At 44.8% G+C, this 252,558-nt stretch overlaps 3 protein-coding genes across 6 annotated transcripts; 2 read left to right on the forward strand and 1 right to left on the reverse strand.

The window, feature by feature from the left end:
* Positions 1-97,149: 97,149 nt before the first annotated feature.
* LOC115073493 (retinol dehydrogenase 14-like) lies at positions 97,150-170,317 on the forward strand. 2 transcript variants are annotated; one of them, XM_029571943.1, is made up of 6 exons: positions 97,150-97,424; positions 99,778-99,891; positions 100,012-100,215; positions 101,337-101,579; positions 106,232-106,534; positions 170,149-170,317. In XM_029571943.1, exons 2-6 carry the CDS (start codon positions 99,879-99,881, stop codon positions 170,247-170,249), a joined length of 864 nt encoding a protein of 287 aa, XP_029427803.1. In that variant the 5' UTR covers positions 97,150-97,424; positions 99,778-99,878; the 3' UTR covers positions 170,250-170,317. The 2 variants fall into 2 exon arrangements, with proteins under 2 accessions (XP_029427803.1, XP_029427802.1); XM_029571942.1 differs by lacking the exon at positions 170,149-170,317 and adding an exon at positions 122,629-124,633.
* Positions 134,513-157,392, reverse strand: CRYBA4 (crystallin beta A4). The gene is made up of 5 exons (XM_029619427.1): positions 157,387-157,392; positions 153,591-153,709; positions 153,232-153,373; positions 135,313-135,455; positions 134,513-134,660 (listed from the first exon to the last, which is right to left on the reverse strand). The coding sequence occupies exons 1-5, from the start codon at positions 157,390-157,392 to the stop codon at positions 134,513-134,515; spliced, it is 558 nt and encodes a 185-aa protein (XP_029475287.1).
* Positions 170,318-170,604: 287 nt separating the features above from the next.
* On the forward strand, positions 170,605-242,557 carry CRYBB1 (crystallin beta B1). 3 transcript variants are annotated; one of them, XM_029571945.1, is made up of 6 exons: positions 170,605-170,932; positions 215,122-215,267; positions 231,946-232,064; positions 236,870-237,002; positions 239,720-239,862; positions 242,258-242,557. In XM_029571945.1, the coding sequence occupies exons 2-6, from the start codon at positions 215,142-215,144 to the stop codon at positions 242,436-242,438; spliced, it is 702 nt and encodes a 233-aa protein (XP_029427805.1). In that variant the 5' UTR covers positions 170,605-170,932; positions 215,122-215,141; the 3' UTR covers positions 242,439-242,557. The 3 variants fall into 3 exon arrangements, with proteins under 3 accessions (XP_029427805.1, XP_029427806.1, XP_029427804.1); XM_029571946.1 differs by lacking the exon at positions 170,605-170,932 and adding an exon at positions 193,675-194,193; XM_029571944.1 differs by lacking the exon at positions 170,605-170,932 and adding an exon at positions 210,996-212,361.
* Positions 242,558-252,558: the final 10,001 nt, after the last annotated feature.

Here is a 252,558-nt window from a genome sequence, read left to right on the forward strand (position 1 = left end):
TCCGGAGGCTGTTGTTACAGATTGGGACCAAATTGGCAATTTTCATCGAAATGCATCATTTGGGAGAGGGGGTATCAGTGCAGTCAGAGAATTGCATGCACAGGACTGTGTGGGTTTCCCGGCAGGGTAGGACTCAAGCACGAGCAGATACTGGACCCAGCCTCTTGCCAACACGAGATTTCTAAGGCATTTTCTGACCTGCCAGAAATGTTATCACTGCAGTTTAATTTTTTTCATTTATTTTTTCTATTACTCTTTTCTGGATTTTTTCTTGCAAAAGAATTTTATCATGCTGTTGTTTCTCACCCTGGGAGCGCATGGTGCTAATGGGCAAATAAGAAGCCTGACAGCAAATAAATAAAGATGACTTTTCAGTGTTTGCTGCCCAGTCTGCACAGACAGTGTGTGTGACAGCAGGTAGGTGCACATAGTGTCCAGGGCTTAAAACCATATGGATCTCTGTGTGGACAACTACAGCTCTGTCACTTCCCTTAGTGATAGTATTAGTACACAGGAGAAGAAATGGGGAAAATTTTACAAAAAAATAATTAATATGCATACTAATTTGCCGAGCCTGCAAGAATTGCAGCAGATTCCCCAAATTAGTTTGTCAAAACTTTTTTTTGCAAAGATCCAACACTTTTTTCTGAGTCCCAGAAAATCTGCATCAGATTTCAGCAACCAGGGTTGGACTTTTTCTCAAATTTGCCTGGAAAACTTCATGAAAATTTCCCGACGGATCTGTGGGAGGATCCAAGAATTCCATCAAACTCGAAAGCAGGGTGATGTTCGCCTGGCTCTGGAATTATTTATTCACTTGTCTGCTCCTGAAATCTTGGTTCGACAGCTCTGGACACTGAAGCTCTCCACCTGTCTAGATACAGAGGGATTTCTATTGCTGGCCCTAAACTATGGGATTCCATGCCAGAAGAACTTCGAACATTAACAGATAAAAAGAAATTCAAAAGCGACTTTAAAACTTGGCTATTCAAAAATGCCTTCTGCTTGACAGAAACACCCCCATGACTCAGATAACCTAAATAAATCTTGAACAATAGCCACCCCCTCGCAAACCCCTATAACCTGGCTCTGTTTTCATGTTAGCTGTCTACCATTGTATTACTTCCGTTTCTATGCACGTTTATCCACCTTGCAAAACTCATAACATTGGGAGGGAAGACACTGCACTCGATTCCCGTCAGATAAATACATGACTATCTGTTGGCTTTTAAAATAGGCCGCAGTTTATTAAGAATCTAACCCGAGCCCTTACATTGACTTTAACTTTAACAAAATCCCCCTCCGCCACACCCCCCCCCCTCCCCCACCCTTTTCGTGTCCTCCACCACCTTAAACCCCAATGGTGGAGCTCCCTTCCCCCCTTTCCACTTGCTCCGCCTCCTACCAGCGAGAGCAAGCTATACCGGGAACCTTAGCCCCACGGTTCTCCGGTCCTCACGTGTAGCAGCCTTCCCCCCCCCCCCCCAACTACACAAGGCACTCTGCCCCCTCCACCAACCAAATTCCCCTCCCCCCGTACATTACAACATAACCTGGGCTCGGGTTTTCCGCCACCACTGCGACAAACATCACTTCAAAGCATTTAATAAACATTCTCCAATACAAGGGCGGGCGGGACAAGATTCCGGTGCTCCTCCCTCCTTGCTTGCCGCCCAATTCTGATGCCTGCCTTCTGACGTCATCCGCTGCAACCCAATCGGTGCCTCCTATTAGAACCCTCACTCCAACTGCCAGTCTCCCTTCCCCCCTCCCTTCCCCTTCCTAGCCTGTTCTTCCCGCCTTTTCTCGCTCTAGCCTTCCCCTCCCCCCTTTTAATTTCTTGCCGTCCTTCTCGTGCGCTTCCCCCCCAAGTTATAATCGCTGCACTGCATACACAGCACAGCTTGTCTTTTATATTTATGAATGTTTTACCTGTAAACCGTTATGAACTAGTGATTCTCACATGGAATGACAGTATATAAAACATTTATTTATTTATTTTATTTATTTATAGATTCTTTTATACCGCGGTACGTATAGATATACATCACCTCGGTTTACAGTGAAACAATAAATTAGCAACAGGCTTTACATATAACAGTTTAAACAGTAAACTGTTTAAACTGTTATAGGTTTAACTGAAACAGTTAACTGAAACAGTGAAACTGTTGTAGGTATTTATTTAAATAAATAAATAAATAAATACCTACAAAATACATACCGATCACGGTGCCAGCTTCCCTCTGCACCGATGTCTCAGTTCAGTTTCCATGTCCATTAAAGTCATTTGGTCTCTTCAGTGAGACTGTCAGCTAGGGCGCTCGCTTCATGGTCACCCACGGAAAAGCTGCACCTGCTTGCAGTTAACCCTGGACTGAACCTGTAATGGTTCTATTATTTTAAATGGCAGAGCCCTGATTTCCCCATGGCCAGCCTGAGTTTTCTATAGCTTTTCCGTGGTTAGAAACATGGGAGCACACGTGATGGTAGTTCGGATGATGGATATACTGATCAGAATGGGCTGAGCCCACCAACTCAGTTTCAAGTGTGATAATGGTTTCCATGATGTGGAGTCCCGTCCACTGAGATCTGAAAACTGTACTGACTCGGGTACTGGAAACAAACTACCAGTTGATGTCCTGTAGGTCATAGAACAACAGTCAGAGAATATGGAGATGGGAGCTGTATGGGCCGGTCTAGAGGGTCAGAGTCAGTGTTGTATGTGGGGTTTGATCTCCAGCTCAGGTCTTCCGATTCCCAGGCAGGGTGGGGCTGGAGATGCTGTGAAAGCAGCATTCACAGCCCCTGGGGAGGAGGGAGGAGTCACACTCATTGCACAATGGCGACACCTAGGGGCCAGATTTAGGGTCCAGGATCAGAGTTCCAGAAGGAACAATGAATGGACTAAAAGTAGATTGGAAGGACAAAATAGGGGTGGGGGGAAGGAATTGCCTGGATAGGTGCAAATGAAGGCTTCTGGTTCTGTATCCCAGCTAGGGTTGCCACCAGGCCCCATGTCATAAGGAACAGGCTAATCCAGTCCAGGTTTTGCCCTATTGCAAGCAGGGACATGTAGTTCTAACTGTCCCAGGGAAATGAATGGGACAATCAGAACTACAAGTCCCTACAATCAATAGGATAACAGAACTGGATTAGCCTGTTCCTTATGACATGGAGCCAGGTGGCAACCCTAATCCCAGCTCTGGTTCCGATTGAGCTGGAACCCCAGAGAAGCAGGAGGAAATCCAAGATCAAAAAAAAAAGATGGCAGATCTGTGTCCTGTCACTTCAGTGATATATCCAGTCAACAATGTGAATATTATTTCCAAAATTGTTTGGCTGGGAAATTAATAAGCATCATCTACCATGAGCAAAAAGTGTTAAATTCATGATTATATAACATGTTCACCTTCTAGGTACAGCATAACATTCTTTTTTTCATTTTCATATCAGATCCCTGATATTTTTAGCACAGTGTTTGCTTATCGAGGCTTGTTTGTTCCACCTCGCATTATATATATTTGTAATGTGCCACATCAAAGAATATTTTCTGACTTTATATTGATACTTTCAGTTATTTCACAGGAAGGATAACTTTCACGCACACCCATATATGGGCATGCAGAGATCTACTATAGTATTTTATATTCTGCACATATCTGGTCCACACAGATTATGAAATACATGTTTATCTGCTCCCTAACATACGCGCATATGTTTGCATATGCTATTCCCTCTAACAGGGGTAAGGGTAGGCGGTAAGTTAGCAGGTTAAATGCGCGGCAAAACGGCAGGTTAAAAAAGCGATAGTCGGGGCGCGCGTTACTGTATGGGAGGGAATAGCCAATTCGATTGTTTACATCTAATATACATGCCGCAGGCGGAAGGGGTTACCCGGTGATTTAAAGAGGTGGTAAGAATGGGTTAAAGGGGATAGTGTATCGCGGGTTGGACTAACGCGGCCGAAAAGTGAGTAGAAAGCGGGTTAGGAGCAGGGTAACCGTGGCCGCACTTTACTGTATTGCCCTGTTAGAAAATAGCAACTTCTGTGCTTATCTCTTGACCCCGCCCCAGAATGCCCCTAGACTGCCCCGTTTTTCTCAGGTAAATCTGCACATGAAACCAAAAATGTGCATGTACTTTTGAGGTTTATAAAAAAGCGTATGCGCAAATACAGGCTTCTTATGTGCATATATGCTCATTTCCACACATAACCCCATTTGAAAATGTACTCACTGCTTAGCAATTTTTATACTGCTTGTGGGGCTTGCACTGTACTTTGTATATGCAGGCCTACATCAAAACTTGCTGTGGAGCTTCCCTTTGAAAATTCAGGCAGATGGGGGAATGCAGGTACTTTGAAGCTGGTGCAGGGATAGTTTTGCTCCCTCAATCTAACCCCAGCCTTGCACTCTGCCATGCAGAGTGTCCCTGGTTTGATTCCTGGAGCAGGTGATGCTGCAGAGGCAATGTTCACAGCCCCCTTGGGGGAGAGAGATATGGGCATCACTCAGGGGCGACACCTAGTGGCTGGATTCAGGGCCCATGATGGCAGGGTTCTGGGATGAGCTCTGCTTGCATGGCGCCCTGGCCACAGGATTGTCACTGCAGTGACCAGACTAGGTACATTGTGGGGGTATGTAATTTAGAAGAAAAATCACAGAGGTGATTGTGAATGAAGGCTTACTAATGCGAGGATCCCAGCCCTGGTTCTCATTGAGCTAGAAGGAAAAAGGAGAAAGGAAGGGGAAAATAATTACTTCCTAGCAGATCATGTGTTCTTCAAGGGTAAGCACCAAAGAGAAGACTGATTTCTAGAATTAATGTGACCTAAATGGCACATATCCCTTTAATTAATTGGGTTCATGTTACGCTGATGGGAAACACAAATCATGACACTCACTTTGGAGGGCAGATGTAGAGTGATGGGTTTACTGACCTTGTCGCCCAAGTTGAAAGAGCAGAGAGAATGTGTCTCCACTGACAATGAAGGATGCACAGAACAAAATTAAAAGAAAAAGGCCAGGAGCACTCCTTCTGCCACAGGATCGTAATATTCTCAACAACAGATAAATTGCCAGGTGCCCCTGAGAACTACAAAAATTGTTGATGTATGCGGGTTATACATTTTTAATACGCCTAAGCTGATACAATAAGTATATACAGGACTTAATCAACCCCTGATTCTTGTGGGCTCTTTTTATCTATTGAAATTGGGAACATTTCAACATCAAGAGACCTTATTACACCTTGACCATCTGTCACCTAATGCCAGCGAATCAACCGAAGAAAAGGTTTTTTCTTTGTTTTTTCCATAATATTTTATTGATTTTTCTGTACACTAGTATTACAACACTTAAAACAGCAAGTTCAACAACCAGTTTGCAGCTAATATAGAACTAAAATACACCCCCCTCCCCCAAATATCCATAGACAAAGGAGAATCGTATGGTTCAACATAATACAGTAAAGCTTGCCAGTCCAATGTTTTTGGAGCCACATCATGCAAATTCCATGACCCTCAATCTTAAATAATAATATGCGTGTGTGTATCAAAGGGTAACCACAGAATAAATGCATTCCAAATCTTAAATTTCCCAAGAAAAGATTTTGGCTTAAAATTTACAGTTTTTAGTTCTAAACACAATAGATCTATTATAGTCATGTGCCACAATTCCATATGTGGAGCTGGATTAGCCATCCATTTAAGCAGTATATATTTTTTCATAATAAGGCATTATTATTATGTTATGTTTTTTCATAATAAGGCCTGATATTAGTGTTATGCCCGGTTGCAGACGGCTGCGACCTCTCATGTTCACCTCCTTTTTCCCTGCACCATCAATCCTAGAAAGAATGGCGGCCTCCGCTAACCAACGCCGACCTCCCCGGCGTCCCTGGGATGACGTGGGCACTGCCGACTACCATCTTGTCTCCGAAATCACCTGAGGCGCGCGTACACGTGCAAGGGCCTCCTTTGTACACGTCATGGCAGGAACCTCGGGTACTCGGGACTCCACTCCCGTGGACGTCAACTCGCTGCTGTACTTAAGCTGACCAGCCCTCTGCTACTACGAGTTAGCAAGGAGTTTCCTCATTGCTGAATCCGCTCCATTCTTGGACTTCCTGTTCCAGACTTGCTCTTGGTTTGTGGACGCTCTGTGTACCCGCTCCTCGGGGTCCCTTCCGTGTTCCTGGCTATCCGCTCCTTGGAGGGCCTTCCTGCCTTGGACTACGACCTGTCCCGCTTCTCAGGTCACTCTCCTGGAGCTACCACTGTGAGTACCTTTCTACAGACTTCAGCGATACAAGCTTTGACGCTTCTCTGCGGTGTACCCCGTGCCTCAGTCCACTACCGTTTCTCTTCAGTAGAAGTTGTTCCAGTACACCCTGTGCTGCAGGGTATTGCCATATCAACTACAAGATCCACTTCTGGGTTCCTACACCTCTCTTCAGTAAAGTCATCCTCTGCGTACCCCGCTCTGCGGGCCACTGCCGGATCTGCACTTCTGAGGTAATATCTACTCAACTGAAAGGACTTCCTGGCGTACCCTGCTCTGTAGGCCACTACCGGATCTTCTCATATGTGGTATCACCCTGGGCATGCCCATTGCTCAGAACTCTACTTATTTGCAGTCCCCGCTCTGCGGGGTTTGCTTTTCCTTCCATCATAATGAAGTCTATCATACAGCTGTGTCCTACTTCGCTGATACCACGCCCATCGACGGTGAGGCCCACAAGACTCCTCCCTGTGGGCGGAGACATCTCTCATCCTGACTCAGGGTTCACATCTATGCAAAAACATAACAATTTGTTATCATTTGATCAGCATCATAGCCCTGTATACATAGTGCTGACGAGGGCAAAATCGAGTATCCAACTATTTTAGACTTGAGTCATTACTGTACCCCAGAAGGAAAAAATGAGAGCACAATCCCATAAACCATGCATAATCGTTGCATTAGTCTAACTACATTTTAAGCATGAGGCTCTGGGTGCTATATCCACTTTGAAGGCTCTATATGCAGAAAAAATAGTTTTATATAAGGTGTGCAGTTGGAGTTCACGTAACAAGGATTCAACACTTTTATACAGTGTATCTTTAAAGCAAGGATATCTTCTTCCATAAGATCAATTTTTAAATCTGTACTCTATATTTTAGCCAAGGAATCTAGTAAATGATATGTCATGATCGAATGAAGGAACTTGTACAGTGAAGACAAAATATATTTACTATGCCAAAAGATATGTGTAAGCCTTTGAATGGAACCATTGTGTATAATCACTGAGGACAACTGGAATCTTTTAGTAACAAAACTCTGTATTTGGAGGTAAATTAGTTCATCTTTAGTTTTAAAACCCAGCTGTTCAGTACAATATGAAAAGGTCTGTTCCTTTTCATTTTGAAATCTGTAAAATCCTGTACAGTACTAGTTTGCAGGGATATTCATTGAAATATTTTGCCATCCTCACCTGGTGAAAAATGTGAGTTCCCTATTAGCAACACCAAAAGAGAAGGCCAGTGGTACATTTTCTGCTACAATATCAGAGAATCCTGTGTGGCCTCCAACCCAACCTCCCACAGAGTGCAATAAACTTAATATTTGGGAAATCTAAACCGCCCTCTATCTTGGGAACCATCAGTTTAGTTATGGCAAGTTTAGCTTTTTTTTCCCCTTCCAAAGAAATTGCGAACAATTCTGTAGAATTTGCTTATTATCTTTAGTGCGAAGAATTAAGTGTTATGGTCGTGGACCCTTGGGCAGACTGAGACTGCAGATGTAGCACTGTGGGGACCCACAGTGAGTGTTGCAGCCAGGATGCGGTGCTGACGAGAGACTCCAGAGAAGACTTCACCACTGGAAGTCTGAGGTCCCCCCAGGAGGAGCCCGTAGGGACCCGGACCTCTTGGACTTAGGTGGGACCCTCTGCGACCAAGGATCCAGGAAGCGGTTGAAGAGATGGTCAATGAGGACAGTAGGACCCAGGAGGCTGGAAGAATCTTCACCCTCGGAAGCCCGCGGCTCCCCTGGGAGGAGCCCGAGCCGCTGGGACTTAGGAGAATCCCCTGGGCCAGCAAGAACCTGATACCTGAAGAGGCGGAGGGAACAGAAGTTGGAGTCCAGGAACGAAGCAGGGTCAGAAGCCCAAAGTCAGAGGTCCGAAGTCAAAGCCAGGGGCGGAAGCTGGAAACAGTAATGGGCGGAGCCGGGTCAGAAGCCAGAAGTCCAAACCAAAACCAGGAGCGGGAGCGAAGACTAAGTCAATGGACGAAGCCAGGTTGGAAGCCAGAAGTAGAAGAGCCGATCCAAGATCCAACGCAGCAACTAGCAACTCAGGGGACTGAGTGAACCTCGTTGCAAGGTGAGGCATGTCAGTGACTGCCGGGTTTAAATAACCCGGCAGCGTCCGACGTCAGTGGGAGGCTGTCCCTGAGTTTCCCACGCTGGCCCCTTTAAGACTGAAGCCCTGGCGCACGCGCACACCTAGGGGCGGGGCCAGCCACGGATCGTCAGCGACGTCTCCCTCGCAGGGAGAGCGCCGTGGTAGGCCGCGTTTCGGGCTGGAGGGACTCCCGCGGCCGGACCGGGCCGGGAGGTGAGTGGAGGTCCCGGGGCACGGCCCGGGACCATAACATTAAGGGCATCATTTATAATACATGCAATAATTTTGGTAATAAAATCATATTAACTAATGCTATGCACCCAAGAAATGATATGATGAAGTGCAGTTTCTTTCTGAAATCATGGTTAAAGGGCATAATGTTCAAATCATAACATTTAACCAGTTCTCTATGAACCCACAGCCCTAAATATTTGATAGCCCATTTTAGTAGAAAATGATCCCCAGTATCCTGTAATGTTCCTAGCAAATCTAAAGCCTCTGATTTATCTAGATTTAGTTTTAATCCTGAGAAGCTTCCATATATTAAATATTTTAGGTAGATATTCTTTAGACTTTGGAAGAAACAGAAGAATATCATCCATGAACAATAATAGGTGAATTTTAAAAGCCCAGCACGCAACAAAACCAGGATATACACAAGTATGTTGGGCCAGCGTGTGCCAAGCTGATTTTTTAAATCTGCCCAAGTACATGTGTATCTCCCAGTACACGTACAAGTCAAAAGTTTTGAAAAAGGGCTGGGACATAGGTGTGTTGGGGGGAAGGCCAACAGATGTGTTCGTAAATAATAACACACACAGGCGCGCCAGAATCCTATCGTGCAACTTTACTTCTGCTGTAGATGGCATGTAAGTCGTAAAACAAAAAAATACAGGCATGACAGCAGGGTTTTAAGGGTCAAGATTAAGAGGGGAAAAGGAAGTCTATTTAAATGGGGGGGAGAGGTTAGGAAGTCCTATCCCTTACCATACCATTGCTATTACTAGCAATGGTAACATGGAATAGACTTAGTTTTTGGGTACTTGCCAGGTTCTTATGGCCTGGATTGGCCACTGTTGGAGACAGGATGCTGGGCTTGATGGACCCTTGATCTGACCCAGTATGGCATGTTCTTATGTTCTTCTTTTCCCTTGCATAAATCCTTCTTTATTTATTTATTTATTTATTTAAAAATATTTCTATACCGTCTTTTCAAACTAGTTTGATCAAGACGGTTTACAAATTTCGATTATATAGAGCCATTAACCAAAGAAAAAACAAAAATAAAAATAAAATAAAACGTCAAATTTAAAAAAGTATAGATAAGAAATAGAAAGAATAAAAATACATTATATTGTCATAATCCCTACTCATAAAATAAATATACTAATTTTTTAACAAAAATAGTCAAAGATAGAAAGGAAATAATAAATCTAAAAATATAACTCATATAAACCATATTCCTTCAAAATGTGTAATTGAATAGTAGATTGCTACAAAAAATGTGGCTTAAAAAGAAGTGAGTTAGTCAATTTTCAAGATGAGCATATGCAATCTTAAATAAATAAGTTTTAACTGCCTTCTTAAATTCAGTATGACTAATAATTTGCCTTAAGGTGTTAGGGAGAGAATTCCACAACAGCGGTCCTGCCACTGAAAAGGCCCTCTCCCTGGTCATATTGAGTCTTGCTATTCTAACTGTGGGAACATCGAGCAAATATTGAGATGTTGATCGAAGGTGTCTCATTGGTTTATACAACCGTAAAGATGTACAGAGCCATGTGGAATCATGGTCATGAATTAGTGAATGAATTATAGAGAGAACCTTATATTTTACTCGATATTTAATTGGGAGCCAATGAAGTTTATATAAGATAGGGGAAATATGATATCTCATAGGTAGTCCTACTAAGAGACGAGCGGCTGAATTCTGTATTTGCTGCAATGGTTTTATCGCAGAGTCTGGAAGACCCAGAAACAAACTGTTACAATAGTCTAAACCCGAGAACAGGAGAGACTGAAGTACAGTTTGAAAATCATTTTTGAAAAGTAAAGGTTTTAGTCGTTTCAAAGTGTGCAATTTAAAGAATGAATTTTTTACCAAATTGGAAACGTGATAGGATAAAGATAGATTTGTATCCATTTGAATTCCCAAATTGCGGGTAACTTTCTTAACTTTGATTATCTCATTACCCAGGGTGATCAATGAAGGAGGACCATTTAGAGAGTCATCTAGAACACTCAGATAGAGAAGTTCTGTTTTTTTTGTATTAAGTTTAAGTTGGCTATGACTTAGCCACTGTTTAATTGTATTAACATACAAGTTGCATAATGAAATTGTATCAGCCCAGGAAGATTTATAGGGGACATAAATTTGGATATCATCCGCATAAATCTTAAAATGAACATCTAGTGCAGCTAGAATCTGACATAGTGGGAGAAGGTAAATGTTAAACAGTACTGGTGACAAGGATGAACCTTGCGGAACCCCTGTATTTTGCGTGTAAATTGTCGAGGATTTGCCTTTAAAATTTATTTGACATTGACGATTGGCCAGATAACTAGTGAACCAATGCAATACTGTGGTTTGTATTCCAATTGCTTGTAGTCTCGCTAATAAAATCTCATGATCAAGCGTATCAAACGCGGCTGATATATCTAATAAGATCAGGAGATAATCAGAATTAGTATCAAATCCTCGTATATAGGTATCAAAAGATGAAAGCAAGAGGGTCTCAGTTGAATAACCTTTTCTAAATCCATGTTGTTCTGGATGTAAAATGTCGTGTTCTGACAAATAATCTCTCAACTGATGAAGCACAGATGATTCAATTATTTTGGACAAAGATGTTAAAGATGCAATTGGTCTGAAATTTGTAAAATCTGATATCGGAGATGTTTTGTTTTTTTGAATTGGCGTAATTGATGCTAGCTTCAATTGACATGGGAAAATACCAGATTCCAATGATTGATTTGTGATGGCACATATAACTTCTGGACAATAGTCTCCCAGTTCTTTGAAAATAGCACCCGAACAGGGGTTAAATGGGGAATTGGATGCCTTTTGTTTTGTTATTATTTTTTGAATAATGTCAGACGAAACAGAATCGAAAGAGGTCCAGCTATAAACTGGGTTTTGATCAGCATAATTAGGGTATGGTAAATTCTTGAACTCAGCCACAATCGTATTTGTTTTTTGCTGAAAAAACCCTGCTATTTTCTCGCAGGTATCTTCATCAATCCCCAGAACATCTGAACTTGGAGGTGACACCAATGACTTGACAATATTAAACAAAGTATGTGGGTTGTTATTGGCCAAATTAATTTTTTCAGCAAAGAATTTTTTCTTAGCTGTATTTATATCTTGTTTATATTTTCTCAGTATAGCGAAATATATATTTTTATTTTGTGTATTTTTTTTTTTGTTTCCTCCATCGTCGTTCACTTTTTCTCAAAGATCTTTTTAACTCATGCAGAGTGTCTGTATACCAAGGATTATTTAAATTCTTTTCCTTAATAATGACCTTAGATTTTAATGGGGCAATTATATTTAAAGTATCTGTAATAACTTTGTTCCAGCAATCAATTGTTTTTTCTACTGAGTCTTGCATTATTATTGGTAATTTATTAGCAAACTCATTCACAAATTCCTCATTTGTAAATTTTCGTCTAATATTAATCTTTTTTCTAATGGGTAATACTATAGAATTATTATTCGTAGTAGTTTTAAATGATATTAAATGATGATCCGACCATGGAACTTCTTCATTCTTAACTGTATCCAATGAAATAGAAATAAATTGAGGGTTAAAAAACACCAGATCTAATGTATTTCCCTTTCTATGAGTAGGAGCAGTAATTAATTGCGACCAGCCTAAACCAGTCATAGCTTCCAGAAATGAAATCACATGTGTAGGCTTATTAATCAGATTTACATGTATATTAAAATCTCCCAACAAAATGGTGTTTTCCAGATTCAAATTTAAAGATGTGATTAATTCTAAAAAATTTGATAGATACTTCTCTAAAGTAGTTGGAGGGCAATATACAATAATAAAATTCATTGGTGGCGCTGTAATTATAAGAATTTCAAATGGGTCTGTGTCTACTATAATATTTCTAGTCGGATTAAAAGAAGATTTGATAAGCGCCAAAATTCCACCTCCTCTACGTTTCGTTCTCGACAGAGAGAAAACTTTATAGTCTTTTGGACATAGACTATTTAATAATACCGTGTCAGTTTCTGTTAACCATGTTTCTGTTATTAACAGTAGATCTGGCTTTTTTTCTTTTAAAAGGTCGGTAAAAACCGGAATTTTCTGCCTGATGGATTGGGCATTACAATACACAATAGACATTGCAGCTATTAAAATTGGTATATTAATATTTGTGAGAGAAATAGCGCTTAGATTATGCCTATTAATATTTAGCGATCTATGGTATACATTACGTTCATTAAAACATGGGTTATACCGGCCCTGTCCGAGTACTTTCTGAATCTCCATGTTTCTTAGAATAATTCACGATCTACTACCTCGTAATTTCGCTCACGTCTCGCAAAGGGGCTCGCAAAGGGGCAAGCCCCTTTGACGCGCCCCTTCGACGCGCGACGCCCCGGCGTGCGACACCTCCGGTATGACCGCGACTTTTATCAGCGTCTCCCCCTGATGACGTTACGAGTTGGGGGCGTGTCCAGCCTGAGCTGTATCGCTGAAACGCGGGAAGGTTGCCAGGAGATTTCAAGTCGCCCACAGAGGCTTCGCCAATCAGTAAAATCACAGTCTCTAGGTAGTAACACGGAAGACAAAGCCAAAAAAGTAGCCCCTCCGGTATCACCGCGACTTTTATCTTGGCCACTAACCAGACCAATCTGTTGGTCAATATTTTAGCATACAATTTTACATCTATATTTAATAGAGAAATAGGATTTTGTGAAATAGCTAACTGATCTCTACCTAGTTTTGGTACATAATATAAGATATGCCATACAGACCAAGGGTCCATCAAGCCCAGCATACTGTTTCCAACAGTAGACAATTCAAGTCACAAGCACCTGGCATGTACCCAAACATTAAATAGATCTCAAGCTACTATTCCTTACTGATTAATGGCAGTTTATGGATAAGTTCCTCTACCGGTTCATCTTTATCCACGTTTATTAACCCCTTCAAAAAAAATGAAGCAGATTTGTGAGGCAAGACTGTCCTCAGGTAAATCCATGATGGCTATGTCCCATTAAACCATGTCTATCTAAATGTTTTGTGATTTTATTCTTTATAACAGTTTCCACAATTTTTCCCAGTACTGAAGTCAGGCTCACCGGTCTGTAGTTTCCCAGAACATCCCTGGAGCCCTTTTTAAATACTGAGGTTACATTGGCCACCTTCCAGTCTTCGGGTACAACAGATAATTTTAATGATAGGTTACAAATTTACCTGCTATTAAGTTCACTTAGAGAATAGCCACTGCCATTAGCAATGGTAATATGGAATAGACTTAGTTTTTGGTACTTGCCAGGTTCTTATGGCCTGGATTGGCCACTGTTGGAAACAGGATGCTGGGCTTGATGGACCCTTGGTCTGACCCAGTATGGCATTTTCTTATGTTCTTAGTTCTAATAGGTTAAAACTTAATTTCTGAGTTCTTTCAGACCCCAGTCCAGGTGATTTACTACTCTTCAGTTTGTCAATCTGGCCTACCACATCTTCAGATTCACTGTGATTTGATTCAGTTCATCTGAATCAACACCCTTGAAAACCATCTCCGGAATGGATATCTCCCCAACATCCTCTTCAGTAAACACCGAAGCAAAGAATTTGTTTAGTCTTTCCATGATGGCCTTATCTTCCCTAAGTGCCCCTTTAACCCCTTGATTATCTGACTCCCTCCCACACTTTCTGCTTCGGAAATATTTTTTAAAGTTTTTATTATGAGTTTTGCCTATTGTCACGGTTCCTCCAGTCCGTGCACTTCCAACTGCGTTGTTTCCAAGGTCCAGCCCCGAGAGAGCTTTCCTGGTCCCTTGAACACTCAAATAGAAGCTCTTTGTAATTTATCCTCACAACTCCCCAGGCAGGGTTTGAACCCTCCCGGCCTGGCTAGAAGGCAGATGCCCTCCCCAGTAAGCCAACAAGTCACCCTACAAAGGCTGGCATCTAAAGTTGATCACCAAACAACATCAAGTCCAAAGTTCAAAAGTCTGGCCCCATGGGCCTAACTGCCACCTCCCACAGTATCTCTCAGGATATTTTCTTTGTCCCTTCAGATACAGCCACCCGCTGGCAGTCTCTCAACCAATATCCTTAAGTAGGTACATCCAGATATTAAAACAGTCTTTAGCTCCCAGCTCACCTTCCTGGAAGTCACACCAGCCATCCATCTTCCATCTAAGCAGGAGCACTAAAGTTCCAATATTGAAGAGCACCAGGTAGCATTGTCCTTATCCTTCAATCCCCAGCAGGAGACTGCCTCTGCTGGGTTAGGGAGTCTTTTATACCTGGCAAACTCCTCCCCCTCTGCCAGCTGATTGGCTCTGAGGAAGTCCCTCCCTTAACCTCCCACACCTGTGTGTTTGTCTCTATGGTCACAGGGGAAGCCACCAGTGTATATCCTTGACTCTGTGTCACCTGGGTTTTCTTCCCCTTCCTTCTAGGACTTTGGTTCCAGGGAGTTTTTGTTCCTGGCTTTATTCTACGTACCCGGACTGTCATAGTGACCCTGTCACACCTATGTAGCCAACTTCTTTTCAAATTCTCTCTTAGCCTGTGTTGTCTATGTCTTACATTTAACTTGCCAATGCTTATGCTTTATCCTATTTTCTTCTGATGGATCCTTCTTCCAATATTTGAATGAAGATCTTTTAGTTAAAATATCCTTTCACCTCCCTTTTTTAGCCATGCCAGCAAACATTTGACCTTCCTTCCATCTTTCTTAATGAGTGAAATACATCTGGACCTTTGTAGCTGCACCTTTCAGTTATTTAAAACTATTTTTTGTCCCCTTCCAATAATTAATTCAAATTTGATCATATTGTGATCACTATTGCCACGCGGCCCCACCACCATTACTTCTCTCACCAAATCCTGCGCTCCACTGAGAATTAGATCTAAAATTGCTCCCTTTCTTGTCAGATCCTGAACCAATTGCTCCATAAAACTGTCATTTATTCCATCCAGGAACTTTATCTCTCTATCATGTCCTGATGTTACACTTACCCAGTCAATATTGGGGTAAATGAAATCTTCCATTATTACTGCACTACCAGTTGGGTTAGCTTTGATAATTTCTCTTAGCATTTCACTGTCTGTCTCTTCATTTTGACCAGGTGGATTGTAGTATACTCCTATGCTATACTCTTTCCCAACACACAAGGAATTTCTTCCAATAAAGATTCAATTGTGCAATTATATTGGCACTATTCAAGGATTTTGGCATGAAGCCCTCCTTCGCCTCCTTAACCATTTCTTCAAAGAGAAGTCTCATACTAGGTATAATAGTCTTTTAATGATTTATAAAAGAAGAAACATTTTTTAAACTTCAGCATTTCATGTAACAAAAGATTCTCAAAGGCAGCAAGGGCTGGGCATCACCATTCGGAAGGTCTCCAGTTAGATCCCCAAGTCGGGCCTTCTGCTTTCTCAGTCTGCAGTAAATGCAGAGGCAACATTGTCTAGGGTGAGGCAGTCATGGTCATTCCAGATCCCTGGCCCATGATCACAGGGGTCTGGAAGGAGCCCTGGTGCTTGGTCTCCAGCCCAGGGCCATCATTGCAATGACCAGGCTAGGTGTGTTGGGGCAGGGAGGATATAAAATAGGAGAAAATCCCCAGGTGATTGTGAATGAAGGCTCATGAGGCCCAGTTCCAGCCTTGGTTCTGATTGCGCTCATGCCCCGATTTAAGCACGTGCCACTCAGGCAACTGCCTCTGGTGCCACTGACATGCTGCAACTTGGGCCTGCCACTTCTTCAGGCCCGGATTTACAATGAAGATTGTATTTTTATTCGAACTTTGTTTTTATTATTTATTCTATGATTTGAACTTTTGATTTGTTTATTATTATTATTGTAAACTGCTTTTGTCAATCTTGTATTGGTAAAACGGTATATAAATACTTATAAAAAAATAAGCATAGGCCACATGGCAACTGCCTAGAGTGCCAAATTATCCAGGTCAAAAAGAAGCTTGCTTCTTACTGTTTTAGGGCCATGTCCCAGCACACCTTCAAAGGGTTGACAGCATGACACTCTGCCTATGGTTGCCAAAATATTAAATTCAGACTCGCGCTTGTCCTGTATAGCAGCACCATCCTGAAATAGCAACAACTTGGAAAAGTAAATTCAGCATGGGGCCTCCTGTGAGTCATTGTGTGGTCACAGATCCAGTGGCACCTGCCCCTTGCCCAGATTTCCATGGTAACAGGAAGCCCATGTGAAAGCATAGGATAGGGCGCCACAGGGCCTGTGAGCTTGCAACTGATTGCAGGAGGCCCAGGGCTGAATTTACTTTCTTAAGTTGCCACTACTGCGGGCTGAAGGACAATTGGCACCATGATTCAGAGATGAGGTGGGGCAAACCTGGGGTAGGGGGGTTCCCCTCTCCCCCTCATCTCCAATAACTTCTTGGATGGAGTTCCCCCCTATTGCTGAAGGGCTCTCAGTTTAAATCCAGCCCTAACTGAAATGGAAATACAAAGGAGCAGGAGGAAACTTCCAGTTCAAAAAAGAAATGCCCAGAGATGGATGAAGGGTGCTTTAGTTCCCAGGTAGTACCCCCCCCCCCCCCAATTCTACTGCCCTTTAACCTTACCCCTTTGTATGACCCTATATGGGCTGCTTCCAGGTCTGTGCCCTGGGTGAACTGACTGCCCCATCTGTCTCTTCCAGCTCCCTATGCCCCACCCATTAAATCTTTTACTGAAATCAGGTTTCCAAGGGCATTTAATGACAACTGTATCCTTATTCCAGAATATATTTGCTGCTTTTCTGGGTGATCAAGGCCATGAGCTCTCTAAACTCTCACCCTTCTTACCGAGTACTTCTATTTCAAATGACGCTCTCTTATTTTTAGTAGTCTTCACTCATACCCTCATCGTCGGCATACCTGGCAACTTTCCGGATCTGACCTGGAGATTCTTGAATTCGAAGGGAATTGCAGGGTCTCCAGGCAAACATCGGAAAACTCCAGTCGCAGCCTACTACACCTGGAAAAGGAAATCACCTGGGCCTGTCTAGGTGGGAAGAAGGAAGAGGAGACTTGTCAGTCACACACCTGGAAGAGGAAGCAGGAACAGTGATGCCCCGCATGGCTGAAAGAAGAAGAAGTCCCATCGGCCACGCAGGCCCCAAGGAAGAGGCTGCTTCCGCTGGTGGGTTCAGGGCGGGAAGAAAGCGAATGAGTGAGCATGCGTGAGAGAATGTTTGTGTATGTGGGTGAGAAAGAGAGAGAAGTAAGGTGTGATTAAGCATGGGTATGAGAAGGAGAGAAGCATAATTGGGAATGTTTGAGTTGTGACCATCCTGCGATTGCTGTTAGTGCTCCTCCCTGCTTATCTGCACAATCTCACTTTTTCCTCTCTCAGTATTATACACTTGCTTAGCATGATTAGGCCCAAACATATTTTGGATCATGCTGTACATCTCAAACTCACTGGCTCCTGTCTTAGGCCTCCTCTAAATCAGGGATTCTCAACCCAGTCCTCGGGCCACACCTAGCCCCATCAGGTTTTCAGGATATTCATGATACATATGCATGAGATAGATTTGCATGCACTGCCTCAACTATATGCAAATCTATCTCATTCTTATTAATTGTGGATGTCCTGAAAACTTGAATGGTTAGATGTGTCCCAAGGACTGGGTTCAGAACATATGCTCTAAACTACCAGATGATTAATCAGAAGAGTTTGAAAGCAGTTTTGCATAAGGAGGAACACTAACCCAGAACAGGAGATTATGGTCAGTGATGGTATAAGGCACTTTTCTTAGAGTTACTGTCCCCTGATTTAACTGAATACCTTCTGCTTTTTTCACCTTTTGATAATTTAATGTTCTGGATAGGGTCTGTCAGAAAGACTTAGCCATCACATATAATAACAATATCAGAAGGTAGGAAATGGAGGACTGAGAGTCCACACATAACAGTGACAGAGATAGAGGGAATAGAGACCATGGACCCTGAAGAGGGCAAAGAAGAGATTAAGAAATTTCACAGGATATATTTATTTATTTATGTATGTATTTGATTTTAATTCCCTGAAAGATGAGTTAGAAAAAGAAAAAATTTAAGTGAGAACAAAATTAACTCACATTAGAACTAGAGCAAGACAAATTAAAATTTGAATGAGACAAATTAAAACTCGATTGGCTAGCAGCCTGTGACAGATGGATATGCAAAAGGCTGATAACCATCAGTGCTGGAAAGATATCACCCAATTGAAACTATAGGATTAAAGTGTGTTTATCGATTCCTGTTTTTGGGTATTACTGGCTGGGAGTATTCAAAAGCATTTAGCCGAATAACTCAGAAGTTAAATGAAAATGTGGGCACTTATCCGGTTCAATTTTAGATGGATAATAAATTAGCTAGAAAAGTTAGGGGCGTTCTGGGGACATACCTGGGAGGGCTTGAATTAGCTGGATAAGTTATCTGCTATTCAGGTTTAGCTGGATAACTTATCTGATATTCAGGTTTAGCTGGATAAGTTATCTGCTATTCAGGTTTAGCTGGATAAATTATCTGATATTCAGGTTTAGCTGGATAAGTTATCTGCTATTCAGGTTTAGCTGGATAAGTTATCTGATATTCAGGTTTAGCTGGATAACTTATCTGGCTAACTCTGGTGGGCCCATAGACCTGTCCTAAATTTAGCCAGATAAACTTATCCGGTTATCCTGCTGACTTTAAGATATTAGGCAGCGCAGCCACACTGCTGAATATATGGGCTAAGTTAGCCGAATAAGTTTATCTGCCTAACTAGCCAAGCTGTCCAGCAGCTGAATGGGGTTCTGTCCCATTCTATTTGAAAAGAAACATTGTTCATTTTATTTAGTTTACTTAGTGTTATCCCACATTTAGTTCATGCTATTTGGTTTTTATGGCTTAGTTTATTCTCCTTTTATTTGTTTGCTTTTATCATGCTTCTGTTGTTTTCTTGCTGTTTGTGCTTTCTTTATATAACTACTGTCAGAATTTTGGACTAATTCCACGGAGGGGAAAGACCTTGTCATCCTGTACAGAAAGAGCCTGTGTTCTTTTCACTAAACGCCTCTTAAGCACAACGGACATCACCTATTTCTACTTCTTTAGAAAGAGCACAACAATTAAAGACTTCCCCGGAGACTTACTTTCTTGGTCCTCTTGCCTCCTGTCAAGATAAGAGTATCTGGACAGTTACTTACACACGACTCCAGAGTAATCAACAGTATATTACCAAGACTTCATTCTTTTTTAAAGATATTTTATTTACCTACCCCTCCTTCTCTTCCTATCATCTCTACCCCTCTTATACACTGAGGACATAGAAACATAGAAATGATGGCAGAAGAAGACCAATATGCCCATTCATTCTGCCCAGCAAGCTTTCACACTTATCTGTTACTCCGACCGCTGAGTTCAGGGCCTTTATTGGCAGCTTTTTGATTCTAATTTCCTTCCACCCCCGCCATTGATGCAGAGAGCAGTGTTGGAGCTGTATCAAAGTGAAGTATAAGGCTTAATGTTTGAAGGTAGTAACCGTCATATCGAGCAAATTACCCCGATGTTTGTATACTCATACTGCTCAGATCAATACCTTGTTAGATGTATTTATTTATTTAAGATTTTTATATACCGGCATTCATGATACAATCACATCATGCCAGTTTACATATAACAGGGGTGTACAATGAACAACTGAGTAACCTATTAGTGTGGAAGTAGGCAGTTACAAATAGCAAGGGAGATAGAACTGGGAGAAGAGAAAAAAAGGAGAGGATAACATTAGATGAAGATATTTACAATAGCTATAACATTAACTATAGATATTTACATGAGAAGGTGTAGAACTGGCTGGATAACGTATGGTTGATGGTAAGAGAATTAGTTGGCTGGATGTAAATCCTATTTCTTCATTCCCTCTGCCGTTGAAGCAGTGAGCTGCGCTGGATATGCATTCAAAGTGAAGTACCAGGCTTAATTTGTTAGGGGTAGTAACTGCCACAATAAGCAAGCTACTCCCACGCTTATTTGTTTATATGATGTGGAATATCATTTTCTTGCTTGACACCTGTTTCCTAAATTGTTTCCAGTTTCTCCCCATGTACTGCCTACTGTGTGTGTGCTTCAGGCTTACCTCTCCCCTCTTGTTCTCCGCCGGCTTACTAAAAGGGAGTAGCTGGAGCAGTAAACAAAGAGGCCCAGAGCTTTCTAGTGTTTCTCAAGCCAACAATTTATGTAAATTCCCTGCATCTCTATGTGAAATCCAGAGAGTTCCCAGGTATGATAAGGGCACACCAGCAGGAGATTGGGGAGCGGGAGTAAACCCTGTCCCATACAGACCCCAACAGTGCCTCTTGGTCCTAATGGGATCAAGGGGTTTTGATTAACTACATGGGGACCTCGACATGGCTGTAGATTTGCCCATAGAAGCTGCCAGTTAGATGTGGTCGGATCGCTAACAAATGCCGACTCTCTCTGGAGGAAGCCTCCCACCTCTTTTGATAGAAAGGATTATTTTCTTACTAGTCTTGGACTTGGAGATGGATGCAATATGAGATCTGGGATGGAAGAGGGTCAGGATGAGACGGGGAATTTGGTGTAGCAGGAGTGTGCAGAGGGGAGTAGCTGGCTGCAGCCTCAACAAGCTGCAAGTGGAAAAGCCAACGTATAGCACCTGCTATATTGGAGATGCAGAGCAGATCTTCTATTCGCTTACCTCTTCCTTCTGCTTGTACAGTCTGAGTGGTGCTCAGGAGAATAATAGTCTTGCAGAGATGGCATCTGGAGCAGTCGCTGGACAAAAGGACCTACCAAGAAAAGTTGTTTTTTTGGTACCATTCTTCCTTTTTGGCCTCACGAGATTGCCGACTCATAGAGGAGTTCATCAGAGTGGCATAGTACCATCCCTGCTTGGTGCCTCAAAAGGTTGTCCTGCTTGCTGAACTCTTAGTCCTGATGATATCCTTAGTATCACATGTGTCTGCTGGCTTGGTTTCCCCACCTCCAGTTTTCTTAAAGGAAGAGCAAGACAATCGACACCCAGACTGCCCAAGGAGTTCAGTGAAACCCTCTCACTCTTTCTCTTTCTGCTCCCCGGAACTTCTCTCACTCTCCTTCACTCTCCCTGCAGCCTTCTCACTCTCCTATCCCCTCCTCCCCCTCACTCACCCCTGTGCAGCTATTTCTCTTCTTCTTACGGCCCTGCTGCTTCATATCACAGCCTTCGCTTGTTCTAGGCCCCCAAGCAGAGCTGGTTCACCTTCTCCCAAACAGCTCAACTCTTCCTGCCAGCAATGAAAATCTACTCCTGTATATTAAATCTGTATTATGGGTATTTTGAAATGTCTTTCTCCCTTCTTCCCATTGTCCTGGGTTGAGAATGCAGGGAATCTGAGAAGTCTCCACATTAGTCAGTGCAGGTGTCTGCCAGCTCCCTTCTTCAAACAAACAACAAGGAGGCTGTGCAGTCTTATCTAATCTTACAGGAAAAGAAGGTTAACTGTCAAAGCAAATGAACACAAAAATTGGCTAAGCATATCATCAAAGATGACAGAAAAACAGCCAGGCTTAATAATTTACAGAAAAAGCGTCTTCAAGGCATCAATGCAGAAGCAGAGAAGCAGCCCCTCTCCCCCCCCCAGGGATCTGCTCTTCTGTAAATAACAATGGATCTTCCCGCCTGAAATATTCATGAAGTTTCATTAAACTTTTATGATCATTTCACTTGGGATCAAATTAAGCCCTTGATGGGCCATAAATAATAAATGAATTCCCAGGGAGCAGTGCAAGTCATCAAAGGCAAGGGAGGAAAAGGCGAGAGAGAAGACCCTGGGTTTGCATCCTCAGTGCTGGACCTATCACAGAAGGACTTGAGGATTCCGCTGCGCCAAGCAATGAGGTTTCCCCACCCTGGAGAGGGAGCGGCTTTGAGAACATTTTGGGGGAAATGGGTTAGGGGAGGGCACCTTATTATTGTTAATTGTGTCTTCAGCAGTCTGAGCATAACTCAGGCATGCCACAAATGTCAGGTCTCCAAAAATTGGGGAACAGGCATCCAGCAAACCAGAACACACAATAGAGTGTTAATATAATATTTTAAATGAAAGTTTCACGGACAAAAGGTCTTTCCAGTCTCCTCCCAGGAAAGCATGAAATAGATTTTCATAATTTATGGCTTCTGAGATTGGAATGACTAGTGCTGTGTCTGCATTTAAATCACTTGATTTGCACTAAAGCAGTGCATAATTAAGAAGCCACACTGTTTCTAATTCTGTGTTATGGTGAAATGATATAATAGAATCAATTAAACAGCAGGAAGCATTCTTATTATTATCTGCTTTATATAATGCTATGGAAAGATGTCAAGCACCACCTTCTCCTGATCTGTAGAGTTTGGTAGGTACATTGCCGAAGCAGCTTTTCCAGGTACAGTTCTGTCAGTGGTTATCACAGGAAAGCTGGCGAGGATAAGGAGCTAGAAAATCTAGAGACCCACATTTGATTCCCCTATCCAATATCTACTGTCCAAACTTGGGGAACACTGATGTCTTCTTTTATTTTTAACTTTTTATTGATAATTCGAAATTACAAACTGCAAGATAAATCTTGAGACAGAAATAAACAGAGCTACACAAATGAATTGCATAGAATAAGAATCAGAAAGCATTTACTGCTCTAATGTCTTCTTTTTAAATGAAGCGACCCCGTCATGAGGCAGCTAAGGAGACCGTGATGGCCAGTGGCAGCTCTGTGCACTGCCATGTGGGAGAGGAGTTTGAATCCGAGACATAACTTCGGTTCCTCCGGCTGACGGGGCCTGGGGACACAGCAGAGGCGATGGAACAGAGCCCCAGGGAGAAAGGGAGGGTGCCCTGGCCATCCTATCAAAGCAACACCTGCTGGCTAGTCAATTTGCATGGCACACCAAAGGGAACCGAAATCCCAGAGGACTATTGCTGCAATGGCTTGCCAAGATAGAAAGGAATTCTGCTCTTCCACAGTCACTGAGGCCTTATTTTATTCAAAAGAAGTTAGGCACCGAGATCTCCCTAAAATAAAATTTATCTCCCCTGAATTGCTAAATTTAGGACCCTAAAAAGTGGGCATGGCCAGGTCAGGGGAAGCAAGGTGGTCTGCAATGATTTTCAGTGTTAGTCTCCTAAATACAAGTGACTGAATTGTAGGTCTAAATTTAGGGGTTTTTTTCATTATTATTTATTCAATTTGATTGACTACCCTTCATTACAGTGTCAGCAAAGTGGTATAAAATCCAGCAAGTTATAGAAACAACTTAAAACACAATGAAAATACACTACATAAAAATCAAACAATTAAAATGTACATTTTACAACAAAGACAAGCACTAGTTAACCTAAACTGATTACAACTCATAAGTATTAGAACCAAAACTATGTTAGGCGCTCATTTTTTTATTTTTTTTTATATCGGCCTCTGTGTGTGAACTTGGCTGTATAAAACTTCAGCTTTTTATGTAGAGCTTCCCAATCCTGTCCTGGGGACCCCACAGCTGCTCGGTTTTTTGGTACATCTAGAATGAACATATGCAGGATAGATTTGCATTTACTGGATCTCCAATGTATGTGCATTTATCTCATGCGTATACATTGTGGATATCCCACAAAGCAGACTGGCTGTGGGGTCCCCAGGACATGGTTTGGGAAGCCCTGCGTTTGTACTTCAGTTTCAGGGCTGCCCCAAGAGTGGAGTGGGGGGGGGGGGGGAGTGAATCAGTGTAACTGCCACAGGCCATGCATTTTGTGAAGGCCCCACACATCAGCAACTTCCTGCAGACCAGCTGGTATGCTGCTCATCTGCTAGAGAAAGTCCTTCCCCCAGAGCAGCTGTAGCCTCTTCATCCCTCCCCACTCCCCTCCCTGGCTTCCTCTCTCCTATCAGCAGAAGGACAGCAGTGCTTCTTATCTGTGCCTGCCTCCTCCTCTGTCAGCTTCACTATAATGACTGGACCACATGGGGCTCCGTAATCTTCTGGTTCCCATCAGCCCCACAACTGGAAGGAGGCAGATGAACTAGGAAGCGGGGTCACTTGATGAGCTGCAAGGGAGAGGATGTGCCCTGACTGAGCTTCTAGGCCCCTCGATTTAAATACTTATCAGTGGAAAAGACATTCCTTTTTTTGAGTCTCAGCGATTTCTAGAGATGCAACTACGAAATCCTTGCCTGCTATGTGGACTGATCAGCCTATTAAATCGCTAAAATCTGGGAAAGAAAGGTGGAGGCAGGCAGGCAAGGGTGATGACGCTGATGAGCGGACCGTGGAAGAAGAGTGGCCTCCATTGGATGCAAACTCTCAACTGAAACAGCTGTTTGAGTCTTTTTCAGCAAAACTTACCTCTACAATTAACAGTGAACTTGCTGTGGTTGTGGAAAAAATAGTGAACTTGTTGCTTCTGTGCAGGAGAATTCCTCTAAGCTTGAGGTGATGGAGACGTGGATAGATCTAGAGATATTTGCGATGAATACCAGCAGGAAACTAGATAAGCTGGAGCGGCAGCTCATGGCAGCGCTTGATAAAGATCGAGGACCTGGAGAATCGTGGGTGCCGTTGAAATATCCAGTTGGTAAGTTTCCCAGAGGGTGAAGAGGGTGCCGACCTGACTGCCTTCTTCGAATGCTGGCTCCCGATTCCCTGGGGCTAGCTGTGAAGGGAGGCCAAGTTAAAATCGAGAAGGCACATCTCATGCTCGTTCCACCTCCGGGGCTGGGCAGGCGCCCACACAGTTATCATGCAGGTCCACCGCTATCAAGACAAAGTTCACATCCTAAGCAAGGATTCTTTTTCCTGCTGCTATTCTTCTTGTGGATACTCCAGGATCTTGGTGGGGAAGCGGCTCAGAGAGCTCAAGGAAGTGGAGATGCTGTTGTCGCTCACGCCGCCAGGAGGGCGAAGTTAGCAATCTGTTACCGACCTTGCTAGGGAGTTAGCAATCAGTCATCGCTCATGCCACCAGGAGGGCGGAGTTAATAATCTGTAACGCTCTCCTCCTCCAGAGGGGAGGAGTTAGCTATCTGTAGTGCTTACCCTGCCAGGAGACTGGAGATAGTAATCTGTTAGCGAACTGCTGTAGATGCTCCTGTAAGGAAGGAGGTAGCACCAGATCCCCAGGGAAGAGGAGTTGACTATCTGTTCAATGATACTCTTCTGAGGAGAGGAGCTAACAATAGATATATTGTACTTCGCTACAGATATAGCAATCTATCATGCTTCTGCTACGGAGTAGCAATCTGTTATATATAGGCTGCTGGCAAGTCCCATAGAAAGAGAAGGTAGCTATCTATGTAATACTTCCGTGAGCAGTGTTAGTGGTCGGTAGTGGTTAGCCCCCACAGGGTCAGTAGTGTAAGGAATGACCACTTGGAGGAAATGGTGAATCCCTGGGCCAATGGCAGATGACAGCGCCCCCAGGAGGAGATCCTGAGAGGAACCACCGGCTAGGCTAGAATATGAGATAAACATAATAGTTCTTTATTATGCTGGAAGCTGGACCACCAGGAGTGGCAGTAGTGAGTCGATGTGTTCGTCAGGGCTGAAGTCCTTCTGATACTGGAATAATAATCTCTGAGTCGCTGAGCTGTAGAGAGAGACTAGAAGTAGTGAGTAGATAGGGTATACTGGATACAAGATGGTACACTCACAATAGTAGATGTCTGCAATGGTCTCTATGCCACAGAGAGTCTTCAGTATATTCAGGAACAGGAGCCGTAGGCGAGCACTGGTTTCTCTAAACAGTCTGTAATAAGAACTCACAATAGCTGTATATGAAATGGCTTCTAGAGTAGAAGAGAGTCTGTAAAGGATTCTAGGAACATGGGCCCTCATGGAGCAAGTACCGGTTCCTATCTGTGATCTTGCCACTGTAACTCTCGATCTCCGTGATAACATCTGGACGGAAGAGAGTCTTCAGAGCTATAGGAATGTAGGCCCTTGTGGAGCGAGTACTGATTCCTATCTGCAATAGAACTCAATGTGTTCACGTCTGCAATCGCTTCCAGGCAATGAGGAGTCTTCTGAGTATTCAGGGACGTAGGCCCTTGAGGAACGAGTACCGGATCCTGTCTTGGCAATCTGAAATCAAGAAGAGAGAGCGGAGCCCCCATGGAGCGGGTACTCCTGGTAAGTTTGAAAAGGCCAAGCAGTGGGGATGGCTTCCCCTAGCTGACTCGGATCGTTGGTGCAAGTATCGTGGACTGCCGAAGCAAGTCCTATTGGAGTTCCTTGCTAACTTGTTAGAGGTTAGCAAACACCTTTTAAAGTGGAAATGGATTACATCACTACGGGGGGACGCCCCCGAGGTTCGCGCCCTTGCTGGTACAAAGTCTGGAGCGTGCGCGTCCTTATGTCATCAGGAACATGGAGGATCCGTAGTGTCAAGCCAGCCCGGGGACACCGGGACCGAGAGGCAGGGAGATGCCGTGGCTGCATCTGTCCGTCAGAGCCGAAGGGAGTCGCTCCCAAGGTAGGGTGGAGAGAGGGACGAGAAGAGGCACGAACGCAATAGATGCAGATCAGTAAAAATTTGCAATCTATCATTAAAATCATCCATTGTACCTGAAGACTGGAGGGTGGCTAATGTAACCCCAATATTTAAAAAGGGCTCCAGGAGCGATCCGGAAACTACAGACCAGTTAGCCTGACTTCAGTGCCCAGAAAATAGTGGAAAGTGTTCTCAAGATCAAAATCACAGAACATATAGAAAAACATGGTTTAATGGAACACAGTCAGCATGGTTTTACCCAAGGCAAGTCTTGCCTCACAAATCTTCTTCACTTTTTTGAAGGAGTTAATAAACATGTAGATAAAGGTGAACTGGTAGATGTAGTGTATTTAGATTTTCAGAAAGCATTTGACAAAGTTCCTTATGAGAGGCTTCTAGGAAAAGTAAAAAGTCATGGGATAGGAGGCGATGTCCTTTCGTGGATTACAAACTGGCTAAAAGACAGGAAACAGAGAGTAGGATTAAATGGTCAATTTTCTCAGTGGAGGAGAGTGGGCAGTGGAGTGCCTCAGGGATCTGCTTTTCAATATATTTATAAATGATCTGGAAAGGAAAACGACAAGTGAGGTAATCAAATTTGCAGATGATACAAACTTATTCAGAGTAGTTAAATCACAAGCGGATTGTGATAAATTGTAGGAAGACCTTGTGAGACTGGACAATTGGGTATCCAAATGGCAAATGAAATTTAATGTGAATAAGTGCAAGGTGATGCATAATGGGAAAAATAACCCATGCTATAGTTACACAATGTTAGATTCCATATTAGGAGCTACCACCCAAGAAAGAGATCTAGGCATCATAGTGGATAACACATTGAAATCATCGGTACAGTGTGCTGCGGCAGTCAAAAAAGCAAACAGAATGTTGGGAATTATTAGAAAGGGAATGGTGAATAAAACGGAAAATGTCATAATGCCTCTGTGTCGTTCCATGGTGAGACCGCACCTTGAATACTGTGTACAAATCTGGTCGCCGCATCCAAAAAAGATATAGTAGCGATGGAGAAGGTACAGAGAAAGGTGACCCAAATGATAAAGGGGATGGAACAGCTCCCCTATGAGGAAAGACTAAAGAGGTTAGGACTGTTCAGCTTGGAGAAGAGACGGCTGAGGGGGGATATGATAGAGGTCTTTAAAATCATGAGAGGTCTAGAATGGGTAAATGTGTCTCGGTTATTTACTCTTTCATATAATAGGACTTGGGGGCACTCCATGAAGTTAGCATGTGGCACATTTAAAACTAATCGGAGAAAGTTCTTTTTCACTCAACGCACAATTAAACTCTCTGGAATTTGTTGCCAGTGTATATGGTTAATGCAGTTAGTGTAGCTGGGTTTAAAAAAGGATTGGATAAGTTCTTGGAGGAGAAGTCCATTACCTGCTATTAATTAAGTTGACTTATAAAATAGCCACTGATATTACTAGCAATGGTAACATGGAATAGACTTAATTTTTGGGTATTTGCCAAGTTCTTATGGCCTGGATTGGCCACTGTTGGAAACAGGATGCTGGGCTTGATGGACTCTTGGTCTGACCCAGTATGGCAATTTCTTATGTTCTTATGAGATATAGAGCAATTGTTATACAATACTTATCAAATCTCTATAGTTTGCCTGATTCTCCACCAAAAGAGGACATTACAGAATTCTTAGAATGTCTTGATTTGCTTTGGTTGCTGGAGGAGTAAGCTTGCGGTCCCTATCTCTTTGAAGTGTCCAAGGCCAGATGGCTTTCAAGTGGAGTTTTATAAGACGTATTTTCTGGATATGACTCCCTTTCTTCTTTTATGTTCCAGAGGGCTGGGGAGTCGGATAAGGCATTATATGACATGGCTGATGCTATTATTTATCCCTAAGAAGGGGAAGGATACTTCTGATCAATCCATTTCTTTAGTAAATTTGGATTTGAAGATTTTAGAAAAAGGGTTGCAGATGTGGCTGGAGGTGGTCTTGCCCAATTTGGTTCATAAAGACCAGACTGGATTTGTTAGTGGTAGGGTTTCCTCCGCTAAGACAAGACGTTTAGTTAACATTTTGCATATGGCTCAGTGAGGGGGTTAGCCAGTGCTGGTTATGTCACTAGATACTGAAAAGGCTTTTGTTAGGCTGGGCTGGGCCTTCCTGTTTAGGACCCTTGTGTATGCTGGGTTGCAGATCAGTTCCTTGCATGGTTCTGGACAATGTACCGCCGTCCCAAAGCGTGAGTTTTGATCAACAGATCTTTGACTTCATACATTAGTATTGCCAGAGTATTGTCCCCCTGCTTTTTGATTTAGCGATTGAAGCATTGGCAGCAGCCATAACGCAGCATGCTGGAATTCGTGGTATTAAGCTGGTTGGCAGGGAACAGAAAATTTCACTCTATACAGACAATGTTTTGATTTACTTGTCAAACGCTTCTGTGTCAGGATTGATTCTTTTAAGTCTCCTTAACAAATATGGAGCTCTTTCTGGATACAAAGTTAATCTAGATAAGTCTGAAATTTTCCCTATTGACAGTAAAATGGTGATCCCGAGTTGTTTATGTAATTTTTTGTCATGTATGATGGGTTCCTGTATCTCGGTATATACTTCCCCAGAGATTTCCATTGTCTGTTTGCTTAAAACTTTGGTGGACTTATCGGGGATATTAAGAAAACAATGCAGACTTGGAGTGACATGCCCATTTCATGGGTGGGTAGAATTAACCTGCTTAAGATGAATATCTTGCCTAGCCTGTTGTATCGGGTTCAACATGTCCCAAGTGTTGTACCTAACAGAGTTTTCTCTAATCTGCACGGTCTGATGGGCAGATTAATCTGGCATCGCAAACCGGCCAGGATTAAGTTAAGTCAGTTATGGATGAGTAAGCAGCAAGGAGGTATGGCCCTGCCTAACCTTCAGATTTACTACTGGGCCACCAGGATGGTGTGTATACAAGCCTGGATTTGTGATATGGACATGAGTTGGGTGGCTCTAGAGAGGGAACAGGCTGATGCTGCGAGTTTGGCTTTATTACCTTTTATGCCACTTGATTCTCCTCTGTGTCACAAAGTTTATAGTGGAAGCCCTATTCTGGCCCATACATTGGCGTCAAGTCACTCGTTTCCTCCAAATAGATGGAGAGGAAATTTCTCCCATATATTGTAACTCGCTCCTCTCTGGCTTTTAAAGCATGGGAAAGAGCAGGATTTGGTCGCACTGGTGCATTTGTGGGGAGAGAGGGAGGAGGAGGGGATGGAGTCTTTTCAAACCTTGGTGGAAGACTTTGACATTGACCTGGCATCACACTTGCAGTTATGTTAGGCTTTATCAGGGCTGACAAACTTGGAAAGTCCTCCTTGGCCTTTGAATGGTATGGAGTCTTTTCTGAGTGACCCTGGTGCATGCCGACGAAGTGTTGCACTTATTTATCGTGGAATTTTGCAGTGCAAATACAGCACAGTGACCCATCCCAGTCTTACTGAGATTTGGAATTTGGACCTCTAAATGGCTCTAGTTAGTAGAGATTGGAAAACTATATGGACATCAGCCCACAAAAAAGGTGGCTCTGATGTTCAGACTATTACATAGAATTTACTAGACACCACTTTTTTACTCAAAAATATATCCTGATTCCAGTAACAGGTGCTGGAAGGGGTGTGGGGAGGTTGGCACCTTCATACACATGTGGTGGCACTGTCAAAGTGTCAGGTTTTTCTGGTCTCAGGTCACTCAGGTTGTGGCAGATATTTTGGGATATTCTGTTTTCATTGGACCTGGTTTGGGATTATTGGGTACATGGACTGGTTCTGTAATCCTGGTTAAGCACAGATCGCTGGTTGGGCAATTATTGTTAGCTGCTCGATTCACAATTGCCACATTCTGGAAAACTAATCCAAGCTTGGATTATTGGCATGCTCAAATAGAGGAAGTTGCGGATATGGAACAATTTTTTTTTTAATCTAAAAAATGCGCATTTTAAATTTGAACGAATATGGGTACCTTATGTGACGTCCCCTTATTCGTAAGTGTAGGCAATAACTGCTTAACACCGCATAACTATTATTGTATTATGCATTTAATGGATGGTTGTGTATTCACTTAAGTTTGTCAGATTTGTTATTTTTGAGAACATTGCCTTTCTCAATTATTGTTAAGAGTTAAAAAAATAAAAAATAAGAAGAAGCTTTTCTTTCCTCCTGCTCATGAGAGGAAGGGGAAAGGAGAGAAAAATGAGGGGACAGGGAAAGCATAACTGGGGAGCATTGTACTGGGGGTGTTGGGGGGAGGAGAAAAAGACACAAGTGTAAGGGGTGGAGTCCCAGGGCGGTTGATTTGTCCCCAGCCCCACATACCCCTGTTCAATTTACCCAACTAACATTGAGTAATAGCAACAGTGATGTTATTCCATATTCCATCTCTTGCCTTTAGAAACTACCATACAGAATTAGTTGCAAGACTTAATGCCCAGAAAAGTTTATATCTATGCTTCTGAAATATTGAAAAATTGCAAACCATGTTGGGATCTTGTTTTGATGAAATGCACTATATACATCCAAGTCATGAGCATAGGTAGATGGATGTTGATGATCCTCTTCCCAGACCCCTTGTATCTACTCTGAACAATCACCCCTTTATACTCCAATCTTTAAGCTCAGTATCATGGCACAACTCCCAAACAACAAAATCGAAACCTAAACCAGGTCCCCATTAAATTTCCCAGAGACCAGAAACGTACACGACTCCTCAACTCCATATTGTCAGAGTAATTTGATTAAATTCTCAGTTATTCAAGTCAATGTTATGGGTCTGTTACCCAGAATCAGGTCCCAACCTCTGGATTACCTACCAGCTGTCCACAAATACCACAAGAGACTATAAACATCTCCCTCCACCCAAGCATAACCTGGGAACTTTTGAGTTGTGGTCACCCTGAGACTGCTGTTGATTAGCAAGTATAACATATCATCGACCATGTGCTCCTGCCGCGCAAGCCAGGTCCCACTGCTGAAACCTGAAGCCTATTGAGGTCCTCCAGCATGGCTCCTGGCATCTGCTCTACACTCCACTCTATCTGGGTACACTACAATTTCCAGGTTTTTATAGGCCTGACTTCCTGTATTTCCTGTGGCACTGGCTAATGATGTCAGCACTACCCCTGTATATATAGAAGTCCATTCCACTCACCGGATGTGAGTGGAACAGGTCTTGCTTCTTGATCCTGTTCCTGCTCTGATTACTCCTTGCAGCCCAGTCTTGTTCCTGACCTTATCCTGAGTGCTGCCTGCCCTAACCTCGGACTGACCCTCGCTTGTACCTGAACGTTATCTGCCCTGACTTTGGATTGACTATTGCCTGTATATGAATGCTGCCTATCCATACCTCAGCCTGTCTGACCATGCCTTCACTTCCTGCAACAAAGGATGCCTCAGGTCCTACAGCTACTACCTGTGAGGGCCTATCCAGCTCTGTTGGAAGTTATCTTGTGACCCGGATCTTCACTGCGAATCTAGGCCATGACAGAAGGGAATGGGAAGAAATAGTGCATAGCTTTCTCTTTTCCACCACAACCTCCCACTAATCCATACTTTCTCTCCCCCACCCCCATTCTCCATCATCACTTTTCCCCTCTCCAAGGACCCCAGAATTCTCCCTGACCTCAGCATTCTCTTTTCTCCCATCCCCAATATGTCACAACTCCATGACTTATACACCCTCACTGTAGCCTCAGATGAGTGAAAGTCCTGGAATCTCAGCTTTAGACTGAGTTGGGTATGTTGTAGTCCTGTTCTAGTTTCTCCCCACATGCTGTCTGCAGTGTCTTCTCCAGACTCACCCCTCTCTTCTTGTTCCCTGCAGGCCTACTGAGGAAGGGAAGTTGTTGGAGCTGTGAACGGAGAGGCCCAAATACCCAGCAAATTCCCTGAGTCTTCAGTTGAAATCCAGAGAGTTCCTAGGTATGTCCCCAGGATCTGAAGCATTCTGACAGAATACCCTCAACTCTCTTCCCTATTGGAAGACTGCAAACAGCCTTCATTATTCAGTGTCTAAAATCGCTGGTAGTAACTCCTGGTTCACATTGGTCAGCAATATCCATGTGTATAACTTTTCCAAACATTCTGCGGGTTATCCAGAACAACCACTGCAATGGTAGCAGTCCTGTCCTGTCCTAGAGACACCCCTATCCAAACAAGTTTTCAGGGTTGCCAGAATGAATGGAGACCTCATGTATGCAAATATATCTCATGCATATTCATTGTGGCAATTCTGAAAATCCATCTCCAGGACAGGGTTGGGAAACACTATAGATATAGTATTTTATTGGCTCAAGTCTCTTACAAGTCAGTGACATTAATACATAAATATATACCCTCCCCCCATTTTCTTTCCCATGGAACACCGGATTTCTGGAAACTGTAATGTCCTGATAAAACATGTTGCATCAATCCTGACCAACATTTGTTTGCATGTCCTACTTGTCAGTTTTGCTTATACTCCACACCAGGTTTTGAGGATAGCAGCACTAAGCTTCCAAGGGTCATGGGGTCAGGTTCCACCCACACTACAGAAGCATGAAAACAACTGCACCGACTGTAAACTGCATGTGTTAATAAATGTGCTTAGTTCAGTCTAGAGAGACACCATGCATGGATATCTGAAACCTACATAGCATAGTCACCCAGCAAAATGGCATCCCTTATGTTGTCTTCTCTGTTGAGGGCCAGTACAAGAACTATATAACCATTTCTGCCCAGAAAAGAGTTCTGTGAAGATTTGTTTTCCTTCAAAGCCAGCTGCACAGCATATGCAAGGATGAATTTCATACTTTTCTCATGAGAGATTCCCCGCCCGTTCTGCCTTATTCTTATGCAGGATCAGCTAACATCTTGTCCTATCAGCCTCTATGCAATGAAATACAACCTTTCCCTAGGCAATGTTATCCTTGATGAAAAAAAAAGGCTTTTGCCTGTGAAACACTAACTTATGCTGCTGACACCAAAGAACATTTCATTCTTCTCTCGGAATGAACTCAATCTATTCATTTTACCTTCATATCTTCCAGACAGCCCTAGTTCCAGATTAAAATTGCTTTCCATCTCTGTATAAGGGCCCTTGGCCCTTACCACAGGGTAAACAGGCTCTGTAACACAAGAGTGATATATTCCTGCACATTGTGTACGTTCTTCTGTTCTCTGCCTAGAATTATAGATAGAGTGGGTTAAAAAGTATTTTAAATAAATGAATAGATAAAATAAACATCCTCAAAACAAGTGCGCGTGCGTCCATACCCTCGTGAGCAAACCTACACTGGAATTTTTAATCATGAATGCACTTGCGCATATGCTGTAAAATACACCCACCATGCATAAGTACGCTCCTAATTTTAAAAGGTTACTTGCGCAAAGCTAGCACATGTGTTTCTTCTATAGGACTTTGTCAGCTTTTACGTGCATACGTCAGTGGCTTATAAAACATGCTCGCGCAAGGCATATTCCCACTTTTCCAATTAGTCCAGCAGCAAAATTGGCTGCCTGCGCGCGCCGAGCCGCGCAGCCTGCCTCTGTTCCCTCCGAGGCCGCTCCAAAATTGGAGCGGCCTCGGAGGGAACTTTCCTTACACCCCCCGCACCTTCCCATCCCTTCCCCTACCTAACCCCCCCCCCCCCAGCCCTATCTAAACCCCCTCCTACCTTTGTTTGAAATGTTACGCCTGCCTGAGGCAGGCGTGACTTGTGCACACCGGCCCAGCCGCCGGCGCGCAATTCCCGGCCCGGGAGCAGGGGGAGGTTGGGGCAGGTTTTCGGGGGGGTACGCGCGTATCTTACACATGTACCCCTTTGAAAATCTGCCCTAGAGTGTGTAGTTGATGGAAGGGAGTAGGAAAGGCTTTGAAAATGAAACAAAGAAAAACAAATGAAATTTTGGTCATTTTTCTTCAGAAGGTACCATGTATGCCTGTGGATACAAAATCCTTCATCTGTCCAGATTAGGACCATGTGAGAAGAACCCCTGGGAAACCCGTACTTATGCTGATTTTTATAACTCCCCACATAGCAGTGAAGTCTGCGTGCAAGCTGTATAGGCACACTTACCAAGGATTTTCAAGGTACACGTGTACACATTTGCTTTGAAAATTCATGGGTAAATGGCCACATGTGTGCAGAGATTCACTTACAGGTGTTACACCTCCTGTTCAGAGGGCTTAACTTGTGCATATACACTTACATGAATAATTTTTAAAATCAAAGGGGTAGATTTTAAAAGAAGCGCGATCAGCCTACTTTTGCTTGCGCATCAGACTCAAGCAAAAGTACGCTGGATTTTAGTAGATACGCGCGGAGCCGCGCGTATCCACTAAAATCCTGGATCGGCGCGCGCAAGGCTATCGATTTTGTATAGCCTGCGCGCGCCGAGCCGCGCTGCCTCCCCCCGTTCCCTCCAAGGCCGCTCCGAAATCGGAGCGGCCTTGGAGGGAACTTTCCTTTGCCCTCCCCTCACCTTCCCCTCCCTTCCCCTACCTAACCCACCCGCCCGGCCCTGTCTACACCCCCCCCTTACCTTTGTCGGGGGATTTACGCCTCCCGGAGGGAGACGTAAATCCCCGCGCGCCAGCGGGCCTGCTGCGCGCCGGGCCGCGACCTGGGGGCGGGTACGGAGGGCGCGGCCACGCCCCCGGGCCGTAGCCACGTCCCGTACCCGCCCCCAAAACGCTGCCGACACGCCCCCAGAACGCCGCGACGACCGGGCCCGCCCCCCGACACGCCCCCCTCCGAGAACCCCGGGACTTACGCGAGTCCCGGGGCTCTGCGCGCGCCGGGAGGCCTATGTAAAATAGGCTTCCCGGCGCGCAGGGCCCTGCTCGCCTAAATCCGCCCGGTTTTGGGCGGATTTAGGCGAGCAGGGCTCTGAAAATCTACCCCAAAGAGTATACACCTAAGTGCCAACTCCACCCACCCCTGCCCACCCCCACTCCCCGGATTGCCTCTGCCCAGTTCAAATGAAATTACCTGCAAAATCAGATTACACGCAGAGCCCCGGCCAGTTCTGTAACGGCCATGTACGCACATAAAACCAGATTGTATGTATGTAAATGGCTTTGAAAATTATCCCCATATGTACAGAATTATCTTTTATTATGGCCCTCTGCTCTTGGCCTTGACACATTCACAATGGGGGAATATTCTCACACCGGGAATATTAACTAGCCCTGATGAAGCATCCCAGCCACTAGGGGGAGTAAAGTAAAAACAAAGAGATATCATTGGCTACAATAGAGTATTTTTCTTTAGCTTGGATCAAAGGTCCTTCATTTTCCAGTTTATTAATTTTTCCAAGGGGATCATTAGCACCTTCAGGGTGATCTTGCTTGACTTTACAGCAGATTTACTTCAGTTCAGCATTATCAATGGGTTGTAGTAAATGAAAGACACTATTTAGTGGTGGTAATTATTAGTTATGTAAATTATTCAAACAATATTACATTGACTTATGTATGACTTTTTTTAAAAATAGACACTGACCAGTTCCCAAAGCAGGTCTGGAAAATAAACTCTGGAAATTGAAGACCACTCTGAGGAGAGAAAAGTGGAGTGCCTTAGGGATCAGTCCTGGAGTTGATTTTGTTCAATATCTTTGTGAGAGATATTACAGAGGAGGTAAGGGAAATGTTTACCTTTTTATAGATGACACAAACAGCTGCAACAGGGTGGACACCCCTGAGGGAGGATTTAATAAGAAGTGACTGGTCGAATACTTGGCAGTTAAGGTTGAATGCCAAAAAGTGCAGTCACACGGGATGACTTCATTCAATATACAAAGTTTCCACTGCTCGTGCTAACTGCTCCACCTCCTCGTCAGACTCAGCCTACGAGGGTTCCTCCCTCATACTTTCACTCAAGACTGGGCTTTCCCCCCAACCAGCTCCTCGTCGATTATGTCCCCAAATGGAAAGGAATTTGTAGAACTAGGGGTCATGATATGAAGCTCCAAGGGGTAGGAATAATGTCAGGAAATATTTTTTTCACAAAGAGGGTGGCAGATGCCTGGAATGCCCTCCCGGAGATGGTGGAGAAAAAACAGTCACTATATGAAGATTCAGCTATGTAAGGAACTCTTATAGAGGGGTGAAGTGCAACCGTCATAAATGGCCACAAAATGCTTGTTGGCTTATTTTATGAAGACCAAATAGCACTGGGCTTATCTAATCATAGGTTGCTACAACACTTGATATGCACTGTCCAGGGCTAAATCTTAAATGCAAACTAACTGATGCTTGCACTTATCTTGATCCAAATGACGACTAATGTGAACAATCCTGAAGTATATCCGACACCACAGTGTTTCGGAGTCTATTACTCCTTCAGGGAACTCCAGGTGATAGCAAGTCGTCTGTGCGATTTTAGAAATTATGTTAGGTCAGTCCTGAATTATAAACAGCATCTGCTTAATACAGCGTGCTGTCAATCGCCAGCATTTCATGTGAGAAACTGACCAGGAGAAAAAACAGTAGCATAACTCAAAAAAGTGTAGGATAAACACAGAAGATCCCTAGTGGCAAGAGAATGGTAATGAAGCACAGGGGTAACCTGCGCAGAGCAGCAGTTACAGCAGTGCTAGGATTGCATCGTGCGTCCCAGAAGGCAAGGAGCGGAAGTTAACACCGAGAATAGCAGTGATAGGATTGCATTGAAATTCCTAGTACCTAGAAGCCACGGGGGGGGGGGGGGGGGGGGGGGGTAACCTGGATGGGACAGCAGTTACAACATATGGGGGAAGGGGCAGGGCCAGATTTAGGCACATGCCTAGGGTGCCAAATTCTGAAGCTGCTGGAGAACTGGGGCCTCTCCTTGTTGCTCTCTGGTTTCTGAGGATGAAACCCACTACCTCTGGTCCTGTGCCTATGGGCTCCTTAATCTTAACTCCAGCCCTGGCAAGGGGTAGTGGGTGTCGGGTTCCTTGTGGGAATTTGGGTGGATAAAGCGCTGCTGGGCAGACTGGATGGCTCTTTATCTGCTGTCATTTACAGTACTATGTTACTATTAGACTATGTTCAATGAAAAGCTTTCTAATACTTTCCTCTATGGCTTTGCTGATTAGTGAAGCCTCTGATTTGTCTTGTCTATGTGTCTTGACTGGATTGTTAGCTCCACTGAGCAGGGACTGTCTCTTATGCATGCCTGTTCAGCGCTGCGCACGTCTGATACTGCTGAGAAATAATTAATGACTAGTCAATAGTCACAATATGATGGCAATTTTCAAAACCATTTCTGCAGGTAAGTTGTCTCTCCAAAAATTGGGCACTCTCAATTCACTTAAAAGCACTTGCAATGTTCCTCCCTGTATTTCTTCCCTACGTGTCTCGTTCGTTCTCTGTATGGCTCTGGCTCGGTGCTCTATATACCTCTGCTCTTCTCTCTCCCCCTTCCCCCTCCCTGTATTTCTGTGCCCTGTGTGTGTCTGTTCTTCTCTCTTCCCCTCCCTACCTTTATCTCTCTCCCTGCTATGGCTCTGCTCTTTTCCCTCCTCTCTGCCTAGTGTTCAGCACCAAGCCAGCTTTATGCCCTGGTCCTGGAAATGCAGGGGCTGAAGTGGGGAGGGGAGGAGGGTGGAAGCCGGCACACACTTAAGCCAGTCAAAGGAGGACAATTTCCAGACAGACCAATTTACCCAAGTAAATGGCTTTGAAAGATTTCCCTCAGAAAGCACATTTCTGGGATCCTGTGCACTAGAATACACAAATAGTCTTGAGACAGTGGAGCAGCTGTAGAAGGAGATGTGTGGATCACTGCAGGGACATCTGTTCGAGAATTAAGAATCAGAAGAAACATTGGTGTTGTTGCCTTCCCGTGATCTATCAAGCCCAGCAATATTGTTGATAGGTCTTTCCGCTTTCATTTTATCTGCAAGAAAAAATTCCTGCGGCTGCTGAGTGCAGATTAACCACAGCAGGCTGCAGGATCAGTATCTTATTCTCCTTGGTGAACTGGAATCAGGCTGCCTGACTGTGAATGTGTGAGCTTGTCAGCCGATCTGTTACCAGGGGACTTCATATGGCCAACTGCAGCATGCCAGGAGTAGGCATTCAGTTTTCACACGTTAATGGTCTATTATTAGCATGATAATTTGAATGCTGCATGCCAGATATAGACAGGGCTGCACAGAGGCTCATAAAGGACAGTATCTACTCACTGGAATTTACACACAATGAAAACCAAGTAAGATCTTTCATTCAGTAGAGAGGCAATGGTGATTTTCTGCTTTGAGGATTGCATGGAGGCTGCATGTTAAAGCAGAAATACAATCACAAGAACTGGCTCCAGATGCCTGGGTTCACTAGGTAATCAAATTAATTTAAAAGTTGCTGCGCAATATCTCTCTTAAAAAACATTGTTTGCTGTTGGTAGGGTTGTTACATTGTCATGGTTTCACTGATGCTAGTAGACCCCTGGCCCGAGGTGGGGGTTGACGCAACCCGTAGGGCAAGCCCCACGGGTCCCCACCATCGGGAGGCAGAGCTGAGTAGGAGAAGGAGGCCAACTGGAGCTTCGCCAATACCAGCCCTCGTTCCCCACAGGTTGTGCCCTTGTGTGCCGGGGCCGGCTGGTCTTAGGTGGGCCTCCGTGTGACGACTCCCAGAAGATGAGATGCAAGGGTTGCTGAGGACCAACAGGGGTATCAAGGGACCGGAATAGATCTGGACGAGGCAGGGATCCAGAGACCCGGGGCGCCATGAGGAACAGGGCAGAGACAGATGGCACCCAGATAATAGTAGGCCGAAGCCTGATAGACCAAGTCAAGAGAGATACCGAAGGTGTAGTCAAGGGCAGGCAGCTGAGCAAGAAAAGGTACAGAGTCCATGGTGCAAGGGTCAAAGCCAGAGGGTCGGTCCAGAGTGTGGTCCAACATAGCAAGGGTCAAAGCCAGAGGTCAATCCTGAGCGTGGTCCAACAAAGCAAGGTCAAAGCCAGAGGGTCAATCCTGAGCGTGGTCCAATGTAGCAAGGGACAAAGCCAGAGGTCAATCCTAAGCGTAGTCCAACGTAGCAAGGGTCAAAGCCAGAGGTCAGTCCTGAGCGTGGTCCACTGAAGCAAGGGTCAAAGCCAGAGGTCAATCCTGAGCGTGGTCCAATGTAGCAAGGGTCAAAGCCAGAAGTCAGTCCTGAGTGTGGTCCAACATAGCAAGGGACAAAGCCAAAGGTTAGTCCAGCGAGACAAGGAAGAGACCAAGCTATGGGTCAGGAACAGAAACCAGGAACAGAGTCAGGATCAGGAACCAGGAACGAAGGACAACGAGCACACGAACAAATGTGGAGACCTGTTGCCAAGGCAAGGAACTAGTGGCGGCCCTGCCTTATATAGCAGGGCCCGATGATGTCATCATCCAGGGCCGTGGGCTAGTTTCCCGCCATGGCACCTTTAAAGGTGCGAGAGACGCACGCACGTGCGCCTAAGCCAAGGCCCGCAGGAGGCCGAATGACGGCATCTCCCCCGCGGCCCACACGGGGAGACCCGCCAGGAGCTGAGGAGGTCCACGGAAGAGCCAGGTACAGCAGAGGAGGCAATGGGCTCTTGGGGGCATAGGCGGCTGCCCGTAGCCGCAAGTGAGGATGGTCCAGTTCCGGGAGCAGAGCTGCAAGGGTGAGTAGGCCCGGCTGCTCCTGAACCTGCTGCCTTTTCTCTTTCATCTGTTCATTTATTCTAGCATCACCAGGACAGTGGCAATGAACAAGCTACCAATGGATCAATAGAACCATCAATGAAGAGAGATACACTAATGAATCAACTTGTGATGGAGCACAATCTACATAGATGCATACATTTCTTTAAATGTGTGCACACATGTGTATTATGGGTGCACTGTTCATTTTTCCCAGTGTTATGGAAATATTACAATATCAGTCATCCATACCCTTCACTGATCTCTTAAGGTGCTCTCACAGCTGGCTGAGGGACCCAGACACAACACAGCACACAGCCACTTACATACAGCATTTGGGTTACAGTATTGTAGACATTTTAAAACTTTGCTGTCTTTAATTTGATGCTGAAAATAAATTCTCAATGCATCCTCTGAAAAAAATGAATTACAATTACAATATAGTAAACCTCCCATACCAAAACAGCACTCAAACAGTAACAACACCTACCTATGAAAAAGCAACATTGCATATATTACATCAGGCCCTAAAACACCAATACACCTCCTATTAAGAAAACAGAGTAAGCCAAAATGTTATAGATCCCTATACAGAAACTACATGCTAGCAGTATACCTTACTTCAGTAACACATGCAGAACACTGACAGACCTCACCAAACAGAATAAAGAGAACATATATAAACAGAAACATGCAGACAAAAACTGAACTGGAAACCACAACAAGTCAGACTCTATATGTAGTGCAACAATGGAAAAACAGAATCACCACCATTCCTCATAAAACATCAAAGAATACAAATCAAGAAATATAAAATATCAGAATAGTAAAACCATACTAATAAAAAAGGAATGTTATAAAACAGCTGGCAAAAAAAACAATATCAAATTTCCCAAACACCAATGAAATATTTCAAAACAGTAGACACAAATAATATGCAATAATTAAAATAAATAAGGATTTAAAAAATCCCCTGTACTCCACACATGGAAACTTTTGATTTTCAGTCACCCTACAATTGTTGTGGATTAGTGGGAGGCTAGAAAACAAGCAAAAACTTTCTCCTCGTTCACATATCTCCAACACATACACATGCACTCTCTCATATGCTATTTCCCATACACAAATACATATGCTTACACTTGCTCTTACATACACATACATGCTCTCTCTTACACACACATTCTGTATGCTGTCTCACACACATGCTGTCTTTCACACACACACACACACACGAACTCTTTCTCTCACACGTATTTGCTCTTTCACATTCTCTCACATATACATGCTCTCTTTTCCACACATTCTCTCTCTCTCCATAATGTGCAGGCAGCAGCAGCAGCTTCCTCTTTGGGCCTGCACAGCATCTGTCACACACACATGCTTTCTTTCTTGCACATACATGTAGTCTCTCACATGTTTGTGCACACACACACACACACTTGTTCTCTCTCACACACACAAACCACACACTTTTTTCTCTCTCTCCCTCCCCAGAACATGCAAGCAGCAGGAGCCTCCTCCTGGGGCCTGTGCAGCATCAAATTCACACACACACACACACACACACACATGCTCTCTCACACACACACCTACTCACATACAGTAGCTCACACACATGCTCTCATTTTCTCTCTCTCCAGAATGTGCAAGATACAGGCAGCAGCCACACACACACACTTGCTTTCTCACATGCTATTGCTTAGACACATGCTCTCACTCTCTCTGGAACGTGCAGGCAGCAGCAGCCTCCTCTCTTGGGCTCTGCAAGCAGCTGCAGCCTTTTCTTGTTGGTCATGTGGCCAGCCAACCTGTCAACCTCTTCTTAAGTTTGGTGTGGGTCCAGCTAATGCAGCAACTTCCTCTCTTCGGCTGCATGGCCCCAGCCGATGCAGCAGCCTCTTAAGTTTGATGCGGGCTTGTCTGATACAGCAGCCTCCTCTCTTTGGTTGGCAGGAACCCAGTGCAGAACAAGCAAGAGGGTATTGAAAAAAAAAAATGTAGCAACTGCTACTGACTTGGGACACTGAGTCTTGGATTTGTGGCATGAGCCCCAATGTGCTTGGTGCTAACAAAACCCCTGATCTTGAGAAACTGGAAGATTATCCCTAATGATTAGTTTAAGGACTGGATGGATTTGATTTCTTTTATAGCAACTTATGATGAATTGACTGCCATGAGGTATATTTTTTAAGTTGAAGAAAGGCAAATGTTTCCTTGTTGTTATGGAGATATGAATAAAGGTACAAATCTCAAGATAGGTTGATTAAAGTAACAGTAACAGATTTTCTCCTGAAAATCGGGTGGGAAGTGGGAGGGGTGAGGACGGAAGATTTGGCAGAGGGTTTGAAAATAGAAAGGAGAACCCTTGTAATCAAAGTTTTTTCTTGGAGAAACATTTCACAAAATAAAAAACAAGAAGAATCCTCTGTAACTTTTTTATTTTTTTTTGTCTGGTAAGGACAAGACAAAGAATAGAAGAGCCCAGACTTAGCCCTCTGAGCCAATAATACCATCTCTAGTGCAGCAAACGTTGGATTGATTTCTCAACCACGTAACTGGGGAGTTGGAGGGCAGATGCCCCAACTGGAGAAGGTGAATAAGCGGCCGTGAGGTCAGGGTATGATATTTCTCTCAGCCCTTCGGATCAGGAGACCTTGCTGTGAACGGCGCATGATAAGGCCTCTGAGGGAAGCCCAGCACAGATGACAAGGGCCCCAAAGCAGTCACTGAAGAATATGCAGAGCTGCTGCTCCTGCTGCGTTCCATAGAACAGTTAATGCCGTCTGTCGTGTACAGTTTGTCAGTGGAGTGGAGTTGCGGCGCGAGCTGGGAACAAGCAAAGGGCAGCAGGAGCTGGGGGAGACAGCAGCCGAGAAGGTGGAAAAGATCTGTGTACCATAGTGAGCTTTGCGGTCAGCATATGCAGAGAAGCTGCTGCTAGGAAAGCCTCCAGTGGTGACTCTGGATTCCATTTGGGTAGCTCTGGAGTGATTAGGCACTTCTGGTTTTATTCGCTCTTGATATTCTCTTCTGAATAAAGTGAATCAGTCCATAATCAAGTCCTGCTTCAAAGATCATGTGGAGAAAATCAAGGATCTACAGAAAGATGTTCAAAAAATTAGAATTGTTAATACTGTATTGATACTCTGCTGCATTGTAAAGTTGAGCAATTGGAAAATCAGGCAAGACATTTGAATCTTGTAAATGTCCCCAAAGTGCCAGAGATGCCTCTGACAGACTTATTTAAGAAATGTCTAGTGGATCCCAGTGGAGGCTGTCCCACCAGTGAATAGCCGGTGCTATCTGGATGAAGGAGGTGCTGAAGCCCCTTGTGCCTGGCCAGTCTCGATCTAATGGGCTTTCTGGAACTATCAATGCAAGAGAGAAATACTCTATGCTCTCCTTTGTTTGAGCAGGACATGAGTATGGTTATACCTTTATTTTTTTGACAAAAAGATGTTTTTGGGCCAAAGAATCTTGGTATTTCCAGATCTTTCAAATATTACTAATGTAGCCCGTTAAAACGGGCTACATTACATTTTTTTTCAGTCCATTTTCAAACACAGCCCCTCTCACCCTCCCCCCTCCCCTCCCTCTCCTCCCCCTCTGTTCTCCCCTCCCCTCCTCTCTTCTCCCCTCCCCCCTCACCTCCCCTCTCTCTCCTCACCTCCCTCTCCTCACCTCCCTCTCCCTAACTCTCACCACCGAGTTCACAGCTCCTCCCCGCCCCCGCCCCTCACCCTCCCTCCCTCACCACCGAGTTCGCTGCTCCTCACCGCCCCCTCCCCTCACCACCAAGTTCGCTGCTCCTCGCTGCTGCCACCGCCTCCCTCCCTCCCTCACCACCGAGTTCGCCGCTCCTCGCTGCCGCCGCCGCCCCCTCCCTCCCTCACCACCGAGTTCGCCGCCGCTCCTCGCTGTCGCCATCGCCGCTCCTCACCGCCGATAGTGCTCCTTACCGCTGCCATGTTTTTTAACAGCTGACGCTCCGCTTGACCGACGTGCTCGCCCGCACATGCGCGGTAGAGCTGCTCTCTACTGCGCATTTGCGGCACGTCGGTCAAGCTTCATTTATTAGGTTGATTTTTGAAAGATCTGGAAATATCCAGAAAGAAGTTGGTTTTGGCCATGCGTCAGGAGACTGGGGTTTTTGGTAAATCTTTTTTTCTTGAAGTATCCCTGTAGATGTTTGATAAAGTTTTCTGAGGTGAATTATGGGGTTTTTTGTGCGTGACCTATTGAGACTTTTCCTTGATCCTAAGAAGCTTTCTCCTGCTCAGGAGCCCTTTACACTGCTGCAGAGTTGATATTGCCCAGTTCATTTATTTTATTTATTTTTAATTTTTATATACCGAGGTTCTTATAGAGACTATAAATCACTCCGGTTTACATATAACGATAAACTGCCCAACTTAGATAAGGGGGCTTTACATAGAACAGTGGTACATATAGAACATTATAACTGGATGACAATTTAACATAATGATAATAAATAATATAGAATAGTTTTACTGGTAATTAATAAAATTATGTAATATAAACTATATAATTTAAATATTTAACTTGGATATAGTGACATATTAACCATGCCAAATATAAATAATAAGATAAAATGAATTTTGAACTTAGAAATTGTAGTCCAGTTGCGGAAGAAAATATAAATAAGAAACAAGAACCATGCCCCCCGCAGGCAGCAACAGATATGCCACAGGCTGCAATGGTAAGAGGGCGACTTCACCTGTACCAGCCTTTTCCCCCTTGGTTTGAGCCTTTGGGTTTTGAGGTCGGAAGGACTTGGAGTGGAGATCCATGGAGACAGTGTCCAGCCAGAGGCTCGGGACAGGCAGATCAAGCAAGAACCAAGATAAAACAAAGGCAGGAACACAGCAAGGCAGGTTTGGACAAGGCAGGAAGAAGGCAAGGCAACACACACTAGAGTCAACAGCATGGCAGGAGACCTGTTGCTGAGGCGCTGGCTGGAAGCAGACCACTCGCTTATATAGCTAGACAGGATGTAATGACATAAGCCAGTGTCCCAGGAAGTCCTGATAGCACAGGGCTGCACAGAGCGGAATGCAATATCACAGGTGCTTGGAGGTAAGGGACGTTACAAGCTTATTGTGATGGCTCCAGTAATTGATGAATGAGATTATACTCATTAGATACCTTTCATGTAGCACGCCTAGATTTACATAATATTGTTTTAGGTTTGTTTTTTCTCTGTGCTTTATATGCTCCTTTATTCCAAAGGCTCTCCTCTAAATTGGGGACTAATGCAATGACTCAACTGATGTATTCAATTATTTTTCTTAATTTTAAGATCATTGTTTTGTGAACATTAATTGGTCATTTGGATTTCCTGTTCAAGATTTTCTTGGAGCTATATTTGTTTGAAAATGAGAGGCAATCTAAGAAAGCTTAAGGAGTGATCAAAGGCTTGGCAGCTGGAAATCAGGATCAAGAAGTGCAGTGATGCATTTGGGGGTAAGACAATCCAAAAGAGCTGTGCACGATGCGGAGCACACGACTGATGTGCATGGACAGGGAGAGATATCTCAGGGTTATAGTGTCCAATAATCTGAAGGTTGCAAAGCAGCGTGACAAGACAGTGGCTAAGGGCTGCACAGAGAGAGGTACAACCAGCAGAAAAAAAGGAAGTGATAATGCCCCTGGGCATGATATTAGTGAAGCCTCACCTGGAGTATTGGGTTCAGTTCTGGAGATCAAACCTCAAAAAGGTAAGGAAGTGGTCCCGAGAAAGGCAACCAAAATGGTGTGGGGTCTGCACAGAAAAATGTATGAGACTGGAGGACCTAAATATGTATACCCTGAAGGAGAGGAGAGATAGGGGAGATACGATACAGACTTTCAAATATCTGGAAGCAGGGGCGGCTCAAGGCAATCTGCTGCCTGATGCGAGGGATGAGATGGCCCTGTCCTCCCCCCCCCCCCCCCCCCCCCCCCCCACACACACACACACTCCCCCATTGGTTCCCTCTCTCTGGCACCCACCCGAAAGCACCCTCACACATGCTGTCTCTCACAAGCCCCCAAGCACCCTCACACTTGCTCTCTCTCACACACCCCCAAGCACCCTCACACATGCTCTCACACACTCACACACACACCCCCAAGCACCCTCACACATGCTCTCTCTCACACACCCCCAAGCACCCTCAAACATGCACTCTCTCACAAGCCCCCAAGCACCCTCACACATGCTCTCTCTCACACACCCCCAAGCACCCTCACACATGCTCTCACACACTCACACACACACCCCCAAGCACCCTCACACATGCTCTCTCTCACACACCCCCAAGCACCCTCAAACATGCACTCTCTCACAAGCCCCCAAGCACCCTTACACATGCTCTCTCTCACACACCCCCAAGCACCCTCACACATGCTCTCACACACACCCCCTCACACATGCTGTCTCTCACAAGCCCCCAAACACCCTCACACATGCTCTCTCACACACCCCCAAGTACCCTCACACATGCACTCTCTCACAAGCCCCCAAGCACCCTCACACATGCTGTCCTCTCACACACCCCAAAGTACCCTCACACATGCTCTCACACACCCCCAAACACCCTCACACATGCTCTCTCACACAAGCCCCCAAGCTCCCTCACACATGCTCTCTCACTCCCCCCCCCTCCCCCAGGCTCGCACACACACACACATACATAAGATGCCACTCACACACACACAAGCAAGCTGCCACTCAAACTCACACAGATTGCATCTCAAATTCACACAAACTGCAACTCAAACTCACACACATACACACACATATAAGCTGCCTCTCAAACTCACAAACACACAAGCCTCTCGCACAAGCGCACACACACACACACAAGCAAGCTGCCTCTCTCTCCAGCCTTTGGCCACCGCCAGCCTGAGCTCCTGCAGCAGCTCCGAGCTGAGTCTCTCTCCATTCTTCAGCCCTGAGCCTCTATTCGTTCTTCAGCCACCGTTAGCCTGAGCTGAGGCAGCCATGACAGGGGCAAGCAGTGGCGTTCTGAAAGAGGCATTTTTTTTTGCCGCCTCCAAATTCTGCCGCCTGAAGCAGCCACCTCACCCTACCTCATTATAGAACCACCCCTATCTGGAAGGAATTTAAGTTGCACAAAAATCGAATCTTTTCTAATAAAAAAGGCAGTTGTAAAACTGGGGTTAAAATATGAAATCCCAAGGAGGAAGACTCAGGAACAAGGTCAGGAAATATTTCTTCATGGAAAGGGTGGTGGATGCATGGAATACCCTCCCAAAAAGGTGGTGAAGACAAGAGCAGTTATGGAATTCAAAAGTGCGTGGCTTAAACACAACGCATCCCTAGTGGGTACAGAATGGAAATGAAGATATAGGATAACTGCTGTTACACTTGAGCAGCAGGGACCCCCCTAAGCAACTTATTGGGCAGACTGGATGGATCATTTTGGTCTTTATCTTCAATAATTAATTATGTAACATGTACTTATGCATGTGCTTGCTACTCATGTCCGTAACTTCTAATTTTACATGCTGAAACCCTCTGAAAATTGACCCCAAAATGTATTCAAACTTGTTTTTTTATTTTTAAGTACAATGTATGCAGTGCTTGGCTTCTGCAAGGAGCATAGAAGAAGACTTGAGTTAAACTGTAATAAAGTCTTGGTGCCTTAATGTTATTCTTTATATCATTCTTGTGATGCCTTTATTGCTTTGCAATTTTGTTATGGGTTGCAAGGCCATTTTGCTCAGAGCATTAGAATGGAGTCAATGCTATGATAAAATATATGCCTTATTTAAAATTGGTTAAGCAAAGCAGTGTCCTTAGAACCCGTAGGGAAGGAATTTCCTGCTAAGATTTCTTTTCTTAAGATGTTTCTCATCAAAAAGGATTTCAGAAGGATTTTCTCATCAAAAAGGATTTCAGATGCCTCAGTTTAACATGGTTGTTGAAGCTGTCTCGCTCTGGATAAAAAGGAAGCTGGCTCGCTCTGGATAAAAAGGAATTGCACCAGTATGGCTAGTGAGTTGTCTGCACTGGCAGTTCTTGGAGTCCACAATCAGTTTGCCAACAACTCTGTTTCTGTTGGTCAGGCTAGTGCAATCCTGATTTTACCCTTTTTGCATTCATGACCTTAAAGTTCTTAATTTTCTTAAGGCAAGTAAGACACTGTGAGGTCCATATTCACCCACTATGCGGCTGAACCTAGTTATCTGGCTAATTTAGTCTGGATATTCAGTGACACGTCTGCATCACCGAGCTTTCTAAACGTTAGCTAGACAAGTCTATCCGGCTGACTTTAAGACAGGTCTATGGCCCCACTTGAGTGAGCCAGATAAGTTGTTCGGCTAACTTGACTCCTCCCAGTTACACCCATGCCCTCCCCGCCACTTAGCCAGCTAACTGTGTAGCCAGATAAGTAGTTATCCAGCTAAATCACAGTCACTAATCCCAGGCAGATATTAGGTCACCTCCACATAGATGGATAAGCTGAAACTTATTTGGCTAAGTGGCACTGAATATCTACCACTACAATTCCATCCATGCAGTGCCAAGACTGGATCAGTTCTACCAGCAGGAAAGGAGCTGGACTGTAACCCTAATCCATAAAGGAGATAAATATTTATGGAAGTTATTTTCCCCCTAGGAGAACAGAACCCTAGATATCTAGCTTAAACATTTGTTGAGGAAGGTGTAATTTTTCACCAAAATCTGCACATTTCCATGTGGAATGTATTTTTTTTACTGCTGATTTAATTATTCTATAGCAGTGTTTCCTGATCTTTTCATGCCCAAGGAACACCAACATTAGCAAAAACGTTGTGTAGCACATTAGCCTCCATGGAGTAGGCAGTGTAGACATGGAGATAAGACAGATAGCCAAAAGAAGAGCCAGGGAAGCACTGAAAGCCCCACCTGTCTCTCTTCCAAATTTTAAAACAACAGGAGAGAGGGAATGAAGACACACAGAAATTCATCATGATGGACCAGCTCCTTCTACCTACAAGTACAGGAGAAGGGAGAAGTCAATATGGGCAGCCAGCTCAGTTAGTTACCTTGGCTGCCACATGCAGCTGCCAGAGATCCTTCACTGCTATGGCTCCCTGCACTCAAAGTGATTCACATCCAGCACTGCCACTCAGTGCATACTCTCCCAGTCTCACACAGCCTAAGGATAAGACAGAGGCTGGAAGGACGCAAAGACAGGGAAGATGAAGAGGCTCTGTGTGCAATGTGTGTACTGCACATTGCACACAGAGCCTCTTCAGGTCCCAGCTAACCGTGCACTGCATGCTGCCTGTTTATTACCTCATTCTGGAGCTCATGCTGTAGCTAGGAAGAAGATGTTCTGAGAAAGTTCCTACAAGTTTAAAAGCCACCGCTGATGTCCCTTGTTACAGTGAGGAGCTGAGAGCAGAGCCGAGGTGCTGGCCTTAATCTGAGCATCAAGCAGTGGTGACTTTTCCGTGGTACATCTAATTAGGTCTGAAGGCACACCAGTGTGCCATGGTACACCAATTGGGAAACAGTGTTCTACAGAGCACAGACTCAAGGAGTTCAGTTTGAAGTAGGCATGTTCCACTAAGAAATGGAAGCATGCTGGCCAACATTTACAGATTAACATCTGCAGTTCAAATTCTATTTGGAGCACTCCAGGTCTTGGTGGGTGACTTAGCAATACCTTGCTTGTGCATCCATTCATTCCTGTGGATGGTGCCAGCATATTTATTTACATGCAGGCTGCATAAACTTTCTTCCGGTAAGTACTTTACAAGTGGAATATCAGAAGATAATATATAACCGGTTAACAAAAACCTAACTGGCTACGATAGTCGGATATCTCTGCCCCTCTCGGACCCTTTTTTATCCATCTAAATTATAGCCAGATAACTACATATCCAGCTACTTATCCATCATGTTTGAATTATCCATCTAAATGGCTTTTGAATATGGACCTCTATATGTATATCTCAAATATATCTTGCCCCATATTCAATACATTCAACTACATGTAATTCAGCAGCAGACTTTATCTAACCAAGAGAACTCGAGCATACAGGAATCTTCCTAAGAATATAAGATTTGCCATGCTGAATCAGATGAAAGGTCCATCGAGCTGGGCATCCTGTGATCACAGTGACCAATCCAGGTCATTAGGAAGTACCTCCAGCTCCTTATTGCCTACTTCCAGAAATAAACTGTGGCTTTCCCCAAATCTACCTATTTACCAATGGTTTATGGACTTTTCTTCCAGGAACTTGTCCAAACTCCTCTATGCTAGATGCCTTGACCGCATCTTCCAGCAACAAATTCCACAGCTAAATCGTGGATTGAGTGAAAAAATACTTTCTCCAATTTGTTTTTAATCTGCTACCCATTAGTTTCAGGACGTTTCTCCTAGTCCTAGTATTAGCGGATAATTTATTCTCAATAAAAAGCTTTGTATGACTTTGTGGACAAGTGCAAGGTGATGCAAATAGGGAAAAATAACCCTTGCAGTAGTTACACAATGTTAGGTTCTGTCTTAGGAGCTCTGAGCTATCATCCAGGAAGGAGATCTAGGCGTCTCGTCAGCTTAGTGTGTTGTAGTGGTCAAAAAAGCAATGTTAGGAATTATTAGCAAGGAAATGGGAAAACAAAATGAAGGATGTCATAATGCCTCTGTATGGCTCCATGGTGAGATTGCACCTTGAATACTGTGTGCATTTCTGATCGCCGCATCTCAAAAAAGATATAGTTGCACTCGAGAAAGTGCAGAAAAGGGCGACCAGAATGATAAGGGGCATGAAACAGCTCCCCTATGAGGAAAGACTTGGAGATGACTGAGGGGGGATAAGAACATAAGAACATAAGAACATAAGAAAATGCCATACTGGGTCAGACCAAGGGTCCATCAAGCCCAGCATCCTGTTTCCAACAGTGGCCAATCCAGGCCATAAGAACCTGGCAAGTACCCAAAAACTAAGTCTATTCCATGTAACCATTGCTAATGGCAGTGGCTATTCTCTAAGTGAACTTAATAGCAGGTAATGGACTTCTCCTCCAAGAACTTATCCAATCCTTTTTTAAACACAGCTATACTAACTGCACGAACCACATTCTCTGGCAACAAATTCCAGAGTTTAATTGTGCGTTGAGTAAAAAAGAACTTTCTCCGATTAGTTTTAAATGTGCCCCATGCTAACTTCATGGAGTGTCCCCTAGTCTTTCTACTATCCGAAAGAGTAAATAACCGATTCACATCTACCCGTTCTAGACCTCTCATGATTTTAAACACCTCTATCATATCCCCCCTCAGTCGTCTCTTCTCCAAGCTGAAATGTCCTAACCTCTTCAGTCTTTCCTCATAGGGGAGTTGTTCCATTCCCCTTATCATTTTGGTAGCCCTTCTCTGTACCTTCTCCATCGCAATTATATCTTTTTTGAGATGCGGGGACCAGAATTGTACACAGTATTCAAGGTGCGGTCTCACCATGGAGCGATACAGAGGCATTATGACATTTTCCGTTTTATTCATCATTCCTTTTCTAATAATTCCCAACATTCTGTTTGCCTTTTTGACTGCCGCAGCACACTGAACCGACGATTTCAATGTGTTATCCACTATGACACCTAGATCTCTTTCTTGGGTTGTAGCACCTAATATGGAACCCAACATCGTGTAATTATAGCATGGATTATTTTTCCCTATATGTATCACCTTGCACTTATCCACATTAAATTTCATCTGCCATTTGGATGCCCAATTTTCCAGTCTCACAAGGTCTTCCTGCAATTTATCACAATCTGCTTGTGATTTAACTACTCTGAACAATTTTGTGTCATCTGCAAATTTGATTATCTCACTCGTTGTATTTCTTTCCAGATCATTTATAAATATATTGAACAGTAAGGGTCCCAATACAGATCCCTGAGGCACTCCACTGTCCACTCCCTTCCACTGAGAAAATTGCCCATTTAATCCTACTCTCTGTTTCCTGTCTTTTAGCCAGTTTGCAATCCACGAAAGGACATCGCCACCTATCCCATGACTTTTTACTTTTCCTAGAAGCCTCTCATGAGGAACTTTGTCAAACGCCTTCTGAAAATCCAAGTATACTATATCTACCGGTTCACCTTTATCCACATGTTTATTAACTCCTTCAAAAAAGTGAAGCAGATTTGTGAGGCAAGACTTGCCCTGGGTAAAGCCATGCTGACTTTGTTCCATTAAACCATGTCTTTCTATATGTTCTGTGATTTTGATGTTTAGAACACTTTCCACTATTTTTCCTGGCACTGAAGTCAGGCTAACCGGTCTGTAGTTTCCCGGATCGCCCCTGGAGCCCTTTTTAAATATTGGGGTTACATTTGCTATCCTCCAGTCTTCAGGTACAATGGATGATTTTAATGATAAGTTACAAATTTTTACTAATAGGTCTGAAATTTCATTTTTTAGTTCCTTCAGAACTCTGGGGTGTATACCATCCGGTCCAGGTGATTTACTACTCTTCAGTTTGTCAATCAGGCCTACCACATCTTCTAGGTTCACCGTGATTTATTTATTTATTTATTTAATATCTTTTATATACCGACGAACGTTGGGAACATCTCATCGGTTTACAGAGAACAGAATTTAGCAACAGGCTTTACATTTGTCACATGATTATAATAGGAATAGTAGAAATAACAATAATAACAAAAACAATAACATACGAATAATATGGAAGTTATACAAGTAATAATTAACTAAGTGGGATACATGATAGTGGTTAGTCAGAAGAGGGGCAGGTAGTTTCTGCTAGATATGATTGATATCAACATTTGTAGGAGGAATAAATTTGTATATACAATGGTTGTCGAGGAATATATACACGTTTGTGAGTAAAAATGTTCTTATTTACAGTAAGCTGTCTTGATAAATTTGCTTTCCGGGAAGCATAGTAGAAAGCTAATTGTTAGGCAAGATGGAAAGGGGTGGTTAGGGGCTGGGAAGGAAAAAGGGGTGGGGGGGGGAGGAGGGAGGAGGGAGGTTAGGAGTTAGGGAGGGGGGGGGCTAGTGAATGTGTGAATGTTAGGTGTATGAGTGTCTAAAGAACCAAGTCTTCAGGTTTTGCCTGAATATTTTTGGGCAGGTTTCTTGGCGGAGGGAAGTGGGTAGTTTATTCCAAATTATCGGTCCTGCTAGGGAGAGGGCTCTTTCATTAGTGGTGCGGAGTTTAGTAAGCTTAGGTGAGGGGGTGTGTAGTGTGGCTAGATATTGTTTTCTGGTGGGTCTACTACTGTTGTGAAAGGAGAAGTGTTCTTTGAACACTTTGATTTGATTCAGTCCATCTGAATCATTACCCATGAAAACCTTCTCCATTATGGGTACCTCCCCAACATCCTCTTCAGTAAACACCGAAGCAAAGAAATCATTTAATCTTTCCGCGATGGCCTTATCTTCTCTAAGTGCCCCTTTAACCCCTCGATCATCTAACGGTCCAACTGACTCCCTCACAGGCTTTCTGCTTCGGATATATTTAAAAAAGTTTTTACTGTGAGTTTTTGCCTCTACAGCCAACTTCTTTTCAAATTCTCTCTTAGCCTGTCTTATCAATGTCTTACATTTAACTTGCCAATGTTTATGCTTTATCCTATTTTCTTCTGTTGGATCCTTCTTCCAATTTTTGAATGAAGATCTTTTGGCTAAAATAGCTTCTTTCACCTCCCCTTTAAACCATGCCGGTAATCGTTTTGCCTTCTTTCCACCTTTCTTAATGTGTGGAATACATCTGGACTGTGCTTCTAGAATGGTATTTTTTAACAATGACCACGCCTCTTGGACATTTTTTACTTTTGTAGCTGCTCCTTTCTGTTTTTTTCTAACAATTTTTCTCATTTTATCAAAGTTTCCCTTTTGAAAGTTTAGCACGAGAGCCTTGGATTTGCACACTGTTCCTTTTCCAGTCATTAAATCAAATTTGATCATATTATGATCACTATTGCCAAGCGGCCCCACCACCGTTACCTCTCTCACCAAGTCCTGTGCTCCACTGAGAATTAGATCTAAAATTGCTCCCTCTCTCGTCGGTTCCTGAACCAATTGCTCCATAAAGCTATCATTTATTCCATCCAGGAACGTTATCTCTCTAGCGTGACCCGATGATACATTTACCCAGTCTATATTGGGGTAATTGAAGTCTCCCATTATTACTGCACTACCAATTTGGTTAGCTTCCCTAATTTCTCTTAGCATTTCACTGTCCATCTCACCATCTTGACCAGGTGGACGGTAGTATACCCCTATCACTGTAGTCTTCCCTGATACACAAGAGATTTCTACCCATAAAGATTCAATTTTGTATTTAGTCTCATGCCGGCGCCATTTTCCGTACGAAAACGATTCGCGGCAAGAAATCGCTCCCGGAACCCCGCTGGACTCCCAGGAAAATTTTGGCCAGCTTGGGGGGGCCTCCTGACCCCCACAAGACTTGCCAAAAGTCCAGCGGGGGTCCGGAACGACCTCCTGCGTCGAATCGTTTTTGTCTATGGCCGCCGCCATTTTGCGGCGGCCATTTTGAAAAATGGCGCCGGCTGAAGACAACACGATTCTATTGAGGGGGCCGTTCCGGACCGCCGCCATTCTGGACCACCGCCGGATCCCCAGGTAATTTAAAGCATTGGGGGGGGGTTTCGGGAGGGTGGGGGATTTAATTTAAAGGGTCGGGGTGGGTTTTAGGGGGGTTTAGTGTGCCGGCTCACGATTTTAACGCTTTTTCACGATAGTTTACACACCCAAACGGCAACAATACGATTCCCTCCCCCTCCCAGCCGAAATCGATCGTTAAGACGATCGAGGACACGATTCACATCTCTATTTTTCAATACAATGCACTCAGTTATTATTAAATAAAACACTTAGCTCTTTAAAAGTCTGGAGGACACTTTAATAGTCAGGCAGACTTTTAAAAAATAAACACACTACCTACTGCTACCTTATTGACTGACTAAAAATACAAACAGTCTAACTTTAGTTAGTCAGCCTGAGTGACTCACAGCTCCCTTGATTAACAAATGTTGCTCCCTATTCAAACCTAATCACACTACCTCAACACCTTTCCAAGGTGAGTAACTGAGCTGAACTATTCAACTTTTTTACTTTGGTATATACTGCTCCTAGCTTATTTCTAGCTTCTGGCTACTTTTTTGTGGGGGGTTTTTTTTTTTTGTGTGGTTTTTTTTTGTTTGTTTTTCAATACAGTGCACTCAGTTATTATTAAATAAAACACTTAGCTCTTTAAAAGTCTGGAGGACACTTTAATAGTCAGGCAGACTTTTAAAAAATAAACACACTACCTACTGCTACCTTATTGACTGACTAAAAATACAAACAGTCTACTGCTACCTTATTGACTGACTATTTAAAAATGCAACAGTCTAACTTGTTTATTCACTGCCTGACTATTAAAGGCACAAACACACTAAATAATATTCCCAAATAGTTAACTTTGCCCCAATACTTTAAAAAAAGTCAATGTCAATGTCCCAAGCAAAAACTTACTGATTCCTTTCAGCCACCAGCAAGGTGATCCTCTCCTCTCAGTGTTTCCACTGGAATGTGGGTTACTGAGCTCTTTCCTTCTAATTTATAATGTGCTTCTAAAGTAAATTAGTGCAAAACAATCCCTTAGGAGATGTACACTTCAGTTAGATTTCCTGAGTGACCTTTCAGTTAGATTTCCTGCGTGACCTTTCAGTTAGATTTCCTGAGTGACTCACTGCTGTGCTGATTAACAAAGAATAGCACCTATTCACAAACACACAATAGTACCTATTCACAAAACACACAATCTTCACACTTAGTTAGTCAGCCTGAGTGACTCACAGCTCCCTTGATTAACAAATGTTGTTCCCTATTCAAACCTAATCACACTACCTCAACACCTTTCCAAGGTGAGTAACTGAGCTGAACTATTCAACTTTTTTACTTTGGTATATACTGCTCCTAGCTTATTTCTAGCTTCTGGCTACTTTTTTGTGGGGTTTTTTTTTTGGGGGGGGGGGGGTTTGTTTGTTTTTCAATACAATGCACTCAGTTATTATTAAATAAAACACTTAGCTCTTTAAAAGTCTGGAGGACACTTTAATAGTCAGGCAGACTTTTAAAAAATAAACACACTACCTACTGCTACCTTATTGACTGACTAAAAATATAGTCTAACTTGTGTATTCACTGCCTACCTACTGCTACCTTATTGACTGACTATTTAAAAATGCAACAGTCTAACTTGTTTATTCACTGCCTGACTATTAAAGGCACAAACACACAAACACACTAAATAATATTCCCAAATAGTTAACTTTGCCCCAATACTTTTAAAAAAGTCAATGTCAATGTCCCAAGCAAAAACTTACTGATTCCTTTCAGTCACCAGCAAGGTGATCCTCTCCTCTCAGTGTTTCCACTGGAATGGATATAATAGAGGTCTACAAAATCATGAAAAGTCTTGAACAGGTTAATGTGAATCAGTTATTTATTCTCTCAGATAATAGAAGTACTATAGGCATTCCATGAAGTTAGCAAGTAGCTCATTTAAAACAAATCTAAGAAAATTATTTTTCATTTAGCGCATAAAGCTCTGGAATTCATTGCTAGAGGATGTGATTATAGCAGTTAGTGTAACTGGGTTTAAAAAAGGTTTGGATAAATTCCTAGAGGAAAATCCATAAACTGCTATTAATTAATAACGAATAGTAGCTTGGGATCTATTTAATGTATGGATCCTTGCCAGGTCCTTGTGACTTGGATTGGCCACTGTTGGAAACAGGATGCTGGGCTTGATGGACCCTTGGTCTGACCAGTATGGCATTTCTTATGTTCTTATATTATGATCTGGGTAAGTAAAAAAACAAACTTATTTCCCTTCTATTTGATAACATGTTTACATGGAGATTAAAGAAAGTAAACAGCACCAAGAGGGTAACCTTCTTACAAAATTGTCTCTTAGATGATTGTATTGCTGGAGAAATATCAGACAAAACTCTTATTTTATGACCCAAAAAGAAAAGATCTCTATTTTTTAAAGGAAACAAGCATTGTTGCTCTGTTTCTCATTTTCTCTAGAGAGGTTTCCAAAAGAGTGGAAACATTCAGGGCATCAGAGAATGCTAAAGCACCCCTACTCTCCTGGGCACAGTCAGGAATATAGTGTGCCCTGCAAACAGGAGGGTGGCATCCACAAAGTACTTTTTCAGCATATTATATGGGCAAATAGACTTGATCTGATGGAAAATAAGGAAATGCAAGTTCTCTAGATTTTCACCCTTATTTCAAAAAGACAAATCATCTTTGATCAAAGCAACATTAGCAGTCTAGAAGGTAGAAATACGGTTGCAACAAGAATGCAACTTAAAACTGGTAATCTTCCAAAACCTCAGCCCGATCTTTGCAGCAAGGTAAAATTTACTTTGTTTTCATTTGATAACCTGCTTTTCACCATAATCCTTAAACCAGCAAAAATTAAAATCAACAGTTTCATAACTGAGGCAATTCAAAGTCAGCATATCTCAATTAACAAAAACCCAATAAAAAAAAAAAGAAATACAAAAGTAATCAAAACCCAGAAAAACAAGTAAGGCACATGTACCTAACATTAACAAACAAAACCTCAAAATATACATTTACATAACATTAACAATTAAAATTAAATCCCCCCACCCCTGAAAAATATCAGTACACATTAAACCATGTAAAATGGAGTGTGCTTCAAAAGATCAAAATCTGTGAAAGGCACCCAGTCAAGGTGTTCTCCATCTTAGCCATAATTCGCCACAGCTCCTCACTGGACATACCTTCATATGTTGCAAGTATCTTATCAGATGAGAGCCCTGCAACTCCATATGGTCAGACAACAGCATGCCCTTCCAGCTATGCATCCCGTATTGCTGATTCCTCTTCCTGCATTGCGAGTCTCATCAGCTTCTGTGTGACGATTCCCCCTCCAAACATGCCAGCTACTTGGCTGCTTGGACCATTGGGTGGGGCAGCACGGGGCTGAAGACAGCACTCAGGCAGGGTCAGCAGATTTCTCATGCCAGGGATCAACAGCATAGCCCAACTCTACTCGGGAGGGATGCCAGTTCTCTTCCTTCAGGCGACCTGTCAACAGCCCCACCAACTGAAACCGAAGCCAAAAAAGACACACATCACATTGAGAGGAGGGTCAGAGGTCCAGTAGGGTAGGTTTTCACCTTGCCTTTCCTTTTAACCACTGTGAAACAAAATTAGGATTTTAAGAGAATAGGGCTGTGCATTTATTTCAATTAGTTTTCAGAATGAAATGATAGAAAAAACACGAAACTTTGCATTTTTCCTTCTTTCGTTTTTAATGCATACTATTTAGAGACAGTGCGCACTATTTCCAAAACTGGGAAAAAACAAGCATGGAAATTTGCTCCAGAGCAGGGACTACCAGGGGGGTGAAGGGGCAATAAGATAGCCAGCTAGAATTTAGCCAGTTAATGTAGGGGCACTCCGGGCTGTAACTGAATAGAATTGAGTTAGCTGGCTAACTGGGAGATGCATCAAGCCATGGTAGGGTTTTAATGTGCGTTCATGCCCTACCATGGCAATATCGCACGATATACAAAGTATTTTGCATAGCCCTGCCCAGATAGTGGGGCCCCTCCCACAAAAAAAATCACGGCTTGATGAATCTAGATCTAAATTACTCAGCTAACTCTGAGCTAGCCGGATAACTTAGCCAGCTAAGGGGGTCATTTTATAAGCCTATCACACGCAAAAAGGGCAGAGTCAGGGCAGCGAGGAGGCGGACGCGGCGTTATCGTCGCTGGAGGCGATAAGGTAAGGATATCGTTGTCGCCAGTAGTGTGCCCAATAGCACCACCTTTTACGGTGGCGCTATTGGGTGCGAAAGCCGGCAGCGATAACACCGCGCTGGTGCGATGGCTGCCATCTTTCGCAGGCCCGCCCCCATTACCGCTGGATTCACCATTCTCTACGAGAATGGAAAATCCAGGCCTAAGTCTAGTTGGGCCATAAGACCTGTCCTAAAGTTGGCTGGGGAGAGGGGACGCTCACTGCTGGGCATGGGATGGGTGAAGATGAAAGGGGGATGCAGGACAAGTAGTGGGGGGGGATTGGGGGGATGCAGGACAAGGAGTGAGCGAGAAATAGGAGGATTCATAGTACAGAGTGGAATGAGGGGAGAGGGGAAGAAAAAGGAATTGCCTGGCATGGGGTGGGGGATGCTAGATAGAAGGGAGAGGGGGTGCTTTGCTGAAGCTGCCACCACTATAAGGACACCAATCGCATATCTAAACGATCAAACAGAAATCAAATTATCTGAATACGGACGTGATTTAGGTATTACAATCGATAGTAAGCTCTTAATAAAAAAACACATAAATCTAAAAATAAAGAATGGATATCATAACTGAAATATATTCACAATTAAAGCCATGACTACATCATACTGATTTTAGAACAGTCTTACAAACACCGATTTTCAGTGAATTCAACTACTGTAACTCTTCTACTTGGACTACCATATTCAACAATTTGGCCGCTTCAAATTTTACAGAACACGACAGCAAGAGTCCTTATAAGCAGTAAGAAATTTGAACATATTAAGCCAACCCTAAAATCTTTACACTGGCTCCCAATCAAATTTAGAGCCCAATACAAAATACTGACAATCAAACATAATAATAACGTGGCATGGCTAAACGCATCCTACACCCCCAACAGATCTTTAAGATCAGCTTATAAAGGTCTTTTGCAGATTCCCATATTCAGGAAGCACATGAGTGGTCAGGGACAGCTCCATCAGAGTGGCCGGACCTAAACTCTGGACTGGAATCAGACACCAAGCTCTTTAACAAAGGTTTAAAAACTTGACTATTTGGCATCGCGTTCCCGGTCACAGATAAAGGATAGCAGTTATAGGTCAATATAGATGGAATATAGCTCGAAATCTGATCATCAATTACATTTTCATCATATTGCTGATGTGGTTTTATTTAGATTTTAATGTATGACAAACTATACGCCATGTATTTGTATTTTAATTTTATTGTAAACCACCAAGTTTGTATCCCCAGATTGACAGTATATAAATAATAATAATAATAAGCCATAATTTTTTGACCCTGCACATCCCTAGAGGAGAATAGCAATAGCATCTGAGCAGTTCTCTCTCCGGCTGCCACCGAATGTGTGCCATCTTGACGCCATCATCTTGAAATTTTCTGCTATCTGAAATCTGCCCAGCTACCTTAGCAGTAATACAGTAACATCAGCGAAGGCTTTCTTATGTATTCCGTTCAGCAATGGCTAAAACATCTGCGCCATGCATTCAAAGGAAATAGATTTATATTCAGGAGATATCTGAAGCCCTCTATAGGTGAGATAATTCTCCTTTTAATAGATTTTAATGCATTCCACTTTTGTTCAGCACTTTTCAGTTTAATTTTACATAGAGATTAGTTTTTTTTTTTTTTCTAAGTTATAGAATTTCTTAGAAAGAAAATGTAGGGACAATTGGAGAAACCATTTTCAGCTTCTTGAACAAGGTCCCTTTGTCTCCATCAATTCAATGTGTTCTTTTGTTCTGCACTGTTCAGTTCTTTGAACAGGAGTGAAATGCCTGTATCTACAGAGAAAACAGCATTTCTACAGCATTTAATGGAGCCTGTAAAAAAAAAAAAAAAGAAAAGTAAGGTTCATTATTTGAAAAAAAGAATTCCTTTTCCAGCGTGCACTTTACACGCAGTACAAATGTTCTTAACGTTCTTCATACTGTGCCTTGTTCCAAAGCCATTACTGCTTAATTTAGCTGTAAAAGGTGCATCCAGGGCTGTATTTACATCTCACATGCCCCTAGCCACAAGATCTTCAGCGTCTTCCCCCACCCCCTACTCCTCACACTGTTCTCCTTCTGCCAGGGGGAGGGAGATGAAGAGGACCATGCCGGTGGGATGCCCTGCATGGCACAGGTGCCCCTGAGCCCATACCTGCTCATGCTTGCATAGACCCCCTCTGATTGGCCAGTTCTGGGATTTTGGCGATGAACCAGACCTTAAGGGGTACATTTTCCAAAGCTTTACTTGTGTAGATTGGATTTCCGGCCACCAGTAATGATGTAGATAAATTTAGCCACCTAACAAAAATTAAGTTTGAAATGGGGAGGGTTGCATTATAAGAGGGGTTATAAACCTAAAGGCCGGATTTTAAAACCCCGGCGCACATAAATCCCGGGGTTTACACGCGTGGCCGGGCCTTACGCACGCCGGGCCCATTTTCAAACGGGCCCGGCCACGCGTGTAAACCCCGGGACGAGTGTAAGTGCTGGGGCTTTAAAAGGGGGCGGTCCAGGGGCGGGGCTAGAAGCACCCGGTACAGCAGCCATTTGCCGCTGTGCCAGCACGCGCAACTCGCTCCTGCTCCTTTGCAGGAGCAAAATGTGAGTTAAAGAAATGGAGGGGGGGGGCTTGGATAGGTATAGGAGTGGGTAGGAGAGAGGATGGAGAAGGGATGGGGAAGGGAGGTTAGGGGTGGGGGTTGGGAAGTTCCCTCCCAGTCCGTTCCTTAATTGAAGCAGACTGGGAGGGAACTGGGGAAGGTCCCGATGCGTCGCCGCGCAAACTTGCTAAATTATTCCCCCCTTGCGTGCACTGACCTGGAATTATATATCGTGCGCATGCCAGCGCGCACATGTTATAAAATTGTGTGTCCATGTGTGTGTGCGCCGGGTAGCGCGCGCACATATTTTTTTAAAATCTACCCCTAAATATGTAACTTCCATTTTTAAAGTATAATGCGCATAATGCTTATTATTATTTTTTAAACTTAATATACCACATTTCTAAAATGATCAAGTTGATTCACAATATATCAAAACAGGAACATAAAATAAAATAATAAAACTACAGACATATAAACATCATGAAAAATAATAAAACATAAAACAAGCAGATAGAAAGTCCACCATACAATCACAGCCCCAGTTAAAATGCCTTAGTAGTTAAAAATGAATAAAATTACACACACTGTGACAAATTTAGGATTTTGCTCCCCCTAGGCACTTAGTGCATTTTCTCCCCCCACTCCCCCATAATGTCAGACCACAGGGTGCAGAAGGCCTAAGCCAAAAACTCTGCTCGTTGCTCAGTTATGTTTGAACCTAGTTATAAAGGTAAACATTTTTGTGGCTGGCCTTGAACCGGGGTCTACTTGGTCCGGTGTGCTATGCATGAAGCCAAAAATTGGCTTTGGAGAAACCGAGCTCAGTTCAGAAAGCCTTTCTAGCCCCGTCCCTAAGGATCCAGGCCCTCAGGAATGCTGGAAGGTGTTCCTGGCATTTAGATGGCTAGGAAGCCAAGGTACTGTTTGGGATCCCAGAGGAAGACCCTGAGCTCTTCTCACTGTGATGTGAAATTGTGAAGCCCCATATCAAAGTCTGTAACTAGGAGCTGGGTCTCAAGCATTATCCGCATTCACTTGTGAAGAGGAATTACCTGGAACTGACCTGGACTGGATAAGTGGACTGCATTTAAGCTTTACCCTAACCATGAGTGTTTCATTTGTACCTGCAATGCATCCTCAGTCCGGGAATGTTAATAATAATAAAGCAGCACTGAGACACCGCTCCCTGTGGGACTGTGCTGCAGGGGCTTCCCACCGGACACTGGCTGTCCTGCTTCCCCTCCTATTCCCTGTAGCGGGTGGCGAGGGGCTGCATCAGGAAGCAGATCTTCAGCCAGCCTGCTGCTGCTGCCCTGGGCACGGGCCTAGTGAGCCTATTGACAAATACAGGCCACGTATATTAAGCCAATATGCAAACACAGTTTATGTGGGCACCTTGTGATGGAAAATTGGGTTGTCTGTGTGTGCTTACAGTTGTTTACACACACAACTTTGCAATTGTACCCATGAAAGAATAGAATAAAAGTAGATTCAGTCAGTTTACTTGGGCTGTAAGCTCGCTGGGGGAGAAACTTTTAAATGTTTCGTTGTTATCATATGGTTTTCCTGTGTTGCTATATAATCTTTGGATATATTTTTCCTTTATGCTTTCCTGTTCTAGATATCCACAATAAACAGGGATTCCTGTCTTGCACAGGTCTGAAGAGAATCCCAGGACCCAGGAGTTTTTTACTCTCTCCCACCATCAGTAATGGGCAACCTCTCCCTCTGCCTTCTGGAACTGGAGGGTCCTCCAAAAGGAAAGGAGGGATCAGAAAAGCCAATCCTCACCCACCATCCGGCAAAAAGCAAACAAACAACAACTCCTGATAGATAATAAGCAGTCTGACGGCCAGCAGCACTGGCGACATCCAATGTAAAGCGCCATGCCTGGCGTTTGTTTGTGTAACACTGTAAACCGATGTGATATCCTGGATGAATGTCGGTATATAAAAATTTTAAATAAATAAAATAAAATCCAGAGACAGCACAGATGCTAATGATCACTGACCTGCTGAAAAATGTAAAACAAGTTTTAATAAACTAAGTGAAAAAAAAAAACCCTTAACTTACATCAGATTTTAGAGTTTCTGTCACAATCGCTGGATTGCAACTTGGTGAGGATAACATTCTGCAAACAGATGCCTTAATTCAATCCTTTCCTTGCTGCCTTGAAGAAACAAAGAGGAGCGCACACCACTCCCAAGATGTAAATAATGTTTTACCCTTCGGCCTGGCAAGCTCTTGATTATGAGCTCGTGTCGGGCTGATTAATGAAAAACACTGTGCAAAATAAGCAACAGCTTGGTACGTTTAGTATATATTAACATAATTTGCATGTATTAAAATGTTTCACGTTTATTGATTGGGGCAGAGGGGGCCTAATTTGAAGCAAAGGAACACAGCTAAATGAGCATTAGTTAATGAAAAAGTCACGCTCAGGTTTCTTGCACCCGAGCTGTACTGTTATAATTACTGCCAGAGAGTGGCCCGCAGGCCTACGTTACTGCCTGCTAACACATCCCTCTCCTAGGACATTCGACAGCTCAGTGCACTCTCCCATTCCGCTCTCTGTCTCTCTATTTTTTTTTAACCCTTTTTTTTCTCTCTTCAGCTTCTCTGAGCCTCTGTGCATTTTTGGTAATGAGACTTCGGCTATGAACAAGGCTTTTTAAAAAAAAACAAAGAAGAAAAATCTTCTGGCACTCTCCCCGCACATTCCATACTCGGCACCTCCTGAAAATGTGGGAATTCGCCTTTCTTCCTAGGGAAAGGCCCAGCTCCTGACTGACTGCGAGCAGCAGCCATTTTCCTGGATGGGGGTACATTTTCAGATATCTGGACTCATTTAGCGCACGGTTGTTGTTTTCTCCTGCTGTAAAAGCGATATTTAGGGACGATGGCCGCACACAGGGTGAGGGATGTGAATATTATCCTTTCACCCATGGACGTTTCCTTCAATGCATCATTTTTTACACATGCCAAGATTTTGCAGAACAGAGGCTTAAGCATTTCTGTTCTAACCCGGACTCCGAAAGGTTCGTCTTCTAAACCCCAGCTCAGACTTTCAGATACTGGGAGGGTATGAGGGCACAGGGGCTTTGGTGTCAGCTGGGGCCAGGGCTGGCATTGCAGTATATTTCCAGTCTATTTGTTTCATCCTTTTCTTGATGTAGCTCCCCTCCTGTGTCCTCAATCAGCAAGGGTGGGGGTGTTACAGGGGCTGGTTGAATCCTCTCATTCTCATCAGCCCTGAGGGTCTTCCAGCAGGGAAGAAAAATTGCTTAAACACCCTTGGGCGTTATCACTATTAGGAAGGACGTGGCAAATAAAACAGGGGATGTCGTAATGCCTCTGTATCGCTCCATACACTGGTGAGACCGCACCTTGAATACTGTGTGCAATTCTGGTCGCCACATCTCTAAAAGGAAATAGCTGCACTGGAAGTGCAGAGAAGGGCAACCAAAATGATAAGTGGCATGGAATGGCTCCCCTATGAGGAAAGACTAAAGAGGTTAGGGTTGTTCAATTTGGAGAAGAGACGGCTGAGGGGGGATATGACAGAAGTCTACAAAATCATGAAAGGACTTGAACAAGTTAATGTAAATCGTTTATTTACTCTCTCAGATTACAGAAGGACTAGGGGGCATTCCATGAAGTTAACAAGTAGCTCATTTAAGACTAATCAGAGAAAATTATTTTTCACTCAACGCACAATAAGGCTCTGGAATTTGTTGCCAGAGGATGTGGTTAGTGCAGTTAGTGTAGCTGGGTTCAAAAAAGGTTTGGATAAGTTCTTAGAACGAAAAAACATAAACTGCTATTAATTAATAAGCAATAGCAGCTTGTGATCTATTTAATGCTTGTGTACTTGCCAGGTACTTGTGACTTGGATTGGCCACTGTTGGCAAGAGGATGCTCAGGGCTCGATGGACCCTTGGTCTAACCCAGTATGGCATATCTTATGTTCTTATTGTTTCTTCAATAAATGCTACTCACATACTTGCAGTTTTCTAACACAACTTACACTTTACTTCTTCCATTAAAACATCTTGACATCTGGTATATTACATATCTGTTGTGAACCTGCCAGCGACGAGTGCAGGCAGGCTCCCTACCTTCGTGGCCAGTTGGGCTGCTAACGTCCTTGCTAGCACGGCAGTCCACCGCCATCCTCCACGGCATGGGGGCCATGTTCTTCTCTGGTCCTGCACGGCAGGGCCGAGCCGCTGGAAACCTTCCCACGCAGCTGTGGCAGTCGCAGCCGCTCCTGCTCCTTCCTGGGGTCCTCAGACAGCAGGGAGCCATCCTCGCCGCTGCCTTCTTCTCCAGCTCTCCTTAGGCTCGGGCGCGCGCCTCTGCACAGCACTTAAAGGGCCAGCCAGGAGTGGCCCCTGCTAGCTCCTCCCTGAGCATAGTCCTCTTCAGCCCTACAAAAGGGCTCAGCGTTCAGTCGAGTTTGGCCTTCGCAAGGAGTTAGTTGCTCCTGGATGTTCCTGCCCTTCGCTCCAGGAGTCTTCTCTGTTCCAGCTCTTCTTCAAGGTCCTTTGTTTCCTGTTGGAGCTCCATGTCTCGTCCTGAAGTCCGTGATCAGTTCCTGAGGTCCTTGATCCAGTCCAGAGGTCCGTCTTCTGCTCCTGATGTCCACGATCAGTCTTGATGTCTGTCTTCCAGTTCCAGATGTCCATCCTCCGTATGTGATGTCCGTGTAGCAGTTCCAGATGTCCGTCCTCCGTTCCTGATGTCCGTGATCAGCACTGATGTCCGTCTCCTGTTCCTGATGTCCATGATCCATTCCAGATGTCCTGAACCCCAGGTCCCTCATCGCCACCTTTCCTGACATGCCATGTCGTGGTCCGCGACCAGCCCCACGGGCGGGCTGAATAGGGCGTTTCGTGGTACAATGCCTTCCTCACTACCACAGCTCAAGCCTCCGGAGGGTAATCCTTGCTTGAAGCCAAGTCCTGTCTTGGTCCCAAATCCTTGCTTGAAGCCAAGTCCTGTCTTGGACCTGTGTCTTGAACTTTGCTAGCCCTTGGATTCCTTGTGCCTGCTCCGTCCATGCTAAAGACTCTGTCAGAACCTGTACCGTACCAGTGTGGTCCACAACCAGCCACTGGCGGCTGTGTAGGGCGTGCCCCGGTGCAGGCCTCTACAGTTTCTGCAACATGCCTTTCTCACAGCTCGATACAGTAACATTCATTTGAAGATTTCTCGTCTGTAACGAGCTCACTGCGCACAATTCGGACGCGTAAGGCAAACCAGCGATACAGTCTCCAGTTTCGCGCGTCCGTAGCGCTTCTTAAAACAGACGCGTAACCCTTCCCCACCCGGCATGTAAATGAACGAATTAGCTGTATAATGAAGGAATTAGCTATTCCCCTCCGATACCGTAACGCGCGCTCAGGTTATCTCATTAGTAACGCACTGTTTTGCCGCGGCCGTAACGTGTTAGTTTACCGCCTCCCCCTAGTAGGAGTTAGGACTGTGAGTCTAGTAACAAATCCATCGACACCGCTTAAGACACTCAAAAACAATAAAACACAATAAAAAAAAAAGCGATACAGAGATGATCGAGAAAATGTAATGATGTGGGACACATAAAACCTGTCAGAAAAAAAAATAAAAATTTTTAAATACCTGTCGGAGGGCCGCGTGGGTCCAGGCGGCCGGCGGCGGGAGCCGGGTGGTCGCGTGTTAAATCTAGGCCGCGGGCGGGTGGGCGCCTGTTCCAGGCGGCAGCGGCAGCGGCGGCGGGGGGACACGCGTTAGTTCGAGACGGTCGGTGGGCGGCGGGTGGTCGCGTGTTAAATCTAGGCCGGTGGGGGCTGCCGGAGAGGCAGTCCCCACCGGCAGTGAATGAATGCGCGCCTGTGCGACCCCTGCAATTCGGCGCTCAAGGCAGTCACATGCCGTGACGTCACGGCATGTGACTGCCTTGGGCGCCGAATCGCAGGGGTCGCATTCATTCACTGCCGGTGGGGGCTGCCCCGGCAGCCCCCCACCGGCAGTGAATGAATGCTGTGACTGCCTTGAGCGCCGAATCGCAGGGGCCGCACAGGCGCGCATTCATTCAGGCGGAGCCGGCGGTGAAAGCCGCCGGCTCCTCCGCCTGGATGAATGAATGCGCGCCTGTGCGACCCGGCCTAGATTTAACACGCGACCACCCGCCGCCGCCCGCCCGCCGGCCGTCTCGAACTAACGCGTGTCCACCCGCCCCCGCCGCCGCCGCCTGGAACAGGCGCCCACCCGCCCGCGGCCTAGATTTAACACGCGACCACCCGGCTCCCGCCGCCGGCCGCCTGGACCCACGCGGCCCTCCGACAGGTATTTAAAAATTTTTTTTTTTGAACACTCAGGTTTTTACATATTTTGGTATTTTTTTTTTTCACTTCATGGTGCCTGTCATTTCAAATGTCATTTGAAATGACATTTGAAATGACAGGTACCAGCGCACCCTGGTTACTGTATAGGCGCTGTATTAAGCGCCTATACAGTAAAATGGGTTACGCGGGCATAACCCTTCCCTACCGCTTTAAAGCCGCGGCATGCATTTGCATGCGATTAGAGGAGAGTATCGGGGAGTTAGTGAAGAGAACTGTGCGTGCGGGGAGGAAGGGTGCGCCTGACACTGCCGCACTGTTATTACCGCGGCCTTACAGGATCGACCCGTCAGTTACTCCACTATGTCATCTAGAGTCTACGCTGGTTCCAGCATAGTCCGCGACCAGCCCCGTGGTTGGGCTGTGTAGGGTGCGCTGCGTCTCAGTCTCAGCCCAGCTCTTGAACCTCGCTCCTGATTCCTTGTCTACAAAACCTCGCTCCTGACTCCTTGTCTACAGAACCTTGATCATTCATCTTCGTCCAAGTGTCCTCGCCTGTCTTCATTCAAGTACCTACATCTTCGCTTGAGTCTTCGTCCAAGGTCTTCGTTTGCCCCTGGCCTCCATCCGGCCTGCCGCTTCTTGCCGTTAACCAACGGCAGGTCCGAAAGGGCTTGGAATGGTTGGAGGACTATTCAAAAGACCACATTGCGTTGTTGGTCTTTCCAAAGCGTGCAGGTCTGGTGGAGGGTCAGTACCTTCGGTCATCATTGTCTTCGTTTCAGTCCTGTTCCTGCTCCGGATTCCATCGTCTGTCTTCAGTCCAGCCTTGCTTCAGAACAGCCCATGCTCGGGCATGCCTCGCCTGCCTCGGCACCTCTTCAGAGTTCCTTTGGGGTCGAGCTAGGGTCCAAGAACACACAATCCCCTGGAAAGTGGAACCACCCTCCTAGCGCTTCTGTAACAATATCTCTTTTGTGATATCCATAATTTACACTGAAACATTCAATTAGTTAATCTTCTCCTTATAAGAACATAAGAAATTGCCATGCTGGGTCAGACCAAGGGTCCATCAAACCCAGCATCCTGTTTCCAACAGAGGCCAAACCAGGCTACAAGAACCTGGCAAGTACCCAAAAACTATGTATATCCCACGCTGCTGATGCTAGTAATAGCAGAGGCTATTCCCTGTCAACTTGATTAATAGCAGTTAAGAACATAAGAACATGCCATACTAGGTCAGTCCAAGGGTCCATCAAGCCCAGCATTCTGTTTCCAACAGTGGCCAATCCAGGCATAAGAACCTGGCAAGTACCCAAAAACTAAATCTATTCCATGTTACTGTTGCTAGTAATAGCAGTGGCTATTTTCTAAGTCAACTTAATTAATAGCAGGTAATGGAATTCTCCAAGAACTTATCCAAAACTTTTTTAAACCCAGCTACAGTAACTGCACTAATCACATCCTCTGGCAACAAATTCCAGAGCTTACATGTGTGTTGAGTGAAAAAGAATTTTCTCCGATTAGTCTTAAATGTGCTACTTGCTAACTTCAGGGAGTGCCACCTAGTCCTTCTATTATCCGAAAGTGTAAATAACCGATTCAGATCTACTCATTCAAGACCTCATGATTTTAAAGACCTCTATCGTATCCTCCCCTCAGCTGTCTCTTCTCCAAGCTGAACAGCCCTAACCTCTTTAGCCTTTCCTCATAGGGGAGCTGTTCCATCCCCTTTATCTTTTCGATCGCCCTTCTCTGTACCTTCTCCAGTGCAACTATATTTTTTTTGAAATGCGGTGACCAGAACTGGACACAGTATTCAAGGTGCAGTCTCACCATGGAGCGATACAGAGGCAATATGACATTTTCTGTTGTATTCACCATTCCCTTCCTAATAATTACTAACATTGTTTGCTTTTTGACTGCTGCAGCACACTGAGCCGACGATTTCAATGTATTATCCACTATGATGCCTAGATCTTTTTCCTGGGCAGTAGCTCCTAATATGGAACCTAACATCATGTAACTACTGCATGGGTTATTTTTCCCTATATACAACACCTTGCACTTGTCCACATTAAATATCTGCTATTTGGATGACCAATCTTCCAGTCTTGCAAGGTCCTATTGCAATTTATCACAATCCACTTTTGATTTATACTCTGAATAATTTTGTACCATCTGCAAATTTGATAACCTCACTTGTATTCCTTTCCAGATCATTTATAAATATATTGAAAAGCACCAGTCCAAGAACAGATCCCTGAGACACTTCACTGTTTACCCTTTTCCAGTGAGAAAATTGACCATTTAATCCTACTCTGTTTCCTGTCTTTTAACCAGTTTGTAATCCACAAAAGGACATCACCTGCTATTCCATGACTTTTTAGTTTTCTTAGAATCCTCTCATGAGGGACTTTGTCAAACACCTTCTGAAAATCCAAATACACTACATCTACCGGTTCACCTTTATCCACGTGTTTATTCCCTTCAAAAAAATGAAGCAGATTTGTGAGGCAAGACTTCTCTTGGGTAAATCCATGTTGACTGTTCCATTAAACCATGTCTTTCTATATGCACTGTGATTTTGATCTTTAGAATAGTTTCCACTATTTTCCCAGCACTGAAGTCAGGCTCACTGGTCTATAGTTCCCTAGATTGCCCCTAGAGCCCTTTTTAAAATATTGGGGTTACATTGGCCACCCTCCAGTCTTCAGGTACTATGGATGATTTTAATGATAGTTAAAATTTGTAACCTAATAGATGTGAAATTTCATTTTTTAGTTCCTTCAGAACCTTAGGATGCATTCCATCTGGTACAGGTGATTTGCTACTTTTTAGTTTGCCCTTGATCACTCTCTTGGAATTCCCTCTGATCTTTTCTGGAAGTTAGGGCTCTCCTCTGGGCTAGATGTTAGGGTTTCTCCTTCCTATACAGAATTTTCTTTGTACCTGGGATCCACTGCTTGATCTCCACTGTTATCTCCCCTTCTCCTCAGTGTCCCGGATGGCCTCTGACTCTTAACTCCTCTGAATGGTTGCCAGATAAGTGGCATTCTCCTTTCTCCTCCCAAGTGGATTTGACTGCGCCCATACTCTTCCAAAATTTCTGCCACGCTGGCACCAAGTCCCTCAGACTGAGAAACACAGAGAGTGACCTGGAAGGTTCCCAATACAATTCCCCGCGGGGAGATGCCGCAGTCTCGCACCGCGCCCCCCCCCAGGTGCATTCGCGCGCACATCAGTTCTTCTTTTAAAGGGGCCGCAGCGGGAATCCAACCCGCAGCCCCAGATGATGACGTCACTGGGTCCCGGTACTTAAGGCCGGGCCCAGCCAGTGCTTCTATGCCTTAGCAACAGGTCTCCACGCTAGTCGTGTGCTTAGTTGCTTCTTCCTGTGATTCCTCTGTGTTCCTGTTCCTGATCCTGGTACCCGTTCCTGCTCCTGTGTTCCGTGTCTACCCTGCTTGAAGTTGCTGACTGATCTCCTGGCTTTGATTACTGCTTTGTCTGACCACGCTACTGCTTGTCTCCTGGCTTTGACCACCGCTTCGTCTGACCACGCTACTGCTTGTCTCCTGGCTTTGACCTCTGCTTCGCCTGACTATGATTCTGCCCGCCTCCTGGTTTGACCTTTGCCTTGCCTGACCATACTACAGCTGACTTCTGGATTTGACCCATGCTTGTCTTGCTACTCTTCCTTGCCTGCCGCCTGCCCTACGATGCTCTACTTGTTTTCACTCTGGACTTGGCCTCTCAGGCTGTGGCCTGTTCTTACTTGGGTGCCCTCTGTCTGCCTCCTCATTGGCACCCGGGTCTCCTACCACCTCTGCTGGCCCCTGGCTGACCTCTTCGTCATCCCTGAGAAGACCTCGAATGGAGGCCCTCCTAAGTCCAGCCAGCCCCGGTACCCAAGTGCTCAACCTGCGGGGAATGAGGGCTGGAATTGGCAAAGCTCCGTCTGCCAACGGTGGGGACCCGTAGGGCTTGCCCTGCGGATAGCGTCAAGCCCACCTTGGCCCAAGGGTCCATCTCCTGCGCAACAGGGTCTTCAATATTCAAAAATTCACCTCGTGTTTATATTCCCAGCTAATAAGGAAGGGGTCACACAAATATCAAGGCTGTCTGGGCAAAGTCCTTCTAAACTCCAGCATGGATTCTCCAAATGGGGAGAGCATGTTCCTCCAAGACCCAAGGCATTGCGCAAAGAAGTCTTGGGGTGAAAGCTCAGTTTCTTAATCGCTGTGATTCCCCGGCCAATAAACTGTCTGGACACTCGAATAGAGTGTTCCAAAATAAGTTTACTGTCCAACTTGCTCAATGGTAATCAGATGGCACCAAACACATTTTCTTCTCATTACATCCATAATCACTCCAGTCCAAAAATCACTTTGCATCTGTGGTTTCTTGGTGTTTTCCCCAGATGTCCCCTTTCTTCCCATGAGTGGAATATTTGGCTGCCCAAGGTGGAGTGGATCGCTTATCCCAAAGGATCTCCCCTTCCAAATACCGGTGACCCACTGCTCGAACCAAATCTCCAAACCTCTGTCTCCTGTTTCTTCTCAGCAGAAACTCCTTTGTGGAGCGCAGATGGAATCTTTCCACTCTCCCAAACTCCTCTCAGGTGTCACTGGGTTCTTTTGAACTGAAGGATCAAAACAAATCACTGCTGTTAGGATTTTGCCTGCTACGCACCTTATCCTACCTTTATGATGCCTCCCCACCAGCAGAGGCCCTGTGTGCCTCATCACTAGTCAATTTCTTCCTCACTGCCCTTGCCATGCCCAAGTCCCAGCCCTATGTAAACCCATTTTGCCATAGTAGCCTTATCTTCTCATGGTGTCATGCCTGGCTACATGACCTGACCCTTGTTCTTGCCTTGAGACCTATGGGCCTTCTGCCTTGATTTGCCTTAGCCCTCAGGCCTATTCTCTTTGAAGCCTTTGGGGCTATTGTCTGTTCCAAGTCTTGCTGCCTTCAGGCTACTGTGCTCTTTGTTCCCTTGTTTGTCTCGTCTAAGTCCTGCCCTAGTCTGCCTTGTTGCTCTTGTCCTGTCTGATCCAGAGTCCTGCCCCAGTCTGCCTTGTTGCTCTTGTCCTGTCTGATCCAGAGTCCTGTCCCAGTCTGCCTTTTTGATCTTGTCCTGCCTGATCCAGAGTTCTGCCCCAGTCTGCCTTGTTGCTCTTATCCTGTCTGATCCAGAGTTCTGCCCCAGTCTGCCTTGTTGCTCTTATCCTGTCTGATCCAGAGTCCTGCCCCAGTCTGCCTTGTTGATCTTGTCCTGTCTGATCCAGAGTCCTGTCCCAGTCTGCCTTTTTGATCTTGTCCTGCCTGATCCAGAGTTCTGCCCCAGTCTGCCTTGTTGCTCTTATCCTGTCTGATCCAGAGTTCTGCCCCAGTCTGCCTTGTTGCTCTTATCCTGTCTGATCCAGAGTCCTGCCCCAGTCTGCCTTGTTGATCTTGTCCTGCCTGATCCAGAGTCCTGCCCCAGTCTGCCTTGTTGATCTTGTCCTGTCTGATCCAGAGTCCTGCCCCAGTCTGCCTTGTTGATCTTGTCCTGCCTGATCCAGAGTTCTGCCCCAGTCTGCCTTGTTGCTCTTATCCTGCCTGATCCAGAGTTCTGCCCCAGTCTGCCTTGTTGCTCTTATCCTGTCTGATCCAGAGTCCTGCCCCAGTCTGCCTTGTTGATCTTGTCCTGCCTGATCCAGAGTTCTGCCCCAGTCTGCCTTGTTGCTCTTATCCTGTCTGATCCAGAGTCCTGCCCCAGTCTGCCTTGTTGCTCTTGTCCTGTCTGATCCAGAGTCCTGCCCCAGTCTGCCTTGTTGATCTTGTCCTGTCTGATCCAGAGTCCTGCCCCAGTCTGCCTTGTTGATCTTGTCCTGTCTGATCCAGAGTCCTGCCCCAGTCTGCCTTGTTGCTCTTATCCTGTCTGATCCAGAGTCCTGCCCCAGTCTGCCTTGTTGATCTTGTCCTGTCTGATCCAGAGTCCTGCCCCAGTCTGCCTTGTTGATCTTGTCCTGTCTGATCCAGAGTCCTGCCCCAGTCTGCCTTGTTGATCTTGTCCTGTCTGATCCAGAGTCCTGCCCCAGTCTGCCTTGTTGATCTTGTCCTGTCTGTTCCAGTCTCCAGTCATGCTAGTTCCATAGTGCTGTCTTTGCCTTGTCTCATCATTGTCTTGTCTAGTTCCAGGCCCTGTTTAGTATCCAGCCTTGTCCTGCCAGTCAAACCTGCCTTTGTCTACACCTTGTCTCAGCTGGCTTTGTCCAAGCCTTGTCTGTGTGCTCTCATCACTATAAGGTACTGTCGCCGCAGAGACCTACTGGCCCCCAAAATCCAAGGGCTCAACCCGCAGAGGAGGAGACTAGTTGGGCCTTGCAGTCCCGTGCCGCTCCCCAAGTGTGTTTCCTGGACTCCAGGTCTCGTATCAACTGCAATAGGGAAAAATTCCTCTCCTTTTCCCAGTCCTCTCAGGCAGGAAAGATGGAAACAAATCATAGAACCTCCACAATACTAAAATATCAACAAGGTCCATAAAGCATTTAGCCGGTTAACTCAGAAGTTATCTGGCTAAATGATTTGAGCATTTATCTGGCTAAATTCTAGCCAGTTAATAAGTTAGCCAGCTAGAATGTAACCAGGTAAGTTAGGGGGCTTCTGGGGGTGTAACTGGGAGGAAGTGAGTTAGCCGGCTGAGATATCCAGCTAACTCCAATATTCAGAGATAGCTGCCTAAGTCTGGTCAGACCAAAGAGCTGTCCTAAAGTTAGCTGGCTATATTCAAAAGTGCAGCTGCACTAATCCAGCAAAGTTAGCCGGATAAGTTTATCTGGCTGAGTGAATATGGACCAGAATAAAAGCACAGCCACCAGCCATTGGATGTGGGCCAGCACATTGATCCCATTGCTTCCTACTCTTCTCAGCAAAACATTGTTTTGACAATACTGAAAAGTATAGGGGAACTACAACATCAGATCCTTCTCTTTTAAAATCCATAGCAAACCCAGGGGTCACATGCTCTTTATTAGGCAGGAACCTACCACTGCAGCAGCCTCCAATGATATGGTCCCATAGCCTGCACTAATGGGTCCCAGCACTAGGCCATCTCTCTAATGGAGATCCTCACGAGATCACCACATTTCATTCTTCTCTGGCTGCGACTCCTTGTATTCCCTCTGTCTCTGCAATAAGATACATGGAGATGAGAAAAAAGGGCTGTCTTGCACTTTATCCCTGTTTTACGGAATTCCAGCCTTACACAATTAAGCTGTAAAACCTGACTTTTTACAGAAACATTTAAGAGATGATTGTGTTAGTACAGTTCCTGTGGGATGCTTTTTAAATGCTGAACATTTCTGTTTTACTCACTGTAGTAATTAGCATGCTGTATTTTTTATATTACTAATTTAATTCTTGATTATAATGTTATAATTTGTTTGCATGCTGCCTGAAGCAGCTGTGGACAGGTGACTTAAAACCCTTTTGCCATGGAATTTACTAGGTCCAGAGGACACACAAAAGAATTTCTGTTGATGCTGTCTGCACTAACTACGGTCCCCTCCTGCTTGAACACAAAGGGTGGGGTGAAGGCAGACCTTCATGGCCCAGGCAGTGGTGTGAATCCTTCCCTAACTGGTATGTCTCTCTCACTTTGTTGATGTTCTGTGATGCTGTGCTGCAGGGACAGACAGGCTGGAAAAGTACTGGGTGTGCAAATAAAAATGTACTGATTGAGGCAAAAAGTCAAATCAATGTCCAGTCATGTATACCTGTGTGATTTACAGCTGCAGGTAGGTCTATTTCTGTATTTGTTCCTGGACTTTAAGCTTACCGCTCTGGTAATGAGTCTACAGGTGTCCCAGATGATTAGGGAAATCCTACCGGTGAGGGGATCCCCTTCAGCACAGAAAAATCCTCCCTGAGTGCAAGGTTTACTCCTCTGTCACCCCAGCCTGTATCTTGGTCCCTTAGGGTGGAGATCCAGTGGTGGGTCCCCAATCTATCCTACCTGAGTGCAAGGTTTATCCTCTGTCAGCCCAGCCTGTATCTTGGACCCTTAGGGTGGAGATCCAGTGGTGGGTCCCCAATCTATCCTACCTGAGTGCAAGGTTTATCCTCTGTCACCCCAGCCTGTATCTTGGTCCTTTAGGGTGGAGATCCAGTGGTGGGTCCCCAATCTATCCTACCTGAGTACAAGGTTTACTCCTCTGTCAGCCCAGCCTGTATCTTGGTCCCTTAGGGTGGAGATCCAGTGGTGAGTCCCCAATCTATCCTACCTGAGTGCAAGGTTTATCCTCTGTCAGCCCAGCCTGTATCTTGGACCCTTAGGGTGGAGATCCAGTGGTGGGTCCCCAATCTATCCTACCTGAGTGCAAGGTTTATCCTCTGTCAGCCCAGCCTGTATCTTGGTCCTTTAGGGTGGAGATCCAGTGATGGGTCCCCAATCTATCCTACCTGAGTGCAAGGTTTACTCCTCTGTCAGCCCAGCCTGTATCTTGGTCCCTTAGGGTGGAGATCCAGTGGTGGGTCCCCAATCTATCCTACCTGAGTGCAAGGTTTATCCTCTGTCAGCCCAGCCTGTACCTTGGACTCTTAGGATGGAGATCCAGTGATGGGTCCCCAATCTATCCTACCTGTGCAAGGTTTACTCCTCTGTCACCCTAGCTTGTATCTTGGTCCCTTAGGGTGGAGATCCAGTGGTGGGTCCCCAATCTATCCTACCTGAGTGCAAGGTTTATCCTCTGTCAGCCCAGCCTGTACCTTGGACCCTTAGGATGGAGATCCAGTGATGGGTCCCCAATCTATCCTACCTGTGCAAGGTTTACTCCTCTGTCACCCTAGCTTGTATCTTGGTCCCTTAGGGTAGAGATCCAGATCTATCCTACCTGAGTGCAAGGTTTACTCGTCTGTCACCCCAGCCTGTATCTTGGTCCCTTAGGGTGGAGATCCAGTGGTGGGTCCCCAATCTATCCTACCTGAGTGCAAGGTTTATCCTCTGTCAGCCCAGCCTGTACCTTGGACTCTTAGGATGGAGATCCAGTGATGGGTCCCCAATCTATCCTACCTGTGCAAGGTTTACTCCTCTGTCACCCTAGCTTGTATCTTGGTCCCTTAGGGTGGAGATCCAGTGGTGGGTCCCCAATCTATCCTACCTGAGTGCAAGGTTTATCCTCTGTCAGCTCAGCCTGTACCTTGGACCCTTAGGATGGAGATCCAGTGATGGGTCCCCAATCTATCCTACCTGTGCAAGGTTTACTCCTCTGTCACCCTAGCTTGTATCTTGGTCCCTTAGGGTAGAGATCCAGATCTATCCTACCTGAGTGCAAGGTTTACTCGTCTGTCACCCCAGCCTGTATCTTGGTCCCTTAGGGTGGAGATCCAGTGATGGGTCCCCAATCTATCCTACCTGAGTGCAAGGTTTATCCTCTGTCAGCCCAGCCTGTATCTTGGTCCTTTAGGGTGGAGATCCAGTGATGGGTCCCCAATCTATCCTACCTGTGCAAGGTTTATCCTCTGTCAGCCCAGCCTGTATCTTGGTCCCTTAGGGTGGAGATCCAGTGATGGTGGGTCCCCAATCTATCCTACCTGTGCAAGGTTTACTCCTCTGTCACCCTAGCTTGTATCTTGGTCCCTTAGGGTGGAGATCCAGTGGTGGGTCCCCAATCTATCCTACCTGAGTGCAAGGTTTATCCTCTGTCAGCCCAGCCTGTACCTTGGACCCTTAGGATGGAGATCCAGTGATGGGTCCCCAATCTATCCTACCTGTGCAAGGTTTACTCCTCTGTCACCCTAGCTTGTATCTTGGTCCCTTAGGGTAGAGATCCAGATCTATCCTACCTGAGTGCAAGGTTTACTCGTCTGTCACCCCAGCCTGTATCTTGGTCCCTTAGGGTGGAGATCCAGTGATGGGTCCCCAATCTATCCTACCTGAGTGCAAGGTTTATCCTCTGTCAGCCCAGCCTGTATCTTGGTCCTTTAGGGTGGAGATCCAGTGATGGGTCCCCAATCTATCCTACCTGTGCAAGGTTTATCCTCTGTCAGCCCAGCCTGTATCTTGGTCCCTTAGGGTGGAGATCCAGTGATGGTGGGTCCCCAGTCTATCCTACCTGAGTGCAAGGTTTACTCGTCTGTCAGCCCAGCCTGTACCTTGGAGCCTTAGGGTGCAGATCCAGTGGTGGATCCCCAAATCTTGTTTCTCTTCCTTGCTTTCCAGACCCTTTTGGATGGACCTCCCTGAGGGGAAGGTCTGTAATACAATGAAACCAGACTATTAATGTCCATCTTCCTGGTGAGGTGGCTCAAAACCTCCTCAGAACGAAAAACACTGAACGAATCTAAAATATTTCCTCTGGAGTGAATACTGTCACTGCAGCTCTGTTTCTTCTTAGACAGGAGCTAAAGGTCTTCCTTCCGATTCCTGGGGTACAGGGTATCACACCAGTCCCTTCCAAAAATAGGAAAAAAATCTTAAAGTCTCTCTCGAAAGAGGGCCGACCCTCACAGGCAAGCTGTGCTCTGCTTGGCATCTCCTTTGTAACACAACCTGAGGGGGGGGGGTTAGGCCTCACTCACTTAAGAGAAACTAAAACAGCTTAATTCAAATCATCACACCATTTCCTAGCCTAGCCCCCTTTTCTGGGCAGGGATTAAATCATCAGAACAATCCTCATGGGGAAGTGCTGTAGGGAATGGTTTCTCCCTCCTAGCTGTTACCTGCAAAGGCAAGGATTTAGGGCCATCTAGTGGACAACCAGGAGCTCCCCCACATAAAATCAATTTAGTGGACAGTTGCATTGCCAGGGTCAGCTTGATGTTGATCGCTTTTTTAATTCACTGTACTCAGTCTATTTTCAGTGGCCTCTATCCACCAATAGCTTCCGGCAGCTCCGCTGTCATACCGGATGTATCTTCCTTCACCTCCCATATTAATTCACAGTTATGTATTTTCCCAGCAGTTACTGCATCGAGGATGACAGTGGCTGGGTTCACAGGCAGTGCTGAAGAGCTGAATTTTCCAGGGCGATGTCCATGCCTGCCAACGCAGGAGAATCTGGTGCGGATAGCAGCAAGGCTTCTCCCTGCACCACTACAAATCCTGCCTATTTAAGTTTTACTACTTTACCGTCAGCCACCAGTGCTCTTGTATCTTTTCAGGCTCCATTCCCAATGACATCTTGGTTAGTAAAAGCTGGCCCCCATGTTCCCCAAAAAGCATTTTTATAGGGTTTTAGCACGGGGGTTCAAGAGCTGAAAGAAGGAATGTCACCATTTTAGTCCTGCATCAAGTGCCTCTCCCGACCCCCGCCCTAATCCCTGCTTATTCTCATGAAATATATTTCCATTATTTGACCTGCAACCTCCAAGTTATTAAGTCTTGGCCGCTTAATACCCATGGGCCCAATTCACTAATCAACTTTCCCATAGACACAGAATGGGAGAAAAGCCTTAGTAAATCAGGGCCTATGTTAGTCAGGTTCCATTTACTAAACTACGTGAAATGACAATTAAACATCGCATTCTCCCCCCTCCCGAGTCCTGATACACAGCTCAGCCAACCCCTGCCCTCCATACAGCCTTGGAAGCCCTCACACACACCCTTCACCCTCCTGTCCTACAGCCGTGGATATAAAGTGCCCAGAAGCAAGAGACACTGCTGCAGTGCTGGGGGTAGAAATATGAGGGAAGTTTTAGGATCTGAAGCAGCATGGGACCTGCAGAGGCCTACAAGAAAGGAGGGAAAAGCAAGAAAGGTTGAGAGGCTGAGGTAGACGTTCACAGGCTGCACAGTTCAGTTGGCTGTAGCCCAGGACTGGGAGGGCTAGCGTTTTGTGGATTTGATTCCCTGACATGATATAGAGCAAGGACCACACTGTCTGGAGCTCAGGATATAAGCAGCAGGGAGGAATGACGATCTGCTTAACGTACCCAAACAAGCACAGTTTACCTTAACTCAATTTAGCAGTGATCTGGTTTGAATGAATTGAAGAAAAAGCAGAATATAAACCAAAATAAACTGAACTAAACAATCAGCCACTGCACTGCAACCTGGAAATATTAGGGGGACTATGTGTTGGAAAGCACAGAGGAGAGACTGGAATAAAATATCTGCCACATATGATACTAAACAGATTTGCTATCTGTCATCCTGAGAAAACACTTACAAATGAAGAACCCATTCGAGGGGTAATTTTCCTGGGACCCTCCTTACATCAGCAAAAAGCCAGGGAGAAGTGTGAATTAGGATCCAGCAAAGTACCAGATTATGTAATTGGCTCCTTACAGTTGGAAATTCAGTACCGAACACATCAGAAAGCAGCTTCCAAGGTTCCCTTCTTGAAGAGCACAGCAGTTTCATTATTCCTCAGACACTACTCGTTGTAAGCATGTCTTCTTTACTATTCTCCTTCCCTCCCTCCATGTTGTCCAACTGTAACTGGGAGGTAATAAATCCACTACCACTTGTTCATTCTCCAGTATGGAGGCCTCTATGCAGACCAAATACCAAAAAGTGGCCACAAGGCTGCTCACCCAGAAGTGGCTGCTTGCAAGTTTAGACCTTATTTAGATGAAAGGTAATGGAGATAGATCACAATCATCTCAGTTTTTACTTATCAGTCAGAGATCCTAACATAGTCTCTGCGGCCCATCTCTCTCATCCTATTGTCATTGACTTGTGTGCTCTTGACATGGAAGGGTGGAGGGAAGAGGAATGTGGCCCAGCTGAATTGCTGAAGAAAAAGCAGCCGTAATCCCCACCTCCCACAGACCAGAGAAGCAGAGACAGATCTGAGGGCTGAAAAAACCTGCAGAAATGAGTCACTACCTATTCCTAACTTGGAAAGCAAATGTTCTTGTGCTGGGGATGAATTAAAGCAGCAGCTACAAAGATACCATGGCAGCCTCTTCTCAGGGCCCTTTTCCTGCACTTTGATTAGAAAGACAAAAATCTGCCTTCCTTACGTTTGCTTCAGTTGACCACTTCTGACGTGCTGGTGAAGATCTGCAGAAACATTTTGGTTTTACTGGAAAGTTTTCATGTTTCAAAGTTTTGACTTTTCGCAATGGCACTAAGGGGAAAAAATGTTACTTCTGATCCCAAACCCTGACCGGCACTGGCAGTAATGATAGCGCCATCTGTCAGGTCTCTGTGCATCCTGGTAACAGAAGATAAGGAGCACAATGTTCCACTTTCAGCAGATGCACATGTAAATTCCCAAATGCAACCCAACACCAACTCCCCCCTCCCCCATGTTTTCCACCCTCTCTCTCAAGCCTCTTCTCGTGTCTGTCCCAAGCATGGCCAAAATCTGCTACAGTAATGTCCTACCCCAGTGCTTTCATGGAGCCCCCATTCAACTGTGCCACTGCTCTTTAGGGTTGTCACTGCCACTCTGTGCGGGTTATACCCAGTGCATCCACATCGCCGTCACTGCCACTCTGTGCGGGTTATACCCAGTGCATCCACATCGCCGTCACTGCCACTCTGTGCGGGTTACCCCAGTGCATCCACATTGCCGTCACTGCCACTCTGTGCGGGTTATACCCAGTGCATCCACATTGCCGTCACTGCCACTCTGTGCGGGTTATACCCAGTGCATCCACATCGCCGTCACTGCCACTCTGTGCGGGTTACCCCAGTGCATCCACATTGCCGTCACTGTGCGGGTTACACCCAGTGCATCCACATCGCCGTCACTGCAACTCTGTGCGGGTTATACCCAGTGCATCCACATCGCCGTCACTGCCACTCTCTGCGGGTTACACCCAGTGCATCCAAATCGCCGTCACTGCCACTCTGTGCGGGTTATACCCAGTGCATCCACATCGCCGTCACTGCCACTCTGTGCAGGTTACCCCAGTGCATCCACATTGCCGTCACTTTGCGGGTTACATCCAGTGCATCCACATCGCCGTCACTGCCACTCTGTGCGGGTTATACCCAGTGCATCCACATCGACGTCACTGCCACTCTGTGCGGGTTATACCCAGTGCATCCACATCGCCATCACTGCCACTCTGTGCGGGTTACACCCAGTGCATCCAAATCGCCGTCACTGCCACTCTGTGTGGGTTATACCCAGTGCATCCACATCGCCGTCACTGCCACTCTGTGCGGGTTACCCCAGTGCATCCACATTGCCGTCACTGTGCGGGTTACACCCAGTGCATTCACATCGCCGTCACTGCCACTCTGTGCAGGTTACACCCAGTGCATCCAAATCGCCGTCACTGCCACTCTGTGCGGGTTATACCCAGTGCATCCACATCGCCGTCACTGCCACTCTGTGCGGGTTACCCCAGTGCATCCACATTGCCGTCACTGTGCGGGTTACCCCAGTGCATCCACATTGCCGTCACTGTGCGGGTTACACCCAGTGCATCCAAATCGCCGTCACTGCCACTCTGTGCGGGTTATACCCAGTGCATCCACATCGCCGTCACTGCCACTCTGTGCGGGTTACCCCAGTGCATCCACATCACCGTCACTGCCGCCCTGTTACTGTTTTTGTCTCCACCACCACCTCCTCTACCAGTGAGAAACAGTTTCCTGACATTGTTTTATTTATTTATTTATTTCAGATTTTTATATACCGGCATTCAAGACCGCAGTCACATCATGCTGGTTCACATAAAACAGGGGTGCATAGTAAACATAAACTAAAACAATGGTGCGGAAAAGGCAGTTACATATAACAGGGTGATTAGAACTTGGCGGAGAAGGAAGAGAAAGGACAGGTTATTAATTCAAACAAGGTAAACGATAGTAGAGGTAGTTAACCATGGTGTAGACGGTGATAAAGGGTGACGTGGAGGTGTTAGATCAATTGGATCAATTGTTCCTTCGTCTACCCCTTTTGGAGCTTCATAACAAGTTCTACAACTTTCCCTCCATTAAGAAAGGTTTCCCTCTTGTGCATGATTAACACCTTATTTATTTATTTATTTAGAACTTTTCTATACCGACGTTCATAAAACATATCACATCGGTTTACAGAGAACTCGGGTTACTTAACACAGAAGCAGAAAGCAAAGTTACAATAACTAAGAGGTGGAAGGAGACAGAGAGAAGTAGAGATAAGCGGGGTACCAGAGAGGATGGTTTCATTATACAGAGGAATTTATACAGTGATTGTAAAACAAGAGGGTTATGTACAGGTTGATACACCAGGTCAAATGCCGAGGATTATATACAAGGAATATATATATATATCCAGTGGTTATGTGGCAGAGGGTGCTAAACAGCGTCATCTACAATTCGGAGGGGAGGAGGAAAAAAGGGGCGGGTGAGGAAGGGAGGTGGGGGGGGGAAATATTGGGGGGGGGAGAGGAGGAAGAAGCTTCCTCTTAAGATCTGTGGCTGAGAAAAGGCTAAGTGAAGCTTGTTTTGAGTTGGATGTGCCTGAGAGAGAGTTGCTCACAGTGGAAGCAGTGCATGCAATACCTTTCAGGTATTTAAATGTTCCCCGTCCCCCCATGTCCCCTCTCCTCTAGGGCATAGATCTTTATTTCCTTCAGTCTCATCTCCTATGGCTTTTGGTGCAGAACGCCCCCGATCTTGGTTGCATTTCTCTGAACCACCTCTAGCCCATTACTATCCTTTCTGAGTCATGACCACACTATTCTAGTGAGGCCTCACCCATGGTCTGTACAGAGGCATCATTTCTATGTTTCTATGTCGCCTCCTGTTTCTGCTGGTTATGCCTCTCCCTAACCTTCTGGCTCGGGTTTTGGTAGCTTGGGATCATCAGACATGATCTCCCCTAGTCAGTGCACACCATGTGCTGCTCCCCCAGATTTCTGCACCTCAAATGCCTGACTCTGCACTTTTCTGCAATGAAACAACTGCCAACTAGAATTGCCAGGAGTAGGCAACTCCAGTCCTCAAGTGTCCACAAACAGGTCTGGATTTCAGGATATCCGTAATGAATATGCATGAGGTATATTTGCATGCACTGCTTCCATTGTGGGCAACTCTCTCTCAGGCACATCCATTATGGATATCCTGAAAACCTCACCTGTTTGCAGCACTCAAGGACTGGAGCTGGCAGATGACCTTTCATATTTTATATATTATCCGTCAGTAAGCTAAGGCTCCTTTCACACACACCCCCCCCCCCCCCCCCCCCCAAAAAAAATTGCTCTTTCTCTATCAGCTCCATGTACCCGCTCTCTGGAGAACAGGAAGTTTATGTATTCCCCAGCTGCCCCGTCAACCTATGTAACATTATTTCTAAAGCACCAGTGACCAGATACCATGACCAAGCTAGTCTTTCTGTATTCCCAGATTCGACTCTATTAGGGGTTGCTCAGTATCCATCTTCACCATGAGTGTCAGGCCCATAGATCACCTCTGCATCAGCCCACTCCTTTCCATGCCTCTGTGCCTTGCAGGTTTCCTGTCTCTGGGCCCCAATTCAAGCACAGCTCCTCCATGGCTATCAACACCACTGGCTTTCACAATGCTTAGATACCTATGTGATAAGCATTTTCCACATAGACACAAAATGGGGGGAAAAGAACAATAGTGCAGAGAAGGACAACTCCGGTCCTCAGGAGCCACAAACGGGCCTCGTTTTCAGGATATCCACAATGAATATTCATGAGACAGTTTTGCATACAGTGAAGGTACTGCCTGCAAATCTATCTCATGCATATTCATTATGGATATCTTGAAACCAAATCTGTTTGTGGCTCTTGAGGACTGGAGTTGGCCAGCCCTGCATTAGTGTATCAGGCCTTTGATATACTGCAGGCTCTGCAGACTTGTCACTGGAACCCACCAATCTTATATGCCTTGTCATTAACAAACTCCAGACCACTGTGCACCAGAGCCACAATAAGTCAAATCACACAGCAACTCTGGGGAAATGGCAAAACCATTAATGTTGGCAGAGCTGAGCCTTTTTCTGATCAGCTCAACCCAGACCGTGGAAAAACACCCAACTAGTTGGGTCTTCAGGCTTTCCATAATGCATATGCATGAGATAGATTTGCATAAAATGGAGGCACTCTATACATATCTACCTCATGCATATTTATTGTAGATATGCTGCAAAAGCAAACTGGCTGGGTGCGTTCAGTATGGGTTGAGAACCACTGAGAAGGCATCTTATTCCCCTTTCCTTCGGTGCCGCCGCCCTGCACTACCCCCTCGACCCGGTCGGCCCTCCCCGCGCGATCGGCGTCGGCCCATCGGGGCCAGGGGAGATGGACCAGGAACCAGCCTCTCGCGAGGCCCCGAGGTTAGCAAGCACACTTTTGAAAAAAAATTTTAAAAACGCGGCGATTTCAAACAGGAAGCAACAATTGGAAGGGCACTGCTCAGCCCTCCCCGGAAGCCCCGACACCTCCCCAGAGCCCTTTAAAGGGCTGAATACGGCTGCAGGCGTCTCGCGCCTAAGGAGCGCGCCTAAGGAGCGCGACAAAGGAGCCTGCCCCTTTGTGCGCCCCTTCGTGCAGACCCGGAGGACAGAGGACAGGAACGACGATATCACTCCCTCTCAACGTAGACACGGCTATCTATACCTTCCTTCTCAGAAAGGCCACCGGCAATCCCTTTCAGCCTCTTCACCTCTTCTGCGACTGCCTCCCCGTGCGTTCCGGCACGCGACCCGCCGGGGTCCGGGAGAGCCCGCCAGCGACCATGCCAACAAGCTGACGCAGGTGACCGCAGAACCCGCCCCACAGCGACATCATTTCCTCAATTTCGACGCTGCAGCCAACTAGCCACTTGGAGCGCCGCTGACTGCATTTTCACGTGACACAGTTGTGCTATACACTCTGACACTCTTTTCGGCGTCGCTCGCCGCGCCCCTTTCACGCCCCTTCGTGTGACTGTTCGGTACTTGTTGAATACTGTTGTGGATGTATCTTGCATCCATTGGCTACTTCTTACAGACATATCTGGCCTTATATTGAGCAATTGCATAACTACTTTGTACATTAAGCTACAGCATACTTTCTGTTGTCAGTAACTTGCCTAATGTATTTAGTATCTTCACATCACTATCCTCCCTCCTCTCTGCAACATTTCTAATACCAGGACTACTAATGCCTGCAACCTCTCCCCCACACGTAATCCCTTTGTGACCCTCTTCCATTACTTCACCTCAAACATGCTGAACATCCCAAAACTCAGCTATAATAGATATAGACCCCTTTCTCAATATGCTTCACGCCACCGTTCATACCTTAAATCCATTCGTACTACTATGATCTCCCCACCACTCACCCAAATTATCGGAATCACTGCACTGGCTCTTATTCTCTTCAACGCCCAATCACTAAACAAAAAATTCTCAATCCTTAATGACCTCTTATTAGACGAAACACCCGACATACTGGCAATAACTGAAACTTGGTTGAAAGACACAGATAACGTGCTCCTTAACCAGCTTCTGAACAATATTTACGATATCGTCTCTATCCCTAGACCCAAAAAGAAGGGTGGAGGCATTTTACTAGCCACTAAGAAAGAACTTAAACTCTCCCTCCAAGCTACATCCTCCCCTCCTAAACTTGAAATTGGATTATTCAAAGCTCCTAGCATTCAAATATGCCTTATCTATGCCCCTCCTGGTACACTTAACAATAGCCCTTCTGCACTAATTGAATATATAGCTAAAAACATCTCGAGTGATTCCCCAGCCATTATCCTAGGCGACTTTAATTTGCATGTTGATAATGTCCCGCTCACACCAAGCTGCTCATCCTTCCTCGAAGCCATGAAATCCCTAGGATTCAAGCAAACTATAAACTCTCCTACCCACAAAGCTGGTCACTCGCTCGACCTCATTTTCACTAACCAGCACATTACCACAAAATCCCTAACATGTTCGCCTATTCCCTGGTCTGACCACTACATTATAAGAACCTCCAACACACTAAAAAGGCCCCCTCCCTCGCCTGTTGTATCCACAACTACACAAATCCGTAAATCATGTAACAAGGATGAGCTCACCACCGCACTATCATATGCCCTTAACAACCTTAATCTTAGCAATGCTGATACTGCCCTTGCATCATGGAATGAGCATACACAATCAATCGCCGACAACATCTGCCCCTTTATTACCAAACAACTATCCTCTCAAAGAAATGCTAAAAAACCATGGTATAATACTATACTAAAAGAACGGAAACAAGCCCTTAGAAAAATTGAAAAAAACTGGCGCAAAGACCCCTCCCCAACTCTCCTTGCGCGATACAAGACTTCCTTATACAATTACAACAATGAAATCAATCTAGCCAAAAAGAATTTCTATGCCACTAAAATATATCAGTACCAATTCAACCCCAAAGACCTATTTGATTACGTCACCTCACTCACTAACCTCACCCCTAATCTCATTCCTGATGAAGAGGCAAAAAATAAATGTGAGCAATTGGCCGAATACTTCCACGATAAAGTTAACAAAATCATGACACGCTTTCCTACTATCCCCCACACTCCTCAAAATAGTTGCACCATGCAACCTAGCAAATCCCCCACCAAACTTACTATGTTTGAACACACCTCCATCATAGAAATAGAATCCATACTTAAAAAAGCCAGACCATCATCCCACCCCTCTGACACCATCCCGACGAAGCTTTTACTCACCATACCTGACATAATAGCCCCTCCCATCTCAAAGATTATCAATGCCTCAATTGACTCCGGCACAGTACCCTTCCAATTAAAACAAGCCATCCTCAAGCCCACCCTAAAAAAACCCAAGCTTGACCCAGCTGATCTTACCAATTACTGTCCTATCTCTAATCTCCCGTTTATTGCAAAAATTTTAGAAAAAACTATTAACTGCCAACTTAGTAACTTTCTGGATGAACAAGAAATCCTTTCTCCGTCACAATATGGATTTCGTAAATTACACAGTACTGAAACCCTTCTTCTCTCTCTTTCTGATTACCTAATGAAAAGCTTAGATAAAGGACTATCTCATCTCCTAATTTTATTGGATATTTCTGCTGCCTTTGATACTGTAAATCATCAGATCCTCCTTGAGCGCCTCTCTGATATAGGTATAACTGACCATGCCCACAAATGGTTTAGTTCCTATCTCAGCGACAGACATTACAGAGTTAAAGTTGGCAACCATAAATCCAAAGAAATTCCCATTGCGCAGGGAGTCCCCCAAGGCTCCTCACTTTCATCCACACTATTTAATGTCTACCTCCTACCCCTCTGCCAACTCCTCTCAAACCTTAAGTTACCACACTTCTTGTACGCTGATGATGTACAAATTCTTATTCCCATTACTGATTCCATTCCAAAAACCCTTGAAATCTGGCAATCCACTCTCACTTCAATTAACAACCTTTTAAATTCTATTCAGCTTGCCCTTAACTCCACTAAAACAGAACTTATGGTTATTTCACCTCCTACACCTTTACATGCTACACCCTCAACATATATTATTCCACCAAACACACATTTTTCTCAACAAGTCCGAGACCTAGGAGTACTATTAGATGATCAAATGTCTCTCAAAAAATTTATTAATGCCACCCTTAAGGAGTGTTTCTTTAAGATCCATACACTCAAAAAACTTAAACCTCTACTTCACTTCTCTGATTTTCGTACCGTGTTACAATCTTTGGTCTTTTCAAAAATTGACTATTGTAATGCGTTACTATTAGGCTTGCCTAAAAATTCTATACACCCACTACAAATCTTGCAAAATACGGCTGCTCGCATTCTCACTAACACACCCACAAGGGACCACATTACTCCCATACTTAAGGAATTACACTGGCTCCCTGTCCACCATCGCATACAATACAAGATATTATCTCTCATTCACAAATCCCTCCACAACCCAGAAACGAACTGGCCCTCTAACACCTTTCAATTCAATAATTCTAATAGGCCAATTAGAAATCCCTATATTGCTACACTACAAACTCCTTCACCTAAACTATTTAAATATGCATCCACCAAAGCTCGTGCCATCTCCATAGCTGGCCCTACACTATGGAATGCTATGCCTACTGATTTACGCCTTGAACCGTCCCCTAAGACTTTCAAGCAAAAGCTTAAGACATGGCTTTTTACTAAGGCTTACACATGATTCGCACGTGCCCCTTCTTAGCTCACATGTTCTTATCATGTTCCCAACGCACATGATTTTTCTTATCTCTCATTACGTCCTTTCTTAATTTGTCAATCTTGCCATTTTGTCCCTAAAATAGTACCCTCTACCTTAGACTCATCTCTGCCCTCTTCGGTCCATTCCTAGTACTTTTGTTTCCTTCTTATAACCATTGATTTGCCCTCTGTATATATGTATATTACCCTTTCCTCTCTGACTCACTTCTTTCCTCCTCCTTTTACTTTTGTTCCCCCCCCCCCTCTCATTCCTCCAGTGTTTGCCTTGATACTATGTTAATTTATGCTATCATAGTTAATCTTTAATCTATTTATTATCTAGTCTTAACTAAATAAGTTTTGTTAAATTAGTTGTTTTGTTACTGTATTTTACTGTTTTAATGTATTTTAGAATTCACCTGTTATTATACTGTTATATGTACAACGCAATTGCGTATTTATCGTTCTATGTACACCGACGTGATATCTTTGATGAGCGGCGGTATATAAAAACCAATAAATAAATAAATAAATAAATAAATAAATCACAACCAAGATGGAAGAGAAGAAAAAAATTCATTGAATATTCATTGCTCCAGGACCTGCAAACAGCATCACAAGCTTAAGGGTAATAGGGCGTCTGACGTTTCAGCCCATGCAAACACAGTCAGCTTTAAACACAAAGTACCCGCGTTTGAATATCAGCTCATAATACAGCAAAAAGCACATACACACCATTGAACAGTGTTAAACGATGATGTGAATAACTACATGCGCTAAGGGCATGCTATGTGCATACTTTTTCAAACTCGTGTGTACCTGCACAGTCCCCAGCCGCCCCCGGAATGCCTCATGCGGCTAGAAGCGTGCACGCTCATGAACGTGCGCAGGTACTTCCGGGCTTCTGAAAACTCTGCCAGTGCAGATTCAGCCACCCTACCCGATAAATCTCAACTCTGAAAATGGACCTATTCAAACAGAGACCCAAGAAAGCATGAGCCGCTGTGCAGCCGAATGGCAGCCTATGACTAAAATATCACGGGTCAGTCTTTCACAGCAAAGAGAAGCGCAGCATAGGCAAAGACAATGCCACTTCAATTACTATATCAAGCGAGCCCCTGTCCCTAGCCTTAGAAATACAGAAAGTAATCTGCAGCCAAAGCAAAACTGATGAGAAAAGTCATTTTTGTGGAATATTTTTTCTGCCATGGCATTTCATATTGAAATTTGATGAAAGAAGTGCAAGGGATTGATGAAATCTGCCGGCACGTGAGTGGGTGGGGGTGTGGAAAACGCCACGGGCTATTGTATCAATCTTAGCAGACCTGATGGATTTTCCCAGATTCTCACCAGACCATTTGCAGATGTCTTCTTGAGTTGAACATTTGGCAGTTTTGAACATATTTACATAGTAACATAGTAATGATGGCAGAAAAAGACCAAAAATGGTCCATCTAGTCTGCCCAGCAAGCTTCCCAAGGTAGTAACTGCCGCCCCGTGCAGGTTACCCCCATGTTTCTCTTGGGTAGTAACTGCTAGAACCTGCGTTCATCTCAGGTGTGAGCGCCTGCAATATATTCTGAGCATTTCATTTCATTTAGCAATTTATAAACCACTTTTTCATGGTGGAACAAGTTCAAAGCAGCGTGCAACAATTTAAAAAAGCACAGCATACAAATAAAACAATACAGAACTGTAAATAAAATCTACATTGAAACATCTCTGAAAATTCTTTAAATGTTACTGCTATAATTGAATCATCAAAAACTTTATAAAAATACCCGAGAGAACTGTGGGGTTCGGGGGCAGCAGTGACGATTTTTTATTGTTTGGAGTTGCTGATGCTTTCTCATGAATTGCTGAAAAATCACCCTGCCCTAAAACATCAGGCCCAGCACTACCGGGTATGCAAACCGTGTGATTGCACAGGGTGACTCAGCCGGGAGGGTGGCGGTGACAATGGAAGGGGCCCACCAAAGAGAACAGCGAGAGGCTCATGTGGCTGCCAGTGGATCCCATTCCATCGGTGGCAGAAGGGAGGCATCCATGTGGCCACTGGTTGACCCCCCCCATCCCACCAGCAGCAGAAGAAGGGAGAGGCCCATGTGGTACCAGAGGACCCCATTTATTTATTTATTTTTATTAATTTTTCCTAGGCTGCAAATTGAAAATTTCTAAGCGGTTTACAGATTTAACATCTATATATAACACGTAACAATAAGTAAATATACATAAGATTAAGAAACAAAATAGAAATTCGAAATAAATAGCAAACACATACTTTAAAACACCACCTTAAGATCATATTAAAAAAATAGAATCATAAATATATAACAGTTAATAAACAGCAAACCCCACTAAAACTAAATAAAAACCACCCCCCACACACATAAAATGAAACACATTTAAGAAATCAGTCTCATTATATAAAGCAACTGTAGGCATAACTTAATAGATTTGTGTCAAAGGCTGAAATAGAAACGCTTTTAACAGCTTTCTAAATTTTAATAGCGAGGGTTCTTCCTTAAGCTTTTTAGGCAAAAGGTGGTGGAAGAAGAGGGAGCTCGTTGTGCGACTCCTCCTCGTGTGCCGGCCCCGCAGTGCGAGCGCTTGCTGTATGCTCCTATCATGAACCTGTGGATGGGGGTAAAAGAGGCTCAAGGGGCTGTCAGTTTTGACAGTTTGGATTGCTGGAGGGAACAGGGCATTTTTCGGCAGCAAAAGGAGCCTAGGACAGAGTGTGAGCCTTTCTATTGTGTGTTGGTTATTTGGGAAAACAACTAATATTTTGTGTTAAAAAAAAAATAGAGTTTTTCACACAGGGCAGCAAAACCAGGCCTTGCTAAAGATCTCTTCCAGTGGTCCAGCATCTATCACCGTCAACCCTCAGTTACCCAGCACATCACAGTGTCCTGTACACGTATCCTCAGCTTCCCTTAATGGCAAAGTCTCTCTTGAGGCTTCACAAGGTCAAGGGGACTATGACCCTTACAGCCCCTCACTGGCCGAGGCAAGTCTGGTTTCCACGCCTACAGAAGTTTTCCATCCGGAGAACGATCAGTCTGGGAACTTCCTCAGATTTCATCAGGCAAGATCGAGGCAGGTTGCGACATCCCAATCTCCATGCCCAGTCACTCACAGCCTGGATGTTGAGAGGTTAATTCTGCAACTATTTGCTCTCTCAGAGGATATGTCTCTGGTCCTGGTGGCTTCTAGAAAGCCTACCATTAGAAAGTCCTATGGACTGAAGTGGAGGAGGTTTTCCGTGTGGTATAAGCAGAAGGCCCTAGATCCATTCTCTTGCCCACACAAAAACTGCATGATTACCTCCTATACCTATTGGAGGCTGACTTGAAAACCCAACTTCGTTAGAGCTCATCTCAGTGTAATTGTCGCATACCGCCATGGTGTAGATCTCTGTACAGCCTATAGTTGTACATTTTGGGGTAGATTTTAAAAGCCCTGCGCATGTAAATCCTGCCGGATTTACGCGCACAGTGCACTCGCGAGCCGGCGCGCCTCTTTTGCATAGGCCGCCGGTGCGCACAAAGCCCCGGGACGAGCGTAAGTCCCAGGGCTTCGTATAAGGGGTGGGAGGTGGCGTGTCTGGGGGGCATGTCGGGGGTCAGGGGGTGGTCCGGAGCAGGTCCGGGGGCGTGGCGACGGTTCGGAGGCGGGCCGGGAGGGCAGTCCCGTGTCCCCCGGCACTGCGGCCTGTGCCGGGGGATGCCGAGGCGGCACGCGCAAGTTACGCCTGCCTCAAGCAGGCGTAATTTGCACAACAAAGGTGGTGGATTTAGGTAGGGCTGGGGGTGGGTTAGATAGGGGAAAGGTGGGGGGACGCAGAAGGAAAGTTCCCTCCGAGGCCGCTCCAATTTTGGAGCAGCCTCAGAAGGAACGGAGGCAGGCTGCGCGGCTCGGCACGCACAGGCTGCCGATTTTGCGCAGCCTTGCGCGCGCTGACCCTGGATTTTATAAGATACGCGCGGCTATGCGCGTATCTTATAAAATCCGGCGTACTTTTGTTTGCGCCGGTTGCGCAAATAAAAGTACGCGCGCGTGCACTTTTTAAAGATCTACCTCTTTATGCAGGGCCTGCTTCAATTAAAACCTCTCCTAAGGCCTCCCAATGTGTCTTGGGACCTCAGTATAGGGTTAGCTCAGCTGATGAAAGCTCCCTTTGAGCCGCTGTGCACCTGTGACCTGAAGTACCTGAGCTGGAAGGTCATACTTTTAGTGGCAGTCACCTCAGTGCACAGGGTGAGCGAGCTCCAGGCCTTTGTGACTTATCCACCTTACACTAAGTTTTATCATGACAGAATGGTCTTGCGTATGCACCCTAAGTTCCTGCCTAAGATGGCAATGGACTTCCATCTTAACCATAGAAACATAGAAACATAGAAATGACGGCAGAAGAAGACCAAATGGCCCATCTAGTCTGCCCAGCAAGCTTCACACATATTTTCTCTCATACTTATCTGTTTCTCTTAGCTCTTGGTTCTATTTCCCTTCCACCCCCACCTTTAATGTAGAGAGCAGTGATGGAGCTGCATCCAAGTGAAATATCTAGCTTGATTCGTTAGGGGTAGTAGCCGCCGCAATAAGCAAGCTGCACCCATGCTTATTTGTTTTACCCAGACTATGTTATTAGCCCTTATTGGTTGTTTTTCTTCTCCCCTGCCGTTGAAGCAGGGAGCTATGCTGGATATGCGTGACGTATAAGTCTTCTCCCATGCTGTTGAAGCAGAGAGCCATGCTGGATGTGCATCGAAAGTGAAGTATCAGGCACATTTGGTTTGGGGTAGTAACCGCCGTAACAAGCCAGCTACTCCCCGCTTTGTGAGTGCGAACCCTCTTTTCTTCTCCCCTGCCGTTGAAGCAGAGAGCTCTGCTGGATGTGTGAAGTATCAATTTTTCTTCTCCCCTGCCGTTGAATCAGAGAACTTTGCTGTATATGCATTGAAAGTGAAGTATCAGGCTTATTTGATTTGGGGTAGTAACCGCCGTAACAAGCCAGCTACTCCCCTCTTTGTGAGTGTGAATCCTTTTTTCCACATTTCCTCTTGCTGTTGAAGCTTAGAGCGATGTTGGAGTCACCGTAAGCCTGTGTATGTTTATTTAATAAGGGTATTGACTCCAGGCAGTAGCCATCATTCTGGCGAGTCACCCACTCTTCATTGGCAGCCTCTTGACTTTATGGATCCACAGTGTTTATCCCACGCCCCTTTGAAGTCCTTCACAGTTCTGGTCTTCACCACATCCTCCGGAAGGGCATTCCAGGCATCGTCCACCAACCAGTCCATCGTCCTGCAAACATTCTTTCCCAGGACCCATTTGCACCAAGGTGAATGAGCCCTGCACAGTTTGGACTGCAAGCGAACCTTAGCCTTCTATCTGGAGCGGACAGAAGCCCATTGGCAGTCCACCCAGCTTTTGTTTCTTTTGATAGGACTAGGTTGGGCATTGTCTGTGGATGTTCTCCATGTTTGATACTTCGTAACTGGATCTACCCAGACATGTCCTGTAAGGGTGGTCTTGCAAAAATCACAATTTTGGAATGAGTTATGGATCGGCCCCTGATGGTATCGCTGCATGTACTGCTTTGTCTCTAATGTTCAGACCTAGTCAAAGTAATCAGGGATTGCTCTCGAAAAATCTGATGTAATGACAATATATGACAATTTTTTTCATATAAGAGCCGCAACTTAGTCTGTCCTATATTGTAAAACACAGACAGGAACCTGATGATCCACTCATACGGGACTTGTATTCCAATAACTAGCTCACTTTGCATAGAGGGCTCTCTTACATGCCTTTTTAAGGTCTGACTTTGGATAGCCCCTCTCTAGAAACCACACTACCAACAACTCTGCCTATCATTTAAATTCTTCTTCGTCTGAATAAATCCTTCATATTCTGAATTAGTCCAATTTGAATACCTAACTTAGACAGATGTGAATGGTGTCTTTCAAACCTTTTTTTAAACCCACTTACACTAAATGCTGTAACCCTTGCTGTAGTTACACAAGATTTAGGTTCTATTTTAGGAGTTACCGCCCAGGAAAGAGATCTAGGCGTCATGGTGGCTAATACATTGAAATCATCGGCTCAGTGTGCTGTGGTGATCAAAAAAGCAAAGAAAATGTTAGGAATTATTAGCAAGGGAATGGCAAATAAAATGGAGGCTGTCATAATGCCTCTATATCGCTCTATGGTGAGACCGCACCTTAAATACTGTGTGCAATTCTGGTCACCACATCTCTAAAAGGATACAGCTGCACTGGAGAAAGTGCAGGGAAAAGCGACCAAAATAAGGTATGTGGAACTGCTGCCCTATGAGGAAAGGCTAAGGAAGTTAGAGCTGTTCAGTTTGGAGGGAGGGGGATATGATAAGAGGTCTACAAAATCATGAAAGGACTTGAACAAGTTAATGTAAATCGGTTATTTACTCTCAGATAATAGGACAAGGGGGCACTCCATGAAGTTAGCAAGTAGTTCATTTAAAACAAATGAAAGAAATTTATTTCACTCAGTTAAACTCTGGAATTCATTGCTTGAAGATTTCAGCAGTTAGTTACTGGGTTTAAAAAAGGTTTGAATAAGTTCCTAAAGGTTAAATCCAGCTTAAGTTCCTAAAGGTTAATAAGCTTAAGATTTATTTAATGTTTGGGTACTTGCCAGGTTCTTATGGCCTGGATTGGCCACTGTTGGAAACAGGATACTGGGCTTGATGGACCCTTGGTCTGACCCAGTATGGCATAGCTTAATACAGCACACCGTTTGCAACCAATAATTTGTATTTAAAAGTTTGCTCTGTTTTCCAGTTCTCTGTCACAGATTTTCTTGAAGCCTTTTATTTTTCCTATTTCCCCCAGCTCATCATTCCTACCATTTCTCTTTTCATTCCATTCTTTTTACTCCTAGAGATTATGTCTTTGCCTTAGTTTCATACTTTTTAACTGGCATTTTTCTATATCTATTCCATGGATCCAGGTGATGGTAGGCTACGATAAGGTATTAACAAGAGTTTTCTGAGACCTCAAATAAGGCTGTCCAGCTCTGCTAAAACAAATAATAAATAAGTAAATACGGTAAAATAATAATTAACTAAATCTGAAAGGAGAAAGATTAGAAGACCAGTATCTTCAGATTAGGGCGCTCTTGCACTGTTGAAGACCTGTTTATTCAAGCACGCCTTTATGGCTACAGAGCACACTATTGAAGGGCTGTCTTGGTCTTGCAGCATGTTGTATTGTTTGTTTTCTTTTTGGTATTTCTTTTATGTATATTTTATTGTGATCCGCCGAGAGTCTGGATAAGTGGCATATAAATGCTCGAAATCAATCAATAAATAAATGCCTTGCTACTGGACTCAGCTTTCTGGACTTAACACTCTCTGGCTGCACCAACTACAATACTGAGGTCAACTCTCCTCCCTTCTCCAGAAACGGGAATCTCTCGTCTCCCTGCAGGGGGCAGTGCTCGCGGAGGTCGAGGGGCGGGGTTTCTTTTTTCCCAGCTCTCTTTCAACTCTTGCATGGCTTGTTGCTATGCATCATGGGAGTTGTAGTCCTCCATGTGGGGGTTTAGGTTGCAGCGTCCTGGCCACAACCTTTGTAAAGGATGAAATTCACGTCTACATCGTATTGAGTTTCCCTTCAGGATTAAAGCGGAGCAGAAGTCTCCAACGAGGCAGGTGCTGGGGCGAGTAAAGCGCAAGACCTCGCTGCCGGAACTACAAATCCCCATCAGCCCCCTGGCCAGCGGGGGACTCCAGACCGCACTCGGGAGAGAAGCAGGATGGCTGGGGGCTGTCCGGGGAGGATGCAGCAGGTTGGTGAGAGGATTTTTCCCGCAGTCTCGTGCACGTTCACTTGAACCGGCGGAAAGCGAAGCAGGTGCAGCTTCTGCACGTGAACTGCCATATCCGGTCCCGCCGCCCTCATCTGCCTCCCCGCAGTCACCGGGACAGCAGTGACTGCACCCCGCAGTAGGGCTCCCCCCGCCTCCGCTGGGATCATCGCCCACACACCTGGCCCGTCCTGAAGGCAAAGAGCAAGGGGGAGCTGAAAAGAGGGACTTGGCGAATCCTCCAGCGATGCATGGGATTGTCCTAACGCCATCTGATGGCGTTAGGACAATCCCATGCGTTAGAGCTTTGGCGACCTTTCCACTCCTTTTACTAACACATTTACAGGCCGAGGCGATGCCGTGTGCTGCGGGCAGCGCACGGTTTAACGCGGGATCGGACATGCGTTTTGGACGCCCGTCCATAATCCCCCCCCTGCAATATGGGGATTAGCGCGTCCAATCGAGTACGTAGCTAATAGCGCTCATCACATGCAAAGTACGTGTAGATGAGGCTATTAGCTAATCCCTGCAATTCAAAAAATGTCCCACACAGCCAGTGCACCAGCCTAGGGCAGGCACAAAGGGTATGCACCCCTCAAGGGCTCCCTGGAAAAAGAAAAATTCCTGCTGTGATTCCTCCTTCTAGTATCATCATGATGTTTAAGTAGGAGGAACCACAGAAAGCGGAATCACATTAAAAAAAAAATGGTGAAAAAATTTCTGGGTGCCCAATATGTGCCGCAATATGCACGGTCCAGGCCATGTATACTGTGGGTGTGTAATGTGCCGGTAGTGGGAGAAAACGGACACGCGGGTTGAGCGTCTGTTTCCTAACCCACTACTGTCAGCCGCCTTTCCTGGGTGCCCGATGCGGAGGAGGCACTATCAGCGCCCATTTTATGCGCACCAATATTGCGTTGGCCTGCTTGGGCTTAAATTTACTAAATTATTTTCCCATGGGGGAGAAAGTAAATCTCACCTTTGACTTGCTGGCAATTTACAAGAGTGCTTCTTAGGAGTCCACGACTTGCATGTGTGTGTGTAACGGTTACTCTTGGAAGGGGCTGTTGGAGTTGCTGAGTGAGGTGTGGGGGGTTAATCCACTTGCCCTTCCCCCACATGCTGCCTTCCCTCACCTACATCTGTGTCCCACTAACACAGCACAGTCAGCAGGTAGAGGAGAGGCACAGCCACAGGGAAGGGGCTGCACCTCCCTACCATTGGCTCCTCCAGGTCTTCAGCGAGAAGGCCCTGGTGAGGGTCCCCACCAGCCATGCCCCTTCCTCTCCCAGCAGCTCCAGCCACGCACGTATGTGTTGTTTTTTGCCCAACCGTTAGTCTTGTCTATGACATTGGCGACCAAACAAATCCAAAAGTGCATTTGTATTTTGTAAAACATTTTAATACAATGAGTTGAAGGGTCCATGAGTGCCACGTAGCAGTGGTTTGGTTAAGGAAGAATCACTAATCTGTGAAGCAACAGCAGAAATGTGCAGGATGACCCCCTCCCCCCTCCCGCCTTGCTTCAGTTTCATTTTCTCTCCTCTTCTGTAAAAACTAAGCAACATGACAGAAAATCTCACTGTCCAGTTTTACAACCCTTGCCCAGGTGGATCGGCTCATTCAGGGGAGGAATGTACAGTTTCCTGGATTAAAGTGGTAAATTTATGATAAACTTACCACTGGTGATCACTGTAGGCAGGACCATCCCGGGACGTCATGGATGCATTACTGACTCCACTGGGTTTTACCACACGTGGGGGAGCTGGGTATCTCCATACTGGCCTGGTATGGTGCATTCCTGGGCTGAGCCCCCTGTCACATTTAGGATCTGCCAGATTCCTTCAGGTGACTCAGCTTTGCCACTGTTGCAGATAGGATGTTGGTCTTGATAGACCAGTGGTCTGACCTAGCATGGCAGATCATATGTTCTTATGTGAACACACAAATACGTTTTGGGCAGTGTGTGTGTGTGTTCTAGACTAATATGTCTAGAAATACATATTAGTATGACACAAACCACATACCTGGTGGTCTGCTGCTGTGTGCATTTCTGCATTAGTCCTCCAGATTTCTACCTAGCACCTCAAGAAATGTCCAGGGAGTTTTCTACAGAGAGAGACAAAAGAGTTCAAAGCTCAGAAGATGTTTTCTGCAGCAGATATGGCAATTTGCTGATACAGGTTTTGTATTTCACCCTGATCTCATGGGCAACCCGCAGTTTCTCCTCGCTGTGCTCATTATTAACTGGTTGTGTGCATGGTCCATGCTTAGAACAGCAGAAGCACATCCTATCAGAGCTTCATTCAGAAGGCATCTCACTTCCATGTTTCAGACCAGCCGCCATGAAGGTTTGCTTTGAAGGACATGTGTTCTCCGTTCCTGTGAAAATGTTGCCCTCCCGGGCCCTCGTCAGGTAGCCTCCAGTTTATCTGCATGCTGACTGCAGGTGAGTGGGATATATGTGCTGCTGTATGGGTTGGGGGTTGCCCTCTGTTCTTTTGTCAGATGAGCTGGATGCTGTGGTGCTGGCATGTTTTTGTGAGCTGTTTCTGTGTTCTCTTGGCAGATGAGCGGGATACCTGTGCCACGAGCTGTGTTGCAGGTGTGCATTGTGAGCTGTTCCCTGTCTTCTTTTGGCAGGTGAGCAAAATGTATGCGCTGGGGGCTGTGCTGCTGGCCCTGCTCTGTGCCCTTATCCTCAGACGTCTGAAGGAGAAGAGGATTTGCCTGGATGTTAAAAGACTGGATGGGAAAACTGTCCTCATCACAGGTGAGAGAGCTTAAAATTGCACGTTAAAAGCTCAGCCTTTGGCAAGTTTCCTTAGTGTGGTTTTAAGTCTTGGGGTCAGTATGTGACATGTTCAGGGAGCATAGTTTGATCACAGGATTGGGTGTTGACGTGAAAGCGAATAATTCATTAAACTGAGTGCTTTCTCTGCACACTTGAACCATAGAGGCCTTCAGACAGACCTTCAGGGGTAGCTGCTGTTTTTACGCATACTGTTGCTGGTATTGGTTCACCGCAGACTCAGAAGGACCTGTCCCCAGATGGTTCTGCGCAGAGCGGTGCCCTCTAACATCATGTCGGCTCATTCCTTCTCCACTAGTGCAGAGAGAATAGTGCGCCAGCATTATGCTCTGCACAAGCCAGTATATATCTCCATTGCAGACCTGACGTAACTTTGAAGATCTTACAGAATCTGTACTCAGAACTGGATGTTTACAGGAGAAGCAGCTTTCTTTTTTTTTTTTCCTATCCCAGGGAAAGACTTCTGCAGAAGATATGAGTTCAAAATGTGCCTTCTCTCTCATCCTGCACTGTTTCTATCATTGGGTGGATGCATAGTAACCTACCATGGGGGAAGGGGGACCGCTCCAACCTTGCTGATCCTAGACCCAATAAGACATTTGTCCAGCCTAGAGAGCTCATCCATCCTTGCCCAGATCCCTTCAGTGCACTCTTGCTTTGATTTTATGCAGAGTTCAGGAAGCTAAATTGATGTCCTAATACTTCTGTAATGTTTAAAAGATTTGTTGTAGAGAATGTCTCAGTCTAGGGTTTTAAGTCGAGGGACTCTTAACTCCTGGAAGATCTGCGGCTCCCACAACTTGCAGATAGTGCAGGTTGACCCAACGTGCTGCAGGACCTTGTGCCACATGGGATGTAAAACTAAGTAAATAATGGAACATGGGCCCTCCTGAGCCAGTCCTAGCCTCTGGTCCCTGGAGGAGCTGGTCCCATCTTGCCCGCAGACATGAAAACTGCTGCCTTGTCCAGAAAATGTGCTTGTTTCTCGTATGCTATGGGAACCCTTTTTGGTGGTTTAGAAACAATGTTGTTAGGGTAGTTTAACCCTCTTTTTTTTTCTGTCTTTCTTCCCAATCTGTAAGGGGGTCACTCGGGGCTCGGCAGGGCGGTCGCCGTGGCTTTAGCGAAGCGAGGTGCGCGCCTTGTCATCGCCTCCGCAGACGAGAGGGCAGGGGAGGAGGCCGTCCTGCGGATCCGGAGGGAGAGCCTCAGCTTGAATGTCCGCTTCCTGGCGCTGAACATGGCGAGCCTACGGAGCATCCGGGACTTCTGTCAAACCTTCTGCCGGCTGGAGAAACGACTGGATGTTCTGATCAACAATGCAGGTAAACAGAGAGGGGGGGTGGGAGAAGCTTAAGAAGTTACTTGTGCACGGTTTTTAAGAATACCGATGCCTTGTGGAGCTGCCCATAGGAGACTGCAGTGGTTTTTAAAAACCTGTCCTCCGTTTACAACGTGATGCAGACGGGGAGCTTGATTTCTGATGTCACCGCAATCCTGAAACTCCTGCAGTGACATCACTGCAGCTGCGTATATGGGGTCCTCATTTCTTCAGTCTGCTTACCATTCTTAAAGTACTGCTAACTCGACACAAGGAGCGCTGTACAGACACAGGAAGTCAGTCCTCAGACTTAAGATGCAATTGGTTCCTGAAAACTGTGTCTTAAGTCAAAACATGCATCAAAACCGATTGTCCCATAAGAACAATGTTATACATAAGAACATAAGAACATGCCATACTGGGTCAGACCAAGCCCAGTATCCTGCTTCCAACAGCGACCAAGCCAGGTCACAAGTACCTGGCAGGATCCCAAGAGGTAGAAAGAATCCAAGCTGCTTATCCCAAGAATAAATAGAGGAATTGGTTCCAGCTTCAGTGCCTCTTTTCATCAAAACAACCCGGAATTTAGTTGCATGTAGTGCTATAATAATAATAATAATAAAACATTCATTTCTCGCTCACACCACTGTTTGTGGCGAGTTACATAAGACATAATTAAAATACACACAACATGCGTTGCAATAAACATGGACATCCATTGCATAGAGTTTTGAAAAATAGGCTAACACCTGTTAACCTGCTAAATCAAAAGCAGTGACACATTTTAAAGCTTTTTTTTTTTTTTGTCTGGAGAGGAACGTGCTTAGGCATGCCTATAGGACGTTGCACTGATACTGTTTTCAGGAGAGGAAGACCCTCGTCACCTCGCCAGGCCTCATGATCATCAGCACATCAATGTGTGCCTGTTGGGTGAAGCTTCGGGCGTCTTAAATTTGAAACCAGTATTATAAGGTGGATAATGGGTGTCAGTTTAGAAAATGTATAACTCTCTAAATGGTTGTAACTAGAAACCTCTTAAGTCAAGACTTCCTGTACACATAAGAGAGAGGCCCTGCTCCCTGGAGCTTACAATCTAATCGAGACAAAGGTACATGACAAAACGAGCTGCGGGCCTGCAGTAACATCACAAACCCAGTTCCGCCCTTGCAGTGCTGTTGAATATCAATTATAAGTATCGCATTGGAAACCCTGAAAAAGGAGAAGGGCCAATTCTTAAAATAGATGCTGCCGCCAAGTTCACAGCTTCCTGTGGTAAACAGCTGAAGGTGCACACAGCAAGCCCTTTTTTATAAAGTAGAAAAAACCCATTCCCATGTATCGGATGCACTCCTCCTCCCTGATTTCTCATGTGATGTCACACAACCATTGTCTGGCACCCTAACAATGAATTGTGTTGCTTTATGATGTCACTGGTGGAATCCAGCTGGGGAAAAGCAGATAATGCAAGGGGAGCTCAGCTTGCAGCCACAAAGCCTGTGACATGAATGGAGGTAACAGCAGAACGGCCCTGATTCTCCCCCAAGATATATTAACCTGTGCATCTCGCCAAAGTCGACCTGCCTTTGCTCTGCAGTGGTCCGTAAGGGATGTGTGTGGTTTTGGGTTTTTTTTTTTTGTAACCTGGCATTAATCGCTGCCCACACTCCCCTTTGCTTCATGCTTGACAGATTGATTTCCTTTGTGGCATCTGGGCTGGTGCGTTCTTCCTGCCGAAGCTTGAATTCCAGTGCAGTCTTCCACATGCATTATGTCCTCACTTAGGACATCTTTACACTGAATTGTTTGCTCCTGTTGCTTTTCTCACTTCATAAGTTCCACTAAGTTAAAAGACATGCAGTTTCCAAACTTAGGATAAAAAATATAATTTAGTTATGCTTACACATAGGGCAGAAAACAATCTCAAGTGTCCAAGTATTTGCAGACTTAGAATATCTTTTAATTGTAATTCTCAGATGTATAATCAAGATATTTCCAATTTAGGTGACAGTTACATGGTCCCCCACCACGGACCGTGTTTCATACAGAGAACTGCCTCTGGAGGGATCCAGAATCACATCTTTGCAAGTTATTTAGCTGCTGGGAGACAGTATGATTCTGGTGGCAGAATAATTCCAGGGTTCAATCCATGTATAATGGATGCGATGAGGACTTTAAAAGTGTATATACTTAAGTACATCCAATCAGAACAATGAGGTTATCTAGGAGCAAAGTGAGAACAATGATTATAAAGAGAGATTTTTGTAATTACTTTTTGAGATCATTATCCCTTGGTTTATTCCAATTGGGCCCTGCGATTACTTTAGTGCACCACCAGGTGTCGCTGCAGTTCTTGTCATTGGACCTGTTTGCTTGGTAAGCCAAAAATATTCCCCAGCCGCCAGCCAAAAACACATTTGCTTTATAGTTTTCTGTGATGTAACCATTTTATTTTTTAATATGTATTTTGCACCTATCAAATCTACATCTAACAAATTACCCAAGCAAAACTGAAGTTTTCAGATGAGCTGCGGCTTCCCCTATTGGTGCCTAAGGAAGAATGGGAAAGAGAGGACACTTGAATGCTTACTGTATTTGTAATGACTTCTGATGGGGGTGGCCGCAACCAGGGATTGCAAAATACATAAAGAGGGTCATTTTCAAAATAGCCCGCTTGGCAGGAAGGCCTGCGCCTGTGCTGTTCTCGCAGACTTTACCGAGGGATTTTCCTAGCGCGCTTGCGAGTGTACGGTCGTTTTTGAAAAGCCCTGTAAATCGGCCCAGTCCGTATACGCCTTTGCTCACACACCTCCTTTTTGAAGGGCGCAATTTTGGCATGTACATGTGCTCACATGCATCTCCCCCCCCCCAGACACACACACACAATGAAAAAATGTGCAATGTGCGCTCATGCACGCTGAGCCCAGGTCAGTTTTACAGCAGCTGTTGATGCACATGAAAACCATAGATGGCTTTGAGAACAGCTCCCAGAATGTTTTGCTAAGTAACCATGCAAAGAAGGCAAGGAAGCCCCCATCTCTGCGAGGGGGTCTGAAGTGCAAAGTATGTTTGGTAGGGAAGGGTCTCATGTGGTAGGAGGAGTCTGGAAAGAACTGGTCGCCTCCACCGGGACTTGAGGTTTATTTAAAAGGGTTCAGTTCAAATGTTTTTTGTTTTTTGCTTTACCGAGGTTGGGATCAGGCAATTAAAAAGTAAGGAGGAGCCACGTCCTGTGACACAGACAGATGGAAAAAGTAGGGTGAAGGCAGTTTTCAGGGGATTAGCAGTACCTAATGAGGGAGATCCTGCCTAATTCCCATTGTGCTGCCACAATGTGTGAAAAGAGGCAAATATTTAATGAGCAGCTTTTAGTGAGCATAATCAGGTAATGGGGCTTAGCGGCTTCCAATAAGGAAGGCGTTGTCGTATTATTATCCTCCTACCAGCATGTTACATGCCAAGAACCTTGATTTTTCTAGTGACAATCTTTAAAACACCACGATATTGACTGAACCACCAAATCCGTTTTGCTCTGCAATGCTTTAATTTTATTTGCATCCGTCAACTGCTGCTAGAATTGGCTCGTAGCAGCTTACAAGTTATGGGGGGTCACTTTCAAAAGAATTTGCAAGCAGAAGCTCCAGTTTCTATCACCTGGGAGGTTGCGTGGGGGGAAAAGCACGCACGGAGCTGAACCGTGCGGGTTTGTTTTCCCCGTGTTCCCGGGGAGGGAAGGGAGGGGAAAGCATTTACATGCCCACTTCTCAGTTTTCGCAAGCAGGCACTTAAGTGTGCATGCACCTAAGTGTACATGCGGAAAGTCAGTCCTGCGTGGTAACAGGTGGAACGTCCTGTGCCACGGCTTCCAGGGACAGCCTGGATTTCAGCAGGGGAGTCCACGTCGAAAATTCTCCCTAAAGTCAGGGGGGGTCCTTTGTTTCTGCAGACTTTAAGCCAGAGGCGGGTTGCTGAAAATGAGCCATTGGATAGTCAATCGTTGGCGGTGGGTTCAGCCTGCTACTGTTTCTTCCCTTTTGTGCTGTGATGGGGTGAGGCTTTCATTATTATTTTAAAAATTCTGCTTTCCCGCCATGCAGAAATGCAAGAAGCAAAACTATGTTCGCAGAGAAAAACGCACTCGGGTTATTTGGATTTTGGAGGGCGGGGTTTGTAGTCTTCTTACATGGCTCCAGGTCATCGAAGGAGAGCTGAGCCAGTCCTGGGTTTTGCCCCATTACATCTGGGGACTTGTCCAGATTTGCTATAATAGAACCGAACTGCAAGCCCAGGGGCTGGCCCGGTAGCTCAGTGCAGTGCCCTGCCACGTGGAAAGTCCCTGGTTTGATCCCCGAGTCTGGTCTTCCACTCCCCGATTGCAGGCTTCAGGCTGGAGTTCTGGCCCAGGACCAGACCAGATTTATCATGGTTAGGACAGGAGATAGGAAATAAATCCTTGGATAGTTTCAAACGAAGGCTCCTGGTGCCCGATCCCAGCCCTGTTTCTGCCTGAGCTGAAAGTACAAAGGAGCAGGAGGAAATATCTGGATTAAAAAAATCAAAAAACTACAAGCCTTAGCTGGCATTAAGTGAAAATCAGAACTGGCTTAGGTTGTCCATGTTGGCATCTGGGAAGATTAAGTGTAACCTCATTTTTGGTAGGAGTGCCTGCTGTACTAGACTGGACGGAAGATGGCTTCAGTATGTGCTTTGGGTTGAACCATCTCGGTCACTTCCTGCTCACCAAGCTCCTGCTGGATCTCCTGAAAAGCTCCGCCCCCAGCCGCGTGATCACCATCACGTCCGATGTCTACCAGTACCAGAAGCTGGACTTCCAGGACCTCAACTACAACCTGGTGCCCCTCTTCACCTACTGTCGGAGCAAATTAGCCAACATCTACTTCACCCAGGAGCTGGCTCGGCAGACCCAGGGCAGTGGCGTGACCGCATATGCAGTTCACCCAGGTATGTTCTTTGCGGAAGTAGAAGGGAGGCACAGAATTATCCCAGCAAACATCTGTTAGCTTTAATAAATCTACTCACTTTTCTTTTTCATGTTAAAAAATAAAATAGCCATTGGCATTTTTTATGAACATAAGAACATGCCATACTGGGTCAGCCCAAGGGTCCATCAAGCCCAGCATCCTGTTTCCAACAGTGGCCTATCCAGGCCATAAGAACCTGGCAAGTACCCAAAAACTAAGTCTATTCCATGTTACCATTGCTAGTAATAGCGGTGGTTATTATCTAAGTCAACTTAATTAATAGCAGGTAATGGACTTCTCCTCCAAGAACTTATAGAAACATAGAAATGACGGCAGAAGAAGACCAAATGGCCCATCCAGTCTGCCCAGCAAGCTTCACACACTTTTTTCTCTCATACTTATCTGTTTCTCTTAGCTCTTGGTTCTATTTCCTTTCCACCCCCACCATTAATGTAGAAAGCAGTGATGGAGCTGCATCCAAGTGAATATCTAGCTGATAAGTTAGGGGTAGTAACCGCCGCAATAAGCAAGCTACACCCATGCTTATTTGTTCTACTCAGACTATGTTATACAGCCCTTATTGGTGGTTTATCTTCTCCCCTGCCGTTGAAGCAGGGAGCTATGCTGGATATGCTTGAGGTATCAGTTTATTGTTCTCCCATGCTGTTGAAGCAGAGAACTATGCTGGATATGCATCGAAAGTGAAGTATCAGGCACATTTGGTTTGGGGTAGTAACCGCCGTAACAAGCCAGCTACTCCCCGCTTTGTGAGTGTGAACCCTTTTTTCTTCTCCCCTGCTGTTGAAGCAGGGAGCTATGCTGGATATGCGTGAAGTATCAGTTTTTTGTTCTCCCCTGCTGTTGAAGCAGAGAACTATGCTGTATATGCATAGAAATAGAAGTAACAGGCTTATTTGGTTTGGGGTAGTAACCGCCGTAACAAGCCAGCTACTCCCCCCTTTGTGACTGCAGATCCTTTATTCCACATTTCCTCTTGCTGTTGAAGCTAGAACGATGTTGGAGTCACAGTAAGCATGTGTATGTTTATTGAATAAGGGTATTGTCTCCAGGCAGTAGCCATCATTCTGGCGAGTCACCCACTCTTCATTGGCGGCCTCTTGACTTTATGGATCCACAGTGTTTATCCCACGCCCCTTTGAAGTCCTTCACAGTTCTGGTCTTCACCACATCCTCCGGAAGGGCATTCCAGGCATCCACCACCCTCTCCGTGAAGAAATACTTCCTAACATTGGTTCTGAATCTTCCTCCCTGGAGCTTCAAATCGTGACCCCTGGTTCTGCTGATTTTTTTCCTACGGAAAAGGTTTGTCGTTGTCTTTGGATCATTAAAACCTTTCAAGTATCTGAAAGTCTGTATCATATCGCCTCTGCTCCTCCTTTCCTCCAGGGTGTACATATTTAGATTCTTCAATCTCTCCTCGTACGTCATCCGATGAAGATCCTCCACCTTCCTGGTCGCCCTTCTCTGTACCGCTTCCATCTTGTCTTTGTCTTTTTGTAGATACGGTCTCCAGAACTGAGCACAGTACTCCAGGTGAGGCCTCACCAAGGACCTGTACAAGGGAATAATCACTTCCCTTTTCTTACTCGATATTCCTCTCTCTATGCAGCCCAGCATTCTTCTGGCTTTTGCTATAGCCTTGTCGCATTGTTTCGCAGACTTCATATCATTAGACACTATCACCCCAAGGTCCCTCTCCTGCTCCGTGCACATCAGCCTTTCCCCCCCCATCGAATACAGTTCATTCGGGTTTCCACTCCCCATATGCATGACTTTGCACTTCTTGGCATTGAATCTCAGCTGCCATATCTTCGACCACTCTTCCAGTTTCCTTAGATCCCGTCTCATTCTTTCCACTCCTTCCGGCGTGTCCACTCTGTTGCAGATCTTAGTGTCATCCGCGAAAAGACAAACCTTGCCTTCTATCCCGTCCGCAATGTCGCTCACAAAGATATTGAACAGGACCGGTCCCAACACCGATCCTTGCGGTACACCACTTAAAACCGCTCTCTCTTCAGAGAGGGTTCCATTTACCATCACACATTGTCTTCTGTCCATCAACCAATTTGCAATCCAGGTCACCACCTCGGCACTCACTCCCAAGCTTCTCGTTTTATTCACCAGTCTCCTGTGCGGAACCGTGTCAAAAGCTTTGCTGAAATCCAAGTATATGATATCGAGCGCTCTTCCTCGATCCAATTCCTTGGTTACCCAGTCAAAAAAGTCAATCAGATTTGTCTGACAGGATCTTCCCCTGGTGAATCCATGTTGCCTCTGGTCCATCAATTCTCCGGACTGTAGATTGTTCACTATTCTCTCTTTCAGCAGTGACTCCATTACTTTTCCCACCACCGAAGTGAGGCTGACCGGTCTGTAGTTGCCAGCCTCCTCCCTGTTCCCACTCTTGTGAAGCGGGACCACCACCGCTCTTCTCCAATCACTTGGCACCACTCCCGTTTCTAGGGATCTATTGAACAGGTCACACAGCGGAGCCGCCAGAACATCTCTGAGCTCCCTCAATATCCTTGGATGAATCCCATCAGGCCCCATGGCTTTGTCCACTTTCAGGTTCTTTAGCTCTTCCCACACATTTTCTACTGTAAAAGGATTTTCATCTATTCCACTTCCCACCAGTTTTTTGTTGTGTAGAGATGGTCCTTCTCCAGGGTCTTTAGTGAACACAGAGCTGAAGTATTCGTTTAATTTTTCTGCCATTTCTTCGTCTCCCTCTACACATTGATCATTACCACCTTTCAATTTCACTATACCACTTTGGATCTTTCTCTTTTCGCTGATGTATCTGAAAAATGTTTTGTCTCCATTTTTTATCTCCTTGGCAATCCTCTCTTCCGCTTGACTTTTTGCCAACTTGATTAATTTCTTTGTCTCCCTCAGTTGAATCAGATATTCTTCTTTGTGTTCCTCCCTTTGGGATCTTTTATATATCTTGAATGCTGTTCTTTTAGCTTTAATTTTGTCAGCCACCTCCTTTGAGAACCAGATAGGTTTCAATTTTCTTTTGCTTTTCTTTACATTTCTAACATATAGAGCAGTTGCCTTGGTGATTGCTCCTTTTAGATTGGTCCACTGCTGATCCACATCTCTCTCGTTCTCCCATCCTTTAAGTTCTTCCTCCAGGTACTTCCCCATTTCCTCAAAGTCTGTGTTTTTGAACTGTAAAACTCGGGTCTTTGTGGTTCTTTTCCCTATTCTTTTAGTGATATTAAACCATACCGTTTGATGATCACTGCTGCTGAGGTGGGCACCCACCTGGACATCTGAGACATCTGCATTAGTGAGCACTAAGTCGAGTATAGCTCCTTCTCTGGTGGGTTCCAACACCATTTGTTTGAACAAAGTTACTTGCATGGCATCCACTATTGCTCTACTATTTTTAGATTCTGCAGATGGGATTTTCCAGTCTACATCTGGCATATTAAAGTCACCAACGATCACCACTTCTCCCTTCTTACCTATCTTATGGATGTCTTCAACCAGGTCTCTGTCCAGCTCTTCCTTTTGGTTTGGAGGCCTGTAAACCACTCCAATATAAATGGATGCTCCGTCATCTTTTTTTAGGTCGAGCCATAGAGCTTCTTCCTTACCCCAACTTCCTTGTAGCTCAGATGCTTGGATGTTGTTTCTGACATAAAGAGCCACACCTCCCCCTTTTCTATCCTCTCTGTCCTTCCTTAACAAGTTATAGCCTGGTATTGTTGTATCCCAATCATGAGATTCTGTGAACCATGTCTCTGTGATAGCAACAATGTCCAATTCTGCCTCAGCCATTAGGGCCTGCAGATCTGGGATTTTATTTCCCAAACTATGAGCATTTGTGGTCATAGCCTTCCAGGTGCTCCCTTTAAGGTTATTGCTATTCCTGGACTCCTTATAAGATATTAGTTGAGATTTGCTATTCACTTCACTCTCTCTTTTTTTAGTTGTGCCACTGTTGACAGAGTTATTCATCTGAATTAGATTTTTCTTTTGGTTATGGATCATGAAATACTGCATGCATTGTGTTTTTTCTCTCATTTCTGGTAACACTTCAATGTTTTTCTGAAGAACTTCTTCAGTTTTTAATATAGAGATGGCTTGTTGTTCTTTTTGCATTTGGTACATTGTGTGTCTCCTCATCACAGGTCTAATTCTACCTGAGCCCACTGTATTCCTGGATTTTAAAGAACTTAATGACCTGTTTGAGTGGGGGGGTGTACCTGTTGGCTGCCCATCTGTCAAAAATGGGTGACTGTGGGGCCTACCTGAGCCTAATGAATCTCCTTTTCTTGACTCCTGGTTTTTTTGTGATATTGGGGAATTATGTTCTGAGTAATGCAATGTGGGTGTATTACTTTTAATTGAAGCTAATTGATCTTTAATCTCAGACAGCTCCTTTTTAAAGGAAGAGAGTTGTGCACAAATTGGGCAAGCTCTAAGTGTCCAGATGCTTTCCCTCAGAATAAAGGCTCCACAGCAGTTACATTGGATAGTCCTCATCATGGGAATTTGTGAATTGTATTTTCTTGACTTTTACCAATGCACTAATTTATCTCGCCGCCAATGGTACTTTAGGCAGTCTTTATTAGAAAACAAGCCCCAGGGGTGGGTGGGTAGAGGGGCAGGGTGGGAGGGAGTCAAACAGTTAAGCCTGGTACAAGCTGGGTTAAGCAGGGCACTTCTGGACGGCTCCTTGCTTTTGGCCAATTGTTTTTAAAAAACAGTCTTTATGCCCCAATTTTTGTTTGACCAACTTATTTATGCCAGCTAATTTCAAAACAGAGAGACTTAAACAGTTTACAAGCTGGAGAGCGATTTGGTATGGGGGGTGGGGGGTTTTTTTTGGGTTTTTTTTCTTTTTTCAACTTATGCAGCAGACAACAAAATTAACTTACTAGAGTAATATCTTACTATCAAGAACTGAAACACACACTATAATTAAAATTAAAACACACAGGAATTAAGAACAGAAGCTTTCTACACAAATTCTAAGCAACAGCAGATATACTTAGCTCAATGCAATATACACTGCCTCCAAGAGAAAACACACTAACGTGTGCCCAGGACCACAATGGCTCTCCTGCTCAAGGTCTGAGACACAATGGCTCTCCTGCTCAAGGTCTGAGACACACCCAATTCAGTTAGATTACGTCAGTTCAGGACGGCTCCTTGCTTTTGGCCAATTGTTTTAAAAAACAGTCTTTATGCCCCAATTTTTGTTTGACCAACTTATTTATGCCAGCTAATTTCAAAACAGAGAGACTTAAACAGTTTACAAGCTGGAGAGCGATTTGGTATGGGGGGTGGGGGGTTTTTTTTGGGTTTTTTTTCTTTTTTCAACTTATGCAGCAGACAACAAAATTAACTTACTAGAGTAATATCTTACTATCAAGAACTGAAACACACACTATAATTAAAATTAAAACACACAGGAATTAAGAACAGAAGCTTTCTACACAAATTCTAAGCAACAGCAGATATACTTAGCTCAATGCAATATACACTGCCTCCAAGAGAAAACACACTAACGTGTGCCCAGGACCACAATGGCTCTCCTGCTCAAGGTCTGAGACACAATGGCTCTCCTGCTCAAGGTCTGAGACACACCCAATTCAGTTAGATTACGTCAGTTCAGGACGGCTCCTTGCTTTTGGCCAATTGTTTTTAAAAAACAGTCTTTATGCCCCAATTTTTGTTTGACCAACTTATTTATGCCAGCTAATTTCAAAACAGAGAGACTTAAACAGTTTACAAGCTGGAGAGCGATTTGGTATGGGGGGTGGGGGTGTTTTTTGTTGTTTTTTTTCTTTTTTCAACTTATGCAGCAGACAACAAAATTAACTTACTAGAGTAATATCTTACTATCAAGAACTGAAACACACACTATAATTAAAATTAAAACACACAGGAATTAAGAACAGAAGCTTTCTACACAAATTCTAAGCAACAGCAGATATACTTAGCTCAATGCAATATACACTGCCTCCAAGAGAAAACACACTAACGTGTGCCCAGGACCACAATGGCTCTCCTGCTCAAGGTCTGAGACACAATGGCTCTCCTGCTCAAGGTCTGAGACACACCCAATTCAGTTAGATTACGTCAGTTCAGGACGGCTCCTTGCTTTTGGCCAATTGTTTTTAAAAAAACAGTCTTTATGCCCCAATTTTTGTTTGACCAACTTATTTATGCCAGCTAATTTCAAAACAGAGAGACTTAAACAGTTTACAAGCTGGAGAGCGATTTGGTATGGGGGGTGGGGGTTTTTTTTGTTGTTTTTTTCTTTTTTCAACTTATGCAGCAGACAACAAAATTAACTTACTAGAGTAATATCTTACTATCAAGAACTGAAACACACACTATAATTAAAATTAAAACACACAGGAATTAAGAACAGAAGCTTTCTACACAAATTCTAAGCAACAGCAGATATACTTAGCTCAATGCAATATACACTGCCTCCAAGAGAAAACACACTAACGTGTGCCCAGGACCACAATGGCTCTCCTGCTCAAGGTCTGAGACACAATCCTTTTTTAAACACAGCTATACTAACTGCACTAACCACATCCCCTGGCAACAAATTCCAGAGCTTTATTGTGCGTTGAGTAAAAAAGAACTTTCTCCGATTAGTTTTAAATGTGCCCCATGCTAACTTCATGGAATGCCCCCCTAGTGGGAATGTAACACAGGCCCTCTGAAAATTCATAGGAATATTATAAAAATCTGTAGGATTGTTTTACTGGAATTTGTGCGCTTATAAAAATGTGCAGTATGTCAGGGACCATCCTACAATGCAAGAACTCAGTATGGGGTTTGGGGTTCAACTTGACCATACACTGGAAACCCACATTTCAGTTGTGTGTAGGGCCTCATTTGTGCATCTATGGTGCTACCTTTGACTTCTGCAGAACACTCCCTGACTGCCAACCAATTGACCTGTTCTACTTCCCTGTGCCACAGCATCCCATGTCAGAGTCTCACGTGATTCCAAGTGCTGCAGACTTTGGCAGCGAGGCTATTTGAGCCAAAGCTTCTGACCAGGTGAAACCAGTCTTGTACAAGGGTTGTGCATTGTCTTCAAGTGCCTGAAGCAGTAGGGCTTTGGGATGTCTGTTTCGGCTCCTCACCTACCCACCAAAGAGGGCGTTCCAGCACCCTCCCCCCTAACTTCAGCAAACCATCCTGCACCAGGCTTGGTACATTCAAGTGCTTTGCTTCCAAATTAAGGAATATGAAATTCTGCTAGTCTTGCGCATGGAAACCTGCTACCTTTCTTTTCAGAGAAAAAAAAAAAGCTTGGTTATTCACCCCAGGCCTCCCCCTAAACCTTACATCTGCCAGTCCTTCACCTAACTCCTTATAGCGAATGCCGCCTAGACCAGCCTCCACCCCCTTCACATTCACTCTTGCAGCTCTAGATATGAGCTCACCCTGAGCACTACTTTGTTCCCTTCCGATTTTCTTACACTAGGGTAGACTCTTTTTTATCCTTCACATACTCCTATGTTAATAATTATTGCAACACTTGCCTGTTTTCCTGCAGATAAGCAGGCTGAATTAGCCATGCTGTCTGGGATTGCCCCCCTGGCAATCTCAGAATGTTCAGAGCTGTGCTTGTGCACGCCTGCGCAGTCCCTTCCCGCCTCAGTTTTCTTTTTCCCATGCAGCTACTGGGCATGGGTTCTTCTCTCTCTCGCCTCTTCGGTTTCTCCTGTCAACTATCTCACTCTTCACCTCGTGAACGCCAAACAGCACTTTTCAGTGCTGTCATGGCTCCGAAGACTCCAGGCTTCAAGTTTTGCCAATGTGGCATAGTTATTGTTACATGTGCCTGGGACTGGACCATGACCGGGCATAGCAGGATGTCTCAGCGGACCGCCAAAATATCCAATCTCCGGGAGTTGGAGGGAGCCTCGTCGGGCTCTTATGCCCCCACTCAACGCTCCGCTCACTCTTCTCCGGGCAGGGAAGCCAAAAGTCCAGAGGATCAAAGGTGGGCCATTTTCTAAAAAGGCTCAAGGGGCAAAACCCCCCCCAAGGAGACCAGAGGTAAGGGCGAGGGTGGCAAACCCCAACAAGGGCCTGGTATGTCGAGTGTTGAGGCGCAGAAGGGGAGCATTCCTGCGTTGAGGCAGGATAGCCAGCGCATGGACAGCGTGAAAAGTACGCTGCATAGTATGGATCAAGGCAAGAATCCTGGCATATCAAGTAAAGCACCCGAAGCAAGCATTGACCGGCCTCAAATTGATGCAGTCGATACCAAAGCATGCATCATTGGAAATGTGCACACAGGGTGGTAAGGTAAAGGACAAGTCTCACCATATTGAGTCTAAACACTCAGTGCAAAAGTGTCATGCATCACAGGGCTCCGCCATACAAAGCTCTCAATATCCACAAGACCCACAAATATTCTTCACCCAGTCTGAATTGGAGAGCTCAGGAGCTTCCGATGTGAATATTCTACATGTTTATGGGTGTTCCTCATCAATCTCGGAGGGGCAGTATGCGCGGGGAGTTCTCAACTGTCTCAAGGCAAAAAAGACCAATACCCTTGTAACTGTCGGGAAAACGTCCTAAATCTCAGAGTTGGGATATGAAACATCTGGACAAATGTATCATCAGTCCGCAAGTTGTTACATCTGAGGCTAAAAGATCAGACTCTCGAGGCAGTCCAGGGAGTCTCTCCACTAGCCAAGAAGAGGAAAAATCCTCATCCACCTCCCATCACATTTAGGGTGCGGCCTCGCAGGCAATGTTGCAGGTCACCTGAATCCTCCAAACCTTTGGAGTCAAGTCAGCGTCCACAGTCCCCCTCTAGCCCATTGGAAAAGGACTCTGAGCACTCTGTTCCTTCTTCCCCATTCCCCGAAAGTATCAAGAGATGATGAGGCCATCGTGGAGCTGAACCCAGTGATCTCCAGTCCGGACCGTGAGCCGGCGTATTCCTCTCCACCCTGTCCATATTCCTCGACGGGAATACCTTCGGACCCCCCAGATGATCCACCAGAACCATCGTCGCTTCCAGAGGACCTGGATTTATTGAAAAATAGGAACCTTCTTAAAACTGGAAACCAAGAAGTTACCAGACCCTAGGTCAGAGGTCCACAGCATACTAAAGATTTTTGATGTCCCTGTGGAGCCAACAGCCCTCCCTTCACACTCAGTCCTGGATGCGGTCATGGATAAAGCGTGGGATTCGCCGTTTTCTGCACCTGCCACTTCCAGAAATTCAGACCCAAAGTTCAGAATGAAGAAATCCACGTATTATGGACCAGTTCAGTTACTACATGTGTTTGTAGTGGTAGAATAGACGATGAAGCGAGCCAAGACCAGGCTGCATTCCAACATGCCCCTGAATAAAGATGGCCAGTATCTGGACAGTTTTGGTAAGAGGGTGTTCCAGGGTTCAATGCTGAATGTAAAAATTCAGCAACATCAATTTTACATCACACAGTATCTTTAAGAATGCCTTCAAACTCTAAAATCAGAAGGAGACCAAACCGGTGAGGATCAGCCCCAAAATCAAATTATAGCGGACACTGAGGAGGGCTTGCGTCATTTACTCCGCACCATCTATGAAGGTTTCGAGAGTCGGCTTGTACTTCAGCAGCATCCATTGCAGCCAGAACAATAGCCTGGCTAAGGGCAAGCGCAATTCATCAGGATGTGCACAAAAAGCTTGCGGACCTCCCATGCAAAGGCGACAACTTGTTTGGGGACAGGCTGCTTAAGACAGTTTCTCAACTCAAGGAGCAAAGTGCTGCAGTGTCCTCTTTCATGTCACTAGCGGAGCAGGTGTCCACCAGAAGCAACTTTCAGGCATATAAGAAGTCCTTCTGTCCGAGACGCTCCTACAGACAGTTCTCGTCCTACCATTCCCCACCTTACAACAACAGAGGCAACAACCGCAGCAGGCCCAGTCACAGGGCCGCTGCAGATCCCAGCACACTCAAAAGCCGGTGCAAAATATCATCCAAAAAATCTGAGCAGCCTTTTTGAACCTATCCTGGCCACATCTACAGAGAGCAATAGGCGGACGCCTTGCCTCCTTTGCACAAGCTTGGGGTCGGATAACATCGAATCATTGGGTTCTCAGCATTGTGCAGAATGCCTACCATCTGAACTTTTGAACATCCTTCTCCAGCAGGAAGTCCAATCGTTGCTTTGTCAGTGGGCTGTTCACGTTGTGCCTTGATATCAGCAACTTCAGGGATTTTATTCCCAATACTTCCTCATTTCCAAGAAAAGCAGGGGGTTGCGGCCCATTTTTGGACCTCCGATCCCTCAATCACTTCATTCTACGGGAGAAATTCAAAATGACTTCGCTCAAATCCATTCTGCCTTTTCTGCAACCCAATAATTGGATGTGCTCATTAGACCTCTAGGATGCCTACACTCACATTCCAATGCATCCTTCTTCCTTGCACTACCTCTGTTTCCAACTCAACACCCAGCACTACCAGTACAAGGTCCTGCCATTTGGCCTATCAACAGTGCCCAGAGTATTCACGAAACGTTTAACAGTGGCTGTGGCCCACCTTCGCAAAAAGGGAATCAAAATTTTTCCCTACCTGGATGATGGGCTGTTGGTAGCCCCGAGTCCAGAACTGATCCATGCCCATCAGATTCAAACTATAACCTGCTTAGAAAATCTAGGCTTCCTCATCAATTACGAGAAGTCCCATCTTGCCCCTTCTCAGATTCTGCAATTCTCATAGTGCAATCATAGAAACGAATCTTTGCAAAGCCTTTCTACCAGACAGGATTCAAACCTTCCAGGATCTGGCTTCAACATTGAGAAGCCTATCGAATCCCTCAGCTCATCAAATTCTCATGGTATTGGGACAAATGGCGGCGGCAATGTATGTAATTCCCCATACTCGTCTGCACATGCGCCGAATTCTGTGGGGTCTAAAAGCTCAGTGGTCTCAACGCTTCCATCCTTTGTCAAGGAAAGTGACCCTAATGACCAATGGTTGCAGACTTGGACTGGTGGCTGATGCCCGAGATCCTACAACCTGGCGCTCCTTTCCGGAACCCGTCACATCAGATTGTCCTAACAGATGCATCCACGAAAGGATGGGGATGCATATGTTCTGCACTACAAGATGCAAGGCCTTTGGTCACCCACCGAAAAAACGTTCCAGATAAACCTGTTGGAGCTACGGGCTATACGGTACACCATGCGCACCTTCTCACGCCTTCTGCAAAACAAAATAGTCTTGGCATATGCAATCAGGTAGCCATGTTCCATATAAACAAAGAAGGCAGGTCCGGTTCCAGGATGCTGTGCAGGGAATCGGTCCTAACGCTGGAGTGGGTGCTAGCTCACTCTATACAGTTGCAAGCGACTTACCTACCAGGGATCAAGAACACAGGAGCAGACAAGCTCAGCAGGATCTTTCATCCCCACGAATGGGAACTTCATCAGGAAGTGGTGTTCGCCCTGCATAGATTTGTTCTCACCCGGATGCAACACAAAGCTGCTGGACTTTTGCTGTTTGTTCCCGAGCAATTGGAGAGTAGCTCAGGATGCTTTTCTATTTACATGGAAGGGGAGCCTGCTGTAAGTGTTTCCCCCATCCCAGTAATAAGTCAAGTGATTCAAAAGTGCATTGCAGAGGAGTCAGATCTCATAGCACCAGCGTGGTCCAGGCAACCATGGTAAACCTACGTCGTGCATCTTTCCATACATCCCCCAGTCCTTCTTGAAGACAGGGCAGATCTCCTATCTCAGGAAGATTTGATGGCATGGATTGAAAGGGAATTACTGACTCATCTTCCTATTCCAAGGGAGATTCAGGACATTATTATTTCCTCGAGGAAGCTGTCCACAAGAGAGAATTATGCGGATAAATGACACGGCTACCTCCATTGGTGCATGTCGGTAACACTTGACTTCGTATCCTTTCCAGAACTGTTACTTAAATACCTGCGTTTGTTGTACGCTTGTGGCTTGACGGTGTCATCCATCAGAGTACACCTCAGCACCATATCGGCGTACCATCCTTCAGTTCAATGGACTTCAATATCCATGCACCCCTTAACATCTCGTTTCATGAATGGTGCCTTGAAACTCCACCCTCCGATTTCATGGCCAGACATAAACCTGATCTTAGAATCGTTCATGCTTCTGCCTTTCGAGCCAACGCACTCTTCTTCACTGAAATTCCTTATGTGGAAGGTATTATTCCTAGTAGCTATAACCTCAGCAGGGCAAGTCAGTGAGATTCAAGTGCTAGTACACTACCCACCTTACCTGCAGTTCTGCCATGACAAAGTCACTTTAAGGACCCATCCATCCTTTCTTCCAAAGGTGGTCTCATCTTTTCATTTAAATCGAACAAAAATGTTGCCAACCTTCTTTCCCAGAGTGCATGCCTCCAGACGGGAAAATCTGCTACACACGCTGGATTGCAAGAAAATTCTAGCAGATTATAAACAAAGGACTCCAGCATCTAACAGGTTCTCACAGCTATTCCTGTCCTTCAACCCAAATGCTCCAGGGTTGCCGGTAACCAAACAAACGCTAGCCAGTTGTTTACTCAATGTAACCTCTTCTGCTACTCCTCTTGGACAGAATGCCTGGAGTCTAAGGTCAGAGCACATCAGCTAAGAGCTGTAGCTACCTCAATTGCACATCTTAGTCATGTGCCAATTCAGGACATATGTAAAGCAGCTACTTGGTCTTCACTGCATACCTTCACATCCAACTACTGCCTCCAACAGCACGCCACAGCACGCCAGTTCAGATGCATCTATGGGGCAGGAAATACTGCATTACGCTACTGGCTCTTCACTCACAGGGATTCGACGCACAGACTATTGTTAACATATCCACAAATGCAACGACATTTCTAGACAGACCTAGCACTGTGCTTCATATTCCCTAGCTGGGGACTCCCAGACAGCATGGCTTAGTCATCCTGCTATCTACGAAAAACACCGTTTCCAGTAAGCAAACTTGCTTTTTCTAACACCACCGTTTGTACTCATTGTTTGATTTTCAAAGGCCTGCGCGGGCCAAAACCAGACGATACGCTCATGACTCGGACGCCGTCTGAATTTGGAAAGGCTTTCGGCCACGAGGGTATCTCTTGGTACGTGCATTAAAAAAAAAAAAGTTTTCTGAAAAAGAGGCTGCACCATGAAGTCACCACATGTTACGTGCACAAGCGCGCACCAGGGTCCCCTATCGTGCAACTTTACTTCTGCTTCGGAAGGTGTGTAAATCGTGTAACAAAAGGCTAGTCAGCGGGGCTTTAAGGCTCGGGGTTAATAGGGTAAAAGCGAGGCAAGTTAGCTAGGGGGTTTAGGAAGTCCCCTCCTTTACTGAGGTGAACTGGTAAAAAGGCATATTGCCTCTCGGCGCATACCTACTAAAATTCCCCCCACTTAGCGCTCCAAACAGCATTTGCTCGCATCCGTGTAAAATTGTGCGCACATGGATAGCCGATCTTATAATGCGCACGTATGTTATAAAATCAGCACGTCCGTGTGCGCGTAAGGGTCTTAAATTTTACTTCTGTGTGTGCTCTCACTGCTTAACATAAATGTATAATGGATGTAATCTGTTTCTTGATGGCTCTCCTCCCCCACTGTGTACTGTGTGTCTTGCAACATTTCCTCTGTAATCTGCCTTGGGCCTCATTTGGTGAAAAAGCGAATATAAATAAGTGAATGAAATTTACCAGGGTTGAGAAAAATACAGGGACAGTTTGTATATCGAGCAAGTAATGGGTCTGTCCCCGGAGCTCGCATACAAAGACCCTGCTCACAAGCTCTTCTGCTTCCTTCAGGAATTACGGCTCTTCTCGCCAGAGATTAATCAGCAACACATCTGCTCATTCATTGTAAAAGCCTTTCTTGCTGATATTGTGCTGCAGTGCAGGTAGATTCACGGTGCAACCTCCTGCCCCCTTCTCATTATCTCTGGGGAAATGGTCTTTTTTTACTCCTGGGATTTTGGAATTTTTAGCTGCCTGCGTCTCCAGCGCTCTGTGCTTCCCAATGCTCCAGAAGCAAAGGTGGAATAACAGTTTTGATTGGCCATATCCAAAGGCCCTTTGAAGGCCCGAAACCTAAACTAAAAACATCTCTGCAATGTCCGTCCCCCTGCTACTCAGGTTAAGATAGTTTTGGAACTAAACTGACCAAATGTTATAGCTATGACACCAGAAACCTTTCTGCACTCTGTGACGTTTCTGGTGCACCTGATAGGATTACACATCTGCTGAATGAGGATGGAAAACAAAAGTATCCTATTTCAAAGCTTGTGAATACTATATTGGTAAGCCTGCCCATCCACCCCATGACATCGCCCACCCCCAGTTAAGCAGCTCTGGGCCATGGTTAGGCTGTGAAATCCCGCCCTTGAGGCCATCCCCAGGGTTTCCAGGGTATCGGAAATGCACATTCATGAAAGAGACGTTTGCTTTCGAGTTTAAAAAAAATAGATCTACATATCCATAGATGTGATTGCAGTAAAACCGGAAGCGGCTCAGGCCTGTCCCTTAGGAGAGGAGCTGGGTGGCCAACCTAATTTAGGTTAATTTGCTTATATTGGTTCTCCTTAAATCCAGACTTGTGCTCTCTTCATTGGAAACACAGATGAGAAATGGCAAAGAGTAGCATAGTAGATGACAAATCATAACTAAAGCGGCCTATCCAGTTTGCCTAGTCAGGTGGTTAGGATTGTAACTGTCACTACATGCAGGTTAATCCCTTGCCTTCTTTTTATTCCAACTGCTGCGTAGTGCAGTAAAACTGGCGAATTGACTCACAGATCTTAACATTAGGAGTTACCATCCAGGAAGGTTTGGGCGTCATATTGGGTAACAATAGAAATCGTCGGCTCAGCATGCTGCGGCAATCAAAAGAAGCAAACAGAATGTTAGGAATTATTAGAAAGGGAATGGTGAATAAAACGTAAAATATCATAATGCCTCTGTATCGCTCCATGGTGAGACCGCACCTTGAATACTGTGTACAATTCTGGTCGCCGCATCTCAAAAAAGATATAGTTGGGATGGAGAAGGTACAGAGAAGGGCGACCAAAATGATAAAGGGGATGGAATGGTTCCCCTATGAGGAAAGTTTAAAGAGGTTAGGGCTGTTCAGCTTGGTGAAGAGACAGCTGAGGGGAGGATATGACAGAGATCTATAAAATCAGGACTTGAATGGCTAAATGTGAATTGGTTATTTGCTTTTTCAGATAATACAAGGATGAGGGGGCACTCCATGAAGTTAGCAAGTAGCACATTTAAAACAAATTGGAGAAAATTCTTTTGCACTCAATGCACAATTAAGCTCTGGAATTCATTGCTAGAGGATGTGTTAAGGCAGTTGGTGTAGCTGGGTTTAAAAAAGGTTTGGATAAGTTCCTAGAGGAGAAGTCCATAGACTGCTATTAATCAAGTTGACTTAGGGTTAGCCACTGCTATTACCGACATTAGTAGCATGGGATCTGTTTAATGTTTAGGTACCTGTCAGGTACTTGTAATCTGGATTGGCCATTGTTGGAAACAGGATGCTGGGCTTGATGGACCCTCTGTCTGACCCAGTATGGCAACTTCTTATGTAGGCTTAGTGATCTCACATATTGGGAAACAGTTAACTCTACATGGGATGTTGAAGTGTTTATTTCAGAGGAAATCTTTCTAAATTTAGAGACCTGGAATTTTTGACTTTCCAAAAAAAATACAGAAGGATTTGACTTTTCCTCTATCTCTTCATTCGGCACAGATGATTGTTGCCAGAATGGGGAATTCCAGAATATCTGTGTAGTGAAGGGAGCTCATTATATTTATTCTGAACAGCTAGATATTCAGGTTGTGAACTGAAGAACTCCTCAATTAAACTTCAGTATTCTGTCATGGATTCTGTCTGTTTTGTCCTGCAGCTAAGACACATGGTATGGTAATGCCATTTTTTTTGTTTTCTGGTCACATGTGAATAAGAGGCCAGCTTGCCGGCTCCTTCCAGTGCTGGTGCAGGGCCCTCTTCATTTGATCTTCTTGTACAGGATTTTAACGATTATTCCTGTCACCGCAGGATATGTCGCTGGGGACTGGACTTTGCAGTTCTCTCTGCTTTTCCGGATCGTCACCTACGTCTTCATGTCCATGTTCTTCATCTCCTGTGAGGCAGGCGCTCAGACCGTCATCCACTGCGCCGTTTCTGACGAGGTGCTCCCGCGTAACGGCGGCTACTTTACGGACTGCCAGCCCAGCAGACTCCGCCCATACGCCCAGGATGCTGGCATCGCAAAAAAACTGTGGGAGGCCAGCGAGGCCATGGTTGAACTGACATAGCCCCAGAAGGAACTTGCAGTAACCTGACCACCACTTTCTCACAATGAGCTTGATTTAAACTTTGAAAAGATAGTTTTGCTTAATTTCTTTTATTGTTTTGAATTAGTCCTGGAAAAAAATGGCTGCCACCTTGTGAGGTTGAATGGTTCATAGCTGTCGTCTCAGGGTTTTTTTGTTTGTTTGTTTGTTTTTATGTCTTAATTTCATTTCATGTGGCTCTGGGAAAAAAAACAAAGAGAGAATAGGAGAGGTTTGCATTGCATTGGCCTTCACTAGTGCTTGAGTCAGAAACACTGATCCATCTGTAAATCAGAGGAAAGCAGTGGCCTAACCTGCCGTTGGTCCCTCTGAGGCCGATCACCAGTGTGGCATGACGGCAGCTGACTGGGACTTGGAGAGGGGGTGCCGAGTCAGTCAATACTTGAATCCTTACCATGTTACCATAGCTACATGAGCAACTTTTAGGTTCTGTTTTAAGGGGAGGATTTAGCATGTGTGTGGATTATTTATTAATTTAATAGGATTATTTTCACCTTCTTATATGCCACAGACTCCAGACACTCTTCCAGTCTATGGTTTAAGCTTTACCTCCTGTGTAGACAAGGATGGATGAGTGGCTGGATTTGGGCAGATTGGCCACATCACCAGATTAAGAAATTGCTTCCCTATAAATCTGTGAAAAGTGAATTCTCCCCTTTTCCTCCTTCGCTTTTATTTACAGTGAAGTTCACCCCCTGCATTCATCCTTTGGGTCTTGCCCTGGTTCTGACCAGCGATTGAACAGATGGCCCTTAAATAAACCCTGTGCCCTTCGACATCCGAATCCGCCCCTGCAGCTGACGGCTTCGTGTCACCTGAGTGGGCTCCGTTTAAAAGGGACTTTCTCACGCCAGACAAGTCTCATTTCTTTGCTCTTGCAGCTGAGATGCCAGGTCTATTCTTTTATTTTTTTTATCATGTAGGCAGTAACAATCCTGTGGCACTCTTCTCGAGAATGTGTGCATTTTAATCGATGTCCTAGCTGAGAAGCTATACAGGTGGAACAGTTCGACTTGAGCACATGTCTGAGGTAACAAATTTTAACTAGCCAGGAAATATATCACTTTCTCTGGTCTGATTTCATAAAATTTACTATTAAACTGGGGAATAAAAATAAATCAAGGGTAGCCGGAAGGCGGTTTATAGGACAGTAATAACTAGTATACAGAAGGAATTGTACTTCCTCCATGATAATTTAGGTTAAAAAGTACATTTCAAACAAATATAATAAGGTGCTTTTTTTTAGATATTTATTAAAATGTGCTTTACCACCACTCGAAATGCCAAGCATGAAACAACAAATAAAATAGAAATTTAAAAAAAATATACTAAATATCCAAAACAGTATGGTATGAAATATATTATCTACATAGTCCAAAAAAGACAAAAACAGTCATTGTCATAGTGAAATACAACAAGTTGCCTAACAACATGGGAAAAAATATAGAAAGAGGGAAATGAATGTACTTTACAATTTTATTTATGGTACAATTTTTACATTGCTTTGATACAAAAGTTTTCAAACACAGCCAGCTGACTTGGAAAAAACCACGGCTCATCTTCCTGTTGTGCTTGCAGTTTCAATTCGTTTTTTCCTAAGTCAGCAGCTGTGCTAACTGGGCTGTGCTTGAGATGATTTGGGCTTTTTTAAAATCACTAACTTGTTACCAATTGCAGCTGCTAATAAAGTTTTGCAATTGAATTGGCCTAGGAGTTGCAGTTTCTTGGAATTCACAGAATTTTACGATTGGCACTGGCTATGTTGTCATTATTTCGTACGAGCTGAAGTTCTATGTGGTCTTTCTGAAGTCCCTTTCAAAAATGATACCTCATTGGAATGTATAATCTATTTTTCTGAGAATTGTATTTGTATTATGAGTTTGTAGAAATAGCAATTGGGTCTTTTTTTTTTTTTAGTGATTCAGCGAATTCTCCCTGAGGAAGCTACCTTACAGTGAAACGGGGGCCTCTGTTGTGGTTCGTTGGTGCTTACACATTGATGTATTCTTTGTTATATTGTAGGAAGTGTGAATGTAAGTGAGTAAAGTGTGGAATGTGTATGATTGCTGGGTGGGTTGGGAGATGTGTAAAGCAGTTTTTGAAAAGAGTGAGTGGTTTTGTTGACCCTTAGAACGGGTAGATGTGAATCGGTTATTTACTCTTTCAGATAGTAGAAAGACTAGGGGGCACTCCATGAAGTTAGCATGTGGCACATTTAAAACTAATCGGAGAAAGTTCTTTTTTACTCAACGCACAATTAAACTCTGGAATTTGTTGCCAGAGGATGTGGTTAGTGCAGTTAGTATAGCGGTGTTTAAAAAAAAAGGATTGGATAAGTTCTTGGAGGAGAAGTCCATTACTTGCTATTAAGTTCACTTAGAGAATAGCCACTGCCATTAGCAATGGTTACATGGAATAGACTTAGTTTTTGGGTACTTGCCAGGTTCTTATGGCCTGGATTGGCCACTGTTGGAAACAGGATGCTGGGCTTGATGGACCCTTGGTCTGACCCAGTATGGCATTTTCTTATGTTCTTATGTTCTTAGCTAGTCTCGTGTTTGAAAACTTTTGTATAAAAGCAATGTATCATAAATAAAATTGTAAAGTACATTCATTTCCCTCTTTCTCTATTTTTTCATGTATCGCTGACTTTGGAGGGAGTTATTTTCTTTTACCTTAGAGTATAATAGACTTAGGAGAGAGTCATTGTCAAAGGCATTTCCACAGGCTCGAGAGAAACTGGGAATTCTTCCTCTCCTATGAATGCACCAATGATAGAGTTAGATGGGGAGGAGGGGGGCGGTGGCAGGAGAGGACCTAGGAAGGATTTTTTATGTTTTTCATGGTGGGATAAAGCTTAATTGTGAAATGAATAAAATTTTGTATTTGTATTTTTTTTTTTCATTTTAAAAACAAAATTGGAAATGTTTCCAGTGAAAATGCATCCCTAAAAAAAATTAGGCATCCTTTTCCTGTCTATAGTGATCTTGATGTGTCAAGTACCTCTTTTGTGATCAGTTCATAACATACGTCAGCACTGTGAAGGTAACTTTCAAGTCCCGCGCCTGGCTTGCAGTTCCACGGGTACTTGGTGTCTATCAGCTCATTTTCAAAGGGAAGTTCCCAGCAAAGTTTCCCTTTGTGAAAGCTCAAATCGATGTGCATGCTGCCCATACTAATTACCTGCGTATCTGCATTTGCATTGACGCAGGATGCAAAGTACGCACTGAGATTTCAAAATGAAATCCCTACATGCATTTTCCTGTACCTGCCCTCTGTGCCACCCCTCTTGTCATGCGGCTGAAAAGACATACCTGGTCCTCCAGCTAGCACTTTTAGCCACGTTTTCAGGATGCATTTTTCAACGAGTGTTTTTGGAAAATGTCCTCCCTTATTCCCCTGCATCGTTAGCCTACAGCTATTACCAGTGAATAAGTATGAGAAAAAAATGCATGCATTGGAGGCCCAGTATATGCAAATGTCTCTTGTGCCATATTCATTGTAGATATATTGAAAACCCGACTGGCTGTTCATTTTCCAGGACTGGTTTGGGAAGCCCTGAGATAGCTGAAATGGTAGAGTTTTAAAAATGAGGTGGAGCCATACTTTATAGTTATAAAATCTGGAATCGGCGCAAGCAAGGGGGTGAACAATTGTGCGTCTTGCGCGCGCCGAGTCACACTGCCTTCCCCCGTTCCCTCCCCTCTAACCTGACCTTCCCATCCCTTTCCCTTAATTTCCCCCCCCCCCCCCAGCCCTACTCTAACCCCCCCCTGTCCTTTTCTTACCTTTTGCGCTTGCCTCTGGGCAGGCGCAAGTTGCACGCACCGGCAGGCGATCCTCCAACACAGCGGCAATGGCCGATCTGTCGGAGGCCTCTGGCCCTCTCCCCGCCACCGTCCCCGGACCACCCCTTTTGTAAAGCCCGGGACTTACGCGCATCGCCGGGCCTTTTAAAATAGGCCCGGCGCACGTAAGCCCTCCGTATTTACACACGTAACCTTTTTAAAATCTTGCCCTTTGTCAAAGTTTCCCTTTTGAAAGTTTAGCACGAGAGCCGTGGATTTGCTTACTGTCCCCCTTCCAATCATTAATTCAAATTTGATCATATTATGATCACTATTGCCAAGCGGCCCCACCACTGTTACCTCTCTCACCAAGTCCTGTGCTCCACTGAGAATTAGATCTAAAATTGCTCGCTCTCTCGTCGGTTCCTGAACCAATTGCTCCATAAAACTGTCATTTATTCCATCCAGGAACTTTATCTCTCTAGCGTGTCCCGATGATACATTTACCCAGTCAATATTGGGGTAATTGAAATCTCCCATTATTACCACACTACCAATTTGGTTAGCTTCCCTAATTTCTCTTAGCATTTCACTGTCCATCTCACCATCTTGACCAGGTGGACGGTAGTATACCCCTATCACTGTAGTCTTCCTGGATACACAAGGGATTTTTACCCATAAAGATTCAATTTTGTATTTAGTCTCATGCAGGATGTTTATCGTGTTGGACTCTATGCCATCCCGGACATAAAGTGCCACACCTCCTCCCGAGTGCTCCTCTCTGTCATTGCGATATAATTTGTACCCCGGTATAGCACTGTCCCATTGGTTATCCTCTTTCCACCATGTCTCTGAGATGCCAATTAAGTCTATGTCATCATTCACTGCTATACATTCTAATTCTCCTATCTTACTTCTTAGACTTCTGGCATTAGCATACAAACATTTCAAAGTGAGGTTTTTTGTTTGTATTTACATTCAGCTTTTCAGTTGACAGGGATAAATTGAAATCATTTAGCTCAGGTGAGTTTTTAGTTACAGGCACTTGGACTACTTTTCTTATTATTGGAACCTCACTGTCAGGATGCCCTAACTCTAATGTATCATTAGTATCCTTTCATGATACCTCCCTCCGAACCATGCACTGCTGAGCGACTGTCGGCTTTCCCCTTTGTTCTAGTTTTTTTGTTTGTTTTTTAATATATTTTTATTCATTTTGCAGCAAGTCAAAGTGTTACATACAGTTATAGCTTTGTAAACTTGAAACAATAAGAAAACACCGAAACATACATGGTATTATACCACATCATTATATCATTCTCGCAGCAGGTACAAGGTGAAACATAACTCCAACTGAAAACATTTTATAATGTAAGAATCTTATACCCTGTTGAAAGCTTAACACGATAAGTTTGTGTGTCAAACTTGGAACCCGCTGGTTAAACCTGTTAATTATTGAAACTTCTGCCTAGCAGGTATCTCTTTACAAAATTGTCGCTATTGGAGCAGCAATCTCTGATTAACGGGGAATCTATGCAGATTTGCTTTAAATATGTATTGCCTCAATTGGAGATATGCATAAAAGTCCTCTTTTGTGAGATGGAACTGATCGCCTAACTTTTGAAAAGTGCACATTACATTAGAAGTAGTAGGAAAACCTTGTGAAATGCATGTAAGCCCTTTTGAGGCCCATGTGTGGAAGATGGATTGTTCTCTTCCAGGCATAGATGGGGGGTTGTCACAAATATTTATTAACGGAGTCAGAGTTATGGAAATGCCCAATATTTTACACAAGTAGGCCTAGGCTTTCCTCCCCGAACTGAGGATGATATAGTGTTTACATGCAGAAGGTATTTGAGGAGAGGGTATTTGCATAAGCGTTGCTATTGAGTTATTTTGGAGCCATCTAGCTTTATATGATGTTGGGAAAAAATGTTCAGTATCTAATATCCAATCTCTCAAATGCCTCATCATATAGACCAGGTTATAGGTCCGGAAGTCCAGACAAGCCAGCCCTTCTCCCTTAATGGGTTTGTGTAAGTATTGTAGTGCCAATTTCGATTTTTTCCCCCCTCCACACAAGTTAGAAGATTGCCATGTAAACCAAACCTATTTGATACTGAAAAGCGATACCCCCAAGAGACCCGATCCAATGCTTTTTCTGAGTCAAAGCTCGCTGCCATAGCCGGGATCTTATTGCACTGACAGTGAGCTATTGCCGTGATAAGCTTGGCTATGTGAGAACTGATCCCCAACACTCACTCCCACAAGTATTGGCCTACCAAGCCAAGTACGGGGAATTTTCGGGGCTCAAAATTAATAAGGAAAAGTCGGAAGCTTTGGGAATTTAAGTGTGAGCTGGGGGTCCGAGTTCCCACTCCGATGGGCAAGAGGGAGCATCAAGTATTTGGGGGTTCTGGTCCCTAGTTCCATAGCTACCATATATCACGTCAATGTGAATCCCATGCTTCAAAAAATGAAAAAGAGATTTGGGCAATGGTTACAATTGCCTGTTTCCCTGACCGGGAGGATACATTTACTGAAAATGATAGAACTCCCCAAGTGACTTTATCTCCTGCAAATGCTCCCAATATGGATATCAGGATGCGATATGTGCTATATTAATGGTATAATTAGGAACCTTTGTTCTAGTTTAAAAGCTTGCTCTACTTCCTGCTGAAAGGTGAATCTTCCTTCCAGTCCTAGGTCTGTAGCAAACTTTGCACCATTAATCTTCCCTCTATCTTCACAAGCCTTCCTGACTCCAGTGGCGCAAAGCATCCCCACAACATAAAGCTGCCCCCAGCATGCTGTAAGGGTGGTGGTAGGGTGATGTGTGGCATAAAACAAACAGCACGAGTCGCTTAGCATTGAGACCAGAAAGTTCCGTGTGATCTCATCAGACCACAAAACCCTTTCCTGCATGCATACAGTGTCCCCTAAGTGCTTCTTTGCAATGTGGCACATCACATGGCTTCAGCAGTGGCTTCTTTCTTGCCACTCTCGCATACAGGCCGTGTTTGTGGAGAAATTGTTGAACAATCTGTATTTTCCCCACTCTCAGCCAGAGACCTTTTAAAGTAATCTTAGGCCTCACAGTGACCTTCTGCAGCAGTTCCCTTAACCCATGGCTACTGACTTTGGAGGAATGACCTGATCGCAGCAGTGTCTCTGTGATGCCAAACTGTTTCCGCTTGATAGTAATGGGCCTGATGATGCCCCAGGGGATATTCAAGCACATTGAAATCTCTTTTTGTATGGCCTTCCCCAATCCGTACCTTTGAATATCATCCCACAGTTCTTTCAGCAGCTCCTTCTTAGTCAGGCTTTGAGTTTGCTTCAGGTTAACTTCATACCACACAAACAGCTTGAGACTTCATCCAGGAGTTTTCAAATCGGCTCAATTTGATTGGACACAGGTGGGCTCTAGTTTTTTATGGGCCTTGTTAAGGCAGTTTTTTGAATTGGAGCTAATTTGGGTTTGCTCTGACAAGGGGTGGAAAAATGTATGCAATTAAGACTTTTTGGGGGGGTTATTAATTACTTTTGGAATATTTCGTAATTGTTCTTTTGTGATGAAAGAATAGCATATGTGGTGTAGATCAGTGAAACAAACTCCTGTTGTAATGCATTTTGATTTGTATTTTTTAGACAGTAAAATGTGAAAAATGGGCAAAGGTAGGAAGACTTATACAAGGCAATGCATGTGGGAATAATTTATTCCCATTTGGGTAGATTTTATAAATTTATGCGCGCGCGTACCTTTGTTCGTGCACCAGGCGCCAACAAAAGTACGCTGGATTTTATAAGATACGCGCGTAGCCTATAAAATCCGGGGTCGGCACGCGCAAGGGGGTGCACATTTGTGCAACCTGCACGTGCCGAGCCCGGCGCCGCTGCCTGTTCCCTCCGAGGCCGCTCCGAAATCGGAGCGGCCTCGGAGGGAACAGGCAGCGGCGCCGCCCCCCCCCCCCCCCCCCCCGAAATTTGTGCCACCCACCCGACACGCCCCCTTTGCAAAGCCCCGGGACTTACGCGCGTCCCGGGGCTTGCGCGCGGCACCGAGCCTATGCAAAATAGGCTCGGCGTGTGCAGGGGGGGGTTTGGGGTAGGTTTTGGGGGGTACGCGCATATCCCTTTGAAAATCTACCCCATTATGTGGGAATAATTTTGTAATGTTGCACATAAAGTCAGCAAATAGGGCAAGTTTTAAAAGCCCTACGCACACCGAGCCTATTTTGCATCGAGCCCGGGGACGCACGTATGTGCTGGGGCTTTGTGAAAGGGGCGGGGTGGTGGCGGGAGCAGGACCGAGGCCTCCGACACAGCGGCTGTGCCAGGGGATTGTGTGCCGGCACTCGGCCGGCAGGCGCAACTTATGGAACAAAGGTTGGGGAGGGGTTAAGTAGGGCTGGGGGGTGGGTAAGGTAGGGGAAGGGGGGGGTGGAGGGAATAGGAAAAGCCATTGGGGCTCCCCTAGGGTTCGGCATGCACAAGTGTGCACTCTCTTGCGCGCGCCAACCCCGGATTTTATAACATGCGTGCAGCTGCGCGCGCATGTTATAAAATCGGGCATAGATTTGTGCGTGCCGGGTTGCGCGCACAAATCTACGCCCGCGCCTAGGTTTTAAAAGCCGGTTCAATGTGCATAAGTTACACCAGTTTTCAAAGCAGACTTATGCACCTAAGTGTTAGCTCCTTCTCACCTGCACTCCCAAGAGCAGCTGCGGTCAGTCGGGATAAGTTTTCAGGTACTTGACGTACGCACATAAGTCTGGCCAATCTCCCATGCCCAATTTCTTTTTGTAAAACTCTGTATTAACTCACCCCCTGTGGTTTTACGTGATTGGAGAGGGAGGGAGGGAACCTTTGCTGCTTTTGCATTAAGATCCCTGTGCTGCTGGACACTGTAACCTTGTGCTGAAGGCCTACCCAAGGGTAAAACATGGCCTGCTCCACTGTCTGACTGGTTTATTCTTAGCCACAAGTTCTCTCAAACCCGAGAAGAAATGAGTCAGTTTGTTCATGTAATTTTTTCCAGATCTGGAAAAGTATTCTAAGCCAGAGCACCAGCCCTGGACCAGCTCTCCTGGTGTAATGTGTGCCACGGGTGGGAGGGAGCAGGAAGGCTCAGTGGGTTCTCTGTCTTTGGTGCTGTAGCCAGTTCTTCTGGGAGAGCTGGGAAGGGACCAGTTTAGCTTCTAAAGGGAGAATATTCTTATGCCAAGAAGTGCAAAGTCATGCATATGGGGAGTGGAAATCCGAATGAACTGTATTCGATGGGGGGGGGAAAAGCTGATGTGCACGGAGCAGGAGAGGGACCTTGGGGTGATAGTGTCTAATGATATGAAGTCTGCGAAACAATGCGACAAGGCGATAGCAAAAGCCAGACGAATGCTGGGCTGCATAGAGAGAGGAATATCGAGTAAGAAAAGGGAAGTGATTATTCCCTTGTACAGGTCCTTGGTGAGGCCTCACCTGGAGTACTGTGTTCAGTTCTGGAGACCATATCTACAAAGAGACAAGGACAAGATGGAAGCGGTACAGAGAAGGGCGACCAGGAAGGTGGAGGATCTTCATCGGATGACATACGAGGAGAGATTGAAGAATCTAAATATGTACACCCTGGAGGAAAGGAGGAGCAGAGGAGATATGATACAGACTTTCAGATACTTGAAAGGTTTTAATGATCCAAAGACAACGACAAACCTGTTCCATAGGAAAAAAATCAGCAGAACCAGGGGTCACAATTTGAAGCTCCAGGGAGGAAGATTCAGAACCAATGTCAGGAAGTATTTCTTCACGGAGAGGGTGGTGGACGCCTGGAATGCCCTTCCGGAGGATGTGGTGAAGACCAGAACTGTGAAGGACTTCAAAGGGGCGTGGGATAAACACTGTGGATCCATAAAGTCAAGAGGCCGCCAATGAAGAGTGGGTGACTCGCCAGAATGACGGCTACTGCCTGGAGACAATACCCTTATTCAATAAACATACACATGCTTGCTGTGACTCCAACATCGCTCTAAGCTTCAACAGCAAGAGGAAATGTGGAAAAATGGATTTACACTCACAAAGAGGGGAGTAGCTGGCTTGTTACGGCGGTTACTACCCCAAACCAAATAAGCCTGATGCTTCACCTTCAATGCATATACAGCATAGTTCTCTGCTTCAACGGCAGGGGAGAAGAAAAAAGGGTTCGCACTCACAAGGTGGGGAGTAGCTGGCTTGTTACGGCGGTTACTACCCCAAACCAATTGTGTCCGATACTTCACTTTCGATGCATATCCAGCATGGCTCTCTGCTTCAACAGCATGGGAGAAGACTGATACATCACGCATTTCCAGCATAGCTCCCTGCTTCAACAGCAGGGGAGAAGAAAAACAACCAATAAGGACTGTATAACATAGTCTGGGTAAAACAAATAAGCATGGGTGTAGCTTGCTTATTGCGGCGGTTACTACCCCTACTACCCCTAACTAATCAAGCTAGATATTTCAATGGTGGGGGTGGAAGGGAAATAGAACCAAGAGCTAAGAGAAACAGATAAGTATGAGAGAAAAAAACATGTGAAGCTTGCTGGGCAGACTGGATGGGCCGTTTGGTCTTCTTCTGCCGTCATTTCTATGTTTCTATGTTTCTATGCCATTTGTAGAGCTTAGCAGCCATTGATGGCCATCTGATGGGGTTCATGTCTGAGGCCTCTACAGGTGGGAGCCAAAATTAATATTCACACTTCTTCACTGTCACCATTACTTTATGAGATCTGTAAATATAATTTTACTGCTGTGTCAGGAAGGGAAAAATCCTAAAATCTAAGGGGTGGAGGGTATTTAGAATCAGCAACTTGAACCGGACACAAGTGGAGAGTTTCTATACATCCATCTGCCAGATCTTTTCCCTCAGCTCCTGACTGTGACTGTGAACCTTATTTGTAACTACAGCATCTGAGACCAAAAATTGCCATCCTTCGTAAATTATGTGCGCCCGTGGAATAAGACAACCCCTCCTCCCTGCCCTCACAGCCACCTTGTGTGGGTGACGGGATCCTTTGCACTTGTCTGCATTGTGCTGATTCCCTATCAAAGGATCAAGAACTTGGGTTTTTGGGTTTGTTTGTTTTTTTATGCTTAAAATTTAAACAACAATGTATGAACTCCCTGATAAGCTCTGAACTCAGCCTAGGAAAGCAGGGCTCCTTGACTGAAAAAGGAAGTGATGAGGCCACAGTCCTTGTGTTGTTACTGCAGCTTTAGCAGGCCTGAGGACGTAATGCAATTATGCGTCATGTGCAGATGTAAATCCCTTTAATCTCTCTCTTGCTAAATAAAGCCTTAGTACAAACTCTTCCTGGAGTCCAGGGGACATTCACTTGTTTTTCTCTTTCGATTTGTGATGTCACCAGGACTGCTCCTGGAATTATAGCCTCATGATTCACAGCTCCAGAGCTATAATCCTGGATGTAGTTATGGTAAGTAAGAAGGTGCGGGGGTTTTACTGGGATGATTGAAGCAGTGGTCTAATCAAGTATGAGACCCGCGTAAAACCAAATTCTTACAGCGTGCGTCACCAAAACTCAACGGTCCTTTTTCCTGGAGCTGCAAAGAACTTGGAGAATTGTCAGTGGGCCCAACCAGCAAACAGTTGATAATCTGAGCAGATGTGGATCTGAACTCTGAATAGCTGAGGCACAGCGAAGCGACACAATAATATGCAAAAGTACCAGAGACAATTGTTTATTTTTTGAATGTTGGTAATATTTGCATTAAATTGCCACAGAGGCGTTTTGTTCCCACTCGATTACTGCTGGATTCTCCGAATAGACTGGATTTGGAAGGTCTGTGCATGGGAGCCCCATTCTCTCCAGTGCTTGTACTCGCCTGAGGGATGGTCGCACTCCAAAATGTACTGGAAACCATGGTAGCCGGGATACTGGTAGCATACCCAGCTGCAGAGAGGAGAAGAACCGACTCAGAAACACAGAGACCTCATGGAAACGCAGCCCTTGGCTAAAGGCTAGCGGCTCCAGTGAAAAATAAAAAAACAGGAAAAGTCAGAGGAGCACTTCCTGATCTTCAAGTGCAAGGAGCAGCCTTACATCAGCAGTGCAGAGTATAAGGGGGGAGGGACTGATGAATGAGTCACAAACATATCTGTACTAGGGGTGTGCATGGGGGGGGGGGAGGCTGTGAAAATTAAACCAGGGCTCAAATCCTGCTGCCACTCTTATATGACCTTAGCTAGGCCACTTCCCCCTCTATTAGCCTGGAGTGCAAACTTAGGACCAGATTTACTAAGCCTTTTTCTCGTAGAGACAGACTGAGAAAACCCCTTAGACTGTGAGCCCTCTGTGGATAGAGAAATACCTACAGTACCTGAATGTAATCTGCGTGGAAGTGTCATGAGTGCAAAATACTTTTTAAAAGTTTTTTTTATTTCTACTGAATTGTTTTGATCTGCATTCAAAGGCAGAAATCAAATGAAAATGTGTTTGCTCTGTATTTTCAGACTGGAAGCCTAACGATGCTTTCAATGTTGTTTTAAATGACTGCGTGCCGGTAATCTGTGTAAGGGACGTGAAGAGTGCGTGAGGTACTCACGCGCCAGCAGGAACCCGGAAGGAGCCCACCTCGTTGTTACACCACCCCATGGCCTGAAGTGAAGGGTAGTCATCGCTCAGCTCGCCCTTCCTTCCTAAAAAGTTTTCCCGTTCAAATATGGTCATCCTGCTGTCCCGCTGGTTCTGTACAAATAGAAAGCACAAGCGGTTATGGAAGATCCCTGCACTTTTCAGGCCCAATCAGGGACTAGGCGAAGAAAATCTGTTCTGGCAATGTAATCTGTGGTGTGAAGAGAGCTGTGTGTGGGACTGATTCTCACCCTGACCTTGAAGAAGTCAGATTAAGCACAGCACAGGTAACTATCTCCCTTTTTCTCCTGCAATGTCTTTGTCTGTGGCATGGAAACAGAGTGGTCCTGTGATCTCTCTCCTCCCTCTTTCCACCATGCTATAGTCTTGCTTTCCTTCCCTTCCTTCACCTCCCTGAAATCAAAGGAGCAGGAGCCGACATCTCATCACCTCCCCTCCAGTTCTGCAGTTGATATTACCATCTCCACAATGACTTGAAAATTGGTGGACTGGCTGATCTTAGAATGCATGGTGAGATCAGTGATAAGTGACCTATGAATTTTAAAAATGATCCAGGAACCACTGGCATGAATGGCAGAGGCGAGGGCGAAGGGATCCTGCCAATCCCAATCATGGAACATTGGCGAAAGGGTGGAGAAAAAGAGGTTCCTGTTTATACCCCAGATTACTTCAGACAAGTGGGTTTGCATCCCTACCAGCAGATGGAGGCTGAGAACAAAAACTTTGAAGCACTGCTACATATCCGAGAGTGCCACCTCCAGTCCCTCAGTATTTCTCTGTCTCCAACTAATGGTAGAGGTGCAAACCTGCAGTCTGAGAGAGTAATTAAAAAAAAAAATTAATTTAGAAAAGAGGCTCTTCCAAAAGTTTGGAGTGCTCCCTGAGTTGTTAGGTGCCTTCATGGACCATCCCTCAGTTGGAGCTTGGCGAAGAAAGAAAGAAAAGAAGGAAATGGCCGAGCTGCAGTCTGGCAGCATTTACTGTGGGGAGAAGTTTATTTCTGCGTTCCTGATCAAGCAGGGGGATCTGAGCTCGTCAGCGGCTGTGACCTGGGAGGTTACAGGAGTTGCTCTAGCATGCAGCTCCTGTAAGTGTGCCCACTTGGTAGGCCTAATGGCATTGGCTTATCAACAGGGCAGAGCCTGTCAGACCTGCGGTACGTAGTGCAGGCATTTTAATGTGGTCATGTTTTGCAATGGCTGTGTGTCTGGACACAGCCATTGCCTCTGGACACAGTGACCCCCCCTAGCCTCCATGGAGGGTCACTCGTTCGGCAGGGCCCATGATAGATGCTCCCAGGGGGCTGAGACAGGTGGCCAGCAGGCAGCAGTGCCTTCAGGGTCCAGGGATTCCCCTCCTCTGCTTTCCCCAATGGTGCAGCCAGCGGGATAGGATTTTGAGGGTGAGGGGATCCAGATGAGGAATCTGATGGAGATCCAGAAGGATTTTCAATGGACTGCTTCTCCACAAGGCCTATTGGCCAGGTGGGAAGCAACAGGGAAGCAGCCCCTGGCAGAGAACTACAGTGTCCCTCGAAACTGCCATGTCCCTCAAAGAGGTCCCAGTTGGCCACTAGGGTCCTTGCTTCGTTGCCTGGGGCTGATGCGTCCCTCGATAGTGTTACAGAGGATTTACAGAATTCAGATGATTCACAAGTGGCAAGAGGTGACCCAGAAGATGACCCAGGAGAGGACCTCACAGTGGACGATCCAGCTGGTGACCCTGGGGCGAGAAAGGATATGGATGACTCAGATGAGGTACTGGTTACAGAAGGTGATGACCCGAGGGTTATTCAGTTTAGGAAAGAAGAGTTGAGACCTCTCATCCTTCACATTTTGGAGTAGCTGAGGATCAAGGTTACTTAGGAGGAGTCTGATAACAAAAGTGTGGACCCAGTTCTGGATGGACTGCGGGGGGTCTGCTGAAGGCTTTTCTGTTGCCCAAGAAGGTAAAAAAGCTGGTGAACTGGGAGTGGGATTCTCTGGAGGCCAGCTTGAAGATCAGTAGGGCAATGGCGAAATTGTACCCGTGTCAGAGGAGACCATTTGAGCTCTTGAAACTGCTAAAGGTGGATGCGGTAGTCTCAGTGGTCACCAAGAAGATCAGTATCCCAGTGGTGGGGGTCTGCTAAGCTAAAGGATGTTCAAGGCCGCAAGCTGGAAATTCAGTTGAAAAGGATGTTTGAGGTTTTAGCTTTGAATCTCCAGGCAGCAATCTGTGGTAGCTCGATGCAGAAAGCCTGTTTGCATTGGGTGCAGAAGGCTCAGGAGAATGAGCCCAACTCGATGGACTCCAAGCAGGCAGCCCGGTTGGAGGCTAAGGTGGCCTGTGTGACCGATGCCTTGTATGAATTAGTTCAAACATCGGCCAGGTCCATGGTCTCCACAGTTTCAGCAAGGAGACTCCTGCAGTTACGTAAATGGTCGGTGGATGTATAATCTTTTGTTTGGAGAGGAACCTAGGGCAGTTGATGAAGCATCTAGGAGAGTCCAAAGGACTAAGTTGCCGGAAAATTTTAAAAAAAGTGTCAAGAAAACCTTCCTGCCATGATCCCGTTTTCAGGATATGAGACAGTTTGTCTGGCAGGAGTGCCATGGTATCAGGGCAGCAGTAGACCTTGGGAAGACAGCAGTCCTTTCGGGGGTCCCACAGGACTTCCAGGGATGGTTCTATGGCCAATGCAGTCGGGCTAGTCCACTCTTTGGTGGAAGCTGTAGGAGGGAGATTATCTCTGTTCTATGGACCAAGATCATGTTGGACCAGTGGGTTCTAGAGGTGATAAGAGAATGTTTACAATGTTTATTGTAAAGCCTCAGGCTGAATTACTGTTTGCTGTAAACCGAGGTGATGTGCATTACGTGCCGCGGCATATAAAAAACTATAAATAAATAAATAAGGCTACACCTTAGAATTTTCTCTTCCGATCAGAGAAGTTTTCATAGTATCCCATTGAATGTCCTGAACCAAACAGGAGGTGATACAGGATACATTGCACCGGCTGCAAAGGCTAGAAGCAATTGTACCAGTTCTGCCTCTAGAAAGAGGCCAGGGAAGGTATTCTATTTATTTTATCATTCCCAAAAAGGAGGGCACATTTCAGCCTATTTTGGACCTCCAGAAAGTCAACACGGTGCTGCGGGTGCCAAATGTTTGGATGAACACGTTGCTTACCGTGATCACAGTGATCTGAAGAGGAGAGTTTTTGACGACCCTGGATCGGTCAGAAGCCTATCTGCATATAGCCATCCAGGAAGACCACCAAATGTTTCTGCATTTCATGGTGCTGGGGCAGCATTTCCAATTTTGGGCCCTTCCTTTCAGGCTGGCAACAGCGCCACGAACATTCATGAAGGTGGTAGTGACTGTGGCCCTGAGAAAGGAGAGAATTCTTGTCCATCCTTATCTGGCTGACTGGCTTGTACGGGCGAAGTCTACAGGGGAATGTCATCAGGCAGTGCACTGGGTGATGGACATGCTTTAGTCACTGAGCTTGGGATAAACTTGTCCAAGAGTCAACTGATGGCTTCGCGAAGCAATGCCAAGGTTGCTCTGTTTTTCAGTTGCCGGTGAGAGGTCAGAGTTGAGGGAATAGATGCTCTGGTACTTCCTTGACCAACAGGAATTCTGCTGTACATTTTTATCCATGGCCATTAATAGGCCGCATATTGCAGCACATAGAGAAGCTTCCAGAAAGGGTAGTGCTGGTGGCACCAGAGTGGCCGCGCCTTCCATGGTTCGTGGACTTGATTTATGTTGCGGTAGACAGGTCCCTCAGATTAGCTCATCTGTAGGGGCTGCTGAGACAAAAACCTATCTTTTCAGATCGCGCAGATCACTTTTGTCTTGCGACTTGCCTTTTGAGTGGAAATGGTTAAGGTTGAAGGAGTACTTAGAGCCAGTGATTGCCACGTTACTCCAGGCCAGAAGACAGTCCACGTCTATGCTATATGTCAGGGTGTGGAGAATTTTTGAGGCATTGATGTTTGGAGGAAAGAATAGACCCATTGAGGGCCTTTTTACAGCAGGGCTTGTCTAAGGTTCTGGCGTTCAACTCCCTTCGTGTGCAAGTAGCAGCCTTAGGGTACCTTAGAGGTAATAATTCTGTTATAATTGTTACCATGTTATAATTGTTATCATGTTATAATGTAAAATAGGGCAGAACTCGCCCTATTCTCTTAGTTACCTGGAAACCGATGTGATATCTCGATTGAATGTCGGTATATAAAATAAATAAATAAATAAAATATACAAGGGAGACCTTTGGTGGCGCATCCAGACAAAGTGAGGTTTTTAAACGGGGTCAAGCATTTGCGACCAAATGCAGGATGTATCCAGCATGGAGTTTGAACTTGGGTTCTTTGGGTTCTCTGTGGTTCTCCATTTGAGCCATTGTGAAGGGTGTCACTAAAGGTTCTCATCCTAAAAGTGTTTTTTCTGGTAGCGATTTGTTCGGCCAGATAGATTTCAAACTATCTGTAGGGAGCCATTTCTGAAGATTAAGGATGACAGGGTATCTTTGCATACAGTTCCATCATTTCTTTCGAAAGGTGGTGTCTTCGTTCCACCAGAAGGTGGAGCTCCCTGCTTTTCCAAATTGGTCTTCAGAGAGTACAGAGGTGAGGGAGCTGCATTTGTTGGATGTTTGCCAGGTTCTATTGCTGTTTCTGAAGGTCACCAACAGTTTTCAGCAATCGGATCGTGTTTTTCTTGTTTGGCGAAGCGAAAAAGAGAAATAAAGCTTCTAAGGATACGATTGCTCGCTGGCTTGAAGGAAGCTGTTTTTTCGGCTTATCTTTGCAAGGGTCGGAAGATTCCAGAGGGTTTATGAACACATTCTATTAGAGCGCAAGCAGCCTCCTAGGCTGATTGTCAGCTGGTGTCGGCTCAGGAGTGTTGTGTTTGTGGCATTGTGGACCCTTGGTCGCAATGGAGATGACTCCGCCCATGGGGAGGAGCCCCGTGGGGAACCACTGCGATAGGCTGACCCAAATAGTAGACACAGTATGGATAGAGTCTTTATTGTACTGTTGTAGGTAGATGGTGAGAACAGGAAGGTAAGGCACTGATCCACGAAGTGCCAGTACGTTCAACAGACTCAGAAGTATAGTCTCACCCAGATGGTCACGATAGGCAGGAGCCCGCAGTGCAGGAGGGTGGCTGGTGGGTGGAGTTGGATCGTAGAGGTACTCACAGAATGAAGGCGTCTTCCTGGTGGTAGAATGGTGGGACTGAAGGTCTGTGGTGCAGGATATAAAAGTAGATAGGTCCTCGAGGAGCGAGTACCCAATGGTCTAATATCCTGAAAGTAGAAATAGAGAGACTCCCAAGGAGCAGTTGTCTTAGTTAGTGAGGAACCCCGAAGAGAAGTTGGAAGCGAGAGACCCCCGAGGAGCGGGTGTCTAGAGCTTCTTACTGGAGCGAGGCCCTTAGCATGAAAGCGGCGCTAAGCGTGCTTTCAGGTAGCACCTTGGAAGGATCTGTTGTGGCAGGGACCCATTCTACATGAGGATCCGGGTCAATTTTGTCTTACGGTTTGGCCTTTCAAAGGGCTCTGTTGTTGAAGCAGGGTTATTCGCCTGCTATGATTTCCAGAAAATTTTCTACTTCTCTAGCCTGTGTTAAGGTTTGAAGAGTTTTCGAGGCCTGGTGTTCTGAATGAGGTTCTCAACCTTTCAAGGTGGATATTCCTTTAATGTTGGAATTCTTACAGGATGGCTTGCGTAAAGGCTTGGCCCTTAACACTTTGAAGATTCAAGCTGCAGCCCTTGCTTGTTATAGGAGGCAAGTTAATGAAGGGCCTTTGTCTTCCCATCCTGACATATCCTGTTTCTTGAAAGGATTTAAGCATCCTTGCCCCCCTTTGTGGCTTCTGGTACCTCTGTGGGACCTTACTTTGGTCCTGGAATTCTTGGAAGGTCTGACCTTTTGGCCTCAGCATGCTCTTTCCTTGTTGCTGCTTAACTTGAAGACACTTTTTCCGATAGCAATCTGTTCGGCAGGTCAGGTCTCTGAGCTGCAGGCTCTTTCTTGTCGTGATCTGTTTTCTGCATAAGACTCCAGGAGCAGTACAGCTTCAATTGAGCCCTCTTTTTGCTAAAAGTGGTTTCAGAGTTTCATTTGAATCAGTCCATTTCATTGCCCACCTTGGATAGGGAAAGAGATGAAAGTGAGTATCATCTTTTCCGTTCCTTGGACATTAAGCAACATTTGCTGAGGTACTTGGCGGTGACTAATTCTGTCCGGAAGTCATATTGCCTGTTTGTGCTCCATAGTGACAGTAAGCAGGGAGCACCAGCTATGCGGGCAACGATAGCCCGTTGGGTTAAAGACGTCATTAAGTCTGCCTGTGTGGCTGCTGATGTTGCTTTGCTGAAACATTCCACGAGGGCTCAGGCGGCATCGTGGGTAGAACTTTGTTTGTTGTCACCTGCCGAGATTTGCTAAATTGCAATGTCATCTTTGCCCACCTTTTTCCAAGCATTATTGCTTGAATGTTCGGGCTAGAGAGGACACCGAGTTCGTATGGGCAGTATTAACTGGATCACTGAAAGCCTCCCAGCCTCTTCAGGATTAGCTTTGATATATCTCACTGGTGGGGATTGGCCTGCCCTAATACAAAGGAAGGAAAAATTACTACTTATCTGATAATTTCTTTTCCTCTCATGAGGGCAGGCCAATCCCTCAGCTGCCATAGCCTGTTGATGTTTCTGTTTTGGTTAGCTTCTTCGGGGCGAACTTTGCAGAGAGTGACTCCTGCTCTTCCTTAAAGACTAGTAAGTGGCTTATCTAGCCCCTTAGTTTAGTGAAGATGTTATTTCTTATGGCTGAGCTCAGTGTTCCTGTTTGGGTTGGAAGCATGACATTGATTGTTAATGATTATGTTCAAGTATAATCAGTTTGTCCACAGTTTGGCTTTTCTCGAGAATACTGGTGAGCTAATGTCAAGGTGGAACTATATATCCATGACGTCAGTTTTTGCTCCATCTCCATCTGCTGGCAAAGATGCATAACCCACTGGTGGGGATTGGCTTGCCCTCATTAGAGGAAAGGAAATTATCAGGTAAGTATTAATTTCTCCTTGGAGATGAGGAGGGAAGAGGCACAGGTACTTTAATTATGGTGCTCATACCAGGCCAGCTTTGTAATTTTTTAAAGTATTTTCAGTCTTGGTGTTTCTTTCAGACCAAAGATGAAATGGGGCAGTTTGGATGGGTCATTTGGTCTTTATTTGCCATCATCTACTATGTTAGACGTCTAGAACAGGGCTTTCCAAACCTGTCCTAGAGGACCCCACAGCCAGTCAGGTTTTCAGGATACCCACAAATGAATATGCATGAGATATTTGGTATGCAAATCTATATCATGCATATTCATTGTGGATATCCTGAAAACCCGACTGGCTTTGTGGTCCCTAGGACAAGTTTGGAAAGCCCTAGGTTTGATCTAGATATACTACATGAAAAAATGTATATTAACCTGACTATAAGGAAAGGGTGTTTTGCAGTTTATTTTTATAAGGTTGGTGGGAGGTATTCCTTTCTTATTAACTGGTGGCTTTCAAACATTCAGGATAGTGAACCAAAGGTCAACTCGGGCTCTTCTGCCAACAAGACTGCTGCTGCTACCTATTGACAATGGTTATCTTGACTGTTAAGTAACAAAATATTTCAGAAAAATTAAGGTCATGTTCATAAACTAAGACAATTGAAACGGAGAAGAAAAAGTTAGTAGCATTTGTGCTTTTTCATTTGATAATGGTACAGGCTAAACTACAGCTGTGTGAGTTCTGATGGGGGAGAGAGAGTAATGGGTTTTTATAGACAGAAGGCAAATACACTGATGTAACATCCCAAAGCTGACTTGTATGAACTACTTACTATCCCAGTGTTTCCTAACCCTCTCCTGGCGACACATCTAACCATTCGGGCTTTCAGGATATCCATAATAAGTATCTATGAGATAGATTTGCATACATTGGAGACTCAGTATGCAAATCTCTCTCATGCATATTCATTGTGGCAATCTTGAAAACTTGACTGGCTAGGTGTGCCTTCAGGAGACAGTTGGGAAACACTCCTCTTTAGTAATGAGCGTAATTTTATTTTAGTCTTATTTATTTTATTATGATGTTTTATGTAATTTTATTCTACTGTTACTTTTGTTTTTATTTGGTTTTTAGTTATTATGTACACCGTAGTGATAGAAACATGTTTCTGTACAACGGTATAGAAGAATTGTACAAAATAAATAAATCAAATAAAGGGAGTGCAATTTTAAAGGGGAAAACCAGCTGCTCAAAATTTTAAGTGGGTGATCATCCAAACAGGTTGAAAGTACTCCTGTTGCGACCGTCGCTGCCCGACGTCTTCACTCCACCCTCTTTACCTCTGTGGCGACTCCCTCCAGGTCTGAAGGACGGCTGGCTGCCGCAGCGTCTCCCTGCCATCTCCGTCCAGCGTCCCCGGACCGGCTCGACACTGCAGATCTGTCATGTTGCCTGAAGCCTAGGTCGCGCGTGCACTCCGAGTGAAGTACCACCATGGGCGCGAACCTCAGAGGCGTCCCCCTGAGATGACGTCATCCGCTTCCGATATTTAAAGGTCTCTGATATCACTGGCAAATCGAGTTAGCAATGGGTTAGGACAAGGTTCATTCAGGTTACCCTGCCTAAGCTACTCTGCCTCCTCGGACTTACCAGAGGTAAGGGGCCTCGCTCTCTCTTTGCTTTTCAGGTTACAGACAGGAACTGGTACTCACTCCTCGAGGGCCCTCGTTCCTTACTATCTGCTGATTCTTTTCTGCCTGGAAGCCATCACTGTCTACATCATTGTGAGTTACTATTGCTCTCTTATAGATTTCCCTGGAACCAGGTACTTGCTCCTCGAGGGCCTATCCTTTCCAGCTCCTGAGCTCCCTGAGACCAATATGTGATTGTTGTTATCTAGTTCTGTTCATAAACTCTGCATACCCTGCCTACTCACTGTCTTCAGTTTCTCAACAGCTCAGCCATCCAAGGATCGCTTTTCCAGTATCTGAGGGACTTCAGCCCTGCCGAGCACTTCAGCTCACTATTGCCACCTCTAGTAGTTTCAAGACCTGTTTAATAAAAGAGCTAGTGTGTGTCTGTCTCCATACTCTAAGCCTAGCCGGTGGTCCCTCTCGGGATCTTCCCCCGGGGGCGTGGTCATATGCCATCGGCCCAAGGATCCACCTACTACTATCTCCAGCAGTCTATAACAACAGATTGCTACTCCGCCTACGGAATACATCAGATTGCTACTCCTATCTGATTGCTCTTCCCATCAGCATAGCGGATCATGACAGATTGCTAACTCCATGGATCCGGCTTGACTCCAGGATCCGGCTAGCTCTATGGATCTGGCTTGACTGCATTGACCCGGCCTATCTCCATGGATCCAGCATAACTCTCTGCCTTGCAGGCCATACCGGGCCTGGCCCTGTGCATCTCGGAGCAGCAAGATGCCTTGGAGAAATTTACTGCAGCATTTCATCAGCTACACACACAGAAGGTTCAAGGCACAGCTTCCAACCATGAAGGTCAGTTACAGGAGGTAACTGAAGACTGCTGTACCACTGGCAGCTCCAATCCGCTTTTCCGGAGAAATCCAGAAGACCCGGGGCTTTTTGAACCAGTGCTGCATGCACTTTACTTTACAACCATCTTTATTTCCTACGGCACTCTCTAAGACTACCTACATCCTTTCGTACTTGGATGGCAGAGCTCTGTCGTGGGCATCCACCTTGTGGGAACGCAAGGACCCCATTGTGCAGGACATAGAAGGATTTATGGACTTGTTTAGATCTGTTTTTGATGACCCTGTGTGAACCTCTGTTGCCGGTTCTGCTTTAGTGGACTTATTTATTTTATTTTATTTATTTATTTAACATTTTTTATATACCGAGGTTCTGGTAACAATGTTATTAATCACTTCGGTTTACATATAACTTTGGGATGACATAAAGTTGAAGTTGACTTGATGACTTGAACTTTGATGACTTGAACTCGATGACTTGAACTTTGGGATAATCAAACAATATGAAGCAACTACCTCTCCTAAATTAATCACAAACAAAGGAGAGAGGAGACTCAACTCACTCAATGAATCTAACAAACGAACTGTCGACAAACTTATTATCCAACCATTAATTACCCAACAAATGACAATATCATCAAGGTTATTGCTCTAGTGTTGTAATCTGCAGCCTCTCGCCACGCAATGGGCCGCAGGCTGTTGTCAGCTTACAGAGCTTCTTTTTTATAATCATTTACTGTCATTTGTCCACCCACCAAATACCTTTATTCAAAAAACAGTTCTATAACCATGTCAATCTTTTCAATTATTCAGCCTTATGCAGAACAAAACGTTCTTTCAATGTCAAGTTCAAAAAAATTGAATACTTAGCCGTAAATTTTTCATCGAGCAGCTACAATACTTTGCTGTTCAATTTGACCGTCCCAACATGTTTCGACTGAAGTATCAGTCTTCTTCAGGGGAATTATAATATCTCGAATCAGGCCAAAATATTCCGTGTACCCTGAAAGTTAAAAACCATAAATTAAAACCACTCAAAGCAGACCGCACACCCCTTCTTATAAAGAAAAATCCTAGTGTAAACTATAATCCACTATTTAAGAGTCAGGAGATATACTCCACTTACCCGGACCAAGCTTACAGGTCTCACTGGGGATTCAAAAATGGCGCCTCAGCGTCCCAGTTGATCTCTACAGCCATATTCACTCTGAATTTAAGCACATCCCACTTATTCAGACAACCGGAAATCCGGATCATCTAAACCAAATGAACTCCAATTCCCACAATTCTACACTCTTGAAACGCCGCGATTTTTCAAAACACTGACCAGTCAATGTCTTTGTTTAATCCATTTGGATCTACCGTGTTAAAGTAATAAATCCATTTTTGCTCTCTTTGAAGTAGGTAACCATCAAAATCACCTCCGCGGCTCTTAGGCAGAGGTTTTTCTATCACGGCAAATCTTAAAACATCAAACGTATGCAAATGTGAAAGGCAGTGTTGTACTACCGGCGCTTCAACCTTGCCGCGTGTAATGGCACTCCTGTGCTCAATCATGCGGGTCTTTAAACAACGTTTGGTTTTGCCAATATATAAACGGGGGCATGGGCACCATAACCCATAACCCATAAATCACACCCTTAGACTCGCAGTTGGTAAGTGATCGAAGCTGAAATTTGCCATTAGCAAAAAACGGTAGAACACTACCTGCAAAAGATTGAGTACACACAGTACAATTCCCACAAGGAAAGTGTCCTTTAATCCCGAAATCTCTGATCTCTCCATCATTCTATTCCTCTGCGAAGTCTGAGTGTACTATCATGTCTCTCAGGTTTCTCCCACGCTTAAAGGCAAACCTTGGAAGCTCATTGAACCCTTCATGTAAATGTAGAATGTGCCAAAATTTTTTTATGATGTTCTGAACTTTGTATACTTAAGTATACAAAGTTCAGAACATCATATGATGTGATAGAAAAACCTCTGCCTAAGAGCCGCGGAGGTGATTTTGATGGTTACCTACTTCAAAGAGAGCAAAAATGGATTTATTACTTTAACACGGTAGATCCAAATGGATTAAACAAAGACATTGACTGGTCAGTGTTTTGAAAAATCGCAGCGTTTCAAGAGTGTAGAATTGTGGGAATTGGAGTTCATTTGGTTTAGATGATCCGGATTTCCAGTTGTCAGAATAAGTGGGATGTGCTTAAATTCAGAGTGAATATGGCTGTAGAGATCAACTGGGACGCTGAGGCGCCATTTTTGAATCCCCAGTGAGACCTGTAAGCTTGGTCCGGGTAAGTGGAGTATATCTCCTGACTCTTAAATAGTGGATTATAGTTTACAGTAGGATTTTTCTTTATAAGAAGGGGTGTGCGGTCTGCTTTGAGTGGTTTTAATTTATGGTTTTTAACTTTCAGGGTACACGGAATATTTTGGCCTGATTCGAGATATTATAATTCCCCTGAAGAAGACTGATACTTCAGTCGAAACATGTTGGGACGGTCAAATTGAACAGCAAAGTATTGTAGCTGCTCGATGAAAAATTTACGGCTAAGTATTCAATTTTTTTGAACTTGACATTGAAAGAACGTTTTGTTCTGCATAAGGCTGAATAATTGAAAAGATTGACATGGTTATAGAACTGTTTTTTGAATAAAGGTATTTGGTGGGTGGACAAATGACAGTAAATGATTATAAAAAAGAAGCTCTGTAAGCTGACAACAGCCTGCGGCCCATTGCGTGGCGAGAGGCTGCAGATTACAACACTAGAGCAATAACCTTGATGATATTGTCATTTGTTGGGTAATTAATGGTTGGATAATAAGTTTGTCGACAGTTCGTTTGTTAGATTCATTGAGTGAGTTGAGTCTCCTCTCTCCTTTGTTTGAACTTTGGGATGACATAACACGTCATCCCAAAGTTCAAAGTTGACTTGAAGCAAGGCAGCAGATCATTGGCTGAATTCGCCATAGAATTCAAGACTCTTGCGGCAGAACTCCGCTGGGACCGCAAATATCTCAAGACACTCTTCTGCAGAGGCCTGGATACCTGTTTAAAGGACGAGCTGGCCACTCGCCAGACACCTGACTCGCTGGACAAATTAGTAGCCTTGGCCACTCTGATTGATCATCGACTCCGGGACAAGGTGAAGGAACTCCGGCCTAAGGTGTTACCAGGGTTGAAACAGGCCAGTGCTATCAATGCACTTCGGCTGGTTCCAGTAACTTCCGCCGCTGATACAGATGAACCAATGCAACTTGGTCATGGACACTTGACCTCCAAGGAGAGAAGATTTCGGAAGAAGTACGGCCTATGCATGTACTGTGGTCAGTCCGACCATGATGTCTCTACATGCTCCATTTTGTCCAATAAACGGAAGGGACTAAGTCCTGCAGGAGGACTGTTCTTAGGCCTTACCGCATCCTCTCCTCCGCTCTCTCTCCAGTCTCCTTAACCTACGGACCAGTTATGGTTCAGACTCCTGCCTTGGTGGACTCAGGGGCAGGAGGCAACTTCATTCTCAGACATCTAGTGGAAGACCTGAGGAGTCCCTTTGTCAAACTTGAAGATCCATTATTGCATTATAACTTGAAGTGGGTATTGGATGTTTCTCAACATCGCCACTTACACCAAGATCTCCATGACGTCCCCAGCAGTTTAACCCATTTCTGCTGATTTTCATAACTCTTTCAATGTTCACCTTGGCTCGAAGGCATTCAACACCAAAATCCGTATTCACGGATCATAATTTTAGAGTATCTCCGTCACACTCTTTCCATTTGGAAGATGTGCCTGAAGAGCCATAGCACATATGGACCCGAAGAAGATACTCTAGGCAACCAGCCAGTCTGTATCCGCTGGCAATGTCATCAATTCTCATCCAGCAACATCTACTGGAGCACCACTAATTGAAGTGGTTTCTGGGCGTTCTCTATCACTGCCACTTCCACTGAATCAATCAGTGACGTCCACAGCAGCTCAATCCATTGCTGCTGATATTTACAAACAAAATTCTTCCAAGACTCAAGATCCACCTGTCATCGATGCAGAAGATGACTTAGAGATTAAGATCAAAGAGATTCTGGATGTTCGTATAAGAGGCAAGACTTTTGAATACCTTCTGATATGGGAGGGATTCGGCCCCGACATAATCTCTTGGGGACCTCAGACCAATATCTTGGACAAAGAGATGCTTCGTCAGTTCCACCTCGCACATCCTTCAAAACCTAAGCCTGGTACCCGAAGAGGAGATCGCCATTTGAAGGGGGGTACTGTTGCGACCATTGCTGCCCGATGTCTTCACTCCGCCCTCTTTACCTCTCTTTACGACTGCCTCCAGGTCTGAAGGACGGCTGGCTGCCGCGGCGTCTCCCTGCCGTCTCCATCCGGCATCCCTGGACCGGCTCGACGCTGCAGATCCGCCATGTTACCTGAAGCCTAGGGCATGCGCGCGCGCTCTGAGTGAAGTACAGGCAAAGGCGCGAACCTCAGGGGCATCCCCCTGAGATGACGAAATCCGCTTCTGATATTTAAAGGTCTCTGATATCGCTGACAAACCGAGTTAGCAATGGGTTAGGACAAGGTTCACTTAGGTTACCCTGCCTAAGCTACTCTGCCTCCTCGGACTTACCAGAGGTACCCGCTTCTCGGGGGCCTCGCTCTCTCTTTGCTTTTCAGGTTACAGACAGGAACCGATACTCGCTCCTCGAGGGCCCTCGTTCCTGACTATCTGCTGATTCTCTTCTGTCTGGATGCCATCACTGTCTACATCATTGTGAGTTACCATCACTCTCTCAGAGCTTTCCCTGGAACCAGTTACTCGTCCTCGAGGGCCTATTCTTTCTAGCTCCTGAGCTCCGAGACCAATATGTGAGTGTTGTTATCTAGTTCTATTCATGAACTCTGCATACCCTGCCTACTCACTGTCTACAGTTTCTCAACAGCTCAGCCATCCAGGGATCGCTGTTCCAGTATCTGAGGGACTTCAGCCCTGCTGGGCACTTCAGCTCACTACTGCCACCTCTGGTGGATTCAAGACCTGTTTAATAAAAGAACTAGTGTGTGTCTGTCTCCATACTCTAAGCCTAGCCGGTGGTCCCTCTCGGGATCTTCCCCCAGGGGCATGGTCATCTGCCACCGGCCCAAGGATCCACCCACTACTATCTCCAGCAGTCTATAACAACAGATTGCTACTCCTATCTGATTGCTCCTCCCATCAGCATAGCGGATCATGACACTCCTCCTTTTCCATAGCTGATCGATACATTTTATGTCCAAACAGATAAGGGTCTAGCTTGTCTTGAAGATGGCACTTTAGTGTCATTAGGAGCATCCATCTGCCCAGTGGCGTAGCCACAAATGCACCTGGGAGGGCCATGGCCCACCCACTTTGCACTCAGGCCCATTGACTCAGAGTTACCCGGTGCCTGAGGTCTGATACAGGGCCATTGCGAAACTCATCTCGCATGGCCCGAGGCCTGACCTGACCTTCGTAGGGCCATCACGGAGCTCATCCCACGCAGCCCAAGAGGAGAGACCTGACAGTCGCAGGGTCGTCACAGAGCTCGTCTCGTATGGCCTGAGAACAGAGACCTGACCGTAGCAGGGCCATCATGGAGCTCATCCCACGTGGCCCATGAAGAGAGGCCTGACCATCTCAGGGCCGTTGTGGAGCTCAACATGCACGGCCAGAGAAGAGGCCTTGTAGCAAGGAGTCCCAGAAGAGAGGGAGATGCCCTGATAGAGTGTGTGTGTTTGTATGTATGTATATATGTGTGTGTATATATATATATATATATATATATATATATATATATATATATATCTTTGAGAGAGAGACAGAATGGGAAGCCTGTGTGTGTGTATGAGAGAGAGAGCGTGGGAGTGAGAAGCCTGTGTATGTATGTGTATGAGAGAGAGAGCGTGGGAGTGAGAAGCCTGTGTATGTATGTGTATGAGAGAGAGAGCGTGGGAACGAGAAGCCTGTGTGTGTGTATGAGAACATGGGAGTGAGAAGCCTGTGTGTGTGTGTGTGTGTGTGAAAAAAACCATGGGAGTGAGAAGCCCGTGTATGTATGAGAGAGAGCATGGGAGTGAGAAGTGTATGTGTGTGTGTATGAGAGAGAGCATGGGAGTGAGAAGCCTGTGTGTATGTGTATGAAAGAGAGCATGGGAGTGAGAAGCCTGTATATGTGTATGAAAGAGCATGAGAGTGAGAAGCCTGTGTGTGTATGTGTATGAAAGAGAGCATGGGAGTGAGAAGCCTGTGTGTGTGTGTGTGTATGAAAGAGTGCATGGGAGTGAGAAGCCTGTGTCTGTGTGTGTGTGTGTATGAAAGAGCATGGAAGTGAGAAGCCTGTCTGTCTGTGTGTGTGTGTTTGTGTGTATGAAAGAAGCATGGGAATGAGATGCCCATCTGTATATTTATGAGAGAGAGCATGGGAGTGAGAAGCTTGTCTGTGTATGTGGGAATGAGAGGCCTGTGAGTGTATGTGTATGAGAGCATGGGAGAGAGAAGCCTATGTGTGTATGAAAGCATGGGAATGAGAAGCCTGACACTATGTGTGCGTATGAGAGAGAGCATGGGAGTGAGAAGCCTGTCTGTGTAAGCATGAGCATGAGAGCGTGTGTGTGTATGTATGCAAGAAAGCATGTGGGTATGGAAGCCTGCATGAGGGAGAGAGCATGTAAGTGAGCTTGTATGTGTGTGTGAGAGTAGAAACCTGTGTGTGTGTGGGAGTGGGAGCCTGGGTAAAAGAGTGTGTGGGAGTGGGAACCTACGAGTGAGAGCCTGCATGTGAGAGAGAGCATGCAAGAGTGGGGAGCCTGTGTGAGAGAAAGCATGTGAGAGAGAATCTGTGTGTGTATATAAAAGAGGAAGGAAAGAAGACAAGATGAGAGAGAAGAAACAGAAATAATAAAAGATACCCTGAAAAAGGAATTAGGAAAAGACAGACAAGGGAAGCAAAGAGACTGAGACCAACCGATTAGAAAAATAAGATCAGACAGCAAAGGTAAAAAAAATTGTTTTGACTTTCAGCAATGGAATATGCCATCTTTGGGAATGTGCTTTTCTTATATATTTGTATTTTGCTGTTTCTTCAGTATTCCAGAGGCTGAGGCTGGTTTCTCAGGCTTTCCTTTTCAGTTTTGTCTGCATGTTTGATTCTAACTGTAGTTCTGAATTAGGTAAGGGTCTATCTGTGTTGCACATGTGTGACAGAAGTGCAGTATTTTGGCTAGCGTGTAGTTTGTAGGGATTTGTAGCAAATCGGCTTGTTCTGTTTGCCCACTACGCAGTGTATGAGTGTTCTAGGGCCTGGTGTAATGTTTGCCTTTGCTGCCTTTGTTTTAGATAAGGTTGCTGCTGTTTGAGTCCTGAGCGTTACTGCTCTTATGGTATGGCATGGGAAGGTTCTAGGTGTTGTTTTTATGGCTTTGTAGGGATTTGTCTTACTTCACAAAGTGTTTGGCATTGGAGGGAGTTTGTTTTGCTATCACCGAGGTGACACCAGAATTTGAATATATTTTTTTTGCATGTCCTAGTTCTGTTCTGCACCTGTTGCAAATGATGATTATTATGATTATTGCTGTTTTATTGTAGTTATGATATTCTCTGCATTTTAGGAAAGAGGATTCATAAAAATACATTTATATTTGTTTTATTACATAATTGGATCTGATTTTTCTGTTAAACTTCTGTTACTTTTTACATGATGTGTATTTATAAACTGCAATAAATTTAAAATACCTTATTAATCTATATAAATTTATTTTTAATGCTGGTAAGTGCTTGAAATAATAGAATTAAGATTTTAAAGCATCACTCATAATGAAACTACTTAGAAATCCATTGTCAGGTGCACTCTAATGCATTATTTATTGATAGGAGTACAAATAGTAGGGCCTAGACTTGTGGGTCCACTGCCCACTCATGTTAACCTTGGGACCCCCCAAAAGTTCATTTCTGGCTGCGCCACTGCTTCTGCCAGTAAGAGCAGGGCAGCGATGTTGGTCTTCCTCTCCCCGGTGCAGGAAATAGGGGCTGTGTGATATCACTGACTGACCTGCTTTTTGCTGGTACAAAATGGATGTTTCAAACAGAAGTAAAGGGCGGCTTCTATTGGATAAACTGTTTTCATGGATTATTCAACAAAGGGGAGTTACTTCAGCTGGCTGAAGGGCTAGAGCTGGTGCTAGCGCCCTAAGTAATGGAGCAAGCTAACAATTCTCTACTGCCAGATAGCAATATGATCATTGCCTGACCTTCCCCCTGGAGAATTTCATTCACATTGCACCTAGATGAGAGTACTTACAGCACAGGCAATTGGTCGGAATGATGTCATTCTCTCAACATGGTAAGCATTGCTGCCACTCCAAGCTTCCCAACGAGGGTACTCCCCTCGCTCCAGAACAAACTGCTGAGCCTGGAAGCCAGGGTGTTCATAGCCAGCCCAGCTAGAGGAATCATCAGAAAACGAAGATTCAGTGTGGTATTCTCTAGAGCAAACAAGGCATACTCGAGGGGGGAGAGAGAGGGAGAAAGATGTTGCAGGTGTCATGAAAAGAGAAGAATTGGCTGATTTTCAGTTTCTCGTCGTGCCATAGATGAGCTATAGACACAGGGTAGGCAGTCTGAACAGTGAACAGAGGCCCCACTTCTAGGAATACTCACGCGCCGCTCTCTACTTTGAAGGAACGGACTGTTTCAAATCCATATTCCATGAGGTTGGAACACTCGGCAGTAAACTCATGTCTGCGTCCTTGAAAATATTCCTGATCCCAAACGATGATCTACAGAAATGGATAAACCAGTTTATTGGGGGGTTTATAGAAAAAAGCATGCTGCTTGAGGATTGCATAATTCAGGTGTTTATCAGTATAAAGCTCATAAAATACCAAAGTCTTGGAGAGGCTTTGCTTTGATTAAAATATTCTTTTTTTTTTTTTTTATATTGACATTTAGCTTAAGACAGCAATCAATGTTCTAATAACCAGGACACTGTGTGCAGATCGGGTTTTACAGAGATAATCTGCAGTCTTTCTAGGTTGTGTTACCTTTTGAAAGACCAACAAAAGAGATGTAGTATACGAGCTTTTGAGACCACATAGACCTCTTCTGATCAGTTTGAATGCTGGCAAAGATTTGAAAAATTTAGTTTATTTAATGCTTAATCACAAATCTTGCAAAAGTAAATCAATGTGGTGTACACTAAAATAAAATTAACATAATAAAATCAATAGCACAAAATAATTATTAAATATATATAAATAAAAACATTTAAAGTAAAATTAAATAGAGCAAGTGCTAGAACCAAATAACATTTACAGAACCTTAAAATGAAAATAGTGAGGGTTATTTACAGAGAACATTTGAACAAGAGGCCAAAATAGCATAATAAGAAAATAAATAGATAAATAATGTCTTGAATTTTAAGTAATACTGGCCAAGTAATCTAATCTGAAGGAAAGGCTAGTAATAATATATGCCTTCAAGGCTTTCCTGAACGTGGTATTTTTTTCCATACGTGTTGCTAATGGGAAAGAGTTCCAAAGACTGGGGCTAGATATACGAAGCAGACCGTTCTAGCCTGATTTCCCGCGGAGAGGGTAGAGCTAACAGTTCTTGTTAGGATCAATGGAGGGGCGATGAGAGACAATTTCACTAGAGAGATAGGAGGGATTACCCCAGCAAAGAGCCTTGAAGGTCACACACCTGATCTTGAACTGGATGTGCATGGAGACGGGGAGCCACTGCAGTTTTTAGGAAAGGAGTGACATGATCAAATCTCTGCTTGCCAAAGATTAATTTGGCAGCTGTATTTTGAATTGTTTCATCTGTTTAAATGAAAAACCATAGGGGTAGATTTTCAAAGGGTTAAGCGCGTAAGATATGTGCGTAACCCCTGAAAACCTACCCCTGCGTGCGCCGAGCCTATTTTGCATAGACTCGGTGGCGCGCACAAGCCCCGGGACGCGTGTATGTCCCGGGGCTTTCGAAAATGGGCGGGGCCGGGGGACGTGGCAGCAGTTCGGGGGCAGGGCTGGGGCATTCCATGCGGCTGCGTGCGCATGTTATAAAATGGGGCGTAGATTTGTGCACGCCGGGTAGTCTAGTTGAGCTAGAATAAATAAATTAACTAGGATCTGTGCAATCAAGAAATGATCTAAGTCTGCAAATGAACCTTGAGAAAAATATGAGCTTTGTAACAGATGTGAAATATTATAACCACCTCCAAGGAATCAGAAAACCCTCCCTCACAGTGACTAAAAAACGTTTCCTAGCATGTAGACAGATGGACTCAGGACCAATGTATTTATGCTCCCCTGCCAGCAGATGGAGACGGAGCAAGCAGACTTCACAGGATATATACTCCGGCAGTGACCCAGCCTGCCAGTATTCTCTGTCTCCAGCAGATGGTGGACGTGCATCTCGTTATGGGGATTGCTTCAGGTTTTTTGGAAGGAGAAATCTGAAGTCTAAATTAAGGAAATGAAAGCCCTGCTCTCCTGTGGTGATACTTAAAGGTCTTTCCCCCATTTGAGAATTCCTGAAGCAATTTCCATGGTCCCTCAGAGGTGTGCCTAGGTCCGGTAGCTGGTTTTGAGCTGCTTGAGTGGCTGAAAGGCAAGTGGGTGCAGGAATCCGAGCAAGGTGGAGACAGCAACTGCCCTCTCCCCCCTTAGCCAGAGACTTCCTCTGTGCTCAGCCAGGCTCCGGTAAGTTTAAATTAAAAAAAACAAAAAAAAAACCAGAGACTTACTGGGAGGTTTTACTGTACAGGACTTCCTTCTCCCTCCCAGTCTCAGAGCTGGGCACACCATTCTGACATTCGTCCCTTTCCATGGGAGGTCAAGGGATGTGGGCAGCCTGGCGGGTTGAGCAGCCTCTGTAGGCTAGGCCCTGCTCTGAGGCTTTTCGCTGTGCACAGTGTGATAGGCCGCAATGACTTTTCGCGCGCTTTCAGAGGCTGCTGTCTACTGGCTTCTCAGTCCGACTGTGCGTCCAATTGTGTGCCCAGTTTTTGGGTGCACAGTAAAGCCTTTAATTTTGAGCGTTCACGTTAAGTGCTGCCTAATGGCCGCGTGCTTTCATCAGCGCTCAAGTGTTTTTTTGTGCTCTCATTTTGGTCACCTCGGATAGCGCCTAGGTGTGTGCACACAAGTATTGGATGCATAATTTTTGGGTGTCTAGTTGAGCACATATATGACCTTGGGCAAGTCACTTTACCCTACATTGCCTCAGGTACAAAAACTTAGATTGTAAGCCCTCTGGGGATAGAGAAATACCTACAGTACCTGAATGTAAACCGGTGTGATATCTCAATTGAGATGAATGTCGGTATATAAAAATAATAAATAAATAAATAAATAAACAAAAAGCAGTTAGATGCACACCTCCGGCCGCCACTCACCGTGATAATGCCAGTACCTCAGAAGCCTAAGCACCATATCTTTGTGCTGCCCGTTCTTTTCAGGCGTCTCCTCCTGGAGTGCCTGCTAATTTGTGCCAGCACTGCTTGGAGGCTCAGAGTGCCTTGTCTTGCTCTGTTTTTGGCTAAGCCTGGTTCTCCCAGCCGGATGTGGTCTGGTTGAAGATGTCTCAGGTGGGGTGCCTGACCTTCGCCCTCCCCTAACTGTTCCTCAGCAGGGGAAGGTGGCTCAGTAAGTAGTCCTCATATGCCTCTCAGTCTGGATGCTTCTACCTTTTTTTTCAGCGCCGTAGTGCCCCTCGAGGGGCAGCAGGTCATCTGGATGGAGCTCAGGCTGGCTCGGAGAATGGCGCCAGTCCTGCATCTCCTGAGAATAGGGAACACACACACACACACACCCCGATTGGAGCCATATAAACTATGTGATGGTTCTCCAGACCTTGACAATGCTTGGTGTTCCTAGGGCAGATTCATTTCTGAGCCAAAGGGAAATCCTAGTTTGGTTTCCTTGTGTAAAGCCTCTTGTTTTTTCCCCGTGATGGAAGCCATTCTAGAATTGATTGAGCTTGAGTGCGATGCCCCAGAGACTATTTCCAAGGGGGTTGGATTTCGGAAGACCTGTACCCTCTGGATTCAGTGGTGAGAGAGTGCTTCTGTTTTCCAAAGGTAGATGCTCTTGAGTGTGCAGTCTCCAAGTGATCCACTATTCCCATGAAAGGGGAAAAGGCCTTGAAGGATGCTCACGTTAGCAAGATTGAGACTATCCTTGAGCAGGCGTTTGAAGCTGTGGCAGTGACCTTGCATCACTTCATGTTGTTCCTTGGTGGCTCACTCTTGTTTGCTTCTCTCCCAGGAGGTTGCTGGCTCTGGCGTAAATCGTAGCACTGTTATGGTACCAGCTGTAGCCTTTTTGGCTGATATGAGCTGTTAACCCATCATTTGAAAGTGACTCATTTTCACCTGAAAACCTTACACTCCGTGATAATGATGGTGCAGTCAGGGGAATTTCTGACCTCCCTGGATCTGTCAGAGGCTTACCTTCATATTCCTATTCGATTGGAGTACCAATGTTTCCTCTGATTTGCAGTGTTGGGGCACCAGTATCTGTTTTGGGCACTACCCTTTGGTCTAGCCACCACGCCCAGAACATTTTCAAAGGTTATGGTGGTCGTAGCGCTGGCCTTGAAGAGAAGGGATCCTGGAGCATCCGTATTTGGTTAACTGGCTGATTCGAGCCAAGTCTCAGGAAGACAGCTGCCTGGTGATACTCAAAGTGATCTGCTTATTGTGGGAGCTCGGTTTGGTGGTGAACCTGACCAAGAGCAATCGTCTGCCATCCCATTCGTTGGAGTGTCTGGGGGTCTGATTCGACACGGGATAGGACAAAGTTTTCCTACCGGAAGTTTGGATTCAGACATTGATGTCTCAAGTGCATCAGTTGGTGAACACCATGTGCTCGATGGTGTGTCCTACCTAGAGGTGCTCGGCTTGATGGTGGCAACCCTGGAAGTGGTGCTGTGGGTGAAGGCGCATTTGCATTCTCTTCAGTGCTCTAGGCTGTCTTGTTGGAACCAGCAGTCTCAGGACTATGTTGTTCGGCCCCATTTGCTGATGGAAATCTGCTCCCGCCTCCAGGGGTGGTTGCAGGAGGATCATCTGAGGAAGGGAGTTCCCTTCTCCTCTCTGACCTGGTTGGTACTCACGACAGATGTGAGTCTCCATGGTTGGCAGGCTCAATGTCTGGAGTTGACGGCCCAAGTGCGTTGGTCCTGCCGAAACATCAATCACCTGGAAGCCCGGGTAGTATGGCTGGCATGCTTGCAGTTCAGGCTGCGGGATCCAACAGTTTGCGTGATGTCGGACACCGCAGCGATGGTGGCTTACATCAATCACCAGGTAGTTACCAAGAGCCAGCCAGTGTTGCAGGAAATAGACCATCTTATGGTATAGCAGAAGGTCATCTGCAGATATTCTTGGCCTCTCACATTGTAGGAAAAGACAATGTTGGAGTGGACTTTCTAAGCAGGGAGAATCTGGACCCAGGAGAGTGGGTGTTGTCAGCTGAGGCGTTTCAGCTGATTGTGGATCGCTGGAGCCTTCCATTCCTAGACCTGCTGGCGACTTCTCAATGTGAAGGTTCCTTGATTCCACAGTTGCAGGAGAGATCTGTGTTCCCTGAGAATAGACGCTCTCGTACAGGATTGGCCGGAAGACAGATTGCTTTATGCCTTTCCTCCGTGGCACTTGCTGGGCAGGATAATTCACAAGGTAACCCCCAGTTAACCTCCCTAAGACTCTATCTAAATCCTTATCTAAAACTTTATCTTCCCAAGCAATGTTGTTATGTTACAATAGAAATGTTTCTCTCTAGCTCTTATACAAGGTACCTCTTTACAATGTAAAATGTTATAATATACAAGTTACCTTGTTACAATGTAAAATGTTATTATATAAATATATTATAAATGTTACAATATATATACATCTCTTCAGCTCCTATACAAGTTACCATGTTACAATGTAAAATAAGCAGATCTTGCCTTATTCGTTCAGTTATATGTGAACCGATGTGATATCTCGATCGAATGTCGGTATATAAAAGCAAATAAATAAATAAATAAATAAAATAAGAATGAAGGCTATAGGGAACTAAAACTCCTGGTGGTGCCGGTCTGTCCCAGGCATCCATGGTATGCGCATTTGAAAAGACTCCTGGTGGAGTCCATGGTATGCGCATTTGCAAAGACTCCTGGTGGAAACTCCCCTTTGCCTTCTGCCGCACAAGGATCTGTTACAGCAGGGACCGGTTCTTCATGAGGATCTGTCTTGGTTTTGTCTTACAGTTTGGTCTTTGAGAGGGCTCGCCTGTTGAAGCGCGATTATTCCTCTGTGGTGATTGCCATCTTAATTCGCGCTCACAAGTTTTCCACTTCCTTGGCTTATGTATGGGTTTGGAGAGTTCTTGAGGCCTGGTGTGAGGAACGTGGTGTTCTTCCTCATTCAGTTAGGATCCAACTCATTCTGGACTTTTTTTGCAAGATGGGTTCAATAAAGGATTGGCCCTTAATTCCTTAAAGATTCAGGTTGCGGCTCTTACCTGTTTCAGGGGCCAGGTGTATGGTAGTTCATTGTTGTCTCACCCTGATGTGATTCATTTTTTGAAGGGAGTGAAGCATCTTAGGCCTACCTTAAGGTTACCGGTTCTCTTATGGAGTCTTAACTTGGTGCTGGAATTTTTGGTGGGCCCCATGTTCCAACCGCTGCATAGCATTTCCTTGCGGTTGTTGACCTTGAAGACTGTGTTCCTGGTGACTATATATTCAGTGCATCGAATTTCTGAGCCGCAGGCATTGTCTTGCCAGGAACAGTTCCTTTGGGTGTCTCGGGGGGCATTATTTATTTATTTATTTAAACATTTTTCTATACCGTCGCTAAGTTATATACCATCGCAACGGTTTACAAATAGGCACATAGACTAAGGTAAGTAAATGTAGGATATCTTACATTCTAACAGGTGCCAATAAAGTTCGGTTACAATTTCATAAATAAAATCATTATTTGAGTAATGTTGGTCAAGTCCAGGTATATTATTGAGTTACTATCGCTTTGAAATATTACTTCTTAAAAGTAGGATTGATTCAATTCATTCTCATCTGCATTACCTTGTACTTTCATTCTCTACCCTCCACACTCTTTACAGCTGCATACTGTTCCATCCTTGCCCAAAGTAGTCTGAGACTTTCATTTGAATCAGTCCACCACCTTGCCGTCCCTGGATAAGGTCAGGGATGCAGAGGAGTATTGCCTCTTGCACTCCTTGGATGTCAAGAGACTTGTCGTGCGGTATCAAACTATTTGAGAAAATGTGATTGCATAGCACAATGTTATATCATGAGACATTGGAAAACGTCTGACACAGATCTTGCCAGAGAATGATTTAATCTAGTTTCACCTACGGCTTGTTGTGAGCATGAGCTGATAAAAATGTATGACACAGAGGACAGGTTTGAGAGAACATGAGCTGGTATTCCTAGCATATTGTCTTCTGTCAAGATTTACATCTGTTATTATTCCACTGAAGCTTTAATAAAGTTTGTTCACATTTTTTTTTAAAGTCAGATAGGGATGGGCGGGGGGTGTTTTTGTTGAACCGAATTTAACTTGGAATACGTCGATGTTTCCCAAATACTCCGAGAGGTCACTTGCATGTCTGTACTGTGCTGTTGTGTGCAGATGGTGTAATTCAGAGCATGCTCGGTCGTTGGGTCCTAGGCTCTGGAAAAGCCTCCCTCTATCCCTAAGAACCTGACGTAAAACCAAAAAATTCTGAGAAGAGCTGAAAATGTTACTGTTCGCGCAGGCTAAGTGATCAGAGCATTACATGAAATGGGAAGACTGGACGATTGCAGACGTTAAAACAAGATCTAATAGCACAGTAGTTTTATGTTTTACTGGCATCTTATAGATATGTTTACTGATTTACATTTTATATTGTAATCTGCCTCGTACAGGAGGAATGTAAATTGTTCAGATAAATAAAAAAAAAAAATACTGCTGTTTGTCCCTTTTTTCTCTCTGCTAGTTCTCAGTAAAATATTTTGTATAGAGAAATCTGTGAGGTGGCCTACCTTCCAGTGACCCGAAATTTTAGTACAATGTTGAGTCATTCTGGATATCTGAAAAGAAGAAAAAAAAAGAAAAAAATTAAAGGAAGGAAAGTATGAAATAAAACCCCACAAAACAGTCTGATTTTAAGGTTCACCTATCGTTGTGGCAAGTGACAAAAATAAGTTATCTAAAACCGCTGGAAACATGTCTCCTATTTCTACTGCAAAATCTCTTTTTCTAATTATATTTTCTACTAAGAATACAAAATCTAGAGCAGTGACAAATCCATTCTCGTCATCCTGTCATAGACTGAGGTGATTTTTGCTAGCAGGTCGGGTTGTACTTATTTCTCGCCAAAAGGAATGCCTGAGCAGGCCAGGGAACGCTTTATAACCCCAAGGGCAAGAGGGAAGCCTGCGCTCCCAAACCAAACACAACATAATCATTCAGATCTACTCCTCTGGCCGGCAGGGGCCACTGCACTTATGGCATTGGGTGGTCTGTGGTAACTTTACTGTATGGGGGGGTAACCCCCAGGGAACAGCGTCTGCTTCCCTAACCCGCACTGGCAGCCACTTCTCCTGGGCGCACGATGCCGAGGAGGCGGACACGCGGTTTTCACCCTAGCGCCTCCTTTTTAACGCAGTTTGCTCATTTGCCTACTGCATCGCGTGCCCGGGAGAGGTGGATGGGAACGCATTAGGGAAAGCAGGTACTGGACCAAGAGCGCCCGTTTTTTCGCGCGCAGATATTGCATCGGCCTGTATGTAAGTGGGGTCGTGTGGAGGGAGGTGACCTTTGCTGGCTGCCTCGCCTCCTTCCTTCCTGCCCAGCAGCATTCCACGGCCCCTAACAGCTTCCCCTAGTAAAACAATGGGGATTAGTCGGGAGGGTTTGCTCAAACGTATCCAAGGTATTCTGATTTTCTTCTAGCAAGCCAAATTTAGATACTTTCCATCCTTTCTTTGGAGGGTTATTATACACAGACACAGATCCCTTTTACGTAATTTTTTCCAACATTCCATAGGTTGGAAACCATAAAAGAAACTTACAAGAGCAATGAAGCTCCAGAATGCATAATTAAAGTGTGTGTTGCATGTTTTCATCAGTAAAACTGCGTACATCTGTTTTGAATAGTTTGCCTACTTAAGAAATATACCGATCTGCATTATTAAAAAGAATGTTTAAAGCAGTTAAAAATGTTTTCAGGTGCTATTGCCTTTTGACCTTGTTAAAGGGAATCTCTGCCATACCTTTTATGGGACCGCAAGAAAATGTATTGCAGTGCACGAGCTTTTGAGAGCACAGAGGTAAAGGGGCCCCAGCGCTCTTGAAACCTCATGCATGGTTACATCTTTTCTGGAGGTCCCCTAAAAAAGTGTCACAACGCTATGAAGATTCTGGCTTTCTCCAGGAGCGATACAGCTGCTGACTTTCAACGGGATGCTGAAGCTCGGGGCAGATCGGCCTTTCAGCACTTTGGGCATGCCCTGGTGGGCCGGTCTATCCAATCATGTGGCTGGTGTTGGTCACATGCCTGCGGTGCCGCTGCGAGCACCAGGTCCCCAGCGCTTCGTGCACAGTAGGGGGGTCTCTTGCTCACTATGGGGGCGTTTTTTTTAAAAGTCCACGTAGGCTGGTTTTATAACATGCGTGCGCTGGCACGCACACGTTATATAATCCGATGGCCACGCCCGCATGCGCGCCGCATTTTAAAATCTGCGTACGTATGTGTGGGCGACTTGCGCGCGCGGGGGGGGGGGGATTTTGTAATTTATGCACGGCGACGCGATCGGGTCTTTGCCCAGTTCCCTCCCAGTCCACTCCAATTAAGGAGTGGACAGGGAGGGAACTTTCCTATCCCTACCCTTCCTATCTCTTCTCCTCTCCTCCCCGACCCCTAACCTAACCCTACCTATTCCTAATTTTTTTGTTTTGTAACTTACTTCTGCTCCTTCGGAGCAGAAGTAAGTTACGCGCGTTGGCCAGCTACCGGCGCGCGCTTCCCTGGTACAGGGCCTAATGACCGCTGCCTGGCCGGCCCCCGCCAGACCATGCCTCCTGGCCTGCCCCTTTTTTGGGGCTTGGCACTTCTGCACATAACGGAGGTTACGCGCGTGGCCGGGCCCATTCTAAAATGCGCACGGCGTATGCAAGGCCCAGCCAAGCATGTAACTCCCACTTTTTTTCGCTTGTGGCCTTTTTAAAGTTGGCCTGTATTTATTTATATTTAGGCTATCAAAAAGGTCTTTCACTTTCTTGTGCTATGGGTAGATATGACTTTTTGCTGAAAATCATCACATGGTTGGCGAGAGCCCAGATCTGTATGGTGATCATGACCTGTTCCGCTTCATTGCCTGTGGATGCTGTGGCCTCCCAGAGCCGGTGAGAAACCTGACGGCCAGAAGCGTGATTACAGCGGCACTTGGTCCCCTTCACTGTGCGTTTTTTGCAAAGTTCCCTATCCTCTCTTGGATCCCCTCCCCCACCTTCTGCCGCCTCTCCTCCTCAGCTCTGTCTTTCAGCAGGAGGTGGCCAGGAGGCAGAGCCGAGGAGGAGAGGAGCCATGAGAGGATAGGGAACTGCGCCTCATGTCTCTGCTGACTCAACCTCTGCCGCAGGCCCTTGCTGCAATTCCCGCATCAAAAAGCACAATCACCCTTAGCAACAGGCAGCCCACAGAGACACTTTTATGCCAGGGCTTTGCTCAGACCCCCTAACCACCAAGTAAGTGAATATAAAGTTTTTGATTATTCACAGGAACTGCTGCAGCTTTTAAACTCTAGAGGAGGGAGAATGCATGAATGACTGGGTACAAATGATATCGCAATGATAGGGAGGATCAGCTTGGTGGGGGTGAGGCACTTTATGTCCGGGAGGGTATAGAGTCCAACAGGATAGTTTTTGGATACTTGCCAGGTTCTTATGGCCTGGATTGGCCACTGTTGGAAACAGGATGCTGGGCTTGATGGACCCTTGGTCTGACCCAGTATGGCATTTTCTTATGTTCTTAGGATAAAGATCATACAAGAGAGTAAATGCTCAGTAGAATCTATATGGGTAGAAATCCCATGTGTGTTGGGTAAGAGTATAGTGATAGGAGTATACTACCGTCCACCTGGACAAAATGGTCAGACAGATGATGAAATGCTAAGAGAAATCAGGGTAGCAAACCAATTTGGCAGTGCAATAACAATGGGAGATTTCAATTACCCCAATATTGACTGGGTAAATGTAACATCAGGACTTGCTAGAGACATAAAGTTCCTGGATGTAATAAATGATTGCTTCATGGAGCATTTGGTTCAGGAACCAACAAGAGAGGGAGCTATTTTAGATTTAATTCTTAGTGGAATGCAAGATTTGGTGAGAGAAGTAACAGTGGTGGGGCCACTTGGCAACAGTGATCACAACATCATCAAATTTAAACTAATAACTGGAAGGGGGACAATAAGTAAATCTGCAGCTCTAACACTAAATTTTAAAAAGGGAAACTTTGATAAAATGAGGAAAATAGAAAAAAACTGAAAGGTGCAGCTGCAAAGGTTAAAAGTGTTCAACAGGCTTGGACATTGTTTAAAAATACAATCCTAGAGGCGCAGTCCATATGTATCCCGCGCATTAAGAAAGCTGGAAGGAAGGCAAAACGATTACCGTCATGGTTAAAAGATGAGGTGAAAGAGGCTATTTTAGCCAAAAAAACATCCTTCAAAAATTGGAAGAAGGATCCATCTGAAGAAAATAGGATAAAACATAAGCATTGTCAAGGTAAGTGTAAAACATTGATAAGACAGGCGAAGAGAGAATTTGAAATGAAGTTGGCCATAGAGGCAAAAAATCATAATTAAAACTTTTTTAAATATATGCAAAGCAAGAACCCTGTGAGGGAGTCGGTTGGACCATTAGATGACAGAGGGGTTAAAGGGGCTCTTAGGGAAGATAAGGCCATTGCAGAAAGACTAAATGAATTCTTTGCCTCCGTGTTTACGAATGAGGATGTTGGGGAGATACCAGTTCCAGAGATGGTTTTCAGGGGTGAAGAGTCAGACGAACTGAGTAAAATCACTGTGAACCTGGAAGATGTAGTAGGCCAGATTGACAAACTAAAGAGTAGCAAATCACCTGGACCGGATGGTATGCATCCTAGGGTTCTGAAGGAACTAAAAAATGAAATTTCTGATCTATTAGTTAAAATGTGTAACCTATCATTAAAATCATCCATTGTACCTGAAGACTGGAGGGTGGCCAATGTAACCCCAATATTTAAAAAAGGCTCCAGGGGCGATCCGGGTAACTATAGACCAGTGAGGCTGACTTCAGTGCCAGGAAAAATAGTGGAAACTATTCTCAAGATCAAAATCGTAGAGCATATAGAAAGACATGATTTAATGGGACACAGTCAACATGGATTTACCCAAGGGAAGTCTTGCCTAACAAATCTGCTTCATTTTTTTGAAGGGGTTAATAAACATGTGGATAAAGATGAACCAGTAGAAGTAGTGTATTTGGATTTTCAGAAGGCGTTTGACAAAGTCCCTCATGAGAGGCTTCTACGAAAACTAAAAAGTCATGGGATAGGAGGTGATGTCCTTTCGTGGATTACAAACTGGTTAAAAGACAGGAAACAGAGAGTAGGATTAAATGGTCAATTTTCTCAGTGGAAAATGGTAAACAGTGGAGTACCTCAGGGATCTGTACTTGGACCGGTGCTTTTCAATATATATATAAATGATCTGGAAAGGAATACGACGAGTGAGGTTATCAAATTTGCGGATGATACAAAATTATTCAGGGTAGTTAAATCACAAGCAGACTGTGATACATTACAGGAGGACCTTGCAAGACTGGAAGATTGGGCATCCAAATGGCAGATGAAATTTAATGTGGACAAGTGCAAGGTGTTGCATATAGGGAAAAATAACTCTTGCTGTAGTTACACGATGTTAGGTTCCATATTAGGAGTTACCACCCAGGAAAAAGATCTAGGCATCATAGTGGATAATACTTTAAAATCGTCGGCTCAGTGTGCTGCAGCAGTCAAAAAAGCAAATAGAATGTTAGGAATTATTAGGAAGGGAATGGTTAATAGAACGGAAAATGTCATAATGCCTCTATGTCGCTCCATGGTGAGACCGCACCTTGAATACTGTGTACAATTCTGGTCGCAGCATCTCAAAAAAAGGTATACTTGCGATGGAGAAGGTACAGAGAAGGGCAACCAAAATTATAAAGGGGATGGAACAGCTGCCCTGTGAGGAAAGGCTGAAGAGGTTAGGGCTGTTCAACTTGGAGAAGAGACGGCTGAGGGGGGATATGATAGAGGTCTTTAAGATCATAAGAGGTCTTGAACGAGTAGATGTGAATCGGTTATTTACACTTTCGAATAATAGAAGGACTAGGGGGCATTCCCAAGTTAGCAAGTAGCACATTTAAGACTAATCGGAGAAAATTTTTTTTCACTCAACGCACAATAAAGCTCTGGAATTTGTTGCCAGAGGATGTGGTTAGTGCAGTTAGTGTAGCTGGGTTCAAAAAAGGTTTGGATAAGTTCTTGGAGGAGAAGTCTATTAATGGCTATTAATCAATTATACTTAGGGGTAGATTTTAAAAAAATGCGCGTTCGCGTACTTTTGTTGGCGCACCAGTTGCAAACAAAAGTACGCTGGATTTTAGTAGATACTCGCGTAGCCGCGCGTATCTGCTAAAATCCAGGATTGGCGCGCGCAAGGCTGCCGATTTTGGGCAGCTGGCGCGCGCCGAGCCGCGCAGCCTGCCTCGGAGGGAACTCTCTTTCGCCCTCCCCTCACCTTCCCCTCCCTTCCTCTACCTAACCCCCCCCCCCCCGGCCCTATCTAAAACCCCCCCCCCCCTACCTTTGTCCGTGGATTTACGCCTCCCGGAGGGAAATGTAAATCCACGCGCGCCAGCGGGCCGCTGGTGCGCCGAGACGCAACCCAGGGGCGGTTCCGGAGGGCGTGACCACGCCCCCGGACCACCCCGGGCCGAAACCATGCCCCCGGGCCCGCCCCCAAAACGCCGCGTCGGTCAGCCCCGCCCCCAACACGCCCCCAACAAAAAACCCCGGGACTTACGCAAGTCCCGGAGCTCTGCGTGCACCGGCAGGCCTATGGAAAATAGGCACGCCGGCGCGCAAGGCCCTGCTCGTGTAAATCTGGGCGGATTTACGCGAGCAGGTCTTTTAAAATCCGCCCCTTAGGGAATAGCCACTGCTATTAATTGCATCAGTAGCATGGGTTCTTCTTAGTGTTTGGGTAATTGCCAGGTTCTTGTGGCCTGGTTTTGGCCTCTGTTGGAAACAGGATGCTAGGCTTGATGGACTCTCGGTCTGACCCAGCATGGCAATTTCTTATGTTCTTATGTTCTTAGTGGAATATTTGTGTGAGCAGTCAGTCTGTGTAAGTTTTGTATGTGTAATTGATTATTTGTATGTGTATGAGAGAGGGTATGTTTCACTGAACCTGTGTCAGCTTGTGAGAATGTACGTGTGACTGATCATGTGTGTCAGTGTGTAGGTGTGATCAATGTGTATCAGCATGTGAGAGTGTATGTGTGATCATATGTGTGTCAGGATCTGAGAGTATATGTGTGATCGTGTGTGTCAGTGTGAAAGTATGTATGACTGTATGTGTCAATGTGTATTTGTGAACGAGTGTATGTGTCAGCATCAGTGTATGATTGATCCTATGTGTGTCAGCATGTGAGTTAATGTGTGATTGTCTGTGTCAGTGAGCATGTGCGTGTGTGTGGGTTAGAGAATGCAAAGCAAAAATAGTCTATGCAACCCCCAACAATTGCAAAGTGGAATCAAAAGTTCCCAGGGGAGAGCAGGGGATATTTTATCCTTATTAGTTTTAATTATTGGGTGTTGGATGTGTCTGCTGTTTTCAAATATTTTATGCTGGTTTGGGAAATGTTAAAAACATGTTTGTGTTTTTAATTATTGGATATTTCATTCAATTGTATTGAAACATATATTCTTTTTATTAGTATGGTTTTTACTATTATGATTGATTTATATTTCTTGATTTTATTGTTTGATGTTGGAAGAGGAATGGTATCTGTTTTTGCACTGTTGCACTGCATACAGATTATGGCTTGATGCATTTTCCAGTTCAGTTTGTCTATACATTTATATTTATACTTTATGGTTTCTTTATTCTGTATTTGGTGAGGGTCTGTCTATGTTCTGCACATGTGACCAGTATGAGGTATTTTCCTAGCATGTAGTTTCTATGTAGATTGCTATAGATCCCTAGGTTCTGTTTTCCTAATAGGAGGTGTATGGGTGTTTTAGGGCCTTTTCATAGGTAGGGTTGTTTCAGTTTGAGTGCTGGCAATTAGTGCTATTGTGGTATGGGAATTGGGAAGTATACTATATTGTAATTGTAATTCAGTTTACCAAAGGCTCTCCAAGGGCCAAGGTCACATCCAACATGTGTAACAATAGGCCTAATACCATATGGGTTCCAAATGTCTTCTTTTTTTTTTTTTCGGCAGAGGTTTCTAGTTGTCACCACTGCAGTCCATGTAAAAATAATATACACGTTACTGTAAATGATATTTTTACCTCAGAAGACTGTACTTTGAATGTCTTTTTCATGTAGAATCTGCTAAAATAATCTATAATTGTGTGTGGGGAGGGTGCAAGGCTGTAAGGTTCACTTAGGGTGCCTTATACTCATGCACTGGCCCTAGCTGCAGTGGTTTCATGTGGGAAAGCCGGATTCCATCTCAAACTGTGCTGCTTTGAGTCAGTCGATGTCCCCAATCTTAGCTGTAGCAGTGATGTGTGCAGTCTCAGCCATGGCCACATTTTATTTTTTTAACCCCAGAAGCCAGCAGCATGGATTACTTCTGGGCCTCCATTCTAAAATAGGTAGGCAGAGCCTGGAGAACCATAACTGTAAAGGCAGCAGACTCTGTAGCACACGGTCAATGAGAATGCATTGTTGAGGGGACCAGAGAAGTGAAGGCAAGCTATAGTCACAGAAAGGGAAGGGGTGAGCCAGAAGGAAATGCCTTGCATTGTTGGTGAGAATTCTGTCTGAGGTGGCTGTGGAACCAGTGAATCTCCTGGAGAGACAGAATGCAGAGAAGGGGTAGGAAAGGGAAAGGGAAGGGGTGCTGCAGGCTGGGGAAGAGCTGGCAGCAAGCAAAATTAATGCCTCCCGTGTAATGATGTAGGAGGCATTTACTAAGGGGTAGATTTTAATAGGAGTGCGTGCGCGTCGACGTGCGCGCGCTACCCGGCGCGCACACATGGACGCGCCAATTTTATAACATGCACGCGCGGGGGTGGGTACAGTTTCACAAATGTCGCGCAGTGACGCATCCCGGCCTTCCCAGTTCCCTCCCAGGCTGCTGTACCGGCTGCTTCCAGCCCCGCCCCCCTCCCCGCCCCTTTAACTGGGCCAGGCACTTCGGCTCTTAAACCGAAAAGCAATGGGGGTTGGAACCCTTTGAAGATGCACGCGGCGCATGCAAGGCCTGGCCACGTGCGTAACCCCCATTTTTTATGCGCGCGGGGGTTTTAAAATTTGACCGTAATGTGTGTATATGTCTGAGAGAGAGAGAGTGTGCGTGTGTGTGTGTGCGTGTGTGTGCATGTGTGCGTCTGTGTGTGTGTGTGTCTGAGCCACTGGTTGGCAGCGTAATTGCCTCACTGGTTGGCAGCACCAGACCACAAATCCAGGATATATATATATATACATGAAAGATTTAACCAAATGGGAGAGGGGCCAACCAGTAGAATGGATGGAAGGAGGACTGCAATTCAGTTTGCTCATCCCTGGTCTAGGGGGTGCTCTACTTCTTAGTTATTTGGGAAAAAAATGTGAACTTTACAATCGAGATATTTTGGTTCCAGGTCACAAGGGTTGGCTTGGCATGCTTTTGGGAGCTGTTGAAACAAGTCCTGCACAGAAAACTCACAACAGTGTCAGACATATAATCCATGGGCCTGTTTTGAAAAAAAATCCCCAGGGCCAATATTTTCCTGCAATCTGCCCCTGTTGAAGCCACAGGGATCTACCATTGCTGTTGATGTGCGAAACAAAATTAAACAGCAGTTGCTTAAATCTGAATCTATGTATTACACAGGAAAAGATTCAAAACTGATTTCCGCTACGTTAGTTTGCAATTAGTCTTTTGAATGTTTTTTTTTATCCATAGGATATGTAATCTTCCCAGCTTGGCCAGAGTCCAAACAATATTCGCTGTGTGTTCAACCTGTGTTTATCCTGGCTCCAGAGCACTCTAAGGGGATTTTCTGATATTTTCTCTGCCCTTACACAGAGTTGGGATGTCTCAGGAGACCAACACACACATGGGATGCACAGAAGCAGAATCCATGTGAAAGTATACCAGATTTTATTCCGAAATGTATTCCATTTATTAGTTTTATCCCCAAAATGTTGACAGTCACGTAATTGCTTGCGTTCCCTGTGCATTTTTCTCGCATGCATAAAGAATAGAGAGTTGTTTCTTTTTAATTTAATGGCTGCCATATGAACACTAGGAGAGAGCATTTCATTAAAACAATAGCTGGAAGAAATGGCAGTTTGACAGTTTTAGCAGATAGAACGATGCTTATTTTTCTTTAATTGGATTTTTTTTTGGCACTCGTATGCAAATGTTTGCCACACGCAATACGGAGCAGTGAAATAACCTAAAATAGAATATGTACTGTCATCAGGGGCAGGAAAATGCCAGGATTTAATAGGCATAAGCACCCAGCTAAAGAAAGAGATTCTGAAGAGAAATTGTGGATTTATTTTCCTTAGAAACAAAAGTGGGCAATATTGAATGCCTTAGTGTATGTCATTTGTTCACTTGCACACACACAAGCACCAAGCTTTCAATATTTTCTTCCTCCAGGCGCGTTCATTTTGTGAGCCCAAAATGTCTGCAGTCCAAAAGCAGCTGCGGAGGAATTCCAGGGGCGAATCCTTAGCAGGTGAGCACATATATTGAGCGTTCTCTGGCCATAGTTACATGCACAGGTCTGGTCAGAAATGCACAGTTACATGCACAGTCTGAATTTTACCTGGATATTATCCGAGGATATTCAGCAGGACACTTGTCCTTCGGCATATCCAGGGGGGAAGTTACATGTGTAACTTTCCCTTGGATATTTTTGCCACTCACCGGCTCTCTGAATGTATGTTTTTTAATTAATCTATTTATTTGCTTGCATTTACTAAGTGCCTAAGTGCTGAAGCTCTTTGACTATTGCAGTCAAAATGAAAACAAATTTTAAAAAATTCAGGTTTTAACCAGAATCACTTTAGCGCTGTGAGGTGCAGTATAATTGTAGTTTCTGGAAGCCAGCTGCCTTCCTCCTCTTGCTTTTAGAAATTTAGGGAAGTTTAAAAAATGTAAGCTCAGGCAATACATAAAAATTCCAGTTTATAGCTGCTGCTATAAACATTTGTGAGAGAAACAAAATGCTAATCTGATTATTCTCACTCAGGTGCTATTTAGAAAACAGCCACAAAATGAGTGTTATATAAAATCTGCTTTGCATCAGACAAATATGACTTACCTTGAGAAAAGGTGAAAAAGTTAGAATTCCAGCGGGCGTACCCTGGCCGGCGGCCTCTCTGACTGCATTTTTATAGCTCTCATTCAGATAAGCAGAAGGATTGAGGAGGTATTACCAAAACCCCAAAGTCAGCATATGTGAGGAGGCACCTTATTCAGTGCAGAACAAAGCACAGGAATGGGTGCACATCAGCTAAAAAGCAACATGACAGTAAACAGTCACACATCATTTTTTAAATCTTATTTGTCTCTTCTGATTTCTTACCAGACTGTCATTGTACAAGCTATACCTTAAAGAAGCTTTCGATTCTAATACAGATTTTATATTAATTCTTTTAGACATTTTGGAAGCGTTCGATACGCTAGATCACAAAATTCTAATGTCTAGTTTGCAATCCATAGGAATTCAATCCACAGTATTAGAATGGTTTAATGGTTTTCTCATCAACCGTTCCTGTCAGATCAATATTGGGTCACACTCATCGTCATCATATCCAATGCCTACAGGGGTTCCCCTAGGCTCATCACGTTCTCCAATACTATTCAATATTTACTTATTACCATTATGTAATATTCTTTCTGCATTAAGGGCCGGATTTTAATAGCTACACGCGGGCGTAGATTTGTGCGCGCAACCTGGCGCGCACAAATCTACGCCTGATCTTATAACTTGCGCGCGCAGCCACGCGCAAGTTATAAAATCCGGGGTCGGCGCGCTCAAGGGGGTGCACACTTGTGCAGCTTGCGTGCGCCAAGCCCTAGAGGAGTCCCAATGGCTTTCCCCGTTCCTTCCGAGGCCGCTGCGAAATTGGAGCAGCCTCATAGGGAAATTTCCTTCTGCTCCCTCCCACTTTCTCCTCCCTTCCCCTATCTAACCCACCCCCCAGCCCTACCTAACCCCCCCTACCTTTATTTTGTTATTTATGCCTGCCTGTGGCAGGCGTTGCGCACGCTGGCTGGCTGCCGTGATGGAGGCCTCAGTCCCGCCCCCAGACCGGCGCCCCGCCCACACCCCCCGCCCCCTTCCTGCCCCTTTTTCAAAGCCCCGGGACATACGCGTGTCCCGGGACTTGCGCGCATCGCCGGGCATATGCAAAATAGGCTCGACGCGCATAACCCCCCCTGCGCAAGTAAATCCAGCCAGATTTACGCGCGCAGGGCTTTTAAAATCTGCTCCTAAATGTTTAATTTAAAATATATGCGGATGATATTCAACTTTTCGTCCCATATAAATCATCTTGGTCAGAAACGCTTTCTATGGTACAAATTTACATTAAAACAATAGAAAAATGGATGCGAAAAAAACAGAAGCTATACGTCTAAGTTTTGTTGAGAACCCAATTAATAGTCCGCCACTACATATCTTGATAGATAGTGAATGTATTCCAATTTCTAAACAAGTACGTAGTTTAGGAGTTACAATAGATTTTCAAACCTTTCCCTGTCTGGTCACATTTCAAAAACTGTTAAAAACGCTTTCTTCAAACTATATTTACTAAAACGTTTAAAACCATTGCTGTTTGCCCAAGATATTTGGCTTGGTTCTTCAATCATTATTATTTTCAGGTCTGGATTACTGTAACGGTTTATATTTAGGTCTACCTGAATCAAGAATTAAACAGCTTCAGTTAATACAAAACACAGCAGCTCACATTCTTACTGGTACACCATTAAAACAGCACATCACTCCTATTTTATATAAACTGCATTAGCTACCTAGCAAATATCAAATTTTGTATAAAATATTGATCATAATCCATTCATTATTAAATAATCCAAACTCTTCCTGGCTTTGCTCTACTTTAAGAATATATAAACCTTCCAGAGAGCTTCGATCTTCAAACATGAGCCTTTTGGACATTCCATCTGTAAGCTTAGCCAGATTGAATGTAACGCGTCAAAGAGCTTTTTCAGTGGCAGGGTCCATACATTGGAATGCCCTACCAAATGCATTGTGTCAAACCTCGAACAGTAAGGATTTTAAAAAAATCATTAAAAACATACCTTTTCAGAGAAGCATTCAGAACCATTGAATAAGAGACCAGGTAGTTTATGTTTTCTACTTTCTTCTTGTCGTTGCAATTATGATTTATTTTCTTTCCACCTTTTCTCCTTATTAAATTTAATGTAAACTTTCTAATTTTATTATTTTTATTTACTTAGATATTCATTATATTGATATAGATATGTTACCAATGTAATTTTATTCAGACTTTTACTATTATCTTAATATTTCTCTATTTTATTTTTATTTTATGCGTTTACTATTTTTATGACCAATGTTGTAAACTGTTTTGTTCAAATTTTATTTGCTAAGACGGTATATAAAAAGTTTTAAATAAATAAATAAATAAGCTGCCTTCTTTCACGCGGCATTAGCTGTGTTTGCAACGAAAGGCTGAACATTTGAGTGAAATAATCAAAAGTATGGTTTGTGGGTCCTTTGGCCAAGTACCTAGCAGATATTCTGTGGGTGGAGTGACAGTCCTACCAATTTTTTAGCACTGTTTTAGTAACACAGAAACAGAGACAGCACAAAAAAGGCCCTCCAGCCTAACTATCCAGTTCACACAGCGTGGAGAGAGCAGAGCAGAGAAAAACTACGGTTCTGCATTCTTGGTAACGTTAAAAAAAAAAAATCCTGCTGCTTGATACTAGTTAGTTTGAGTGCCCGATAATGGGGATTTTACTGTATTAGATTACTAAACATTTTATGGCAGTCCATAACTGTAGCAATTTTAGTAAAGTTCAGAACATGCCAGTTGAAATCTACTTTGGCTTCTTCTTAAGATGTTTTTACCATAAGCCATATGTAAAGGGGTCCCCAGAATACTTTAAGGGACAGGATCCAGAGATATAGCCCAGTCTACCTTAAGCCCCAGCCAGCAGGAAATCCTGGTCGGGGTGGCTCAAGGCAATCTGCAGCCTGAGGCGAGGGATGAGAGGGTCTCCCCCGCCCAGTATAAATATTACACTGGGCCCCAGAATACCAATACACCACCTACCAGGGAAACAAAACAAGCCCGATTGCTATGGATCCCTACACAGACACTACAAGCTATCGGAAGCTCTCATCTTGGTCACCCACACAGACCCTCACCAAATACCGAATAAAGGATCACAAATTGGACAAAAACTGAAATGGAAACCCTAAGAAGCCAGACTCTGTGTGTAACAATGGAAAAACATAACCACCATTCCTCATAAAACAAATTAAATCAAGAAACATAAAGCATCAATTATAATGGTAAAGCCATACTAATAAAAGAATATTTTAAAACTACTGATAATAGAATAACTTCTACTAATTAAAATCATATGCATTTTTTAAAAATTTCCCAAGCACCAATAAAATATTTCAAAACAGCACATATCAAATAACACCCAATAATTAAATGAATAAGGATTTTAAAAAGCCCTTGCTGTCCATACCTGGGAATCTGGATTTCTCGTCACTCTGAGATAATGTGGATTGGGGGGAGCCGCACACACTTCATTCTCTCTCAAACACACTTACCCATATTCGTTCTTTCATACACTCCTTCACATGCTCTCACATACGCACTCCCGCTCTCTCCCTCATACACATGCTCTCACACACACTAACTCTGTCTCATACACATGCAGGCTTTCACACACATATATGCAAGCTCGCTCTCTCATACACATGAAGGCTCTTTCTTGCAGATGCAGGCTCTCATATATACACATAGGCTCTCACATGCACACACACGTAGGCTCGCTCACTCTCTCATATACAAATGCAGACTTTCACACAAACATGCAGGCCTCGCTCTCTCTCATACACATATGCAGGTTCTCTGTCTCTCTTACCAGTGAAGAAACCAGAATTGATTTTTTTTGGTGGGCTCAAGTTTAACATGGGTGGGAGGTACTAGTTGTGCTCTTATCGATAAATGCCAAACTGGTAGATTTTTTAACCCTGCACGCATAAATCCCGGGGTTTAAGCATGTGGCAGGCCTTACGCGTGCTGGGCGAATTTTTAAATGGGCCTGGCAACATGTGTAAACCCCGGTACATGAATAAGTGCCGCGGCCTGAAAAGAGGGTGATCGGGGGGCAGGGAGGGTCGGGATGGTGGTGGCCAGTACAGCAAGTTGCATCTGCTCCAAAAGAGCAGTAAGCAATGAAAACAAAAAAAGGGAAGGTAGGAGAATGGGTTTAGTGGGTGGGGAGGGGAGGAGAGGAGAGGGGAAGAGGGAGGAAGTATGGGTAGAGAGGTAGGGAAATTCCCTCCTAGTCTGCTCCTTAATCTTATAAAATTGGACACCCCCCCCCCCCCACCCCGTGCATGCCGCCCGCACATGTGCGCGTGGCCATGGGATTTTTTTTTAAATCAGTGCGTCCATGTGTGCACGTGCACCTTTTAAAATCTACCCCTTAGAGTGCACCTGACAATGGATTTCTAGGTAGTCTGCAACATCCTTTATGCATCATGAGTGAACTTAAAAACATTTTAACTCACTTATTTTAAGCACTTACCAACAGTAAAAAATCCTTATCTAGGAAAAGGCAGCAATACACATATTACACCAGCCCTGGAACACTAATATACCAACTGTTGGCCAAACAGAGCAACCTGGACTGCTACAAATCTGTGCAGAGAGACTACGCAGGCAGAACCCAGACTAACCCTTACCTAACACAAAACTAAGGGACTACAAATTAGAAACATGCAGACAAAACTGAAATAGAAAGTCTAAGAAACCAAAATGAACAGTGGAACTTTAAAGAAAGAGCAAAATACAAAAAATGTAATAATTCACATTCCCAAAGCTGGCATAGCACAATTGATAAAACTCAACATTTTTTTTTTACCTTTATTGTCTGATCTTATTTTTCCAATCAGTTGGTCCCGGTCTCTTTTTTCCTCTTTCCCCTTGTTGGTCTTCTAATTCCTGTATCAGGGTCTGTCTTCTCTTTCTTATTCTTCACTCTTCTATCTTTCTTCTCTTCCTCCCTCCCACCCCCGCACACACACTACCTTTCTCTTACAAGCTGTATCATACACACATGCACAAGCTCTCACTCATACATGATCTCTCACACATACACACAAGCTCTCTCATGCTCTCCCACACACATAAGCTTGCACTGTCACAAGTTCTCCCATTCACATAAGCAAGCTCTCACTCTCATGCTCTCTTACACACACACAAGCTGCTCCCGAACACACACAAAAGTTCACATGCTCTCCATCACACACATACAAGCTCTCATATGCTCTCCCATATACACACACACAATCTCTTAGTCTCACATGCTTTCCCATACACATGCAAGCTCACTCTCACACACTTTTCCATACACACACGCAAGCTCTCACTTTCACATGCTTTCCCATACACACACGCAAGCTCACTCTCACATGCTTTCCCATACACACACGCAAGCTCACTTTCACATGCTTTCCCATATACACATGCTTTCCCATACATACACACACAAGCTCACTCTCACTGTTGTAATTATGTGTGTTTGTGGATCCTTTGGTGCTGTGGAGGTGACCACGCCCATGGGGAGGAGCCCTGTGAGGAGTCACAGCACTGGGCTAGGCTCATACTACACAAACACAAGAGTTCTTTTATTACACAGCTTGAAGAGAACCACCAGAGGTGGCAGTAGTGAGCCCTTCTCTCCTTGATGACGTCAGGAGGTTCCTCAGCAGGTCTCCCAGCGAGGAGATACTGTGGATGAGACAGACTGAGAGTTAGAGTACTCACTAGGTATTTGCTGTTGATATGCGATTCTACCAGGTCTGTTGTAGAAGGTACAGGCACCGAGGCAGGGAGATCAGGCCCTCGAGGAGCGAGTACCTGTTCCCTGTAAGGCACCTGAAATAAAGCAGAGGGTCCCCGAGGAGTGGGTACCCAGGTTAGCGATTACCCCGAAGGGCAGAGAGAGAACTTCCTGCAGCAGCACGGAAGCGGCAGAATAGCGTAGACAGGAATGGATTCGAGTCCTTGCTAACTCGGGGAGCTAGCAAATGAGTGAAGGTAATATACCCGGATGGCGTGACGTTAGCATGAGGGAAAGCTCTCAAGGTTCGCGCCAAGGGTGGTACAAAGATGTGGGTTGCGCGCGCACCCTAGTAGGGACCTGGGAAGAGCAATGGCGGGAGGCTGCACCATAGCCGTTCCAGGGATGCCAGAGAGGTCGGCTTGTAGATGCAGTGGTAGCCATCTTGCCCAGGTAAGCGGGAGGAGCCGTGACTAAGGTGAGGCAAACGGGGCGAAGCCGTCGAGGACCAACGGACGCAACACTCACATCCTCTCCCACTCACATATGCTTGTACTATCACATGTTCTCCCATACACACAGACAAGCTCTCACTCTCATATTTTCTTCCACACACAAGCTCCCACACATTTACACAAGCTCTCACATGCTCTCCTCACACACACGCAAGCTCTCGCATGCTCTCCCCCTCTACATATATACACACAAGCTCTCACACACACTTCCTGGCCTCCACGATGATCTCTGATTTAATTCACTTCGGTTGCACTGTGTGCGGCGGCCTCCTCCCAACTTCAGCTACCGCCGGCGGTCCTGCAGCTTCCTCCCAGCTTCAGCTGCTGGTGGTTTGGCCTCCGCCGGCAACTCTATGGCCTGCTGCCATCTTCAGCCGCTGACAGTTTGGACTCCATCGGCGGCCCTGCGGATCTTTAGCCACCGGCAGTTTGTGCCCTGTCAGTGACCCAGCGGCCTCCTCCCAGCTTCAGCCGCTGGTGGCCCTGCGAGCTCCTGCCATCTTCAGCCACCGATGGTTTGGCCTCTGCGGGCGGCTCTGCGAGCTCCTGCCATCTTCTGCCGCCGACAGGTTGGACTCCACCAGTTGGCTCTGCAGCCTGCTACCTCTTTTGCTATCGGATCTAGAGGGAGGCAACTAGCGCCCTATTGCATGGCACTCTGGGCAATTACCAGATTGGTCTGCCCTTGCTCACTTGCATGCTGCAGTCTGCAGGCAGAGCAGGACTTGAAAATCCGGACAAGTTCCGGTTTTTCAGTGGGAATTTCAGACAGTTGGCACTTGGCAACCCTATGGCAGGGGCAGGCAGTGTGAGGCGGAAGCCACAGCGGTGTTTTGAGAGAGACATTTTTTGCTGCCTCAAAAATCTGCCACCCGAAGCGGCCGCCTCACCCTGCCTCATTATAGAACCGCCCCGGATCCTGGTCTAGGAGGTGAATATCTAGCCAGGCCCAGGAGGGAACAGCTTTTACAAGTATAGCTCCACAACTTTGGAACATGTCACCAACTGCAGTGTGTTCAGAACTGAACCAGAAACTTGTTAAGGCCTTTCTGTTCCCTAATTCCTGTGTGGGTGGGGTTGCAGGGGTAAAGAGTGTGGCAGTGAAGAAGGGTGATCATGTCTTTGTTTTCTATATTTTTATGGGTGTTTTTGCTTATGGTGCAATATATAAACTTTTAAATAAATGTGAATAAAATGTGTGCTTCAGCACGTGCATACTTTAAAAAAAAACAATTAACTCCCAGTGCTGAAGGCTAATGGCATGCGGATGCATCCATCAGCAGTTTAAAATAAAAAGCATGCTTACCTGAAAGTGCACATAGACATGCTTTGTTTGCATAAAACATGCTATGAACACATTGTTTCTCTACACAAACTCTAGGTTCAGCCCCCTAGACTAATGGCCCATGAAACGTTACGCCACCTCTGTCCAGGAGTTAAATTTCCAGCATTAAGAAAATGGGAGTCAAGCCTAAGCACCTTTCTGCTTTGGGAACTAAAGCTAATGCCTTGATGAATACGGGTTAAGGTTTACTTAGCTTAACCAGTGCCAGGGGAGTTTGGTATCTGTATGGAGCTGGGCTCGGACCCTGACTGCAGGTCCAGTAGCTCACTCCTCAGAACTCCTCCCACACACGTGGCATCTGTGGGACCAGTTATAACGCGGGGACTGGCTCCCTGACAGGAATACGGAATGGAGGAGTAGCCTAGTGGTTAGAGCAACAGGCTATGCGCCAGGGAAACTAGCGTTTAAATCCCACTGTTGCTCTTTTTCCAGAGCTCTGAACTTGACCTTGAGTAAGTCACTTTACCCTCTGTTGCCTCAGGTACAAACTGAGTACTTGATTCACAAAGGGTTTTTCCCATACACACAACATGGGAGAAAAGCTTTTAGACTGTGAGCTCTCTGGGATAGGGAACTACCTACAGTACCTGAATGTAATCCACTTTGAAGTGCTGAAAAAGCAGAACATACAAAAAAATAAAGGAGGAAGCTTAGGAAAGGCCCGGCTTCTTTGTCTGTAAGCTGTGAAGATATGCAGAGTGTTTTTTTGTTGTGACTTAATAAACTTCCTGAATATTGAGCGAGAGCCTAGCCTGCATCTATTCTCGGGCCATTCTGACTGCAGATGGTGCCACACCATAACCACAGAAAGCCCCAGGGGCTCGAAGCAAGTCCATGACAGAATTCCAACTTTGTATCACAAATGCTAAACATATAACAAATTCAAACGTATGACAGACCAGACTGCAACATTGGGCATGTGAAAGTGAAACAAAAGATTCAATTAACATGAAAGCTACTTCTCACTGTTTCTTGTCATGGACTAGGTGTGCTTGCATCGCGTGAGGAAGCTTTCGTGCACACTGCCGGATGCGTGGGCGTCTGGAGGGTGGAAGATCACACTTCCTATCAGAGTGGGTGAATGCCTCATCAGGGCATGTCAGGGAGGTTATGTTTCTAGATATCATAATTATGCGTTAATTGAGAAGAGGAGCTACTTTAGATCTCGTTCTTACTGAAATGCAGGATCTTGTGCAAGATATAATGGCAGCAGCAGTCAAATCTGAGCTAATCACTGGTAGGAAAATAATAAACCACTACAATAACAATTTTAAAAAGGGACATTGTGATAAGATGAGGAATCTAGTTAGAAAGAAGTTAAAAGGAGCAGTTGCAAGGGTTGGAGGTCTGCATGAGGTGAGCAGACTGTTTAAAAACACCATTTTCAAAGCCCAAATAAAATGTATTCCACAAATTACAAATGGTAAAAGAAGAACAAGCATCTGCAGCATAGCTAAATAGTGTTGTGAAAGAGGCTATCAAAGCTAAAAACAGCTTCTTTTCAAGAATGGAAAGTAGGGCCTAATGAGAAAAATAGGGAGGCGCATATGCAGGGCCAAATTAAATGTAAAACGTTAATAAAGCAGGCCAAGCGAGAATTTGAGGAGAGACTTGCTGAAAAGGCAAAAGCTAATAATACAAACTTTTGAAGTATGTTAAAAACAAGATACCTGCAAGGGAGTCACTTGGGCCATTAGATGACCGGAGGGCATAAGGGGCACTGAAGGAGGATAAAGCCATAGAAGAAAAACTAAATGACTTTGTTGCTTCAGGGGTGTGTAGCGAAAAAAAAATTGTTTTGGTTTCTTTATTTGTTTTGGGGATTTCATTTTTCAGTTTGTTTAAAGTTTTGATTCAGTTTGTTTCCCAAACAAAAAAAAAATATTTAAAAACACAATTTAAAAAAAAAAACCTCAAAATAGGCCTACCAGAGACTTTCCAACGCTACCCCTCTCCTACCCTCAAGAAAGCCTCAGAGCTCAGATCTACCCAGCTGAACTGAGCCAGGTCAAGTTGAACCTCACCAGGTCCTTTTGAACCCCCTTCCAACATCTGAAATATTAGGCCCAGGGCCCTGGTCTACCTGGCTGGCCCTCCCTGGGCCCCTCCTACCTCCCCCAATGGAAACATATGCTGGGGCCAGCCCCTTCTGTTGGCTCCTTAGAATGCAAAAGCTAGGAGTGATCCTGCCCCACCAATCATAGATTTAAAAATTGTGCCAGCCACATGGAAGAAGGCACTTTGGCGCCTCTCACTATGCAGCCAGCTTTAATGGGAGTGGAAGGAGGTTCTTTGTTTTTGTTTTTTTTGCAAACCAAAAATACCCAAATGGCAGAACTCAGAGCGCTAGGAGTGACTACTGCATGAATTATTGCGCTAGGAGTGAGAGGTATTTAAGGCAGAACTCAGAGCGCTAGGAGTGACTACTGCATGAATTATTGCGCTAGGAGTGAGAGGTATTTAAGGCAGAACTCAGAGCGCTAGGAGTGACTACTGCATGAATTATTGCGCTAGGAGTGAGAGGTATTTAAGGCAGAACTCAGAGCGCTAGGAGTGACTACTGCATGAATTATTGCGCTAGGAGTGAGAGGTATTTAAGGCAGAACTCAGAGCGCTAGGAGTGACTACTGCATGAATTATTGCGCTAGGAGTGAGAGGTATTTAAGGCAGAACTCAGAGCGCTAGGAGTGACTACTGCATGAATTATTGCGCTAGGAGTGAGAGGTATTTAAGGCAGAACTCAGAGCGAAAGATTTTCCTTGTTATATGAGCAATTGTTAGGATGCCTCTTGCCTTCTTCCGTGTACAATATGAGGCTTGTGAGTGCCCATTCCCCACTGGGAGGGAATACAATAAAAACATTCTTAATAGTGAAAAACAGACTAACAAAACATAATAAAATAATATTACTAACACCTGCAAGGTGGAATAAAGCTGGAGTGAGAAGGACTAGTGGAAAGCTTCTTTAAATGAATGAGTTTTTAATGCTTTTTAAAATATCTTTGTGTCCTGGGTGAGGTGCAGAGCAGAGGGAATCGGCCCAAAGATTGAGAAGGCGCATTCACGGGCAGAAGCGAGCCTGGCTGCCTTGGGAGGGGGAGCATCCAGTAGGAACTGAGTGGAGGACAAAAGTGTTCGAACAGAGCTAATCCAAGGGGACTTCAAGTTATGTAGGAGGTTGTGAATGGAAACGGCAATTTTGTATTTAATTTGAAAAGGTATAGGAAGACCGGAGTGACGTGGGGTATTAGTAATTAAACGTGCAGCCGCATTCTGAATGATTCGTAGAGCACGGATAGAATTTCGGGGGAGAGACCAGCATATAAAGGGATTTGTAGTAATCAAGGGAGAGGGAAAGAAGAGCTTGGAGAACAATCTGAAAATTGTTCTGTAGTAATATCGGCTTCAGGAGGTGCATATTCTAAAGTCATGTAGTTATCCGTTTAAATGCCATACCCAGCTATATTTAGCCGGATAAAAAAGCAGCATTTTGAGGGCGTTCCGGAGAGGGGCTGAGATATCCGGCTAATCTAGCTGAATATCAGGTGTATCTGGCTAGGTTAGGCTAGGTTAGCCAGATATCCAGTTCAGTAGCACGTTATCCTGCCACACGAGCCTAACCGGCTATATTCAGTCAGAGCCGGGAGTCACAGTTATCTGGCTACATGTAGTCGGATCCCTTTAAGCAAGTATATTCAGAGGGACGTTTATCCTGCTAAGTATACCGGACAAGTTACCCGGCTAACTTTAGATGAATTACTTGTCCACTAACTGCCCTACTGAATATGGACCTCCGGGTGTTGTAACCTCCTTAACTTGTATAAGGAGTTCTTAACAATATTTCTAATGTGAGGTAACATGGAAAGAGTGGGGTCGAGATAATGACACTGTTTTTGTTAAGATTCAAAACAAGATTGTAAGTGGAAAGCCAGAAATGAATAGATTGAAGACAGATACAAGCAGAAGGGTAGATTTTAAAAGGTGCGTGTGCACATCCATGTGCACGCGGTTCTCGGTGCCCGCACATGGATGTGCAGAGGTGCGGGTGGAGGCGGGATTTTAGTAAATTATGAGCGGCGATGAAATCGGGCCTTCCCCCATTCCCTTCCAGTCCGCTCCAATTATGGAGCGGACTGGAAGGGAACTTCCCCACCCCCCTACCTAAACTCCCTCCCTCTTCCTCTCTCCCCTTCTCCCCTCCTCCCCTCCTCCTCACCACCTAACCCTTCTTATCTGTCTTTTTTTATTATGTTTTGTTTGGTTCAGGGCCGGAGCTGAAGTAAGTTGCGCACGCCGGCAGCTGGCCGGTGCGCAAGTCATCATGACAACATATAATGGCGCTGTCCCAACCCACCCCCTGCCCTGCCCCCCTGGCCCGCCTCTTCCGAGAGGCCCAGCACTTGTGCACGTAGCAGGGTTTACGCATGCGGCCGGGCCTGTTTTAAAATGCGCACGGCACATGCAAGGCCCGGCCATGCACATAAAGCCCCAGTTTTATGCACGCAGGCCTTTTAAAATCCAGCCTAAAATGAATAGTAGAAACCCATGTGGAATAAAGAGGAAAGAAAAATTGTATATCATCTGCATAACATTTATAAGAAACATCAAGGTGCCCAAGAGGACGACAGAGAGGAGTGAGATAGACATTAACGACTATTCTTCAGACTTCCCTCTCTCTCATCCATCTTTGTGCAACTCCCACTCAGCTCCTTTTCATTCTACTAACCCTACCAGAGCTCACCCAATCATAAAAACAGAAGAGCATTAGAACAGAACAAATTGCCATATACTGGGTCAGACCAAGGATCCATCAAGCCCAGCATCCTGTTTCCAACAGAGGCCAAAACCAGGCCACAAGAACCTGGCAAGTACCCAACCATTAAATCTCAAGCTACTATTGCATAATAATTAATAGCAGTTTATGGATTTTTCCTCTAGGAACTTATCCAAAACTTTTTAAAACCCAGCTATTCTAACTGCCTTAACCACATCCTCTGGCAATGAATGCCAGAGCTTACCTATGCGCTGAGTGAAAAAGAATTTTCTTCGATTTGTTTTAAATGAGCTGCTTGCTAACTTCATGGAGTGCCCCCTCGTCCTTCTATTATCTGAGAGTAAATAACCAATTTACATTAACTTGATCAAGTTCTTTCATGATTTTGAAGACCTCTATTATATCCCACCTCAGTTGTCTCTTTTCCAAACTGAACAGCCCTAACTTCATTAGCCTTACCTCATGCCCTTTATCATTTTGGTCACCCTTCTCTGCACTTTCTCCAATTCAATTATATCTTTTTTTAGATGCGGCGACCAGAATTGCACACAATATTCAAGATGTGGTCTCATCATGGAGCGATAGAGGCATTATGACATCCATCGTTTTATTTGCCACATTCCGTTCTTAATAACTTTTAATAACTCCTAACGTATCAGGCCGATACAGTACAGTGCGCTCCGATGGAGCGCACTGTTAGCCTGCTATTGGACGCGCGTTTTCCCTTACCCCTTATTCAGTAAGGGGAGGAAAACGCGCGTCCAACTCGCGGCACCTAATAGCGCCCTATTAGGTATGCGCGCGGGATACAGAAAGTAAAATGTGCAGCCAAGCCGCACATTTTACTTTCAGAAATTAGTGCCCCAAAGGTAGGCGCTAGTTTTTGCCAGCACCAGGAAAGTGCACAGAAAAGCAGTAAAAACTGCTTTTCTGTGCACCCTCCGACTTAATATCATGGCGATATTAAGTCGAAGATCCTGAAGAGTAAAAAAATAAATAAATTTGATTTCGGCCCGCGGCTGTCGGGCTGAAAACCGGACGCTCAATTTTGCCGGCGTCCAGTTTCCGAGCCCGTGGCTGTCAGCGGGCTCGAGACCTGAACCCGGCAAAATTGAGCATCGGCTGTCAAACCCGTTGACAGCCGCCACTCCTGTCAAAAAGGAGGCGCTAGGAACACGCTAGTGTCCCTAACGCCTCCTTTTGCCCGGATCTACCGCCGGACCTAATTTAAATACTGCATCGCGTGCGCCAGCAGAGCGGGCGTTTGACCGCTCTCCTGCAGACTTTACTGTATCGGCCCGATTGTTTGCTCTTTTGATAGCCACAGCTCACTCAGCCGATGATTTCAATGTATTATCCACTATGATGCCTAGATCTCTTTCCTGGATGGTAACTCCTAAGATAGAACCTATCATCATGTAACTACAGCAAGGGTTATTTTTCCCTAAATGTATAACTTTGCCACTTGTCCGCGTTAAATTTCATGTGCCATTCGGAAGCCCAATCTTCCAGTTTCGCAAGGTCCTTCTGCAATTTATCATAATCCACTTGAGATTTAACTACTCTGCATAATTTTGTGTCGTCCGCAAATTTGATCACCTCACTCATTGTACCCCTTTCCACATCATTTATAAATATATTAAAAAGCACCGGTCCAAGTACAAATCCCTGAGGCACTCCACTGTTTATCGTTTTCCACTGTGAAAACTGACCATTTAATTCTACTATTTCCTGTCTTTTAACCAGCTTGCAATCCACAAAAGGACATCATCTCCTATCCCATGACTTTTTAGTTTTCATAGAAGCCTCTCATGTGGGACTTTGTCGAACGCCTTCTGAAAACCCATGTACACCACATCTACTGGTTCACTTTTATCCACATGTTTATTCACCCCTTCAAAAAAATGTAGATTTGTGAGGCAAGACTTCCCTTGGGTAAATCCATGCTGGCTGTGTCCCATTAAACCATGTCTATCTAAATGTTTGGTGATTTTATTCTTTACAACAGTTTCCATGATTTTTCCCGGCACTGAATTCAGGCTCACTGGTCTATAGTTTTCTGGATCACCCTTGGAGCCCTTTTTAAATATCGGGGTTATATTGGCCATCTTCCAATCTTCAGGTACAATGGATGATTTTAATGATAGGTTACAAATTAAGTGAAATAGGTCTGAAATATCTTCTTTTAGTTCTTTCAGAACCCTGGGGGATATGTCATCCAGTCCAGCCTTAAAAAATTGGCGGGCAAGAATTAAGTTTGTAAGCTCCTGAAGAAGCAGAGTCCCTTTAAAAAATTGGCGGGAGAGGTTCAATTTTGTAAGCTCCTGAAGAAGCAGAAGCGAAACATCAGCCGGGTGTCGAGCTGACTCTTTTCTGTCCATGGGATATTTATAAAATTAAAAAAGTCTTTAAAAAATGCAAAATTATAAAAATTGATCTTTATTTAGGAATCTGGTTAAACTGAATTGGACCATAAATGATGAGAAGTCCGGACGGCTCCCTCTAAAAAAACTGTGGGGTTGCGCGTCGCCAGGCTTGCCGATTCGGTCAATTTACTAAAAAAATTATACATAAAGTTTTCAATGAGTTTTGGGTAGTGTGAGCACAAAGAAAATTGCTCCCTGAACCAATTGCTCCATAAAACTGTCTATTCCATCCAGGAACCTTGTCTCTCTAGCATGTCCTGATGTTTCACTTACCCAGTCAATATTGGGGTAATTTAAATCTACAGCTTACACAGAAAGAGTCAATGGTTAACCACAACAGCAAATCTTTGGTAATTGAAATCTCCCATTATTAATGTACTACTAATGGTTAGCTTCCCTAATTTCTCTTAGCATTTCACTGTCTATCTCACCATATTGGTGTTGCAACCGACCCTTCCCGACGGCTTCACTCCGCCTACCTTTCTTTCTTTGCACCTCCTCTTGCTGTGGATGGATGCCTGGCTGCCACGGCGTCTGCCTGCCGTCCTCTCCGGCATCCCCGGACCAGCTTGGACGCTGCCTCCCGCCATACTCCGCTGGTACCTTAGGGCGCGTGCGCCGTGCGGCCCTCACTCTTATTTCCTACTTGGCGCGAACCTCTGGGCGTCCCCCTGTGATGACAACATGCTGCCCGGATATTTAAAGCTTACAATGTTTGCTAGCCTTTGAGTTAGCAAGGGGGTATCTTACAGATAGGATTTGCTCTCCGTACCCAGCTACTCTGCCTCTCCAATTTCCATTGGACTCTTAATGCTAACAGGGTACCCGCTCCTCGGGGGCCTCACTTGCTTTCCAGGTCGCTATCAGGAAACCGGTACTCGCTCCTCGAGGGCCCATGTTCTCTGACTTGCTGCCTGCTCCTACCTTCTCTTCTGCCTGGAGGGATTCGCTATCTTCAACACCAGTGAGTACTACCATCTTCACCTCAGAGCTGTTCCCTGGAACCAGGTACTCGCTCCTCGAGGGCCTGCCTCCGTTCCAGCCCTAGTGCCATCTCCTACATGGAACCACTGTGTGAGTACATTACCTTCAAGCCTCTCCGCTCTCAGGGATCAGGTACTCGCTCCTCGAGGGCCTGCTCTCCCTATCCTGGGGTTCTCCATACTGGGGCTTTGTGCATATTCCAATGTACTCATTATTCTCAGTTCTTTCCACTACAGCACTGCTACTGGAGGAGTCGCTGTTCCAGCGCCTGAGGGATACTAGCCCAGTCGGGCTACTTCAGCTGCTCACTACTGCCACCTCTGGTGGCTTCATCACATTGTCTAATAAAAGATCAATCTCTGTGTTTGTGTGTCCTAAGCTGAGCCTGACCTGTGGCCCCTCACGGGACTTCCCCCCGTGGGCATGGTCAACTGCCACAGTGTCCAAAGGTCCACCCAAACCTCACTAATTATAACAATTGGCCAGGTGGATGGTAGTATACTCCTATCACTATACACTTCCCCAACACGCAAAGGATTTCTACCCATAAAGATTCGATTGTGCATTTAGTCTCATGCAGGATCTTTATCCTGTTGGACTCTATGCCATCCCGGACATAAAGCGCCACAGCACCTCCCGGGTGCTCCTCTCTGTCATTGCAATATAATTTGTACCCCGGTATAGCACTGTCCCATTGGTTATCCTCCTTCCACCATGTCTCTGAGATGCCAATTAAGTCTATGTCATCATTCACTGCTATACATTCTAATTCTCCCATCTTACTTCTTAGACTTCTGGCATTAGCATATAAACATTTCAAAATGTGTTTTTTGTTTGTATTAACACTCTGCTTTTCAGTTGACAGGGATAAATTGAAATCTTTTAGCTCAGGTGAATGTTTAATTATAGGCACTTGGACTACTTTTCTTATTATTTGAACCTCTCTGTTGAGATGCCCTAACTCTAATGCATCATTAGTATCCTTTGAAGATACCTCTCTCCGAACCATGTGCTGCTGAGTGACTGTCGTTTTTTCCCTTTGTTCTAGTTTAAAAGCTGCTCTTATCTCCTTTTTAAAGGTTAGCGCCAGCAGCCTGGTTCCACCCTGGTTAAGGTGGAGTCTATCCCTTTGGAAAAGAGTTCCCCCTTCCCCAAAAGGTTCCCCAGTTCCTAACAAAACTGAATCCCTCTTCCTTGCACCATCGTCTCATCCATGCATTGAGACTCCGGAGCTCTGCCTGCCTCTGGTGACCTGCGCGTGGAACAGGGAGCATTTCAGAGAATGCTACCCTGGAGGTTCTGGATTGTAGCTTTCTACCTAAGAGCCTAAATTTGACTTCCAGAACCTCCCTCCCACATTTTCCTATGTCGTTGGTGCCCACATGTACTACGAAGGCCGGTTCTGCCCTAGCACTGTCTAAAATCCTATCTATCTAAGTGACACGTGAGGTCTGCCACATTCACATCAGGTAGGCATGTTACCAGGCGATCCTCACGCCCACCAGCCACCCAGCTGTCTACATTCCTAATGCGTGATCCCCTCTGTAAAATCGCTAAAGAATTATTTAAAAAAAATTAAACAATGTATTATCCAACAAACAAAAATAATTTCCAAAAATTGTTAATTTTCTTGAAAAATAGTGATTTTGCAATTACTCTGACCGACATCAGCTTCAGTATTGGTTTTATAATATGCTAATGATGACCATACACCACAGGGTTTTTTTTGGCTTTTGATTCACTGTTATAAAGTAGCATGTCTGCTGATCTGTAGAAATACCTTTGTTAATAGCTTTTGAGAGCTATGTGTTCTTCATCTGGTGTTCTATATATGCTGTGGCACCATTTTGTAGAATCCTTTTGTACTTCGGAGGCTATTCAAAGAACAGTTCTCCATCAGGGAAAAAAAAGATCAAACAGCCATGGGTGAAATATTCATAGGATATGGTAGGTGCATCCTGGAATGAGCACCTGAGGAAAGGCGCAGCACTCTCAAAAGTTAGCCACCAATTTTTTTTTAAGTTAGTCCAATAAAAGAAAGTATTGCCTGCAAGTTATCGCTTGTGTGCTGACCTTTATTTCTGTGATTTATTGTTAGGCCTCTAACCCATGGTTTCTTGTCCTCCTTCCGCCCCAGCTCTGACAGGCCACCACAGTGTCACTTCATTAACCCAACTTCCATGTCTAACGAGCTGGCAACTGTGGAAGAAGGAACCGAGGGGGATATTGAATTATTGATATGTTTTGACAAAACAACTGTTTCTTTTGGCTGCTTCAAACTTCCTTGTGCTTCAGTCAACATTGTAAGCTTGCTTCAGGCAGAGGCTTTATCACCTTGTGAATTTTCCTGGGAAAATCCATAATATAAATCATTGCCAAAAGGTACCTTCAGTATTTAATAATTATTATCGCCATCTACAAAGTGATGCAGAACACAATTAACCAAGAAAGAACTCTTCAAGACTAGCAGTTCCTTCCTACGGTGCTGTGATTTTAATTTGTTTGCTGCTTCTCTTGAGCAGTTCACGGCAAGCTTCCAGAAGTTGGTTTAATTAGGACTGGGTGAAAAACAGTAACATCGCACCATAAAATCTGTATTAGCAGTAAAAAAAAAAAAAGTACAAAACGAAAGGCCTTGGGTAAATATAAATTTGTCAAAGGAGGTAATGCAGAGAGTTAAATGGTTGACGCCATGTCTGTTACCACTGTGCCCTGCATTTAGCTGTTGCTTGCAAACACAGGTTAAGTCTTGTAGCACTTTAATGTGAATTTTAAATGTAAACAGCACAGTTGCTGTGTGCGCCTCTGCGGCTGTAATGCTAAGCGGGGGAAAATCATTTATCTTACAACTTCATGCCACCAAAATCTGTCCTCTGCCCCTCAAAGTATGTCAGATCATTTGCAGCTGGCCTTAATGTGAGTTTGAATCAGCCTTAATGTGGATAGCTCTGTCCTCAAACACCAGAGTGAGAAATCAGGGACAAAAGCCTAAAAACAGCAGTGATGTTTAAAAAATGGGGATGAAACTTAGGGTATGGCGAACGGACACCGAACAAGGGAGGATTAACCTGGACCAGCCCCCTCCGTGCTCTATTCATTACCAGTAGTAAACACTTAGCTGCCTTAGAGATACATTTCGGCCTAGCACACACAAAACATTTACCATGGTTGAAAAGCTCTTTGCGGATATATAGCACTTAAATATAGTGCTGCCAATGTAGGACAACGAAAACAATGTTTTAATTACATTTGTGATCACAACAGTCCTATAGCACCCAATTAGAAGGGGGAATGGCTGCCCAGCAGTGCAGAAATTATATACCAGCCAGAGTCCCAAAATTCTAAACTCAATGATAATGTAAGTACACAATATAATCTTATGTATAGCAGACCTCATACAAGGCATACGTATTTCATGCTAATTAGCATTAGTATACCGCAGTATAATCATTGGTCATACAGTGTCCAGAATTTTTTAAGAATTTTCTTCTGCATACGTGAACATTAAAACGGCCCATTGGCATATTGTAAATTAAGTGACATTGCAAATTTTGCATAACATTTCAAGTGAAGCACTTAGCTTTGTGTTTCCGAGGAGTAAGCAGAGACATGGAGGTGAGGACGTGCACGGTGGCAAGCCCGACACGGACCGTGTTTCGGCTTCAAAAGCCTTCTTCAAGGGCCAATAGTATCTGCAAGTCAAACGTATTTTGAGTAAAAGAACATTTCAGCATAGATCATACATATATATATACTGTATAGCAATGGTACCAACGTGTAGATAGAATAACAGCATCTTAAGCAGTAGTATTTGTTTCTCCTCTGCCGGAGGGGACGCTATCGCGCCATTTTTCAATGAACTGCAACCAATCAAAAATCAGGCTCCGCCCAGGAAATGACGCACATGGTTACTAGGTGATTTATAACAAAGAATACCATTCAATGGCCGCATTGAGCCCTTCAGGTTCTACACATCGTAAGTGGAATATCCAGCGCTGCTCCCTCAGATTGAGAAGTTTCTGAAGATCTCCTCCTCTCTTTGTAGGGAGAATCCGGTCAATGACCCGCCATTTGAGGTCAATAAATTGATGTTGGTTGTCGAGGCAATGCTGAACAATAGGTGCATTAATTTTGCCTGTATTCAAACAACTGCGATGTTCAATTAGACGTGTCCTGATATTACGTTTTGTTCTACCAACATAAATTTTAGTACATGGGCAGACAATAATGTAAATCACGTGGGTAGAAAGACAGGTAGAATGAAAATAAGCCTCATGGGTCGTACCAGCATTATCGATCCAAAGGGGGCCATCCAGTGATTGTGCACACATAGAGCATTTGCCACAGGCCCAGTGGCCGGGGGGTTCATCAGAGCGGATAGATGCATCAGTGAATGTCCGGGTTTGAGTCAACAAGTCCCGAAGGTTTTTGCCTCTGCTAAAAGCAATGAGTGGAAATTCAGAAAAAATTTGATGAATTTGGACAATATACCAATGATCTCGGAGGATCTTGACAATATCTTGAGATCTGGATGAATAGCGGATAGTGCATACCAGCGGGGGTTCCGATCGTGCTTCTGTAGATTCCAACAACAACCATTCACGCTGTGCGTTAGAAGCTCTTTTTAAAGCTTTTTTGATTACAGACGGGGGGTAACCTCGATGGAGTAATCGGGATGCCAAATCTTGAGCTTGGTAGGCAAACTCAACTTTATCAGAACAGAGTCGTCGGAGGCGCAGAAATTGGCCAATGGGAAGACTTTTTTTTAAACTGTAAGCATGAAAACTCGAAAAGTGGAGTAATGTATTTCTGTCTGTTGGTTTTTTATAGAGAGTAGTGACAAAATGATCATTGTCTAATGAAATTAAAATGTCCAAAAATGAAATACATGAATGATGATATTGCATAGAAAAAAAGAGATTGGGATCCAAAGTATTTAACCACTGTAAAAAATTGTTTAAATGAGTAACATCACTGTGCCAAAGAAAAAATATATCATCGATATAACGAGTCCAGTTGGAGATGTATGAAAAAATTGGAGCAGGATATAGTAGCTGTTCCTCGAAATTTGCCATATACAAATTAGCTAAACTGGGGGCCATAGTGGCCCCCATTGCTGTTCCATGTGTCTGATTATAGAAGTGATCATTTTCCAAAAAATAATTGTTACATAAGGCAAATTCAGCCAAAGTGACCAAAAATGTAGTGGGTACCCGATGAGGTCTAGGACGGGTGTCTAAAAATTGTTCCAGAATCAGAAGAGCCGTGTCCTGCGGAATGCTGGTGTAGAGAGCTTTTATGTCAAGGGTCACGAGAATACAGGTAGTTGTTATATGTATAGAATCCAAACGAGATAACATAGATTTAGTGTCTTTAACAAAAGATGCCATCTGGGGAATAAGAGGCTGTAAGAATCTGTCTACGAAGATGGACAAAGGTTCTAACAGGGACCCTATTGTATTGACAATGGGTCTACCTGGAGGATTAGTCGGATGCTTATGTATCTTAGGAAGCATATAGATAACTGGTGATCTGTAATCTTTATTAACAAGGAAAACAGATTCTTTTTTTGTAATGAAACCAGTAGCAAAACCATCTTCAATACAGTCCTCTATCTGTTTGAGCAGAGACGGACCGGGGTCTTGAGGAAGCATTCTGTAATTATTCATGTCAGAAACATGTTCAGAAACCATAGTTGTATAGAAAACTTTATCCATAACGATGGTAGCACCACCCTTGTCGGCTTGTTTGATAACAAGGGAGGAAGATTGTTTCAATTCTACTAGCGCCTTGTGTTGATCACGCGATAAATTAAATTGAACCTGTTCTTTATGCTGTTCAATATGAGATAAAGCATTCAAGACTAAATCGATAAAGGTTTTGATATAAGGGTCGATGGGGCCCGGGGGAAGCCAGAGAGATTTGGAAGCAACAATAGAGCTGTCTATAGTGGGCGGTTGAGAGGCAAAAAATAATTTCAGCTGTAATTTGCGAAAAAATTGAAATAAATCACATCTGGTCAAGAAAGCGTCATAACAATAAGATGGCACAAAGGAAAGCCCCTTCTCAAGCAGAGAGAGCTGTGCAGATGAAAGTTGCTGTGATGAAATATTAATTACGGTGGGTTTGAAATATATATTTATTTATTAATTACGGTGGGTTGCAGTTCATTGAAAAATGGCGCGATAGCGTCCCCTCTGGCAGAGGAGAAACAAATACTACTGCTTAAGATGCTGTTATTCTATCTACACGTTGGTACCATTGCTATACAGTATATATATATGTATGATCTATGCTGAAATGTTCTTTTACTCAAAATACGTTTGACTTGCAGATACTATTGGCCCTTGAAGAAGGCTTTTGAAGCCGAAACACGGTCCGTGTCGGGCTTGCCACCGTGCACGTCCTCACCTCCATGTCTCTGCTTACTCCTCGGAAACACAAAGCTAAGTGCTTCACTTGAAATGTTATGCAAAATTTGCAATGTCACTTAATTTACAATATGCCAATGGGCCGTTTTAATGTTCACGTATGCAGAAGAAAATTCTTAAAAAATTCTGGACACTGTATGACCAATGATTATACTGCGGTATACTAATGCTAATTAGCATGAAATACGTATGCCTTGTATGAGGTCTGCTATACATAAGATTATATTGTGTACTTACATTATCATTGAGTTTAGAATTTTGGGACTCTGGCTGGTATATAATTTCTGCTTAATTACATTTGTGACATTCCAGAGTCTATCAGAGAACAATGCAGGACTACCAGAGTTTGAAGATGAATGCATACAGCAGGTTCTGAATGAAGGCCGCAGCAGCAGGAACAACAACAGAGCTTGAGATGGCATGGAGAAAGCAAAGAAGGGTAAAACTGGAGATCGTGTATCTGTGATGTGGCAGAGGGTAGGGAACATCACCAGCAGCAGGGCTGGTGCAAGTGTATTAGGCGCCCTAGACAAAACTTACTGCCTGCTGCCCTGGGTCACACCCTCCCCACACATAATTAAAAATTATGCATTTATAATAATTTTACATGAAAAAGAACATTCAGAGAACAGTCTTCTGAGGTAAAAATATCACTTACAACATGTAAATTATATTTGCATGCCCTGCTGTGGTGCCAACCAGAAAACCCTGCAGAAAAAAGTAAAAAGGACACTTGGACTTGGTATTAGGCTTATTGTAATGTTTGTTGGGTATGGGCTTGGCTCTCAGAAAGCCATGAATTTTCTGTAGTACAATTTTAATGCGATGAACCTCCCATACCAAAACAGCTCTAATTGCCAGCACTCAAACAGTAACACCCTAAATTATGATAAAGCTACGTTGCAAATATTACACCAGGCCCTAAATCACCAACGCATCTCCTATTAGGAACACAGAACAAGCCAGACTGCTATAGATCCCTACACAGAAACTATAGGCTAGCAGAATACCTCCCCTCAATCACCCATGCAGAACACAAATATAGAATAGACTCCATGAACTCTAAATAGAAATGTGTAGACAAAAACTTAATTGGAAACCACAAGAAGCCAGACTTTATATGCAGTGGATCTATGGAAAAACAAACCACATAAAACAAACAAAATCAAGAAATATATATTATCAATAGAGTAAAATCATCCTAATTAAAAAAATATATATTTCAAAACAACTGACAAATAGAGCCTCATCCAGTAATTTAAAAGTCATAAAAATATGCCATAAATTACTTAAAAACAGCATACACAGCAAACAGCACTCGATAAAATTAATAAGCATAAAAAGATCCTCTGCTGTCCATACCTGAGGTCTTTTGATTTCCAGATGCCCTGAGATTGTCTTGGAATAGCAGGGGGAGAGAAAGGGGGTTGTTCCTTCACAAACGTTTATAACATGCGCGCAAGTCACCAGGACATTGCAAAATGGTGCTGCCCCAGCCCGCCCCTCCCCGCCTAGACCATACCCCCAGTCCACCACTTCGGCGCGTAATGAGGGTTATGCGCGAGGCCGAGCTCATTCTAAAATGCGCGCGGCACTCACAAGGCCTGGCCACGCGCGTAACCCCCAGTTTTTACATGCATGGTCCTTTTAAAATCGGGCTGTTAGTAACATAGTGATGATGACAGAAAAAGACCAAATGGTCCATCCAGTCTGCCCAGCTAGTTTCCCACGGTAGGTAACTGCTGTTTCGTGTAGGTTACCCCCCAAGCCTTATGTTAAGGGCAGTAATATTTACTATCAAAACTAAGCGACTGCCAAACCCGTAACAAATTTACTGCTAGCAACATTTTTACAGGGTGAGCAGCCTTCTTGATGATTCAGACAGTGCTGCTGCTTGAACCTGCTTTGCTTTTGGGCTTGGCTATAGAAGCAGCCCTGCGCTGTTTCCCTAATGTCTGCGTATCAGTGCCCCTGACCGTAAAAGTCAGGCCTCGTTTTGGTTGATGTCTGAATCCAATTCCTTTCTTACCCCTGCCATTGAAGCAGAGAGCAATGTTGCAAATTACATCAAAATCATGAAAGCTATTTGGTTTCGGGTAGTAACTGCCACTCCATGCAAGTTACCCCCATGCAGCCTTTTCTTCGTTTCCAACCTCGAGCCTTTAGGGATCCACAGTGTTTATCCCATGCCTTTTTTAATTCATTTACTGTTTTCGTTCTTACCACCTCTTCCGGAAGGGCATTCTAGGCATCCACCACCCTCTCCGTAAATAAATATTTCCTGGTGTTGGTTCTGAGTTGTCCCCCCTGAGTTTCATTTTGTGACCCCTAGTTCTACTGTCTGCTTTCCAACAGAAAAGTTTCAAAGTTTGTGCATCATTAAAATCTTTCAGGTATCTGAAGGTCTGTATCATATCTCCCCTGCACCTCCTTTCTTCCAGGGTATACATATTCAGATCCTTCAGCCTCTCCTTATAAACCTTCTGATACAGAGCCGACGCAGACATGCCCTATCTCTCTCATACACACACATACACAGACATGCGCTTTCTCTCTCATACGTTCACATATGTTGTTTCTCTCATACATATGCAAACACTCCCTCTCTCTTACAAAAATACACAGATACAGACATGCCCTCTCTCTCTCATACACACACATACACAGACATGCACTCTCTCTCTCATACGTTCACATATGTTGTTTCTCATACATATACAAACATTCCCTCTCGCTTACATACATACACAAACACAGATGCAGACATGCCCTCTATCTCTCATACATGCACAAACATGCTCTTTGTCATACATATACACACACATATATGTTCTTTCTCATACATACACACACACAAATACATACATACCCTCACTCTTTCACACATGCACAAACAAAAACATGCTCTTTGTCATGTAAATCTAAAGCTCTATCACTAAATTTTCATAGGGAAACTTTGATAAAATAAGGAAAATAGAAAAAAACTGAAAGGTGCAGCTGCAAAGGTTAAAAGTGTACAACTGGCATGGACATGGTTTAAACATACAATCTTATAAGCGTAGTCCACGCATTAAGAAAAGTGGAAGAAAGACAAAACGATTACCGGCATGGATAAAAAGGTGAGGTGAAAGAGGCTATTTTAGCCAAAAAACATCCTTCTAAAAATGGAAGAAGGATCCATCTGAAGAAAACAGGAAAAAGCATAAGTTAATTGTAAAACATTGATAAGGCAGGTGATGTATTCTGCTATCTGATGGGAGGAGCAATCATATAGGAGTTAGCAATCTGTTAGGAAAGCTCTGTGTTAGAGCTAGGAGTTAGCAATCTGATGTAGTTGTGGGTGGATCCCTGGGCCGCGGTGGCAGATGACCACGCCCCCGGGAGGATATCCCGAGAGGGACCACCGACTAGGCTGGAGTATGGTCTATCCTCCCCCCACAGCGCAGGCCCACACCATGCCATTCTCTCTTCTGTGTCGCACAGGTGGGAAGAAGGAGCTTCCACGAGCCCTGATCAGCAGACTAGATGGGTTTTGCAGTTTTTAATCTCCCATCATATTCTAGTCATCTACATTTAGTGGCTTCCTATAAGAAGCAAAGTTAAATATGACAAGACCTGAAAAGGCCTACCAGTGGAAATGGTGAAGGCCAACACCTAACAAAATTTTGGGCCTGCCTGGGACACAAATTGAGGGCAGTGGTAGGAAAAGAGTTGAGAGATCAGGTAAAAGACATGGAGGGAGATGGTGCTCAGTTGCATATGGGGATTATTTACCCAAAATGTAAAAATCTCAATCGGGCAGACTGGATAGACAAATTTGGTCTTCAGCTGCTGCCGTTTCGGATGTTACTATGATTACATCACCAGGGGGCTTCAGGATAGCTATGTCTGCGTCACCTAGGAGGAATGGGGCCAGTGTTTTCCTGCTAAGGGGGGACGGTGTTGTACTTTAAACCTATTTCCAGCTAAATGACCTTTGGATTTAAGCTGAGTTGCCTAGGAAGGTGCCGGTAAAGCTGGAGAGCAGATGCAGCAGGTAAGGAAACGTACCCAGGCACGATGGGCTTTACTGTCTACATTTACTTTCATTGCTAAGAGGAAGACAGCTTTCTATTGACTCCCTTTCCCTTTCTTCATGCTCACACCTTGCAGGGCCAGAGCTGGAAGGAAAAAACCTCGGCCTTGCACGCCAGAGGCCCGCAGCGCCCCCTTCTGGAAGCAATCACCCACCCTCCTCCTGGGAGGCCTGTGTACCACCACCTTACCATGGGGGGGGGGGGCCATTCCTTCCACCAAAATCTGTTTGAGCTGACAGTAACGGCTTCAAAAGGAGAATTTGATAATGAAATCCCAGCTAAAAACGGACATGGATTTCCACTTCAGCATATGGCCAGCTGCCCGTGTATTTATCTTTTTATTGTTATGGATGTGGTTTGTGAGCCGCTTAGGGCCTTGTGCATTAAGGGGCATATAAATAAAATAAATATATTAGGTATTGTTTTGCAAATGTGTATTATTTGTTAGAAGATGTTTGGAATGAAATTCTGTTTCAACGTTTGACCTGTGCATCCAATCCCATATTAGATAAATACAAATGAGTTTCAGCTTTGATATCGCCCAGTACTTTTGTAGACTTATGCAGTACAGGAGAGAGAATTGAACCGCACAAGTGGCTGTGCATACAATAACCCGAGTAATAAACGGCTCTCATTATGGAGAGGGGGTGGCCTCAGTACCCCCTTAGATTACAAGCTCTTTCAGGCAGGGACTCTGTGCCTTTATGGAATTTGTTACTAAAAGCCCCTGATTAAACAGTGGTGGATTCAAGTCTCGAGCAACCCCTGGGCATGGATAGCCAGCTCCGTCTGCCCCTCTTCCGATTCACACTCCCTGGGTGGGTAGGGGGAGATGGTCCCTCTCTGAATTTGTGGCCAGCTTGGGAAGCAGGGGGGTCTCCTCTTGATGATGCATGGGCTTGCCATCCGGCCGCGCAGGAGCAACCGCTGGTGCTGCTTTCAGCGACGGGGCAGATTTCTAGTGCCAGGGCGGCTGCTTCCCTTCGGCAGTTACCTGATGTGCCTATCGAGAAGTCTGCCCCTGCATAGAAATGCCAACAGAATGAATACAGTTTGTGAATCCCAGGATGATGGAAGAGGGGTTGGTTTTACAGCACCGCTGAGAGAAAATAGAAACCAGTTAAGGTGAAAGTGGCATGTAGAAAGGGGAATCAAGTAGCTACCGACTACAAACTAGAGACTGCAGCCTCCAGGTGTCCAAATACCACAGGAAACAGAAATCAGTTGTTTGGTTTGCTCAGCAGAGGGAATGAAATTCATATTCTAAATGTGCATGTTAGAAGGGAGAACTGGGCTTAGTGCACTGCACTGTGGTAGCCCAGTTTGCATCTGAAGTGGGATTATTCATCCTCACACAGAAAGGAGAAAATGAGGGTAATTATCACAGTGATTTCAGTGCATGTGCAAGATCTACCTAAGGCCAATGGTAATCTGTTTTCTTCAAGTACGGATCAATCAATACTTCAGCAACCTAAAGTTACTATTTTTCTGAATATTATTTTTGTTCCTATCATGCTGTTCAGTCAATTAATGGATACTAAGGAGTGTGGTAAAGTCAGCCAGCCCAGGTTATCTGACAGCCTTCCCGCCAAGACCAGGAAGCCAGTTACTGTAATTGCCTGCTGGATATGGCTAACAGCACACAAACCTGCTTTACAGGGATGCATAGAAAATTTAACATTGAACAAATTTGAGGAAAATGTTACCACATTTGATTCACTGAATTTTGCCCACTGTGGACCCCTCAAATCAGGCAGATCTGCTGAAATGGCAATGTAGATTTGCATCAGGTTTTTTTTGTTTTTGATCTTGTAATTTCCCAGTTCACCTTTGGGCTTCAAGGTCATTCAGGGACCGGAATATGGCACTCTGAGCCTTCATTTGCAACCACTTGAGGATTTTTCCCCCAATCATTGCAGGGACAGTCCTCGGCTAGGGGCCATGCACCAGAACAGGACCCTGAGGTCAAAGAACCTAAAGCAGTCTGTTCTGTTCATCATCCACCCCCACCCCCGCCATGGCTGTGAGATCTAACTCTGCAGCACCTCCCAGCTCTGACTGACCCAAGGAGCAGAAGGCCAGAACTGTTTTGTTCTCTGTAAACCGATGAGATGTTCCCAACGTTCGTCGGTATATAAAAGCCGTTAAATAAATAAATAAATAGTAATCAGTGCACAGATTGCCACTTAGTTATTCTATTTATTTATTTATTTATTTTTATTTAAAAGTTTTTATATACCAACATTCACTGTGAGTATCACATTGGTTTGCATTACCCATGAACTTAGCTTATAAATGCTTTACAGAGAACTCTTGATATATGCGAGTAGTATGAACTATTTATAAATGTGAACAAAACATGAACTTAACTAAGTTTAAAGCGAGTAAAATGAACTATTTATAAATGCGAAGGAACATAACCATGACTTAGCTTAAAGCTCTTTATATATAGTTGCCGGGCTGAAACAATAATTATTTTGTAAGAGACTTGCTGAACTAATTTGAAGACCATGTGAGCTTTCTGCAGGTTTCCCAAAACAAGTTCACAAACTTTTTTTTTTTTTTTTAAGTTTGTGCATCTTTAGACTTGAGTGGCTCTAGACGTGTGGGGTATTTATAAATCATCTGATCTGGTTTACCAAGCTTCCTTGAGTGCTCTCGGTGTTTCAGATCATTAATGCAAACTGTGAGGCATGACCTTGTATTGTTACAGTCAGATCGCAGTATTGATATAACTGGGGAAGACGACGTCAACCTGCCCACCGTCTTCTCTTCAAAATGAGTCAGCACAAAGAGGGTCATAATTCTAGTGGCCCTAACTTCAATATTCAAACTCAAGGCCACAAAAGCAACAGCTGCATATTGATGTAAATACATTTATGAATAATAAGAGGATGGTGCATGTAGAACTTTCATTATTTTAAAGTTATTTGATTTATATAAATCGAGAAAGGAGGTAAGAAGTACATTATTTGTAGTGTGTGTTACATAGAAACATAGAAACATAGAAATGACGGCAGAAGAAGACCAAACGGCCCATCCAGTCTGCCCAGCGAGCTTCACACATTTTTTTTCTCTCATACTTATCATTTTCACTTAACTCTTGGTTCTATTTCCCTTCCACCCCCACCATTAATGTAGAGAGCAGTGATGGAGCTGCATCCAAGTGAAATACCTAGCTTGATTAGTTAGGGGTAGTAGGGGTAGTAACTGCTGCAATAAGCAAGCTACACCCATGTTTATTCCCTTTACCCAGACTATGTCATACAGCCCCTATTGGTTGTTTTTCTTCTCTCCTGCCGTTGAAGCGGAGAGCCATGCTGGTTATGCATTGAAAGTGAAGTATCAGGCCCTTTTGGTTTAGGGTAGTAACCGCCGTAACAAGCCAGCTACTCCCTGCTTTGTGAGTGCGAATCCTTTTTTTTTTTTTTTTCTTCTCCCCTGCAGTTGAAGCTATTCTGGATATGCGTGAAGCCTCAGCTTTTCTTATTCCCCTGCTGTTGAAGCAGAGAGCTATGCTGGAAATGTTTGATGTATCAGCCTCTCCCATGCCATGAAGCAGAGAGCCATGCTGGATATGCATCGAAAGCGAAGTATCAGGCACATTTGGTTTGGGGTAGTAACCGCCGTAATAAGCCAGCTACTCCCCGCTTTGTGAGTGCGAACCCTCTTTACTTCTCCCCTGCCGTTGAAGCAGAGAACTATGCTGTATATGCTTGGAAAGTGAAGTATTAGGCTTATTTGGTTTGGGGTAGTAACCGCCGTAACAAGCCAGCTACTCCCCTCTTTGTGATAGCAAATCCTTTTTTCCACATTTCCTCTTGCCGTTGAAGCTTAGAGCGATGTTGGAGTCACAGTAAGCATCTGTATGTTTATTTAATAAGGGTATTGTCTCCGGGCAGTAGTCATCTTTCTGGTGAGCCACCCACTCTACATTGGCGGTCTCTTGACTTTATGGATCCACAGTGTTTATCCCACGCCCCTTTGAAGTCCCTCACAGTTCTGGTCTTCACCACTTCCTCCGGAAGGGCATTCCAGGCATCCACCACCCTCTCCGTGAAGAAATACTTCCTGACATTGGTTCTGAATCTTCCTCCCTGGAGCTTCAAATCGTGACCCCTGGTTCTGCTGATTTTCTTCCTACGGAAAAGGTTTGTCGTTGTCTTTGGATCATTAAAACCTTTCAAGTATCTGAAAGTCTGTATCATATCACCTCTGCTCCTCCTCTCCTCCAGGGTGTACATATTTAGATTCTTCAATCTCTCCTCGTACGTCATCCAATGAAGATCCTCCACCTTCCTGGTCGCCCTTCTCTGTACCGCTTCCATCTTGTCTTTGTCTTTTTGAAGATACGGTCTCCAGAACTGAACACAGTACTCCAGGTGAGGCCTCACCAAGGACCTGTACAGGGGAATAATCACTTCCCTTTTCTTACTCGATATTCCTCTCTCTATGCAGCCCAGCATTCTTCTGGCTTTTGCTATCGCCTTGTCGCATTGTTTCGCAGACTTCATATCATTAGATACTATCACCCCAAGGTCCCTCTCCTGCTCCGTGCACATCAGCCTTCCCCCCCCCCCATCGAATACATTTCATTCGGATTTCCACTCCCCATATGCATGACTTTGCATTTCTTTGCATTGAATCTCAGCTGCCATGTCTTCGACCACTCTTCCAGTTTCCTTAGATCCCGTCTCATTCTCTCCACTCCTTCCGGCGTGTCCACTCTGTTGCAGATCTTAGTGTCATCCGCAAAAAGACAAACCTTACCTTCAATCCCGTCCGCAATGTCGCTCACAAAGATATTGAACAGGACCGGTCCCAACACCGATCCTTGCGGTACACCACTTATAACCGCTCTCTCCTCAGAGAAGGTTCCATTTACCATCACACATTGTCTTCTGTCCGTCAACCAATTTGCAATCCAGGTCACCACATCGGCACTCACTCCCAAGCTTCTCGTTTTATTCACCAGTCTCCTGTGCGGAACCGTATCAAAAGCTTTGCTGAAATCCAAGTATATGATATCGAGTGCTCTTCCTTGATCCAATTCCTTGGTTACCCAGTCAAAAAAGTCAATCAGATTTGTCTGACAGGATCTTCCCCTGGTGAATCCATGTTGCCTCTGGTCCATCGATTCTCCGGACTGTAGATTGTTCACTATTCTCTCTTTCAGCAGTGACTCCATTACTTTTCCCACCACCGAAGTGAGGCTAACTGGTCTGTAGTTTCCAGCCTCCTCCCTGTTGCCACTCTTGTGAAGCGGGACCACCACCGCTCTTCTCCAATCACTCGGCACCACTCCCGTTTCTAGGGATCTATTGAACAGGTCACACAGTGGAGCCGCCAGAACATCTCTGAGCTCCCTCAATATCCTTGGATGAATACCATCAGGCCCCATGGCTTTGTCCACTTTCAGGTTCTTTAGCTCTTCCCACACATTTTCTACTGTGAAAGGATTTTCATCTATTCCACTTCCCTCCAGTTTCTTGTTGTGTAGAGATGGTCCTTCTCCAGGGTCTTCTTTAGTGAACACAGAGCTGAAGTATTCGTTTAATATTTCTGCCATTTCTTCGTCACTCTCCACACATTGATCATTACCACCTTTCAATTTTGCTATACCACTTTGGACCTTTCTCTTTTCGCTGATGTATCTGAAAAATGTTTTGTCACCATTTTTTATCTCCTTGGCAATCCTCTCTTCCGCTTGACTTTTTGCCAACTTGATTAATTTCTTTGTCTCCCTCAGTTGATTCAAATATGCTTCTTTGTGCTCCTCCCTTTGGGATCTTTTATATATCTTGAATGCTGTTCTTTTATAATGGGTTGGTGTTAATGGCTCTCTTTCTCTGTAGGAACAGATACATTGATAGATGAAAGATTTCTCCCAGAGGCAGAGAAATGTAATACTAGGGTAACATTTTTCAAAGTTTTCTCTTTAGAAGATCATTTTTTCCCTTGTTTAGCATTATTTCACAGTGTTAATCCGATTGCTATGTTAGTCTTTTTGAATGCACAGACGTAAATGTCAATATAGAAAAAGAAATATATAAAATAATGTCTTTTTATTGGCCTAACTTAGGGCTGGATTTTCCATTCTCGCAGAGAATGGTGAATCCCAGCGTTAAAGGGGTGGGGGGGGGGGGGGGCAGGCCTGAAAAAGCTGGCAGCGATCGCACCACCGTGGTGTCGCTACCGGCTTTTGCACCCAATAGCGCCACCATGAAAGTGTTGTGTCCGTCGATTCCCGACACCCTCTCTTCACCCTCCTTACCTCTTTGGCGCCTCCCTCTTCGCCCACAGGAAGATTGGCTGCCATGGCGTCCTTCTGCTGAAGTCCTTCGACGTCTCCGGACCGGCTAGACGCTGCAACCCCCCATGTTTCCTGCAGGCCTAGGGGCACGCGGGCGCTGCGGCCCCGACTGAAGTACCGGCGATGGCGCGAACCTCAGGGGCGTCCCCCTGAGATGATGTCACCTGCGACGGATATATAAGGTCGTAGAATTTGCTAACAGATTTAGTTAGCAAGGGTTACTCTACCTAAGCTACTCTGCCTCCTTGGACTTACCAGGGGTACCCGCTCCTCGGGGGCCTCACTCTCTCCTTTGTTTTTCAGGTGACAGTCCCGAACCGGTACTCGCTCCTCGAGGGCCCATGTTCCCAGACTTGCTTGTATTCTCTTCTGCCTGGAAGTCATCACTGCCAACTTCATCAGTGAGTTACCATCGCTCTCTCAGAGCTTTCCCTAGAACCAGGTACTCGCTCCTCGAGGGCCTATTCATTCCAGCTCCTGGGTTTCTATGAGACCATTGTGTGAGTGTTCTATCAAGGTTCCTTACCTGTACTCTGCATACCCTGCCTACTCACTATATTCAGTTTCTCAACAGCTCAGCCATCCAGGGATTCCTGTTCCAGTACCTGAGGGACTACGGCCCTGTCGGGCACTCCAGCTCACTACTGCCACCTCTGGTGGTTCCTTATATGGTTTAATAAAAGATCTAGTGTGTGTCTGTCTCCAAACTCTGAGCCTGACTAGTGGTCCCTCTCGGGATCTTCCCCCAGGGGCGTGGTCATCTGCCACCAGCCCAAGGATCCACCCACAAATATCCCTGTTTGCTAACTCCTAACAGATTGCTAACTCCCTAACAGATTGCTAACTCCTAACAGATTGCTAACTCCATGGATCCGGCACAACTCCATGCCTTGCAGGCCATACCGGGCATGGCCCAGCGCATTACGGAGCAGCAAGAAGCCTCGGAGAAACTTACTTCAGCGTTTCATCAGCTACACACATAGAAGGTTCAAGGCACAGCCTCCAATCAAGAAGGTCAGTTACAGGAGGTAACTTTAAAGACTGCTGTACCACTGGTGGCTCCAATCCGCTTTTCCGGATAAATCCAGAAGACTCGGGGCTTTTTGAACCAGTGCTGCATGCACTTTGCCTTACAGCCATCTTTATTTCCCACGGCTCTTTCCAAGACCACCTACATCCTTTCGTACCTGGATGATAGGGCCTTGTCTTGGGCATCTACCTTGTGGGAACACAAGGACTCCATTTTGAAGGACATAGAAAGATTTATGGACTTATTTAAATCTGTTTTCGATGACCCTGCTCGAACTGCTGTAGCCGGTTCTGCTTTGGTGGATTTGAAGCAAGGCAACAGATCATTGGTTGAATTCGCCATACAGTTCAAAACTCTTGTGGCAGAACTTCGCTGGGACCCCAAATGTCTCGACTCTCTTTTGCAGAGGCCTGGATACCCATTTAAAGGACAAGCTGGCTGCTCGTGAAACACCTGACTCGCTGGACGAATTAGTAGCCTTGGCCAGTCAGATTGATCAACGACTCCAGGACAAAGTGAAGGAACTCCAGCCTAGGGTATTACCTGAGTTGAAACAGGCCAGTGCTGTCTCTACACCGTGGATGGTTCCAGTAATCCCTACTGCTGATACAGATGAACCTATGCAACTTGGTCATGGACACTTGACTCCCAAAGAGAGAAGATTTCGGAAGAAGCACGGCCTTTGCATGTACTGTGGTCAGCCTGGCCACGATGTTTCTACATGCTTCACTTGTCCAAAAGCACGGACGGGCCAAAGTCCTACAGGAGGACTGTTCTTAGGCCTTACTGCGCCTTCTCTTATGCTCTCTCTCCCAGTCTTCTTGACCTACGGACCAGTCACGGTTCGGACTCCTGCCCTGGTGGACTCAGGGGCAGGAGGCAACTTCATTCTCAGACGTCTAGTGGAATATTTGAGGATCCCCCTCATCAAGTTGAAAAACGCAGTACGATTATCCTTTATTCATGGAGAGCCCTTATCGGGGGATGTGACTTGCCAAATCGAATCAGTTACTTCCGCACTGGAGCTCTTCATATGGAATCACTCTCCTTCTTCATACTGGAAAAGTGCACCCTATCGTCCTGGGGTTTCCCTGGTTGCAAGTACACCAACCCCAATTTGACTGGGCATCTCTGGACTCTCCCACTGGGGCTCAGAATGTCATGGGAAATGCCTTAAGGAGATATTGCCTATTATTGACATGCCTGTGATTTCAGCAGTACCGGGACTGCCGCTCCAGTACACCCCCTTTGGGGAAATCTTCTCCAAAGAAGTAGTTAATATTCTTCCTCCACAGGAGCCCTATGACTGTGCCATACGACAGAAGTCTAGAGCTGAGTCTCCAAAAGGACAGGTGTACTTTCTCACAGCTTTTGAGAATAAAGCAATGTTGGAAAATATGGAAGAGAATCTCCAGAAGGACCTTACTCAACCATCAGAGTCGCCAGCTGGTGCGGACATTTGCTTTGGGGGAAAGGTAGATGATACGATACCCAGTGAATGTTCTGCAATATCTCAATTCAAAGACAATACACGAACCAGCGAATGTTCTTCAATATCTCAAGACAAAGACAATACACTAACCAGCGAATGTTCTTCAATATCTCAAGACAAAGACAATACACTAACCAGTGAATGTTCTTCAATATCTCAAGACGAAGACAATACACTAACCAGTGAATGTTCTTCAATATCTCAAGACGAAGATGATACAACTCCTAGTGAACTATCTTCTATATCTCAAGACTCACTTATCATCAATACAGAAGACAAATTAGAACTCAAAGTCACAGAGATTCTGGATGTTCATAAAAGAAGCAAGACTTTTGAATACCTTCTAAAGTGGGAAGGTTTCGGCCCCGAGATGATCTCTTGGGAGCCTCAGACCAATATCCTGGATAAAGAGATGCTTCTTCAGTTCCACCTCACGCATCCTTCAAAATCTAAGCCTGGTACCCAAAGAGGAAATCGCCCTTTGAAGGGGGGTACTGTTGTGTCAGTCGGTTCCCGATGCCCTCTCTCCGCCCTCCTTACCTCTTTGGCGCCTCCCTCTTCGCCCACGGGAAGATTGGCTGCCATGGCGGCTTTCTGCCAAAGTCCTCCAGCATCCCCGGACTGCCTAGACGCTGCAACCCGCCATGTTTCCTGGAGACCTAGAGGCACGTGCGCGGCATGGCTCCAACTGAAGTACCGGCGATGGCGCGAACCTCAGGGGTGTCCCCCTGAGATGACGTCACCCACGACGGATATATAAGGTCTTAGAATTTTCTAACAGATTGAGTTAGCAAGGGTTACTCTATATAAGCTACTCTGCTTCCTCGGACTTACCAGGGGTACCAGCTCCTTGGGGACCTCGCTCTCTCCTTTGTTTTTCAGGTGACAGTCTGGAACCGGTACTCGCTCCTCGAGGGCCCAAGTTCCCAGACTTGCTCGTATTCTCTTCTACCTGGAAGTCATCACTGCCAACTACATCAGTGAGTTACCATCGCTCTCTCAGAGCTTTCCCTGGAACCAGGTACTCGCTCCTCGAGGGCCTATTCAAGGTTCCTTACCTGTACTCTGCATACCCTGCCTACTCACTATATTCAGTTTCTCAACAGTAGTGAGAAACTGAATATAGTTTCTCACTACTGAATATAGTTTCTCACTATTCAGTTTCTCACTACAGTAGTGAGCTGGAGTGCTGGGCACTCCAGCTCACTACTGCCACCTCTGGTGGTTCCTTATATGGTTTAATAAAAGATCTAGTGTGTGTCTGTCTCCAAACTTGGAGCCATCCTAGACTCCAGAATTAACTTTAAAAAATTCATTAACAACACCACTAAAGAAGGTTTTTACAAACTACAGGTCCTAAAACAGCTAAGACCTCTCCTACACTTCCATGACTACTGCTCGGTCCTTCAAGTCATACTATTCTCAAAGATTGATTATTGTAATGCGCTGCTGCTTGGTCTCCCGGCCTCTTCTACCAAACCTCTTCAAATGCTGCAAAACGCTGCAGCCAGGATCCTCACAAACTCTCGCCGTATGGACCACATCACATCGATTCTAAAATTACTTCACTGGCTACCCATCCGTTACAGAATTCTCTTCAAGACACTGACCATCATTCACAAAACCATATTTCAGCAATCCTCTCTCCAACTCACCATACCCTTCAAACCACACTCCTCAGCAAGACCAACCAGATCTGCATACAGAGACTCCCTCCAGGTTCCCCCGAACAAATCCGCTATACACAATGCCATTGAAAAACGAGCGCTATCAACTGCCGGTCCGCATCACTGGAATTCTCTCCCGCCAGATCTCCGCAAAGAACATTGTCATATCACATTCAGAAAAAAATTAAAAACATGGCTGTTCACCCAAGCATATCCTTGAAGAAGCCTTATGGTAACCCACACAGACCAACACCCCAAGGTTGCGTCCTCTTTCCGCCGCACAAAGGACCTATTTTTCTGCTAACTGCTCTCTCATATAACTTGCCTAATCGACTCCACTGTGTAAATTGTATATAATTCTTACCATGTAAGCAATTACTCTCTGCTTACAAGCACTACTCTCCAGTTAGAAATTGTTAATCTATCCCTTTTTTCTAACAGCCTTGTTCGACATTCCCTGTTGTAATGTAACTTTCGCTTTCAGTGTTAACTGGTTTACCCCCTAGTTTATTGTAAACCGGTACGATAAGACCTGGTCTTGAGCATCGGTATATTAAAAGAATATAAATAAATAAATAAATAAATAAATAAACTCTGTGCCTGATCGGTGGTCCCTCTCGGGATCTTCCCCCGGGGCGTGGACATCTGCCACCAGCCCAAGGATCCACCCACAAATATCCCTATCTGTTTGCTAATTCCTAACAGATTGCTAACTCCTAACAGAACTCCTAACAGAAAGGTGGTGCTATTGGGTGCGATAACGTTGCTTACCTTATCGCTCCCAGCGAAGATAGCGCCGCATCCGCCTCCTCGCCACCCCGACTCCTCCCAGACTCTGCCCCTGGCAAGCTATCGCGTGCGAAAAGTCCCTTTTCGCGTGCGATAGGCTTAGAAAATGACCCCCTTAGTATATTTCTTGATTAGCTTTCAAGAGCTAATATTCCTTCTTCAAGTCCAAACCGAATCTGTTTGACCTTTTATGCCTGCGTAGTGTTTCAATAAATTGTGTTTCTGGATTATTCTATACAGGGATGGAATGTTGGCCTTTAATACTGGTAGAAAAAAAATGAGTCATGAGTTTGTAGCCATTGAAGCTGGCTAGTATGATTGGCCAGTTCACTATTTTAGTGATAGATGTACTTCTGAGCTTGCAGTTCCTCGGTAGTCTAGTATCAAATCTTTCTATTGATGTAGATAGTGAAAATCCTGTTATCAGTCCTATTGGCATAAAGGAGCTCCTAGATAACAATTAGTTGTATATCATTTGCATGAAAGAAAGGGGTGCTCTCCAGCACATATCACAGCAAACCAAACCATTAGCAAATATAATCGACTATTTCAAGCCCCCCTCTACTGAAGAAAATGAAATATTAGCAATTAATTAATTCCATTCATTAAACAAACTTAGGTTTGGCATAATCAGTAAAAACAATAAAAGTAGCTCACAAATAAATATAACCATGATTTTATTTATTTATATTGTGCTTTTCAGACATTTCAAAGCAGATTACGTTCAGGTATTGCAGGTATTTCCCTACCCCCAGAGAGCTTACAATCTAAGGGCCTGCGTTACTAAGGGTTTCCTCCCATTCTGTGTCTATGAGAAAAATGCTTAGTAAATGAAGCTCTAAATGTGTAGCTGAGGCAATGGAGGGTGAAGAGACTTGTGCAAGTTCACAAGAACCCACAGTGGGATTTGAACTCTTGCTTTCCTGATTTGTAGCTAACTGTTCTAATCATTAGGCTCCTCCTCCACTCCCTAAGAAGAATATAATAAATAGCAAAATAAAACTGTAAACAATACTAGGGACATGTAATAAATAGGGAGGATAACTTTCAAACAATTGCACATGGTAGCCTATACTTGTGTATGTGGCTATGCAGAGCTTTACAATAGTATTTTATAACATGCATGAATCACATATGCGCATATTATAAAATATATGTTTACTCCACAACATACATGCATACGTAGGCCAACGCACAAAGACATACAATGCATTCAAACCACTTATTTAAATGTACTGAATGCATATACTTACTTAAAAAATATGCACACGTATATTTTACGCATGTAATTAAACTAGGACTTACTCGTATAAATCCTGATTTACATGTGTAAGTCGGCTAATTCTAAAAAATACACGCATCAAGGAAATTAACCAATTTATCAATTAGGCCACCAGGCTGCCCAGTTTGTCTCCTGATTATCAAGACCTTCCTGGTTCTTCTGCCTCATCTCCCCCCCTGCCCCAGTCTACCCAGACCTCCCACCCAATCAGTTCTATGTAATAAACACATTTCATATCACTTACACCTGATAATTAGCAGATATATAAATCTGCAAGGAAGTTGGAAAATCTATGCATGTGCCTTTTAAAATATCATGAATCCTGCGAAAATGGGGGGGCGAAGGGGGGATGGACGTGCGAAAGCCCGGAGCCTTCGCACCATGGCGGTGTGAGTTTGGCGGCCACGCTGTGCCGGCTGCCGGCTTTCGCACCAAATAGCGCCACCGTGAAAGGTGGTGTCATTCAGCGCGCTACTGCCGACGATAACGTTAGTAACATTATCGCTGGCAGTGAAGCCACCGCCGACTCTGCCCCTCCCCGCCACGACTCCACCCCAACCTAATTTGCATGCTATCGCACGCGAAAAGGGCCTTTTCATATGCAATAGAGGCTTATCGCACGCGATATGGCCGTATCTCGTGCGATAAGCCTTTGGAAAATAACTCCCCTCTGTGCATAATTGTTGGAATTGCCCCTTAGACCGCCTCTTTTTTGCACTCATAAATGTGCATGCAAAAGTGAAAATGCATGCATATTTATAAAATACAAAGTATGCGAGTAAAGGCTATTTATGCACGTATCCGATGTGTAACATTTTGAAAAGTCAACTTTGTCAGCCACTAACCCACCAGAACTCACACCACCTTCAGAAATAAGCATGCCTTAAGCTGCTTACAGAATTTTCGAATTTCGCACTCTGCTCTGACCTGCATTGGCAGACTATCCCAAAACTGAGGAACACATCTGCATAGCATATGCTTTCAAATGCACGTTTTGTTTTGAACCTGCTTCTAACAAGCACCCTGTGAAGACCTCAGCATCTGCCCAGGTCTATACCAATCCAAATTTTCCGCCTCTATTAACACGATAATATTAAGAGACAGCCACAAGAAGTAAGACAGGGTGGAACATAAAATGTTAGTGGCACCTAGGCCAGCAGCATTTTGTTTGGCAAAAAGTTACAGTGGAAGTGCCATTTGCAATAGCAGCAGCTGCAGGGCAGCAGTGAATGGGAATTGCTCCTGTCCCATAAAGACGATTTTCAACAAGAGGGTAAGGTCCAGGAGGGAAGGCTAGGGAAGGTCTGGGAGTGGGGGTTTGACTGTGGCCTCCAATTTATTTTTGCTTTGTTTCATTTTTCCTTTTTTACATTTTTTTGTTTGTTTCGGTTTTTCTTCGTTAAATAAATGAAACAAAGCAAAAAACAAAACAAAACAAAAAAAATTGTATGAATATTCCCCTAATTCTCTTACCAGGAGTCTTTTTAAAGTTCCTTGTTTCCCACATTTTATTGCAAGTTTAACTGTTTTTCTGAATACAGACCGTCATGGGATGCAATTTTATTGTTTCACTTTGCTGTCTCCTGAGGGATTATGGAAATGACTACGCAGAACATCACTATGTCCCTGCATGATATGGTTTATATAGGTTCAAATTTGTATAGCACAGAAAAGGATATGTCAGGATTTTCTGGTCTATGTGATCAAAGCAGTTTTCCAAACACAATGCAAAATGCTTGTTTCAGCTGCTGTACAGATGTTTCCAGCTCACTGGCTGCATTGGAATATGTGATGACTAGGAGCTTCAGAAGCAGGCACTCTTATCCCCTCAGTTTTATTGTCCCCCTCTACCTCCCCCTTCTAGCATATTCAATCTCTTCTTGCCAGAGTATAAATTCTGGGCCTCAGAGGACCTCTGGCATCCAGCTTGGCAGCTCCAGCAAGAAACAGCTCCTCAGGTAAGAGAAGCAAAACTAGACAAAAAACTGCCAGGAGGTAAAAAAAAAAAAAAAAAAAAAGAAGAAGAGTGGGTAGAGGAGCAGGATAAATGTGTAGCCTCTCAACTAACAGGAACAGCTGGCGCTAAGCATTCTGGGATCTGCACACTAAAGGGCAGAGGTTTCAAACCCAGGACCCATTCAAATTGTCCCTGATAGACTGGAGTTAGTCGAGGGTTATTCAGACAAGGCCTTCTTTACAGGGCAGAGGCGAGCCTCTTTTGAAAGCATGGCCCTTCTCCCAGTTTCCCAGTCGTAGAGATGCTGGAAACTAGAATCAAATGAGGGCTGCCAACTGGCTCCATTTTTTTCCCAAGTCCTGGTCTGACTCCACTCCCTGCATCGACTCGTAGTTACGGTGTCCCTAAGAAAAGCAAATCCACGAGTCCCTGCATATGATTAGCCAGTCCTGAAAACCTGCAGCCAATTGGCAACCCCAGAATCAATGCCTGTAAACTCCCCCATCCACAGCGGGGCCATCCATCTGGAATACCTTGCCTGCAGACCTCAGACAGGGAGACCTGGCTGTTCCATCGAGCCTTCCCATAACCTCATCCTTTCTCTCATAGTCCCTCCCTCAACCCCCCCCCCCCTCCTCCTAATTCCTCGTTCCTGGAAAGTCACAACCTTATCCATTTGTTAATCCCCCTCCAGTTCTGCCGCTGCATTCCATTGCAGCCACCCTTATTTTCTTGTGTATAAGTTCTATATTTATTTATAGAGGGTTCTATATGTGATCCATGGCACATCCAGTACTTTCCTTGTTAAGCGTATAGTGTTAAACCTCTGTCATCTGCTCTCTCAGTTTCCCAAGTTCCCATAACCCCTTGTTTATTGTAACTTATCTCCTTCGTTAATGTTATAATATCCCTGTTCCATGTAAACCGATATGATATGATATGTCTCATGAATGTCAGTATATAAAAGAGTTAAATAAATAAATAAATAAATATCCACCTTGCCCACCCTCTCCCTATAAAAATGGTACAACAAGCTCTACCATTTGCAATCAGATTTATAATAACTGATAGTCGAATGGAACTTCTTGGTGCTAGTTAATCACTAAGCTGAGAGCAAAACCACAACTTATCTGACAGGCCATTCGTGGGCGATGTACACGTGCTTGCTTTTACAGACCTGGAATGCTGTCTTGGTGAAGGGAAGCTACAAAGGGTAAACTTTAGTACCTAATAGGCAGGCCGATATAGTACAGTGCGCTCCGACGGAGCGCACTGTTAACCTGTCATTGGACGCGCGTTTTCCCTTACCCCTTATTCAGTAAGGGGCGGAAAACGCGCATCCAACCCGCTGAACCTAATAGCACCCTCAACATGCAAATGCATGTTGCTGGCCCTATTAGGTATGCCCGCGCGATTCAGTAAGTAAAATGTGCAGCCAAGCCGCACATTTTACTTTCAGAAATTAGCGCCTACCCAAAGGTAGGCGCTAATTTCTTCGGGCACCGGGAAAGTGCACAGAAAAGCAGTAAAAACTGCTTTTCTGTGCACCCTCCGACTTAATTTCATGGCGATATTAAGTCAGAGGTCCCGAAGGGTAAAATAAATTTGAAGTCGGCCGGCGGCTGTCGGGTCAAAAACCGGACGCTCGATTTTGCCGGCGTCTGGTTTCCGAGCCCATGGCTGTCAGCGGGCTCGAGAACCGACGTCAGCAAAATTGAGTGTCGGCTGTCAAACCCGCTGACAGCCGCCGCTCCGGGCCAAAAGGAGGTGCTAGGGATGCGCTAGTGTCCCTAGCGCCTCCTTTTGCCCGTTTCTACCGCTGGACCTAATTTAAATACTGCATCGCGCGCACAGGCAAGTGGCCTGTGCGCATGCATTCGCCCACTCTCCCGCGGACTTTACTGAGTCGGCCTGAGGGTTAGGCATGATGGAGACTGTAATTGCAAACTGTTTGTTTTAGTAATTGCCAGGTATATACACATGCTTCAAAACTGTTCTGGGGGTGGGGGAAGGAGAGGGTGAACATCAGAGAAAGAGCAACATAGAAGTGCATAACAAATGTCGAATGGCATCAAGGCACTGCGGGCATAACTCCAGTATAGCTATAATCTTGCTGGCAGATTTAAGAGCCAATGCAGCAGTCATCGGTTGAAAAAGGACCACAAAAACATAAAGAATAGAAAGACCATCAGAAACATAGTTGAAATGTCGAGCATCTCTATAACTGGTTCCAGAGGGGAGGGCACATTTTTTAAAATGTTAATTTTTAGATTAAACACTACTAGAAAGTGGTAGGGATAATTCAAATCACCTGAGTGCTCAGCAGAATTTAAGTTATTACTTCTTTAGATATCAAGAATTTTTCTAATTGCTATGGTTCCAGAAATACATACCTAACATTATTAATAGTCACAATACATTTACATGGAAATTTAATTAATATTTGCGCCCCTATAGATGATATGTAAAGTTGCTCCGTTAATTACTTAAAATTTTGATCTCTCAGATTTCATGGTAAAATGAGGTGATAGCATAACAAAGAAAGGTGTGGCAATATATTGATTACATTTATCTGTATGTAATTTGATATGCTAATCCTTATGGTAAGGAATGAAATCCTTATTTGTATTATTTTGAAAAATTAAATAAAATTAAATAAAAAATTAAATAAAAAATTAAATAAAATTAAATAAAAAAAAGATGTTAATTTTTGTGGCACCGATAGTGCCTTTGACTGTTACACATGTTATGCTCCTTTCAGGTCTTCTTTAAAATTCAGCCATGTCCCAGACCCCCAAGGCTGGCAGTCATGGCACTGATGCCAAGGAGAAGAGCGACCTCGTCACAGTGCCTGTTCCAGTCAGCAAACCCTCCAAGACTGCAAGACCTTCCATGGGATCCTTTAGGGTAAGGGGCTTGTGACAGCCGCGGGGGGGGAGGCAAAATAGGAAAAGGCTCTACACACCTGGACAGGAAAGAAGAAAATAACTGAAGTTCCTCTAGTTGTTTGCACACATCAGTTAGGGATGCAAACAAAATGAAAGAGGTAGAAGGAAGCACAATGCTAATTCCTGCATAACAATTCAGATCCTTAGATAGAGATGTCCTAATACTTTTTGTGCAACGGTTTTACAAATGTTGTCCTACCAGGTTAAAATGCGTTGAAGTCTAGTCTGGCTCTTGTGAGCTGGTGGGTGGCAGTGTTTCATTTAGTTCCGATAGTCTACTTTTGTATTCCTTGTAGACACAAAAGGGGGTAATTGTTAGCTGCTTTTTCTATGGGTCAATGGGTGTTGACCCGTGGCAGCGTGCCTTCCGCACATTCCCCTCTTCCCCCTCCAGTGTGTGTAGGGGAAAGTATGCACACTGTCCACAGCATACATGCATTTCTCTGTGGAGAACAGAGGGGCCACCAGGGCAGGGAGCCGTCCCTACAAAGGAGGCATGGAGAGTTTATTCTGAACATAGAAACATAGAAATGACGGCAGAAGAAGACCAAACGGCCCATCCAGTCTGCCCAGCAAGCTTCACACATTTTTTTTTTCTCATACTTATCTGTTTCTCTTTGCTCTTTGGTTCTATTTCCCTTCCACCCCCACCATTAATGTAGAGAGCAGTGATGGAGCTGCATCCAAGTGAAATATCAAGCTTGATTAGTTAGGGGAAGTAACCGCTGCAATAAGCAAGCTACACCCATACTTATATGTTTACCCAGACTATGTTATTCAGCCCTTATTGGTTATTTTTCTTCTCCCCTGCTGTTGAAGCAGAGAGCTATACTGGATATGCATTGAAAGTAAATTATGCATTGAAAGCCACATTAACTATCAACAAATATTGAATAAGCCTAATAATTGGTGATACCTATAGCCTATGAACTCACCGTTAATTTTACATACTCTTACCCACCCCTGTTTTTTTTTTGTTTGTTTGTTTTATAATTTGGAGATGGCAGCCCTCCATCCTTCCGCTCCGTGAAGTGGAACACCAACCACTGGCCACTGGCATCCCTCTCCGTGAATGCCTCTGTGGCTACTGCCGCTCCGTGCAGTGTTTTGCTGCCTGCTCTTTATACACGTCCTTTAGACCTGATGGATCCACAGTGTTTATCCCACGCCCCTTTGAAGTCCTTCACAGTTTTGGTCTTCACCACTTCCTTCGGAAGGGCATTCCAGGTATTCACCACTCTCTCCATGAAGAAATATTTCCTGACATTGGTTCTTAGTCTTCCTCCCTGGAGCCTCAGCTCGTGACCTCTGGTTCTGCTGATTTTTTTCTGACGGAAAAGGTTTGTTGTTGTCTTTGGATCATTAAAGTTTTTCAAGTATCTGAAAGTCTGTATCATATCACCCCTGCTCCTCCTTTCCTCCAGGGTGTACATATTTAGATTCTTCAATCTCTCCTCGTATGTCATCCGATGAAGACCCTCCACCTTCCTGGTCGCCCTTCTCTGTACCGCCTCCATCTTGTCTTTGTCTCTTTGTAGATACGGTCTCCAGAACTGAACACAGTACTCCAGGTGAGGCCTCACCAAGGACCTGTACAAGGGGATAATCACTTCCCTTTTCTTACTCGATATTCCTCTATGCAGCCCAGCATTCTTCTGGCTTTTACTATCGCCTTGTCGCATTGTTTCGCAGACTTCATATCATTAGACACTATCACCCCAAGGTCTCTCTCCTGCTCCGTGCACATCAGCCTTTCTCCCCCATCGAATACAGTTCGATGGGCAGCCCCTGCACATGCTTGCAGGGGCAGTGAGGGGAGAAATTTGCACCTGCAAACTCTGCGGTGCTTATGTACTTCTGCTTAGATCAACTGGATCATCGTAAGTGGGCAATAAATAAATAAATGCATGCGGTTCCTGCCGAGCAAGACATATTCGAAGGGGAAGTTTAGCAGGGAGTTTCCCTTTCAAAATGAACTTGCAAGACCATGAATATAAAGTACCCGTGGCATCGGTGGCAAAAGAGGGCAGGCACCATGGACCGTGGCACGACCACCCTCGGGCAGGGCAGCCCACATTTTCTACAGAGTCTGGAAATCAGGACACTGCAGACACCTGTCCAATGATGGGGTAGGCAGACAGTCAACCAATGGGAAACCTCACGGCCCCTGATTCCTTATTCATGTTCCCGGCTGTGTGCAGCTGCTACTTCCTATCACTCCCACCATAGCCCCTAACTCTCAGTCCCGCCACTACCTTCGGCCACTGCTGACTCTGCTGGTGTCCAGTGAATTCTACAACAACAGCCACGCTCTCCTGCTGGCTGCCTCCTGCCACAGCCCCCCAAAAACACTGAAGAGGTCAGGGGCAATGGGATGCTGGTCATACTCAAAGCCTAGTTGGGGAGACATAGGAGAAAAAGGCAGGTTGGCAGAAAGAGAAATACAGAGAGAGAGGGGTTGGGAAAGAGAGACACAGGTTGGGGTGGGAGCAGCGGAGAGAGAGAGAGCGAGAAGAGAGATGGGAGAGAGGGTGGGAGTCTGGGGCAGGGGGCAAGGAGAGAGAAAAATGGATGGGGTAAGGTGGCGGAAAGGGATATGGTAGAGAGAGGCTGGTTCCACTGTCCCTGACTCCATGGCCAAACTAAAAATTGCTCCCAAAAAGGAGTTGTATTGGTGCAAATTTGAAACTTGTGAGTAATAGCATCATGTGTCAAGGCTTCAGCTCTATTTGCATATCTTTCCTTTACATTTATAATCTACATGTCTTTAACAAATATACAGAAAATCTCTTTAGAGTGAGAGTGTATCTTACATTCATGTTTGGATCAGAAAGGGCTGCAGACTGCTAGGGAATTTCAGTAGCAAATGTGAAAATCAATGGGGAAACTGCTTTGTAGGAGGATGTGATGATCTAAGGAGGAGAATTTGATGGGGGCTAGGAGAAAAGCACATTAACAAAAAATTGCCAGGATGCTGACTTAATCACAAAAAATATAGCTTAGCTGTGAGAGTGCCAGGAGCACTTTTAATTAAATTGGACAGTTTAAAAACCTAAACAGAATTAAACAGGCTTTGTAATTTATATAGAAAGAAGATGAGGTTCATGAAAGGATCTGTGGCAATGATTCTCCCTATATTTTTTGTGATTTTTTTTTCCATAATATCTTTATTCATTTAGTAAGAAATTCAACCAAGTACAAGTAATTCTGTAGTCATGTTGGGGTGGTACCCGTAATGGAGAAGGTTTTCATGGGTAATGATTCAGATGGACTGAATCAAATCACGGTGAACCTAGAAGATGTGGTAGGCCTGATTGACAAACTGAAGAGTAGTAAATCACCTGGACCGGATGGTATACACCCCAGAGTTCTAAAGGAACTAAAAAATGAAATTTCAGACCTATTAGTAAAAATTTGTAACTTATCATTAAAATCATCCATTGTACCTGAAGACTGGAGGATAGCAAATGTAACCCCAATATTTAAAAAGGGCTCCAGGGGCGATCCGGGAAACTACAGACCGGTTAGCCTGACTTCAGTGCCAGGAAAAATAGTGGAAAGTGTTCTAAACATCAAAATCACAGAACATATAGAAAGACATGGTTTAATGGAACAAAGTCAGCATGGCTTTACCCAGGGCAAGTCTTGCCTCACAAATCTGCTTCACTTTTTTGAAGGAGTTAATAAACATGTGGATAAAGGTGAACCGGTAGATATAGTATACTTGGATTTTCAGAAGGCGTTTGACAAAGTTCCTCATGAGAGGCTTCTAGGAAAAGTAAAAAGTCATGGGATAGGTGGCGATGTCCTTTCGTGGATTGCAAACTGGCTAAAAGACAGGAAACAGAGAGTAGGATTAAATGGGCAATTTTCTCAGTGGAAGGGAGTGGACAGTGGAGTGCCTCAGGGATCTGTATTGGGACCCTTACTGTTCAATATATTTATAAATGATCTGGAAAGAAATACGACGAGTGAGATAATCAAATTTGCAGATGACACAAAATTGTTCAGAGTAGTTAAATCACAAGCAGATTGTGATAAATTGCAGGAAGACCTTGTGAGACTGGAAAATTGGGCATCCAAATGGCAGATGAAATTTAATGTGGATAAGTGCAAGGTGATGCATATAGGGAAAAATAACCCATGCTATAATTACACGATGTTGGGTTCCATATTAGGTGCTACAACCCAAGAAAGAGATCTAGGTGTCAGTAGATAACACATTGAAATCGTCGGTTCAGTGTGCTGCGGCAGTCAAAAAAGCAAACAGAATGTTGGGAATTATTAGAAAAGGAATGATGAATAAAACGGAAAATGTATTAATGCCTCTGTATCGCTCCATGGTGAGACCGCACCTTGAATACTGTGTACAATTCTGGTCGCCGCATCTAAAAAAAGATATAATTGCGATGGAGAAGGTACAGAGAAGGGCTACCAAAATGATAAGGGGAATGGAACAACTCCCCTATGAGGAAAGACTAAAGAGGTTAGGACTTTTCAGCTTGGAGAAGAGACGACTGAGGGGGGATATGATAGAGGTGTTTAAAATCATGAGAGGTCTAGAACGGGTAGATGTGAATCGGTTATTTACTCTTTCGGATAGTAGAAAGACTAGGGGACACTCCATGAAGTTAGCATGGGGCACATTTAAAACTAATCGGAGAAAGTTCTTTTTTACTCAACGCACAATTAAACTCTGGAATTTGTTGCCAGAGAATGTGGTTCGTGCAGTTAGTATAGCTGTGTTTAAAAAAGGATTGGATAAGTTCTTGGAGGAGAAGTCCATTACCTGCTATTAAGTTCACTTAGAGAATAGCCACTGCCATTAGCAATGGTTACATGGAATAGACTTAGTTTTTGGGTACTTGCCAGGTTCTTATGGCCTGGATTGGCCACTGTTGGAAACAGGATGCTGGGCTTGATGGACCCTTGGTCTGACCCAGTATGGCATTTTCTTATGTTCTTATGTTCTTAAACACAGAACAAAATAACCATCAAAAGGAAAGAAAAAGGCCTCTGTTGTACATTCATACCCCACCCATCCCACCCCTCCAATCTCTATCCCCCCTCCCCTAAGTATGTAGGAGCTGAGCAGAACTAGGGGGCCGATGCTAGGATGTTCGCTGACTTTTCAGCGCCCGCTTTCTTAAAGCAAGCATGGCGCCTGCAAGGGGGGCACCATGCAATATGTAAATTAGGGGGTCGCGCTAGGAAGGAGGCGCCGCAGCTGCTGTTACTAGCAGACAAGCAGGTTATGAAAACCGAGGCCAAGTTTACCGGTGTCGGTCTTCATAACTCAGTGGTGTGCAGGGTTTTTTTGTTTTTTTTTAAACTTTAAAAAAACTAGAGAAAAGCAGTTTTTTCTGCTTTTCTGTACTTCTTTTCAATGCGCTCAGCTATTAACGCCTGCTCCAGGCAGGCAATATCTGAGCGATAAATGTGCATCTGAGACCCACGTTTATCTTTTTGCATGCGGAGTGAATAAGTAATAGGCTCATTCACATGTATTTGCATGTGATGAGCGCTAACTCATTCATTCCGCGTCAGACGCGCATTAAATAGGCACTAATCCCCCTATTGCAATAGGGGGTGGATTAGCCCTATTTAATCTGCATCCGACAGCGGGTTAAACAGTGCGCTCGGCATGTAACTTGACTACTGGGAGCTACTCAACTCAGGAACTGAATGGACTAATTGCCTTGCTGTTTGTAACTGGGCTAGTGTAATGTGAGGTATTGCTCTTTGTCATAGGAAACCTATCCTTTAGGGAGGAGGCAGACTTATCAATAAATGATTTTTTGTGATTTATTTTTTTATTATTATTTATTTATTTGATTTTTAGATTCCAAGAAACACATATCCAACATTGACAGTAATACAGAAGAAGAAAAAAATATATACAAGAAACATTATACAATGAGGGCTTCTACTTCCAAGCAGATATATACATTACAAGAGGCATAAGAAATAAAGGGAGATAATCAAATAACCAATACGCAAAAAAAAAAAAGGGCTTAACATAGTCCTAGCAGTAGTTAAATCTTAACAATCATGATTGAAATATTATTGGGGAACAGGGGAAGAGGTTACTAGCCTACAGGCCCCTAAGAAAGATTTCAATTGCTCAAGCAAAAAAAAACCAAAAAACTTTTGTTACCTTTCTTGATAATAGAAGACTCTTTAAAATATAGAAGACTCTTTAAAATAGAATAATGCATTTGCAAGGATAATGAAGTACAAAAGAAAAACCTAAGAATACAACATCTTGTCTTAAGGTAAGAAAGCCATTTCTCTTTACTTGAGTAATTGGAGCAAGATCTGGAAATATCTTAACAATTTGACCATGAAAAGAAACAGAGAACATACGGTAATAATTGCACAATACATTGCTTACATCAACAGAGGAAATAAAAGAGACTAAAAGAGTGCTCCTAACCAAAACATCAAGAGTAGAATTTAAGAAAATTGATCAAATTGGCTTGAAAGTCTGTAGTTGAAACCACAGGCTTTATTTTTGGAAGAAAACAAGAAGTGTTAGCAGCAGGCATTTGCTCTGGATTAAACTCTAATACCTCCTCAAAATATTTTTTTAGGGTGACAAACAGAATTTCATGTTATTTTCCAAAAATTCAATGCGCCTGGAGATAGCATTGTGATCTCTCACCATTTCAGCATTAAACTCCTGAATTAATTGAACACTATCTTCAGTTACTTGATCCCAAAATTCAGATGATTTTTGATGACAATTAGTAGAGAAAAGGGCCACCTTAACACCAAGAACTTTAAGAGCACTCCTGAAGCCGGCAACTAAGTCCCAAATAGCCTCCAAAGTCACCACCTCTGGCCAAGAAGGTAAAAGAAATGACTCACCACTATCGGCATTTTGAACTTTCCGGTCAATACCAAGCGCAGAAGATCTCCACGCCAGTTCCACATTCAGTGGACCAGCCAGAAGGGTAAGGGGGAGGCTCCCATATGCTTCCCTGCTGACTTCAATGGAGTCAGTTGAGGGCATCAGGATACGGGCAAATGACCCCTCCATCACAGGGTTACTCAGCGCATCATTGCAGTGTGCTGCAGTCCCACACTTCTGATCATCTCTTTGCATTGATGGGGCCCGGAGCTCCGGGCTAAGGGAAACCTCATCTGCCAGTGCTTGCGGCTCTCCCAAACCACACAATTCATCAGAGTCCTCAGCGTCCTGAAGAAATATTGTTGAGGTTGCGTGAGTAATGATAGTTTGCTGCCCTGGTAAGAGAGGGATCCAGAGGGAAGACCCTCACTCTTCCCTTTTGTTTAGACGGCATTTAAAAAGGATAATAAGATGACAAATAACATGGGTAGGAGCAGCACAACCTCCTCTATGCCACCATCTTGCCTCATTTTTTGTGATTTTAATGTCAAATCCTAAGCCAGCATTCCATTTATTTCTCTTGTAGCTCCCATCTTCACACCCTTCCTAGACAATCACATCCCTCTGGGAGCAAACTTACAGGTTTGCTTGTGGCATACATAAGAACATACTGTAAGAAGAAGACTTTGCCATACTGCTTCAGACCAAAGGTCCATCAAGCCAGGATCCTGTTTCCAACAATGATCCAGATCACAAGTACCTGGCAGGATCCCAAGGGATAGATTCCAAGCTTCTTATCCCAGGGATTAGCAGTGGATTTCCCCAAGTCCACCTTAATAATGGTTGATGGACTTTTCCTCCAGAAACTTGTCCAAAACCTTTTTAAATGCAGCTACACTAATAGCTTTCATCACATCCTCTGGCAACAAATTCCAGAGCTTAATTATGTGCTGAGTAAAACAATGTTTTCTCTTATTAGTTTTAAATGTATTCCTAGTAACTTCATTGTGTGTCCATGATCTTTATACTTTTTGAAAGAGTAAACAACTGATCAATGTTTACTTGTTCCACTCCACTCATTATTTTATCAACCTCTATCATATCTCCACTCAGCCATCTCTTCTCCAAACTGAAGAATCCTAACTTCTTTAGCCATTCCTCATAGGGGAATTGTTCCATCCCCTTCATCATCTTGATTGCCCTCTCTGTACCTTTTCTAATTCTGCTGTGTATTTTTGAGATGTGGTGATCAGAACTACAAACAATATTCAAGATGAGGTTGCACCATGGAGCAATACAGAGACATTATGACTTTCTGTTTTATTCTCCATTCCTTTCCTAATAATCCCTAGCATTCCATTTGTTTTCTTGGCTGCTGTTGCACACTGAGCAGATTTCAATGTATTAATAATGAAGATGCCTATATCCTTTTCCTGAGTGGTGACTCCTAATGCAGAACCTTGCATTTTGTAGCTATAATTTGGGATACTCTTCCCTAAGTGCATCACTCTGCACTTGTCCACATTAAATTTCATTTGCTGTTTTCATGCCTAAACTCCTAATTTTGCAAGATCCTCTTGCAATTTCTCACAATCCTCTTGTGATTTAACAACTTTGAATAATTTGGTGTCATTGGCAAATTTGATCACCTCACTCATTATCCCCATTTCTAGGTTGTTTATGATCCCAATTGAGGAACCTTCGCTCCCTGTAAATAGTTACCCAGTTACTGTTTGTTGATGTTTATCTCTTGTATGCAAAGTTTACTGTTCTATGTAATGGCAGTGCCAAAAGTTCTGTATAATGACACTGTCAAAAAGTTTTAGTTATCTGTAAACCGATACGATGTGCAAACGGCTATCGGTATATAAAAACCAATCAATCAATCAATAAATAAATACATAAATAAATAAAATATATTAAAAAGCAGTAGTTTCAGAACAGATCCCTGGCGCACTCCACTATTCACCTTTTACCATTGGGAAAATTTACCATTTAGCCCTACTCTCTGTTTTCTATTTTTAAATCAGTTCAAAATCCACAATAGGCCACTGTCCTCTATTCCATGACTTTTTAATTTCCTAAGAAGTCGCTCATGGGAGACTTCATCAAATGCTTTCTTGAAAAACAGGTACACTGTATCAACTGGCTCACCTTTATCCACATGCTTATTTATGCTCTCAAAAAAATGTAGCAGATTGGTGAGGCAAGACTTCCCTTGGCTAAATCCATGTTGGCTTTAACCTATTAAACTATGCCTATCTATATGTTCAAACATTTTGTTCTTTATGATAGTTTTACCTGGTCTGTATTTTCCTGGATCACCCACTGAGCCCTTTTTAAAAATTGGTACTACATTGGCAACCCTCCAGGACTTTAATGATAGTTTACAAATTACTAATAGCAGGTCCTCAATTTAATTTTTCAGTTCTTTCAGCACTCTGGGATGTATATCATCTGATCCTGGTGATTTGCGATTCTCTAATTTGTCAATTTGCCTTAGTATATCTTCCAGGTTCACTGAAATTTGTTTCAGTTGTGCAGAATCATCACCTTTGAATATCATTTCTGGCATGGTTATCTATCTTACACCTTCTGCAGTGAAGACCGAAGCAACAAATTTGTTTAGTTTCTCTGCTATGGCTTTAATCATTTCTAAGTGCCCCTTTTCCCCCTTGATCATCTACCTGAAAAAGTTTTTATTATGATCTTTGTGTCCACGGCAAGCTTCTTTTCAAATTCTTATCAATGCTTTGCATCTAACTTGACAGGGCTTATGCTGTTTCCTGTTTTCTTAATTTGGATCCCTTTTCCATTTCTTGAAATATGTTCTTTTAGCTACAATAGCCTCTCTCACCTCACCTTTTAACCATGCTGGTAGTCATTTAGCTTTCCTTCCACCTTTTCTAACATGTGGAATACATTTGGTCTGGGCTTCCAAGATGGTATTTTTAAACATCCATGCTTGATGTAAACTCTTAACCTTTGCAGCTGCTCCTTTCAATTTTTTCCTTACTATTTTTCTAATTTTACCATAGTCATCTTTTTGAAAGTTAAATGCAGTTACAATAGATTTCTTTAGTGTCCTCCCTCCAGTTATTGAAACAAATTTGATCATGTTGTGATCACTATTGCCAAGTGGCTCTAACATTGTTACCTTTTGCACCAAATCCTATGTTCCACTAATGACTAGATCTAAAATAGTTTTCCCTCCATGAAGTAGTCATTTATTTCATCTAGGAACTTTACCTCTCTAGCATGTCCTGATCTAACATTCATCCAGTCAATAATGGGGTAATTTAAATCACCTATTATTACTGTGCTGCTGATTTTGTTAGCCTATCTAATTTCTTTTAGCATTTCAATGTCTGTTCATTCTGGCCAGGTGGCTGGTAATGTAAGATGTGAGGGTCCTTGCTGCTGTGATGAGGTTGGCTAAGCCTAAGGGATGAGCCCTGTAGGCCCTCACTTGACAGCTGGCGAAACTATGCAGAAAAGAGACTGAACTAGGGCTTTACCTATACCAACCCCTTTCTCCTTGGGTTAAGCCCTTGGGTTCTGGTGGCAGGCAGGCAAGAATCTCTATGAGAATGGCATAGGAAATGATCAGGGTCAGGCTAGGGTCAGAGGCAGGCAGCAAACAGGAATGACCAATGTCCAAGCAAGGGTCAGATCCCAGAAGTCAGTCCAAGGGAAGGCTGGGAATGAGAAGTGGGACTGACACTGCAAGGCAGGCAGGAAGGCAAGAGGAGTTGGTTAAGCCAAAGCAGGACAGGCTAGAGAACCGAGGCAAGGCTGGGCTGTGAAGATGAGGCAAGGCTGGGCTGAAGAGATGAGGCAGGACAGGCTAGAGAACCGAGGCAAGGCTGGGCTGTGAAGATGAGGCAAGGCTGGGCTGAAGAGACAAGGCAAGACTGGGCTGAAAAGATGAGGCAGGACAGGCTGGAGAACTGAGGCAAAGCTGGACTGCAGAAACAAGGCAAGGCTGGGCTGAGGAAATGAGGCAAAGCTGGAAGCAGGAACACCAGAGTCAGGAAACAGGAATGCAGGGAAGCAACACATACTATACACAGGATGTAGGAGACCTGTTCCTGAGGTGAATTAGGGGTGTCTGGAGAGCCCTTATATAGGGCTACCACTGGTGATTTTATCAATGGACGTCACAGCCTTTTCCCACCAAGGGCCCTTTAAATACACTGTCGTCAGGCACATGCCTAGGGAAGGGATCCCGAGGCAGCGATCCCGGCAGCATCCTGCCGCACACGAGAACTCTAGCAGGTCTCGCCATGGAGGGGAAAGTCCAGCAGTTCACGATATCAAGGATGAGGGCAGCGGCATGCAGGGACAGGTAATACACCCCCACTGCTATTTTATTCCCCTTTTCACCTGAAATTTCTATCCATAAAGATTCAACATTGCATTTTGATTCCTGCAGAACTTTTATCCTGTTTGACTCAATGCTCTCTTTAATATATAGTACCACCCCTCCATCCATTTGATCATTTCAATATAATTTGTACCCTGGTATCTCAGTGTCTCATTGGTTGTCCTCCTTCCATCAGGTCTCAGAGATGCCAGTTATACCTACCTCTTTGTTCAGTGCTGTACACTCTAACTCTCCCATCTTATTTTTTAGACTTCTAGGGGTCAAGCTTTATCCGGCTAACTTAGATGGGATATTCAGCCCCATAGCTATTTGGCAGAATATCCCCATTAAAAGCACTACTTACTAGAAGGATGTCTTAGCTGTCTGCTATTGAGCAGGTCTGACTTAACCAGATAAGTTATCCGGCTAAGGCTGAATGTCACTACTTAGCCAGATAACTTATCCAGCTAAGTAGCTCCACCCCGATCCACCCAGTGTCTTATCCCCCTATCTAGCAGCCGCTGAACTTAAGTGGATATTCAGCAGCTGCTAGATAGTGGGATAAGTCCTACTTATCCGGCTATCTGCCAGTTGAATATCGGCCCCCTAGCATTGGTATACAGACATTTATTTATTTATTTATTTAAAAACTTTTCTATACCGTCGCTGTTATATACCATCGCAACGGTTTACAAATAGGCACATAGACTAAGGTTAGTAAATCTAGGATATCGTACATTCTAACAGGTGCCAATAAAGTTCGTGTTACGAGCACGCGCGGGCGCGGTCGTCGTAAGCGGGTGGTGGTGAGCCCTTGGGCCACGGCAGGACTCAAGGAGGAGCCCCAAGCCACACCGTGGGAGGTGAGCTGGGCAGGCATGGTGAGCCAGGCAGGCAGAAACAGAAGCAGGGAGTCCGACCCTCAGCCGGACCTGCATGCCCATGGTAGCCAACACGGGGAAGTTGACTAATGAATGGTCCTCCGACTGTTCCCGGCCCTTTCGGACCTGCCGCAGGGAACGGCAATGGGCAGCAGGCCGGACAGAGGCGAGGGCAGACAGAGTCCTTAAACAGAAGACATCAGACGGGGCAGAAGCAGGCTGAAGCAAGACGGAGACATCAGGACAAGGGCTGAAGCGAGACACAGGGAGGATCCAGGCGAGCAGGAACTCCGATGCTGGGATACTCACATCCGAAGCCCCCTCAGCTGGCAGAAGCTCAAGAGCCCGTGGGACGAATCCCTCCTGTTGGCCACTCCAGGGCCCAACAGGACAGAAGGCTCAGGAACCAGACGAGGACGTAGGTCAAGGCAGAGACAGGAAGACATCCGGGCAAGGGCTGAAGCAGATACTGTAGACAAGGCTGGACGGAAACATTGCACTGTCCATCAGGACGCCCTACTCAGCCCACCTGTGGGACTGAGTCGCGGACCACCCTGTCCCAGACGCGCCCTACACAGCCCAGGAAGGCTGGTCGCGGACCACGCTGAGAAGGAGGGTGCAGGGAAACTCCAGGCGAACAGGAACTCCGATGCTGGGATACTCACATCCGAAGTCCTTACGGCTGGCAGGCACAGGAACAAACATCTAGGCAGAGACACTGGACAGGGATCCATCAAAGCATATGATGGTCACAGAAGACCTGGATCAGCAAGGATACAGACGACTGTAGGACCTGATCCAAAGGCCCTTTGCAAGTGAACAGAAAGTCCTTAAGTACTGGAGGTAGAAGGCAACTCCCAGGGAGGAGCTTGCCAGGACCGCCCACCGCTGGTCCTATAAGTCAGGTGGAGAGCTGCGGGCCAGCCCCTAGGAGAAGGGCGTCGCCAAACAGGAAGTCCAAACGCTGGCAAGCAAGCCACAGGCACAGCTAGGCCTCTCAGGCCCTGGAGCAAGTCCCGGATGGAACACAGGCGAGGCCCAGGCTTCAGAGCGGCCTCTGGAGGAAGGTAAGAGACCTCCTGTAGCGCAGCAACAGGGGGGATCGCAACAGTTCGGTTACAATTTCATTAATAAAATCATTATTTGAGTAATATTGGTCAAGTCCAGATATATTATTGAGTTACTATCTCTTTGAGATATTACTTCTTAAATGTAGGATTGAGTGAATTCATTCTCATCTGCATTACTCTGTACTTTCAATCTCTCTCTACCCTCCACACTCTTTAGTGAAGGTTTTTTTAAAGAGCCATGTTTTTAAATTTTTCTTAAAAGTTTTGAGATTATTCTGTAATCTGAGTTCAGGGGGCATCGTGTTCCATAGTATGGGCCCAGCCAATGATAAAGCCCTTTCTCTCACTTGGGTTAATTTTGCTGACTTTACTGAAGGGATTGTTAGTAGTGCTTTGTTTGCTGAGCGGAGGTTTCTTTGTGGAACGTGTACTCGTAAGGCTGTGTTTAGCCAGTCTGCTTCTTTATCATATATTAGTTTGTGTATGGTACATAAGGCCTTGTATTTTATCCTGTATTCGATGGGTAACCAATGTAAGTCTGCTAGAGTTTCGGTTATATGGTCCCGCCTCTTTTTTCCCATCAGTATTCTGGCTGAGTGGTCTTATCGATGTGTTTGGGAGTCCTAGTAAGAGTGCATTGCAGTAGTCAGGGCTGGAAAAGATAAGTGTTTGCAATACTGTTCTGAAGTGGGCGGGTGTGAGTAATGGTTTCAATCTTCTGAGGACCATAAGTTTTGTGTAGCCTTCTCTTACTTTTATAGATATGTGTTGCTTCAGGTTGATTTCTGGGTCCATTATAACTCCCAGATTCCTTACTTTTTTGGCTAGCTCAATTTTTTGGTTATTTCTTAGGGTAATCGGTGTTTGAATGATTTCAGTATGTTTTCTCTCTAGGTGAAGGAATTCAGTTTTGTCAATGTTGATAACCAGTTCTATTTGGTTTAGTAGTTGTTTAATTATGTCTAGGTATATGTTAGCTAGACTTAATGTTTTTTCAATTGTGTCGTCTATTGGTAGAATTAATTGAATGTCGTCTGCGTAAATGTAATGTATTATCCCTAGGCCTGCCAGCAGATGACATAAGGGTAGCATATATATGTTAAAGAGGGTAGTAGACAGCGCTGAACCCTGGGGTACTCCTGTTTCAAGTTTAAATTGTTCTGATAATGAGTTTTTTATCTGGACTTGAAAGAACCTGTTGTTTAGGTAGGATCTGAACCAGTTTATTGTTTTGTCACATAATCCAATTTCTTCAAGTCTTTTTAGTAGTATTCTGTGGTTTACTGTATCAAAGGCTGCAGATAAGTCAAGCATTATAAGGATGTAATGTTTACTGTTATCAAAACCTCTTAGTATGTTGTCTGTTAGTGAGAGAAGTAATGTCTCAGTGCTGTAGTGTTTTCGGAAGCCGTGTTGTGACGGGTACAGTATGTTATTATCATCTAGGTGTTCAGCTAGCTGTTTCTATACTGTTTTTACTATTAATTTTGCTAATAATGGGAGGTTTGAGACTGGGTGGTAGTTAATGAGGATTAGTGGGTCACTGGTTTTCTTTTTGATGATTGAATGATTGCCCCTTTTAGTGTATCTGGCATTAAACCTTCAGTTAGGGATAGGTGTATGATATTAGTTAGTGTTGGGGCTACTACATTGGTAATCTTTTTTATCTCAGTTGTTGGTATTGTATCGATTTTATGTGGAGCAGGGTTTATATTTTTTATCATTGATTCAACTTCTTGTTCTGATATTTCTATAAATGAGGACCATATGTTAACATCTCTTTTTTGCATTACGATTGCTTGTTTGTTGCTTTTTGGGAGTTTGTTTCTTAGGTTTAATATTTTGTCACTAAAAAATTTAGCTAATTCATTGCATTTTGATTCAGGAAGAATTTGAGGTGATTCTTGTTTGTCATTTGTGAGATTTGTTACTATGGAGAATAAGGTTCTTAGGTTATTTATTTCAAAGTATTTTTTTGTTTGTATTAACAAACTGCTTATTGATTGACAGGGGTAATTTGAAATCTTTCTGCTGTCTGCTCTTTACTTAAAGGCACTTGGTCTACTTTATACTACTTTAGTATTTATTGCAACCTCTTTACTGGGATGCCCTGTTGGTGTCCTTCAAGGAGATATCATTCTGAACCATGTGCTTCTGAGCGACTGTTGGCTTTCCCCATCATCTAGTTTAAAAGCTGTGAGATATCCTTTTTAAAGGTTAGTGCCTGCAGCCTGGCTCCACTCTGGTTAAGGTGGAGCCTATCTCTTCAGAAAAGGACACCCCCTTTCCCCAAAATGATGCCCAGTCCCTAACAAACCTAAAGCCCTCTTCTTTGCACCATCGTCTCATCCACGCATTGAGACTCCGGAGCTCTGCCTGCCTCTGGGGTGCTGCACATGGAACAGGGAGCATTTCAGAGAACGCTACCCTGGAGGTTCTAGATTTCAGCTTTCTACCTAAAACCCTAATTTTGACTTCCTATCCTCCTTCCTGCACTTTCTTACATATGCACTGGACAATTTAATTACTAGATAAAGATATATGTTTTTCAAGTTGTACTATGCAGGGTTTTCTCAGCCCTTAGCCACAAATCCTACAGAAGCTGAAGATCTACAAAATTGAAATCGTGTTACAGCAGAGCAAAAGAAGGGCTCCACAGAAGGAAGAAAATTGCTAAATTCATGCAAAGCGGACAAGATCATTTACCACCTCTAGTACCTAAGGGGTAGATTTTTTAAAAAAGCGCGATCGCGTACTTTTGTTCGCGCAGCAGGCGCAAACAAAAGTACGCAGGATTTTATAAGATACGCACATAGCCGCGCGTATCTTATAAAATCCTGGATCGGCGCTCGCAAGGCTGCTGATTTTGGGCAGCCTGCGTGCGCCGAGCCGCGCAGCCTGCCTCCTTTCCCTCCGAGGCCGCTCCGAAATCGGAGCGGCCTCGGAGGGAACTTTCTTTCACCCTCCCCTCACCTTCCCCTCCCTTCCCCTACCTAACCCACCCCCCGGCCCTATCTAAACCCCCCCCCTTACCTTTGTCCCTAGATTTACGCCTGTGAGAAGCAGACGTAAATCTACGCGCGCCAGCGGACTGCTGGCGCGCCGTCCTCCGACCAGGGGCTGGTCCGGAGGCCTTGACCATGCCCCCGGGCCGGCGCCACGCCCCCGGTCCAGCCCCCCAAACCCCGTGTCACTCGGCCCCGGCCAAAACACGACACGCCCCCTTCAAAAAACCCCGGGATTTACATGCGTCCCGGGGCTCTGCGCGCGCCGGCGGCCTATGCAAAATAGGCGCGCCGGCGCACGAGGGCCCTGCTCGCGTAAATCCGGGTGGATTTACGCGAGCAGGGCTTTTAAAATCCGCCCATAAATGAAAATAACTTAATGAAGAGCCCTTTTTAGTCTACCAAAGCAGAATGACTTTTCCCAGCCCTAATTTTAAGCCTTTCTTGTTTGTTCTTTTATAGATTGTTCTCTTTGAGCAGGAGAACTTTCAGGGGAGGCACATCGAATTGCTGAAGGAGTGTGCAAACCTTGGAGACCGTGGCTTCGATAGAGTGCATAGTGTCATAGTCGAGACTGGACCGTACGTGAGAGCAGCGTATAAGGCTGCAAAGTTATGAACTAGGCACAACGCTGTCTCTTATGTAGTTTGGAATTGTTGTTGTTAGTTTTGTTTTTTTTAAATCAAAAACATTAAATGATGGGGCAATGAAATCTCAAATTGTCCAGAGTATCTTTAAACGATATTTATTTGTAGTTGCACAGATGTGTCATGAAGAATTATGGGTTTACTCTAAAATTTCCATGGTCCCCTGACACGGACCCTGTTTCGTACAATTGCTTCGGGAAGGACCAATAATCCCGGCTGCTAGATCTAGATGCAAACAGCAGAACAGCTCCACTAGTAGAGAGTGTGTGGGAACCGGATGTCACACAGGTAAGAGAATTTGGGCCAGATTTTTAAACCTACGCGCGGGCGTAGATTTGTGCGCGCAACCCAGCGCGCACAAATCCACCTGATTTTATCCGGTGTTGGCGCGTGCAAGGGGGTGCACACTTGTGCACCTTGCGAGCGCCGAGCCCTAGGGGAGCCCCGATGGCTTTCCCTGTTCCCTCTGAGGCCGCTCCAAAGTCAGAGCGGCCTCAGAGGGAACTTTCCTTCCGCCCCCTCCACATTCCCCTCCCTTCCCCTACCTAACCTGCCCCCCAGCCCTATCTAAAACCCCTCCCTGACCTTTGTTGGCGAAGTTGCGCCTGCGTAGGTTGCGCACACTGGCACGACCGCTGTGCCAGAGTCCTCGGTCCTGCCCATGGCCCGCCCACTCCCTGCCCATTTTTTCAAGCCCCGGGACATACGCGCGTCCCGGGGCTTGCTCGCGTTGCTGGGCCTATGCAAAATAGGCTCGGCGCGCATAGGAGCGGGTTTTCGGGGTTACGCACGTAATATACGTGCGTAACCCTTTGAAAATCTGCCCCTTTGTCTTCATTTCTTTATAAGGGATATTTGTGCATTCGGTAAGTATCACATCCAGCGTTTCAAAGACAGGCTGTACCGGTGACTTCTGTGGAAATGTATAGTAAACCCATAATTCTTCATGACACAGCTTTGCAAATATAAATAAATATATTTTAAAGATTAAGACTTTGGACAATTTGGGATTTCACTGCGCCATCATGTATTGTTTTTGATTATCATATGATTGGGGCTATCACCTTTTCTCTGTGGGGTTTTTTTTAACAATGTCATTGGAAAAGCACTATTGGGATTTAAAATGCTTACAAAGTTGGTCAGCTTGATGGGCTGTCACTGTCGCTGTGCACTTATGGGCGGATTTTAAAAGCCCTGCTCGCGTAAATCCGCCCGGATTTACGCGAGCAGGGCCCTCGCGCGCCGTCGCGCCTATTTTGCATAGGCCGCCGGCGCGCGCAGAGCCCCGGGACGCGCGTAAGTCCCGGGGTTTTTTGAAGGGGGCGTGTCGGGGCGTGTCGGGGCGGGGCCGAGTGACGCAGTGTTTCGGGGGCGGGACCGGGGACGTGGCGCTGGCCTGGGGGCGTAGTCGAGGCCTCCGGACCAGCCCCCGGGTCGGAGGACGGCGCGCCAGCAGTCCGCTGGCACGCGTAGATTTACGTCTGCTTCTCGCAGGCGTAAATCTAGGGACAAAGGTAAGGGGGGGGGTTTAGATAGGGCCAGGGGGGGTGGGTTAGGTAGGGGAAGGGAGGGGAAGGTGAGGGGAGGGTGAAAGAAAGTTCTCTCCGAGGCCGCTCCGATTTCGGATCGGCCTCGGAGGGAACGGAGGCAGGCTGCGCGGCTCGGCGCGCACAGGCTGCCCAAAATCGGCAGCCTTGCGCGTGCCGATCCAGGATTGTATAAGATATGCGCGGCTATGCGCATATCTTATAAAATCCAGCGTATTTTTGTTTGCGCCTGCTGCGCAAACAAAAGTACGCGATCGCGCTTTTTTTAAAAATCTACCCTTAAGAAGCACAGCTTGATAGCCTGGAAGAGAACTTTGTATCCTGGGTCTAGAGATATGTTGCCATTACAATCCCAAACAACAAAGATATCCCAATGAAATGACATTTATTTGGGAGGTTTTCACTTTAGCGCATGATAAAAGGTTTGGCCTGCTATAACGGAAAAAAAAACAAAAAAGAAATGAAAACATAATAACTCAGTGAAAACAAAACATGATGTGAAATAACTAGGGTTGCTAACTGGCTCCAGATTTTCAGGACAGGTTGATCCAGTCCAGGATTTACCCCCATTGCATGCTGGGACTTTTTCTGATTTTCTTATTGCATTCCCTAAGAAAAGCAAGATTATACCTTCATGCAGGGAAGTAAAACCAGGATTGGATCAAACTGTCCTGAAAATCTGGAGCCAGCTGGCAAACCCAGAAATCATGCATTTTTCCATGCATCCCCCTATCTAGGGCTGACAGAAATGTGTGGAAGGAAGGGGTGGGATGTAATGAAGGGAATGCATTCACTTGCAGAGGGGAAAGGAGCTGTGACATTTTAGTTAGTTTGCTTGTTTAATTCTTGATTAACTGCAAAATCATAAATCAGCCTTATACCAGAACCCTTCCCTCGTCCATTATGGAGGAACAATAGTGATGTTAGTGTTCAAAAACTTGTCTAATCTAGTCTAGCTTTGCATTTATAATATTTAATCATACAGTTTATTCTTTATAAGAAATTACAAAAAAAAATGTGTGTTAGAAACTTTATTCTTGCAATAAAGTCCTCTTTATTTCCTGGAGATGAAGATATTTTTGAGGAAAGAATTCCTCAGGCTGTTTTCGTCACCATCCATGTGCTAAGCAGGTCCGTGGAGAGCACTTGTTGAAGACGTGACAGGCTGTCTTTTTCAAATGCCATGTGGGAGAGCTATGACTAAGTTCAGAAGCTTGGCAGAAAGGTCAGTGATGAAGAAAGAGAGCAGATGACGCATGAAAGGCGGGAAATGCTTCACTGACCTCTGCTCTATCAGGGACAGGTCCTCATATTTAACCTTCCATCCCTTAGTATTCTGGGCATTTTCTTCTTAGTTTGACAACACAAAAGTATTCTTAAGGTTTAATCAACAGCACATGGAAAATTAGGACTAATTAAAGGTATCCAGTGGCATGCGGTCCTGCAGACAGCCAAATTCTCCATTGCTGACTTCATGGAGACCTTCTATCCAGTGCCCCACCTCCCTCCTCCTATTCCTCTGTCTCCCCTTCATGCCAGCATTGCTGCTTTTTCTCCACTCAGTCCTGGCACCTAACTAACATGAAAGAGGCACATTTGGAATCCTTGTCCAAACAACTACAACAAATTGAAACACAGCAGCAGCAGCAGTGTGGGGACAGATCAAATGAAAATCAGTGTCACGCTCCATAGCTGACCCTCCTCCTCCCTCATGCACTTACTGTCTCAGTGCAAGCAAAGAAGTGAGCAGGAGAGGACAGCAAAGGCCAGTCAGTCAGGAGGCCATTGACCTACTCATACTGCTCTGGGCCTTGCCCCCAGTCAGTTGTCTGCAACAGCTAGGGAGCCTAGAGGGAGGCTAAATATCCTTTGAGTCTCCCAAGGCAATCAGAAGATTTGGGATGCCCATCCATAACTGATGGGTCTGGATGGCAAAGACATATAGTTCTGGCTTTCAGGGTGTGATATATGGTATCGACAACCAGAAGACAAGCCACTTCATATAAACTGACAATGGAATAGCTTTTATGACCCTGGCCAGCAGCAGGATAAGGTTGTATAGTAACAGAGAGGCCCACAGGAGTCAAAGGAATGTATGATAAGCCTTAAAGCAACATATGGCTCACAAGGAAGGAGAGCCACAAACGGAAAAGTAATTTCTCAGATTGCTTTTCAGACTGTGGCCCACATTTTCTATAGCCTCTGCCAGGACTGTATGTGTGAGTGCAATGAAGTGCTCCATTCTGAGCCCTTGTTAATATCATTCCACTGAAGTAGTTTGCCCTTTACAGTACTGTAAGTCATTTCTTTTTGGGTTATTTTAGGAGCAGTACTACACTTAGTTTCTTAGAAATTCAGTAACATAAAAGTTCAGGAACCATAGATAAAAAAGAAAAAAAGGATGAGGCATTGAACTTCTATATATGGCAGGTTTATATTTTAGCTCTCTTTGCAGCAAGTAGAAAGCTAAACTTCAAATATAAGCAGTAAAAAGGAAGAGGAAATACACATTTTCTCTTTTTTGGTACAGTGAGCGCCTATGTTGACCACATGGAATAAGCTATTGCATAAACAGCTTCCTATAGTTGTCCAAAGCTCCAGCTGTTTTCTGATTGGCTGGTTTACAATTTAAGCTGCAGCTAGAAGCAGGGCAAGATCCATTTTTTCAGCAGCTTTTTTGTAGCCGAAACCCCTGAGGGGCAGAACTCCTTTGAACGATCCTTGGCATCCTGAGAACTTTCCTGGGGTTGCCATGATGGCACCTTGCAGGCATCTCCACTGAAGTTCAAGGAGATGCATTGGCTTGTCTGCCCTACTAACCCTGGCAAATTCTACAGGACTGTTACAGATTCCTTGCTGTTTGTAAGTGGTCAGCACTGTAAAATCTGTGAATCTTCAAAATAAAATGCACTTTTGTGTACACACCTTAACATGGTTTTGGATGGCCAGAAACAAGTCCAACCAAGGTGAACTGAGGCTTTTAAGCAGGCCTTGTTAGCTGTGTTTATAATGTGATTTTATGACAAGAAGAAGTAGATTTAGGGAAGATAAAAAGGGTTTTATCCTTATTTTTTTCTTGTCTTTTTTTATACTGCCTTTGTGGATGTCTTCTGCACATTCTTCCCTTGTCTTACTTTGCAATGCTGTCTATCTCTTTCTTATTTCCTGTCTTTCCTTCATCCGTCCTTCCAGTTGGGTTGCCTTTGAGCAGTCTAACTTCCGTGGGGAGATGTTTATCCTGGAGAAAGGCGAGTATCCTCGATGGGATACCTGGTCTAGCAGCTATAGGAGTGACTCCCTCGTGTCCTTACGCCCCATCCGAATGGTAAGATATTTTCCCCTTATTCTAGCTGCAGTTTTCAGTAGCATCCTTAACCTAAACGAATTGCTGGTATGGGTAGCTATTTAGATGAGTCTGCAGTGATAGCCTTGACCTAGCCACTGGATGCCTGGATCTGTCTGGCAGACTGCGAGGACAGTAGTAACTAGAAACCCTAGTGGAAACACAGGCACTCATGTAGCCTGGACTGTCCAGCAGGCTAAGCAGGGGACTTAGGCCAGATGTTCAGACAATAGGGATGTGAATCGTTTTGAACGATTAAAATTATCATCAGATAATTTTAAAATCGTCCAAAATCGTTAGAGTGCACGATTTTAAAATTGCCCAATACAAATGCCCCCGATTTATCGTCAGGGGCATTTGTATTGTATCGTTAAATAGGGCGCGGGAAAACCGGCACAACAAAAAAACCCTAAAACCCACCCCGAACCTTTAAAACAAATCCCCCACCCTCCCGAACCCCCCCCCAAATGTTTTAAATTACCTGGGGTCCAGTGGGGGGGTCCCGACGCGATCTCCAGCTCTCTGGCCACAGCTGCGTTGAGAGAAATGGCGCCGGTGGCCCTTTGCCCTTATCATGTGACAGGGCAAAGGTAGCGCCGGCGCCATTTTGGTTCCTGGTTCCCGTCACGCGTGCAGGAGATCGCCCCCGGACCCCCACTGGACCCCCAGGGACTTTTGGCCAGCTTGGGGGGGCCTCCTGACCCCCACAAGACATAGTGAGGGCAAAGGTAGCGCCGGCGCCATTTTGAAGATTGGCAATACGGCCCGCATGCAGGAGATCGCTCCCGGAACCCCGCTGGACTTTTGGCAAGTCTTGTGGGGGTCAGGAGGCCCCCCCAGCTGGCCAAAAGTCCCTGGGGGTCCAGCGGGGGTCCGGGGGCGATCTCCTGCACGCGTGACGTCGGGAACCAGGAACCAAAATGGCGCCGGCGCTACCTATGCCCTGTCACATGATAAGGGCAAAGGGCCACCGGCGCCATTTCTCTCAACGCAGTCATGGCCCGAGAGAGAGGGAGATCGCGTCGGGACCCCCCCACTGGACCCCAGGTAATTTAAAACATTTTGGGGGGGTTCGGGAGGGTGGGGGATTTGTTTTAAAGGTTCGGGGTGGGTTTTAGGGTTTTTTGGTGTGCCGGTTTTCCCGCCCTCCCCCGATTTACGATTTTTAACAAAAAAAAAACACGACGATAAGATTTCCCTCCCCCCCAGCCAAAATCGATCGTTAAGACGATCGATCACACGATTCACACCCCTATCAAACAATGCTATGGTGGTATTAGTAGCTATTTAGATTATTTCAAAGCTTTATGTTTTGACATCAAAAGGGAGAAATGCTGGAAATGAACTAAGTGGGGTATCTTGTGTGCTCATCTGTCTAAAATGGTAGAGTACTTTTGCAGTGTGCCGCTCCATGCATTATCACCTTTTGTACTTTGATCTAGTGGCTGTTCCTGCAGCTTCACAATTTACAGAAGATGCTCACTACTGGCTTTAAAGCTGAGGTATTAGCTAGGCCAGTGTTTCTTATCCTGTTTCTCTAGGACCACCAGCATCGTTCTGGTTTGCAGGATATCAACAATGAATATATATGAGTTATATGTTGCCTACAATGGAAGCCAAGCATGCATTTATATCTCATGTGCATTTATTGTTGATATCCTGAAAAATAGACTGGCTGGATGGTCCTTGAGGACTGGGTTGTGAACCACTGAGTTAGATGTCCTCAAAATATCAGGTAACATTTCTATGTTCTCCTCCCCTTCTTCTAATTCGTAGGCCTATTGTCTTTTTAACCTAGCATATTTTGTTAGGTTTTAACAATTATGTTTCAATAAAAGGTGTGGTTCTGTGGTTATGATCATGCCCTCTATTTTTAACACACTGTTCAACTTATATTCATGCTTCTAAGTTTAGGTATGATGTCTGCTTGGAGATTTGGTAAGGATCAGTATAGCAGCTTCTTGATTTACTGGGATTTACCATAGTTAGAACAGATAATTTTAAACAAAACATTTCCCAAGCAATGAAATACAAATTTTTAACTAACTGAACTATTATTAAAAATGTTACTAAGGCCACTGCTTTAAGACACAATAGGTACAATATATAAAAGGGTTTTGTTTTTTTTTGCGTAAGTACTCACAGAAAGGGGCTGAATGAGCACACGTTTGAAACTCGACAGCAGTAATGACATTTGTGCTACTGCTCACAAGATTCAGATTTCTGCTGCTTAAACCTCTTTGTTTGTGTGTGTGTGTGTGTGTGTGTGTGTGTGCGTGCGCGCACGCTACCATAAGTCAAATATGTGCACACATATTTTTCCCATAAGCACAAAAATGGAAGAAAATAAGGTCATAACAGAATCTGGATTAGAAGGGGTTGAAATCGCTGGTTATTTTCTAGGGAAAACCTCAGTAATCGTAAAAAAAAAAAAATGCTGATGTTCAAAGAGATAATCCAATGAAGTTCTTTCTGTATTACACTGCACAGAACTGACAAATAAAACCAGAGCAGGTGCTGTAGCCCTGCTTTAGAGTGACACAGTACAATATTTGATCACAATCGCATTGCTTTTATTAGACTCTCTCTGTGCCAGCAGGTGCAGGCTGCCAGCATGCTTAACTGAGTGCCCTTGTGAGTCCCAGCGCGATTCATGTCTAAAAGCCAACCCTTAATTCTAATTGCTTTGCCTTCTGCAGGATAACCAGGAACATAAAATCTGCCTGTTCGAATCCTCCGACTTCAAGGGCAACAAGATGGAAATCCATGAGGATGATGTGCCCAGCCTGTGGTCGTACGGGTTCTGTGATCGCGTGGGAAGCATGAGGGTGCCTAGCGGAACGTAAGCCTGCGTCGATCATGGTTTACCTTTGAACGTTTAGTTATTTATTTTTTGGCTTCCCTTCCTTTCTCACGACGTGCACTGTGGCCTGTCTCAGTTGTAACATAGTAATAACGGCAAATAAAGGCCAAGTGCTCCATCCAGTTTGCCCACTAAGTTCCTTATGGTAGTCACTGCTGCTCCATGCAGGTTATCCCCATGCACCCTTTCTTCATTTCCAACATCTAGCCTCCAATCCGCAGTGTTTATCCCATGCCCTTTTGAATTAATTTAATGTTTTCGTCCTCACCACCTCTTCCGGGAGGGCATTCCACGCATCCACCACCCTCTCCGTGAAGAAATATTTCCTGATGTTGGTTCTCAGTCACCCCCCGCCTGGAGTTTCATTTCGTGACTCCTAGTTCTATTGTTTCCTTTCCAACGGAAAAGGTTCAGAGTTTGTGCATCATTAATGCCTTTCTCAGGCATTGAAAAAGTGGTGCACTTCATTAGAGTTGGTTTGAAAGCTAGCCCTGTGGAAATGCTTCCACGAGGAATGTGTGAGCACCATGTAGGCCCCCAATTCCAAATGCAGCCGGGATAGAGTCTTTTATCGACACTTCACCTGGAAAAAGACATCCAGCAGCGGTGACAGGTGCCAAAGTAGCGGCAGAATTGAGGCATGCATGGGACGGAGACAAAGGGACCTTAACGGTGGGGAGGGAAAGAAAAGGAAGGGTGAAAAGAAAGCACAGATCAAGTAAGACCTGTGTCAGCACAGTAGGCAGAACAGATGAGCAGTGTGGGTGAACCTCCTCTGCCACGTTCTACATTTCTACGTAACTGCTCAGGCTGGGTGGGTCAGTTGGTCTTATTATGCCATCATCTACTACAGGAATGGCCGACTCCGGTCCTCAAGAGCCACAAACAGGCCACGTTTTCAGGACATCCACAATGAATATACAAGAGATAGATTTGCATACAACAGAGGCAGTGCATCCAAATCTGTCTCATGTATATTCAGTATGTATGTATATCCTGAAAACCAGGCCTGATTGTGGTTCTCAAAGACTGGACCTGGCCTCCATATTACTATGACCTTCCTCTAGGGGACAAAGTCTATCTTAGGACAACCTAAGCAGTGAGATTCCTCATCTTCATTGTAGGACTCATTTGGGTGATCTTATGGGGTCATCTTATGGATCACTAGTCACGACAATATTTAGTAAGCAAGCTTTTCACAAGATTTAAAATATTTTTCACAATATGTTAATGATCATATAACATGTATTTGCATAAACCCATAGGGGTAGATTTTAAAAAAGTGCGCCTTCGCGTACTTTTGTTGGCGTACCAGGCGCAAACAAAAGTACGCTGGATTTTAGTAGATACACACGTAGCCGCGCGTATCTGCTAAAATCCTGGATCGGCGCGCGCAAGGCTGCCGATTTTGGGTAGCTGGCGCGCGCCGAGCCGCACAGCCTGTCTCCGTTCCCTCCATGGCCGCTCCGAAATTGGAGCGGCCTCGGAGGGAACTCCCTTTCACCCTCCCCTCACCTTCCCCTCCCTTCCTCTACCTAACCCACCCCCCCAGCCCTATCTAAACCCCCCCCTACCTTTATCTCTGGATTTATGCCTCCCGGAGGGAGACGTAAATCCACGCGCACCAGCGGGCTGCTGGTGCGCGGAGACGCGATCCGGGGGCAGTTCCGGAGGGCGCGGCCACGCCCCCGGACCGCCCCAGCCCGAAACCACGCCCCCGGGCCCACCGCGTCCTGCCCCCAAAACGCCGCACCGATCGGCCCCGCCCCCAACATGCCCCTGACACGCCCCCTCGAAAAACCCCAGGACTTACGCGAGTCCCGGGGCTCTGCGCGCGCCAGCAGGCCTATGGAAAATAGGCGCGCCGGCGCGCAAGGCCCTGCTCGCGTAAATCCGGGCGGATTTACGCGAGCAGGGCTTTTAAAATCCGCCCCATAATTTAGAAGTGGACTGTATATTCTGCCAAGTTTTCCAAAGCAACCAAAAAAAAAAAAATACAACCATACATGTTTTAGGCATTGCAGGAGAGTAAATTTGTAAGAGCCTGAATTTTCAAAGCTGACTTTTGCACATAAGTCTGGTTTGAAATTTTGTGGGTTTGCTGGGTGATGCAATTACAATCTGCTCCTGTGCTTGAGGATTTAATTGAAAGCATAGGTATAATCTCCACCCCCCCCCCCCCCCCCCCCCCCCCCCCCATCCTGACTGCGGGTGCACAGTTGGGTTTCGCACATACTTTTACTCTCAGAACCCCCAAGTTGTTTTTCAAAGCACAATTTATGCACAAGAAAATCAGGCCCAATATGGCCGCCAGCTAAATGGAACTTTAAAGCCTCCAGCAGATACCAGGAAATGTTTTGTTTCTTTCCTGCAGATGGGTTGGATACCAGTACCCCGGCTACAGAGGCTATCAGTATCTGTTTGAGAATGGGGACTACAGACACTGGAATGAATGGTCTGCGTTCCAGCCCCAGATCCAGTCTGTTCGTCGCATCAGGGACATGCAGTGGCATCAGAAGGGCTGTTTCAGCATCCTTTCTAATCCAGCCAAGTGAGCGACATCCAGCTTCCTGACAACATGCAGATTAACATCCCTGCAGCTCAATAATTGTATATTGCACATTTCTTGGATGTACCTTATTTAGTCATGCAAATAAAGACCATTTAAGGAAGAGCAAGACTCTCTTGGTATATGCTGAAACCAGAAATTCCCAAATTCGGGCCTCAGGGCTTTAAGCTAGGTCCGGTTCCTAAGACTTGGTCCTTAGTGCAAGCATAGCTCATGAGTAGGCCCTGGGGGTATCCCAAAAACCAGACCTGGTGGGAGAACCCAAGTCTAGAAGATCCTGAGACAAAAAACAATTATTTCATATAGATTGGGCAAGATTTAAAAGCTTAACCCTTTGTAGAGCACTAGGAGGGTATACAGGTCACAGAAGCTGGATCACACAGTGACAATGGTAGATCAGATGGCTGAATGACAGGCCCTGTCCCAAAGAGCTAATGATTGGTCTTCTGTGTGCATGAGGAAAGACACGTGACTTGCACAACTCTCACAGTGACTAGTTGTAAAGGTGGAACAGAGCTGACGGTTTCTTGGCTTTAGAGGTTTAAGGTTCATATACACACAATGTGATGCACTGAAACTGGACATTTTATAATATGTAAAATTAATAAAATAAATTACATCATACTCGGAATTGCATATGTGTCATCACTTTTCAAAGAAATGTTTTCCTGCCTTCAAATATTAATCTTTTAGAGGGTTCCACTTAGGGTTTAAGGCACCCCTCCCTCACAATGTAATAAGCCACACTGAACCAACCACGAGTTTCTACTCCAGTTTTAGTGTGGGTTTTTTAGTGCTAAACTTGCCCAGATATGTAATATGGGCTTTAACCCTGAAAAAGAAATTGTGTTATAAAACCTATGGCAAACAGTGCATCTGATGCAAATCTCAGGGTAATAAACCTTATTACCTATTACCCAGCAATGCAAGCAGGCACACTAGTAAGTAGATTGCCTAGTGCACCTCCATTTACCATGGTAAATTTAATTACTGGTCAGAAGCAGGCGTTAAACTTCCTGCGGTAGACAGGAAGACAGAAAACAAGGAGGGATCAGTTCAGGCTCGAGTTGGATCGGGTCATGCCGGGCCGGCAGAGTGAGTCCTAATTCCTTTGCCAAACTCCCATTCTCACTTAAACAAATGTGGCCCTTCTGGAACCCCCTTCTACCTATTTTCACTACCTGAGCCATCCAAAAACCCCTCCACCCTCAGGCGGCCCCAGCCAGACAAACCGTACTTCCTCCAGCAAGGCTGCTCGCTCACTGACAGCAGATTGGTCCCTCCAGTGTCAGCTGACAGTGAAAGGACCAATTCCCTGTCAGAATTCTGAGAGTACAGCTTCTGATGGCTCCACCATCTGAAACAAAAGGGAGAAGATCCGTTGGTAGTAGCACAAGTTATCCAAATTTTAATTTCTTATGACTTCAGCTGAAAGTACAGCCTTCACGTCTTCATTGTCTGCCAATTGGTCCCTCCAGTGTCAGCTGACAGTGAAAAGAACAATCCTCCTTCAGAAGGCTATACTTTCTGCTCAAGACATAAGAAAATAAAATTAGGAGAGCTTATGCCACTACCACCTGATCTTCTCCCTCTTGTTTTTTGATCAGGGGCAAAAGATGGCAGAGCCATCAGAGGCTGGCAGCAGGGCAGTATAAGGACAGGGGTAGCAGAAGTGCAACACCCAAAACCAGCACCACACTCCTCCATAATTACTGCCTCTCAGTTAATGGAGGCAGTATTTGCAAAAACTAATTCAGGCAAAGAAACATGCCCTGGATTCCCTGAATCACAATACATTGACTGATGAGAATATAGAGCAGAGCCACTAGTCAGTAGCATAGATTCTAGTGGGGAAGTGGCATATGATACTGATAGTAGGGATGTGCATTTGTTTTGAACGTATGCCCAATCCGCAACGTATAGGTCCCTATTCGTTGCATTTGTGGGGTTCTGAAACATATGGCGAACCACCATGAATGCAACGTATCATTAACGAATAAAAACCCCCATCCTCCTGACCCCCCCAAGACTTGCTAAAAGTCCCTGGTGGTCCAGCGGAGGTCCTGGAGCGATCTCCTGCACTCCGGCCGTCAGCTGCAGGTTCAAAATGGCACCAATAGTCTTTGCCCTTACTATGTCACAGGGGCTACCGATGCCATTGGTCAGGCCCTGTCACATGGAGCAATGGACGGCCGGCGCCATCTTGTGCTCCTACCATGTGACAGGGGCCAACCAATGGCACCGGTAGCCCCTGTGACATAGTAAGGGCAAAGACTATCGGCGCCATTTTGAATACTGGCAGCCGACGGCCCGAGTGCAGGAGATCGCTCCAGGACCCCCGCTGGTCCACCAGGGACTTTTGGCAAGTCTTGGGGAGGGGTCAGGAGGGTGGGGGTTGTAGTTAATTAAATTTAAAGGGTTGGGATGGTTTGTTTTTTTTAACTTTAATGGGAAACGAATACCATATATAACTAATGGACGAATCGGGGTCCCCCGAAAACAGATGCAAAGGATGTGGGTCTTGACGAATACGAATACCGAATCGGACGAATCCGTCCCTGCTGCACATCCCTAACTGATAGGGCTGAGATTATACCACAGCAAAGGAGAAGATCAACTCCAAGCCTGACCTGCAAGCCCTTTCTTCAAATGATGCCATACAGAAACTACATCAGGCCTCCACCAGGGATTTCCTTTGGCTTCTCTCTGCATTGGGCTTTGTATCAATTTGGTTGGTGTCCTTTGCCCTTCAGTTGGAGCCTTGAGATATTCGTGCCACTGTGGGTGGCTGCTTGCACCTCTTATGGTGATTTGGGTCTTCATGCCACTCTACCTGTTGCTTTGACCCTCTATCAGTGCCTTGAGGGTTTTCCTTCCATTTTGGGGGCTTCTTGACTCCTTCATGGTGCCTTGAGCTGATCTTGACAACTTGGTGCTGCTTTGCAATTATCATGCTCCTTGTAAGGGTTCATGACCCTCATTTGGAGCCTTAGGGTATTCTGGTCATTTATACTGCAGCCTTGTTCCTTTCACAGTGCCTTGGAGAACTCCTGCTACTTCTGGTATTGTTTTACCCCTTTAAGGAGCCTTGGACTATTCATGCCACTTTTGTACCATGATGACACAATCTTGGTGCACTGGAGTGCTCTTTACCCTTCTGATGTCTATCCTCAAGTTTCATTAGAAATAATTATAAAACCTCAATTTAGGAGCCCCAAATAGGCTGCATTGCTTCCCCCATTAACTTTAATGGGAAACAAATGAACAAACAGAACCAATAAATGAAAAAAAAATGTCTTAAATGAACCAAACAAATGGTTTTGACCTACAAATCAAATAAATGAACCAAAATGAAATTTTTGCGTCTGCACATCCTTATTGAAAGAGATTTGAGCTTGAGATAATTACCTGGTCTTCTGGAAGAAAGTAAAAGCTTTTCTGTTCCTGTCAGCATGTACTGTTCTTACAATTCATTTGCCTCTGCTTGAATTGCTAAACAGTCAGCTAAACCTTTTTTTCTTTAGCAGCTTGCACATATCAGAGTTCTTAATGCCAAACATTTATTGAATAATACTTTCAAACTCACTGAGAATGGCATGGTATAATAGATAGCCACAGAGACAGTAGATCTTGTGTAGCTGTGATGAGAATCTGTAAAAGCTCAATCATAGGCAGAGAACTGCAGCTATAGAAGAAGGTGTAACTACTAGTGTATATATAGCAGGGACAGCAGATGGGAAATAAAGGTGAAAAGAGCGATGTTTCTAGGAGCCTGTAGAGTACATAGGAGAGCTATTAGTTGCCAGGAGCCTTTTCCCAACTGAAATCTCTGTGTTATGGGCTCCAGAGTCTGGGAAACCCACCTGGGGAGTGGCATGGGACTGCAAGGCAGAACTCCAGTCAAGATTATAAGGTATTTAAGAAACATTTAAAGGGATTCTATTTTCTGGATGTTTTCGGGGGTAGTGAGCAGATTCAATGGTATCAGGGGATTATATAATGGGATGCTTTTAATGTGTTTTGTATTTCATTGAATGTAAAAGTTCATTTTGTATTATTTTATGAATGTATCTATTGTAATCCACGCCGAACTGATCTATGGAGGTAGCGGAATATAAGGAATTTTAAATAAATAAATAAAACAAGGGCCGGTCTTCCGCCTAGCCAGCCCCCTCCCCCGCAGGTTGAGCCCTTGGGTTCTGGGGGGGCCAGAAGGTCTTTGCGGCGGCAGTACATCATAGGGATGTGCAGCAGGGACGGATTTATCCCATTCGGTATTCTTATTCGTCAGGACCCAAATCCGTTGCATCCGTTCTCGGGGGACCCCGATCCGTTCATTAGTTACATATGTATTCTTTTCCCAAAAAAACCCCCCATCCCAACCCTTTAAATTTAATTAGCTACAACCTCCCACCCTCCTGACCCCCCCCCCCCCCCCCCCCCACCAAGACTTGCCAAAAGTCCCTGGTGCTCCAGCGGGGGTCCTGGAATGATCTCCTGCACTCGGGCTGTCGGCTGCCGGTATTCAAAATGGCACCGATAGCCTTTGCCCTCACTATGTCACAGGGGCTACCGGTGCCATTGGTCAGCCCCTGTCACATGGTAGGAGCACAAGATGGTGCCGGCCGTCCATTGCTCCTACCATGTGACAGGGGCCGAACAATGGCACTGGTAGCCCCGTGACATAGTGAGGGCAAAGGCTATTGGCGCCATTTTGAATACCGGCAGCCGACAGCCCGAGTGCAGGAGATCGCACCAGGACCCCCGCTGGACCACCAGGGACTTTTGGAAAGTCTTGGGAGGGGGTCAGGAGGGTGGGGGTTTATTCGTTGGTGATACGTTGTATTCGTGGGGATTTGCCATACTTTTCGTGACCCCCACGAATACAACGAATATGGCATATACGTTGCGGATTGCCAATACATTGCAAACGAATGCACACCCCTAGTCCACATAGGTAAGGCTTGGACAAAGCAGGCAGGCTTGATAGGCAAGATGAGGAAAGGCTGGATGATAAGCAGGACCTGGAACTAGGCAAGACAAGGGTGAGACAAGGCAAGGACAGGAAACAGGTACAAGAGTGGATAATGGAACCAACAGGACAAAACCAACAAAGCAGATAAGGGCAGGACTGACAAAAAGAACAAAACCCAGGTGTATAGAGCTTTGACTTAAGAGACCATCATAATTGGAAATTACAAATATTTGCTAAATAATTGTTCCATGTAGAAACATAGGAACATGTAAAGTAATTGACTAAACTCTTTTTTAAGCAATAATCATAGGTCTGAAATGTCCAAACATTTTTGTTAGATACATATTTTGTTTGCCAATAATAGTGTAATACAAGAAACAATCACTAATCTTGAAAGCAGAGACTTCCACATTCATTTCATTCTTCGAAGAATATGGGATATCTCCATCTGCAGTTTCAAAATTAGTGACTGTTTCTTGTATTACACTATTATTGACAAACAAAATATGTATATAAAAACAATTTTGAAAATTTGAGACCTATGATTATTGCTTTAAAAAGGGTTACTCAATTACGTTACATACTCCTATGTTTCTACATGGAACAATTATTTAGCAAATATTGGTAATTCCCAATGATGATGATCTCTTAAGTCAAAGCCCTATACACCTGGGTTTTGTAATTTTTGTACTGATTTTCAACTGGTTAATTTTGGTATTTTTGTGGAGATTGTTTCATTAGGACTTAGACAAGGGAAACATTGAACAAAGACAGAAGCCCGAAGGTAGCAAGGCTAGAAACAGACAGAATAGGCCTGAAGACCCAAAAGAGAATAGGCCAGAAGTCTTCAAGACAGGGAAAAAGGCAAGATAGGCCCAAGGGCCACACAGCAAGGCAAGAGACTAGAAGGCCACAAGATAAGAACAAGGGTCAGGTCACGGAGCCAGAAGTGACACCATGAGAAGACAAGGAGCTTCAGGCAAGGCAGGGTTACAGAGGGCTTGGACTTGGGTGTAGCAAGGCAGGAGGAGGAGGGGCTCGGCAAGACTAGTGATGAGGCACACGGAAGGCTGCTGCTGGTGGGGAGGCGTCATGAAGGTAGGGTAAAGCTGCGTAACAGGCAAAATCCGAGCAGTACTCCGCCTTTTAAGACCCCCTCCTTCAGGGGCCCAATTTTCATGGAGGCTATGGTCAGATAAAACAAGGCAAGGCTTAAGCAGGGCTGGAAGGCTGGACCTCTGAAATAAGAACATAAAATCATAAGATATACCATACTGTTTCCAAGAGTGACGATCCAAGTCATAAGTACCTGGGAAGGACCCAAACATTAAATAGATCTCAAGCTACTATTCCTTCTTGATCAATAGCAGTTTATGGATTTTTCCTCTAAGAACTTTTCCAAACTTTTTTTAAACCCAGTTACAATAACTGCCATAACTGCATCCTCTGGCAATGAATCCCAGAGCTTAACTATGCACTGAGTGAAAAAGAATTGTCTTTGATTTCTTTTAAATCAGCTACTTGCTAACTTCATGGAGAGCTCCCTAGTTCTTCTATTATCTGAGAGAGTAAATAACCGATTTACATTAATCTATTCAAGTCCTTTCATGATTTTGTAGACATCTATCATATCCCTCCTCAGTTGTCTTTTTTCCAAAGTGAACAGCCCTAGCTTCTTTACCCTTTCCTCATAGAGGAGCCATTCCATGCCCCTTAACATTTTGGTTGCCCTTCTCTTCACTTTCTCCAGTGCAACTATATCTTTTTTGAGATGTGGCAACCAGAACTGGACACACTATTCAAGGTGCGGTCTCACCATGAAGCGATACAGAGGCATTATGACATCCACCATTTTATTCACCATTCCCTTCTTAATAATTCCAAACATTCTGTTTTCTTCTTTGACTGCCGCAGCACACTGAGCTGACGATTTCAATGTACTATCCACTATGACACCTAGATCTCTTTCCTGGGTGGTAACTCCTAAGATAGAACCTAACATTGTGTAACTACAGCAAGGGTTACTTTTCCCTATATGCATCACCTTGTGCTTGTTCACATTAAATTTTATTTGCCATTTGGAAGCCCAATCTTCCAGTCTCACAAGGTCCTCCTGCAATTTATCACAATCCGCTTGAGATTTAACTACTCTACATAATATTGTGTCATCCGCAAATCTGATCACCTCACTCATCGTACCCCTTTCTAGATCATTTATAAATATATTGAAAAGCACCGGTCCAAGTACAGATCCCTGAGGCACTCCACTGTTTACCTTTTTCCACTGTGAAAAAAGACAGTTTCATCCTACTCTCTGTTTCCTGTCTTTTAACCAGTTTGTAATTCACAAAAGGACATTGCCTCCAATCCCATGAATTTTTACTTTTCTTAGAAGCCTCTGATGAGAGACTTTGTGAAATGCCTTATGAAAATTCAAATACATCACATCTACTGGTTCACCTTTATCCACATGTTTATTCACCCCTTCAAAAAATGTAGGAGATTTGTGAGGCAAGACTTCCCTTGGGTAAATCCATGCTGGCTGTGTCCCATTAAACCATGTCTATCTAAATATTTTGTGATTATGGCAGTTTCCATGATTTTTCCTAGCACTGAAGTCAGGCTCCGGTCTATAGTTTCACAGATCACTTCTGGAGCCCATTTTAAATATTGGGGTTAAATTGGCCACCCTCCAGTCTTCAGGTACAACATAGGATTTTAATGATAGGTTACAAATGAATTGAAATAGGTTTGAAATTTCATTTTTTAGTTCTTTCAGAACCCTGGGTGTATACCATCTGGTCCAGATGATTTGTCAAGCAGGTCTACCACAACTTCCAGGTTCACTGTGATTTGGTTCATCTGAATCATCTCCGAAATGGGTATCTCCCCAACATCCTCTTCAGTAAACCGTGATGGCCTTATCTTCCCTAAGTGCCCCTTTAACCCCTTGATTATCTAACGATCCAACCAATTCTCTTGCAGGCTTTCTGCTTCAGATATATTTTTAAAGGTTTTTATTATGAGTTTTTGCCTCCATGGCCAACATCTTTTCAAATTCTCTCTTAGCCTGTCTTATCAATGTCTTACATTTAACTTGCCAATGCTTATGCTTTATCCTATTTTCTTCTATTGGTTTCAAATTTGAATGAAGATCTTTTGGCTAAAATAGCTTCTTTCACTTCACCTTTTAACCATGCCGGTAATCGTTTTGCCTTCCTTCCACCATTCTTAATGTGTGGCTTACATCTGGACTGTGCTTCTAAGATGGTCTTTTTTTTTATCAACGTCCATGCCTGTTGCACATTCTTAACCTTTGTAGCTGCACCTTTCAGTTTTTTAAAACTATTTTTCTCATTTTATCAAAGTTTCCCTTTTAAAGGTTTAGTGCTAGAGCTGTGGATTTACTTACTGTCCCCTTCCAGTCATTAATTCAGATTTGACCATATTGTTATGACCATTGGCCATGGGCGGCCGCAGTCGACCCAACTCACATCATGCCATGCCTGGCCCTCCTCTCCGGGGGAACTCGTGGCTCTGGCCAGCCATTGTCACCACGCTGTTCCTAGCCCTCCTTGCTCCACATGGCGGCTGGGACGCCGCCGGCCCACGCTCCCAACTGGGCCTTCCTAGGCGCGTGCGCGTGCACACCACCTGTTCTCTATTTAAAGGGCCAATGGCAGGAATTACCAGGCCGTCCCTGACTAATGACATCATTACTTTGGGATATTTAAGCACCTCCTTTGGCCTATGCAAACTGACTTGGCAATGAGTTCCTTCTTCTCACTGGTGCTTGTTCCTGTCTCTACGGACCCATGGTTCCAGCTTGGATCTCCACCTCTGATCTGGACTCTGGCTCAGGTACCTGCTCCTCGGGGGCCTGCTTGCACTTCCTTCAGGAGACCTGGTCTCCAGGCTTCCCCGCTCCTTGGGGTAGCTCCACGAAACCCACGAATCCTAACAGATTGCTAAGTCCATGGACCCAGCAGAGGTCTCAGCTATACAGGCTATTCTTGGCCTGGCACAAAGGATCATCGAGCAACAAAAAACCTTGGAAGCACTTGCAGCAGCTATTGATAATCTGAGTCTCCGCTTGGACGCCTCAGAGACCATGACGTCCTCCAAGTTTAACGCTTCTAACTCCATGCCAGTTCCTTGACCAACCATTCTGCTGCCGGCAACTCCTCGATTCTCCAGGAATCTCCTGATGTGCAGAGGTTTCCTGAACCAATGTAACATGCACTTTTGCCTGCAACCAGCTTATTTTCCAGACCTGATTACCAAGATCACTTACATCTTCTTGGATGGTAAGGCCTTGGCCTGGGCCTCTCCTCTATGGGTGCATGCCGACCCGGTCCGATGAGATTTGCCCAGGTTTCTTGCCTTATTTCGCTCCATCTTTGATGACCTGGCAGAAACTCCACATCCGGATCCACGCTTCATCTCCGTCAGGGCACCAGGTCCTTGGCAGATGTTATGAAGTCTCAATTTAGTGGACTCTTGGGCCGACCTGCAAGAGACTGGGAAAGGTATTCAATGTCTCTGGTATACCGCAGGCCGGGAGGCAGATGTTCAGGCCGGACGTAGAGGTGCTCTTCACCCTGGAAGCTGGTGCTCCCCTGGGAGGGGCCCGTAGGAGCCCGGCTGCTGGGACTTAGGTGAGGCTTCACCCTTGGAAGCCGAAGCCCCCCCGGGAGGAGCCCGTTGGAGCCCGGCTGCTGGGACTTAGGTGGGTTGATGATCTTGAGACTGGAGCAGGCAGGCTGATGAGCAGGACTGAGAACTGGAACCAGACTAGAACAGTAGACAGGAACTGTAGTAAGACTCGGATACTGGAACCAGGCAGGAACTGTAGCAGGCAAGCAGGAGCCAAGCAGGTACTGTAGCTGGCAAGCAGGAACGGAGCGAGTTCCAAAGGCAGCTTACTCCGGGGCACGGAGCAACAGGGAACCGGTAGGTAAGCCCGTTGCAAGGCGAAGACTGAGTGTCCGCGGCCAGCTTATCAAGGCCGCAGCGTCTGATGTCAGGAACTGGGCGGAGTCAGCACGGGTGGGAAACGGCCTAAAAAAGCGCCCAAGTGGTGCGCGCGCGCACCTAGAGGCAGGGCGTCCATGGGAGGTTTCCCGGCGGC

This window comes from Rhinatrema bivittatum, chromosome 11 (assembly GCF_901001135.1).
Source record: "Rhinatrema bivittatum chromosome 11, aRhiBiv1.1, whole genome shotgun sequence".
In the NCBI taxonomy this organism is placed as follows: Eukaryota; Metazoa; Chordata; class Amphibia; order Gymnophiona; family Rhinatrematidae; genus Rhinatrema; species Rhinatrema bivittatum.

Coding starts and splice junctions, on each gene's coding strand:
- LOC115073493 (XM_029571942.1), top strand. Junction 101,580..106,231: donor TGTTCTGATCAACAATGCAG/GTAAACAGAGAG, acceptor CATTTTTGGTAG/GAGTGCCTGCTGTACTAGAC. Junction 106,535..122,628: donor CGCATATGCAGTTCACCCAG/GTATGTTCTTTG, acceptor CTGTCACCGCAG/GATATGTCGCTGGGGACTGG.
- CRYBB1 (XM_029571945.1), top strand. CDS start 215,142: ATGTCCCAGACCCCCAAGGCTGGCAGTCATGGCACTGATGCCAAGGAG. Junction 215,268..231,945: donor CTTCCATGGGATCCTTTAGG/GTAAGGGGCTTG, acceptor GTTCTTTTATAG/ATTGTTCTCTTTGAGCAGGA. Junction 232,065..236,869: donor GTCATAGTCGAGACTGGACC/GTACGTGAGAGC, acceptor CCGTCCTTCCAG/TTGGGTTGCCTTTGAGCAGT.
- CRYBA4 (XM_029619427.1), bottom strand. Junction 153,374..153,590: donor TTCAAAGTAGAGAGCGGCGC/GTGAGTATTCCT, acceptor TGATTCCTCTAG/CTGGGCTGGCTATGAACACC. Junction 134,661..135,312: donor TTCCGGGTTCCTGCTGGCGC/GTGAGTACCTCA, acceptor TCCTCTCTGCAG/CTGGGTATGCTACCAGTATC.